The following is a 288,358-nucleotide window of genomic DNA, read 5'->3' as shown; positions in this document are numbered from 1 at the left end:
AATGCACCCATTTCTTCCAGGTTATCTAATTTGCTGGCCTAGAGTTGCTCGTAATATGTTCTTATAATTGCTTGTATTTCTTTGGTGTTGGTTGTGATCTCTCCTCTTTCATTCATGATTTTGTTGATTTGGGTCATTTCTCTTTTCTTTTTGATCGGTCTGGCCAGGGGTTTATCAATCTTGTTAATTCTTTCAAAGAACCATCTCCTAGTTTCGTTGATCTGTTCTACTGTTCTTTGGGTTTCTATTTCATTGATTTCTGCTCTGATCTTTATGATTTCTCTTCTCCTGCTGGGTCTAGGCTTTATTTGCTGTTCTTTCTCCAGCTCCTTTAGGTGTAGGTTTAGGTTGTGTATTTGAGACCTTTCTTGTTTCATGAGAAAGGATTGTATTGCTATATACTTTCCTCTCAGGACTGCCTTTGCTGTATCCCAAAGATTTTGAACAGTTGTGTTTTCATTTTCCTTGGTTTCCATGAATTTTTTTAGTTCTTCTTTAATTTCCTGGTTGACCCATTCATTCTTTAGTAGGATGCTCTTTAGCCTCCATATATTTGAGTTCTTTCCGACTTTCCTCTTGTGATTGAGTTCTAGTTTCAAAGCATTGTGGTCTGTAAATAGGCAGGGAATGATCCCAATCTTTTGGTACCGGTTGAGACCTGATTTGTGACCTAGGATGTGATCTATTCTGAGAATGTTCCATGGGCACTAGAGAAGAATGTGTATTCCGTTGCTTTGGGATGGAATGTTCTGAATATGTCTGTGAAGTCCATTTGGTCCAGTGTGTCATTTAAAGTCTTTATTTCCTTGTTGATCTTTTGCTTAGATGATCTGTCCATTTCAGTTAGGGAGGTGTTAAACTCCGCACTATTATTGTATTGTTGTCAATGTGTTTCTTTGCTTTTGTTATTAATTGCCTTATATAATTGGCTGCTCCCATGTTCGGGGCATATATATTGACAATTGTTAGATCTTCTTGTTGGATAGACCCTTTAGGTAGGATATAGTGTCCTTCCTCATCTCTTATTACAGTCTTTGTTTTAAAATCTAGTTTGTCTGATATCAGGATTGCCACCCCAGCTTTCTTTTGGTGTCCATTAGCATGGTAAATGGTTTTCCACCCCCTCACTTTCAATCTGGGGGTGTCTTTGGGTCTAAAATGAGTCTCTTGCAGACAGCATATGGATGGGTCTTGTTTTTTAATCCAATCTGATAGCCTGTGTCTTTTGATTGGGGCATTTAGCCCATTTACATTCAGGGTAACTATTGAAAGGTATGAATTTAGTGCCATTGTATTACCTGTAAGGTGACTGTTATCTGTCTGTTGTCTGTGTTCGTTTCTGCTCTATGCTGCTTTTAGGCTCTCTCTTTGCTTAGAGGACCCCTTTCAATATTTCTTGTAGGGCTGGTATTGTGTTCGCAAATTCCTTTAGTTTTTTTTGTCCTGGAAGCTTTTTATCTCTCCTTCTATTTTCCATGACAGCCTAGCTGGATATAGTATTCTTGGCTGCATATTTTTCTCATTTAGTGCTCTGAACTTATCATGCCAGTCCTTTCTGGCCTGCCAGGTCTCTGTGGATAGGTCTGTTGCCAATCTAATATTTCTACCGTTCTAGATTACATATCTCTTCTCCAGAGCTGCTTTCAGGATTTTCTCTTTGTCTCTGAGACTCCTAAGTTTTACTCTTAGATGCCGGGGTGTTGACCTATTTTTATTGATTTTGAGAGGGGTTCTCTGTGCCTCCTGGATTTTGATGCCTGTTTCCTTCCTCTCATTAGGCAAGTTCTCTGCTATCATTTGCTACAATATACCTTCTGCCCCCCTCTCTCTCTCTTCTTCTTCTGAGATCCCAATTATTCTAATGTTGTTTCATCTTATCATATTGCTCATTTCTCGAATTCTGCCCTGTGATCCTGTAGTTGTTTCTCTCTCTTTTTCTCAGCCTGTTTATTTTCCATCATTTCATCTTCTATATCACTGATTCTCTCTTCTGCCTCATTTATCCTAGCAGTCAGTCCCGCCATTTTTGATTGAACCTCATTAATAGCCTTTTTGATTTCGACTGGGTTAGATTTTAGTTCTTTTATTTCTCCAGAAAGGTTTCTCTAATAACTTCCACGCTTTTTTCAAGCCCAGCTGGTATCTTTAAAGTCATGATTCTGAACTCTAGGTCTGACATCGTACTAATGTCCATATTGAGTAGGTCCCTGGCTGACGGTACTACCTCTAGTTCTTTTTGCTGAGGTGATTTTTTCGTCTTGTCATTTTGTCCAGAGGAGAATAGATGAATGAAAGAACAAATGCTAAGAGGTTAACAGTGTCCCCAGGGAATATACTCTGTACAAATCAGAAAAGACCTGAATCCAGGGGAAAAGAACTGGAGGAAAAAACAAAACAAAACAAAAGATAAAGATAAAAACAAAAACAGAACAATACAAAAAAAAGAATATGATCAAATATGATCAGGCTAGTGCATAGATCAGTGCCACACACTAGATTTGGGGCATATTTTGGTCTGTTAGAAGCAAGTGCCTCGTAAAATTTTGAAGGAAGAAAGACATATATGTACAAAGTAAGGGTTGATACAATGAAGTGATTGAAGATGACTGTAAAGATGTAAATTATAAAAGATTTTATAAAAAGAATTGATGATAAGAAGTTGTTTGAAAAAAGAAAGAAGAACATTTAAAAAAAAAGAGAAAAAAAAGGGGAGAGAATGTGATCAGGCAGGAGACTAGAACAAAGCCATACACAAGTGATGTAGGGTATATTTTGATCTGTTAGAAGAAACTGTATCTCAGTCTTTTAAAAACATAACCCTGAAGAGCAGATTTTTAGGCACTGACTGCCTGCGTGATTTCCATATCCCATGAAACTGTGTCCAACGGTTCCTAATCATAAATAAGATCAGTGAGTCAATCAATCAAGATCAACCCTTCAGCTCTAAAAGACCCTGAACTGCTGTTGGCCTTTTAAGTCTCTGATCCAGAGACCGCAACCCCCAGCCAGGCTGCAGAAAGACATCACTTAGGCACGTAAGCACCTTCTTCAATGTCCCCAGTATTGGAAGGGTTAATATTGTGATGGATCTCCCTCTTGCAAACTTATCAGTCCCCCAAGAAAGGTTGTTTCATGTTACTGCCACCTCATGGTCACATCTTTTTCCTTGAGCCTGAAACTCATTGAAATCACTCTACATTCTTCCAGTCTTTGTTTTTTGTTTTTTTTTTTTAAAGATTTTATTTATTTATTTGAGGGGGAGAGAATGAGAGACAGAGAGCACAAGAGGGAAGAGGGTCAGAGGGAGAAGCAGACTCCGTGCTGAGCAGGGAGCCCGATGTGGGACTCGATCCCGGGACTCCAGGATCATGACCTGAGCCGAAGGCAGTCGCTTAACCAAATGAGCCACCCAGGCGCCCTACATTCTTCCAGTCTTTGAATGTCTGTTTAAATTTGAAATACTTGATTGTTCTACTACTGCTGAAGAGATGAAGGGGAAGAAGATAAAAATGAGGATTCCTGAGAACAATTGAGCAAGCCACAATGAATCACTTGGCCATTTGTACATTTTTTGAACAGGTTCAGCCATGGTGTAAAATATCATATCCTCTAAAATCTAAATATTGCCCATGATCTAGGATGACCTGCTTTATGCTGAACTAATCAATGACACTCCTTCAAGACCACAAAACTACATATTTACATACTATACAATGGAATGTTATAGATATGTTATTATCTTAATATAAAATATGAGGTACAGATCTCTGTGAATTATATATTTTGGTGTACTAGTTTTCTCTGGCATGGGTGTTGTTATTTAAATAAAACAATTAGAAGAATAATAAGAATAATGGTCTGTTATTAGTAGTCCTACTAGAACTAATTATGCAATCACATGTGTTAGAAAAAATAAAAGTTATCACTAATAAACTTTTCATTCAAAATAGGCTTAGACTTACCAAAGAAAGGAGTCCATAAATGAAGGAATATTTTCTTTGCATAAAATACTTGCATTATGTAGATACATAGGCCTTCAAGAGGTGATACATAACTTGCCACTCTTTGAGATGTGCTTATAGTGACTTCACCGGAGGAAATATACCTTATAGACAAAGAAGAAATGTGGCCAACACACCCCCAGCAAGGTGATCAAAGATAAACATCAACAGTGATAAGCCATCTTGACAGTAAACATTCCTGATGTGAAGTGATAAGGATATTTTGTCTCTGTGATCTCCCGCCCCCAAACGCATAACTCCCATCTAGTCTTTAAGAAAAACGTTAGACATAAACCAAGTGATGATCATTCTACAAAGTACATGAACTGTGCTCCTCGAAACTTTCCAGATGATGAAAAATATGGAAAGTCTGAGAACTGTCATGGCCAAGGGGAGTGACTGAGCGTGATGTGCCAGCTGGGATGAGCCTGGAACAGAAAGGGTTAAAATCTAACCAAATCTGAGTAAAACCATAGACTTTAGTTAATATCTATTTTGAATAGTAGTTGTGAAGATATACCAGCTGATGCGATGTATTTGGCAGACTGCTCATTTGTTTGTTAAATTCACGTGAGTGAAATCATCTGGTGTTTGTCTTTCTCTGACTTCTTTTGCTTAGCATTCTATTCTCTAGGTCTGTCCACGTTCTTGCAAATGGCAAGATTTCATTCCTTTTTCTGGTTGAGTAATATTCCATTTTATTTGTATGCCACATCGTTTTTATCCATTCATCTGTCAATGGACACTTGGATGGATTCTATCATGTGGCTGTTAAAGTGAAAAAAGAGAGAGAGCCAACCAAGAAACAGGCTCTCTTTTTTCTTTCTTTTTTAAAATATAAATTCAACTCACCAACGTATAGGTCATCATTAGTTTCAGATATAGTGTTCAAAAATGATCAGTTGTGTGTAAGACCCAGTGCTCATCACATCATGTGCCCTCCTTAATGCTCATCACCCATTTAACTCATCCCCCCAACCCTTCTGCCCTCCAGCAACCCTGTTTGTTTCCTTTTTAGTTTCTTTTATTGTTATGTTAATCACCATACGTTCCCTCAGTTTGTTTCCAATGATTAAGAGTCTCTGATAGTTTTTCTCCCTCTCTGATGACTTTCCATTCTGTTTTCACTCCCTTCCCCTGTGGTCCTGTGCCCTGTTTCTTATATTCCACATATGAGTGAAACCATATGATAATTGCCTTTCTCTGATTGACCTATTTCTCTTAGCATAATACCCTTCAGTAACATTCATGTCAATGTAAATGGTAAGTATTCATCCTTTCTGAGGGCTGACTAATATTCCACTGTATATGTATACCACATCTTCTTTAACCATTCATCTGTTATATGGACATCTGGGCTCTCTCCATGGTTTTGCTATTGTGGACATTGCTTCTATGAACATTGGGGTGCAGGTGCCTGTTCAGATCACTACATTTGCATCTTTGGGTCAATACCTAGTAGTGTAATTGCTGGGTCATAGGGTAGCTGAAGTTTTAAGTTTTTGAGGAACATACCATTTTCCAGAGTGCCTGCACTGGTTTGCATTCCCACCAGCAGTGTAGGAGGGTTCCCCTTACTCCACATCGTCACCAATATCTGCTGTTTCCTGCCTTGTTAATTGTAGCCATTCTCACTGGTGTGAGGTGGTATCACAATGTGGTTTAAATTTGTAAGTCCCTGATGCGAAGTGATATGGAGAATTTTTTCATGTGTCTGTTGACCATATGGATGTCTTCTTTGGAGAAATGTCTGTTCATATCTTCTGCCCATTTCTTGACTGGATCCTCTGTTTTTTTGGGTGTTGAGTTTGATATGTTCTTTACACATCTTGGATACTAGCCCTTTCTTTTAAAGATTCTATTCATTTATTTGACAGAGACAGTGAGAGAGGGAACACAAACAGGGGGAGTGGGGATGGAGAAGCAGGCTTACCCCTGAGCAGGATCATGACCTAAGCTGAAGGCAGACACTTAAAACTGAGCCACCCAGGCATCCCAATACTGGCCCTTTTTAAAAAAAAATATTATGTTCAGTTAGCCAACATAGAATATATCATTAGTTTTTGGTGTAGTGTTCAATGATTCATTAGTTGCATATAACAACCAAATGCTCATCACAACAAGTATCTTCCTTAATACCCATCACCCGGATAACCCCATTCCTCCAAACCCCTCATTTCTGTAGCCCTCAGTTTGTTTCCTGGAGTCCAGAGTCTCTCATGGATTGTCTCCTTCTCTAATTTCTTCCCCTTCGGTTTTCGCTCCCTTCCCCTGTAGTCCTCCATGCTATTCCTTATGTCCCACATATGAGTGAAACCATGTGATAATTGTCTTTCTCTGCTTGATTTATTTCATTTACCATACTAGCCCTTTATCTGATATGTCATTTGCAAATACCTTTTCCCATTCTGTAGGTTGCCTTTTAGTTTTGTTGACTGTTTGCTTTGTTGTACAGAAGCCTTTGGTCTTGATGAAGTCCCAGTAGTTCATTTTTGCTTTTCTTTCCCTTGCCTTTGGAGATGTGTCTGGGAAGGAGTTGCTGTGGCTGAGGTTGAAGAGGTTGCTGCCTCTGTTCTCCTCTAGGATTTTGATAGATTCCTGTCTCCATTGGAGTTCTTTCATCCAGACTCTTAACTCTAGAGAACAAAGTGATGGTTACCAGAAGGGAGATGGTTGGGAGCATGGGTGAGATAGGTGATGGGGATTAAGGAGTGCACTTGTCCTGATGAGCCCTGGATAATGCATGGAAGTGTTGAATCACTCTACTGTATACCAGAAACAAATAGAACAGTGTATGTTTACTGTAGTGGAATTAAAATAAAAGAAAAATAGTTGGCCAACTGTGTTATGCATATGGAAATTCTCAATACTGTCTTTCCTATTTGATTTTGTTGATAAATCTAAACCTATTATAAAGTGAAAAGTTTATTATTCATCATTGTGTTTTCTTTGTTAACACATAATGTTGCATAATTAGTTCTACCATTACTTACTAGTAATTGACACATATCCTGTTCTATTGTTTCATTTAAATAATATCATTTATGTTACAAAAATTGAGTAATACACAACAATATAGAAATCACAGAGTGATCTATTTTACATAGTTTATGTTAAGATAAATCATATATTATAGCAAAGAAGTAATTGAATTCAACACAAATACATTGAACTCTAGTCTTTTGCCAGGCACTGGAAAGAGCACCAGCATATTTTGGGGAGGTTGGAGTTGGGAGACACAGTCAGTGCTTATGCCTTGCCCTGAAAGATGGTCCAGATGTAAAGCCAGTAGCTAGAAAATGTGAGGAAAGGAAAGGTAAGTAATAGGATGTCATGCTTATTGAGTGCTTTATGTCAGGTGTGCTTCAAAGATCTTTACTAATCATTCTTCTCTCAGGTGACAGTGCCCCACAGTACAAAAATCTCAGTGTCATCCCCATTTTGGAGATGAGCATGTTGAGGCTCAGAGAAAGGCAGACAGCTTGTGAGTGAAGGAGCTGAGATTCCAACCAATGGAAATCCTTCCCTTCTACTCAAGACTCTATGAGCTTTTATAGAGCCACATGCCACTTGATTCTTTCTGGTGAAGGGAGCAAAGGGGTATTTAAATCCTCATAGAACTCAAAATATTCTGTGTGGAGAAGAGAAAACAGAATAAAAGGCCTACCCGGGAAAGAATAGATACAGAGGGCCTGTCTTGGGGGAAGACTCAGCATTGACCTCAGGCCAGTAGCTTCTTACTCCACCTCTGATGAGGTTATTTATCAACCAGAACCTTTATCAGACCCATCAGGTTGTTCCCCAAACTTACTGGACTCTGATGTAGACTGAGAGATTTTTGTATCAAGCAGACGTGAATCCTTTCTCAGGCTCCGGGTTTCCGTGCTTGACCTTCTGAGGACCGAGAATGAGGACCTCTTCATGTGAAAAGGATGCAGGAACCAGCTTGAAAGGGTCACCACTGTCCAAATCAAGACAACCTGCAGATCAAAATGAATCATGGCAGGAATAGTTTCCCAATACTGAATGATAACCCGTGAGTCTAGAGAACTACTTAAGAAAAGTTTTGAAAATCGAGATTGACAGAAGGGAAAGATCTTTACAAAAGATTGCTCAGAATTAAAGATAGGAGTAGACAGCGGAAAGAAGAAATCACCTTTAATAAAAACATCATAACAGTTCAGCCACCAGTTATCAGTAGATGCTCTTTGGGTGAAATGATGTTAGGGCACAAGCTATGGACTGTGGGAACCACGGTGAACTTAACACCACTTACCTACAGTGAAACTAGACTGTTTCCATGTGGCCCATGAGGTAGGTTCAAAGTGAAGGGCATAATATCAGATAGTAACAGATTTTAAAAAGAGAAGAAAAAATAGTAAGGTCTGGACAAATAGAATGCACATCATGAGATGGTAAATGTAAAGTCAAAGAGAAAACGTCCCATTGAATGCAATGGACAAAAAGATTCCACAACTTTCTAAACCAACGAACCGACCAACAAGTGTAAACTTTTGCGGTGCCTGGGTGGCTCAGTCAGTTAAGCGTCTGCCTTCAGCTCAGGTCATGATCCCAGGGACCTGGGATTGAGCCCCACATCCAGCTCCCTGCTCAGCGGGAGTCTGCTTCTCCCTCTCCCTCTGTCCCTCCCCCCACTCATGCTTTTTCTCTCTCTCTCCTCTCTCTTTCAAATAAATAAATAAAATCTTAAAAAAAACTGCAGGAGAAATAAAATCCTCGAGTGGCAAATTTTCACAGCCCTCTCTCAGCAGCCCCCAAATTAGTAAGGATGCAGTGGATTTGGACAGTTAAAACATCTGAATGTATAAGTAGATACATAATCATATAAAGTACATATGATATGGAGATACAAAATAAAGATATAAAATATATGTATAATGTACATTTAGATATTAGATAAAATATAAGTTAAAAATGAAACAATATTCTACATCACATAAAATGAATATATACAGATACAGAACTATGTATATATATTAATACATACATTTATATGCAGAAATCTATAGGTTATTTTACTAAACAGATAAAAGAGAGGCATTATTTTTAAGGACATATCATATGTTTATAAAATTGAACCATGAATTGGAGAGGAAGCAAGTGTCAATATATTTCAGAAGAGTGAAACCCACAAAGGATGTTCTTTGATCACAATTGCAAATGTGCTGGATCATTGAAGAAATGATAACTAGCATTTCCACATATTTTTGGTAATTGAATAGCCTATTGAACAAAACCACAGAAGGAAATCTCAAAGGAAAAATCAGTGTGAACTGAATGAACATGGTACTGAATATTTGGCAGTAAAATAGACCTCCTTCTGTCCTGGGAATTTGCCTTTAGATAGAAAGATTTATGGTGTTCAAATCATCCCATACTAACGGAGAAGCTGTTACACGTTAAACATTCCTAGAAATGCCACTTAACTCGGTCACTTCATTAGGTGTCAGTGTTGGGTTTAAATTATGCACATAAATGGAAATATGCCAAGCTGAATCTCATGCTTGCTCTGTGTGGGGTCTCCATGACAATTTTAATTCATAAAGTTCATAAGCTTCTCTCTCAAGGGACTCCTGGACAACACCCAGGGAGTGTGGCACCACCAGGAACCTGAGAGAGGGTGAGGAAGAATCAGAGGGAGATAGGAGTAGAGAGAAGGGACAAAGAGGAATTGCAAGGAGGAAAGGGGGAGGCGGTCCAGGTGTGTGGAGGGGGAACCATGGGCCAGGGAGGCCCTCGTGTACCAGCAGGGCCTTGCTCAATTTCCAAAACCAGGGCCCAGGTCCAGCAGCCTGGAACTGGCACAGATGCATTGCTGATCTCGACCCAGAGTATTCGAGAATAAGGTCCGTATTCTCCCTCTGGAGCTAGCAATGTGCAGCAGGTTGGGGGGGTTGCTATTCTCGTGTCCACTGTGGATCCTGATGCAGGATGGTAGGTGGACGGTTTCAAATCCCAAGCATTCGGGGCACCATGGTGGCTCAGTCGTTAAGCATCTGCCTTTGGCTCAGGTCATGATCCCAGGGTCCTGGGATCAAATCCCGCATCGGGCTCCCTGTTCAGCAGGAAACCTGCTTCTCCCTCTCCCACTCTCCCTGCCTGTATTCCCTGTCTCACTCTCTCTCTGTGTCAAAAGAAATCTTAAAACAAATGAACAAAACCCAAACAAACGCCAAGCATTCTCTTACATCCAAGCAGAAACGTCATACTTCATCAAGCTTCTAGTTGTGACCAGATGGCAATTAGTATTTGAAGGTAAAATTGGTTCCTTCCAGACTGATGGAAACTATTTCATCCATCTGCCATGTCTAAAGCACTTTTCATTGAAAATATTATAACATGAGACATGCAGTAATTCATAATGCATGTGTAGCTACCTATAGGTTTGCATTTTGACCCTGTCACCTATGTGTCCCCAAATACTTGATTGGCAAAGTCAAAAATACGCTGTCCCAGTTGAGATCATGGTGCTAGTTAATGTCTTGTATAAATGAAATTTCAATATCCTGACCTGACCAGAAATTATTCTTTTCTTAAGAGGAAGAAGAATGAAAGCAAAATTAAAATAGTGTATTGGGCGTCAGTGTTTTATGTACTAGGAACCTTTTTGTGGGTAAACCCAATCATGTGAGTTTGCATTATGTCAATTTGCAGTCTGTATTTTGGAGGGGAGTGGTGCCAGCCCTAGCCGTTTCCTAATGACATTGACAAAATCAGTTTCATTCTTCAGTGACACAGAAAGGAGAAGGAAAAGATGTCTCCGTGCCCGAGGCACTGTCACAAACACCTGTCCCGGTCTAGAGAACAGGCTTGGCGGGACCCAAGCACCCTCAGTGACTGCACCTCAGCCGCCTGGGTCTTAAGCATTGTAGGGATTCCCAGGGCAGCCGGCAGAGGGCGCGCGCGCACCTCCACCCGGGAGGGGCGGTTTCCCTGCCTTTGCAGCAAGCGCCTGCTGTCAGAGGACGCCAGGGCGCTACCTGACCCAGGGTGCCTCAGGGCAGGAGGGGTTTCTGCCGCCCCCTGAGAATCCAGCGCCCCTCCGAGAGCCAGACCTGCGTTTCCAAGAAGTTCTGCAGCCGCCCCGGGGAGAACCTGGGCCCTTTGCAGCATCTTGGTGCCTCCTGAGGAGCAATGGAGAAGGTGCCTTGTTGGCGGAGTGCTGAGGAGGGGGCACTGGGCGGCTTCCCCAGGACGTGCTGGTAGGTGAGCAGCACAGTCGCTTGCATTTTGGGGGCTGTTCCCCTGGTTTGGTCCTTATTTTCTCTGAGGGTATTTGAACAAGAGTTATTTTACTCAGGGATCTGTGGATTGAGGGGTCCTGCGACGCCACGTCAGAGATGGTGTGGTTGGTTTGTTACAGAGGCAGGCTTCTTTCTGGGGAGAAATCCTGACTCAAATTAGGGGAAGGGGAGCAGCATTTAGTTAGGAGGTGAATACACTAACTGCTGACTCTCAGGACCTTCTAGAAGAATGAGCTGGGATCCCACTTTCTGATTTCTGCTGGAACCAGAGCCCCAGGTAAAAACACAAACTGCCGGCACTTTGTATCCTTAAAGGTAGAAACTCTCAGGGAATTATCAGCCAATGTCGGGTTTCTTTGGAAGGATGGAGACTTGAATGTAGGACAGAGAAGCTGTGATTAAACCTTAGGCACATTGGGGAATATAAGATATGCTCACTATTTTCAGGAGAAAAGGGGGCAATTTGGAAGGCTGTTAAGAACCAAAGGTCCAGGGGTACCTGGGTGGCTCAGTCGTTGAGCGTCTGCCCTCGGCTCAGGTCATGATCTTGGGGTCCTGGGATTGAGCCCCACATCGGGCTCCCTGCTCCACGGGTGGCCTGCTTCTCCCTCTCCCACTCCCCTGCTTGTGTTGCCTCTCTTGCTCTCTCTCTGTAAAATAAATAAAATCTTAAAAAAAAATAAAAAGAACCAAAGGTCCGTTGGCGGCATCTGGTAGTTCAAAGTGTTGTAGCTCCTCATGGATGAGTCCTGTTGGAGGAGGTGGGGGGGGTATAGAGATGAGAATAGAGTTCGGCTAGCTGGAATAGTGGAGTATCCATGTGCGAGGTCAAGTCCATGTCTTCCTGTTGGGTCATCAATTTATTTGGAGTGGTAGTGTGTGAGAGCTCCCCCTGCCCAAACTTCCTGCCTGTGTTTTGTGACATTTCCTGTTATGAGTTTTCAAATTTACCATTTTTTAAAATTTTATTATTTTATGTTAGTCACCATATAGTCCGTTAGTTTTTGATGTAGTGCTCCATGATTCATTGTTTTTGTGTAACACCCTTACTCCTTCTCATCAAGATTTGCTTTGATGAGCAAAATAAAGCAGTCAGAGAAAGACAAATACTATATGATTTTATTCATCTGTGGAGTTTATAAAGGAAAAAGTAAAACCAAATGAGCAAAGAGAAGGAAAAAGAGTTAAACCAAGAAACATTCTTAAGTATAGAGAACAACCTGTTGTTACCAGAGGAGAGGTGTTTGGAGGAATGGGTTGAAGAGGTGATAGGGATTAGGTCATGCACTTGTGATGAGCACCAGGTGTTGCCTGGAAGTGTTGAATCGCTAGATTGTACACCTGAAATGAATATAATAGTGTATGTGGACTAATTGTAAATAAAAATTTTAAAAATGTTTCCTTGAAGAATTTCTTTTTCTTTTTAGGATTTTATTTATTTGTATGTATGTGTGTGTGAGAGAGAGAGAGAGAGAGGCAGAGGGAGCAACAGGCCCCTGCTGAGCAAGGAGCCCAATGTGGGACTCAGTCCCAGGACCTTGGGACCATGACCTGAGCCACAGACAGATGCTTAATTGACTGAGCCGCCCAGGTCTCCCTGGAAGGCTTTCTGATCAACAGTCAAGTTCTTTATATTTCGTGGTTTTGTGCTTCAGTGCCAGCAAAGCTTTTTCAGATTGGTATGTCTCATGTTGGAAGGAATGTGCATCGCAGTTGTAAACTAATCAAGTGAGGCTTGAGGAACAGGGAGGATTAGAAGGGAGAAACTCTCATGAACTTCCCATGTGAAGTGTGTATTTGCTCAAGATTGAGACCAGTGAGCCAGCATCACCTCACTGGGACAGCGTTTCTACAAAGGATTGAGAGACAGCAAATACAGAATCAAAAACAAGATGACAATTCCAAACCATGTGTTGGTTTTAATCCAGGACCCTAGGTCTGAAAGGAGCCAACTGAAAATATTTATTGGCATTTGTTTGGACTGAAGGCAAACCCGGAGTCCTGATGCCTCCTGGAAGTGTCCTCCTCCAGTGGCTAGGAACAAAACAGTCAAATACTGCGGGAATGCACTGAATGAAATCATTGAGCACATTTGGGAACATAGAGTACACTGAAGAACATGACGTAAGAGAGAACTTGTTGTAAGAATAGGAATACTGACAGGATTTTTCAAAACAGTATTGTTACTTCAAAGGAATTGTTTAGAACTATATGGGTTATCAGTAATGGTCTGTTGTGTTGTAAATTCAGAAGCCATGCATTTGGATTAGAATCAGGATTCAGTTAGTAGTTTCGGTAAAAGACAGACTTTTGAGGTGCTGCCTCCGTGTCTTCAAAAGGAGTTGCAGTAGCTAACCTGGCATGATATTTATCCTTGTCCTCCTTTAAATAAGAACCATCAGGAAAGCATGAAAATTCTGCCCCGGTTAGAGTAGTTTGCTGAAAATCGTCACAGGGAGTCAGCAGTTGATCTCTCAGTGTGAAGCATCTGTGAGGGGTTTCATATGTGGAGGAGGGAAGAAGAGTGCCAGGGTTGAGGCTATTGGAACCAGAAAGAGTTATGTGAGGAGTGGTAAGCAGGAGGATTTCATAGGAGGTGAGGTGACTGGAAAATGTTGAGTGTGAGGAGAATTCAGAAGGGCTTCTACTACATGGGGCCGAGGGATGGTTAAAGGGGAGGCTGTGATGAATTCTTCACTGGCCTTTGCCCAGAGGGCCGTGGCGGGAATGGCTCTGAGGTAGGGGGTACATCCCCCAGCCACAGCATCTACCTGTTGACTCTAATACTCTATGGGGTGATGGTGGTCCCCGAGTTTGGTGTTGAGCACTCCAAGGGCATTCCCTTCCCTGTCACATAGAGAGAGGAAAAAGGGAAGTTGATAATTAGGAAGTTGGAGGTCAGGGTCTGTTGTTAGACTTTTGTTTAAGGTTTCAAAGTCTAGGTCATCCCCCTTTTTCTGAATAATTGTGTTAGGTTTGTCATTTTTTAGTAAACTGTATAGCAGCTGAGCCTTAAGAGATAAGTTTGGAATCCATTGTTGACAGTAGCCAGACAGTCCAAGAAAGCCTGCTCATTGGTGCTTAAGGTTGTGGGAAATCGAGGATGCCTTGAGTCTACCGTTTCCAGCTGTCGTCCTTGTTCTGAGATCAGGTGTCCTAAATACCTAACCTGAGTTTGAGCAAACTGCAGTTTTTCTTTGGAGACTGGATGTCCCTTTGAAGGCCAAAAGTTTTCACAGGGGGATGCTGTCTTCCTGTGCAGAGGTGTGAGGGGGGAAGCAGAGATGCCAATCACCTACATATTGTAACAAAGGAGAGACCACAGCACACATTTTATCATCCAAGTCAGCCATTAAGGTTTGTAGGAAATAGGAAGCATTCTGTGAAACCGTGGGCCCTTACAGTCCAGGTGTATTGTCATTCTCTAAGGTCAATGCAAATGATCGTGGCAGTCCATATCAACTGGAATACTAAATACAGCACATTGGTCAATTACAGTGAGGACTTTGGTGTCAGTTGGAATGGATGTCAGGGTCGGAGGGTTGGGAATAAGGGGATGGCAAGCGTCTACAGTGTTAATTATTGCTTAGAGGTCTGGACAAAGTCCCATCCTCAGTGGTTCGGTTTTCTGACAGGCATAATAGAGGTGTTACATGGATAGGTGCAGGGGATCATGAGGCCCTGAACCTTGTAACCCTCTATTAGGGGGTTGATGCTTTGAAGTCTTCTTGAATTATAGAATTTACTCTGCTGAACTACACCATTATTATACCATTAGATTATCATTTTGACTGTTTTGTCATAAAGTATAATTTTGTTAAAAAATATTTTTTCTCCATCAAATGCAATTTTGTTTCTCCCTCTTCTAGGTAAAGACTCAAGCATTTGAAGGTAAGATTTCAGTGTTCTGTTTTCCTGGTAGTCTTTTCCTTTTTTTTTTTTTTTAATTAAATTTTATTATGTTGTTAGTCACCGTACAATACAGCATGAGTTTTTCATGTAGGGTTCCATGATTCATTGTTTTCGTATAACACCCAGTGCTCCTTGCAATCCATGCCCTCCTTAATACCCATCACTGGGCCAACCCATCCCCCCACCCCTCTCTCCTCTGAAACCCTCAGTTTGTTTCCCAGAGTCCATAGTCTCTCATAGTTTGTCCCCCCTCTGATTTCCCCCCTTCATTTTTCTTTTCCTTCTCCTAATGTCCTCCATGGTACTCCTTATGTTCTAAGTGAATCCATATGATAATTGACTTTCTCTCCTTGACTTATTTCACTTAGCATCATCTCCTCCAGTCCCATCCATTTTGATGGAAAAATTGGGTATTCATCCTTTCTGATGGCTGAGTAATATTCCATTGTGTTTATGGACCACATCTTCTTTAACCATTCTTCTGTTGAAGGGCATCTCTGCTCTTTCCACAGTTTGGCTCTTGTGGACATTGCTGCTATGAACATTGGGGTGCATATGGCCCATTTTTCACTACATCTGTGTCTCTGGGGTAAATACCCAGTGGTGAAATTGCTGGGTCATAGAGTAGCTCTATTTTTAATATTTTGAGGCACCTCCACTCTGTTTTCCAAACTGGCTGTACCAACTTGATTTCCCACCAACAGTGTAAGAAGGTTCCCCTTGCTTCACAACCTCTCCAACATTTGTTGTTTATGGCCTTGTCACTGTTTGCCAGTCTAACTCGTGTAAGGTGGTATCTCAATGTGGTTTTGATTTGGATTTCCCTGATGGCTAATGACAATGAACATTTTTTCATGTGTCTGTTAGCCATTTGTATGTCTTCTTTGGAGAAGTGTCTGTTCATGGTCCTCTGCCCATTTTTTTTACTTGATTATTTGTTGTTTGGGTTTGAGTTTGAGAAGGTCTTTATAGATCTCAGATATCAGCCCTTTATCTGTAGTGTCATTTGCAAATATCTTCTCCCATTCTGTGGTTTGCCTGATAATCTTTTTTTTATGTAAAGATTTTATTTATTTGATAGCATGAGCAGGGAGAAGGGGCAGAGGGATAGTGAGAAGCAGATTCCCTGCTGAGGAGGGAGCTCCACACGGGTTTCTTTCTTTCTTTTAATATTTTATTTATTTATTTGACAGAGACACAGCGAGAGATAAAGCACAAGCAGGGGGAGTGGGAAAGGGAGAAGCAGGCTTCCTGCTGAGCAGGCAGCCCCATGCAAGGCTCGATCCCAGGACCCTGGGATCATGACCTGAGCCAAAGGCAGACCCTTAACGACTGAGCCACCCAGGCGCCCCGCCTGGTAATCTTTTCTTAATGCAACTGTTTGATGTGGTTTCTAATCCAGCTAGAAGTAAATACATTGACTTATCTGGTCTAGTGAGCCCCTTAACTTTTCAAAGTTGCTTTTCCTGGTTTGAGGCCCAGGTGACAGCACAGGTTGGGTTGCCACCAATTGAGACAGGTGACCAGGTGGAGGAACAGACTACACAATTAGGTAGAAGCAGATGAGTTTACCTCTGGTTAGAAATGTTTAAGAAGCCAGTGACTATGTGAGTGTGAAACTTGGCAGCTGTACGTTGACATGACTTGGCTATTGGGGGAAATGTACAGATTAAGGCATTCTGAGCCTGTCAGGAAGCTCAAGGCTTAGAGAAGAACCAAATATTGCCAGACAAAGTGTGTGTCACAAGAGAAGTTTAAAAAGCGTGTGTTATGAGTCTTGAGGGGAGGGAGACTAAGGCCAGTGGAGAGAGAGGGGAAGTGGACAGGATGCAAGATGGGGATAATGAATTGTGTATGGGCTTCAGGGACTGTGATGATTAAGTGACCTGGCACGTAGTAGGCCCTCAAATGCTGGCATTTCTATGATGTACAGTATTGATGGTATAGAAGAGGTGACCTCTGGGCCGCAGAGCTCTCCCACTGTACAGAAAGAAGTTCAGTTTGCAGTTTGGGGTACAGCAGTCGAATTAAATCCATGTGAGAAGATTCTGGAGTCTTGGGCCCGGTTCTGGGTGCTTTACATGTGCTATCCACTTGTAAGTTGAGCATTTCCTGGATGTTGTTTACCAGTAATGCAGGTGGTGACGTTTGCATTTTGGCCCTTCAACATCTTGTGATTTAGGAAGATGAGGAATTAGCCGGCGCCTCTAGCCACTAGGTGGTAAAGCAGACATTGCACCCAAGTGTGTTTGATTCCAAGAGCATGTCCATCTGAGCGTCCCACTCTGGTTCTCATGGAGGGGACTCTGCTGGGCAGCAGAAAGACATTGGAGGTCTCTGAGTACCAAACAAGTGACATTTAGAATAATTACTCTCTCTCTATTTTTCAAGGCATGGGGGTGAAAGTGGGGGAAAACCTGGAAGAACTTAGGTGGGTTATTTTTAATAGGGATTTTGATTTTTAACCACTGTTTTTAAATTAATTGCACTGATTTATTTATTTGATAATGGAGGACAGAATATAAGGAAATAGGGTACTTGATTTTTGTCCATTTCTCTGCGGGTGATGACAGCAATTTGAACTGTTCATATATTCTAAGATGAGTTTTGCTTAATGATGGGATATTAGGCTAAGAGCTTTTACTGTGTTTCCCCTAAAGATTAACCTCATTGAAATGAGGTTCTAATTTTCATATTTGTTTCCAACATTTAATGCTACTAAAACGTGCTTTCTTCACAGACCACAGTAATGCTCAAATGTTACATGCGCCCATAGTGCGGGATCACACACCTTTTCTGTTGATGCAGTGGCTAATTTGATTTTATTGGTTTGGTACTCATCTTAGAGATCGCCTTTTTATCTTTTTGGTTAATTTAGATCAAGTTTCTGAGAAGATTAAGAATTGCATGAAGGAAAATGTAGAACTTGCAGAAACAATATGCATTTTTGAACAGAAGGTACAATCACCCCCCCATTTTTTTTTCATTTTTATGGTTTCACGTGGAATGATGTCCACTTCCAGGTCACTGATTTTGCCATCTCCTCTTTCATCCTAGTGCCCCTTTCATTCCATTCTATACCAGGCTGAATTTAAAGCAAGCATCACATATGTAAAGTGTTGCTTCCTTTATTTCCATAAGGACTTACCCACGGGAGATCGGTTTTGCTGTCACCATAATTAATTTTTTGAATTCTGAATCCTCTATTATATATTTGTGTAGATCAATGAAGCAAAGAAATGTACTCAAGAAACCATGTAGCCAAAGAAGCTTCCCTCTTATGGAGCCCATAGACTAAAGGTAAAAAAAAAAAAAAAAAAAAAATCCTTTCTTTGTCCTGGATTACTCTCTCAAAACAGAGGTAAAAGGAATGAGTATGTATTCCTGATGTCTGTATGTTCTGTTGAAGAATGACCTGGACACACTTGAGAGCGCTAATGCAATCCTTAGTGACATCACTTAAAGTGTGCAGCTCAGTTGTAATGTGAGAGAGATCAGAATGTCATAGTCTCATGACTGCCATATGTCTATCATTGTTAAACTCTAGATATTGGGTAGGAAATATCTGGAGAAAAACTGAGGTGCACCCTGATGGTATCTTGCTGCAGACAAGATGGGAGTTAATGGCTGGCAGGTGACTGGGGGGTGCCAGCAGTCGCAAATCCTGTGAACTCAGTTTTCCTTCAGTTCTTTTTCTTTTCTCTTCTCTTCCCCTCCCCCTCCCTTCCCTTTCCCTTTCCTTCCTTCCTCCCCACCTCCCAGCTAAAATCCTTTTCCAGGAGACAATATCCTGACAGTGGAGCGATTCAGATCATTGTTTTTGTTGTTCAGCATGGTTTGCATTCTTCTCAAATAGTGTCTTTGAGGTAGGTGGCACGAGTTCCCTCGGGAACTGTACGAAATGTCCAGTAGTTAATAGCACAGTGTTAATGACACCATGTCCCGGAAAGATGTCTCTATGAGAGTGTCATGGCCCCAGGCTTGAACTGAAAATTCAGGGCTCTCAAGAGAACCTAGACAAGTCAGGAAGCCCTGCTTCATCCTTCTGTGTTTAGTAGTGATGAGTTGGTCAGGCCTGGTTTCCTACATTGTAAGGGAATACGCCTATGCCATCCCAATCACCAGGGTCTGGGCAGACACATAGTGCATCTCATATGTGCTTTTTATATTTATTTGATGTATTGATGAGTAGCAATAGGGAGCTGTGAAGAGCAGCTTAGAGCTGCTGATGACTTGCCAGCAGGCTGAAGTTTGAGTGGTTTTAGTCCCTTATTGGGGGGCAGGGGCATCAATTCATCCCTGCAATTGGGTTTGTGGATGTTGCGTTTATGGGGAAGGTATGTGGGGACATTCGAGTCCTGCCTTCAGTTTCCTGGGAAGGAAGAAAGGCAGAATTCCACATGGGCTACCAGGTATAGATGTTTCCTTTCCCTCTTAGGAAGCTGGGACTGAAAGAATGTGAGCAGGGGGCAGGGGAGAAACTGAAATTAGTTGCCGAAAACATAGGGAACCACAAAGGAGTTCAGCTCCTAACCCCAGCGGTGAACGCTGGTGGATGATTCTGAAACTGGGTATGGTGTTTAGTCCAAGCTCACACACAAATAACCACCACTGTTCAGAAGACACTTACACAGAGATTTTATATGTGAAAAAACATTTTCCAGATGTTCAGTTGAAAATATTCAACAGTTAAGTTACCAAAGTTTTCCTGATCCCCAGTGCTGGCCAGACTATGTCGAACTGTGGTTCACAGACATGCTTCTGGAGGTGGTGTAAAAGATTATAAACCAGAAGAAGCAGTTTGGTGTAGGAGAAATCACATCAACAAAAAGGACCGTGCCATTTTAGAGACCCACTTGTTGTAGCCTGGAGAAACACGATAAGGATATGAGGAAAAGGAGAATCAAACTTTATGATGAAAGATACTCATTGCAGGATTAACTAGGGAGCTGTCATGACTGGTAAGGAGACCTTATCAGCTCAGATCCCCACAAGCATTAAATAGTAAATACAAAATGATTTAGCAATAGCTTCAAGCCTACCGTATTTTGATAATTATGTGAAATATGTCTTATATGATTGCAAAATATATATGAGAGTTCAGTTCTCATAACAGGAACCTGGGCAGACTAAAGAGCCCTACTCCACGTTGTGCTCCGCCTGATGAAAGCATTTATCACTTGTAGGAATAGGAAAGAAGAGGTGCAAGAACAGCTGCAGCAGCAAGAGCTCCCCCTTTCAGACACCAGGGAGCCCGCAAGTTCTGCCCAGTGTTTTCTGAATCCTTCAGCACCTAATGCAGAGGATCAAAGGCCCACTGAATCGCTGTGCATGGGTTTTTGACTGATGTGCTGACTCTTTCAGATCACTCTTCAGGAGAAGGTGGCTCGGGACAACTGGGTAAGAATGTTTTTCTCTCCTCCTCTTGTGCGCGCTCTGCCCCAGCTGAACGTGGGTGTGTTTCTCTCCCACATCTCAGGGCTCCTGATCTGGATGGGGTGATGGCGGGGTGGAGCAGAGCAGGGAGGTTGCCCACTTGAAACACAAGTACAGGAGTTTGACATACTTCAGTTAAGGGCGTTGTGAGGTTTCTAAGGGGAAGCCATTTCTTGTCCAGTGGAGGCCTGGGTGTGGTAATTCTTAGTGAAATTGATTCATCTCCATCTTCCAAGACTGGAAGAAACCCAAAGACAGAGGCCGCCAGAGGAATCGAGGAGGCAGAAACCAGTGCCAGGAGAATGTGACAAGGACATCCCTCCGTGGACAGGTAAGGAGCACGATGTGAAATGCAGCAGTTTAATTTCTGCTGCAACATGCCCTCGATCGGCTTCTTGTTCCAGTGGGCAATCACTGTGTCTCCTGGAAATAATCACAAGAGGTTACTAGAGGAAACAGGTTGTCTCGCTGAGGTGACAGAACTCTGTTTCCTCAGAAGCCCCCAGGCAGCAGGGCTCTTTGGGTCTGTCCCTTGTGAGTGGTGGAGCTCACGCCCCGCTGCTGACTGCCTCCCCCCAAGCAACCTCTCTGTTACACTTAACTGGAGAGTGGGTGTGAGAACACATATGGGTCAGGGCCCCTTCCACCTTGACACAATGTTGAAGGCTGTATTTTTCTTTGATTTGAGAAAAATAACATGAATAGAATTAGAGATGAGAGGCTGTATGTCCTGGTAAGCTTTCTTGATTTGTCTTTGCGGATAAATATTCCATAGACAGTCTGCTTTAAGAAAGCAGACATTTCTTTCCTCTTTATGGAGATCCCTTTTCCTTTTCCAAAAAAATTTTGTATTGTCAACTACAGTTCCCCAATAGGGAAATGAATCCTTGTGTAATTTCAGTCCTCTACTTTTATTTTATTAGGTAGTGTCGTGCTAAAACTTTACAAGAAATGCCACGTAGAGACTAATACAATAGTAATGAGGAAAGATGAATTCTTTGAGGTAATTTCTGGTCATGAATACTTACATCTTCCCCTGTCAGATACATAGAGCAGATAATATAGAGTAAAACACCTGAATAACCCACCCACAGCTTGTAGAAAGGACAGGTACTGTTTGTGCTGATGGCTTACTGCCTGAGGCATGGGTAATTTTTAATCTGATAAATTTTCATTTCCTGTGTTGTGTATCAGGAAACCCTTGTTTCATTGTTGATTTCCAACTAGTTGATCTCTGACCTCTCCACAGTTGATATTCAAATATCTAACCAAGGCCTTCTAGAGCCTTCCTTAAGACTGAGGGAACAGGTCTCCCTGTAGTCCAAAGGGGTCACCTGAGGCAAGTGGGAAACCCTCTGTCTCTCGCAAGGGAACTGAGTGTAGGAAGCAGTGTTAAGATGGTGAAAGCCATGGAAGGTTTTTGTCTTTTTCCACCCAGTCTACGCAAATCAGAATAAACCTCCATCCTTTCTCTGGCCGCTAACAAATGCAGGACCTGGTGCAGCTTCCACGGGAAACAATAGCTCGGTCCTTAGTATGGATACAGAGAGGGTCAAGGTAAATGCTGTGACAATTTTCCGTTGTAACTATTTCAGGAAACTTTAATCTCTTTATACAGTGCTCTCTCCTGGCCTCGTCTCTAGTTTGTGTGTTCTGGGATGTATCTACTGTATTACTTAGAGTAATTAATTACTTACAGGGACATCTTGATGGACTAATGACTAATCAGCCAATGATCACACATAACTGTGCTGTCATACATTTGGTATCTTTTAATTTTTAGGGCATAAAGGTGGTATCACTCAGCTAGGACCATAAGGTCTCACGCAGTCAAAAACTTGTAGCTGGGCTTGAGTTGAACGTTACTTACCAACATCATGTAACCATAGGTTTAATAAGTGGTCACAAGATAGAATTTTAGAGTAGCATGCATACGTACATGTAACCATATACAACAAATAAAAAAGTAGCTTAACCAGCCCCCTCCCCCGTAACCTTAAAAGGTACACAAATATTGTTGTCCTGCCAAATCCCAAAAACATAACTAAGTATATGCAACAGATATAAGGTTAAACATCTCAAATTTTTCATGATCAACTATATAATCCCAATCACTCATAACACCAGCATACTATTTTAGTTGAGAATCTATCTATAGACAGACAACCTTTAACTCTAAATCCCCCGTTGCGTAATCTTACCATGATAGGCCTAAACGACCAATACTTAAATTTCACAACATAATACTACAAGCCATAACAGATCTTCACAAGGGACACCTGTTACTGTAGCTTAATACAGAAAGCAAGGCACTGAAAATGCTTATGTGAGTCATTAGGTTCCATAAACACAAAGGTACGGTCCTGGCCTTGCCATGAATTCTTCATAAGATCACACATGCCAGCCTCTGCCTCCCAGTGAAAATGCCCTCCAAATCACAAATGACTAAAAGGAGCAGGGATCAAGAACACTATACAAGTAGCTCGCTACGCCTTGCTCAAGCACACTCCCATGGGATACAGCAGTGATAAATTAGGCCATGAATGAAAGTTCAACTATGCTCTGTTAAAATAGGTTTGGTAAATTTTGTGCCAGCCACTGCAGTCATTTGATTAACCCAAACTAATAGGCCTGTGGTGTAAAACGTGTTAAAGATATTTCCATACAAAAGTTAAGACTTAACTAAGCCGTAAGAAGCTACAATGACCACAAAAAGAAGCTACGGCAGTGACTTCAATCCTTCTGACTACACAATAACTAAAACCCAAACTGGGATTAGATACCCCACTATGCTTAGCCCTACACATAAATAATTCGCTCGACAAAATCATTCGCCAGAGAACTACTAGCAACAGCTGACAACTCAATAGACTTGGCGGTGCTTTATACCCCTTTAGAGGAGCCTGTTCTATAATTGATACACCCCGATAAACTTTACCACCCCTTGCTAATTCAGTCTATATACTGCCTTCTTCAGCAAACCCTTAAAAAGGAAAAAAAGTAAGCACAAATATTACACAGGAAGAAGTTAGGTCAAGGTGTAACCCATGGGGTGGGAAGAAATGGGCTACATTTTCTACTTAAGAACACAACACCCAGGAAAGTTTTTATGAAACTAAAAACCAAAGGAGGATCTAGTAGTAAATTAAGAATAGAGAGCTTAATTGAATTGGGCCAGGAAGCACGCACACACTGCCCATCACCCTCCTCAAGTCATAGAATCTAAATATCACATATTAAAAGCACTAAAACACAAGAGGAGACAAGTCATAACAAGGTTAGCATACTGGAAACTGTGCGTGGGTAAACCCAAGTGTAGCTTAAATACAGCATCTGGCTTATACCCAGAAGAGTTCATAATAAAGACGACCACTTTGAACCAGAGCTAGCCCAAACAACTATAAATTACCACAAGACAAACAGTTCTAAAAATATAGGAGAAATTTGAATTGGAGCTATAGAGAAAGGACCATAAGGGAATGATGAAAGAAAAATTAAAAGTACTAAATAGCAAAGATTAACACTTTTACCTTTTGCATAATCAATTAGCTAGACTAACTTAAAGAGAATTTAAGCTAAGCCCCTACCCTCCACCAAAGCAGAGGAGCTACCTATGAATAATCCACCGGGATGAACTCATCTATGTTGCAAAACAGTGAGAATATAGAGGTGAAAAACCTAACGGGCCTGGTGATAGCTGGTTACCCAGAATAGAATATCAGTTCAACTTTAAACTTTACATAAAAAACCTAAAAACTGTACTGTGAGTTTAAAATATAGTCTAAAAAGGGGCACCTGGGTGGCTCAGTCGTTAAGCGTCTGCCTTTGGCTCAGGTCATGATCCCAGGGTCCTGGGATCCAGCCCCGCATCAGGCTCCCTGCTCAGCGGGAAGCCTGCTTCTCCCTCTCCCACTCCTCCTGCTTGTGTTCCCTCTCTCACTGTGTCTCTCTCAAATAAATAAAATCTTAAAAAAAATAAAATATACTCTTAAAAGGTACAGCTTTTTAGAAAAAGGATACAACCCTGTTTAGAGTGAATAAATACACCCATATTGGCTTAAAAGCAGTCATTAAGAAAGTGTTCAAGCTCAATAAAGTTAATACCAAAACTAACTCCTGATCTAACACTCAGTTAATCTATTATTATGGAGGCAATAATGTTAACAGGAGTGACAAGAATTCTTTCTCCTTGCATAAGCTTATATCAGAGCAGATAACCACTGAGAGTTAACAAAATAAAACGTATCTAACAAATCACTTAATCATACTGTTAATCCAACACAGGCATGCAATTAAGGAAAGATTAAAAGAAGAAAAAGGAACTCGGCAAACACAAACCCTGCCTGTTACCAAAAACATCACCTCCAGCATTTCCAGTATTGGAGCACTGCTGCCCACTGACATTTGTTAAACGGCCAGGGGATCCTGACCCTGCAAAGGGAGAGCGTAATCATTTGATCTCTAAATAAGGCCTTGTATGATCGGCCACAGGAGGGGTTAACTGTCTCTTCCTTCCAATCAGTGAAATTGACCCTCCTGTGAAGAGGCAGGAATTAAAAAAAAAAAAAATAGACCAGAAGACCCTTTGGAGCTTGAATTAACTAGCCCAAAGAAATTCCTCAATCTAACTGACCAGCAATAACAAAGTTCTATATGGGTTTGCAGTTTAGGTTGGGGTGACCTCAGAGAACAAAATAAACTCCAAGTGATAGAGACCTAGACTCGCCAGTCAAAATATTATTATTTGTTGATCCAAAAAATTTTGATCAATGGAACAAGTTACCCTGGGGACAACAGCACAATCCTGTTTGAGAGTTCATATTGATATTGGATCAGGACATCCTAAAGGTGCAGCAGCTGTTAAGGGTTCGTTTATTCAACAGTTAAAGTCCTATGGGATCTGAGTTCAGACTGGAGTCATCCAGGTCAGTTTCTATCTATTAAATAATTTCTCCCAGTTCGAAAGGAGAAAAGAAATAAGGACTAATTATTGAAGCACCTTCGACTAATAGTTGATATTATCTTAATCTAACCAGTTGACTGTATACTCTGGTTTCTCTTCAGATCGTATAGATCTTTTGCCTTTAACCAGTTGACTTAAATCACACCCAAGACGCCTGGGTGGCCCAGTGGTTAAGCATCTGCCTTTGGCTCAGGTCCTGATCCCAGGATCCCAGGGTCCTGGGATCGAGCCCCTCATCGGGCTCCCTGCTCCGCGGGAAGCCTGCTTCTCCCCCTCCCATTCCCCCTGCTTGTGTTCCTTCTCTCGCTTTGTCTCTCTGTCAAATAAATGAATAAAATCTTAAAAAAAAAATAAAAAGTCACGCCCAAGAGAAGGGCTTGTTAGGGTGACAGAGCCTGGTAATTACATAAAACTTAAGCCTTTATTCCCAGAGTTTCAATTGTTCTCCCTAACATAATGTGTGTGTAATCAGCATTCTCTCGCTAATCATTCCTAGCCTTCTCACTGTGACCTTCTGAACCCTAGTAGAACGAAAAGTATGAGGGTATGTACAACTAAAAAGTACGAGGTATATACAATACAAGACCAAATACTGGAGGCCCGCGTGGCCTTCTACAACCCATTGCTGATGCCGTAAAACTTGTCACTCGAGAACCGCTACAACCACTCCTCTATATCCATATTTATTACGTCACCCATTTTAGCCCTAACACTTGCTTTAGCCCTATGAATTCCCCTACCCACACCATACCCACTGAATATAAACTGAGGTGTGCTATTCATATTAGCTGTATCAAGCCCCCGCGGAATACTCCATCCTGTGATCGGGATGAGCCTCAAACTCAAAATATAACTCAACTGGAGCTCTTCGAGCCACAGCTCAAACAATATGTGAAGGAACACTAGCAATTATCCTTTTATCAGCCCTAAAATAAATGGATCTCTCACACTCTCAACACTAATCATTGCCCAAGAACACCTATGATTCATCTTCCCCGCATGACCATTGGCCATAATAGGATTCATCTCAACCTTAGCAGAAACAAACCAAGCCCCATGTGACATAACAGAAGGAGAATCCAAACTAGGATCTGGGTTCAACCCTGAATATGGAGCAGGCCCATTTGCCCTATTCTTCCTAGCTGAATCTGCCAACATCATCATCATAAATATTCTCAGAACAATTTTATTCTTTGGCACATTCCACAGCCCGTATATACCAGAACTGTTATATACCGTTAATTTCACCATCAAAACTCTGCTCCTAACAATCCCCTTCCTATAAATGCGAGCATCCTACCCATGATTCCAATTATGATCAACTAATACACCTACTATGAAAACATTTTCTACCCCTCACACTAGCCTTATGTATGTGACATGTATCCCTACCCATCACTACAGCAAGTATTCCAGCTCAAACGTAAGAAATATGTCTGACAGAAGATTCACTTGGATAGCATAAATAAGAGAGGTTTAAATCCTCTTATTTCTAGAATGATAGAAATCAAACTTGATCTTAAGGAAAAAAAATGTCAAAAATCTGTGCTACCCATTTACACCATATTCTACAGTAAATTCAGCTAAATAAGCTATTGGGCCCATACCTTGAAAAGGTTGGTGCCTAGCCTTCCTAGGATAATAAAACCTAATAAAACTTATTCTTATTACCATTAAAGCAACCGTTATCTCAGGAACTGTCCTTGTAATATTAAGTTCTCAATGACTCATAATCTGAATCGGTTTTGAAATAAAGATAGTAGCTATTATCCCTATTCTTATAAAAGAATTTATAAGCCACTGAAGCATCTACAAAATATTTAACACAGGCCACCGCATCTATGTTCCTAATAGCAATTATTATTAACCTATCGTTTTCCGGACAATGAACATTCTCAAAAATTCCTAACCCTGTTATATTAACCACAATAAGTATTGCCCTAACAGTAAAACTCGGATTGTCCCCATTCCACTTGAGTTCCAGAAGTAACACAAGGAATTTTATCATCTTCAGGCCTAATCTTGCTAACGTGACAAAAACATCACACCACTAGACATTCTATGTGAATCTCACCATACATCAACTCCAACCTATTAATAGCAATAGCCATTACATCCATAATCCTCGGAGGTTGACGAGGACTTCACCAAACTCAATTATGAAAAATCTTAGCCTACTCATCAATTGCCCATAGGATGAATAGCAGCCATTAGAGTGTATAACCCTATGATGATCCTTAACTTGACAGTTGACATCATAAAAACACTCACTACATTCATATTATTTATATAAAATGCATCCATAACAACACTACCATTATCCCACACATGAAGTAAACTACCACGTATTACCTCACTAACCTTCATATTAATACTATCACTGGGAGGCCTCCCCCCACTTTCAGGTTTCATCCCCAAATGAATAATCATTCAAGAAATAAAAAATGATAGAATTATTATCCCAGCACTAAGAGTTATTACAGCATCACTAAACCTGTTTCTACATTCAACTAACCTACACTACAGCACAAACTATATTCCCTTCGATGAGCAATATAAAACGACAATTTGAAAATTGAAAAAAGATAACCTTCTTACCGCCACTGATTGTAATCTCAACCATATTGCTCCCACTAACCCTACTAGTATCAATTCTGGACTAGAGGTTTAGGCTAAGAAGACCAAGGGCCTTCAAAGTGCTAAGTATTATCAAACTCCCGAACTCAAATTTAAGGACTGCAAGAATCTATCTTACATCAGTGGAATGCAAATCAAACACTTTAATTGAGCTAAGCCCTTACTCGATAGGTGGGCTTCCATCCCGTGAAATCTTAGTTAACAGGTAAATACCCTAATCAGCTGGCTTCAATCTACTTCTCCCACCACGTAGGGGAAAAATGACGGAAGAAGCCCAAGTGGAATTGAAGCTGCTGCTTTGATTCACTGTGATATTACACCATAGAGCTTGGCAGGAAGAGGGCTAAATTTCTGTTCTTAGATTTGCAGTCTAATGCTTTTCTAGCCATTTTATCGATGTTCATATATCGTTGATTACTTTCCACAAACCATAACCCTGGCACTCTTTAAGTCTTATCTGGTGTGTGGGCTGGCATGGGAGGTGCCACTCTTAGTCTCCTGATCCGTGCTGAATTAGGTCAGCCCCATGCTCTACTAGGAGACGACCAAGTTTATCATGGAATCTAACTGCCCATGCACACGAAATAATTTTCTTTGTAGTTCTACTGATTGGTGGTTTTGGAAATTGACTAGGCCCTCGAATAACTGGCTCTCCAGATGTAGCATTCATCCAAATAAACAAGATAAGCTTCTGATTACTCCTACCATCTTTTCTGCTATTACTTGCCTCTTCTATGGTGGAAGCAGGTGCCAGAACCGGATGAACTGTCTACCCTCCTCTGGCCGGCCGTCTAGCTCACACAGGAGCACCCATGGATCTAACAATCATCTCACTACATCTAACAGGTGTGTCCTCAATTCTAGGCACTATTAATTTTATTACTACTATTATTAATATAACACTCCCCCCTGCAATCCCAATACCTAACCCCTTTATTCACAGGATTCATCCCAATGACAGCAGTTTTGCTGCTCCTATCACTACCATATTGGCACCTGGAATTGCTATACTATTAACAGATTGAAACCTTAATACTACATGCTTTGTCACAGCCAGAGGAGGGGACCCCGGTGTTTATCAGCATCTATTCTGATTCTTTGGACACCACGAAGTAGGTGTCCTCATTTTACAAGGTTTCAGGATAATCTCACCTACTATTCATGCAAAAAAGAGCCCTTCAGGTATGTGGGAATAGTCTGAGCAATAATATCTATTGGTTTCTTTGGCTTTATCATATTGCCCACCGTATGTTTACTGTAGGGATAGACGGTGAAACACGAGCATACTTTACATCAGCTACTGTAATTATTACTATTCCAACAGGAGTCAATGTATTCAGCTGACTTGCCACCCTTCATGGAGGAAATACCAAGTTATCTCTTGCTATCTTATGAGCCCTTGGCTTTATTTTCCGATTTACTATAGGAGGCCTAACGGGCATTGCATGAGCTAACTCATCCCTAGACATTGTCCTCCACGACACATATTATTGTAGTAGCACATTTTCAATATGTTCTACCAATAGGACTGCTATTTGCTATCATGGGCAGGTTCGTTCACAGATTCCCTTCATTCTCAGACTATACTCTTAATAGCACTTGAGCAAAAATTCACTTCATGATCATGTTTGTTGGCATCAACAGAACATTCTTTCCTCAACATTTCCTTGGCCATTCCGGAAAGCCTTAATGCTATTCTGATTACCCAGATGCATACACAACATTAAATATGGTCTCCCCTGTGGGCTCATTTAGTTCATTAACAGTGGTAATATTAATCATCTTTATAGTTTGAGATGCCTTCACATCCAAACGAGAAATAGCAAGAGTAGAACTTACTACAACAAATATTGAAAGACTACATGGAAGTCCTCCTTTGAAGAGGCCAATCTTAGTGCCGGCAATATGTCCTGAAATGTAAAATGCTGTGAACTGTCTGTCACATACTCACAGTGTTATCTCCATGCAACAGATTTAAGATGGAAAACTATCAACTGCATGAGTCAACCGACTTTAACAAGACTGAGTTCACTGAAATGAAAGCAGCAAAGGAGGATGCTTAGAAAGGCTGGTTTGCTGTGTTGCCCTCAGACTCTTTTGCTCATGGTGTTGATTTAAAGGGTTTCAACAGGACACCTGATTTACTCAAGAACACATGCAAAAAGACTCTTAGAAACTGAGTCAAAAGCTCTAGACAGAGAAAGACACATGCATTTGCTTCTGGTCTCTCAGGCAATCCTTCAGCAAATGCCTTCTGGACCGGCTGTGATGGAGTGGCTCAGGTGGAAGGTGTAGAAGATGGAAAGGGGGTCAGGACACTGTACCCACCCCCAAAAGAACTTTCCAATGAACAGAACCAAGATGCCAATGACACAGAGCAGCCCGCACCCCCGGTGTGGTATGGAATAACACAAATCTGAGTCTCCAGGGAAGACAGGGACAGTTTTACTTTTCCACGTGAATGAGGGACTCTAAGGTCCTGATCTCCTCCTGAGAAAATAAAGGAAACACTGGACAAAAGAGCCAACTCGTATGAGTGAATGCACCCAATTTCTAAGGAGCACATGGAGAAACATGAGAACCACATGAAGAAGAAGGAAGCTTAGGAGAAAGGCAGCCTGGCAGTGGGAGCCAATCTCCCCAGGACACATCAATACATTCTGGAAGACGCAAGTGAACTATAAAGAAGCCGAAAAACTTTATGGGCATGGGCTTAGAAGGAAACAAGTGAAGTTCAGGGTCACCCAGCAAAGGTGAGCCCTAGTGAAACCACGGGCTTTGGCTGAGACCCAAGAGAGTTACACCTAAAATGTCACGTGGAGGGGAAATACCCTGGCCTTCTTAGGGACTGGGCTACAGTGAGGGATGTCAGTTGTACACTGGATGAAGGGATCCGGGACTGCTGGAGCCCCAACCCACTTTCCACAAAGAAACTCCCAGTGTTTCTGCAGCAAGACAATTCCATTTTTCTATCCACATTATTGACCCAAGACCCGTACTGAACCAAAATTGACTGAATTCAGGGCTGATAAGAACATGTGATGACACTGAAACCTAAAGGACAATGCAGACAGACCCAGAGGGGATCCAGGTATCAAAATTTGTAATGATGGTACCTTCCCTCTTCTACTCCAAGGAGTCACACAACAAGCGCGACAAGCAGTTAGAACAGAAAGGGAAATGCAGGTTACACACATCAAGGCAGGAAGGGCAGGCACAATTCTACAGAATGCATTTGGCAAAAATACTTGAGATCTAATTCTAAAAGAAATACAAGTATCTAGACAGGCCGTCACATAACTTCATACAACAGTATTTGTGACAATTCACACAGGAATAGCTTACTCTTATGCAGCCACTTGTCTTTGTTTAGAGAAATCCACCAAAATATCCACTTTCCTCTTCAGCATTTTCAATTCGGCTTCTTGAGTTGTTTTCAAAGAACTCAGGGCATTGTATGGTCGTTCAATAATTCTTCACATTCTGGGAAGGAATGTGTGAGTATTTGCACATGACCTGAGAACTTGGGTTTGATGGGGAAAGGAGAAGGGCAAGACCTTGAAGGCAGGAAGGCATTCTTTCCCTTCCCAATGCAAACTCATTGCCACCATATGGGGATTTCTTCCCCCAAAGTAACATACCCTGCAGTGCTCGTTTTTTGGCCCTCAAGGCTCTCTGCTCTCCATCCTCCAATTCTTCTTGGCCCTTTAGGACAGATATGAGAAAAGACATTCAAGAAATCATGATCACAAAACAATGTGAGGATGCCTAACAGGACAGGATCATGCAGTGCAACAAAGAAAGCCCTTAAGGCATAAGAGAATCAGGAGAAAGTAAGCAAAGTGGAAAATAGTTCAAGTCAAAGAACTCACAAATGGCTTTCTTAGTGGCTTTCCTTCATATATATATCCACATACATACATATATACATATCTTCCCCTCTTCACATTGAAAATGCTCTGTTTGGCCTTAAGAGGAAGGCACTGTACAATTGGGCCAGCCATCGCCCTTCATCGCCCAAGTATCTTGTGGGGATTTTCTACAGATCTTGGAATTAAAGCCTGAAACCAGCAGGAGAAGAGACATAAGATTAGGGCAGAAATCAAGGAAATAAAAACCAAAGGAACAGTAGAACAGATCAACAAAACTAGGAGCTGGTTCTTTGGAAGAATTAATAAGATGGAGAAAACCCTGCCCAGACTTATCAAAAAGAAAAGAGAAAGGACCCAAATAACTAAAATCCTGAATGAAAGAGGAGAGATCAAAACTAACACCAAAAGATACAAACAATTATAAGAACATATTAAGAGAAACTAAATGCCAACAAATTAGGCAATCTGGAAGAAATGGATGCATTCCTAGAGATGTCTAAACTACCAAAACTGAACTAGGAAGACATAAAGAACCTGAAGAGACCCATAACCAGCAAGGAAACTGAAGCAGTCAGTAATCAAAGATCTCCCAACAAACAAGAGCCCAGGGCCAGACGCCTTCCCAGGGGAATGCTACCAAACATTTAAAGCAGAATTAATACCCATTCCTCTAAAGTGGTGTCAAAACACAGAAATGGAAGGAACACTTCCAAACTCTTTCTATGAGGACAGCATTACCTCAATCCTAAAACCAGACAAAGACCCCCACTAAAAAGGAGAATTATAGACCAATACAAGTGATGAACATGGATGCAAAAATTCTCACCAAAATACTAGCCAATAGGATCCAACAGTCCATTAAAAGGATTATTCACCATGACAAAGTGGACCTTATTCCTGGACTGCAAGGATGGTTCAACCTGAGCAAATCAATCAGTGGGATACACAACATTAATAAAAGAAAGGACAAGAAACATAGGATCCTGTCAATAGATGCAGAAAAAGCACAGGACAAGTACAGCATCCTTTCTTGATTAAAACTCTTCACAGTGTAGGGATAGATGGCACATGCCTCAATATCATAAAAGCCATCTATGAAAAGCCCATTCATTCTCAATGGGGAAACACTGACAGCTTTTCCCCTAAGGACAGGAACATGACAGGGATGTCCAATATCACCACAGCTGTTCAACATAGTCCTAGCCTCAGCAGTCAGATAACAAAAAGAAATAAAAGGCATCTGAATGAGCAAAGAAGAAAGCAAACTTTCACTCTGTGCAGATGACACGATACTCTATATGGAAAACCCAAAAGACCACACCCCAAAACTGCTAGACACATACAGGAGTTCAGCAATGTGGCAGGCTATAAAATCAATGCACAGAAATCAATTGCATTTCTATACACAAACAATGCCAAAGAAGAAAGAGTAATTAAGGAGTCGATCCTGTATACAACTGAACTTACAATCAGAAGACACCAAGGAATAAAACTAACCAAAGAAACAAAGGATAGGTCCACTGAAAACTACAGAACACTCATGAAAGAAATTGAGAAAGACACAAAGAAATGGAAAAACGTTCCATGATCATAGACTGGAAGAACAAATATTAGTAAAATATCTATGCTACCTAGAGCAAATTCTACCTTCAATGCAATCCCTATCAAATATGATCTGCTTTTTTCAGGGAGCTGGGAGAAATAATCCTAAAATTTGTACAGAACAAGAAAAGGCCCCAAATAGCCAAAGGAATGTTGAAAAAGAAAACCAAAGCTGGTGGCATCACAATTCCAGACTTCAAGCTCTATTACAAAGCTGTAGTCATCAAGACAGTATGGTATGGCACAAAAACTGACCCACAGTTCAATGGGACAGAATGAGAGCCCAGAAATGGCCAACTAATTTTTGACAAAGCAGGAAAGCATATCCAATGGGTAAAAAACAGTCTCTTCAACAAATGGTGTTGGGAAAATTGGACAGCCACATGCAGAAGAATGAAACTGAACCATTTCCTTATACCACACACAAAAATAGACTCCAAACGGTTGAAAGACCTAAACATGAGACAGGAGTCCATCAAAATCCTAAAGGAAAACACAGGTAGAAACCTCTTCGACCTCGGCTGCAGCAACTTCTTCCTGGAAACATCGCCAAAGGCAAGGGAAGCAAGGGCAAAAATGAACTATTGGGATTTCATCAAGATAAAAAGCTTTTGCACAGCAAAAGAAACCATCCACAAAACCAAAAGACAACCAACAGAATGGGAGAAAGTATTTGCAAATGACATATCAGATAAAGGGCTAGTATCCGAAATCCATAAAGAACTTATCAAACTCAACACCCAAAGAACAAATAATCCAATCAAGAAATGGGCAGAAGACATGAACAGACATTTTTTCCAAAGAAGACATACAAATGGCCAACAGACACATAAGAAAGTGCTCAACATCGCTCGGCATCAGGGAAATCCAACTCAAAACCTCAATGAGATACACCTCACACCAGTCAGAATGGCAAAAATTAACAAGTCAGGAAACGACAGATGTTGGTGGGGATGCGGAGAAAGGGGAACCCTCCTACACTGTTGGTGGGAATGCAAGCTCGTGCAACCCCTCTGGAAAACAGTATGGAGGTTCCTCAAACAGTTGAAAATAGAGCTACCATACGATCCAGCAATTGCACTACTGGGTATTTACCACAAAGATACAAATGTAGGGATCCAAAGCGGTACGTGCACCCCGATGTTTATAGCAGCAATGTCCACAATAGCCAAACTGTGGAAAGAGCCAAGATGTCCATCGACAGATGAATGGATAAAGAAGAGGTGGTATATATACACAATGGAATATTATGCAGCCATCCAAAGGAATGAGATCTTGCCATTTGCAACGACGTGGATGGAACTGGAGGGTGTTATGCTGAGTGACATCAGTCAATCAGAAAAAGACATGTATCATATGACCTCACTGATATGAGGAATTCTTAATCTCGGGAAACAAACTGAGTGTTGCTGGAGTGGTGGGGGGTGGGAGGGATGGGGTGGCTGGGTGATAGGCATTGGGGAGGGTATGTGCTATGGTGAGCACTGTGAATTGTGCAAGACTGTTGAATCACAGATCTGTACTTCTGAAACAATTAATGCAACATATGTTAAGAAAAATGAAAAAGAAGAAGACAGCAGGAGGGGAAGAATGAAGGGGAGTAAGTCAGAGGGGGAGACGAACCATGACAGATGATGGACTCTGAAAAAGAAACTGAGGGTCCTAGAGGGGAGGGGGTCGGGGGATGGGTTAGCCTGGTGATGGGTATTAAAGAGGACACATTCTGCATGGAGCACTGGGTGTTATGCACAAACAATGAATCATGGAACACTACATGTAAAACTAATGATGTAATGTGTGGTGATTAACATAACAATACAAAATTTTTTTAAAAAGATGAAAACAAAGAGGGAGACAAACCGTAAGAGACTCTTAACTATAGGAAACAAACTGAAGGTTGCTGGAGGGGAGGTGGGTGAGGGGGATGGGGTAACTGGGTGATGGGTATTAAGGAGGGCACATGATGGGATGAGCACTGGGTGGTATATGCAACTGAAGAATCACTGAACTCTACCTCTGATCTAATGATGGCCAATCCTTAGTTTAATTGATGGCTATTCCTTTGGCTAATTGAATTAAAATAAAAAAATAATTTAAAATAATTTAAAAAAAGAATATTCAGAGAAAATGCTTCTTCTTTGTTATTGATGGTAAAACAGATGTAGCCCATCAATGAGGAAAAGCTTCAATTATAAGAGATGTCATATTAAGAATAACGTCATAAAGGGGCACCCGGGTGTCTCAGTGGATTTAGCAGCTGCCTTCGGCTCAGGTCATTTCTCAGGGCCCTGGGATCAAGCCCGGCATTGGGCTCCCTGCTTAGCAGGGACTCATCTTCACACTCTGCCTCGCCCCTTCCATTCTTGATCTCCCTTCCTCTCACAAATTATTAAATAGAATTTTAAAAACAAAGAATTGTGTCATAAGAAATGATGATACTTTTGTAGATTTTTCTTATCATGGAGAAAAAAATGATATGTTTAGTTTCTTAAATTAATAAATTATAAAAAGATACTGTCATAAGATTGGTCATATCCATACCCTGAATGTTAACTAAGTAGAATTTAAATAAAACATTGAAAAGAAAAAATAATTGCTCATATCCAGATATATGATAATGAAACAACTGTAGCATGTTTGTAAAAGAATAGAAGACATTATTTCTTCCCCCAAAATGATTATGTCACTTGCATCTTGCTCAGCAAATAGCCTTAATTTAACAGGCAAATCTCTGCATTTATGAGGTCAAATATGCAAACGTTCAAAATTTCATACTTTTTCCACATTCAGTGAACTTATGAGATATTCTCAAGTTTTAGACATAAATATAAAATATCAAATGAAGAAACACAGTATAATGAAATGAAATCATACTGATACAAGGAGATTACACTTTTTATGTAACTTGTCAAGGTGGGATGATATTTTCAAATGGGCGGGAAAAGTTTCTAAAAACCTAAACAACAAATCTTGAAATTATACAAAGCTGCATGCTCATCAAAAGGTCTGTCTTCTTTCTGACAAATGACGGAAAGGATCCTTGAAAGTACACGTGAGGAATGTAAAATTCAGGAAGGTACAGGAATATAATATCTGAAATAGAAATAAGCAACAAAGGAAAATAAAAGAAAAAAGTTCAAGTGCATGAACCAGTGGATGTAAGCATCTATTTTAATATCTTAAAAAAAATACCATCATGCTTTTTCTTCAAACTGATTCACAAATTTTGCTTAGTTAGTATAATCTCCCATATATTTAGAAGTGGTCCTGACACTTTGAACAGAAGAAGTCACAGTGGGATCCTGTGAATGAGCTTTAGTAAACTGCAACCAATTTAAAACTATTGAAGATTGTTACGGGTTCATGAGAAATTAGAAAACATGGCAAATCTCAGTTGAAAAGAGATAAGCTGGGAGGCCTGGGTGATTGAGTCACTTAAGCGTCTGTCTCAGGTCTTGATCTCAGGGTCCCAGAGATCGAGTCCCATCCGGGCTCCCTGCTCAGTGTTGAGTCACCTTCTCCCTCTGCCGTCCCCCACCCCAGCCCCGTGGTCCTGGCATAAAATTTAAAAAAAAAAAAAAAAAAAGGAAGAAGAAGAAGAAGAAAGAAAGAAAAGGAGATGAGATAATGAGTACATTTGAAAGGTATTATGGATGAGTTTCCTTCCAAGGAAGACAGGAAAGGATAATTATAACAAATCATGTTTCAGGTGTAAATTTAACAGTAAAATAATGGAAGTTTTAGGACATCAAGTACCGGTCAAGTTTTCAGTCATTTCCAACTACTGTAACATTGTCGGCAAGAAATACGATTGAAAATTAACAAAAGCATGTTTAGGTGGAGGAAACTCTGTGCTTTTACCTGGGGCTCTGTCTCCAGCAGAACTCAGAAAGTGGGATCTCAGCTCCTCCTTCTAGAAGGTTCTGACAGCAGTTCCTGTATTCGTGTCCCAACTGAATGCAGCTCCCATTTCTCTGAATTGGAGTCAGGATTTCTCCCCAGAAACAAGCCTGCATCTGTAACAAACCAACCACAGCATCTCCGATGTGACGTCGCAGAACCACTCAATCCATGGATCCCTGAGTAAAACAGGTCTTGTTCAAATACCCTCAGGGAAAAGGAGGAATGAACCAGGGGAACAGCCCCCCAAATGCAAGCGACTGTGCTGCTCACCTACCAGCACGTCCTGGGGAAGCCGCCCCGAGCCCCCTCCTCAGCAAACACCCAACAAAGCAGCTTTGCTCAGTCGCACCTCAGGAGGCACCAACTTGCTGCAAAGCCCCCCGGGTCTCCCACAGGGCGGCAGCAGAACCTACTGGAACCGCAGCTCTGACTCTCTATCCTGGGGCAGCCACAGTGGGGCTGGATCCTTGGGCTGCTACAGAAGTCCTTCCTGCTCTGAGATACCTTGGGTCAGCACAGGAAAAGACACCTCCCCCTCCGGGTTGGAGGTGCGCAGGTGCCCTCTGCTGGCCGCCCTGGGAATCCCTACAATGCTCAAAGCCATGGCCCCTCAGCTGGAGGGACAGAGCATGCTCAGGTCCAGCCAAGCCCTCTCTCTCCATGACAGATCCTGAGGCTTGGCCCCAACACCCCAAGCAAAAGGATGTGCCCATCTTCCCAAGTGAAATGGCCTCTACAAAGCTCAGCCCTAGGGAGGTTGGAGCTTTGGTCTCAGGGAAATCTGATCGCCTGCTTTCCCACCTTCTCTGGTCCCAACATTCGCATCACCTACATCGACTTCCTCCACCCTGGTGTATGGTCCACGTCCAACACCTAGACCAGCAACCTCTTTTCATCCTTGAAATTCCTCTTGGTCTCTGCTTCTCTCTACCGCATCTCTTTCTTTGTTCCTCTCACTGTCTAGGACTTGCCCAATCCCATCACCACTCATTCAGTGTCTCTCTCCCTGACAGTCTCTTTCCCTATGTCTCCCCAGGCCCTCAGGCCTTCTGCTCTGTGCAGCCCTGTCCAAGACCACAGGGAACCACCTCTCCTGTCTGCCCCACTCTGCTGACATCATTTGGCCCAGGCCCTGCTCACAGGGTATGAGAATCTCATTTACCAAGCCTGCTCAGGCTGATCTTGACTGCAGCAGTGCATTTACCAGCCACTCCTGGACAGAAAAACCTGGACACCTTAGTGGCCCAGCCATGACCCCAAAGGTACTGGAGGATGGCTGCTTCCACAACCTGGGAAGAAGGAGGGCTTTGCAAGATCCAGGAGCTCTGGTGCAGAATGGATTGGAGTAAACGACCTAAAAAGTGACAGAGGCATACACCCAACTCCTCCTGTGTGGTGAGGGAGGAATGGGTCTCCGGTCATTGGCCTCTGCCCTGCCCATCCCCCAACAAGGACACTGTGGGAGGATTAGGGGCATCATGGGTCTTACCAAGAAAACTGCCACCATCAGCCCCCCCTCAGAGCCCACCTGCGGTTGGGGGGCAGCTGGTAGCGTGAAACCAGTGCACAAAATCTGGATTAATGCAGGGCCTCCTCACCTGGCTCTCAGGGCCAGTAGGGATGCTTCATTCATTCCTCACCGTCACAACAGACCGCTGCCTGGGGACAGACCCCTGTCCTGCCAATCGGCACACACCCCCTAAACTAGCAGGTGCCATGTGCTCAAGAGTATCTATCACCTGAGTTAATACAACCACCAACAGACCTAAATACAAGATGTGTCCGCCTCCCCAGAAGGATTTCTTACGCCCCCTGCAGGAAAGATACGACAACGGGGAATCCTGCTATATCCTCCATCACCACCATTGCTGCCAGTGTGTTCTGGGTACGGGATTCACACTGTGCACTCGAAGGGAAGTGAGTGTAGGGCCTCCTGAAGGCAGACGCTGATGCAGAGACTGAACTGTGAAAGGATTATTTGGGGGATACCAGGAGAGACAGAGCACAGGGGACAGGATGGGCAGGGACAGCATTCAGGACATTAGGCTGATCGGACAATTTTCTAAATATATACACACACGCCTGGTTGTAATTGCTCAGGGAGGTCTTCAAATTTCAAATTTCCTGTCCTGTAAGGCAAATATATTTGGGTTAGTACACTGTGACCTTCTGTTTTCCAAAATGCATTTGCTTCCTATACTCTATCTGAGGCCTTGAATGGGCACCTGAGTGTGAGGCTGCCTCCACGAGTCTATATGTAATAGAAAACAATTGTCTTCACATCCCAGGTATAGATCTCTGAATGTACATGTTCTTGTAATGATCTTTCACTTCATTCTTAGCTAGGACCTAAAATTTTTTAGAAAATAAAAAGGGGTCTTTGCCTTATTTTTGAAATCAGGATTGACAAACTCTGGGCTGAGGTGTTATACTCTCAGTGTAATGGTGTGGACTGAAATGAACATCTTTTCATACGCATCTGCATGGAGCTATTTTCATTTAAACAGTGAGAAGGGGGAGTGGCCAACAGCCCAGATATTTTACATATTCTTTTTCTTTTTTTCCGACAGAGAGACAGAGACAGAGAAAGGGCAACGGTGTGCGCGAACAGGGAGGGTGGTGGGAGAGAGAAACTCCTAGGTAGGCTCCACACTCAACGCTGAGCATGACTTGGTGCTCGATCTCGGAACCTTGAGATCCTGACCTGAGCAGAAATCAAGAGTCTGATGCTTAACCCACTGAGCCATCCAGGGGCCCCTGCAGATTCTTTATGTACTTCAACTCCTATTCTTCTAATCACCTCATAAACCAATATGCTCCCCTTTCACAGATAACAAAGCTGAGGCTCTAAGTAGGCCACACTGAGAGCTGGCATCTGGGCTGAGAAATCAGGAACACGGGTAAATCCGCAGGATGCTGTGACGAAGGTCAGAAAGATGCAAAGTGCAGGCAGAGTGCTGACTCAGAGGCAGAGGCGTAGTGACAGGGATCCAGCTAGGGTGGATCCTGCTCAATCCTGAATTCCCCATGAAGATTGTCTGGCTCAGGCCGAAGGCCAAGGCAGCCACTCTGCTGATCTCAGTCCCGTCTTCACTTTTTCTCACTGGGGCCCACAAACTCAGGCAGACAAGAATCTCCAAAGGAACCAAGTGAAATTTCCCATATCTCCACCACATCCTGTCACCCAGTTCAGAACCTTCAGAAATCCAGTGGAAACAACAATCTTTATAGAGTATGAAGGAACAGCTTTATGGCAACAGTGACGTTCTGGTACAAATAACTGCATTATCCACACTGTGTGACGGACACAGGCAGCAACTCGGTGTGGATCTCACTGTGTCCTCACACTCACTGCTCAGGCTGCTGGCCTGCCAGGAACCGCCCCCGCTCTACCCTAGAGAGGCCCATCCACTCCCCTGAGAACCTCCATCCTTCTCATCCACAACCTCTTGTTTCTAGAGACTCATGGCTCCCTCTCTTGTCCTTCAGATCCATCGCTGGTGCTTCCCTTTTAAGGATCACAACATCTATGTCGTTTAACGAATGTGTCCCTCCCTGCTCTCAGACACGTTAAATTTCTAACGTTCAGAGTAGGCATCATCCCCGATGGACTCTGAAAAACGAACTGAGGGTTCTAGAGGGGAGGGTGGTGGAGGGATGGGTTAGCCTGGTGATGGGTATTAAGGAGGGCACGTTCTGTGTGGAGCACTGGGTATGATGCACAAACAATGAACCATGGAACACTACATCCAAAACTAATGATGTCATGTATGGTGATTAACATAACAATAAAAAATTAAGAAAAAAAAGAGTAGGCGTCATCCATCCCAGAGCACGTAATATCGTCTCTGTAGAGTGTGCGTGTGCATACCCGCTGTGCCCAGCTTTCGGAGAAGAGTGGCTCTCCTTCACAACAAAGGGACCTGCCAACCACCTCAGTTACGAGTAAAAGACAGAGTGCATCAAATGTATCTCCTGAGCAACCTGAAGAATGTTATCATGTTCACTCTCCCATAACATGAGAGGCCTGCATGCAGGAGGGCTATTCCTTATGGAGGATGCCCCAGCGTCTGTATCTGACCCACGTCAGAGAAAAGACAGAAGAACATCCCATTGGAAGTGACTCAGCAACATTCCAACACACCATCTACACCTGCCTAGAGCATCTGCCACTGTTTGTCATTCTCATCACCCTTACCGGACAAGAGGGTTCTCCACAAGTATCCACTGACTGTCGAGGACAAGGGACAGACCCCTACCCTAATGATTAATCAAGGGACAATAGCCTTGCTTCGGGTGTTTATATAACTAAAGAAATGACAGCTCAAACTCAACACGCTGCAAACAAAGTGAGAGGTGTGTATCATCCCTCCCAGACAACAAATGTGGACTCTGGACGTGCACGATGGTAAGAAATATATGTCTCCATTGTGTAATAAAGACACTTCCTTCCCAACAACGGCAGCTCCCTCACAGCTCAGTGCATGGAAATAGCCAAGCACAACACATGTATGTCCTGAGAAACTTCAGGATGTTAAAACGTGCCCAGCCAGGATTCCCCTTGTAATGTCAAGACTTCAGCCAAACTCTGTGTTTCTTCCACCGACACAACCCTAAGGTGATGATCTGGAAACACAGAAGCCTGTAGGCTCTGAATGAAGACTTAGCATTTTGAAAGGTAAATGACACCACACAGATCCCAGGACAAACCCAACAGATACAAGGTCAGGACAGGGTGCTGCCCAGACAGGAACAGAATTCCAGACATGATTACATATAAAAACAGCCACAGTATTTACCTGGTCCTTTTGCGGGACCTTCTTGGGCGGGGTGCCGCTGTTGTCCCCTTGAGCGCCAGAGGTTTCTGAATATGACTGAAGCCCTAGAAGGGATGGAGGTGGATTCAGACTGGCCTGGACCATTCAGGATGTAAGCCAACCCTCTACACCTGCCCCACCCTATTCCACTCTCTCCCACTCCCATGTCTCATCCAGATGCAGAGAGTTTCTCACAGGTCTCCTCTTACCCCTGTGGACAAAGGAGAAGACCAGTCCCTCACTCCTGAGGATGTGACCACTCCACCCAGGGACAGATGTTTTCATAACTCTTCAATAACACTGGACAAATGAGGCCTCCACAAGGAAGAGTGATGGGAAGGTTGCATTCCATCCATCCCAGAGCCCAAAACATTGTGTCTGTGCTATGCACCTGGGCAATGCTTTCAGGTTTGTCTTTTACAAAATGTCACTTTTCGTGTCCATGGCAGACAGCTGCTGCCCAGTTCTGTAGGATGAAACAAGACAGTCCATGAAATGGACGTCCACAGAAAGCTGAGGAATGTTATTATGTCCTCACTCAGGTATATCCTTGCATCGCAAAGCCTTGTGGTACCTCCTCTACATCTTCTCCACTGACAGAAGCAATTAAACTAGGAATATACTTGGCAACTCATGTCATCCAATTCAGATCATCTTACCATGTGGTGGAGGAACGAGCTGTGGGTGAGGCCCCCCAGTCCGCCCATGTGGAGGAGGCTGAGGTAGCCCATAGCCAGTGAAGCCTGGTAAACACCGCCCATGTGGTAGGGCATATGGGGGGGCCTTGGAGCACGAGGAAACCCTCTCACATCTGTACCGACCTGCAGAACAGAGGACAAAATATTTGGCTAAGACAGCCAAAAGTTGCAACACCAAGTGATGAAACCCAAAAAGCAAGCTCTCAGCATCTGGCTCCTTCTCCAATACCACGTTCAAGAAGAGCCGCATCATGCTAGAAAACTTTATCCCTCTCAGTTGGTACCAACTATAATAAGGCAGGGAGCAGAGGAATAGATGTTACAGGAATAACCTACTGTCACCAAACATCACTACCCCTGTCTGCCAACGTTCACTACCAAGAAGTAGTGTTTTAAAAGGTGAAAAGGGATCATTGGATAGGAGTAAAGCAGCATACTCCAGACAAGGAGGCATCGACATCCTGGGCAACACTTCATCATTCCTCTTCAGCCACCGTAGATTTGGGTTTGTTAAGAAGAGACAGAATGTGATGAAACTGAATGCCCTTTCTCCACAAGGAATCCGAGCCACTCGAGCTGAATCATTTGCCTGCCAAGCCCCTGACTGTCCCCACCTGCCTCACTTCCGGACAAAGCGGTCTTCTACTCTCTGCAGTCTCTGTCCAAGGCCACAAAGACCCTGGAGGAATGAGGGGCCTGTGGTCTGACAGGGGGCCTGGAAAAGGGTTTCCTGAGAGGAACATGACACCAATAGCCCTTATTTACGTGCAGCAGCTGTGTTTATCTTAAAACACACTCTTCGGAAATTTCCGCACACTGAGTTCCAGAGCAATTTCGTCCAGTGGGAAATTAAGATGGGAAGGCTAAATAAGAGAATTCACAAAAATGTATATGCCTTCTGATGGACAACTCCAGAGCGTGTGATGAGAGAAGAAACCAGCTCTCACCAAAACGACCTGCTCCTAGAAGCCCAAAGGAAGGGCTTGTGAGGCACTGGTCACGCAGCTAATCACTGACATGCCCCCTTCAGAACGTGTGTGCCAGTCCACCCAACAGTTTTGAAAATTCAAAAACAGTTGTAGAAAGGGTAAGAAGTCGAGGGATTCTGTACAGCATGTTTACCAGTAGAAGTAAAACATGGATGACTTATGAAACTTGCCCTATCTAAGAACATTCCAACCTGCCAAACAGACATTATAAAATGGAGAAGGGTTTCCCCTAGTTTCCAGTTGTGAGGATTACCAGGGACCTTGTCACAGGTTAATCGTCTAACCCCAACATGAACACTACCCCAATCGCACCTTATCGTAACCTACTGACTCAGAGTCAGGCCGGCCAGAGACTTCACCTTGGAGTGAGGTGTCATCCTCCTCGAGTTAACTCCCTCCATGGGCATTGTGGGCGGGCAGGGGCGGATGGAAACAGACACACACACACGCACCCACAATGAGCACCCTGCCATCCTGCACCTCTAAGCACCTGTGGCTTTGGAGGGTGCCACTGAAGGTGATGATCTGTAATGGAGAAGCCTGTCAGCCCCTGAGTGAACTGCTTGCATTTTGAAAGGTGAACGACACCACAGACCAACTGCAGGACCCACCCAACAGACACAAGGCCAGGACTGGGTGCAGTTCAGTAAGGGAAGTTTGCGGAACACCTGGAAAAGGCCAAAAGAGGTACCTTGCCCATCCCTGGACCTCTGTGAGGCTCAGTGCCCCTGTTCCTCATGGGAGCCCCAGCAGCTTCAGCGTCAGACCAAGGCCTAGAACCAATGGAGGTGGATGCAGACCGGCATTGAGTGTGCAGAATTCAAACCAATGCTCTAAACCTGCTGCGATCACATTCCGTTCTCTCCCACTCTCGCGTCCCTTCTCAGACATAGAGCATTTCCCACATGTTTCTGCTGGTGCCTGCATACAAGGGGAAGCCCTGTCCTTCCCCCTCAAAGAAGGGACCACAGCCCTCCATATTGCTTCAGCTGTTTTCATAGCTAAGGAAAAAATAGTCCGGGCTCAACCAGCTAAAAATGAACTGGGCTGGGGTACTGGTTGGCTCAGTCCGTTAAGTGTCTGCCTTTGACGCAGGTCATGATCCTGGGATCCTGGGATTGAGCCCTGCGTCGGGCACCCTGCTCCTCAGAGAGCCTGCTTCACCCTCTCCCTCTGCCTGCTGCTCTGCCTACCTGTGCTCTCTCTCTATTTCTCTGTCAAAGAAATAAACAAAATCTTTAAAAAAAAATGAACTGAGCAGTATGCTTCATCCCTCAACAGCCCAAAATGGGGTCCCTGGAAATAGCCTGGCTGAAAAAGGTTATGTCTGACATTCTGTAAAATATCTTTCTCTCTCTACAAGAGACAACTGCTACCCAGATCAAAATGGAAAAATTACAAACCCCCAGAATGTAATAATCGTGTAGAAACTGATGAATCTTGGAATGTCTTTAGCCAGGGGAACCCCTGCAATACAAAGCCCTAGGGCAGCACTTCCACATCTTCTCCAAAGTCTCCTCATGGAGAAAGATGGATATGCTTTGCAAGTCAAGACCTGCTGTTCAGATCACTTTACCAAATGCAGGAGGTGGAGGTGGTCGGTGAGGTTCATGAGGCCAGCAGGGTGCAGGCTGTGAACGTGGCCCATAGTACAGGAACGGTGATGAGGTAGGATCCCTGGGGCAAGGCCCGCAGGGTGGTCTTAGGAAAAGACAAAGCCCCTGTGCATCCATACAGACATACACACACAAAATAAACTATAGGCTGAGATGAGACACAAAAGTAACACCACCAACAAAAGCTGAAACCCAAAGAAACAGGTCTCAGCACCTGAAACCTTCCCCACCACCACATTCCAGGACAGGAACATCTGTGCCAGAGGTTACCTATCTCCTGCGTCCCACCTATGGCCTGGGGTGAACAGATGCCATGCGGATAAACTACTGTCACCGCATGTTAATATATGTCTGCAACTCTACAGAGGCACGGAATCTGCTCCAAAGGCTTGGCGGAGTTAATACCAAACTAGTAAAAGGGTCTATTAGAGATGGGCTGGCATCAACGTCCAGGACCACACTTCACCCGCCGTGACAACTACAGAATCTCCTTCTGTATACTGAGCACAGACAGAATGAGGGGCAATGGGAAGCCCAGTGTCCAAGATGAAGAACAACCCCTCATGGGTCCAACTGCTGCCCACCAGCCCCCGCCTGACCCCGCTCCGATTCCCTCATGACAAAGGAGACTTCTACTATCCCAAGTGTGTCCATGGCCACAGACACTGCTCAGGAGACAGGAATTTCTGCAGTTCAGCAGCGGACCTGGAAAAGTGCTGAGAGGTGCACGATCCCTATGAATTAGTGAGACCCAGCTCTGTGGATCTGCGTCACCGACATTCCGATGCTCCTTAGCTCAGGCACAGAACAAATGCATCGTCCTTGGTGCCAAGAACCACTGAAGGGCCGATTCTGCATCCCCAGATGCAAACCAATGTGTCTGGATAGCAGGTGTGACCCTCCCAGGATGGATCAGGAGAGACGCTATCAGTTGGCACAGCCACCAAACCGCATCAGAAACCGCTCACAGGAGCACAGCTGAAACATGTGTGAGGTGTGGGCCCTGCAAGGAGTCACTGGGATTCCCTCTTGACAGCTGTGCTCTGGGGGCATTTTCCACCACACACCTGGCACCTGGCAGAGTTCACCTTCATCTCACCCAGGGTGCAACTGGAGGGATTCTGGGTCATGTCTTTACCCACACAGATGGAACGCACATGAGGTCGCAGCTCACCTTCTCCAACAACACTCACAGCTGCCCAAAGCACATGGTACAGAGTGTGAGGCAGGGCATGGCTTTTCCTGCTGCCAGCTGTGAGGATTACCGCAGACATTCTCCCAGGTCAGTCTCCTGACCCGAAAACCAACACCACTACTGCTCCCGCGGGAAAGCAAACTGCAAGAAGTCAGCGGGACTGGCCGACTTCAGTGTGGAGTGAGATGTTGCCCTCCTCCAGGGGTTTACACACACACACACACACACACACACACACACAAATTTGGGGTGAGCATCCTGCCATCATTTGCCTCTAAGCATCTACAACTTCGGGAGGAAGCACGTAAGCTGAGGATCTCTAATGAGGAAGCCTGGAGGCTCCTGGGTAAACAGCTTGCATTCTGAAAGGGGAAGGATGTCTCAGATAGATCACAGAACACACCCAACAGCCACAAGGCCAGGACAGGGTGCTGTCCCTACAGGAGTAACTTCCAGAAACAGGCACAACCTAAAACGCCCGTAGCATTTACCGTAGCCATCTCCAGGTCCTTTTCGGGCTGGTGATGCTGTTCATCCTGGGAACCGGTCTAGATTCTGGATGGGACAAAGGATGGAGGTTTATTGTGGTTTGCATACCCTCCGTGCCTTCTTCCTCCATCTTACACTCTTTCCCACACTCGGGTCCCTGATCTGAAGAGAGGGTTTCTCCACATGACTCAAGCGACTTCTTTGCTAAGAGAGATACCAGTCACCTGACTCTTGCGGGAGACACTCCAGGACCCTGGTTCCAGTGTTTCCATAAGTAATCAATCAACAGTGGACAGACTGGGGTACAACTGACTGGAAATTAATACTGAAATTGGGGTGCTCAATACAAATCCAAAAAAATCACTTTTTCTTCATAGATTAAAAATCTAAGTGAGAATAGCCTTGAGTGGGTGATATCAACAAACCCGCAACACGAAATGGCATGCATTCTTTCCTCAGGCCGCCAGTTAATGGTGCAATCTTTCAGTCTCTAGATGATCTCTAGCATGTGTGACTGGCTATTACGTAAATACTGAAGAGAAGAATTGGAGTAGACTAATCGTACAGTCAGGAGCAAAGAAAAAAACAGGCAGATTGAGAAGTAAAGCTGTGGCATTATACCGATAACATTAGAGGAGTAAAATGCACGAATTTCATTGATGAATATAGTACTGTAGATTACAAATAAAACAAAAATAAAAGAATATCCATAAGGGGTAAATGTCATTTTTCTCAAACAGTCTTATTTTTTTTTTTCAAATGGCTTCACCATTGCGTCAAGGTGGGAAGGGAGCTCAGGCTCACAACACCTCCAGGCTCAGCTCTTCAGTAGGGGGATGGTGGAGGGGGTGGGGGTGGGGGTCTGCAGTTAGGGGAGAGGCGTGAGCTCCACCTGTCACAGGGACAGGTGCCCTGCTGCCGGTAGGCACCTGAGGAAAGCACCCTCCTGTCACGCCTTCAGACAACCTGCTGTCCTTAGGTAGTGCCTGTGATTCTCTCTAGGACACACAACGATCACCCACAAGAACGGGGAGGAGATCAAGTGCTTTCCCAGCAGAAATCAGGCTGCTGCATTTCACAGCATGCTCCCTACCTCTCTGCACACGGTTCCATATCTTGGATCTTCCCGGCATCGGTTCCTGCCTCATGGATCCCTCAGGAGGCGTCTCTCTCCTCATCATGTGCAGTCTTGAATACAGAAAAAGAATGGATGTCTATAAGAATTACAACACCATGTCTTCTACCAGACACTAAACAGCTTAGCCTTGACCCCTCAAGACACCCATAAAAAGGCACGTCAAACTCGCACACCTGTGTTTCAAGTAGGCATTCTCCGTGCTCTGCTGCACTAACTTCCTCTCCCAAAACCGAGCCTTAACCTGGGGGAGAAAAACACATCCACCCTCAGTTGTGCCGGACTGTGCCCCAAACGAAGAGGAGGAAAAAGAAAACACTTACCCAATTATCTAGAGCGCTTCTCTCATGAGCTGCGACCTGAAAAAGTCAATTCACCAAGAGCCCATGATCAGGGATCTAAGGGCCACTTCCATCACCTGGAGGAGGCACGAAGGGGCCAGTATGTTGGGGCGGAACTCAGGTTACCTTGTGTTTGAAGGTGAGCTCTGCCTTCTGCAGCTGATCTTGCATTTCTCCAATTTCTTGTCTGTGAGTTATAATTGCTTTTGTCAGATAAAGCCCAATATTGGCTGTGATTTTAGTTTTTTTTAAAGATTTTATTTATTTATTTGACAGAGAGAGACCCAGTGAGAGAAGGAAGCAAGCAGAGGGAATGGGAGAGGGAGAAGCAGGCTTCCCGCAGAGCAGGAGCCCGATGCGGGGCTTGATCCCAGGACCCTGGGACCATGACCTGAGCCGAAGGCAGACGCTTAACGACAGCCACCCAGGCGCCCCTTGGGTGTGATTTTAAATCACCTGCCCATGTGGCCATCCTCCTCTGATCTGTCCCCTCATACGATTTATCCTGACACAGGAAACACTTTCCCATGATAATAAATGTACAGTAGGATCAAAGCTATCGTTACATCCTCTCCTTACTCATTTTTCCACACCTGCAGGGTTCAGAGTTGACATAATTTCCTTACCCGATATCACACTTTCCCTAATTTATCACATGACAAGGAGCTTTTACCATGGAGCTCTATTGTCCTTTAACTTCTATCCTCGCCATGGTTCCCAGGGTTGTAAAGACTGCGCCATCAGATGGCACTACTGGGTTCATGGGCAGGATTCATCCTACGACAAACTGCTTTCCTCAAGATTAGGACCACTGACACCACCCTTGGGGGTGGAATGGCATGGCGGAAGTTTCCACAGAGTCAGGCCAGTGCTGGGGATCAGGACATGTTTAGTAACATAATTGTTTTGTTCTTTCTAAAACTTGTCTTTTTGTGTCTGTTAATTCTCTCTGGATATGGCCTCTGAATTTTTGTTTATATTACTTGTTAATTGAGTCTAAACCATGTACAAAGATTGAAAATACGAAGTGAACAGGGATTTCAGGAGCCGCTAATATTTAGTGTCTGAACTCACTTATACTTGTCTATCTCTTCGGTAACCAGTTTCAAATTTTTCTCAGCAGCTGCCAGTTGACTCTTCTGTGCCTTCAGTTCACAATGTGTATTTTCCAGCTTCCTAAGATGGGAAAGGTATATACACAGTCCGGTAGCCAAGGTCCTGAATTTCTGCCGTTTTTCCTCCCAACACACCTGATGGCCTAGATTCAAATGACCCCCATAAATGCACAGACTGACAACACAATGAGGGAAACAAACTGAAGGCCCCATTTAGGGTTAAAGAAAAATCAAACTCTGGAAGCTGCCAAGTCTCCAGCAATCAGAGTTGTCTTTATACTTCTCTACTTCAATCCATTCATCATCAAGCCCCCAAATAACATTGCACTTCATGCCATCTCAGAGTTGGTCTTTTGTCTGAGATGGTGAGGGCTCTTTTCAGGTCAAAGCGAAAAGCCATGCTTGACCAACTATACCCATTAGGATGAAGCAGGGGACGATCATTAGTCTTACACCTCCATGGGGAGCCCTGATCCTCAGACCAAGGCTGTGCCTGACACAGACAATCAACCCAAAAGGAAGCCTTCTAGAATATGGCTTCATCAGCATGGCAACTCACTCCCAGACATTTCTAGGATCTAGAAGTAAAATCCCGCCACCTCCCTGGAAGATCCTGGTGGAAGAAAGGTCTATTTTAGTGCCCGCAATATGTCCTAAAGTATAAAATGCTGTGAAATGTCACATAGTCAGTGTGTTATTTCCACACAACAGATTTCAGATGGAAAACTATCAATTGCATGGAGTCAACCGAATTTAACAAGACTGAGTTCACTAATAGTGAAAGCAGCAAAGGAGGATGCTTAGAAAGGCTGGTTTGCTATGTTGCCCTCAGGCTCTTTTGTTCATGGTGTCCATTTAAAAGGTTTCAACAGGACACCTGATTTACTCAAGATCACATGCAAAAAGACACTTAGAAACTAAGTCAAAAGCTCTAGACAAAGACACATGCATTTGTTTCTGGTCTCTCAGGAAATCCTTCAGCAAGTGCTTTCTGGAGTGGCTGTAATGGAGTGGCTCAGTTGTAAAGTGTAGAAGACAGAAAGGTGGTCAGGACACTGTACCCACCCCCAAAAGTACTTACCCATGAACAGAACCAAGATGCCAATGACACAGATCAGCCCCCACCCCCGGTGTGGGAAGGAATAACACAAAGCTGAGTCTCCAGGGAAGACAGGGAACAGTTTTGCTTTTCAAGCTGAATGAGGGACTCTAAGGTCCAGATCTCCTCTTGAGAAAATAAAGGAAACACCGGATAAAAGAGGAAACTTGTGAGGGAATGCACCCAGTTTCTAAAGAGCACATGAAGAAACACGAGAACCAGATGGAGAAGAAGGAAGTCTAGAAGAAAGCCAGCCTGGCAGTGGGAGCCAATCTCCCCAGGACACATCAATACATTCTGGAACAGCCACGTGAACTGCAAAAAGAAACTGAACTATTTTATGGGCATGGGCTTAGAACGAAACAAGTGAAGTTCAGGGTCAGCCACCAAAGGTAAGCCCTAGTGAAACTGCAGGCTTTGGTTGGGACCCAGGAGAGTTACACCTAAAAAAAACAGGTGGATGGGAAATACCCCAGCCTTCTTAGGGGCTGGGCTATAGTGAGTGATCTCAGCTGTACACTGGATGAAGGGATCCAGGACTGCTGGAGCCCCATCCCACTTTCCACAAAGAAACTCCCAGTGTTTCTGCAGCAAGACAATTCCATTTTTCTATCCACATTATTGACCCAAGTCTCATACTGAATCAAAATGTGACTGAATTCAGGGTTAATAAGAACATGTGGTAGGGGGGCGGAGCAAGATGTCAGAGGAGTAGGAGACCTGGATTTCATCTGGTCTCAGGAATTCAGCTGAATAGGGATCAAACCATTCTGAACACCTACGAACTCAACAGGAGATCAAAGAAAAGAATAGCAACAACTCTCTGAACAGATAAGTGACCACTTACTGGAAGGTAGGACGTGCAGAGAAGTGAATCCGAGGCGATATTCGGGAGGATAGACGGGGTGGGGGGGGCCTCCCTTGGCCGCTTCTGGCAAAGTGATAGAGCCGCGGAGCACAAAATCGGAACTTTTAGAAGTCGGCTCCGCGGAGGGACGTCGCTCCAGTGGCTAAGAGGGGGGTGGAACCCTCGCGGGTCAGTGTGGTCTCAGGACCCTCGGGGTCACAGAAATACTGGGGGTGCCTTAGTGCAGCAGAGCTCCCAGGTATTGGAGCGGGGAAGCCGGCTGCGGACACGGAGCCGAGGCATGGGCTCTCAGCTCGGGGTTGCCATAAACTGTGATCCACGGCCCAGTCAGGCCACTGCTCTTCCAGCAGGGACCCAACAAGCGGCAGAGCTGGGGAGACTCCCCTTCCTCCCCCGGGGGAGGAGCAGCATGGGAGCACACCACAGGGATCTGCTGGGTTTGGAGACTCCACACGGGGGCAGGTGCCAGAGATAGAAACACTCGTTCACAGGCCATGTGAGCACGGAGTGTGGCCGGAGACCAGAGAGACGAGAGTGACTGCTTTTCTCTGGGGGCACACTGAGGAGCGGGGCCCCGAGTTCTCAGCTCCTCCGGGCGGAGATTGGGAGGCCACCATTTTCACTCTGGTCCTCCAAAGCTGTCCCGAGAGCTTGCAGGGAACAAAAGCTCCTGAGAGCAAACCCGAGCAGATTGCTTAGCCCGGACTGACAAGGGCGGGGCAATTCCGCCTCCGGCAAAGACATTTGGAAACCACAGCAACAGGCCCCTCCCCCAGAAGATCAGCACGAACAGCCAGCAAGCCAAGACCAAGTTAACCGATCAAGGAGAACGGGAGAACTCCAGCGCTAGGGGAATACTGCACATAGAATTCATGGCTTTTTTACCATGATTCATTAGTTTTTCAAAGTTAATTTTTTAACTGTTTTTTTTTGAATTTTTCTTTTTCCCTTTTTCAACCAACATCTTATCAATCCCTTTTTTAAAAAAACATTTTTTATTTTTCATTTTTAGCGTCATATTTTATCCCTTCATAGTAGTTACCCTTATTTTTGGCATATATATATAAGTTGTTCTCTCTTTAAAATTTTGAGATACAGTTTCTTCTAACAGATCAAAATATACCCTAAATCACTAGTGTATGCTTTGTTCTAGTCCCCTGCCTGATCACATTCTCTCCCTTTTTTTTTCTTTTCTTTTTTTTTTAAATCTTCTTCTTTCTTTTTTCAAACAACTTCTTATCAATTCCTTTTATAAAATCTTTTATAATTTTCATCTTTACAGTCATCTGTAAAGAGAGAGAGGACTAGAAGATGTATTTGAGCAAATCGTAGCTGAGAACTTCCCTAATCTGGGGAATGAAACAAATATTCGCATCCTACAGGCAGAGAGGACCCCTCCCAAGATCAAGGAAAACAGGCCAACACCCCGGCATGTAACAGTAAAACTTGCAAATCTTAGAACCAAGGAAACCATCTTAAGGGCAGTTAGGGGGAAGAGATTCCTTAGGTACAGAGGGAGGAACATCAGAATAACGTCAGACCTATCCACAGAGACCTGGCAAGCCAGAAAGGCCTGGCAAGACATATTCAGGGTACTAAATGAGAAGAACATGCAGCCAAGAATACTTTATCTGGCAAGGCTGTCATTTAGAATGGATGGACAGATGCAGAGCTTCCACGACCAACAGAAACTGAAAGAATATGTGATCACTAAGCCCGATCTGCAAGAAATATTAAGGGGGGTTCTATAAAAGGAGAAAGACCCCAAGAGTGATATACAACAGAAATTGACAGGGACAATCTATAAAAACAACGTCTTCACAGGCAACATGATGACAATTAATTCATATCTTTCAATAATCACTCTCAACGTGAATGGCCTAAATGCTCCCATAAAACGGCACAAGGTTGCAGATTGGATAAAAAGACAGGACCCATCCATATGCTGCCTACAAGAGACTCATTTTGAACCTAAAGATACATCCAGACTGAAAGTGAAGGGATGGAGATCCATCTTCCATGCCAGCGAACCTCAAAAGAAAGCTGGGGTAGCAATTCTTATATCAGACTAAGTAGATTTTAAACTAAAGTCTGTAGTTAGAGACACAGAAGGACACTATATCATTCTTAAAGGGTCTATCCAACAAGAAGATCTAACAATTGTAAATATCTATGCCCCCAACATGGGGGCAACCGTCTACATAAGCCAACTGTTAACCAAAATAAAGAGTCATATTGATAACAATACATTAATTGTAGGAGACCTCAATACTCCACTCTCAGCAATGGACAGATCATCTAAGACTGAAACAGGAAGAAATTGACAACATGAATAAGCCAATAACCAGCAACGAGATTGAAGCAGTGATCAAAAACCTCCCAAAAAACAAAAGTCCAGGGCCCTGGGGAATTCTACCAAACATTCAAAGAAGAAATAATACCTATTCTACTGAAGCTGTTTCAAAAAATAGAAAACAGAAAGAAAACTTCCAAACTCATTCTATGAGGTTAGCATTACCTTCATCCCCAAACCAGGCAAAGACCCCATCCTAAAGGAGAATTTCAGACTGACATCCCTGATGAATATGGATTCATCAAAATCCTAGCTAATAGGATCCAACAATACATTAAAAGGATCATCCACCACGACCAAGTGGGATTTATCCCCGGGATGCAAGCGTGGTTCAACATTCGCAAATCAATCAATGTGATAGAACACATTAATAAGAGGAGGGAGAAGAACCATATGGTCCTCTCAATTGATGCAGAAAAAGCATTTGACAAAATACAACATCCTTTCCTGATTAAAACTCTTCAGAGTTTAGGGATAGAGGGAACATTCCTCAAGTTCATAAAATCCATCTATGAAAAACCCACAGCGAATATCATCCTCAATGGGGAAAAGCTGAGAGCCTTTCCCTTAAGATCAGGAACACGTCAAGGATGCCCACTTTCACCGCTATTGTTCAACATAGTACTAGAAGTCCTAGCAACAGCAATCAGACAACAAAAAGAAATAAAAGGTATTCAAATTGGCAAAGAAGAAATCAAACTCTCTCTTCGCAGACAACATGATACTTTATGTGGAAAACCCAGAAGACTCCAACCCCAAATTACTAGAACTCATACAGCAATTCAGTAATGTGGCAGGATACAAAATCAATGCACAAAAATCAGTTGCTTTCTTATACACTAACAACACAACTGTAGAAAGAGAAATTAGAGAAACGATTCCATTTACAATAGCACCAAAAACCATAAGATACCTCAGAATAAACCTAACCAAAGAGATAAAGGATCTATACTCTAGGAACTACAGAACACTCATTAAAGAAATTGAAGAAGACACAAAAAGATGGAAAAATATTCCATGCTCATGGATCGGAAGAATAAACATCGTTAAAATGTCTATGCTACCCAGAGCCATCTATACCTTCAATGCCATCCCAATCAAAATTCCAATGACGTTTTTCAAAGTGCGGGAACAAACAATCCTAAAATTTGTATGGAATCAGAAAAGACCCCAAATCCCCAAGGAAATGTTGAAAAAGAAAAACAAAGCTGGGGGCATCACGTTGCCTGATTTCAAGCTATATTACAAAGCTGTGATCATCAAGACAACATGGTACTGGCATAAAAACAGACATATAGACCAATGGAACAGAATAGAGAACCCAGATATGGACCCTCAACTCTATGGTCAAATAATCTTTGACAAAGCAGGAAAAAACATGCAATGGAAAAAAGACAGTCTCTTCAATAAATGGTGCTGGGCAAATTGGACAGCCACATGCAGAAGAATGAAACTGGACCATTCTCTAACACCATTCACAAAGATAAACTCAAAGTGGATGAAAGACCTCAGTGTGAGACAGGAATCCATCAAAATCCTGGAGGAGAACATAGGCAGTAACCTCTTTGACATCACCCACAGTAACTTCTTTCAAGATACATCTCCAAAAGCTACTGAAACAAAAGCAAAAATGAATTTTTGGGACTTCATCAAGATAAAAAGTTTCTGCACAGCAAAGGAAACAGTCAACAAAACAAAGAGGCAACCCACAGAATGGGAGAAGATATTTGCTAACGACACTACAGATAAAGGGCTGGTATCCAAGATCTATAAAGAGCTTCTCAAACTCAACACCCAAAAGACAAATAATCAAGTCAAAAAATGGGCAGAAGATAGGAACAGACACTTCTCCAAAGAAAACATAGAAATGGCTAACAGATACATGAAAAAATGTTCATCATCATTAGCCATAAGGGAAATTCAAATCAAAACCACATTGTGATACTACCTTATACTAGTTAGAATGGCAAAAACTGACAAGGCAAGAAACAACAAATGTTGGAGAGGTTGTGGAGAAAGGGGAACCCTCTTACACTGTTGGTGGGAATGCAAGTTGGTAGAGCCACTTTGGAAAACAGTGTGGAGGTGCCTCAGAAAGTTAAAAATAGAGCTACCCTATGACCCAGCAATTGCACTACTGGGTATTTACCCCAAAGACACAGATGTAGTGAAAAGAAGGGCCATATGCACCCCAATGTTCATTGTCCGCAATATCCAAATGTCCGCAATATCCAAACTGTGGACAGAGCCGAGATGCCCTTCAACAGAAGAATGGATAAAGAAGATGTGGTCCATATATACAATGGAATATTACTCAGCCATCAGAAAGGATGAATACCCAACTTTTCCATCAACATGGATGGGACTGGAGGAGATGATGCTAAGTGAAATAAGTCAAGCAGAGAAAGTCAATTATCATTTGGTTTCACTTATTTGTGGAACATAAGAAATAGCATGGAGGACACTAGGAGAAGTAAGGGAAAAATGAGGGGCGGGGAATTGGAGGGAGATATGAACCATGAGAGACTATCGACTCTGAGAAACAAACAGGGTTTTAGAGGGGAAGGGGGAGGGGGGTTTGGTTAGCCCAGTGATGGGTATTAAGAAGGGCACGTACTGCACGGAGCACTGGGTGTTATACGAAAACAATGGATCGTGGATCACCACATCAAAAACTAATGATGTACTGTATGGTGACTAACATAATATAATAAAATTACAAAAAAAAAAGGTCCAGTGACTATAAAATTTTCTATTTACTCGTGATTACAAGTATATCTTTAAGGTTCTTTAGCATACTTACAGCAAGGATGGATCTCCAGAGGTAAATGACAAGTGCACAAATACCCAGGGAGGCGGTAATAATAAACTTCCACCAAATTCCAGCACCATCAGGGCCAAGAATGAAATGGTCAAGCAAAATGTGGAGGAGCTGAAATAACATGAGATAATGAGGAAGTCTCAAAGATGTTACAATGTATCTGTCACAAAGTATCAACTTACAAACCCTCATCCAGCCTCCAGGAGGTAAACACACCTCTCAACTGCCTCCTCATGGAGGAGAAGGAGCACAGAGGGATTACAAAGGAGCAGGGGCAAACTTTTGGGAGTGATGAGTGTGTTTACTTCCTTACTGTGCTGATGGTTTCACTGTGTTTACCTATGTCAAATACCAACAAACTGCATTGTTTAAAAAGATGTGATCATACATACATTATATCACACTGAAGCTGTAGGAAAAATCTAATAGGCAAATCTTAAGAGATTTTATTTTGCCTACAAACACATTGCAAATATTTTTTCTATAGCTAACAGAACTTAAGAATGTATAACCCAACTTAAAATAGACAACATAAGTATATGCAAACTTATAGTAGGTAAGAAGTCAGTGACTTTTTTTGTATATCCATGAAGTACCTGGATAAACTCCTTTGGACATTCTAAAAGTACACCCAAATTTATGGAAAAAATGAGAGAAAGCAGGAAAAAAATGTACTAGAAATATAAATGAGAATGTTCTATGGACAGATGTTTATAGATAAAGACATAAGTAAGAGACACAGGAGGCTTCTATTAGAATAATATGGATTATTCCAAGAAAAATAAATTATTGTTTAGTTTCTGAAAACAGTGATGTTTTCTTTCAATGTTCACTTTGCTTCTGAATCACAGCCCAAAATGTCAGATTTCTAAGGTACGTAAAGATTTACATAATCAGGTGATCTTGAATATTTTGACATCTGTGAGATTGTAGTTACTTGAACACCAATCTCCAAAAAGCTAATGAAAGGAATTCATGTTCCTATTTCTTACTATTGTACCTAAATCAATTAGTAGCAACTATGCAATTTCATTTCTAAAAGAATACAAAATTCCTGGATATGGACACCAAAACAAAGAACACATCTCATTTTACAAAAACTGGAGTTCCAAGTATTTTAGGAGACAAGACGCTCACAATGCAATTCATACTAATTTACACCAAGCTTGAATTTTGTGCAAACGCAACTCTCTAGAAAGTGCCCCTGAAATCTGTAACATTTTCATCTTCAGCCCTCACAGCTGAGGTCACAAACATGTGTGCTGGTGGGAAACATACACGGTCTTTGAACAACCACTGTCTGAAAGAGAACATTAGCTATCTGCACAATGGTTGATCATGGGGATCAAATGCACAAAAGACAGAGGCCATCTTGTCACAAATGGAAAACACCCCCAGTCGTGGCCACTTGGTACATCTGGCAGCTGTCTGGATGCTGACCAGTAGCTGACTCTTAACTAGATGACATCCAATGGGGCCAATAACACTAGGTTCTCACAGACAATGGCCATGAGCAGGTGGAGGAGGGAAATGCAAGACCAGTTAGTTTATGCAAGAGCTCAGAGATGAGGGAGGGTGAGATGCAGCCTAGGGAGAGGGGAATATTTCCAATAAAGATTACCATGAAATTCCCTCCTTTGAAGACTCAAAAGAAACAGAATTGAGTCTATTTTGACTAGAGGTATTCATGTGGGATGATTCTGCCTCAAGACAAGGGTCCTTCCTGACTACTCACACTTTCCAGATTTCTAAGAATCTGGTACAAGCTAAAGAAGTCTAATTTCCAGGGGTGTTCACTGTCTGTCTGTCTCTTTCTCTCTCTCCTTGAGGTAGAGGTTTTACTTTTTAATGATAGAATGAAATATTCACACTAGGAACCAGGTATTTCTTTATATTTGGACAATCCTAAGGACATTTAGGAGCTTTTTACTTTGGGGAAATCAACACTCTGTATATACTTGGCCAAATAAAGGAAAACAACTCATTCACTTCCTGATCACATCACTCCTTCAGATTTTCCTGTGACAAATGTCCCAGCAGGATGTGGTCACTTAGTATTCTCTGGGCTTCTCGGGGCTCCCATGGACCTGGTGGGACACAGAGTCCCTGGGGACAGCCTCCAAGACCAGAAGGAAAGGGCTGACTCAGAAGTTGTTAAAAGTCAACCAACCAGGAAGCACAGCGCATAAAGGACATTTCACTTTTTAATACTCTGGTCCCAACACCAATGCTTAAGATACCACTGTTCCCAGGGCTGCCAAACTTCACAAATATGAACAATGTGCTGATAGGAAAACAAACTACATAGAAGATGGACCCTAAACTTCAGGGCTTCCAGGAGCCAGCTCCTATTAAATTCAAGTTCCTGACATTTTTAAAGTAATTTTAATGAGATATAATGTACATAACATACAAGCCCCCTATTGAAGACAAAGAGCTTAATGGCTTTTCTATCTTCTCAAATCCTTCCTTCTTGACACCATAAACCTAGTATGTTCAGGTTTCCATCCTGCCAGAGCTGCTCTTTTTGGACCAAGCAGCATAGACAGGACCCAGAACTTGATGTGGACGGCTGTGGCCACAACCCCTTTAGGCTGACCGAGAAACCTGCCCTGTGGTGCTCGCTCTTCAGGAAGAACTGCAGTTCTTCTGAAGTTCCCACCAAGAACACCATGAAAAAGCTGTTATTCAACCACCATGTGAAAGAACCCAGGTAGGAAGGAAGACATCACCAGCAGCTTTGAGTCACCGGGTGGCTCAGTCAGTTAAGTGACGCCTTGCTTTGGATCAAGTCATGATCCATGGTCCTAAGGCTGAGCCCCTCTTCAGGCTCTGGATTCACTGTACTGCTGGCTTGGGGTTTTCTCTCTCTCCCTCCCCCTCTGCCCTTCCCCCCACACCTGTGCTCTCTCTCTCTCTCTCTTTCAATGGAAGACACCAGTGAAGTGCCATGTTTACTCACATTTGGGTTTGGGGAACCGGGACACCAGAGCAAGAGCAGCCAGAACAACATCCTCTGCACCTTCATGCCTTGGTCCTTTCAAGGGGCGCTGGGGTGACAGGGAGGAGGTGGAGATGGGGGGTGGAGTGGAGGGAGGGGCGGGTGGGGTAGGGAGGGGTGGGAAGGGGATAGGGTTTTAATGAGGGATGGGAGCAGGGTAGAAATAGAGGGTGGGATTGGGGAAGGTGTTTCTCAGGAGAAAAAGGGGTCAGGGTCAGATTAAGTACTTGAGGGGAGGTTCAGAAAGGGTAGTAGGTCAGCAAGTTGGTAAATCACTAGGTCAGTAGGACACATTAGCAGGTAAAGTGGACTCTCAGGAGCAGTTGGAGTGGAGGAGCATCCATCTTCCTCCAAGCCTTCCCCTGGCTGAACATTTCCTTAGCAACCCATAACCTTTATAATCTCTCCACCAATCAGCTGCCTTTGCCCCTAGTAGATCAACATGGATGCCACAGGTGACCTCGTTTTCAAAAACCCCTTCCTTGCTGATGCCCCACCATGTGCCATCCCAATGACAGGTCTTCTCTGGAACTTTGGTCGTCCTTCTTGTTTCTGCTCCCTCCAGCCCAGGTCCCTGTTCCCTCTTCTGGGTTCTCTCTCCTTCCTTTCCAAACTCCTGTCCTACAGCTGTTGGCTGAACAACATATAAAGCAAAGGAGGACAGAACTGCAACAACAAGCAAATACACAAGCAGACAGAACCCTCTCTCAGCGACTCAAAGCAGACAGAACATCCATAAGATGTAGACCTTGATAGCAAACCATCTGAATCCCACAGCTCTCTCCATATATCATCCACATTCATATACCATTGTGGAGGACACATTAACTTTAGGCACATAGGATACAGTTACAAAATTCACCTGATTTATTTTGGGAAGGGAAATTTCAATATGTTTCCAAGAAATGAAGTCACACAGAGTATGTTTTGGTAATATAATGTGCTAGAAATCACTGATAAAAAGCTAACCAGAAATCCCCATACATTTAGAAATTGAGAAGTACCTCTCTAAATGAAATAGGAGTAAAGAAATCCAAAAGAAAAAGAGCTACATTGTAACTGAATGAAATGAGCTGATAAAATTGTAATCAAATTATGTCTTCTGGGCTGGAATATCCTGGGATATTAGTGTGAGAAGATTGTATGGCCTCAAAACCATCCCTAATTGATGGAGACATTTTAACACCTCAAACAGCTTTAGATCAGTCACTTATCTATGTGACCCTCCTACACACTAGCTTGGGCTTTACATCATGAGTCTCACAGGGAAACAATCCAAGCTGACTCACGAGATCTCCCGGGACCTCCAGGAATGAGAACATTTTAAGAGAAAACATTCACCAACTTCTCTCCTGGGGGATCCAGGACAATACCCAGAGAGTTTGCAGCTCCAGGCATGCTGGGCGGGGAGAGCCAAGCAGGTGGGCAGGGCCAGGGACCCAGGTGACTAGACAAACTCCCTGTGATCATCTCTCTTGGGCCCTGTCCTGAGCTGAACTTCCTAAACTGTTTCTCTCTAGGACTAACACAATGTTTCCCCAACTCATTCAGGCCCAAGGCAGCTGAAAATCAATGCTCTACAAACCACCACTTATTGTGTAAATTTCTTGTAAACAGGAACCATTCTAGCACTGCTAAAATAGGAAAGCAATATCTTTAACATAAATATAAAGAAATCATAAAAAAACACGCAAACAAAAACAAAACAAGGATAACAAAACATTTGTATTAAATTCTGTTTAGATGCTGCTGTCCGCCTCAAGAGCCCCAGAGTTGGGTGGTCCTGGTTATAAAAGGAGAGACCAGCCACAGAAGGGGTGGATCAGACTAGCCCAAAAGTGAACGGGAGAGAGGCCCAGCCTATAAGGGGGACTAGGGAATTCCAGGAAGGATGGCCAGGATCACCCTGATTATAACTGGAACAGGGGGTAGGGAAAGAAGAAGCAGTGAACAGAATTTCGGGGCCTCAAACAGGTGAGATCACTCATGGAGGTGAGGAAGTGTCCCCAAAGCCCGTGTCAGCCTCCCGTCTTTGAAGCCCTTCGTGGCCCCTGGAAACAGGGCCGGGAGCCTAGAGTTTGAGATCCAGCAGTGCTGCTTACCAGCTGTGTGACCCTGGGCTGGTTTCCTTCAGTGAGCTGGGGGCGTCCAAGCCTGTGTCCATAACTGTGCTGAGGACAAGAGGAAGCCACGTGCTGAGGACCTATGGACATTAGCATCATCGTCTCCATGGGGCAAGTGTCTTCCCAGATCCAGTGCCTCACGTCTCACAGCTGTTAAAGGCAACACTGGTAACAAAGAGGTCCCTCCTGTTTCAGGCCTGTGCTAAGCCCTGCCCTTTGCACACATCATCTCTCAGGCTCCAGATGGCAGGAGGACCTCATAAAGTGTGGGGAGAGCTCCAGGTCCCTGGGGAGGCTGAGGGATTCCTGGGCCCTGGGGAAGGGTGAGTGACTGGGGGACCCTACGGAGGGCTGGGGAACGGAGCTCCTGGGCTCCATGGAAGGAATGGGGGATTGGACACCCCTGGAAAGGGGCTGGAGGAGTCTTGCAGGATTCCTGGGTCCCCACAGGGCAGATTCCTCCCACACCTAAGCTGGTGCAGGCTGGGACCTGGAAGCAGCAGCATACAGAGGCAGCAGATCCATGGGATGCTGGATAGAGCGGTGAGGAATGGTCTGGCAGGCAAGTGGAATCACCAGGCTGGGCTGCCTCGGCCCCTTCCCGCTTTCCCAGCCACCTCGCTAACTCTGGCCCTGATCTCACCCTCCAGCAGGGCATGGGCAAGCCAAGCAGAGGTGGACACCTGGAGCCAAGGAAGGGTCCCTCCCCAGACCTCTGTGTTCTGGTTGTTGAACAGACAAAAGGAGTTACCCAGGGCCCCTGGAACCAGGAGGGAGAATCTGGCCCCAGAGTCCTCTCCGATGGGCCTTGGGGAGAATCATGAAGGAACAGCATTTAGCACCAGTTCATTCACAGAATAAAAGCAGAACACAAGTCCCCTTGGATGCTGATGTCAGTTTATTATCCCAGCCACATACTGAGTGCTCACTTGGGGACTTGGAAGCAGGAGAGTAACTGATAGTAATTTAAAAGAACAAAAATGCTGGAATGTGGGCACTCCTGATGCTCTTAAAATCAATGTCCAGCACTCCTCTCCTCGCCCTCCCCATAGTGAGGAAACTGGGATAGCCAGGGATTTGGCGAAGAAGACACAGTGGTTTCTGAGGGTTTTGCTGATTACATCTGACCAAACTCCTTTTTCCGAAGGTCACTTCTTTTAATCTTGCCAGTGATGGTTTGGGGCAGCTCTGAGACAAATTCCACCTGGTCGAGGATAAAGCAAACCCATCCCGACTTAGTCCTGTTGTCATTTCTTACCAACGCCCCAGACTCCTCCTCTGCCCCTGCACAGTCCCCCAGACGGGCTGGCACCATGTGGTGGCCCCAGTAGGCTCCACGAAGGCATGTCAGAGTGTCCCCTGAACCAGGAGGTTTGATACAGCCCTCTGACGTGCTCTGACCAGTGAGGTGTGAGTGGGAGTGGGGCGTGCCACCTCGAACAGAACCCTTGGGACAACTGGGTCTGGCACCCCCTCTGTCCATCTCCTCTAGCACCTGGCTGTTACCTATGGTGGGTGCTCTTTCATCCTGCTCCCAGAAAGACCATGCGGACATGTGGCAGGAGCAAAAAAGATACTTCCCTAGTAGGAGCCACTAAGACGAGGGGCGTCTAGTTACTCACATTTTCTCCTTTATAATTAATAAGTAATCTGTGGGGTAATGATTTGAGACTCTGTGAATATCTTATTCTCCAATCAACTTTCACCCAATGATTTTAAGCATGCATTAATGATTCTTTCCTGAATCACTTATTACAATGGAGGATGCAAAATGGTGCTTTTCAACCTGTCATTCCTTACATATTAATTAGGTGGCATTCCTCTATAAAGAAATTTCCATTTTTTCTGTAAAGGGAAGCCTCCTTTTAATTATTTTTAAATATATATATTATTTATTCAACCTTTCTAGTAATAAAACTCTATGTTATATATAGAAAACTTTGAAAAACTACAAAAAAGGCCAAAGAAAATTCTTTTCACTCATAATCCCACCATTACTACTCACTGTTAACATTTGGATATATATCCTTCTCTTATTTTTCTATGTACATATATCATTATAAAATTGGAATTACATTCTACCTACTGGCTATCAATCTTGCTTTTTTACTTATGATTTTCACATATAGGTAAATCTTTTTATATAACAGAAAAAAATTTTTAAAGATTTTATTTATTTATTTGACAGAGAGATACACAGTGAGAGAGGGCACACAAGCAGGGGGAGTGGGAGGGGGAGAAGCAGGCCTCCCGCTGAGCAGGGAGCCTGATGTGGGGCTAGATCCCAGGACCCTGGGATCATGACCTGAGCCAAAGGCAGACGCTTAACAACTGAGCCATCCAGGCGCCCCTATATAACAAAAAATTTTATTAATTTCACAGGATGCTACCAAAAGGAAATATCATGATTTATTGAACATATCCACTATTATTGGAAATTTTCTTAATTTCCAATGTTTTATATTAAACATACGTTTTCAGTGAGTGTCCTTGTTAACCCGTTAAATGCCATTTTAATTATTTCCTATTAAAAATTATCAAAAGCCAAATTTCTGAGTTAAAGGCTAGGTAATTTTTTTTCTACTCCCTGCTGAGCAGGGAGCTTGAGGCAGGGCTTGATCCCATGACCCTGGGATCATGACCTGAGCTGCAACTGCTTAACTGACTGAGCCACCCAGGTGCCCCCAATGATTCAACACTTTGATACAACACTTGGTGCTCATCACAAGTGTATTCGTTAATCCCCATCACCTATTTCACCCATCCCCTCCCCTCGGGTAATCATTTGTTCTCTATAATTAAGATTCTGTTTCTTGTTTTTTTAAAGTTCTAATATTATAAAATTTCTTTAAGGGATAATGCTTAAAGAATTTAAGCATTTTCAAACTTTGACAACTCAGACACATTGATACCAAATGTATTTTCAAATTTTGACAAGATAACTCAGACACACTGATACAAAAAAAATATCTCTTTCTCCCTCATAATATAGAGATTCCAAATAAGAGATTCCGATATCTCATACACCTATTTGGATTATTGTGCTACTTGAGAATGAGTTGCTTACACAGAGTTTTACCAAAATTCATTAGAACTTTAATAAGCAGATTTTTTTTTTTTAGATACAAGAACCTAGACTAACTGGTCTTGTGGTTTCAATAGCAGTCAAGTCAAGTGCTGTTAGAATCTGGATATTTGGGGCACTGGGTGGCTCAGTCGGTTGGATATCTCCCTTCATCTCAGGTCATGATCCCAGAGTCCTGAGATCAAGCCCCATGCCAGGCACTCTGCTCAGTGGGGAGTCGGGTTCTCCAACTCCCTCTGTGCTCTCTCCCTGCGTTCTTTCTCTTTCTCTCTCTCCTCTCAAATAAGTAAAATCTTTTTTTTAAAGATTTTATTTATTTATGTGACAGAGAGAGAGAAAGTGAGAGCAGGAACACAAGCAGGGGGAGTGGGAGAGGGAGAAGCAGGCTTCCCACAGAGCAGGGAGCCCAATGCAGGGCTGATCCCAGGACCCTGGGATAAGGACCTGAGCCTAAGGCAGACGCCTAACGACTGAGCCACCCAGGCGCCCCTAAAATGTTTTTTAAAAAAGAATGTGGATACTCTACAGAATGATCAAGCAAAATGAGGTTGTCTGTGCTAAGGGGTATTTGTACTAATCACTCTATTGTGTTTCTGGTGTAAGAACATAAATCCAAAGTCACCTTCTGATAGAAAGCCATGGACAGTGTTGAAATTAAAGGCACAATTTAAGAGCAGTGATTGTGTTTGATGGATGATGAGCCTAAGAAATTAGAAGCCAGCGTCCCTTGCACACACTGCAACTGGCCCTATGCTAAATGCTATGCTTGCATTGCATCATTTCAGCCTCAGAAAAAAACCTCTGGGTAAACTACCATCCTATTCCTGTTTCCAGATGGGAGGAAAAAAAAAAAAACCTGATGCTAACAGAAGTCACCAACAAAGATCTATGTGTGTTTTCTCTCTGGGAAGCACCTGGAGAGTGCAGATTTTGTGTTATTTTTCTCTTTCTCCCTTCAGGGCTAGCACAGTCCTCAGCTCATACCATTAAATGATTGTGGAAGTTATGTAAATTTAGGTTTCTGAATTTGTTCTTCTCTCAGGTGAGCTGGGAGGAATATGCTTCAGCAAGAGTCCACATGGCTTACCGCACAGGGGACAGAGGGATCATGGATGAAGATGGTTACCTCTGGTGGACTGGTAGAGCTGATGATGTCCCAGATGTGTTGGGGTCAGAGATGGTAAAGGCTTGTGGTTACTGCTATTGAGGCTGGGGCTGTGGTGGTCTGGGGAGGGCTCTGGACTACCTCAGATACATAAGCATTATAAAAAGTTTAGAAAATGCGAACAAACAAAAATAAAAAAATAAGAGTCATTCACCATCTCATATTTTGGTGTATATTCTTCCAGTCTTCTTTCTTCATATACAGAAACACTTTTTTAGTAGAAGTGAGTTCAAGGAGAAATGTTCTAGCATAACTTGTCTTTTTCATTCAGCAATATAAAAGTTTTTCTGTGCAATAAGGCATACTTATATAATACCACTTAAAATTTTTTAATTAAGTAAAACATACATTCAGTAAGTACACAAATCTTACATGAACAGCCCAATGAATGTTTACATGTTTATGCACCTGTATGAATATAAATGTAATCACATTTAGATTAGGACATAAGATATTCCCAGCACCCTAATAGGCTCCCTCATGTCCTCATGCCTCTGTGAAAACTGAACTCCTTTTATGAACTTAGAAGTAAATTTCTGTACCTAAAAGCAGTTTCAGGAATTGGGAAAAGTCAATTAAATCCCAAGAGCAATAAATTCTGAGTGACAGATGACTGCAAGCAGATTCCATGGGCCATCGCAATTCAGAACTGGCCAACCACAAAAGTCACAGGAATGTTAAATATGACAAGCAATTTGAACATCCCACTCTCTAAGTCACAAACTTGCTTTCCTAGTGTTTTGACACAACTTAAAAAACTCAACTAAATTTTGCTCAGGAAGTCTCTCCTCTGAGCATTCCCTACTGGAGTTAACTCTGAATGAAGCACTTCCTTTCTTTACCTCTAACTGGTCTCAAGTTTTACTTTTAGCCTCTCTTTCCATCAGTAATATTATTCTGACTTCTGAAACCATAGATTAATTTTGCCCGCTCACTATACAAATGGAGTCATGCGGTCTGTACTTTTGTGTCTGACTTCTTTCTCTCAAAATAATGTCTGTGAGATTTATCCATGTCATTGTCTGTATCTGTATCAATAGTTCATTCTTCTTCATTGCTATGTAGAATCCCATTGTATGAATACACCTAAAATTTACTTATCCACTCTACTTTTGGTGAGAGAATGGTATTGATTCCAATCTGAGATAATATGAATAAAGGTGCTTTGAATATTATTCTACATGTTGGTTGCTGAATATATGCAAAGATTTATGATTGATATAGATCTAGGAGGGGAGATGCTGAATCATAAGGTATGCATATTCTAAGTTTGATTAAGATATTACCACAGTTTTCTAATTCCCAATTTATACTCCTACCACAGTGGAAGCTGAATAAAAGTTCCATTTGCATAATTATGCTAAGCAAAATAAGTCTGTCAGAGAAAGACAAATATCAGATGATTTCAATCATATGTAGAATTTAAGAAACAAAACAAATGAGCATAAGGAAAGAGAGAGAGAGAGAGAGAGAGGCAATCCAAGAAAGAGACTTATAATATAGAGAACACACTGATGGTTGCCAGAGGGGAGGTGGGTGGGAGTTGGGTGAAACAGGTGATGGGGATTAAGAAGCACATTTGTTGTGATGAGCACTGGATGTTGTTTGGTTTGTTGAATCACTAAATCCTACACCTGAAACTAATATTATACTGTATGTTAACTGGAATTTAAAGAAAAACATTTTTTTAAAAAGTTCTATTTGCTCCATACCCTCAACACTTGTGATTATGAATCTTTTAAACTTTAGTCATCCTGGTAAGTATGCAGTATTATTTCATAATAGTTTTCAGATAATTTTAAGGGACATGTAGTAGTTCATTCTGTCAAGATGATAAAGTTTTCTACTTTACTAATCCCTTATTGTTGGAGGTTTTTTTTTTTTTAATTTTTTACTTTACAAAACACTTGGATGATCATCCTTTAACATAAAATTTTTGTGTGCCAATATCAGAAATAAAAAAGGAGGTATCGCTACAGAGCTTACACATATTAAAAAGATAGAGGTGCCTGGGTGGCTCAGTTGACTAAGTGTTGGCCTTAGCCAGTTTTGGCTCAGGTCATGATCTCAGGATCGCGGGATTGAGCCCCATGTTGGGCTCTGCACTCAGTGGGGAACCTGCTTGAGATTCTCTCTCTCCCTCTCCCTCTACCCCTCTACCGGTCTCTCACATTCTCTCTCTAAAATACATAAATAAATCTTAAAAAAAAAAACAAGAAAATACTATGAACAGTTTTATTTCAACAAATTCAACAATGTAGAGGAAATGGAAAGATGTCTCAAAAAATATAACTTACCACACAAAACAAAACAAAAATCTGAATGATTCAATATCTATTTTAATAAATGAAATAATTATTAACAACCTTACCAGAAAGAAAGCCCCAGACCCAAGTGGTTTTACTAGTAAATCCTATCAAACATTTATGGAAGAAATAACACAAAACTTACAAAAACCCTTTCAGACAGTAAAGGAGCAAGTAACATTGGATATTATCAGGTTTTAAATCTTTGCCAATGTGAAAAGTGAAAAATCTTTCATGTTAATCTTATTTGTCCTTTGATTGCTAGTAAGATTGAAGTTTTTATGTTTACTGTCCTTTTCCCATTTTAAAATCTGAATGTTTATCTTTTTCTGACTCACTTTTTAAAAGGTTTATTTATTTATTAGAGAGAGAGCAAAAGAGAGAGTGCATGAGATGGGGGAAGGGGAGGAAGTGGGGAAGGCAGAGGAAGAGACAGAATCTCAAGCAGATTCCCTGCTGCATGTGGAGTCTGACACTGACACAGGGCTCAATTCAACAACTATGAGATCATGACCTGAGCCAAAATTAAATCAAGAGCTAGACACCTAGCTGACTGAGACTGAGCATAGGGTGGTGTGCTGATGATGAAATTAAAAGTCCTCAATTTGCAGTCCTTCCACCTACATGCTATGGCCTATAATACCTGCTTGCCATTACAGCACTTTTGAGTTAAGGTATTATCTCAAAGATCAAAACTGTGGGAGGAATGGATCACATATCCAGTCTTTCCTCTATACTAGAAATCACTTACTAGATTTTCAGTAGTGCCCTGAGGCACAAGGAGACAGGCTAGTTTGGTTTTGATGGAAAAACGAGATAGGTCATGAAAAACCAGAATATAAAAACCATAAAACTCCACAGTACAGGGTCCCCTGGGTGGCTGAGTCGTTAAGCGTCTGCCTTTGGCTCAGGTCATTATCCCAGGATCCTGGGATCGAGCCCCATATCAGGTTCCCTGCTCGGCGGGAAGCCTGCTTCTCCCTCTCCCGCTACCCCTGCTTGTGTTCCCTCTCTCACTGTGTCTCTCTCTGTCATATAAATAAATAAAATCTTAAAAAAAAAAAAAACTCCACAGTACAGAAGGAGGCCCTATTCGCCAGATAAGTGGAGATAATGAAGCAAAACAAGCACTTTTGGCAAAATATTTCATTACAGACCAGGGCCTTCAGCATATTGCTTTGGGGCATAGTCTGTTAAGGGAACCAGAAAAGTAATAAGACAAAAAAATGCGTAGTATCATAATTCCTCTCAGAGAGACTGAGAGTGTGTGGCTGGAAGTAATTTGGTATACTATGTAATAATCCCATAAAAGACACATGAGTGAAAGGAGGTGGTTGCTAACCACCCACCTTAGGAAAGTAGATCAGACCAACTGCAGAGCTTTCCTTCTGACTGAGAGAGGCATGCAAGTTTGGGGGCAGAGCTGCTTTGCTTGGAACTCTGGGGATGAGGCTGCACACTGTCACCTATATCTTTCTTTTTCATCATTCCCCCATGCAGCAAACAGCCGTTCTTCCAAACAGATATTGAACAAGCATATAAAGAATATTGGTTAAATACTGGTTATAAAGAATATTAGGCTACCAGAGGGGCTGCACATCTCATTCTCACCCTGCCTGCAGGGAGGTGGAGAGAAGAGAAGTGGAGAGACACCACGGTTTTCATGGTACTCACTTGAATCCTCAAGCTCTCCAGCTTTCTCCCTCCTCCCTTCCTTACAAAACAAAGAGAAAAAGAAGGGTGAAAGTCAGAGGATGTATTTGGTTAAAAAACAAACACCAAAACTTCTTTCCTTTGCCTATAATGTAAAGATGATAGAGCTCCAACATCTCTTATCCAGCATTCCAAAATCTGAGAAGCTCTGAAAAATAAAAGTGCTTTTCATATCTCATTTGGCTGCATAACCTAATCTATCAGGAAGTGAAACTCCCTATAGTATTTATTTATCCTAATCAGTAGGAATATTCATATATTTCAATGCAGAAATATTTATTAGTAGGATTTCAAGATGCAGCTCCATGTCCTGCTAGGAGAGTAGCATAGATCTATATACCGTATCACTTTATAAAAACTGAAAAACAATGAATTCTAAAACACGTTAGCCATATGGGTTTCAGGTAAGAAATAATATTCAAAGATATTTCATAAGCTGCAAATGAGAAAATGTTCACAAAGCTCTCAAAACAGTGCCTGATATCCAAAAAACAGGAATTCCATTTACTTCTGTCCATGTTTTCTTGTGTGAATAAGCAGCCCTTCTTGAGAAATTAGCTCCAGGCTGGTTAATGGGGGTCAGATATTACAAATGAGGAACTGAGTGAAAATATTTGCAACTTAGATAGAGGAAGAAAAGATGGAGGAGTAGGGGACCCTATTCCAACTGATCCCCAGAATTGAGCTGGATATCTACCATACCACTCTGAGCACCCACGAAATCAGCCTGAGATGTAAGAAGATCTGGATCTCTACAAACAATATCCTGGGCAGTTGGTTTCGAGGTACAAAGCGGGGAGCGTGATTCTACGGGCAGATATCAGAGCATAAACAGCAGCGGGAGGGAGCCTGACCGTGGGGATCCTACACCGCTGGTGAGCGACAGCCTCACGCGCTGGGGATGGGGCACAGACTCACAGACCGGTAGCACCTGAAAAAGGACTTTAGGGCAGCCCCCAGGGCAGAAACCCAGAGCAGCAGGGTTGCACGGGCCAACTGGGGGCAGCTGGTGGTTTTAGAAGCACAAAGGGCAGAGACGTGCCCCAACCTGGAGGCAGGACTGGGAGCACTGCAGAAGGGCGCACGACCCAGGACACTGCAGTTTATAGCAGCAGGGACAGAAACGGAGACAGTGTGGCCTGGAGAGCTCACTGAAGAACAGACTGCAATCTCTCTGCTCTGAGGCAGAGGGTTGGAAACGGTCTCTTCTGCTCTGACTCGCTGAAGAGACATGGAAAGCCTCCAGGGAAAGCCACCAGAGAACAAAAGCCCCCAAAAAACTGGTTCCCACTGAGGCCATCCCCCACCACAGGGGGGCAGGGCAACTCTGCCCAAACAGGGTTGACTAAGTAACAGCTCCCAGGCCCCTCTCCCAGAAGACAGGCTGGGAAAACAAGAGGCCAGCAACCCTAAGGTCCCAAGAAAACAGGTGCATCTTGCTTGGGTTCTGGTCAATAATTTGGACCTATACATTCCCTCAAACACCCATCAACAGAATGACTAAGAGGAGGAGCCCCCAAAATAGAAAAGACTCAGAGATTATGACTTAAGCTGCAGATTTACAAATGCATGCAGATATAACCAAGATGTGGGAGATGGAATTCAGGCTACCAATTGTGAAGACAATAGCTAGAATGGAGAAATCAATTAATGGCAACACAGAGTCTCTAAGGGCAGAAATGAAAGCTGAATTGGCAGAACGTAAAAATGCTATCACTGAGATCCAATCCAATCTAGATAATCTAACAGCTAGGGTAACTGAGGCAGAAGAACGAATAAGCGTCCTGGAAGACAATATAATAGATAAAAAGGGAAAAGAGGAGGCCAGGGAAAAACAACTCAGAATCCATGAAAATGGAATCAGAGAAATAAATGACACCATGAAGAGTTCCAATGTCAGATAATTGGAATCCCAGAGGGAGTGGAGAGAGAGAGAGAGAGGACTAGAAGATATATTTGAGCAAATCGTAGCTGAGAACTTCCCTAATCTGGGGAAAGAAACAAATATTCGCATCCTACAGGCAGAGAGGACCCCTCCCAAGATCAAGGAAAACAGGCCAACAGCCCAGGATGTAATAGTAAAACTCGCAAATCTTAGAACCAAGGAAACCATCTTAAGGGCAGTTAGGGGGAAGAGATTCCTTAGGTACAGAGGGAGGAACATCAGAATAACGTCAGACCTATCCACAGAGACCTGGCAAGCCAGAAAGGCCTGGCAAGACATATTCAGGGTACTAAATGAGAAGAACATGCAGCCAAGAATACTTTATCTGGCAAGGCTGTCATTTAGAATGGATGGACAGATGCAGAGCTTCCACGACCAACAGAAACTGAAAGAATATGTGATCACTAAGCCCGACCTGAAAGAAATATTAAGGGGGGTTCTATAAAAGGAGAAAGACCCCAAGAGTGATATACAACAGAAATCGACAGGGACAATCTATAAAAACAACGTCTTCACAGGCAACATGATGACAATTAATTCATATCTTTCAATAATCACTCTCAACGTGAATGGCCTAAATGCTCCCATAAAACGGCACAGGGTTGCAGATTGGATAAAAAGACAGGACCCATCCATATGCTGCCTACAAGAGACTCATTTTGACCCTAAGGATACATCCAGACTGAAAGTGAAGGGATGGAGATCCATCTTCCATGCCAGCGAACCTCAAAAGAAAGCTGGGGTAGCAATTCTTATATCAGACAAATTATATTTTAAAGTCTGTAATTAGAGACACAGAAGGACACTATATCATTCTTAAAGGGTCTATCCAACAAGAAGATCTAACAATTGTAAATATCTATGCCCCCAACATGGGAGCAGCCGTCTACATAAGCCAACTGTTAACCAAAATAAAGAGTCATATTGATAACAATACGTTAATTGTAGGAGACCTCAATACTCCACTCTCAATGGACAGATCATCTAAGCAGAAAATCAACAAGGAAACAAGAGCTTTGAATGATACACTGGACCAGATGGACCTCATAGATTTTTACAGAACATTCCACCCTAAAACAACAGAATACTCATTCTTCTTGAGCACACATGGAACTTTGTCCAGAATAGACCACATACTGGGTCACAAATCAGGTCTCAACCGATACCAAAAGATTGAGATTATTCCCTGCATATTCTCAGACCACAATGCTTTAAAACTGGAACTCAATCACAAGAAAAAATTTGGCAGAATTTTAAACACATGGAAGCTAAAGACCACTCTGCTCGAGAACATTTGGGTCAACCAGGAAATCAAAGAAGAACTTAAACAATTCATGGAAATCAATGAGAACAAAAACACATCGGTCCAAAACCTATGGGATACTGTAAAGGCGGTCCTAAGAGGGAAATACATAGCCATCCAAGCCTCACTCAAAAAAAGAAAAATCCCGAATTCACCAACTAACTCTACACCTTAAAGAACTAGAGAAAAAGCAACAAACGATGCCTAAGCCATGCATTAGAAGAGCAATAATTAAAATTAAAGCAGGGATCAATGAATTAGAAACCAGAAACACAGTAGATCAGATCAACAAAACTAGAAGTTGGCTCTTTGAAAGAATTAATAAGATCGATAAACCACTGGCCAGACTTATCTAGAAGAAAAGAGAAAGGACCCAAATTAATAAAATTATGAATGAAAGGGGAGAGATCACGACTAACACCAAGGAAATAGAAACAATTATTAGAAATTATTATTAACAACTATATGCCAATTAATTGAGCAATCTGGATGAAATGGAGGCCTTCCTGGAAACCTATAAGCTGCCAAGACTGAAACAGGAAGAAATTGAAAACCTGAATAGGCCAGTAATGAGATTGAAGCAGTGATCAAAAATCTCCCCAAAAACAAGAGTCCAGGGCCTGATGGATTCCCTGGGGAATTCTACCAAGCATTCAAAGAAGAAATAATACCTATTCTCTGAAGCTGTTTCAAAAAATAGAAACAGAAGGAAAACTTCCAAACTCTTTCTATCAGGCCAGCATTACCTTCAACCCGAAACCAGGCAAAGACCCCATCCAAAAGGAGAATTTCAGACCGATATCCCTGATGAATATGGATTCTAAAATCCTCAACAAAATCCTAGCTAATAGGATCCAACAATACATTAAAAGGATCATCCACCACTACCAACTGGGATTTATCCCTGGGATGCAAGGGTGGCTCAACATTCGCAAATCAATGTGACAGAACACATTAAAAAGAGGGAGAAGAACAAAGATACAAATGTAGGGATCTGAAGGGGTACGTGCACCCCAATGTTTATAGCAGCAATGTCCACGATAGCCAACCTGTGGAAAGAGCCAAGATGTCCATCGACAGATGAATGGATAAAGAAGATGTGGTATATATACACAATGGAATATTATTCATCCATAAAAAGGAATGAGATCTTGCCATTTGCAATGACGTGGATGGAACTGGAGGGTGTTATGCTGAGTGAAATAAGTCAATCAGAGAAAGACATGTGTCATATGACCTCACTGATATGAGGAATTCTTAATCTCAGGAAACAAACTGAGTGTTGCTGGAGTGGTGGGGGGTGGGAGGGATGGGGCGGCTGGGTGATAGACATTGGGTAGGGTATGTGCTATGGTGAGCACTGTGAATTGTGCAAGACTGTTGAATCACAGATCTGTACTTCTGAAACAAATAATGCAACATATGTTAAGAGAAAAGAAAAAGAAGAAGATAGCGAGGGGAAGAATGAAGGGGAGTAAGTCGGAGGTTGGAGACGAACCATGAGAGACAATGGACTCTGAAAAACAAACTGAGGGTTCTAGAGGGGAGGAGCGTGGGGGGATGGGTTAGCCTGGTGATGGGTATTAAAGAGGGCACGATCTGTGTGGAGCACTGGGTGTTATGCACAAACAATGAATCATGGAACACTACATCAAAAACTAATGATGTAATGTATGGTGATTAACATAACAATAAAAATATTTAAAAAATAAGAGGGAGAAGAACCATATGGTTCTCTCAATTGATGCAGAAAAAGCATTTGACAAAATACAACGTCCTTTCCTGATTAAAACTCTTCAGAGTATAGGGATAGAGGGAACATTCCTCAAGTTCATAAAATTCATCTATGAAAAATCCACAGCAAATATGATCCTCAATGGTGAAAAGCTGAGAGCCTTTCCCTTAAGATCAGGAACACGTCAAGGATGCCCACTCTCGCCACTATTGTTCAACATAGAAGTCCTAGCAACAGCAATCAGACAACAAAAAGAAATAAAAGGTATTCAAATTGGCAAAGAAGAAGTCAAACTCTCTCTTTTCGCAGATGACATGATACTTTATGTGGAAAACCCAAAAGACTCCACCACCAAATTACTAGAACTCATACAGCAATTCAGTAATGTGGCAGGATACAAAATCAATGCACAAAAATCAGTTGCTTTCTTATACACTAACAACGCAACTGTAGAAAGAGAAATTAGAGAAACAATTCCATTTACAATAGCACCAAAAACCATAAGATACCTCGGAATAAACCTAACCAAGGAAGTAAAGGATCTATACTCTAGGAACTATGGAACACTCATGAAAGAAATTGAAGAAGACACAAAAAGATGGAAAAATATTCCATGCTCATGGATCGGAAGAATAAACATTGTTAAAATGTCTATGCTACCCAGAGCCATCTATACCTTCAATGCCATCCCAATGAAAATTCCAATGACATTTTTCAAAGTGCTGAAACAAACAATCTTAAAATTTGTATGGAATCAGAAAAGACCCCAAATCCCCAAGGAAATGTTGAAAAAGAAAAACAAAGCTGGAGGCATCACGTTGCTTGATTTCAAGCTATATTACAAAGCTGTGATCACCAAGACAGAATGGTAGTGGTACAAAAACAGATATATAGACCCATGGAACAGAATAGAGATCCCAGATATGGACCCTATTTGAGGTCCCAATCTTTGACAAAGCAGGAAAAAACATGCAATGGAAAAAAGATGGTCTCTTCAATAAATGGTGCTGGGCAAATTGGACAACCACATGCAGAAGGATGAAACTGGACCATTCTCTAACACCATTCACAAAGATAAACTCAAAGTGGATGAAAGACCTCAGTGTGAAACAGGAATCCATCAAAATCCTGGAGGAGAACATAGGCAGTAACCTCTTTGACATCGCCCACAGCAACTTCTTTCAAGATACATCTCCAAAAGCTAGTGAAACAAAAGCAAAAATGAACTTTTGGGACTTCATCAAGATAAAAAGCTTCTGCACAGCAAAGGAAACAATCAACATAACAAAGAGGCAACCCACAAAATGGGAGAAGATATTTGCAAATGACACTACAGATAAAGGGCTGGTATCCAAGATCTATAAAGAACTTCTCAAACTCAACCCAAAAAACAAATAACCAAGTCAAAAAGTGGGCAGAAGATATGAAAAGACACTTCTCTTAAGAAGACACACAAACGGCTAACAGACACATGAAAAAATGTTCATCATCATTAGCCATCAGGGAAATTCAAATCAAAACCACATTGAGATACCACCTTACACCAATTAGAATGGCAAAAATGGACAGGGAAAGAAACAACAAATGTTGGAGAGGTTGTGGAGAAAGGGGAACCCTCTTACACTGTTGGTGGAAATGCAAGTTGGTACAGCCACTTTGGAAAACAGTGTGGAGGTGCCTCAAAAAGTTAAAAATAGAGCTACCCTATGACCCAGCATTTGCACTACTGGGTATTTACCCCAACACACAGATGTAGTGAAAACAAGGGCCATATGCACCTCAGTGTTCACAGCAGCAATGTCCACAATAGCCAAACTGTGGAAAGAGCCGAGATGCCCTTCAACAGAAGAATGGATAAAGAAGATGTGGTCCATAAACACAATGGAATATGACTCAGCCATCAGAAAGGATGAATACCCAACTTTTCCATCAACATGGATGGGACTGGAGGAGATGATGCTAAGTGAAATAAGTCAAGCAGAGAAAAGTCAATTATCATATGGCTTCATTGATTTGTGGAACGTAAGGAATAGCATGGAGGACACTAGGAGAAGGAAGGGGAAAATGGGGGGGGAGGGAACTGGAAGGAGAGATGAACCATGAGAGACTATGGACTCTGAGAAACAAACAGGGGAAGGGGGAGGGGGGATTGGTTAGCTCATTGATGAGTGTTAAGAAGGGCATGTACTGCATGGAGCATTGGGTGTTATACGACAACAATGGATCATGGATCACCACATCAAAAACTAATGATGTATTTTATGGTGACTAACATAACATAATATAATTAAAAAGGAAAAAAAGAGTTAAAAATCTGTACTCTGAAAACTATAGAACATATATGAAAGAAATTGAAGAGAATACAAAGAAATGGAAAAGCATTCCATGCTCATGGATTAGAAGAACAAATATTGTTAAAATTTCTATACTACCCAAAACAATCTACGCATTTAATGCTATTCCTATCAAAACACCACCAGCATTTTTCACAGAGGTAGAACAAATAATCCTAAAATCATATGGAACCACAAAAGACCCCAAATAGCCAAAGCAATTCTGAAAAAGAAAATCAAAAATGGCGGCATCACAATTCCAGATTTCAAGGTACATTACAAAGCTGTAATCATCAAGACAGTATGATATGGCACAAAAACAGACACATAGATCAGTAGAAGAGAAAAGAGAACCCAGAAATGGACCCACTACTAATGGGGGTCATCCATGGTCAACTATGTTCAACTAATCTTTGACAAAGCAGGAAAGAATATCCAATGGAAAAGAGACAGTCTCTTCAACAAATGGTGCTGGGGAAACTGGACCGCAATATGCAGAAGAATGAAACTGAACCACTTTCTTACACCATACACAAAAATATATTGAAAATGGATGAAAGACCTAAATGTGAGACAGGAAACCATCAAAATCCTAGAGGAGAACACAGCCAGGAACCTCCTTGACCTTGGCCATAGCAACTTCTTATTAGACATGTCGCTAGAGGCAAGGGAAACAAAAGCAAAAAAAGAACTATTGGGACTTCATCAAGATAAAAAGCTTCTGCACAACCACTCTGGAAAACAGTATGGAGGTTCCCCAAACAGTTGAAAATAGAGCTACCATACAATCCAGCAATTGCACTACTGGGTATTTACCCCAAAGATACAAATGTAGGGATCCAAAGGGGTATGTGCACCCTGATGTTTATAGCAGCAATGTCCACAATAGCCAAACTGTGGAGAGAGCCAAGATGTCCATCGACAGATGAATGGATAAAGAAGATGTGGTGTATATATATACAATGGAATATTATGCAGCCATCAAAAGGAATGAGATCTTGCCATTTGCAACGACGTGGATGGAACTGGAGGGTGTTATGCTGAGCAAAATAAGTCAATCAGAGAAAGACATGTATCATATAACCTCACTGATAGGAGGAATTCTTAATCTCAGGAAACAAACTGAGGGTTGCTAGAGGAGGGGAGGGTGGGAGGGATGGGTGGCTGGGTGATAGACATTGGGGAGGGTATGTGCTATGGTGAGTGCTGTGAATTGTGCTAGACTGTTGAATCACAGATCTGTACTTCTGAAACAAATAATACATTATATGTTAAAAAAAAAAAAAAGAAGAAGGGCGCCTGGGTGGCTCAGTTGGTTAAGCGACTGCCTTCGGCTCAGGTCATGATCCTGGGGTCCCGGGATCGAGTCCCGCATCGGGCTCCCTGCTCGGCGGGGAGTCTGCTTCTCCCTCTGACCCTCTTCCCTCTCGTGCTCTCTCTCATTCTCTCTCTCTCAAATAAATAAATAAAATCTTTAAAAAAAAAAAAAGAAGAAGAAGACAGCAGGAGGGGAAGAATGAAGCAGGGGAAATCGGAGGGGGAGATGAACCATGAGGGACGATGGACTCTGAAAAACAAACTGAGGGTTCTAGAGGGGAGGGGATGGTGGGAGGATGGGTTAGCCTGGTGATGGGTATTAAAGAGGGCACTTTCTGCATGGAGCACTGGGTGTTATGCACAAACAATGAATCATGAAACACTACATCAAAAACTAATGATATAATGTATGGTGATTAACATAACAATAAAAAATTTTTTAAAAAATCTTCTGCACAGTGAAGGAAACAATCAAAGAACTAAAAGGCAACCACCTATGGAATGGGAGAACATATTTGCAAATGACATATCTGATAAAGGGTTAGTATTGAAACTCTATAAAGAACTTACCAAATTCAACACCCAAAAAAACAAATAATCCAGTTAAGAAATGGGCAGAAGAATAGATATTTTTTGAATGATACTTTTCCAAAGAAGTGGAAATAGATGAATAGATACTTTTGAATAGATGAATAGATACTTTTCCAAAGAAGACATCCAGATGGCTAACAGACGCATGAAAAGATGCTGCACATCACTCATCATCAGGGAAATACAAATCAAAATCACAATGAGATACCACCTCACACCTGTCAGAACAGGTAAAATTAACAACACAAGAAACAACAGGTATTGGTAAGGATGTGGAGAAAGGGGAACCTCTTGCACTGTTGGTGCAAACTGGTATGGTCACTCTGGAGACTAGCTTGGAGGTTCCTCAAAAAGTTAAAAATAGAACATCCCTATGATCCAGCAATTGCACTACTAGGTATTTACCCAAAGGATACAAAAATACAGATTTGAAGGTGTACATGCACCCAGAAGTTTATAGCAGCATTATCAACAATAGCCAAACTATGGAAAGAGCCCAAACGTCCATCGACTGATGAATGGATAAAGAAGATGTGGTATATATAATATTACTCAGCCATCAAAAAGAATGAAATCTTGCCATTTGCAATGATGTGGATGGAGCTAGAGTGTATTATGCTAGTTGAAATAAGTCAGTCAGAGAAAGACAAATACCATAGATCTCGCTCATATATGGAATTTAAGAAAGAAAACAGGTGAACACATGGGAAGAGGAAAAAGAAAAAAAGGAGAGAGGGAAACGAGTCATGAGACTTTCAACAATAGAGAACAAACAGGGTTGATGGAAGGAGGTGCTGGAGGGTGGGTGAGATGAGCTAGATGGGTGATGGATATTAAGGAGGGCACTTGCGATGAGCACTGGTATTGTATGTAAGGGATGAAACACTGAATTCTACTCCAGAAACCAACAGTGCACTCTATATTAACTAAAATTTAAATTTTAAAAAAATGAGGGGAAAAAAAAGAATGTATTGATAGGAAGATCCAGGTACAGCTGGGCCTTTTCCATGTAGTCATCCCTTTCTGAGATGGCTGTTAGCTCTCCTTTCCACCTACTCATAGTCTTGCCACCTCCAAAGCCCAATTCAAATTTCATCTCCTCCAGGAAACTTTCTGCACCCACCCCGCACACGAGCTCTGCCTGTGTTGAGCTCTATTGTTTCCTATAGAAATAGAGGAATGGAATGTGCAGGGGAGGAGGAAGCCACCTCCTAATGAGCACTAGTATTGGTTAAGCCTGTTCTATTGGCCAGATGCTGTCTTCCCTCTTATGATTACATCAGAACCACCCAGATAAAAACTAGGATAATCTCCCCACCTCTCCCCACCTTCTGGAGGTTAGGACATGGATATCTTTGGATAACCTTTATTCAGTCTACTACACTTGGGACTTCATTCATTAAAGGATCAAGGAGCCCTGTTGATGTCCGAGCCCATGAGAGATACTCTCTTCTGGATATCATATGGGGTACCAATGAACTCTGAAGGTGAAAAATGTCAATGTCTGATCACTGTCATCAACAAGCAACATTTAGGCACAGACTTCACTAAACCCAGTTCCTGTTTGCCAGCAACTGACATTCACAAAGGTACAAGCAGGCAAAATTTATGTTCAAACCAGTCAGCAACATTGTCTCAAAATTATTTCTAAATGAGATCATGTCAGGACAGACACCTTGTAGTGGCTAGCGCATAGTCAATGCTCAATAAAAGCCAGGACTTTGAAGGATTTCTCATAATTTAATCAATGAGTTGAGACTTCAGATATGATTCCCTTGGCTGTCTTTTGCCAGGATGCCAGGCTATATCCAGCTATGCCACAAGTGTCAAGCATGTCAATATTCCAGGCTACTTGAAAATCATGACAGACTCTGATAATAGGCCATTGAGCAGTATGGATCTTGATATTATCAGCTCCATGGACAAGAATAATCCGCTAATCTGCTGGGGCTTAGCACTGAACCGTAAGAGGAAGTTGCTACTGCATTTCCTCTCTCCCCTCCCAGCTGTGTCTTATAAATTGTTGCTTTAACCACAAGTTGCCCAGAGAAACGTCAACTCACAGGATTATGATCCTCCCAACTGTGCACTAGAGACTTGGGACTATAATGGCATAGATGTCACCAAAAGAAAAGAAGGAAGGAACCAATTTTTTGGCAGATACAGAACTGAGTCTTTGTGAAGAAGCTGAAGGCCTTTCTGCATCAATAATAACATTTTCTGGTAAGGAAAAAATGCATGTGGTAACATGGAAGTGCTTCTAGTAAATGAGAAGTTGTGAGAGTGTGTTTAAATGTAGAGAACAGAGCACTAAGAGTTCCATCGTCTTGCCATAATTGGATAACTGCTGATTCAACCCTGGATAAATGTCCCTTTGACAGGAAAATGGACTGTTCAACTTTATGAAGGTTGATAGAAATACAGCAAAAATCTGTGATAGCATTTCCTTGCATTGGCTTTGGAGACAACAAACGCAGCCTGGAATTTGTGTTGCATGCTCCATGAATGGCTTTTGTTAATTATTTACCTCTCACCGCCTCAGTCACTTTATAGGTAAAACAAAATGCCTGGGGGCGCCTGGGTGGCTCAGTCTGTTAAGCACCTGGACTCTTGATTTCGGCTCAGGTCACGATCTCGGGGTTATGATCTCAGGATTGTGAGATCAAGCCCCACATCGGGCTTGTCAGCCTAGCCTGGGGCCCGCTTAGGATTCTCTCTCTCCTCTCTCTGCCCCCCCATCCCACTCCACTCATGCTCTTTTGCTCTCTCTCTCTTTAAAAAAATTTAAAAATAAAAATAAAACAAAATGCCTGCCTCTGAAGGGTGTTGAGATAATTAAACAAGACATTGCATAAAAAACACAGTGCTGAGTGCACACCAATTGCTCAAACATCTTTCCACTGGTAAAGTTTCCCTTAACGCACTGGAAATCACTAAGAGTTTAGAAATCACCTACTTAAATTCTCTCACTTTTACAGGTATGTTCGGGAAATATTTTGTTAAACATGTGTATATACAAATTTCTACTTAGACAACGTCTTGACCTAAAAGAGTCAGTGATTCTCAAATTTGACCCTGGAATCATATGAACTTCCCACAGGATCCAAAGTCAGGAAATGGCTGTGTTCAATGCAAAATGGCAGATTTTCAGAGTTTCATGGTCTCCCTAAAGGCCTATCTGTACAAATTTATCCAGAAAATCAATAGTAGACCAAAGAGATAGAAGAAATGTTACTGGCAAAAAAATTTTACAGTTTAATTGAAAAATCCTACTCTGTGATATCTTGATTAGTATTTTATTAGTAATGATTGTGTTTACATATGTAAGACCTATTTCACTGATTCTGCACATAATGCAGATAATGCTAAAGCGTATATTCAGATCAGATCTATTTTATGATATTTCATTTTAGATTTATTGGCATGTTAATTTGATGATATGGCAAATTTATCTATGGAGGTATGGGAAATCAGAACAACTCATGAAAAAATCATTTTTTCAGTTTGGAGGAGAAGATGGAGGAGATTTGCATTAAAAACTATCTGCTCTATTATCTGTGCTATTCTCCTTAGGAAGCAAGAATGTTTCAGGTGTCCCATGTTTTGATAATCTTTCCAATTGATCATTAAGCTGGGACAAAGAAAGGTCAAAATGATGGAAGTGAAGACTAGAATGCTTCAGACTGATGGGGGCTGAGTTCAACCCCAAGAGCCAGGAGCACAGTGACAGGACATTAAAAGAGGCAAAAATAAGCCACCAAGATATTGGTGGCTCCAATCCAATAGCTTTTCTAGTTTCTTTGATATCAAACAGTGAAAGCCTTCTGCCATAAACAGTTGTGAAGTTTGATTTTTAATGTGCAACGTTTACGCAGTCCTAGCTACCCACCAGGCACTGTGGTAAGGTGCTCACTTAAACCCCACAATTAACCAATGAAGAAGGTACTACCTTTACTCTCACTGCACAGATGAAATGGAACTTGGAGATATTAAGCAACTTGGCAAAGGGCATCCAGAGAGGCAAGTGTGGATGCAAGTATGTGTGCTGCATATGTGCATACACACATGTGCACACGTGTGTGGGTGGGTGGGTGGGTGGGTGTATATGTGTGTGTTTAGGAGAGAAGTTGGGTCTCACTTTCAGCAAAATGCTAAATCATAAGCATGGCCCCCACTACTTTCCCTCTCCCCACCCTTCTCTCCTCTTGCTACCTCCACCACACTTGCCCAGGTGGTCCCTCTTCTTTCTTCCTTGACATAATGGAGAATTTAATACCAATGGTATGGCCAGAAATAGCTCTTCCTGGGCTACGGTAAATTGCATTTGAACCAAATGGGCCTCTTGCTTCTCCAGACGTCACTCTGAGCAGTAAAGAAGGATTGACAACAACAATGAGGGGATGGTACACCCTGCACCCTTTGTTCTGCTGTTTGTGTTATCACCATGCGGCAGACTCAGGCACCCTTTGCACCTGCGGAGTTTTCCATCCCATACAAGGCAACTAAGTAGGACTGGAAGGCAAAAAGATAAGGGTATTCATCTTCAGCAAGAAACCCTTACTGAAGAAGGCAACAACACAAAGGAGGCTGAATAGCAGAGAGGTTGAGTACGCAAGCTCTGAGGTCAGGCCATAAAGGTGGAAACCTGGCCTCTGCCACTATAAGATGGATGACCTCGGTCAAGTTACTTAAGTCTACAGAGGTCTCAGTTTTCCCATCTGTAAAATAGAGATAATAATGGCACCAACCTCACAAGCTCGTCATGAATGCTAAATGATATCAGGAATGCAGAATGCCTAGTGTACAGCAAGCACTGAAAAACACTGGCTTCTGTTATTGAAGACAGCTCTGTAAGTCAATGTTAAGTAATAAGAATGAAATACACAGGCTCTACCCACACCATCTAGGTAGGTTAGGGAGACAAGGCACATATATTGAAAACAATAATATAAGGTAGAAAACTGTCACGTGAAGAATACTGGTGCATATTATGGAAAGTCAGAGGAAGAAATAACAGTACTATTTTTAAAAAATGTTAAATTACAGATGGCAGTAGGAAGGTGACTTTACCAATGTCACAAAGCTAGTTTTGAAAGAGTCCAGAGTAAAGTCCAGGTCTCCTGATTCATGAAGTAAAACTATTTCATGAACCTATGCCACCAGGGTACTAATGAAAATAATCTTAACAAAAGCATTAGTTAACACTTTGAAGGTACTGTCTACATCCTGGGCATTTTACACACATTATCTTATTAAATCCTCATAATAACCCTAGGAGACAGGCATTATATTCCTCCCCCATTTACAGATGAGAAAATTGAGGTGCATGAAGGGTAAGTGATTTCCTAATCACTTAAAGTTGCTAAGCCAGGACTTAAATCAAGGTTCCTAACCAATTATAATGAAGAAGTGAGGGGGAAAGGAAGGCAGGGAAGCCAGAAGGAAGGGGGATGACAGACTAAATCCTACAGCTAGAAATGGACATTCAAGAAAAGTGAGTGGGCTGCTTTTACTGGAAGAGGAAATTCAAGGAGAGGAGTTAGAAAATACAGTAGAATCAAGTATGAAGCAGACAGAAGCAGGGCTTGAATGTCCATTGTGGCAGCAAATATTCTGTTTGTCTATTGTTTGGTTGGGGGAGAGGGTAGGGACAGAAGATGGGAGCTTGACAATTCTATAGTCGTTAGTTTTGTTTTGTTTTTAAGAATAATCTGATCATAGAATGAAGAGGGAGAGGCCAGTCGCAGGGAGACTGGTGAGGGCTGACTGCCACAGCTCTGAAGAAGAATGGGTCTTTTCCAGGTGTTCCCCAACTTCCTGGGGGGGTGGGCCCACAGCCACAATCCACTTCCCAATCTCATCACAGAGCATCCAAAGAAACTAACGCTCTCCACTCATCTCTCCTCACAGGCTGCAGAACTTCCACATCCATATCAGTTGACAAAGCCCTTTGGGAATCATGATGATTTTTTTCCGATACCAAACATTCAGATTCATTTGGCTTGCCAAGCTAACTGGCCGGTACCTTCACAAAGATCATCAGTTTTGGGCGCCTCTGACTCTTGCTGACTTTGACGCCATAAATCGCTGTGAGAAGTCACTGCCTAAGAACTTTAACTTTGCTGGGGATGTGCTGGACCAGTGGTCCCAAAAGGAGAAGGTATGACATGACAGGCTTCTATTAGATGCTTGGTATCCGCGTATATCTCAGGCTTCCATTTCCTTGTTCCGTGGTCCATTTACCACTCTTAGTTCAGTTCTTCCATCCTTCTTGGTTTCCTTTGTTTGTTTTCCTCTTGCCCTCTGCTCTCCCCAGGCAAGATCTTTAATCCACAACTCCACATGCTGTCTTTCTCTGGATCCTCCTCAGTCCCCCTTATGGTGATTACTTGCAGAGTCCTGCCTCTTTTTCTTCATTTTCTCCAAGTCCCACACAGCAGCTCTTTGCTCTCCATTCATCGGTTTGGGCTGGTCACAGGCTTATCCAAAAAGCAGTAATTTGAGCTTTGGTCTGTTTTTTTAATTTATTCATTTAAAAAATTTTTTTTATTATGTTCAGTTAGCCACTGTATAGTACATCATTAGTTTTTGATGTAATGTTCAATGATTCATTAGTTGCATATAACACCCAGTTCTCATCACAACATGTGCTCTCCTTAATACCCATCACCCTGTTACCCCATCCCTGCACCCTCCTCCCCTCCGAAACCCTCAGTTTGTTTCCCGGGGTCCACAGTCTCTCATGGTTTGTCTCCCTCTCTGATTTCTCCCCCTTCAGATTTCCCTCCCTTCCCCTATGGTCCTCCATGCTATTGTTTATGTTCCACATATGAGTGAAATGATATGATAATTGTCTTTCTCTGCTTGACTTACTTCACTAAGCATAATCCCCTCCAGTTCCATCCATGTCGATGCAAATGGTGGGGATTCATCCTTTCTGATGGCTGAATAATATTCCATTGTATATATGTACCACATCTTGTTTAACCATTCATCTGTTGAAAGGCATCTCTGCTCCTTCCACAGTTTGGCTATTGTGAACATTGCTACTATTTTAAAATAATAGTCATCACTGGAGTGATTAGGAGAGAATCCAACATTGAAAAGAATAAAGCAAAAAGCCTTGAGTGTTTGCAGTGTAGCCTCAGGTCAAATCCCTGCTTACTGAGCTAGATACTTACCTATCAGTGCTTACCAAAATTCACTGCAAGGACCTGTGCCTGAGAAGATATACAGGGTTTCAAATAATGTTGAATCAATCTTTCCTATTAAACTGAGAGGATAGTCTTCCTTTAAATCCATTTACATCTTTAACAGCTCTCTTATACTTGCTAAACTCTCTTTTGAACAAAAGAGCAGGTAGAAGTTGAAAATCTCTGGGCGTATTTTGTTTTTAATATATTTATTTTATAGTAACCTATTTTTAACAAACGGTACTAGTTCTCCAATTATGGTGACGAGTAAATACATTTTCCTTCTTAAGTAAATATGTACAAGAAAAGTGAGTGAATGTAAAGAAAAATACAAAGAACAATAACACAGGTGTGGAGAGGAGATGAGGGGATGGGTTAGCCCGGCGATGGGTGATAGGGAGGGCATGTATTGAATGGAGCACTGGGTGTTATACGCTAACAATGAATCATGGAACACTACATCAAAACCTAATGATGTATGGTGCCCAACATAACATAATAAAATAAAATAAAATAAATAAAATAATAAATAAAATAAAATAAATAAAATAAAATAAAATAAAATAAAAAATAAAATAAAATAAAATAAATAAAATAAAATAAAATAAAATATAAAATAAAATAAAATAAAATAATAAAATAAAATAAAATAAAATAAAATAAAAATAAAGAAAGAATGAAAAGATAAGCCACAGACCTGGAAACCATATTTGTAGAACAGATATCAGATAAGGGACTTATATCCAGACTGACTATATCCTTAAGTCTCAAAATTCATTAATAAGAAAATAACCCAATACATGAGTAACAGAGTTCATTAGGGCACGTGTAAAGATGCTCAACATCAGCGGTCATTAGGGAAATGCAAATTAAAGTCACAATTATACTACTGCATACTTATTAAAATGCTAAAAAGGGTGACCATGTCAAGTGTTAGCAACTGTAACTATTTCACTGTTGGTGCAAATGTAAAATGGTACAGCCACTTTAGAAAACAGTTTGGCAGTTAAAATAAAAAAGTTAAACCCACCCACACACACATACACAAAAGGAACAATAGCACACACAGGTGTAGACAGATCTGGCAAAAACAGTGATACTCCAATGACTAAAGATTGAGAAATACTGACCTATATTATTTCATCAAATCCCTATCACCAACCTGGGGGGTTGCAGATAAGGAAATTAACCTCAGAGAAGTTAAGCTCCTTATCCAAGGTCACCAGTCCCAAGGGTACAGGAAACAGCCCCTGATCTTAGGGGGCTTATACCCATAGGACAGGGCCTATGATACAGTGTAATGGAGTCATCTGGCATTTGAGCACATTGCTGCAGAAACACAGAGAAGTCAGAGAGGAGAAAAAGAGGAGCCTGAGGAAACCTTCACAGAGGAAGTAAAATGGAAATTGAGTTTTGAAATAGTTTCCAACCAGGAAAGGTAAAAGGAGCATTCCAGATATTCCAGATAGGGGAAGAAAGGAGGAGTAAATTTTTTTCCCAGGTAACACATAAAGCAAAGAGGTTTTGCAGCATAGACAGTGTACTCTGTAAAACCATATGAGAAGTTTCCTCCAGAAATCAATCCCTTGATGAACCTCCCCCAAAGGCCCCACCATCTTGTTCTTTGTTACCTATGAAACCCATACCCATACCCAGCCTTTTGGGTTAAAAAAAAAAAAAAAAAGATGTTAAGTTCCTAATCAACCTTAGTACAAAAATTGGGGTTATTTGGATGGAACAGAATCTAACTTAATCAGGAAAAAACATTTATTGGACATGGGAGTGCTCACAAAACTGGGTTGCAAACTGGAAAGTCAGTCTCAGCAAGACCAGGACAGCTTCCCGGGGATATGTAAGCACCAAAGGCCCATACACAGGTATTTTTTCAACCATATTCTATCTTTTGGTTCTTCTCAGAAAACTCAAAATCCGGGAAAGAAGGTCTGACTCACCCAACATGGGTCACATGCCACCCACTGCTGGGTGGACAATTACCCTGATGGGTTGTCTCACCTAGGCTGTATTCAGTAGGAGAGGAGTAGTTCTACCAAAGACAAACCGGGGTGCTATTACCAGAGTCCACCAGCATGGGTGCTGAGGGCAAGTAATGGCAGATGTGTCCCATCTATTTGGTAGACCAGTCATGTAAGCTTTCTTTCTTTCCCATGTGCCCATGGCCAGACAGGAGAGAGACCAGCCAACCCAGCCCTGTGGTGGGTGAATGGCAGAGGGGATGAAGTGAAATGGAGCTTTGAAGAACTGGGCTCCTTGTCCCGAAAGGCTGCCAATGTGCTCACCAAGCCCTGCGGCCTAAAGAGAGGAGACCGAGTGGCCGTGATCCTGCCCCGTATCCCAGAGTGGTGGCTTGTAAATGTGGCTTGTATGCGAACAGGTCAGTGCCAATATTTAACATTTCTTTTTTAAAAAAGGATTTATTTATTCATTTATTCATTTTATTCACATACAAGTGTGCATGTGTAGGCAGGGGGAGGAGAGGGAGAGAGAATCTCAAGCAGACCCCACACTGAGTGCAGAGCCAGACTTGGGGCTCCACCTCACCACCCTGAGCTCATGACCTGAGCAGAAACCAAAGGTCAGATGCTCAACCGACTGTGCCACCGGGTGCCCCGATACTTAACATTTCTAAATCATGCAGAAACAGAGAGAATGAAATTTGAGGTTTTTCTGAATTGTTATGCTTACAAAGAACAGAAAAATAAGAGTTGAGATAAATAACAACCATCTCTCAATATGATAAGAAAAGGCAGAATAGCGGAATAATAATAACTATTATTATCAAGAGGTGGATATTACAAAAAAAAAGAGGTTTGCAAGAGAGGAAACTAAGGTTCAGAGATGTTAAGAACTTGTCCGAAGTCACACAGCTAGAAAGCTATGCAGTTGGGATATATTTATTTATTTTTAAAGATTTTTTAATTTATTTTTTGAGAGAGAGGGGAGAGGGGGCAGAGGCAGAGGGAGAGAGAGATCTCAGCATGGAGCCCCATGGGGGGCTTGATCCCACAACTGTGAGATCAGGATCTGAGCTGAAATCAAGAGTCAGATGCTTGACCAACTGAGCCACCCAAGTGCCCCGCAATTGGGATTTAAACACAAAGCTCTATCAAAGCAAATGTGGATAATAATGCCTCTTGGCAGAGCTGGTTATGAATATATATAGATGATCTTGAATATATTTGGATTCTCCCTGATATGAAAATACTAAGGGAAGAAAAAGCATTTTAGAATGTAAGGACTTAGGGGTCCCTGGGTGGCTCAGTCATTAAGCGTCTGCCTTCAGCTCAGGTCATGATCCCAGGGTCCTGGGATCGAGCCCCGCATTGGGCTCCCGGCTCCCTGCTCCCTGGGAAGCCTGCTTCTCCCACTACCCCTGCTTGTCCTCCCTCTCTTACTGTCTCTCTCTCTGTCAAATAAATAAATAAAATCTTTAAAAAAATTTTAAAAATTAAAAAAAAAAAAGAATGTAAGGACTTTTAAGAATATGACTGTGGATCCCAGTTGGAAAACCTCTGCCTCTTTCTAGGCAAAAAGATTAATGTATTCAATGACACATTTTCTACCAAAGTAGTAATTTATAATGTACCCCAAATAAAAATTCCACAGTATTGTTTTCCCCTCTAGGACAGAGGTTGACAAAAACCATGGCCTATGGGTTGGCCACTTATTTTCATAAATAAAGTTTTAAAGTTTTAGTGGGATACAGTCATGCTTGCTCATTTACATATTGTCTATGGCTCTTTTTACTCCACAACAGCAGAATTATTAATTGAGACAGAGATGGAATGGCCCACAAAGCCTAAGATATTTACTATCTGGCCCTTTACTGAAAGTTTGCCAATTCCTACTCCAGAGCATGATATAAATGTTTATAAATTGATTAAAAATAAATAAGAATACCAAAGGAAAAACTACTGTAGAGAACACAAAGATGTTTGTTACAATATCATTAATAAGAGAAAAAAATTGGAAACAACTATATAGAAATGATTAAATAAATCACGACTTAGCTAACAAAGTTTAGTAGAGGTATATTCACTGCTGGTTGAAATTATGATAACTCAACCTGATGGGATATCATTTAAAAGACCAATTATAAGGATTTCATAATGGTGTTGAAAAATGTTCTTACTGCCAATATTAAATTTTTAAAAAAGCAATAGATAAAATTCTTTTTGCATTCAGTATAAAAAGAAACTTGGAAATGTGAAAACAATTGTGGGTTGAAAGGAGATTAAAAGTGGTTTGTCATTAAAAATGTACTCACTATTACTTAACATAATCTAAGCAATTTGGGAAATGCCAAGATTAAAAATGAACCCACAAGCTAAATGGTCAAAACATTCAGTTAATTAAATGTTAAGCAAGCAGCTGAGGATTGTTTTCTAATTCAGAGTTATTAAATCTTCTGAGTGAATACTGAGATGTTTTGTTTTGTACCATGTGGCAAAATATTTTGCTTTTGCTGTAAAGTGTATACAGTCTGAAATCCACCAGACGAGAACTTTTCCTTAACCCCCACTCTATCCACTGAACACATTCATGTCACAAATCTACCAAGAGTACTAATAATTTTTGAGCCATTAAGAACAAGTGTTTGTGGGATGTCTGGGTGGTTCAGTTAGATAAGCATCTGCCTTCGGCTCAGGTCATGATCCCAGGGGCCTGGGATCGAGTCCCGCATCCGCTGCTCAAGCCTGCTTCTCCCTCTTGCCTACCGCTCCTCCTACTTGTGCTCTCTCTCTCTGACAAATAAATAAAGTAATAAATCTTAAAAAAAAAAAAAGAGCAAGTGTTTGCAAAATAAATAATATTTTTATATAGAGTGTACTATTTGAGATCCAGTTAGGTATTTTCTTAATTAACTTCTTTAATGTCATATATATATATATTCATTTTACCAAGAGGTGATGACATGTGAAAGGTTTTAAGATATATTCAATGAGTATAGTCTCCTTTCTAGGAATTCAAATCCACATCTCCCCATTTCACTGACTAGGAAACTCACCAAGAAATGAGCATGGGTCTTGGGAGTCTAGGAAATGTATCTTTGAATCCTGGTTCTGCCCCTTACTGACTTTGTGACCCTTGGGCTTGTTGTCATCTATATACTGGGGTTGATTTTGAGTGAGATAGCAGACACATAATAAGTGCTCAATAAATGGTTGTGGCTATTTGTAATGCCTTACATACAGTTCTCTTTCCTTCACTGATTCACTTTAGAAAGAGCAAACCACCTTCCCTCTGTCTTTCATCTAATTCTCCCATATATGCTCTTTTCATAAGGAACTGGTATTGTAAAATCAGGCCCATCTCAGGCCAGTGTTTAGAATGGAGTGAAAAGTGGGATAAACTAAGCATCACCAAAGGAGTGTAGGCAAACTTTGATGATTCCAGACCACTGGGAAGACCCAGGTTTGAGGGCTGATTCTGCCACTCATTGGCTATGACTCAATTTCAAATTCCAACAGCATGGACCTACATGGCTGCTTAGGACAGTGGCCTCCAGGCTCTTCTGATCACATAATCTATCAATAAAGGTATTTGGGATACACATCCTCCCATCTGGATATAATTATTTTTATTGTTCTTCTGCACAATATAGCATGCGTATTATAAAATATACATGAGATTAAAACATAAAGAATACTATTATCTCAAAACTTTTTAAAATTTTTTTAAGATTTTATTTATTCATTTGAGACACAGAGATACAGAGAGAGAGAAAGAGAAAGCATGAGCAGGGAGAGAAGCAGAGAGAGAGGGAGAAGCAGGCTCCTCGCTGAGCCAGGAGCCTGATGTGGGCTCGATCCCAGGACCCTGGGATCATGGCCTGAACCGAAGAGATGCTTAACCATCTGAGCCACCCAGGTGCCCCTCAAAATCTTTTTAAATTCTAATTTTTCTTCTCCTCTTCAGTGGATTACCTTGCAGAACTCACTTTGGAGACCATTGGTTCAGAAGATTGAGTAAGATAATGTTCCTGAAAATTTCTAATGAGCTGTAAAATGTTATTTAAGTACTACATAATGATGATTCAAATGTTCCACAAAAATGTTACATAATAATAGCCCACCATTATAATGCCTACTATATGCCAGACACTTACTATTATTTTCCCCATTTTACAGATAAGGAAAGGAAGGCACAGAGAGATCAAGTAACATGCTCAAGGTCACAAAGCTAGTAAGTCACAAGGACAGAATTAGACCCAAGGACTATCAGACTCTGAAGCCACTGCTCTAAGGATCTCCCAGTGACCAGGGTCCTGTGGGATGTCCGTGGGGACCAAGACAGGAGTAGCTAAAGGCCATGTTCCCCACCCAAGCACAAAGCCTGTTTCCATAGTCCATAATCTTACCTAAGGGACAAGAGTTCTGTTTCAGCTCAGGGTTCTCTCTCTTTCCCAGGGCTGGTCTTCATGCCAGGAACAACCCAGCTGAGAGCAAAAGACATTCTCTATCGGCTGCAAGCATCCAAGGCCAAGTGTATTGTGGCCAGTGAGGAGGTGGTCCCAGCCGTGGAGTCCATTGTGTCAGAATGTCCCGACTTGAAGACCAAACTCCTGGTGTCTCCATGCAGCCAGAATGGGTGGCTCAGCTTCCAGGAATTATTTCAGTGAGTATTTTCTCCCGCCTGATCTACAGTACCAGCGATAACATCAATTGCAACTATATCTCGGAGTCTTCTTGCCTCCAAGCACTTAGCAATACTGTCAGTTGATCCAGACTCCTTCCCATAAAAGAATCACCTAATAGAAGATCTGAGTTGGAGGATGAAGGAAGGAGTCAAGGTTTATCTGCTTTTTAACATGGGTGACTGAATGGGTGGGTAGTATCAGCTGGAGAAAGATTTTAAAGTTGGACATATTAAGATTGAGGGATCTGTGAACATCCAAATGTCTAGCAGGTAGTAGATACATGAGTCTCAGACTCAAGGACTTAAGATACAAATCTGGAAGTCATCAACATATAATCAGTTCTGAAAAATCCAGAAATATAAAACTCAGGTGTCCAAAGAAAGAGAATCAGTCAATGACATCACTAATTGAAAATCTCTTTATCATCCACAGATTGTAATGTGTCCTCTTTTGGTAAAAGAAAAAAGAAATTTAAAATCTTACATTAAAGCTTTCCACACTGGATTGAGAAGCATTAAATAGTGGTTTTTTTCCCCCACAGTATTAGATATTGTGAAGAAATCCCTCTTTGTCCAGCCCCCACACACCAACTTCACCATATATACATATATACAAACACACACACACACACACACACACACACACACACACACACACACACACACACATATCCCCTGAACATAATTTGATGCTCTTTACTGACTGCTGAATTATAGCATATCTTTAAAAATAATTATTGAGGGGTACCTGGCTGGCTTAGTTGATAAAGCATGTGATTCTCCCAGTCACCCATGTTAGAAAGCAGATCAGCCTTGCCTCCTTCCTTCATCCTCCAAGTCCAATCAATCTCCAAGTCCTACTAGTTCTTTACTTTGCCTCCTTCCCTCCATCCCATTCACCAGGGCACAGATTCAGACCCACATCTTCCCCCACCTGGATTAGTCCCCAGGGTGGTCACTCTAATTTGGTTCTTCTCAAATTTGGCATATGCTGAAAAAAATCAATATAACTGAATGATATTTTCTTTTTATTTTGGGGGGGAGAAGGCAAGTTACCAAGAAAATCATATTAGTATTTCATGAAACAATGTTTGACAATATAGTTGTATGTTTATATAATTAATCCTCATTGCTTTACCATTTTAATGACAATCTTATTCACTCATCATCAAAATGAATTAAAATGGCATCCTCGACCTTATTTCCTTAAACTCAGGAAATGATATACAAGTCTCCAAAATTCTCAGGTATTTTATCAGTTATCCAATACTGAGCTATAAGACATCCCAGAACTTATTGGCATAAAACAACAATCATTTTATTTGCTCAGGATTCTGTGGGTTAGAAGTTCATGTAGGTCTCAATAGAGGCACTTGTCCTTCACACCAGCCTGACAGAAGCTGGAGGACCCAAGGGGGGGTTCACCCCCAAGTCTGAGTGAGAAAAGGCTGAGAAAATTGTCTTTCTCTGACTTATTTCGCTTAGCATAATAGCCTCTAGTTCCATCCCCTTTGCTGCAAATGGCAAGATACCATTTTTGACGGCTGAGTAGTATTCCATTGTGTATATATATATATACACACCACATCTTTATCCATTCATCTGTTGATGGACATCTGGGCTCCTTCCACAGTTTGGCTATTGTGGACATTGCTGTTATTGGGGTGCAGGTGCCCCTTCAGATCATTACCTTTGTATCTTTGGGGTAAATACCCAGTAGTGCAATGGCTGGGTCATAGGGTAGCTCTATTTTCAACTTTTTGAGGAACCTCCATACTGTTTTCCAGAGTGGCTGCACCAGCTTGCATTCCCACCAACAGTGTAAAAGCGTTCCCCTTTTTCCACATCCCCGCCAACATCTGTCATTTCCTGACTTGTTAAGTTTAGCCATTCTGACAGGTGAGGTGGTATCTCATTGTGGTTTTGATTTGTATTAAGGAAACATTTTCCAGAAAGCCTTTAAATCTCATTGACTGTAACTGTATGTGTGCCCATTCCTAAATCAGTCTCTGGCATGAGAATTACCACAGTTGGCTTAGGATTATCAAGATTCACCCCCTGGAACTATATAAGGAACAGTCTCCCCTGAAGCATATAACTGCCTGATACCAGAACAAAATCAGAGTTTTATTAGTGCAAGGAAGAAGAACTAGATGCTATATGGTAAGCACCTAACTGTGACTGCCAGTGATGCAGATGTTGAATAAAAAGTATGAAAAAGTTTGATTCAAATGCCAAAAGATCTTCCTTTAAATCATAAAAACTCCTGAAATGTTAATAAACAGTTCACAAAGACTCATGACTGATTTTTAAAAAATTACAGATTAAAAAAAAGCACTTAGAAAAAAATGTTTAAGTAAATAAAATACACATCCTTTTGTCATTGATATTGAAAGTCATCTTGGCTATCAATGTGGCCTGTGCAGAGGTGGTGCTTAAAAAGAGAGAGAAATGAGTTGTTAAAGCTTAGCACTGATCTGCAAAATCCCTTTAAGATTTATTGAGAAATTCCTCTCAAGGAGGCTTTGGATTAGGTTTTGTTCTATTAACTCTTTTCTGGTATCCAGAGGGCACAAGTAACCAAGAAAAAAAATACATATATATGTATATATATTATAATCTCAGAGTTAAACAGGTGTGCCATCTTCAGCCACCATGTTGGGTTGGACCCATATTTTACAGATCTGCCTCTGCAGAGCACAGCTGTGTGGAGACAGGAAGTCAAGAACCAATGGCCATTTATTTCACCAGTGGGACCACAGGCTCTCCCAAGATGGCCCAGCACTCTCAGAGCAGCCTCGGAATTGGCTACACCCTCTGTGGAAGGTAGGGAAGAAAACCATTTTTGCTAAACTCTCCCCTGAGCTGCCAACATGTATATCCAACTGCCTAGCTGACACCTCCACCTGGATGACTATTAGATTTCTCCAGTGTAACATCTACAAAACAGAATCCTTGATGCCCCTGCCCAGCCTTAGCTCAGTAAATGGCATCATCTCACCAACTGATCAAGCAAGAATTTATGGGTTAAATAGGTGATGGGGATTAAGGAATGCACTTGTGTGGTGAGTGCAGGGTGATATACAGGAACCAACTTTGACCCCATCTCCACAACAGCATGCCTGGTTCCTTCTCATTGCCAAGTAAATTCACCCACCCAGAAAGGCCTTCCCAGGTACCCTAAAACTATCACTTCACCCTGTTTTATTTTCCTCAGAGCACGTATCATTATTTGAAATTATGATTCTGGTTTATATTCTTACTCATTTTATTGTGTGCTTATCTGCTGTCTGTCTTGCTAAAGTAAGAGCAGATATCTGGTCTACTTCACTCACTGTGCTAGGGAGAACAGTGCCTAGCATATATTTGCACAATAAATATTTGTTGCATCCATGAACAAACTCAGAATATCATGTCAAACCCAGCCTTCCTCTCTACTTTCAGATTACCTAGGATTCTGAGAAAGTCCTCTAACAAAAGTGGGAGATAGAATCAATCATCTTGCCTTTGGGCTTCTTTTGACCCTTCTCTGTAGCCACTGAGATTCTGGCCAGTTCTTGAAGATTCCAGTTTGTTTGCTTTTCTGTTTTGTTTTGTTTTGGGGCTTTTTGGTCAGTCTTGTTGCTTCTTCACATCATTTAGGTATTGGCTAGACCTGAAGTCCTCAGATATCATATGGAGTATGTCTGACACTGGCTGGATCAAGGCTGCCATTGGCAGTGTGTTTTCATCCTGGCTTCAGGGAGCCTGTGTCTTTGTACATCGGATGGCCCAGTTTGACACTGATACCTTCCTAGATGTAAGTCATGGTTTCTTGCTACATCTTTCCCTTGTCTCTCTCCCCCACCCCCAAACCCCTGCCAAAACCACAAAAGAATGATTCTTCAGAATATAGTTTCCTGGACTTGTGGAAATCATTCCTTTTTAAGAAATTAAGTCTCTGGGGATTTGGCTTTTGAATGTATTTAACAGAGAAGGAACACCCACAGCACTCTCATGCTTCAAACTACTCAGGATTTGCTCACATCCCACCTGAGAGGTTCTAAATAACAGATCACAAGTCTCAAGTCTAAACGTATCCTTGGTTTCTGATTCAGTAAAACAAAACAATAGGCAATAAATCCAAAACCCTATATAGAGAAGATTGAAGGTGGGGTCACCTTTCTCCCAGAGCAGCTCCTTCCATTCTCCCCTCACCCTGTGCTTTTCACTTTGTTAATTCTCAGAACCCAGTATTTGTCTTAAAACCAAGCAAGTTCCTCCTTTTCAGCCAGGCACAGCTAGATTGCAGTATCAGATTGCTCTGATTTCTTTAGCCTTTAGAAAGATGTGATTCAGGCCAATGATTTTTCAACCATGAAAAACCAATTATGTTTAATGAAATACGTATTATTAAACACCACACCTGTGTGTGAATAAAAGCTATATTCACCCTGTTATTTTGCTAACTGGTCTGACGAGATGGCTTGAAGGTGTTAACAGAAATGGTGGGTAACATAAGAACTGGGATCTCTACATCAGGTTTACAAAGTGACCTGAGTAGACAAACTAACTTTGCAGTTCTAAAACCTGTATTTTTAAAAATAAGAATACTTTTATAAAATATTAAATATTATATAATATTTAAGTAAAAGAATATACTTAATAGTCTTATTTAATATTATATTAAATAAGATATATTAATGATGTGATAATATATGGTATTTATATTAAATAAGTCTATTAAAATAAGAATACTCTTATTTTACAAAGATAGTATGTGTATTTTAAGTGCTCTAAAAACTTTACACTATTCTTAGTTACATGCATTTATGCTTATTAAGACTAGTTCGAATCAAGGGAGCAAGTAGAGACAGTAGAAATGCTCACTTACAGATCAAAAGTTTTTCTTGATCTTTGACAATCCAGATAGCCTAGAAATACATCTTGAAAATATTCTCTCAAATGCTTAAACTTAATACAAACTGTCAATTCATTATGTGACATAGTGGAATCTCTCTAGAAATAGGACATCTAAAACATGAGTATTTCTCTAGATTTTTCAAGGAGCTGGAGGTAAAATGAGCCTGGCAAATCTTAAACAGTTAAGGAAAGGACTGAAAAATGCCTTACTAATGCATTTAATCAATCCACTCAAAAGGAGTCTTTTTTTTTTTTTTAATTTGAGAGAGAGAGAGAGAGAAACGCAAGCAAGAGGAGGAGCAGACGGAAGGGGAGAGGAAGGAGGAAAGAATCCCAAGCAGACTCTGCTAAGTGTGGAGCTAGCTATGCAGGGCTGTCTCGCGACCCTGAGATCATGACCTGAGTAGAAACCAAGAGTCGGAGGCTTAACCGACTGAGCTACCCAGGTGCCCCAGGACTGATGTCTTTTATAGAAAAAGTGTTAGAAGCTTTTGGTAGGTTAGTTTACATCCAGGGTGAGTACTGTGTAGAAATATATAGGCAGGAGGTTTCAAAATTCCACAATGAAAGGTAATTTGCTGCCTTGAGGTAGAATAAACCAGTTCACACTTTGGGGCTGGTCTCAAATTCAACAATTTACTTTCTGTTGAAGTTGATTGTGTATGACTATTACTCTAACATAGACCTGTTCTTTCCAGTAATTGGAAATTCCCAACAGACATACAGTCACTAGTGACAAATAATAAATACTTGCTTTCTTATTCCTAGTAGTGATCATATGATGGAAAACTGTCAATGAAAGAGGATAAGGGGTTGCAGACATCAGCTCTAGTTGTGGCCTCTAATTAACCACTTCTGACAACTGTCTTTCTCCATCATCCAGACGCTCACCACTTATCCCATCACGACCCTGTGCAGCGCTCCCAGTGTACCGGATGCTTGTGCAGAAAGATCTGAAAAGGTACTTGGGTGGAAATCCCCATTTGAAGCACAAACAAAAGCTGCAGTCTAGCATCACAGATCTCCTCATTTCAGTGCAGGTTTCCTCAGTCTTGCCACTATTGACATTTTGGACTGAATAATTCTGTGTTGTCAGGGGCTGTCCTGTGCACTGTAGGATGTTGAGCAGCATTCTACCCAGGCTCCACCCCCCAGATGCCAGCAGAACCTCCCTGTGACCATCAAAAATGTCTCCAGACATTGCCTAAATCGCCTTCCAGTTGTTCCTAAGGATAGCCTCTAGGGGCAACTCCACATTTTCTCAGGACAACCAGAACCCTATAATCCAAGAACCCCCCTCCACCCCAAAATACAACTGCATTTATGCTGCCTTGAAGAAAAGCTAATGAAGTCTTATGACTTCAAGATTACCATCAATTTATTCAAATCACCTGAACCCCTAGTGGACTTGCAATGTATATTTACTTAACCAATATGAATTGAATACATGAGAGAGAGAAAGGAAGAGAGGAACAGTGTAAGTAGTGACAATTTAAGTAGTGCAGGCCCACTCATCCTCTGTCTCTCCCAAATGTGGATGCCCAGGAGGGAGAGTGCTATGAAACAAAATAAAGCAGATCTGAACCTTCTCTTATCTTAGTCAGGGTCAACTCCCTTGTGGCCCTCAATATGTGAGCATCCTTTTTTTTTTAAGATTTATTTATTTGAGAGAGAGAGAGAAGGAGGGAGCACATGGTGGGAAGGGGCAGGGGGAGAGAGAAACTCAAGCAGACTCTGCACAGAGCATGGAGCCTGACATGGGGCTCAATCTCATGACCCCAAAATCCTGAGATCACAACCCCAAGGTCACAACCTGAGCCAAAACCAAGAGTCAGAAGCTCAACTGACTGCGCCACCCAGGCACTGCTCAAAATGTGAGCATCTTGCTCACATCTCAAGAGTAGTTCAAGGGCTTTCAAGGGTTATTTTGAATAGGCACAATTCATGTCCTGCCCATTGGAGACCTCAGTGCATCAGAGCCGGGCTGTTACAGACTTTCTTACTTGAGAAAGTGGGCAGCAGAGTAGTAAGGCCAGTGGTGAAAAGCTTGATCTCCAAAGTCAAACAAGTGGGGCTCTGCTGTATACTACTAGTGAGACCTCAGACACTCGAGATGACCTTGCTAAGTAAGCCTCCCTTAATTCCAGCCACAAGAGGGGATTAAGAGTTGCCTCGTGGGTTTGTGGTGAGAATTCAATGTAAGTGGCCTACATGGTCAGACACCGGACAAATGCTGGGGGCAGAGTAGTCAACTCAGCCCTTCTTGAGGCCTTGGGCAACTTTAAGTTCTCCCAGCCTCAATTTCCTCATCTGTAAAATAGGGTGTGAAGATTATGAGAATGCTCCTAAAGCCCTTACAGCACAGTAAATGCTCAATTAATGTTAGTTGTTTTATCACTTGGTTCATAGTAAGAGCTGAAGATCATTATCAGCATTTTCTCCTAGTTCTCCCCTCCTTTAATAGCCTGCTAAAATGCAAGCTCTGTCAGGAAATTTTTAATCACTAACATGCCCCACACAACCTACAACCATGTCTGATAAGATAGTAGGTGCTCAAAAATATTTGCTGAAAGACCCTTCCTAAGACTTGCCTTTCCTAGGGTGCCTGGGTGGTTCAAATGGTTGGGCATCTGCCTTTGGCTCGGGTCATGATCCCAGGGTCCTGGGATCGAGTCCCACATCGGGCTCCCTGCTCCTTGGGAGCCTGTTTCTCCCTCTGCCTCTCTCTCTCATGAATAAATAAATAAAATCTTAAAAAAAAAAAGATTTGCCTTTCCTAGCTCGTTTGCTCGTTGCTAGAACATCCTAACCATTTTATTTTATTTTATTTATTTATTTGAAAGAATGAGAGAGAGAGAGAGCATGAGAGGGGGGAGGGTCAGAGGGAGAAGCAGACTCCCTGCTGAGCAAGGAGCCCGATGTGGGACTCCATCCCAGGACTCCAGGATCACGACCCGAGCCGAAGGCAGTCACTTAACCAACTGAGCCACCCAGGCGCCCCATCCTAATCATTTTTTAATGAAAGCCATTCAGATTTTTTCTCCCCTAAGACCCCATGAGACTCTTGTGTCTGCAGATATAAATTCAAGAAGCTACGGCATTGCTTGACAGGAGGGGAGCCACTCAACCCGGAGGTGCTAGAACAGTGGAAGGCACAAACTGGGCTGGAACTGTATGAAGGCTACGGACAGACAGAAGTGGTATGTTTAATGGGCAAAGTTTAAGTTTAGCATATTGGGGGCCTCTCAACCCCAGGCTGAGGTCCTGAAGAGCCTCTTTGGTGCTCTAAATTTTTAGTTTCCCAAAATACCTAACCTTGCCCAGTAACTACCAAGACCTCTGAATTGCCCAATTTGGCTTGGCTAGTGGGGAATTAGGATTGTTCCTTGCAGTCTTCCTGTCTTCTCCCCATGCAGGAGAAGTCTCAAAGGTGTTAGGGGTTGGAGAGGGTCAGAATCGAGTGGCTCATCTTCTCAGCAGCACTGAGGACCCCAGAGAGCCCCAGTGGGGAATTTATCCCAAGGTGCACTAAATGGGACCCTTAGTCTAAAGGAATGGTTTTCAAGGTGTGGTCCCCAAACCAGGAGCAGCAGCAGCATGTGGGGATTTTGTAGCAGTACAAATTCTCAGACACCCCACCCCACCCCAGCCAGGCCTCCTGAATCAGCAACTCTGGGATGGCGCCTGGCAATCTGTGCTTGGACAATGAATGTCCCAGGTAATTCTGACACACACGTTTGAGAAGCGCTGGTCTAAAATAGTGTGTGCATGTGCGTGTGCGTGTGTGTGTCCAGAAGACAAGCACACATACTGGGAAAATCAGTCCAGTCAAAACTGAGTCTTATGTTTTATTGTCATGATATAAATAGCTACAGAAAATAAATTTTTACATTCTTATATAAAACATGTTCTCTCAATAGGGAATAATTTGTGCCAATCAGAAAGGACAAGAAATTAAACCAGGCTCGATGGGGAAAGCAGTACTACCCTATAACGTCCAGGTGGGTAATACCTGACTGTTTCAGTAAAGAAGAATGTTTTAGTTTTCTGCTAGTCACTGTACAACTATTCATAACCTGTTTTCATTTTGTAAAAAGAAAATTTTAGGAACCTAAATTCTTTCTTTCATTCTAGATTATAGATGAAAATGGCAACATCCTACCACCTGGCAAAGAAGGGGAAATTGCCCTCAGACTAAAGTCTACATGGCCGTTCTGTTTCTTCTCTGAATATGTGGTACAAGAACATACAATGTGCTAGTCACACGTTAATAGAAAGGTGGTATAAGGAGTCATACAGACTTGGGTCCAAATTTCATATCCACCATGTGTTGCTGTATAACCTTGGGCAAGTCACAAAATCCAAGTCTATTTCATCAACTGTAAAATGGGGAGAATATCACCTATCTCCTAAGAGTTTTGTAAAGATTAAATTCTATGTGTAATAAACCAATAGCCGTGCTTGTCTTCAGAAAAGACAACTAGTCAGGCTGCAGAGGGCAGGGAGGGGGCGATACGGGGCAGAAGAGGTGCAAGAGGGGTTTCCTTTTCATTATATTCTTGAACTTTTTGTATTCTACAGTAGGAACCACTTTTTTTTTTAATTTCTTTTAGAAATTTCTTTTAATTTCTTTTAGCAAAGTACTAGTCACATCATGGGTGTCATATTCCTTTTTCCATTCTGACCAAATTAATCCCCAAAGTCATCTTTGATTCCTAGGATAATCCACAGAAAACTGCTGCCACAGTAAGAGGCGACTTTTATGTCACTGGAGACAGAGGAGTGATGGACAGTGATGGGTATTTCTGGTTTGTCGGCAGAGCTGATGATGTCATCATATCCTCTGGGTTTGTACATGTGCCACTCTTAGAGAGTTAACAGATTGACAGGGGAGATCTCCTACTTGGGTGATGTAGTGATCAAGGGCTTCGTTTCTTCTTCTAGGTACCGAATTGGGCCGTTTGAAGTGGAGAATGCACTCATCGAACACCCAGCAGTTGTTGAATCAGCTGTTGTCAGTAGTCCGGATCCAATCAGAGGAGAGGTAGAGTGAATGTCATTAAAGTAGCAATTTCACATTTTCTAGTTCTATCCATTTGACCCCTCTGGAGAATCAATCAAAAGTAGTCATGTAATTCTCATGATGAAGCACACATGTGCCAAAAATATATACTAGGCACTCAACTTTTTTTTTCCTCTTCATTTTCTTCATTATGTTCAGGTAGCCGTCATATAGCACATCATTAGTTTTTGTTGCAGTGTTCAATGATTCACCAGTTGCGTATAACACCCAGGGCTCATCACAACATGTGCCCTCCTCAATACCCATCACCCGGTTACTCAACTTTACAAATGAGTTGTGTCCCAAAGGGGATGTATTAGGATGCATTTAGTGCTAAGTGACAGAAACTCAACTCAAACTGACTTAAGTTTTTAAAAAAGGTATTTATTGGCTCATATGTAAGTGAGGACGTCTTCAAGTACAGCTACATCCAAGGGTTCATGTGAAGTAAGCAAAACTTTGTCTCTCTTCATTTCCTGGCTGTTGTCCTTTAGGTTGGCTCCATTCAGACAGGTTCTCCCTACTTGGTAGCAACTGATTGCAAATGCACACAGCTTCACAACCAGTAAAGGAGATGGCTCCTTTTCCAACAGTTTCAAGCAACTCCCAGAATAACATTTGCCTATCTTAGATCACATATCTAATCAATGTGGTCCAGGGAATGGTATACGCTCACTGGCCAGACCTGGATCATCCGTTGGTCATTGGAAGTAGAAGTTAGTGTCAACACCACCAGAGAGAGAAGTTAGAGTAATGCTCTGTAGGAAAATCAGGGTACTATTACTAAAAGAGGGGAACAAGGGACGCCTGGGTGGCTCAGTCAGTTGGGCTGGTGCCTTCGGCCCGGGTCGTGATCCCAAGGTCCTGGGATCGAGTCCCACATCAGGCTCCTTGCTCAGCAGGGAGCCTGCTTCTCCCTCTCTCTCCCTCTGCTTGTGCTCTTGTCAAATAAATAAAATCTTTAGAATAAATAAGTAAAAGGGGGGAACAGATGCTGCATAAGAAAAAGCAGATTTTACTGTACTTATGACTGTCATGGAACTCAGAATACATTTCCTCATAGAAACAATGCAAATAGGAGGCTGTGGCCAGGTTCCCAAACAAGTCCCACAGCCTACTTAGGACCTAATGAAAGGGAACTTGGGGAATGACAGTAATAGCCTTAGTTTTAGGAGGAAGCCATGTAGTATGAAAGGGAGACATTTCCTTTCCTCATGGAAGTTTCTTAGACTCAGTAAGTAGCAATATTTCAAAAAGTTTGTGTATCAGCATCCTCCCACATCTCTTTTACGCTTTTCAAAGATTTTATTTACTTATTTGACAGAGAGGAGAGCACAAGCAGGGGGAGGGGCAGAAGGAGAGGGAGAAGCAGGCTCCCCACTGAGCAGGAAGCCTGATGTATGGCTTGATCCCGGGACCCTGGGATCATGACCCAAGCCAAAGGCAGACAGTTAACTGACTGAGCCACCCAGGTACCCTCTCTGATGCCTTTTACATACCAGTAACCCTCTACAGTGATTCTATGGATTCCATACTCAAACCTCCTGTACAACCTCCACACCCAATGGGTTCTATTCTCCAAAGTACTTTTCTCCTGCCACCATATTCTCATTCTCTCAATATAGTTGGTTTCATCTGAACATTAGAAGTAAATACCAACTGGAACCAATGTATGAATAATTAATAATTTAAACTATAATCAACCTCAATAATTATCTAATTGGTGGGTTATGAATAGTATTCCAAAGAGAAGCAAGAAATATTAGGCAACTGGGCACCTGGGTGGCTCAGTTGGTTAAGCAACTGCTTTCGGCTCAGGTCATGATCCTGGAGTCCTGGGATTGAGTCCCACGTCGGGCTCCCTGCTTGGTGGGGAGTCTGCTTCTCCCTCTGACCCTCTTCCCTCTCGTGCTATCTCTCATTCTCTCTCTCTCAAATAAATAAATAAAATCTTTAAAAAAAAAAAGAAATATTAGGCAACTTTTTTTGCCTAGATAGATCCTTCCCAAGAGTTCATCTCCCAGCATACAAAATCCTTTCACCAAGCCTCCCCAAATCCCTTTCAAACCATATTCTCTGGAACCTCCATTTGTCTCCCTATTACATGCTTCTAACAGTGTAGGTCTGGAGTAAGCGATCATCTGCAAATCAAGGACTGCCTATATAATATATAGGACTAGTCAGACTGAAATGTTAAATACATGTCTGACATGTAAATAAAACTCAACTTTTAGCTTTATTGAAACACTGCACTCCTCACACTCACAAACCATTTATCTGGAATTAGATCTCAAAACCCCACTTGTATCCAAGCTGTCAGAGGTGATCTCTGGATTTGCATTCATCATTCAAGCTGCTGTTAACAAATAATTATAAGTACCTGTGTTCAGCATTGGTTCCAAACTCCTGATGTGTCTGAAAAACAAACATCGATATAAATTGACTTTTCTCCTACAGGTAGTGAAAGCTTTTGTTGTCTTATCTGCATCCTTTAAATCATCCAACCCAGAGAAATTAATTCTTGAACTTCAGGATCATGTGAAAAAATCAACTGCACCTTACAAATATCCAAGAGAGGCAAGTATTTTTTGCTCAAGAGTGTGTTACCAAACAAGGGTCTAAGCTATTAAGTACAGAGATTTTATTAGCTTTTGACTTTATGGTAGCTCATTATTTAAGTAGAAGACACCTATTTCAACTTGTTTAGCCCTAATAATCTTGCTTTAAAAAATTTCTTTAGGACACTTAAATTTTGATAAACTGGTTTTGATCAACTCTGAAATACTGAATAATTACTAAGGATCCTTATAAGACTAATCAGTCCCATTCCATGAGGAAAAAAAATGGTGGAAAAAATTTAAGACAGCACCTGATTCAGCTATCAGTACTCCTGAGCCATAATACTCTTCAAAGCACAAGCCTTTAAGTATCAAGTGACCAAACTTAAGCTCAGAAAAAAAAAGATGTTATCCAAAGAAACTGTGGAAACTTTCCTGAAACCTTCAATAAAATCTTTAAAAAAATAATAATAGTAATTCTATATAAAAACAGAGATGGCACTGCAATTTCCTTCCTTCTCATCCTGGAATACTGTTGGTTGATATTGATCCTTAAGATGAGAATTCTATTTCATTTGGTATTTCAACCAAAAGGTAGTTGACTTCAACTTAAGAACTAGCTACATTTTCTCCATTAAATTTACTACATCGGTCACCAGTTGATTTTCAGAAATGTTGTTTAGAAATTTTAAAATAGTCACATCTTGAGAGAGGGAAACAAAGAGAGGATTTTACCATGAGCATAAGGGGAAAATTTTTTGTACTCAAAATTAACTCTCAAAAGTCTCCCTCAGAAAGGATTTGCAGGACCCAACTCTTAAAAGCCCAAAACCCAAGAATTAACTTGTTTCTCTGTGCATTTAGGTGTGGTGTCTATTTCCTTGGGGAGTAGAGGCCCAAGTCTAGTTTGAACTGGAAAGGGAAGCAATGGAGTAAAGGGATCATTATATTCTTCTGACAAAGCATATAACCTTTGCACTAAAAACTCATATGTAGCTCCAATGTCAACTGGACTATCAACACAAGAATTTCAATGAGCTTAGCCTAAGACATCCCCCAGACTCAAACTCACCAGTTACATGAAAGCTCTCCCTATTGTACTGACAACTGGGATTGTCAAAATAGAATCAAGTGTCTCATAGTATGTTTCTCTGTTAATTAGGTGGAATTTGTTCCGGAACTCCCGAAGACAATCACTGGGAAAATCAAACGCAACGTTCTGAGAGACCATGAATGGGGTCAAACATAGCCTGATAAGAAACTATGGCATTCAGTAGTTACAGGCTTGCTTTCATTGAGTCCTTGCTTCCTGATAATTTAGTGATTACTCTCTTACAATGCTGAAGATTTTTCCTGGTTGAAAAACTCAACTTTTTTGTTCTGTACGTAGCAAAAAATTTAATAAATAAATATCCAAAAATATTTGGGAAGAAAATGGTTATGATAACCAAACTGACAAAGGCAATGATTTTAATGACTTGCAGGGTTTAAAATAGCAAATGATTACTTAGAAAAGCACAGTGGACAATGAATTTATCTTGCACCTGATTAAGTCAAAATAAAGATTAGAACTATTCTAAGAAAAATGTTCAAGACAGAATTTCTTCTGCTTAACATCTTATATTACTAGTTCTCTAAAGTGAATTAAAGGGGTGTCTGGGTGGCTCAGTTGGCTAAGCATCTGACTCCTGACCTCTGCTCGGGTCTTGCCCCCAGGGTCATGGGTTCGAGCCCCACGTTGGGCTCTATGATAGGTGTGGAGCCTACTTAAAAAAAATAAAGTGAGTTAAAGTATTAATTTTAAAATAAGGAATATAAATAATTCGAAAGCCAGTAAGTGCATTTAATTAAGTACTGTATTACTATATCTTTTTTTAAAAGATTTATTTAGAGTCCGGGGACGGGGGGGCAGAGGGAGAGAGAGAATCCCAAGCTCCCTGCTGAGCAAAGAGCCCAACATGGGGCTTGATCTCACAATCCTGATATCAAGACTTAAGCTGAAACCAAGAGTTGGAGGCTTAACCAACTGAGGCACCCAGGCACCCCTAACCTCCTCTTGAAGCCAGTTCACTGTAAAATATCTTATGTTTGGATTACTTACAAGTAATTAATCAAGAGCAATTATTCCAAAAGTTTTGTATCTGTACTTTTTTAGGACAATGTACATGACTTTTGGTACATAATTTGACATGTAAGCATCTTTTATGAGATATCTATTATAAAGCAAGAGATTTACTAAGAGGCAGGAAGAAAGAAAAAGCAAAGAACACCAATATTTAGGGAACAAATTTATTTTGATTTTTCTGAAAATATCAGGAACTATAAAAACAAGCTAAATATCTGGCTATACCAAAAGCAAAATACAAGTAAAAACAACATTTAGAAATCATGTGTGACCTTAAACAGGTTTCAAGATACTAAGCTTAACATTCTTTCCTCCACAGAGCAAAACAAGTTTACTAAACCACAATACTGGAGTTTTTTTTTAACTGACATAACTTAAAAAAAAAAGAAAAAGAAAAAAAAGAAACCACTCAATTCCCACCCTGGAATCTCATCATTTACAAAACAACATGCTCAAATGTCAGTGACAATAAAGTTGGGAAACCTGAAAACCTATCAATGAAAGAATTCAGATTCCAACAGAACACAGTGCTTTATAGATGGGGAAGAATAGCTTTTGTCGCACTCAGGTCTTACCAAATACAAATAAATAAAAGAAGATTAAAAACAAACTACTAAATCAAAATCTTTCTGTAGAGTAGCAGCTTTCACAAAGTAAAAGGAATCCAGCTCTGCAGAGTTAGATGTTCTAAAAGCATATGGCCAATTTTATCCCCAAAGTCCCAGAGTCTTGCACTATCAAAATAAAAGTATCTTTGTCTTGGAGCAAGTCCAATGAAGGCACCAAAATCCTATCCTCCGTGTTCATGCAAATGAAACTTAAAATGCTTTTATCATCCTTTCAAGATGACCTCAACCTATTAAGAGTTAACACTCTTAAGTATCTAAAGATCTCGAAGGAAGTTCCAGCCTCATCTGCATTTCCAAGGTCCAGTCTATATAGCTTTTGCCCCTCCCAAATCCTTCTAGTCTGGACCCCTATTTTAGGAGGATAAAAATACATTCCCATACTCCTAGCCATTAAATAAACACAGACATTGGTGCAGGAAGACTCAACAGCTATAATACTACTGAACTTCTTAAAACTTTATAAACCCTTCTCCAAAAGTGAATTTCATAGCCTCTTAATATTTATTCTCAGTCTGGATTTAGTATGCAGCCCTCTTTGGTGTCCGTCTCTTCCAGGCTTTTCAGTGGTTTTACCCTGGAGGAAACCTTGAAAAAACTTCCAATTACAGGAACCCGCACGGCATGGGATTATGAGCACTAAAAGAATTTGTGTCTCTTGTTGCACTGGCATACTGAAGAAACTCAGAACACTCATTCTTCATCACTAACCTTATCAGAAATGTCTAGTTCTATGCCTAGAATGGTCCTCTTCTATCTCACACCATGCCTTCAAAAATTGCAGCACTGGACAATCAGATTTGTAACAAATGTTAATAAAACAGATTTGTAACAAATGTGTTAATAAAATGTAAAAACTGGCATAACAACTAAGTAACAGAATCACAAAAAAATAGAAAAACTTCACAAAAACAATTCACTTCTAAACCTTTAAGACCCATGATTTTGCAATGTTTACAACAAAGTGGGAAGGGACAGCTGAGTTGCAACACATAAAAATTCCTTCCTTAGAATGAAAATTTCCCTATGACTTTCTCTTTTACAGAGTTTGTTTGCTCCCGTAAGTCAGATGGCAACACAGAAGGGGCAGCTGGCAAAGGTAATCAGGAGGGAGAGGCCAACACTATCTTCCTTCCACCCTCCCCTCCACGAAAGTGTTCATCATTATCCATACTACTCCTACCTCAACCAAATGCATGTAGGCCTAACTGCACCCTGGCATAGGGGGCTGAAAAGATCTCCAACAGAACTGTTAACAGGGCTGCTCAATAACGGTTCACTATTATGAGTTCAGCATTATGCAGCACACAAAGGTCAAAAACAATATATTTATTCAGTCACAATTTTATATGGAATCATAGCAATATCTTACCAACGCCATCTGAGAAACCCACCTGCAACACCAAATAAATTTTTTTTCCTTATGAGAGATCATTTTCATTTGACTCAGATCTTTCTGTGACTTGACTTTCAAGTTCAGGTTTAGCTCCTCCCTCATTCACCACTTGTGTCTCAGATCGTGGTTTTGTCTGCCCCAGTTCCTTACTTTCTGGTACCAGCTGCTGGTTATTTGTTCCTTCTGCTGGGTGATGTTGATTTGATTTGTCACCAGATTCCAATTTAGCTTCTTTCCCATTTCCTCCTTGCACTGGCTGCTTTGGGTTAAGTTGTGATGGGTCCTTACCACTCTTTACCACCTCCTGGAGATTATACTTTCTGAACAACATATAATCTTTGACAACACTCAGGCAACAGACAGCTTTAATTATTTCTACTACCACCGTGTACTGTGGATTGGTAAGATCCACTTTATTTTCCGAATTAAGGCTGCCTACTATTCCTGTAACAAAAAGAAGAGGGAAACATTTAGAGGGAGAAGGATACCATGACGCTTGACAGATACAATCTTTCATCTTTCTGTTTGGGACTTGTTATACCAATATATATACTAATCTACTCTTCTACATGGACCTCAATCAAATTCTTAGAACTCTGGGCCCCTGGGTGGCTCAGGTCATGATCTCAGGGTCCTGGAATCGAGCCCCGTGTAGGGCTCTCTGCTCAGTGGGGAGTCTGTCTCCCTCTCCCCCCACCCCCAGCTCCTGCTCTCTCATGTTCTCTAATAAATAAATCTTAAAAAAAAAAAATTCTGTAAACTCTTTCAATAAATAAATACAAATGAAATCCTGAGACATTTAATCAAAGTACTTTTTTTTCAAAGAAAATTCAATCTTGATTTGGAAGATTTCATATCTACCTACCAGAAAATCTCATATCCAACATATTGAAATGTTAGGTTTGATATTATTTTAAGGACTTTTTTTTTTTAAATAATCTCTGCCCCCAACATGAGGCTTGAACTCACACCTGGGATCAAGAGTCACATGCTCTACTGGCTAAGCCGGCCAGGTACCCCTATTTTAAGGACATTTTATTTTTTTATTTTTTTTTTAAGTTTTACTTATTTCTTTGACACAGAGAGAGAGCACACAAGTAGGGGGAGCGGCAGGCAGAGGGAGAGGGAGAAGCAGGCTCCCCACTGAGCAGGGAGCCCTATGCAGGGCTCGATCCCAGGACCCTGAGATCACGACCTGAGCTGTAGGCAGACACCTAACGACTGAGCCACCCAGGCGCCCCTAGGACATTTTAATATACTTCTTTTATACCCAAAAATATAAGCCTTAGGTTGTAAAAAAAAAAAAATTCATAAAATCAAGAACAAATATTTAGTATTGTATACTAATGTAAAATCACTAAGAAAAACATACCTGCCAATTCTTTGATAACTTCTTCTCTATTCATGTGACTGTTATTTCGAGATTTATATACAATCTGAAATGTCCCTTTGTTTGGAGCTTTAAACCAGGGTTCCAAAAATGTTTCTGCATATTTTTTCATATCTTCTAAGAAAGCCTTGCACGTGCCTGAAATGGGTAACATACGTAGAATAACCCGAGTCTTCTTCTTCTTGGTTTTGTACATATCCTGGAGAATATGATGTACCAATTTCTCAGGTTCTAAAGGAAAAAAGAAAAAAGCACAAAGCAAACAAGTTAAGAATAAAAACTCTCGGAAATTTCAGAACCTCTTCAAACTCTCTATAAAATGAATTTTCGATGGGCGGAGCAAGATGGCGGAGGAGTAGGAGACCTGGATTTCGTCTGGTCTCAGGAATTCTTTTGAATAGGGAACAAACCATTCTGAACACCTATGAACTCAACAGGAGATCGAAGAGGAGAGTAGCAACAACTCTCTGAACAGAGAAGCGACCACTTACTGGAAGGTAAGACGTGCGGAGAAGTGAATCCGAGGGGATATTCGGGAGGATAGACGGCGGGGGAGGGGGCCTCCTTCGGCCGCTTCTGGCAAGTGATAGAGCCGCGGAGCACAAAATCAGAACTTTTAAAAGTCGGCTCCGCGGAGGGATGTCGCTCCAGTGGCTAAGCGGGGAGTGGAACCCTCACGGGACAGGGTGGTCTCAGGACCCTCGGGGTCACAAAGACCGGGGGTGCCTGAGTGCGGCAGAGCTCCCAGGTATCGGAGCAGGGAAGCCGGCTGCAGAGACAGAGCCAAGGCGTGGGCTCTCAGCTCGGGGCTGCCATAAACTGTGATCCGTGGCCCAGTCAGGCCACTGCTCCTCCAGCAGAGACCCAACAAGCGGCAGATCCAGGGAGACTCCCCTTCCTCCCCCGGGAAGAGTGGCGAGGGAGTGCACCGCAGGGATCTACTGGGTTTGGAGACTCCACACGGGGTCGGGTGCCAGAGATAGAAAAGCTCGGTCACAGGCCGGGTGAGCACGGAGTGCGGTCGGAGACCGGGGACACGGGAGTGACTGGCTGCTTTTCTCAGGGGGCGCACTGAGGAGCGGAGCCCCGAGTTCTTGCCTCCTCTGGGGCAGAGATTGGGAGGCCGCCATTTGCACTGTCGTACTCCAAAGCCTGACAGAAAGCTTGCAGGGAACAAAAGCTCCTGAGAGCAAACCCGAGCAGCTTGCTTAGCCCGGACCGACAAGGGCGGGGCAATTCCGCCTCCGGCAAAGACATTTGGGAACCACGGCAACAGGCCCCTCCCCCAGAAGATCAGCACGTACAGCCAGCAAGCCAAGACCAAGTTTACCCATCAAGGAGAACAGGAGAACTCCAGCGCTATGGAAATACTGCACATAAAATTCACGGCTGTTTTTTACCATGATTCATTAGTTATTCAAAGTAAATTTTTTTAACTGTTTTTTAAATTTCTCTTTTTCCCTTTTTCAACCAACATCTTATCAATCCCTTTTTTTAAAAAAACATTTTTATTTTTCATTTTTAGAGTCATATTTTTTCCCTTCATAGTAGTTACCCTTATTTTTGACATATATATATATATATAAGTTGTTCTCTCTCTAAAATTTTGAGATACACTTTCTTCTAACAGAACAAAATATACCCTAAATCACTAGTATATGGCTTTGCTCTAGTCTCCTGCCTGATCACATTCTCTCCCCCCCTTTTTTTTAATCTTCTTTCTTTTTTCAACAACTTATCGTATCAATTCCTTTTATAAAATCTTTTATAATTTTCATCTTTACAGTCATCTTCCATCCCTTCATTCTATCAACCCTTATTTTGTATATATATGTCTTTCTTCCTTTAAAATTTTAGGAGGCACTGTTTCTAACAGACCAAAATATGCCCAAAATCTAGTGTGTGGCACTGATCTATGCACTAGCCTGATCATATTTGATCATATTCTGTTTTTTTTGTATTCTTCTGTTTTTGTTTTTAATCTTTTTCTTTTTTTCTCTTTCTTTTCTCTTTCTTCTTTCTTTCCCTTTCTTTTCCCCTGGTTTCAGGTATTTTCTGATTTGTATAGAGTATATTTGCTGGGGATGTTGTTAACCTGTTAGCATTTTGTTCTCTCATTCATCTGTTCTCCTCTGGACAAAATGACAAGATGAAAAAAATCACCTCAGCAAAAAGAACAAGAGATAGTACCGTCAGCCAGGGACCTACTCAATAGGGACATTAGTACGATGTCGGACCTAGAGTTCAGAATCATGACTTTATAAAGATACTAGCTGGGCTTGAGAAAAGGGTGGAAGTTATTAGACAAACCCTTTCTGGAGAAATAAAAGAACTAAAATCTAACCAAGTCGAAATCAAAAAGGCTATTCATGAGGTGCAATAAAAAATGGGGGCACTAACTGCTAGGATAAATGACGCAGAAGAGAGAATCAGCGATACAGAACCAAATGATGGAAAATAAAGAGGCTGAGAAAAAGAGAGAGAAACAACTACTGGATAACGAGGGCAGAATTCAAGATATAAGCGATACGATAAGATGAAAAAACATTAGAATAATTGGGATCCCAGAAGAATAAGAAAGAGAGAGAGGTGCAGAAGGTATATTGGAGCAAATAACAGAGAACTTCCCTAATGTGAGGAAGGAAACAGGCATCAAAATCCAGGAGGCACAGAGAACCCCTCTCAAAATCAATAAAAATAGGTCAACACCCTGGCATCTAATACTAAAACTTAGGAGTCTCAGAGACAAAGAGAAAATCCTGAAAGCAGCTCTGGAGAAGAGAAATATAACCTACAATGGTAGAAATATTAGATTGGCAACAGACCATCCACAGAGACCTGGCAGGCCAGAAAGGACTGGCATGATATCTTCAGAGCACTAAACGAGAAAAATATGCAGCCAAGAATACTATATCCAGCTAGGCTGTCATTGAAAATAGAAGGAGAGATAAAAAGCTTCCAGGACAAACAAACACTAAAGGAAATTGCAAACACGAAACCAGCCCTCCAAGAAATATTGAAAGGGGTCCTCTAAGCAAAGAGAGAGACTAAAAGCAGCACAGATCAGAAAGGAACACAGACAATATACAGTAACAGTCACCTTACAGGCAAAACAATGGCACTAAATTCATACCTTTCAATAGTTACCCTGAATGTAAATGGGCTAAATGCCCCAAGCAAAAGACACAGGCTATCAGATTGGATTAAAAAACAAGACCCATCGATATGCTGTCTGCAAGAGACTCATTTTAGACCCAAAGACACCCCCAGATTGAAAGTGAGGGGGTGGAAAACCATTGACCATGCTAATGGACACCAAAAGAAAGCTGGGGTGGCAAGCCTTATACCAGACAAATTAGATTTTAACACAAGGACTGTAATAAGAGATGAGGAAGGGGGCGCCTGGGTGGCTCAGTTGGTTAAGCGACTGCCTTTGGCTCAGGTCATGATCCTGGAGTCCCGGGATCGAGTCCCACATCGGGCTCCCTGCTCAGCAGGGGTTCTGTTTCTCCCTCTGACTCTCTTCCCTCTCGTGCTCTGTCTCTCATTCACTCTCTCTCTCTCAAATAAATAAATAAAATAAAATCTTTAAAAAAAAGAGATGAGGAAGGACACTACATCCTATTTAAAGGGTCTATCCAACAAGAAGATCTAACAATTGTAAATATCTATGCCTCTAACATGGGAGCAGCCAATTATATAAGGCAATTAATAACAAAAGCGAAGAAACACATTGACAGCAATACAATAATACTGGGGGACTTTAACACCCCCCTCACTGAAATGGACAGATCATCTAAGCAAAAGATCAACAAGGAAATAAAGACTTTAAATGACACACTGGACCAAATGGACTTCACAGACATATTCAGAACATTCCATCCCAAAGCAACGGAATACACATTCTTCTCTACTGCCCATTGAACATTCTCCAGAATTGATCACATCCTAGGTCACAAATCAGGTCTCAACCAGTAACAAAAGATTGGGGTTATTCCCTGCATATTTTCTGACCACAATGCTTTGAAACTAGAACTCAATCACAAGAGGAAAGTCGGAAAGAACTCAAATACATGGAGGCTAAAGAGCATCCTACTAAGGAATGAATGGGTCAACCAGGAAATTAAGGAAGAATTAAAAAAATTCATGGAAACCAATGAAAATGAAAACACAACTGTTCAAAATCTTTGCAATACAGCAAAGGCAGTCCTGAGAGGAAAGTATATAGCAATACAAGCCTTTCTCAAGAAACAAGAAAGGTCTCAAATACACAACCTAACCCTACACCTAAAGGAGCTGGAGAAAGAACAGCAAATAAAGCCTAAACCCAGCAGGAGAAGAGAAATAATAAAGATCAGAGCAGAAATCAATGAACTAGAAACCAAAAGAAAAGTAGAACAGATCAACGAAACTAGGAGCTGGTTCTTTGAAAGAATTAACAAGATTGATTGATAAATCCCTGGCCAGACTGATCAAAAAGAAACGAGAAATGGCCCAAATCAACAAAATCATGAATGAAAGAGGAGAGAGCACAACCAACACCAAAGAAATACAAACAATTATAAGAACATATTATGAGCAACTCTATGCCAGCAAATTAGATAACCTGGAAGAAATGGGTGCATTCCTAGAGATGTATCAACTACCAAAATTGAACCAGGAAGAAATAGAAAACCTGAACAGACCAATAACCACTAAGGAAATTGAAGCAGTCATCAAAAATCTCCCAAGAAACAAAAGCCCAGGGCCAGATGGCTTCCCAGGGGAATTCTATCAAACATTTAAAGAAGAATTAATACCTATTCTCCTGAAACTGTTCCAAAAATTAGAAATGGAAGGAAAACTTCCAAACTCATTGTATGAGGCCACCATTACCTTGATCCCAAAACCAGACAAAGACCCCATCAAAAAGGAGTACTACATAGCAATATCCTTGATGAACATGGATGCAAAAATTCTCACCAAAATACTAGCCAATAGGATCCAACAGTACATTAAAAGGATTATTCACCAGGACCAAGTGGGATTTATCCCTGGGCTGCAAGTTTGGTTCAACATCCACAAATCAATCAATGTGATACAATACATTAACAAAAGAAAGAACAAGAATCAATGATCCTCTCAATAGATGCAGAAAAAGCATTTGACAAAGTACAGCATCCTTTCTTGATCAAAACTCTTCAGAGTATACGGATAGAGGGTACATACCTCAATATCATAAAAGCCATCTATGAAAAACCGACAGCAGATATCATTCTCAATGGGGAAAAGCTGAGAGCTTTTCCCCTAAGTTCAGGAAAGCGGCAGGGATGTCCACTCTCACCACTGCTATTCAACATAGTATTAGAAGTCCTAGCCACAGCAATCAGACAACAAAAAGAAATCAAAGGCATCCAAATCGGCAAAGAGGAAGTCAAACTCTCTCTTTGCATATGATATGATACTGTATGTGGAAAACCCAAAAGACTCCACCCCAAAACTGCTAGAACTCATACAGGAATTCAGTCAAGTAGCAGGATATAAAATCAATGCACAGAAATCAGTGGCATTCCTATACACCAACAAGACAGAAGAGAGACAAATCAAGGAGTCGATCCTATTTACAATTGCACCCAAAACCATAAGATACCTAGGAATGAATCTAACCAAAGAGGCAAAGCATCTGTACTCAGAAAACTATAAAATACTCATGAAAGAAACTGAAGAAGACACAAAGAAATGGAAAAACGTTCCATGCTCATGGATTGGAAGAACAAACATTGTGAAGATGTCAATGCTACCTAGAGCAATCTACACATTCAATGCAATCCCCATCAAAATACCATCCACTTTTTTCAAAGAAGTGGAACAAATAATCCTAAAATTTGTATGGAACCAGAGAGACCCCAAATAGCAAGGAGGAATATTGAAAAAGAAAAGCAAAGCTGGCGGCATCACAATTCCGGACTTCCAGCTCTATTACAAAGCTGTCATCATCAAGACAGTATGGTACTGGCACAAAAACAGACACACAGATCAATGGAACAGAATCGAGAGCCCAGAAATGGACCCTCAACTCTATGGTCAACTCATCTTTGACAAAGCAGGAAAGAATGTCCAATGGAAAAAAGACAGTCTCTTCCACAAATGGTGTTGGGAAAATTGGACAGCCACATGCAGAAGAATGAAACTGGACCATCTGCTTACACCACACACAAAAATAGACTCCAAATGGTTGAAGGACCTAAACGTGAGACAGGAGTCCATCAGAATCCTAAAAGAGAACACAGGCAGCAACCTCTTCGACCTCAGCCATAGCAACTTCTTCCTAGAAACATCGCCAAAGGCAAGGGAAGCAAGGGCAAAAATGAACTATTGGGATTTCACCAAGATAAAAAGCTTTTGCACAGCAAAAGAAACAGTCCACAAAACCAAAAGACAACCAACAGAATGGGAGAAAATATTTGCAAATGACATATCAGATAAAGGGCTAGTATCTGAAATCTATAAAGAACTTATCAAACTCAACACCCAAAGAACAAATAATCCAATCAAGAAATGGGCAGAAGAGATGAACAGACATTTTTCCAAAGAAGACATCCAAATGGCCAACAGACACATGAAAAAGGGCTCAACATCGCTCGGCATCAGGGAAATCCAAATCAAAACCTCCGTGATATACCACCTCACACCAGTCAGAATGGCTAAAATTAACAAGCCAGGAAACGACAGATGTTGGCGGGAATGTGGAGAAAGGGGAACCCTCCTACACACTGGTGGGAATGCAAGCTGGTGCAGCCACACTGGAAAACAGTATGGAGGTTCCTCAAACAGTTCAAAATAGAGCTACCATAGGATCCAGCAGTTGCACTACTGGGTATTTACCACAAAGATACAAATGTAGGGATCCGAAAGGGTAAGTGCACCCCAATGTTTATAGCAGCAATGTCCACAATAGCCAAACTGTGGAAAGAGCCAAGATGTCCATCAACAGATGAATGGATAAGGAAGATGTTGGTATATGTACAGAATGGAATATTATGCAACCATCAAAATTAATGAGATCTTGTCATTTGCAACGACGTGGATGGAACTGGAGGGTGTTATGCTGAGTGAAATAAGTCAATCAGAGAAAGACATGTATCATATGACCTCAATGATATGAGGAATTCTTAATCTCAGGAAACAAACTGAGTGTTGCTGAGTGGTGGGGGGTGGGAGGGATGGGGTGGCTGGGTGATAAGACATTGGGGAGGGTATGTGCTACGTACGGTGAGCGCTGTGAATTGTGCAAGACTGTTGAATCAGAGATCTGTATTTCTGAAACAAATAATGCAAGATATGTTACGAAAAAAGAAAAAGAAGATAGCAGGAGGGGAAGAATGAAGGGGAGTAAGTCGGAGGGGGAGAGGAACCATGAGAGACAATGGATTCTGAAAAACAAACTGAGGGTTCTAGAGGGGAGGGGGGTGGGGGGATGGGTTAGCCTGGTGATGGGTACTAAGGAGGGCACGATCTGTGTGGAGCACTGGGTGTTATGCACAAACAATGAAGTACGGAACACTACATCAAAAACTAATGATGTAATGTATGGTGATTAACATAACAATAAAAAATTTTAAAAAATGAATTTTCATTGGCAATGACCTATGTCAACAGTATAGTAGAAGAAATTATCATAATGAACGTTAATAAACCTAATCAAACATTTTCCAACTTTCTTCACTGCCTATAATGATTATTACTATATCTAATAAGTTAACTCTTCAGCATTGTTACTGCTTTCGCTAAAAACAATTGTTCATGAAGACATTGCAGTTAACATTTTTGTGATGTCTCATTTGTCCAGTAACACTTTACTGTTTTCCCATAACAACTGCAACTACAGACATAACATTATTAAATAGTACACTTTTTTACAAAACAATCAAACCTGCAAGTCACTTTAAAAAGATTTAATTCATCCATTAGTTAAGTCTGTACAATATTCTAGATCTCAGAACTCAGAGAAGCCCCCAAACCATGAATTACACAAGATCATGATATGGTCCTTAGACCATCCTCACTACCTACAAGTCTGTTTGGGGCTACTCAGTGTTTTCACTACTTTTAAATTAGTTAACTGCATTAAAAAAAATCTAGGAACTTCTCCAGATTTCCAACTTCTTTTGAAAAACCAGAAGATCTGGCCCTACAGGACTACATTTCAGATGGCTGGAGCCATTCCAAACTGGCTGGTGCTGAAGAGCAGCTTCTCCTCTTAAACAGAATACATACTCTTGTTTCACCTAAAGTTACATACAAAGTGGCAAAGCCAGGTTTCCACTCCTAAGCCAATGTGATTTTCCCCACCCCATTCTACCTTTCCATATGCCTAGCGCTAGAACAGTGAGGAAAAGATCAAATGATTAACTGAGCCATAACCATGAAGCCATTTTGTAGGCAGTGTTCTGAGGCAAGCAGATGTCCAGATATTACAGGCTCAATAATCTTAAGGTTTATTAGTCAGACACACCTATTCCAAGCGTCCTGATGAATACTACATTGTTGGCTCCACTCTCCACTGACTGGAATCTTCTTAGCTTCATCTCTGTTGATGCTTTAATGTCACCAACTTCTTTCTTCAAGGCAGCCTCCATGTCATCATCTTCTCCCTCACTTCCTGAGGGCTGCTGCTCTTTGTCCGTAAACTGCATGAAACAAATGAGCAGAAACACAAAAACAGCTCATGTGAAAAGCTACAACCACCTATGTGAAATCTCCAGTGGCAGATGGATCAATACTGATAATAAAGATTTTTATTAAAAAAGTGACACATCGCTCCCTTCAAAATGTGGAGGAAAAAGGGAGTTCCCTCAGACTGGGGCACATATAATTTGAAAATGCTTTCAAAAACATCTTAACATTCTGGGACACAGGGTAATGTGCTCACCAGATGAATTAATTCAAGACAGACCTTAATCCCATCACTAGATATCGTTGTGCCTAATAAGACAGTCTCCTTTTGGTGAGATTACGATGAACAAGCAGAAGGCAAAAGACAAAGCCCAACCTGACACCCTGCAAACCCCAGCTCCCTCCCAGGTGGGAGATGTGTAATATTCTTCAGGCACTCCTGGCTGCCCTAAAGCTAAGGGAAGGAAAAACAAATGGTTAACTAGTAGAGATCACAGTCCTGCAAGACAGGAATTTCCCTCAGCTTACAAATGTTTTAGGTGATTTACCAAGAAAAAAAAAAAAAGCATTCTTATCAATAACCTAAACTTCCAGAAGGAAACTCCCATCTTACTATTGAACGCTTTACTAATGGGGAAAAAAAAAATCCTAACTTGATAATGGCAAGGTCTCTATTATCTTGTAGGTCGTCCTCTTTAGCATACAAAAGTTCTTTTGAAAACCTCCCTTTTCTTTTACCTCCCCCAACTTCCAAGTATATAATCAGTCACCCCTCACAGGCCCGGTGGAGCAGCTCTTTCTGCCCACAGGCCCTGTCCCTGTGCTTTAATAAAACATCATTTTGCAACAAAGATGTCTCAAGAATTCTTTCTTGGCTGTCAGCTCTGGACCTCACCTACATTCAAAAACTACATCAATTAGACCCAACAGTTATGGCATAAAAAAACCCTTGCTTCTATTCTACTAAGGAACAGGGAACAGAAACAGTCAAGAATTTGTTCAAGGTACCAGTGTAAACAGGACACTCACTTGTTGCCCATTTCTGGGCCCCACCATTATTAGTTTGCCAGACAGGCACTACTAATAATTAAAACACATTTACGGAGCCTTTATTATATGCCAGGATGTATTTTATATACATAAGCAACTTTTCAGCCAACATTAGGTACACTATCATTTTTCTTTTTTATTTAGCTTAGCAAAATTAAATAATATACCCATTACCAAGCCCTAGAACTAGTAAATAATGGAACTTGAATCCAAATCCCCCCTGTATTGTCCTCCCCCTTTTAATTCATTGAGGTATTTGTGTATGTATTAGTCCAGATCCTAAGCCAAGAATATAATGATTTCCAAACTGTGATGGGAAAACTAGGTTTTAGGTGGTGTGAGTACGAAAGTTTTTACTTTTTAAATTGCATTTACACGCGCATTTGGAAAAATAACTAGCACTAGTACTAAACCCACTATTTCAGAGACACTGCTTAGGGCAAACATCATTACAACCATGGTGTAAAAGTCGCGGTAAGCTATGACAAAACCATGAGGACAAATTAAGTTTCCCTTATTGGACCGTTTACTTAACATTCAGTATCCTCGTGAACACTACTTCACAAGCCTATTGTTTAGCAGTAAACGTTTGAAAGCTTTAGCTTTGAGAGCACAACACGTGGACCGCAGAAGCAATCTATAAATAGGAGCCACCATAATTACTAATGGGGTGGGGGACCCAAACCTGTAAGTTTTTTAAGCCTATGACCCGGCAGGCGTCGGCAACCCAGATAAGGCGAAGAGGCGGCAACACAGGCGAGGCCACGCCCCTTCGCCAGCTCGGCCACAAACGCGCGCACGCGTATGAGAAAGCCGGCCTTGCAGCATTCCCTCATTACTCAAAGGCCGCTTGGACTCTCCGCGGCCCGTACCTTTTCCGGCCCATACATGTCGTCGCCGTATTCGTTGAGCAGGCTGTAGGCCTCCTCCACGCACTTGCGTTCGTTCATGTTGCAGGTAATGAGAATGCCCTGTAGGCCGGGTTCCAACTGCCGGGGCCCGCCACCGTCGCAGCGCCGAGCCCGCTTGGCTTGCACATACGGAGCTTTGCCTTTGCGCTTTCCGCCGCTAGACTGAGGAGGCTGCTGGGCGGGGGTCGCCATGGCGCATGAGAACCGAGGCTAGCGAGAAACGTGTTTCTCTTACTATTCCCGACTTCCTCGCCTCTGCTGGCGCGAGCTGGCTTGCGTCATGTGCGCGCGACGACCTCCCCTAGTCCCGCCTCCAAGTTTCATTCGGTGCTGCGTGGGGTCCTAGAGCCGGTGGGTTGGCAGGCTGTGGAGAGGTGGTGCGAGGCCCGCCTGTCGCGAAGGTTGAACAGCACTTCTTGCTGCTCACCAGCCCATGCTCCGACTTCCTGGGAAAGCGGCCTTCGGGTGGAGCGGGTCTGTAAATTTACATGCTGGCATCCAACTGGATGTAGATCGTACTTATAAAGAACCGTTTCATTGGGACGCCTGGGTGGCTCAGTTGGTTAAGCAACTGCTTTCGGCTCAGGTCATCATCCTGGAGTCCTGGGATCCAGTCCCGCGTCGGGCTCCCTGCTGAGCAGGGAGTCTGCTTCTCCCTCGGACCCTCCCCCCTCTCATGCTCTATCTCATTCTCTCTCTCAAATAAATAAATAAAATCTTAAAAAATAAATACTTTAAAAAAACCGTTTCATTTACCATTCATATTCATTGATTGATTCCGTTAATATTTATTAAGTACCTATGTGCTAGTTATGAACCTAAGTATTAAGGTTGGCAAAGCAAGACACACTTCATATACATCTTGCCCTTCTATGCCACTGTTTCTTAGAAGTCAGTGGGGGCCTTCCAAACCATCCTACTTATTTTTTGCTCCTGGTGAAATGTGCATAATCAATAGACTTCAGTACTCCTGTTGAAGGATCCCCTTCAAAGAAAGGACACAAAGTATAAGGAACTCATAAGTCAAGAGACTTGATTATCAGAATGAGAAATATAAAATACAGGGAAACCTGGAAAAACTTCTTAGCATTAAATTGTCACTATGGGAACATTTTAACTTGTTGGTGAGTTATTGTTCCAAGTGCACTTGGTTTGGACAGGAAATCACATCCTTACTTCTGAACAAAATCATGAAGAGCCAAAAGGGTTTGTCCTTTGTTGCCCTAGGAGGAATTAGCTAATCCAGTGACCCAAAAATGTGGAGAGGATGGTAGTAGAAAGTCAGAAATAAAGAACTTCTTAGTTATTATAAGGCCTGTATCTCTCAGATTGACATTCTTGTGACCCCCCCATGACAAATTTATGCTGATATGAAATAATAGTCTAGAAATTCATATACATAAAAAAGAATTTTTGCTAATAGTAAGGGAAAGTATTCATCTTCTTTTCTCCAATGAAATATATCTTGCTATTTTCTTTTCTTCATATCTGTCCCCCAAAACGTTTAAGAATGCATTCATTAGTCTGGATAGGTAAGCAATCCCTATCCCTAAGCAAAAACTATGATGTTCATAGTTAACATCATAATATTCCCCATACCCTAAAGTTGGGAATCCAACTCCTTATACTTCATGCAATTAAAAGTCAGTTTGAACTTTATAAATTCCTTGTGTTGGTGTTCCACCTTTGACAGTGTATTGCTTTGTGAGCAAATGCAGGAGTACTGTGCATTTTACTGACCTAGATATTTCAATCTCACATTCAGAGATTTGTTATATATGAAACAACAAAATACTAAGAAGAGGAAAAGTAATTAGCCTGATACTGAACTTGATGGTTAACTGGGTTTTTTTCTTCACTATATGTATATGTAAATATGTGTGTGTTATAGTTGTATATATACATACATGTATATATGTGTGTATATATTCTTTCTATAACCTTATCTTCCCTTAGGTTCTTTTCCTTAAATTACTAATATTAATACTAGTGTTCCTGATTAGTGCTAGATGTTAACTACCCTGTTCTACACTGCAGAGTAGAACAAATGGAAAACATTCATTTCCCTTTCAGGGCGCCCCATCTGGCCAAATATTGAAGCGATTTCATAAGAAATGGAATCCGTGAGGAAGTGTTTTCCAGTATGTCTTTATTTAATACTATTATTCTAGGGGATGAAGGCAGAGAAATAACGAGAAGACTGGGGTAGAACATATACAATGACCACCTATGACTACTTCCTCTGTAGTCTTTGTCTACATTATGGCTGACATTTTTTGTTTTTGTTTGCTCAGTCAATGAACCCCGTTCCTTGGGGAGGAGGTGGAATCCATCATTGGATGAGTCTGAGTGGAAAGCAGGGCCCACCTTGTGTTATGGAAGCTTGAAGTGTCAAGTATCCCTTCTTCCCACCCTGTAAGGTGAGCACCTCACCTCAGCTTCATTATGCTGGCATTGCTGGTGGTATTTAGAGGCATATTGCTGAGTGAAACTCGTTTTTATTTTTCTTTTCATCTTCAGTGCCTAGCATAGTGCCTAGTCCATAGTAAGTACTCAAAAAATGCTATCGAACATTTGAACTCAACCCCAAAAAATGTTAATAAAGGAAAAAGGTTAAGACTCACGCTATTAAGAAGGGAAGTATACCAAATCCAGATCCCATTAAGCCCCACCAGAGGAGCTAGAAAAGAAGCTAGGAATTAAGAGAGAGATTTCCCTGGCAATGCTGGAAACACATTTGTGTACAGTTTCTATTTGTGTGAACTTTCACCTCCTTAGGTTACCAGTCATGGTCAGTGGTCTGGTGTCTATCACTGGGCACCAAGGGCTCTGTGATGTGGCTTGTAATGGTTTAAGGAAGGAATGGAGGAATGGTTTAAGACATTCTAAATTCTCTTTCCCTTTCTCTTCCTAACCTTAAAAGTTACTGCCATGTAATTTCTACTTGTATATTGAGGACAGAATCCATCCTGGTCCCAAACACAGATAGCAGACACTGATAGATTTTGTTCGTGTTCTGACTGCACTATCCATCCAGCATCTCCTACCTTATTTTCTTGTTACCCAGCATTTTCAGGAGTTAGATGTCTTGACACTGTAACCCTGGTCACCTGCTGACTTGATTTCTCTACACCTGCCACCTTCAGAGTTGGTATTATGTGTATGATCAAGAGATCAGATTCTAAAGCCAAACAAGGTTCAAATCCCAGTTCTGCCATGTTCTGGCTGAGGGACTCCAAGCAAGTTATAAGTCAAATTTCCTCATTAGCTTAAAAAAAAAAAAAAAGATTTATTTATTTATGAGAGAGAGAGAAGGGGTAGAGGGAGAGAATCTCCAGCAGACTCCATGCTGACTGCAGAGCCCAACACGGGGCTCAATCTCACAAGCCTGAGATCATGACCTGAACCAAAACCAAGAGTCAGATGCTCAACTCATAGAGCCACCCAGCCTCCCAAATTTTTTAAATGGAGGTAATAATAAAATATCCATTTTCTGGGTTACTGGGAGAACTCATTAAGATCAGCCATGACAAGTGCCTAGTTCACAGTCACAGTTCAGTCAGTGTGGACTTAAAAACAGCTGGTTTGGGGCTCAGTTGTGACTCACTGAAGTCTAGTATTTTTGGTATTAGTATCCATTCTCTAACCCAGTCCCCTGAATGCATTACTTGTCCCCTAATCTCTTATCTCAGTGTGTCACTTATTGAAAGCGAAATTTAATCCTTCTAGGAAGGAGTCCAGAAGGGAAAAAAATTTTAAAAATAATATAATGTGAAGTAAAATAAGATAAAATACATAACACCTGCATGCCCTTACCTCTGCCAACTGGCTCCTGCCTCCCATTTGATTGAATGACACGCTATGCCTTTCCCTGGCTCTGTGCCCTCAGCACTTGTGCCACACATGCACTTTCATCACTCCCACAAGTTGCACAGGAAACATGCCCAATAGCCCGAGCCCCAGACTGGAGCCTGACTTTGAAACCATGTGAACTTGGGTCTATCCCTGGGGAAGCCACATTTGGTCTGGCTCTTTGTTCCTACCTGCATCTTGGCTCAGCCCTGCTGGGTGTCCTGACTTTCTGATCCCAGCCTCCCTCACTGTGCTTCATCCCACCACTGCTGGAGTCCAGTTTTTTGTTTTGTTTTATTTTGTTTTGTTTAAAGATTTTATTTATTTATTTATTTATTTGACAGAGAGAGACACAGCAAGAGAGGGAACACAAGCAGGGGGAGTGGGAAAGGGAGAAGCAGGCTTCCCGCTGAGCAGGGAGCCCAATGCAGGGCTCGATCCCAGGACCCTGGGATCATGACCTGAGCCAAAGGCAGATGCTTAAGGACTGAGCCACCCAGGCGCCCCTGGAGTCTAGTTTTGACAGGTATGCTTCTCTAAGGCAAACCTGGCATTTTATGGACATAGGTTCTTGAGGGCAAAAGTGAATAAATCTCTTTCCCTCCAATTTTCTTTTCCAGTTTTATACTCTACACATGCATTGAGTCTTTCTCCTTAAAACTTTTCCTGAGGATTCATGTGTACTTCCTTCCTACTTCTCGGAGATTTGGCTAAATAATCTATGTTTAAATTTATTTGTTTTACTATTTAGTTCCACTTTTTTGACCACTTCTAGATTCTCCTCCTGCTCCTCTTTCCACTTTAGTCAGTGCTCCTAAGAATGAATCCCTAATGGTGGGATCTCAGACAGTTCAACACGTAAGAAATACATCCATTTGGAACTGAAATCATCTATGAACTGCACACTCCACCAAGGCATAACACTAGCACTGGTAAAGTACTAATGCAAGAAATATAAAATTCAGAGTAAGTACAGTACACATTTAAGAGTCCAGGGTGACTGAGGTTTAGAGGATCATTCAGCACAGAAGAGACCTAAATAAGAATCTAAATGAGTAGTCAGGTTGAATCATTTATATTAAAATTAAAAGTTGGAGGGAAGTCAATGAGAATACAGCATTCAATGTACAGATGAACAGAGAGACAAACTGATTTTAAGAATATACATTGAGAGGGGCGCCTGGGTGGCTCAGTTGGTTAAAACTGCTGCCTTCAGCTCAGGTCATGATCCCAGGGTCCTGGGATCGAGCCCCACATCGGGCTCCCTGCTCATGCAAGAAGTCTGCTTCTCCCTCTGCCTGCCGCTCCCCCTGCTTGTGCTCTCTCCCTCTCTCTCTCTTGCCCTCTCTCTCTCTGTGTCAAATAAATAAATAAAATCTTAAAAAAAGAAAAAAAGAATATACATTGAGAGTCAGACAGTTGTTTTGGGTTTTTTTTTATTTTTTATTTGAGAGAGCGAGAGAGAACGGAGGAGAGGGAGAAGCAGACTCCCCACTGAGCAGGGAGCCCGATTTGGGGCTCTGATCCCAGGATCCTGGGATCATGACCTGACCCGAAGGCAGATGCTTACTGACTGAGACACCCAGGTGCCCCAAGAGAGTCAGACAGTCTTGTGTTTAAATACTGACTCTACTGCTTTCTAGCTCTGTAACCTTGGGCAAATTAACTGCTCTAACCTCATATTCCTCATCTGTAAAATGGGAATAGCTATAATATATATATGTTAGAGGTCATTGTGAGTATCGAATAAAATAATTCATACGGATCACACATAGAAATATTCAATAAATGTTAGCTACTGCTGTTTTGTTGTCACTGTTGCTAATTGCGAGGTTTGGTGAGGTTAATTTATAATCAAACAAGAGTTGAGGTGAAGACCCAGGCTTTTTGTGTTGGTCAGTTTGCTTTGAAGTGTCTCCAGCCACCCCTTACTGATTTCCAGTACCCAAGAGAAGCCTTATTTTATCTAAATGTGTTAATATGGAAAAATCACTGGAAAATGAAGGGGAAAAAAGTAAGGTATGTGTATTATAAACGAATTCATGTTTTAAAAGGGAATATATATGTGTGTATATATATATATATTTATATGTGTATATACACACACACATACATATGTGAGAGGCATTAAGTCACTGCCCTTTCTATTCTAACGAGAACTGTCAAAAAAGACTAAGTTAGGTAACTCTCTCTGGTTTGTGAAAAGGTGGCTCAACTGGTCCTGCTACCTTGACACCACTCTGCCTTGGGGCCTACATCAGAAGCCTGGGGACGGGAGAGCAGAGAGTACTTTGACACCCTTTGCTGAGAGGGACACTAAGGGACTCCCTCATAAGGGTTAGAGGTGCCTGGAAGAAGACACTGGCATCACATTCCTGGGACAATGACCCCTTCTGCCTGACCAAGTGTGGAAATGAGACACATGGCAGGGCACAGAGAGTGAGACGGGGTGGAGAGACAACAGAGGAGAGGCCTGCAGCCCAACACAGGGTGTTCTAAAGATGTGTGAGTATCTTATATGTCAAGTAGACTCCTAGAAGGTACCTGGGCTTGCACAGGTAGACCCCACCGAGGATTAAAGTCACAGCCAGCATGGTGAACCCTCCTGCCCTAATCTTTAATCCTAACCCCCAACAACAGAGTATCTAGAGCTTAGAAGTGGGAAGGGGAAAGATGTCTGGGAGACAGACAAGCCACTTGTCTCTATTCGAGGGGAGAGAGTGGGAGGAGTGCAGAAGAGTGGCCAGTCCTCCTGTCCACTGCTGGTCCCCAGAAGCACAGAGCAAGCCTATGTTGGGAAGAAGGGAACAGGTGCAATGTGCATTGAGCTTGTGATTAAAATTTTTAAGTGGACAAACTTATAACTAAAAGTGATTGTGAATTGTGGGATCATCCCAAGAAGTCACTAAGAGATAGAAAAGGGATATTGGATACAGCAGGAGGAAAACAGAAATTGGGAGAAAAAATAAAGTTTTGATTTAAGACTTATTTGAAAGACTAGTTACATATATATTCCACCCACTTCCCTACACACAACCCTTGTTTTGCAACACATTTGGCAACTACTTTATTCTCTATCTTATATCATGCTATATCTTTTATTTTTATCCATGTGAATGTGTTATTTTTGTATTAAAATAAACTGTTGCGGGGCGCCTGGGTGGCTCAGTCATTAAGTGCCTGCCTTCGGCTCAGGTCATGATCCCAGGGTCCTGGGATCGAGCCCCACATCAGGCTCCCTGCTCAGCAGGAAGCCTGCTTCTCCGTCTCCCACTCCCCCTGCTTGTGTTCCTTCTCTCACTGTTTCTCTCTCTGTCAAATAAATAAAATCTTTTAAAAAAATTAAAAAAATAAACTGTTGCTTTCTTGATGTGGATGCTCACTGAAGTATTTCTCTTCCTCCTGGGTCCGCAGCTAGGCTAATTTCTCACCTCCCTGCAAGTGAAGATGGAGCCACTGAAATGTGAGCAGAAGTGATGCATGCTTCTAGGCCTAAATTCATATGAGATCCTCCACAACTGTCTCTCTCAGCTCTTTGCTCTGGCTCTTAACTGTGCTGTTTGTCAGCTGGCTGATTTCCGAGGATCCAGCACAGGGCACTTAGGAGGCAAGCTAGCCATGAAAGCCCATCAACCCAGAACTTTTGCATTAGACTTCAGCCTCTGAGCTTTGGGTTAGTTTGTTTCTACAACATAACCTAGCCACCCTTTGAACAATACACTGGGAATCTAGAGTTTGTTCAGGATGTCCTTACTCTTCTTGTTAGAGTCTCATTGTCCATAGAGATGATGAACACTGTCCTTCAGATAAATTAATAAGACAGCTCACAACAAAGTGAAGAGAATATGGGTTTTGAAGTAAGAAGACCTGATTAGAAAGCCCAGTTCTGTTATTTTCTTTTAGACTCAGAGGGAAATCCTGGACCAGTGGCCAGGCTTCTGTTTTCTTGCCAGGACCCCATGAAATGCCTCTTGCTCCCTCCTTACAAAATGTATATGAAATAGAATTAAAATTCTTCTGTCTGTAAGTAGTTGACAAAATAGTTGAGACAGTTCTATAATACTCTGCCCTTTTTCCTGTAGAAGAGTTTTTGAAAATGTTTTTATTTTTGAAGAGGATTACACTTCAGTCGAGTACTAGAGAAGAAAACCTGATTCCATTCCAGAGAAAATAGGGATCTCCATGAAATAATGGATATAGAAAATGATTGCCCAAAGCCGCATTAGGTGAAAAGCTGATGGAACCTTGTAATGGATGGATCAGGCTGATACCTTAACATCACAAAAGGTGAGCCACTAGACATTATGTTCCCCAGATGTCATGCAATAGTAATTACACAATACTATTTATGCAATCTTTTTGCTAAAAACTGATCTGGCCTCTAGATATATCAGTTTACAGAAAGTACAGGGACAGAAAGGTTAAATTAAGCCACAGGTTTGAATTAGTAAAATGAGTTAAATGATACGATTTTTAGATTTGTTTCCAAGTAATGCAAGGAGAGGGAGGGGTGGGTGGGGGTATAAATGAAACAAAATTGGCCATGTGTTGACAATCGTTGGAGCAGAGTGATGGATACATAGGGATTCGTTATACTATTCTAGCTATTAATATATATGGTTGAAATTTTTCCACAATGATGGAGAAAGAGACAGAGAATAAAGAAGTAAAGACTGTAAGTTGGATAACTATTTTCAGAAATTTTGCCATAAAAAGAAGAGGAATGAAGAGTTGGAAGAGGACAAGATACTGTAATAAAGGAGATATTACTATGTGTTTGTGGCTGACTGTCTCTTACTACAATTCCTAGTTCAAACAAAAGGAAGAAATGGATAGTACAGGAGAGAGGTAACTGAGGGAGTGATGTTCTTGAGTAGGGGAGAGCACATGATGTCAAGGACTCAGTGGAGAGAGTGGCCCAAGGTAGGAACTTGACAATATTCATTGTCACAGGAAGGAACGCAGAGGGTTATGGGCAGAGTTGTAGGAGTATAGGTTGATGAGGTGCTATGGGGTTGAGGACATTCTCTTCTGGCTACTTATCAATCTCAGGGAAATAAGGGGGAGAGGAGAGGTGAAGGTTACAGAAACAGAAGGTGTGAAATGGTTATCTCCAGCTATAGATATGTAATGGGGTTATCAAGCAGTGAGGAGGGCCTGCTTGGATTTTTAAGACTATTAGCAAGTACCATCAACATCCTAAGTGCAGAACGATGTTTCTGCAGAACTATTTCTCCAGAACCATGTTAAGCTGCTCATGGGCAGTCTCAGTATAGGGAGATAGCAATCTGGAGTTTTGCAGAGCTGGGTTTTGCCAAATGAGTATGGGGAGGGAGAGCAGTGCAAAGAAGCTGAGTACTACCTAGAATCCAAGATGGGCAAGAGTAAGTGAGGGCATGAAGAAGACAGTGTTCAAAGTCAATGGACTAAAGATTTTAGTGGGGTCGAGGAATTACCATGATAAAAATAGTAAAGGCAAACAAACTGGCAAGACAGGAGGAATTAACTAATTCCTAAAAAGTGGGGGAGGATGTTGAAACATTTTGGAAGTAGTACTATTGGTGGTAATAAGAAGGTATAGGGTACGGCTTAAGTCATGATCCCAAGTCTCGATCCTGGGATCGAGCCCTGTGGTGGGCTCCTTGTTCAGTGGAGAGTCTGCTTCTCCCTCTCCCTCTGCCTGCTGCTCCCCCTGCTTGTGCTCTCTCTCTCTCTCTCTCTCTGCCAAATAAATAAAATCTTTAAAAAAAGAAGAAGGTATAGGGTACAGTCACAAGAATGGGAGGTGGAAGCTCTGTAGGATCGAGGTCATTAGGAGACAGGATCTCAAGGGAATGAAAGACCAGGGTATTAAATGGATTGTTCACACGAGGGCTGAAGTTACCGAGACAGAGCAGGGACTGGACTCAGGTCCTCTCAATCCTCACCACAAAATCCAGCAATCCTTGCTAGAACTCTACTCTTGCAGGAATGTGAAAGCAGGATGCTTACCAAAGAGGGACTTGACTACAAAGACTGGCAAAGATCAAATCAAACCAGTCTGCAAGGTGGACCTCAGCGCTGACCTTTCACTGACCTTCCCCCTCATTATAGTACTAAAAAATGAGCAGGGTGGAGATTCAACATGCTAATGAGACACACGATGCACGAAGAAGCATGTTCTGTCCCCTGTGCCAGGTGTGCCCAACTTCCTGTATCTCTCCCCACCCCTACATGCTTATGTAGTTGGGAATGTAGGTGAGGTCTGGAGCCAACAGCCAAGAAAGAGTTCTTGAGATGTCTTTTGTGCAAAAGGTGGTTTTATTTATTTATTTTTTAAGATTTTATTTATTTGTTTGATAGAGCACGCACTAGAGAGAGCAAGCATAAGTGGAGGGCAAAAGGAGAGGGAGAAGGGGAAGCAGGCTCCCCACTGAGCAGGGATCCCACGTGGAGCTTGATCCCAGGACCCTGGGATCATGACCTGAGCCGAAGGCAGACGCTTAACCTACTGAGCCACCCAGGCGCCCCAAAAGGTGGTTTTATTAAAGCACGAGGACAGGACCTGTGGGCAGAAAGAGCTGCACTGGGGTTGTGAGGAGCAATTGATTCTATATACTTTGGGGTTGGGGGAAGCAAAGGTAAGGGAAGCTTGAGAAGGGTTTTCATCTGCTAAAGAAGACTCACAGAAGACCGGAGGCCTTGCTATTGTCAACCCAAGGTTGTTTTTCCTTCTAGCAAGGCATTAACATTAAGACAATTGGAGCTTCCTGGAGGAACATTGTGCTCTGCCCGCCTCAAGTATTTGTCAATGGACTCCGGGTCCTAAGGACATTTAATTTTATCTACTTTTCCTTCTGGAAGTTAGGTTATTGATAAGAATGCTTTTTTCTTGTAAATTACTGAGACATTTATAAACTGAGGGAGACTCTTGTCTTGCAGGACTGTAATCTCTTATTAGTTAACCATTTGTTTTTCCTTCCCTTAGCTTTAGGGCATCCAGGAGTGCCTGGGGAATGTCACATAGATACCACCTGGGAGTGGGGGTTGTGGGGTGTTAGCTTGTGCTTTGTCCTCAGCTTACCTTCTGCTCCCTCATCTCTTGGAAGTCACTCCTTTCCTGCCTTAGCTTCTTTAAAAACTTTCCCGGCCTTTGTTCTGAGAGCCAGCATGGAAGACCCTCTCCTTTGTGGTGTCTCCCTTGTGCTCAAGCATAAGCCCCAATAAGAGCCTTGCCTGGAAATTCCCATTTGGCCCCAGTCAATTTGTACTGCTTGGAGTGCCCAAGGAGTGCCCAAGGATCAGTAACATTACCAAAAAGAATGATGGAGAATGACCAATAATTGAGAATGACCATAAACTAGCACTAAAGACAAAGAATCTGCAGAATAATAGAACACATTTTGTTCCAGGTAAGACCTGATATAGGACTAACAACATCAAAACATCTCTGGCTGAAGTTAATTTATGAATAAAGAAAAAATTACATAAGCACCCAGGCAGAGTAAGTGAGGCTCTATAATACTACGTTTGAATTCAGTTCTGACATGAACTGGCATTAGCATCAGATCCCATAGGTTTAAAGGCACAGTCCCGGCAAGACTTCCCTTACTTCAGATATTAACTGCAAGTACAGGGGTCCCCAGGCCACCCAAACCTCTGGCCACTGGCTACAAAATCAGGGGATCCCACAACTCCCTCATGTTCCTTAAGCCACTAGAACTCAAAGAAGAGCTGTATTTAGGATTACAATTTTATCAGGACCAGCCAAATGAAGAGAAACAAACAGCAAAGTCTGGGAGGGTCCCAAATGTAGAGCTTCCATGCCCCCTCCCTGTGGAATCAGGGCATATCACCCTCCCAGCACATCTGATGGGTTCACCAAACAGGAAGCTTCACTGAGTTTTTATCAGAGAATCATTAGCCAAGTGACTGCAGTCAATCTCCAGTCCCCCTTCTCTCCCCAGACATGGGGCTAAGCTTCAAAGCTCCAACCCTGTAATCACATGGTTGACCTTTCTGGTGGCCAGACCCTTTCTCCTGAGTCACCTTGCTAGCATAAACTCGGGTGTCATTTAAGGGGTTTCATGAATAACAAAGGCACTCTTTTTCACAGGAATTCTAAGGATTTAGAGTCTCCAGTGACAGGAACCAAGGACAAAGGCCAGTCAAGTTTTTTATTATGCAACAGACACATCCAGGAGAAAAGAACTTGGTTGACCTTGGGCTTACCCAAAGTAATATTTAATGCCAAATAACAGTGGAACAAGGTCCACAATCTTCTCAGGGAAAGAAAATTTAACATAAGAAACTCAAACCCAGCCAAGTTATTCTCTATAGAGAATAAGTCAGTAGACAGGCATTATCAACTAAGCAAGGGAACACAGTTATTATAAGCCCTTGTGAAGAAAAAAAAATCTACTAGATGTTAAATTCAGCTAATAAAGAAAAACAGTAAAGAATACAAGGAAAGAGAAGCTATGTGAAGAGGACTATTGGTGAGCATTGAATCCCACTTAGACATTATATCAGGGTTTCTTAGCCATAGCCCTTAGGTTTGGGGCTGGATAATTAATTCTTTGTTGTAGAGGCTGTCTTGTGCATTGTAAGATATTTAACAGCACTCCTAGTCTCCACCCACTAAAATGCCAATAGCATTCCCCCCCAGGTGTGACAACCCAAAATGTCTCCAGACATTGCCCTACATCCCCCTAGGGCACAACTGCCCCCAGTTGGGAATCAGTGACATAAACTAATGCTTGATAATTGAGGAAGTTATGGTTACAGAAGAGAATGCACCGGTCTCCAAACCTGACAATAATATAACAAAAATCAAGGGGCTAGGGGAAGGGAGATAAGAGAAACAGAACGTATCAATTGATTAATTTCTTAAAGTAGATATATATTGATACAGTTTAATTAGAAAAATGTAGTTTTAAAAATTACTCCAATCACTTAACTTTGGTGGGATCTTTTAGGAACTAATGACATGTCTAGTTAAGAAACACCTACCTGGGGGGTGCCTGGGTGGCTCAGTCGGTTAAGCATCTGACTCTTGATCTCAGCTCAGGTCTTGATCTCAGGGTCATGATTGCAAGCCCCACACTGGGCTCCACACTGGCCATGGAGCCTACTTAAAATAAAAATAAAAAATAAATACCTACCTGGTATTTGACTATTCTTCAGTTTCACTTCAATTGTTTTTCTGTGGGTTAAAGTTCAGTATCATTTTACTTAAAATATTATGCATATCCCAGATCCATTTTTTATCAGTTTATCTACCTACCTTCCATCTGTAAATATGCCTAGTGTAATATGTAAAATGATGTAAGCCCAGAGTTACTAACAGTTGTTTTCTTCGTGGTGAGATTTGAAATGGTTTTTTACCATCCTCTTTGTATTTTTCTGTTGCTAGAATTTTAAAATTAACATGAATTACTTACATATAAAAACACTTATTCTTCATTGTTTTCCTGGTCTTTTTTTTAAGTATATCATTTTCATAGATATGGCTTCTTCACTCACTCATTTAACAAATATTTACTGAATACCTGTTATGTGTTGGGCCCTGTTCTACCTATTTGAAATTTAGTAACGAGCAAACAGTTAAAGTACTTGCATTCTAGTTGGCCTGGAATGGGCTGACAGAGACCTTCGGTATAATATTAGTTAGGCATAGTGACTATATAGCCTTATTCCTGATTGAATGAAATGCCTTTAACATTTCACCATGAAATATTTCTAATGTTTCAATATCAAATTAAGTTGTTGACATCCATTATTTATCACATTACAGAAATTTCCTTCTATTTGTATTTACTTTTGGGGGCAATGAGTCCCCCACTTAACTGACTGAGCCATCCAGGTGCCCCTCCTACCTTTTCTTAGGATAAACTCAAACTGGTCATAATGGATGTTTGGTTTTTGTACATTGCTGATTTCAGTTTGTTAATAACTTACTTTTGATTTTGTATTTATGTTCACAGTTTTTCACTTTGCCTGTGATTTTCTTTTTAGCAGTGTTCTTGTTTAAAAATGCTATCAATGCTGTTCTAACATCACAAAGTTGGTTAAGTATCTGCCTTTGGCTTAGGTCATCATCTCAGGGTCCTGGGATCAAGCCCTGCATTGTGGGCTCACTGCTCAGCAGGGAATCTGCTAAAGATTCTCTCTCCCTCTGCCCCTCCCCCACTTGTGTGCATGTGTGCTCTCTCTTGCTCGTGTGCTCTCTCTCTCAAATAAATAAATAAAATATTTTTAAAAAATGAGATGGGATGACTTCTACTCTGGGAAGATGGAGTAGACAGACCTATCTCTTCTCCTGCTAAGTACAACTAAAAGCCCTGGACATTACATATAAAACAAACATAAGAAGACTCTGGAAGGTATAGAGAAGAAGGCAGACTGGTTATAGACTTTGGGACCTAAGGAATGACACAGAGGTCAGTTCCCTGGGTTTTCTTTCTGGTCTCATATATCCTAGACTTGGAGTTGAAAAAGCCAAAAACCTGGAAACACCAATGGTACCAACAATAAAAGCCCCAGAAAAAGCCTGCTGTCTTTCACCAAAGGACCAAGAAAGAAGCAGCCCAGCAAGACAAAAAAACTTTTAAACATCAACTGCTCTCTCTAGCCAAATACCACAGAAAAAAATCATGGCTCCACTCATCTTTATCTATCCCAACAAAGGTAGAGTGGGAAGCCTAGACTTCTACTCTCATGAGCCTGTAATAAGGTGTCGCAATACCCTCCACTGGGATAGTATCAGAGAATGCCAAGTAGGGAGAAAGCTAGTGTCAGTAGAAACCCCATGAGGAGCTGGAACTCCCATCCCAACCAGCACTAAAAAGGAATTCCTCCCAATCCCAGTTTCATTGGAGACTTAGTGGAGAATCTGGACTTCTATATTCATCTGGCATTAATGAGGTGGTGCCCTCTCACTTCCCCTGCCAGAACAGTGTGGAAAAAAAGGAAGCTAAAATGGAAGGTTTAAATGAGATTGAGAATCTGATTACATAATATAAAAATATCAAGGTTTCAAATGAAAATCACTCACCATACCAAGAACCAGGGAGATCTCAAACTGAATAAAAAAAAGATAATCAATAGATGCCAACACCAAGATGACAAAGATGTTAGAAGTATCTCACAAACGTTTTAAAGCAGCAATGATAAAAATGCTTCAACAAGCAATTACAAATTCATATACTCAAAACATCAAAGCTTCAGCAAAGGAATAGACAATACCAAAAAGAACCAAATGGAAATTTTAAAACTAAAACATACAATTAGAAAATATGATAAGAGAAATAAAAAGCTGATTGGATGGACTCAACAGCAGAATGGGAGGAAGAGAAGAAAATAATCAGTGAAGTGGAAGATAGAACAGTAGAAATTACCCAATATTAACAATAGAGAGAAACCAGACTGAACGGAAAACAAAACAGAACAAAACAAAAAATAACAACAAAAAAAAATGCTACCCCCCCAAAAAAAGAAAAAAAGGAATAAAAAGAACAGAACCTCAGAGACCTGTGGGGCTATCACAGAAGATCTAATATTATGTCATCAGAATCCCAAAAGGGGAGAGGGAGAGATGAAGAGAGGACAGGTCTGAAAAAGAAATAATGACTGAAAATCTCAAATTTGACAAGAGATATAAACTACAAAAGTCATCAATACATATAAATATATATATATATATATATATATACACACACCAGAACCAATAGGGGTTTATTTCAGGGAAGGAAGTCTGGTTCAGTGATTAAAAATCAATCTTGGGGTGCCTGGGTGGCTCAGTCGGTTAAGTGTTTGCCTTCGGCTCAGGTCATGATCCCAGGGGCCTGGGATCAAGCCCCGCATCAGGCTCCCCACTCAGTGGGAGACCTGCTTCTCCCTCTCTCTCTGCCTGTCACTCTGCCTACTTGTGCTCTCTGTCAAATGAATAAATAAAATCTTAAAAAAAAAATCAATCAGTGTAGGGGCACGTGGGTGGCTCAGTTGGTTAAGAATCTGCCTTCAACACAGGTCATGATTCCAGAATCCTAGGATTGAGCCCCACGTTTTGTCAGGCTCCCTGCTCAGTGAGGAGTCGGCTTCTCCCTCTCCCTCTGCCCCTTTCAACAGCTCAAGCACTCTCTCTCTCTCAAATAAATACAATCTTCAAAAAAAATCAAACAGTGTAATCCACCTTATTGATAGGCTATAAATAAAAATCACATGATAAAATTAATTAATGCAGGAGGGGCGGAGCAAGATTGCAGAGGAGTAGGAGACCTGGATTTCGTCTGGTCTCAGGAATTCTGCTGAATAGGGATCAAAACATTCTGAACACCTATGAACTCAACAGGAGATCGAAGGGGAGAGTAGCAACAACTCTCTGAACAGAAAAGCGACCACTTTCTGGAAGGTAGGACATGCAGAGAACTGAATCCGAGGAGATATTCAGGAGGATAGACGGCGGGGGAGGGAGCCTCCGTCAGCCAATTCTGGCAAGTGATAGAGCCGTGGGCACAAAATCGGAACTTTTAAGAAGTCAGCTCCAGTGAGGGACGTTGCTCCAGTGGCTAAGCGGGGGGGGGGGGGGGGGGGTGGAACCCTTGCGGGACAGAGTGGTCTCAGGACCCTCGGGGTCACAGAAAGACCAGGGGTGCCCGAGTGCGGCAGAGCTCCTGGGTATCAGAGGAGCCGGCTGCAGAGACAGAGACGAGGCGTGGGCTCTCGGCTCAGGGTTGCCATAAACTGTGATCGGTGACAGTGGGGCCACTGCTCCTCCAGCAGGGACCCAACAAGCGGCAGATCCGGGGAGACTCCCCTTCCTCCCCCGAGAGGAGTGGCACGGGAGCGCACCGCAGGGATCTGCTGGGTTTGGAGACTCCACACGGGGTTGGATGCCAGAGATAGAAATGCTTGGTCACAGGCTAGATGAGCACGGAGTGCGGCCAGAGACCGGGGAGCCGGGAGTGACTGACTGCTTTTCTCTGGTGGTGCACTGAGGAGCGGAGCCCTGAGTTCTCGGCTCCTCCCAGGCGGAGATTGGGGGCCGTCATATAACTCTTGTCCTCCAAAGCTGTACGGAAAGCTTGCAGGGAACAAAAGCTCCCACGAGCAAACCTGAGCAGATTACTTAGCCAGACCGGCAAGGGCAGGGCAATTCCGCCTCTGGCAAAGACATTTCGAAACCACAGCAACAGGCCCCTCCCCCAGAAGATCAGCACGAACAGCCAGCCAAGACCAAGTTTACCGATCAATGAGAACGGGAGAATTCCAGCACTAGGGGAATACTGCACATAGAATTGATGGCTTTTTTACGATGATTCTTTAGTCTTTCAAAGTTAATTTTTTTTAACAGTTTTATTTTTTGAATTTTTCTTTTTCCCTTTTTCAACCAACATATTATCCCTTTTTTAAAAAAAACATTTTTATTTTTCATTTTTAGAGTCATATTCTATCCTTTCATAGTAGTTACCCTTATTTTTGGCATATATATATAAGTTGTTCTCTCTTTAAAATTTTGAGATACAGTTTCTTCTAACAGACCAAAATATACCCTAGGGTGCCTGGGTGGCTCAGATGGTTGAGCGTCTGCCTTCGGCTCAGGTCATGGTCCCAGGGTCCTGGGATCGAGTCCCGCATCGGGCTCCCTGCTCCTTGGGAGCCTGCTTCTCCCTCCGCCTCTCTCTCTCTCTCTCTCTCTGTCTTTCATGAATAAATAAATAAAATCTTTAAAAAATATATATATACACCCTAAATCTCCAGTGTATGGCTTTGTTCTAGTCTAATGCCTGATCACATTCTCTCCCCCATTTTTTCTTTCTTTCTTTATTTTTTTAAACCTCTTCTTTCATTTTTCAAACACCTTCTTATCAATTCCTTTTTAAAATTTTTTATAATTTTCATCTTTCCAGTTACGTTCCATCCCTTCATCATATCAACCCATATTTTGTACATATATAAGTCTTCCTTTTTTTAAAATTTCAGGAGGCACTTTCTTCTAACAGACCAAAATACACCCAAAATCTACTGTGTGGCACTGATTTTTGCAACAGCCTGATCATATTTGATCATATTCTGTTTTTTTGTTTTGTTCTGTTTTTGTTTTTATCTTTATCTTTTTCTTTTTTTTCTCTCTTTCTTTTTTCTTTCTTTCCCTTTCTTTTCCCCTGGTTCCTCCAGAAAGAGAAACCCTTTCTGGAGAAATAAAAGGCTTAAAATCTAACCAAGTCGAAATCAAAAAGGCTATTAATGAGGTGCAGTCAAAAATGGGGGCACTAACTGCTAGGATAAATGAGCCAGAAGAGAGAATTAGCAATATAGAGGACCAAATGCTGGAAAATACAGAAGCTGAGAAAAAGAGATAAACAACTACTAGATCACGAGGGCAGAATTCGAGATAAAAGCGATAGCATAAGACAAAACAACATTAGAATAATTGGGATCCCAAAAGAAGAAGAAGAAAGAGAGAGAGGGGCAGAAGGTATATTGGAGCAAATTATAGCAGAGAACTTCCCTAATGTGGGGAAGGAAACAGGCATCAAAATCCAGGAGGCACAGAGAACCCATCTCAAAATCAATAAAAATAGGTCAACATCCCGACATCTAATACTAAAACTTATGAGTCTCAGAGACAAAGAGAAAATCTTGAAAGCAGCTCGGGAGAAGAGATATGTAACCTATAATGGTACAAACCTTAGATTGGCAACAGACCTATCCACAGAGACCTGGCAGGCCAGAAAGGACTGGCATGATATTTTCAGAGCACTAAACGAGAAAAATATGCAGCCAAGAATACTATATCCAGCTAGGCTGTCATTGAAAATAGAAGGAGAGATAAAAAGCTTCCAGGACAAACAAAAACTAAAGGAATTTGCAAACACGAAACCAGCCCTCCAAGAAATATTGAAAGGGGTCCTCTAAGCAAAGAGAGAGACTAAAAGCAGCACAGATCAGAAAGGAACACAGAAAATATACAGTAACAGTCACCTTATAGGCAATACAATGGCACTAAATTCCTATCTTTCAATAGTTACCCTGAATGTAAATGGGCTAAATGCCCCGATCAAAAGACACAGGCTATCAGATTGGATTAAAAAACAAGACCCATCAATACGTTCTCTGCAAGAGACTCATTTTAGACCCAAAGACACCCCCAGATTGAAAGTGAGGGGGTGGAAAACCATTTACCATGTTAATGGACACCAAAAGAAAGCTGGGGTGGCAATCCTTATATCACACAAATTAGATTTTAAAACAAAGACTGTAATAAGAGATGAGGAAGGACACTATATCCTACTTAAAGGGTCTATCCAACAAGAAGATCTAACAATTGTAAATATCTATGCCCCTAACATGGGAGCAGCCAATTATATAAGGCAATTAATAACAAAAGCAAAGAAACACATCGACAACAATACAATAATAATGGGGGACTTTAACACCCCCCTCACTGAAATGGACAGATCATCTAAGCAAAAGATCAACAAGGAAATAAAGACTTTAAATGACACACTGGACCAAATGGACTGCACAGACATATTCAGAACATTCCATCCCAAAGCAACGGAATACACATTCTTCTCTACTGCCCATTGAACATTCTCCAGAAGAGATCACATCCTAGGTCACAAATCAGGTCTCAACCAGTAACAAAAGATTGGGATTATTCCCTGAATATTTTCAGATGACAATGCTTTGAAACTAGAACTCAATCACAAGAGGAAACCCGGAAAGAACTCAAATACATGGAGGCTAAAGAGCATCCTACTAAGGAATGAATGGGTCAACCAGGAAATTAAAGAAGAATTAAAAAAATTCATGGAAACCAATGAAAATGAAAACACAACTGTTCAAAATCTTTGGGATACAGCAAAGGCAGTCCTAAGAGGAAAGTATATAGCAATACAAGCCTTTCTCAAGAAACAAGAAAGGTCTCAAATACACAACCTAACCCTACACCCAAAGGAGCTAGAGAAAAAACAGCAAATAAAGCCTAAACCCAGCAGGGGAAGAGAAATGATAAAGATCAGAGCAGAAATCAAAGAAATAGAACCCAAAAGAACAGTAGAAGAGATCAACGAAATTAGGAGCTGGTACTTTGAAAGAATTAACAAGATTGATAAACCCCTGGCCAGACCGATCAAAAAGAAAAGAGAAATGACCCAAATCAACAAAGTCATGAATGAAAGAGGAGAGATCACAACCAACACCAAAGAAATACAAACAATTATAAGAACATATTATGAGCAACTCTATGCCAGCAAATTAGATAACCTGGAAGAAATGGATGCATTCCTAGACATGTATCAACTACCAAAATTGAACCAGGAAGAAATAGAAAACCTGAACAGACCTATAACCACTAAGGAAATTGAAGCAGTCATCAAAAATCTCCCAAGAAACAAAAGCCGAGGGTCAGATGGCTTCCCAGACGAATTCAACCAAACATTTAAAGAAGAATTAATACCTATTCTCCTGAAACTGTTCCAAAAATTAGAAATGGAAAGAAAACTTCCAAACTCATTTTATGAAGCCACCATTACCTTGATCCCAAAACCAGACAAAGACCCCATCAAAAAAGAAGAATTACAGACCAATATCCTTGATGAACATGGATGCAAAAATTCTCACCAAAATACTAGCCAATAGGATCCAACAGTACATTAAAAAGATTATTCACCAGGACCAAGTGGGATTTATCCCTGGGCTGCAAGTTTGGTTCAACAACCACAAATCAATCAATGTGATACAATACATTAACAAAAGAAAGAACAAGAATCATAGGATCCTCTCAATAGATGCAGAAAAAGCATTTGACAAAGTACAGCATCCTTTCTTGATCAAAACTCTTCAGAGTATACGGATAGAGGGTACATACCTCAATATCATAAAAGCCATCTATGAAAAACCGACAGCAGATATCATTCTCAATGGGGAAAAACTGAGAGCTTTCCCCCTAAGGTCAGGAACACGGCAGGGATGCCCACTCTCACCACTGCTATTCAACATAGTATTAGAAGTCCTAGCCACAGCAATCAGACAACAAAAAGAAATCAAAGGCATCCAAATCGGCAAAGAGGAAGTCAAACTCTCGCTCTTTGCAGATGATATGATACTGTATGTGGAAAACCCAAAAGACTCCACCCCAAAACTGCTAGAACTCATACAGGAATTCATTAAAGTGGCAGGATATAAAATCAATGCACAGAAATCAGTGGCATTCCTATACACCAACAACAAGACAGAAGAGAGACAAATCAAGGAGTCGATCCTATTTACAATTGCACCCAAAACCATAAGATACCTAGGAATGAATCTAACCAAAGAGGCAAAGTATCTGTACTCAGAAAACTATAAAATACTCATGAAAGAAACTGAAGAAGACACAAAGAAATGGAAAAACGTTCCATGCTCATGGATTGGAAGAACCAACATTGTGAAGATGTCAATGCTACCTAGAGCAATCTACACATTCAATGCAATCCCCATCAAATACCATCCACTTTTTTCAAAGAAGTGGAACAAATAATCCTAAAATTTGTATAGAATCAGAAAAGACCCCGAATAGCCAGAGGAATGTTGGACAAGAAAAGCAAAGCTGGCGGCATCACAATTCCGGACTTCCAGCTCTATTACAAAGCTGTCATCATCAAGACAGTATGGTACTGGCACAAAAACAGACACACAGATCAATGGAACAGAATAGAGAGCCCAGAAATGGACCCTCAACTCTATAGTCAACTCATCTTTGACAAAGCAGAAAAGAATGTCCAATGGAAAAAAGACAGTCTCTTCAACAAACGGTGTTGGGAAAATTGGACAGCCACATGCAGAAGGATGAAACTGGACCATTTGCTTATACCACACACAAAAATAGACTCCAAATGGTTGAAGGACCTAAACGTGAGACAGGACTCCATCAGAATCCTAAAGGAGAACACAGGCAGCAACCTCTTCGACCTCAGCCATAGCAACTTCTTCCTAGAAACATCGCCAAAGGCAAGGGAAGCAAGGGCAAAAATGAACTATTGGGATTTCACCAAGATAAAAAGCTTTTGCACAGCAAAAGAAACAGTCCACAAAACCAAATGACAACCAACAGAATGGGAGAAAATATCTGCAAATGACATATCATATAAAGGGCTAGTATCCAAAATCTATAAAGAACTTACCAAACTCAACACCCAAAGAACAAATAATCCAATCAAGAAATGGGCAGAAGGCATGAACAGACATTTTTCCAAAGGAGACATCCATATGGCCAACAGACACATGAAAAAGGGCTCAACATCGCTCGGCATCAGGGAAATCCAAATCAAAACCTCCATGAGATACCACCTCACACCAGTCAGAATGGCTAAAATTAACAAGTCAGGAACGACAGATGTTGGCAGGGATGCGGAGAAAGGGGAACCCTCCTACACTCTTGGTGGGAATGCAAGCTGCTGCAACACTCTGGAAAACTGTACGGAGGTTCCTCAAAAAGTTGGAAATAGAGTACCATATGATCCAGCAATTGCACTACTGGTTATTTACCCCAAAGATACAAATGTACGGATCCGAAGGGGTACGTGCACCCCGATGTTTATAGCAGCAATGTCCACAATAGCCAAACTGTGGAAAGAGCCAAGATGTCCATCGACAGATGAATGGATAAAGAAGAAGTGGTATATATACACAATGGAATATTGCGCAGCCATCAAAATTAATGAGATCTTGCCATTTGCAACGACAGTGGATGGAACTGGAGGGTGTTATCCTGAGTGAAATAAGTCAATCAGAGAAAGACGTATCATATGACCTCATTGATATGAGGAATTCTTAATCTCAGGAAACAAACAGGGTTGCTGGAGTGGTGGGGCGTGGGAGGGATGGGGTGGCTGGGTGGTAGACATTGGGGAGGGTATGTGCTATGGTGAGCGCTGTGAATTGTGCAAGACTGTTGAATCACAGATCTGTACCTCTGAAACAAATAATGCAATATATGTTAAGAAAAAAAAAGAACATTGCAGGAGGGGAAAATGAAGGGGAGTAAATCGGAGGGCAAGACGAACCATGAGGGACGATGGACTCTGAAAAACAAAGAGGGTTCTAGAGGGGAGGGGGTTGGGGGGATCGGTTAGCCTGGTCATGGCTATTAAAGAGGGCACGTTCTGCGTGGAGCACTGGGTGTTATGTACAAACAATGAATCATGGAATGCTACATCAAAAACTAATGAAGTAATGTATGGTGATTAACATAACAACAAAAAATTTAAAAATAAAAAAAAGAAAAACAGGAATAGAGGAGAACTTCCTCTAGTTTATAAACAGCATGTACAAAAAACCTACACTCATATTACCCTCAAGCATGAAAGTATGAATGTTTTCCCCCTAATATCAGGGAAAATGCAAGCCTATCTGCTCTTACCATTCTTATTCAACACAATGCTGTAATTCTAGCTGATGCAATAAGGCAAGAAAAGGAAATAAAAGGCACATAGATCTGCAAGAAAGAAGTAGAGGGAGGAGTGAAGATGGCAGAGGAATAGGGGACTCTAATTTTGTGTGGCCCCTGAAATTCAGCTAGATCATCATCAAACCATTCTGAACACCTGTGAAATCAAATGGAGTTCTGAGAAAATATTGTTACAATTCTACAAATAGAAAAGCAACCACTTTTTGGAAGGTAGGAGGTGTGGCGACATGAATCAGAGGCAATATATTGGAAGATAAACTGTGGAAGAAGGGAGCCTCCACAAGCCAGATACTGGAAAGTGTTATAAGCAGTGGAGCACAAAATCAGAAATTTTAGAAGTTTGCCTGAAAGGTGTTCAGGGTGTGAAGTGGGGGTATCCCAGGTGGGACAGCATGGTCTCAGAATCCCCAGGGTCACAAAAAGAATGGGGGTGCCTGAGTGTGGCAGATTTCCCCAAGCACTGGAGCAGGAAAGCTGGCTGCAAATAGTGAGTCCAGGTGCTGGCTTTCTGCTCAGTGTTGCCATAAACCTCAAACCACTGCACCTCTCAGCTGGGGCCCAGCAAGAGGCAAAACCCTGGGGAGACCCCCAGCCCCTGGGAGGAGTGGCGCAGGTATGTGCCATAGGAGTCTGTAAAGTTTGGAGACTCTAAATGGGGTTGTGTCCCTGAGCTAAAATTGCTCAGTCACAGGCTGAGTGAACCCAGAGTTCAGACAGAAATCAGGGAGACAAGAGTGACTGACTGCTTTTCTGTGAGGGCCCACTAAAGAGTGGGGGGGCACAAACTTTCAGCTCTGGGACTTGAGATTGGGACACCACCATTTTCATCCCCCACATTGGCTCTGGAGCCACTTGCACTGAGCCCGGGCCCCCTGGCAACGTTGGTGCAATTCTGCACGGGCAAAGACACCAGAGAATCAGTGCAACAGGCCCCTCCCCCAGAATACCAACAGGAACTTCCAGCTAATAACCAAGTTTATTGATCAAAGAGAACTACAAAACTCCAGGTCTTGGGGAAAGCAGTATTAGTATTCATGCTTTTTTCTTATTATTCTTTAGATTCTCAGTTTTATATTTTTTTCCTTTTCAGCTATTTTCTTACCTTATCAATTCTTTTTTAAGTCTTTTTTAATTCTCATTTTTACATTTACATGATATATATATTTTTCATATGTGGTTTCCTACATTGTATTCAATTTTATTTTTGTACATACATAAGTTTTTCTTTATTTCCTATTTTGGGACCAAATTTCTTCTAACAGACCAAAATACACCCAGAATCTAGTTTACTGTTCTGTTCTGTTTAACTTATGTTTGATTTTTTTTTTTTTTTTTGGTTTCTGTTCTCTTCTGATTTGCTTAGTGTATATTTTTCTGGTGGTGTTGCTATTTTTGTATTTTCTCTCTCTTCTGTTCTTTTCTGGAAATCATAACAAGACAGAAGAACTCACCCCAAAAGAGAAAACAAGAGGCAGTACTCACTGCCATGGATTTAATCAATATGGATGTAAGTAAGATGTCAGAACTAGAATTCAAACAACGATTAAAAAGATACTAGCTGGGCTTGAATAAAAGCATCAAAGACACTAGAGAATCCCTTACTGGAGAAATAAAACAACTAAAATCTAATCAGGTCAAAATCAAAAAGGTTATTACTGAGATGCAATCAAAAACAGAGGCTCTCGGTGGCTCAGTCAGTTAAGCGTCTGCCTTCTACTCAGGTTGTGATCAAGTCCTGCATCAGGCTCCCTGCTACGTGGGGAGTCTGCTTCTCCCTCTGTCTCTGCCTCTCTCTCTCTCTGTCTTTCATGAATAAATAAATAAAATCTTTTAAAAACAAAACAAAACAAAAAACAAGAGGCTCTGCTAGGATAAACAAGGCAGAAGAGAGAGTGATATAGAAGACAAATGATGGAGAATAAGGAAGCTGAGAAAAAGATAAACAACTACTAGATCACGAAGGGAGGATTTGAGAGATCAGTGATACCATAAAGCAAAACGATATTTAACATCCCACTCATAGCAATGGACAGATCATCTAAGCAGAAGGTCAACAAGGAAACAAGGGCCTTGAATGACACACTAGACCAGATGTACTTCACAGATATATTCAGAACATTCCACCCTAAAGCAACAGAATACACATTCTTCTAGAGTGTACATGGAATATTCTCCAGAATAGATCACATACTGTGTCATAAATCAGGTCTCAACCAGTACCAAAAGACTGAGATTATACCATGCATATTATCAGACCACAATTCTTTAAAACTTGAACTCAATCACAAGAGAATATTTGGGAAGAACACAAATACATGGAGGTTAAAGAGCATCCTAATAAAGAGTGAATGGGGCAACCAGAAAATTAAAAAAGAAGTTTAAAAATTTATGGAAACAAATGAAAATGGAAACATGACAGTTTAAGACCTCTGGGATGCAGCAAAGGTGGGCCTAAGAGGGAAGTATTTAACAATACAAGCCTTTCTCAAGAAACAAGAAAAGTCTCAAAACACAACGTAACCTTACACCTAAGTAGCTGCAGAAAGAACAGCAAATAAAGCTTAAATCCAGCAGGAGAAAAGAAATAATAAATATTAGAGCAGAAATCAATGAAATAGAAACCAAAAGAACAGTAGAACAGATGAACAAAACTGGTTCTTTGAAAGAATTAATAAGATCAATAAACCCTTAGCCAGATTTATCAGAAAGAAAAGAGAAATGACCTAAATAAATAAAATAATAAATGAAAGAGGAGAGATCATAACTAACACCGAGGAAATACAAACAATTATAAAAACATATTATAAGCAGCTATATGCCAACAAATTAGGCAATCTTGAAGAAATGGATGCATTTCTAGAAACATGTAAACTACCAAAACTGAAACAGGAAGAAATAGAATACATGAACAGACCCATAACCAGCAAGGAAATTGAAGCAGTAATCAAAAATCTCCCAACAAACAACAGCCCAGGGCCAGATGGCCTCCAGGGGAATTCTACCAAACATTTAAGGAAGAATTAATACCTATTCTTCTGAAGCTGTTTCAAAAAAATAGAAATGGAGGAAAAACTTCCAAACTCATTCTATGAGGCTAGCATTACCCTGATCCCAAAAGTAGATAAAGATCCCATCAAAAAGGAGAATTACAGATCAATATCCCTGATGAACATGGATGCCAAAATTCTCACCAAGATACTAGCCAATAGGATCCAACAGTCCATTAAAAGGATTATTCACCATGACCAAGTGGGATTTATTCCTGGACTGCAAGGGTGGTTCAACATTTGCAAATCAATTAAGGTAATACACCACATTAATAAAAGAAAGGACAAGAACCATATAATCCTCTCAATAGATGCAGTAAAAGCATTTGACAAAATATAGAATCCTTTTCTGATTAAAACTCTAGGGTTAGAAGGAACATACTGCAAGCCATATAAAAAAAGCCCACAGCAAATATCATTCTCAGTGGGGAAAAACTGAGGGCTTTTCCCCTAAGGTCAGGAACACAGCAGGGATGTCCACTCTCACACTGTTGTTCAATATAGTACTAGAAGTCCTAACCTCAGCAATCACACAAGGAAAAGAAATGAAAGGCATCCAGATCAGCAAAGAAGAAATCAAACTTTCACTCTTCGCAGATGACATGATATTCCATGTGGAAAACCCAAAAGAGTCTACCCCAAAATTGCTAGAACTCATACAGGAATTCAGCAAAGTCACAGGATATAAAATCAATGCACAGAAATCAGTTGCATTTCTATACACTAACAATGAGACAGAAGAAAGAGAAATTAATGAATCGATCCCATTTACAAATGCATCAAAAACCTAGGAAAAAACCTAACTAAGGAGGTAAAGGATCTGTACTCTAAAAACTACAGACCACTTATGAAAGAGATTGAGGAAGACACAAAGAAATGGAAAAACTTTCCATGCTCATGGATTAGATGAACAAATATTGCTAAAATGTCTATGCTACCTAGAGCAATCTACACATTTAATGAAATCCCTATCAAAATACCATCAACATTTTTCACAGAGCTGGAACAAATAATCCTAAAATTTGTATGGAATCAGAAAAGATCCCGAATAGCCAGAGGAATATTGAAAAAGAAAACTAAAGCTGGTGGCATCACAATTCTCGACTTCAAGCTGTATTGCAAAGCTGTAATCATCAAGACAGTATGGTACTGTCACAAAAACAGATGACACATAGATCAGTGGAACAGAATAGAGAACCCAGAAATGGACGCTCAACACTATGGTCAACTAATCTTCGACAAAGCAGGAAAGAATATCCAATGGAAAAAAGACAGTCTCTTCAACAAATGATGGGAAAATTGGACAGCCACATGCAGAAGAATGAGACTGGACCATTTTCTTACACCACACACAAAAATAAACTCAAAATGGATGAAAGACCTCAATGTGAGACAGGAACCCATCAAAATCCTAGAGGAGAACAGAGGCAGCAACCTCTTTGACCTCAGCTGCAGCAACTTTTTGCTAGGCACATCTTCAAAGGCAAGGGAAAGAAAAGCAAAAATGAACTATTGGGACTTCATCAAGATAAAATCTTTTGCACAGCAAAGGGAACAGTTGACAAAACCAAAAGACAACCAAAAGAATGGGAGAAGATATTTTATCAGATAAAGGGCTAGTATCCAAAATCTATGAAGAACTTATCAAACTCAACACCCATAAGAACCAGAAAATCCAGTCAAGAAATGGGTAGAAGACATGAACAGACATTTCTCCAAAGAAGACATACAAATGGCCAATAGACACATGAAAAAATGCTCAACATCATTCAGCATCAGGGAAGTACAAATCAAAACCATAGCACCTCACACCTGTCAGAATGGCTGAAATTAACAAGTCAGGAAATGACAGATGTTGGTGAGGATATAGAGAAAGGGAAACCCTCTAACACTGCTGGTGGGAATGCAAACTGGTACAGCAACTCTGGAAAACAGTATGGAGGTTCCTCAAAAAGTAAAAAATAGAGCTACCCTATGACCCAGCAATTGCACTGCTGGGTATTTACCCAAAGGATACAAACATAGTGATCCCAAGGGGCACCTACAACCCAATGTTTATAGCAACCATGTCCACAATAGCCAAACTATGGAAAGAGTCCAGATGTCCATCGACAGATGAATGGATAAAGATGTGGTACATATATACAATGGAGTATTACTCAGCCATCACAAAAAAAAAAAGAAGAAATTTTACCATTTGTAATGACGTGGATGGAACTAGACGGTATTATGTTAAGCAAAATAAGTCAGTCAGAGAAAGACATTTATCATATGATTTCACTCATATGTGGAATTTAAGAAACAAAACAGGATCATAGGGGAAGGGAGGGAAAAATAGGACAAAATCAGAGAAGGAGACAAACCATAAGAGACTTTTAACTATAGAAAACAAACTGAGCGTTGCTGGAAGGGAAGTAGGTGGGGGAATAGGGTAACTGGGTGATGGGCATTAAGGAGGGCATGTGACGTAATGAGTACCGGGTGTTATACGCAACTGATGAATCACTGAGCTCTACCTCTGAAACTAATAATATGCTATATGTTAATAAATGAATTTATTTTATTTTTTTAAAGATTTTATTTATTTGACAGAGAGAGACACAGTGAGAGAGGGAATACAAGCAGGGGGAGTAGGAGAGGGAGAAGCAGTCTTCCCGCTGAGCAGGGAGCCCGATGCAGGGCTCGATCCCAGGACCCTGGGATCATGACCTGAGCTGAAGGCAGACGTTTAACGACTGAGCCACCCAGGTGACCCAATAAATGAATTTAAATTCAAAAATTAAATTGGTAAAAAAATGAAAGAAGTAAAACTGTCCCTATTTGCAGATTATGTGATTATCTACATAGAAAATCCCAAGTAACCAACAACAACCAAAAACTCACAGAACCAAAAAGAGACCAATAAATTCCTCATTTTGTTTAAGTGAATCTAAATTGGGTTTCTGTCACATGTAACTGGAAGAGTCATCTTTATTAATTTACCCATCAAATATTTATTGAATGCCTAAAATTTGCCAGTAACTGTTCTAGACAATAATGATGCATCAGCAAACAAAACAAAGTTCTTACTCTTAAGGGTGGTGGTAAGAGATGTAAAAAGTTAAAACAGATTAAAGAGAAAAATTGAGGGGTGCTATTTTAGAAAATGCAGTAAGGGAAGACCTCTTTGATAGGATACCTCATAAAATGGGGATTTAGCCAAGTGGGTATCTAAAGAGGAGTGTTCCAGGCAGTGGAAAAAATCCAACACTGGAACACGCATAGTATGTTCAAGAAAAAGCAAGGGTCCTGATGTGGTTGCAGAAGAGTAAGGGAAAGAGGAGCAGGTGGTGAGCCAGAGAGGACCCTGTGCCAGATCATGCAGTTCCTTGTAGTCCATGTAAGAACTTGAAATTTTACCTGGAGTGAACTAGGAAGCACTGAAGAATTTGAGCAAAGGAGCGACCTGAGAGTGTTTATGTTTAGTCCTGACCAGTTCAACAGATAAACACAGCAACTGGCTCTCTGAGATCTAGAGCAACCCAAACCTGCCACTTCTTTCTTTTCTATTTCAAAACCCTTCTATGTCCTCTTCCATCCTTTGTTCTTTCTTCCTTCTGAGAGAAAACTTCCTCTACCCCTTCACAGGACCAACCTCCAGCAAATCCATGGGCACTTTCCTTCCTGTGAATAAATTACTTTCCCAACCTCCTCCCCCACCCCCACTCCCCACCTGCAGCAAAAGCTTGCAGTGTGTTTAAATCATTAACTATATATTGGAGGGTGGCAGGAGATTGTGTAAACTTTCAGCGTAAACTTAGCCCAGAACTCCTGCTCCTCCCTCTGGAATGTCTCCACCAATCCAAGAAAGGCCCTCTGGGTGTGCCTTCTTCCAATTGTCAGACTACTACTTCTCCCTCTTCTTTTGTCTACGGCCAGGACTAACGCAGAAGTGAGAGTTCAAGTTTGAGGGCAGCTCTTCTAGGAAACTGGTCTGCCATCACCTCCGGCTGTGTCGAAATCTGTCACTTTAGTGAGTACTACCTTATCTGTCTCCTATGTAAGATTTGCTGGTCTGGCATGCGCAGTTTTGAGCAAAAATAACAAACAAGCGACCAAAACCAACAGATCAAAAATGCTCTCATGGAAGTCTTGGGCAACCAAAGTGTTTCTATCAGAATTTCTCAGCTGTTGTGTAATTCTATCTAGTAAGTGGCCAGGAGTATGTACACACAAAAAGCTGTAAACATAGCAACTAAGTTTTTCATTTTAAGTCTTTTGGTACCATGTAATTTTTTAAAAAACTATGTGCATGTGTTAACTTGGTAAAATGTCTTGGGAAAAAATTTAATTGGGTCCAAGGAGCAACTGAGTTTTGCTCAGTAGCAGACTGGAATCCATCTTCTGCATCATCTGAAAAGTATGCATACTATGTCTAGGGAAATTTCGGGGAACATATACATGAAAATCCGAGGAAATAATCCTGGGGTAGCCTCTCTCCATGAAATGGTCAAGAGAAGCTCCAAAAATTCTGTATAGAAGTTTAGTGTAGGGTCTTGTTAGGGCTGGGGAGAATAGTAGGGGCTTCACCTTGCTTTGAGGCTATATATGCTAAGCCAATGCTATTACTTGGATTACTTGGTGGGAGAGACACTTACGGAGATGTAAGGAGGCTAAAACCTCCTCTGTACTGCTGTTATATGGATGTAGAGGTTGCATTTCAGATGAGACCTTAAATACTTTCAAGCCCAGCTGACCAGCGTGGTTCTTTCTTTCTTAGAAGAGTTTTCTGTGGCTCAGTACAAACATCTGGACTCATATCTCAGCTCTTTCACCTACAAAGAATATTGGAAACCTGGGAAATAGATGTTGGGAAGTGCTAAGATAATTGAAAAAATTTTTGTTGAGGAGAAGGCAATCTTATTATCTCTGATCAGGAGGATGCTGATATTTTCTTTTTGGTAGAACAGAATGGTTAGGCTCATTTTAAGCTCCAAATGACTGTGTATAGTTGAAGGATTCTAAATGTGGTGGAGGAAGTTTCAAAATTTCATCTTAACTGCACAATAACGGAAACAATTCAAATGACATCAATAGGGGACTGGCTTAAGAAATTATGGTGCACTTGTTCACTGGAATGCCATGCAGCTCTTTAAAAAGAAAACGTAAAACAAAAACAAAACAAAATGAGAAAGATCCTCATGTGTTGACATGGACGGACCTTCAAGAATTTGTTGTAAAAAAAGTTTTTTTAAATGGGAAGAATAGTGTGTATTCTAGGCTACCTGTTGTGTCAAAGTGGTGGAGAAATAAGAATCTATAGTCATTTGCTTAAATACATAGAAAGAAATCCTGAAAAGAGATATAGAAGTCATCATAGTTCCTGGAGGGAGTAGGTTGGGATGAAACTGGGCAGCTGTGAGATGGGGGTAGGAGGGGGCAGATTTTTTTTTTTTAGAGAGGGTGGAGAGGCAGATAGAGAGGGAGAGAGAGAATCTTAAGCAGTCTCCATGCCCCGCGTGGAGCCTGACGCAGGGCCGGACCTCACAACCCTGAGATCATGACTTGAGCCAAAATCAAGAGTCAGGCTCTTAACAGACTGAGCCACCCCAGGCGGGGCAGGGGGGGCAGTTTTTCACTGTAATTTTTATGGTTTTGGGACCATTTGAAGACATTCTCTAAAAAATTAAAAATAGAAAAGTTACAACACTAAAAACATAGTTTTAAGTACTATTTAACTTCTTCCTTCAGTTGAAGGAAACCTGATGCTAATTCTATAGGGGAGATAACTCCCAAATGTGTGGGCTGTAACTTGCCAGCAAATGACAGAGAAGGGTGGTTCCCTCTCTACTCCAACCCCACTGCCAAACAAGACAACAGTGAGGGGCAGTACTTTACTAATCCTGAACCCTTAGAAAAGTCTTGTCTGGGGAACCCTTCACCTCAATTTTCCTGTATTTTAATGTTTCATATCATCCAGTTCTGAGCTATTATCAATATAGATCAGCACTGTCCACAAGAATGTTCTGCAATGATAGAAATGTTCTGTGTCTGCAGTTACCTATATGCAGTGGCTACTAGTCACATGTGGCTGTTAAGCCCTTGAAATGCAGCTAGTATGACTAAGAACTTATTTTTAAGTAGTATTTGAATTAATTTAAATTTAAATAGCCATATTTGAAGAGTGCAGGTAGTCATATCAATCTGCTTAAGCAACAGAGGCACTTCTCAGGTCTACTATAACTCTGAGCTATTGAAATAAACCATATACAAAGTTCTTCCTTCTGAAAACATCATTTATTCATTCAACAAATAAGCACATACTGTGGGCCAAACACTATGTTATTTCCCAGGGATAGTACCATGAACATAACAGACAAAACACCCACCATCACAAAGCCTACATTCTAGCACAAGAGATCAGCAAACTACAGCCCATGAGTTAAATCCAGCCCTCTATCTGTTTTATACAGGCTGCAAACCAAGAATGGTTTTTATTTTACATTTTCGAATATTTGAAAAAAGTCGAAAGAGGAATACTAATTCATGACATATGAAAATTACATGAGGGGCGCCTCGGTGACATAGTCATTTGAGCATCCAACTCTTGGTTTTGGTTCAGATCATGATCTCAGGGTCATGAGATGAAGCCCTGTGTCATGCTTCACCCTCAGTGTGGAGTATGCTTGAGATTCTCTCTCTTCTTCTTTCTCTGGCCCTCCCCCCTGTGCACTCTCTCTCTCAAATAAATAAATCTTTAAAAAAAAAAGGAAAATTACATGAAATTCAAGTTTCAGTATCCATAAATAGGTTTTGTTTGGAACACAGCCATGCCCATTTAATCATGTATTGTCTGTCAATGGCTGCTATCTCAACCAGAGTTGAGGTAAGCAGTTGCCACAGAGACCATATGGTCCACAAAGCCATATTTATTATCTGGACCTTTACAGAAAAAGTTTGCCGACCTCTATTCCAGTGGGTGGGTAGTAATATGCAAGACACCATGATAAGCACTTTGCCTGCATTATCTCATCTAATCTTTGGGACAACTCTCTGATAGAGGTTCTATTAGTCACTACGTTGGTAAAATGGGAAACTAGGGTCTGAGAATGTGCATTTCTAACCAGCTTCCAGGTGATGCTGACCTGCTGTCTCACAGATCCCCACCTCTGGATCAGTGATTCTCAACCTTGATTACACATTAGCATCCTCTGAGGAAATTTTAAAAAATATGATGCCCTGGCCCCACCCCCAGAGATTCTGATTTAATTGGTCTAAGCCCCAGGCATTGGTATTTTTTTTTTTAAGATTTTATTTATTTATTTGAGAGAGAGAGATAGAGAGCATGAGAGGGAAGAGGGTCAGAGGGAGAAGCAGCCTCCCTGCTGAGCAGGGAGCCCGATGCGGGACTCGATCCCGGGACTCCAGGATCATGACCTGAGCTGAAGGCAGTCGCTTAACCAACTGAGCCACCCAGGCTCCCAGGCATTGGTATTTTTTTAAAAAGCTTTCCTAGTGATCCAAATATACAGCCAGGGTTGGGAATCACTGCTCTACTGAATCCTATTGAACTTTAGTAAAGAGAACATTGAAATGGGAATCCAAAGACATGAGTTCTAGTTCTTATCCTGACATGACCTATTGAAGCGAGTTGCTTCCCCTCTCTGGGGCTCCATTTTTTTTGCAGGTGAAAAATGAGGAGCTCAAACCAGATGATCTCAAAGAGCCCAAGCTCAGTGACTTGTCAGGTCTTCACATAAAAAGGTGGGACGGTCAGAAGAAGTACCCAGATCTCCCAGTGCATTGGGTACAGCAAGATGATGCCCAAACACCAGGCCAGTTTAGGATAAAACTTATGGGTGACATCCATTATTTGGCAATGCATCAATATAGAAACTCTTCTACATAGCCACGCTGCCTTACGTACCACACAGTTAGAGTTGCAGTTAAAAATGATTTAATGATAGGGCATCTGGGTGGCTCAGTTGGTTAAGCGTCCCACTCTTGATTGCAGCTTAGGTCATGATCTCAGGGTTGTGAGATCCAGCCCCGCATTAGGTTCCATGTGTGGAGCTTGCTTAAGATTCTCTCTCTCCCTTTTCTTCTGTCCCTCCCCACTCCCTCTATAAAAAAATGATTTAATGATTGTGAGAGTAGTATTTCATTGTAGGAAATTTGGAAATTACAGAAAGTATGAAGAAGAGAACCCTATAATCTCTAGAACCATGTTTTTAACAACCTTGTTTATGAGATCTCAGCCAAGTAAATGACATCATGATCAAATGATTTCCCACAGAAGCAGGGATGGCTAGGTGGCCTGGAGGGTCCTCCCCCACAAAAATCCCAAAGGTTAAAGCCCTATTACGACATCTCTGGTAAATGCAGCTCCAAGTCTGGACTAGAAGGTTGTGTGGGCTCCTATTGGGAGCATGGGAACTACAGCCTATAAATGAAATGATTTTTGACAGTTCTTTCATGCCTAATTGGTACTAGGTTACTCTATTACTTCACTTATGGATTACCCACTGTGGAAAGTTCTCCTTAACATGTCTGTACAACTTTTGAAATGCAGATGAAAGATATTAGATATCTTTGCTTTCACTGAGAGTAACTGGGTGACCCAGACCATTACTTCTTTAGAAATGCATATGGGAAACAATAGCATATGGTACATAGTCAGGAAAATGGGCTAGGACCAGACAGTTCTAGGTTCAAATCCAACCGATGCCTTTGTTGTGTACTGAATGTTTAGTGTCTCCCTCCAAATTCATATGTTGAAACCCTAACCCCCAAAGTGTGATGGTATTTAGAGGTGGGGTCTTTGGGAGGTAATTAGGTTTAGATGAGGTCATAAAGGTGAGACCCCAATGATGGGATTAGTATCCTAACAGAAGAGGAAGAGAAACCAGGGCTCTCACTCTCTCTATCACGTGAGGACATAAAGAGAACGTGGTCATCTGCAAGTCAGGAACAGAGCCCATACCGGGGAACTGAATTGGCTAGCACTTGATCTTGGACTTCCCAGCCTCTGGAACTGTGAGAAATAAAGGTCTGTTGTTTAAGCCATCCTGTTTATAGTATTTTGCTATGGTTGCCAGAGTTCACTAAGACAGCCTCTTATTAGTCATTTTTTCTTTCTGTAAACAGATGATAATATCCACTTCACAGAGTTACTCTGAAGATTTAGTGATAATTTGTATGTAAGTAAAGCACTGAGTACAGTGTTCAAAACATATTGAGTGCTCAGAGAATGGCACTTGTATGATGATTATAAATAATAATAATAAAACTTAGCTACTTTGGGGTATGGCTACCTTTAGGACAGAGACAAATGCATGTCCTTTTGCTTATCTTTTAGATGGATTGGTTTCTGTGGAAATCCTGAGGGTTAACACATCCAGCAAGACTGATGCTAACTCTTTTCACCATGGAGACATTACTTCGTGCCAAGTGTTTTCAGCACCTAGCAATCCCTGGTTCTGTGAGAGTACTGTATAAAGATTATAGAACAGTGCTCCCTCAGAATTTTTCCAACTATGAATCCATGAAACAGGAATTCAAACTGGAGATTCCAGAGTATTTCAACTTTGCTAAAGATGTCCTGGACCAATGGACCAATATGGAAAAGGTATGGAGCAAGGGCCAGTCCAACTACAGTTTCTCAGATGGAAGTGATTTTGCCCCCAGGGCAAATGTCTGCAAACAATTTTGGCCAGGGATGCTGCTATGTATCCTCTAATATACAGGACAGTCCCCCATAGCAAAGAATTATCTGGCTCAACATGTTAATGGTTCCATAGTTGAGAAAGCCTGGGTTATAAAAATGTATGATTATAGATTAACTTCTTAAAAAAAAACACAAAAAGTAGTAGTATGAAGGTCAGAAATGGTCAGAAATGGTAGGGAATGAGGCATAGATATAGCATTGAGAGAACATAAAGGGATGTAAGAATTCTAACTTTTTGGAAAGAAAAACAATCAGGCTAAATGAGAAATGACATGGCTCCCAACAGCTAGAAATTAAAGACCCCAGAGTTATTTCCAAATATCCCAAGTGTGTCCTAACTAACCAAATATCCCATGTGTGTGACCTGTGAATTTTCTTCTGAAAACATATTCCACTGGGTCAGTTAAAATAGAATTAAGCTGTGTAATGACCTTTAAATCATCTGGTTTGTCTTTCTTCAGGCTGGGAAGAGACCGTCCAATCCAGCCTTCTGGTGGATAAATGGAAATGGAGAAGAAGTGAGATGGAGTTTTGAGGAACTGGGATCTTTGTCTAGGAAATTTGCCAATATACTTACAGAAGCCTGTTCCCTGCAAAGAGGAGATCGAGTAATTGTGATTCTGCCCAAGATCCCAGAATGGTGGCTTGCAAATGTGGCCTGTTTGCGAACAGGTTGGTAGTGTTTGCAATCTGATTACATTTAAAGTAGGCTGAATGGGAGATCTTCCAAAACATCTAAGTAATCATGAGACATTTATTTGGGCAAATTATTTGAGGAACTGTACACAATATAGTATTATTCTCAGGACCTTAGAAATGTATTGGAAACACACCATATCTTTTGACCTAAACTATGAGTTGGGTTTTTCATAATGAAATAGGTTTATTAACCAAATGCCAATCAACAATTGAATACCCTCATACCTACCACTCTTCTCTTCCTATAGACCCATGGTCATCTGAAACTCAATTCAGCCACAAACTCAAAGTTCTTGTTTCATGCCTTTATTTCTCTCATGGTTTTTATTGCCATTCATCTGGTGCCCAAAGCAAGCAGCTGCTACTCCTCCTTCCAAATCAGTCCCTACATCTTGTAAATTTGACTTCCTACATGTCCCCAGAGTCCCTCTTCTTCTCTAATCCCATTGCCATTGCCTTACTTCACGTTTACCACCTCCTGAATGGATTTGCCCAAAAGTCTCCCTAATTCTGATCCTCTGTGTGCCCACACCTTACCCCAATCCAATTCATCCTCCATAGCTAGTGTTCTTTCTAGAACATTTTATCCTGTCAATATGTTGCTTGACATTATTTAATAACTCTCCACTGCCTACCAGGTAAAATTTGAACTCTTTAGATGTGTCATGGAAGGTCTGAGTTATCCTCCCTTCATTGTTTTCATACTCTCTGCTCCAGCTATATCAAGTGATTTCCTATAAGGTTCATAACCTTTCTCATTTCCTGGATTTTGTGCACATTATTTCCTGTGCTTGGAAAGCCTTTCCCTCACATCTAACCACCTGGACAACTTCTATTAGATTTTCAGGTCTCAACTCTAATGTCACTTCTCAGGCAACCCACCCTGATGTCCCAATTCAGGTGCATTCTTTTTTGACCTCCCCTAGAACACATGTATGTATTTATATTTTAACCTGTACTATATTGCCTGAGTATATTATTTGTTATAAATTTGTCATTTCCCTAGGACTATGTATGTCCCTAAAAGCCAATGACTATGAGATAGCCATGTCTGTACCTCCAATTATTGGCATATAGTAAATGCTCAGTAAAATATTTGTTGAATTAATTAATATCCCCACTGTTGTAATAAATCATTATATTGAGTAAACATTCTTAATTCATAATTACTTGCATTTGAGAGTTACATGTTCTCATATCATATGTACCTATAAATTGTACACTGGAGTAGCAGAGCCCACTTTTACAGAGTTTTTTTAGACTAATAGAATAGAATTTTAGAATAGTAGCTTTCATGAATTCTGCTTAAGCTCACTGTCTTAGTAAAGGGGCAACATGTTGGACTGCCAGGACCAGAAATCCATTCATATTAGTTCAATAAGGAAGGAGAATTGTTGAATGTCTACTGGACATTCTACAGGAATCTACAGGGGAAAAAAAGTGCAGTGGCTTCTTTCTCTATTTCTTTTGCTCTGAAGCCATAGGGCCTCTTGTCTCTGTCTCCCTTAAGCATCTGTTCCTTTGACTTCTGTTTTCTGCTAACACATGATTTCTTTGCTCTCCTTCATTTTGGCTGACATGTGGCTTGGTTTGCTACACAGATGCCTTAGGTCCTAACTGTATGTCCCAGGCCACTCAGTCTCTTAAGTCAAATACTTGAGGCAGAATCTAACTGGCATGGCTTGGGTTGGGCCAGTCAGATGTGGTCAGAGGCAGGTTCATCTGATACAAACATGGTTATTGGGGCTGCTGAAAGGAAGGCAGATTCTCTTAGAAGGGAGAATGAGCAGGGGAGAGTAAATGGTAAGTCTAATATACTAACAATGCTGAAAATAAGCATTATTTACCACCTAGAGGGTGGGTGGATGGGCTAGGCTTTCAAATCTCGTTGCCAAATTAAATTATGGAAGTTATTTCTTTTGTCCACCAAACAAACTTCTGGAAAAACTTTGTCTTCTCATGTAGCTCTGTTAATAGGGAGAGAAGGGGCTACTAGCACCAGAGTCTTTTGACCCTTCATGCAAATGTATATATTGGTAATATCATTTTGTTCACCCTATATCATCAACACAGTAATGAGAGGCCTCCCCCAAGATTTACACTTGATATTAGCCAACAGGCTGAGAAGCGATGTCCTCCCCCAAGATTTAAAGTAACATTTTGCTCCCTGCCAAGAAACTATGTAATGCTTCCCTAAATGATTAATTTGGACAGGAAGTAGTTTTAATAGGTAAGACTGATCACTATTAATAGGTTCTTTTAAAGATAGGATATGAATAATAGCAGAAATTCATTATCGAAGGGTGATGTGTTTAAATAAAGTGCTTCTACTAGGTATGAAATGCTAGCAGTGGGCTTGTTCTTATAGAGTGCCTTTAAATTATAGAAAACTGTTAGGCCATGGTAGGCTAATTACTTATCCCCAGATGGAACATCTCTAAGGAATAACCTTAGAGTTAAAGACTCATAAACATTGCTGCACTGCTTGATTAGAAAAGAAAGATATTGTGAAGAACTTTGTGTTTGGGTCCTGGTTGTCTGTTTCCTGAAGAACTCCACTGGAGGGGGTTGTCCTTCCCCAAATGGAAAGACAAGCCAGTGTCAAGAGTCCAGGAATGACCAGGTATGTATTCTTCAATCTTCCTTTCCTGCTGTGATGCTGGGAAGAGTAAACACCATTGTGAAGTACATACCTTCCAGCCTTTAGGGTCTTTAGGGTCTGGACTTAAGAGTAGTAGAGACCGAGATATAGATATGGATGCATGTAACTATAGATACAGATATATATTCTTAAAAGTCCATTAATCCTTTGAGAAAATAATAGCTAAAATTTATTCAGCAGTCTTTACACATTTTAACTCATTTACTCCTCATTAATCTTATAGAATCCCCATTATACAGATGCAGAACCTGAGACTCATGGAGGTGAAGTGGCTTGTCCAAGGCCACTTATAAGACTGTTTGGCTCCAGGACAGACTCTTACCCATTATACTACAGTGTAATTTACAGCAGGGAGAAGTAGAAGCCCAGAAAAGATGAATGCCTTAATCCTTCCCTTTGGAAAGAAATCATAAAACATTTATGTGGGTTTTAAAAGGTGCTGGACTGAAGTGGTTAAGTGTACAGCTCTGGGGTCAGGCTACAGAGTTCAGTTACCGTACTGCCACTTTCTACTCCAGTGATATTTGGCAAATCATTCATAGATTTTGAACATAGATTCACATTTTATGTTTTGGGTTTTTTCGGTAGGGATTAAATAAGTTAAGACATGTAAAACACTTAGAATGGCATCTGGCATTTAGCCAATAAATATTGGATAATATTACTCTTCAATCAAAACTCTCTTTATAAAATGAAAAAAAAAAACAAACCTGTCTTCAAGCTGAATGTTATGAATGGTCTTCAGATAGAAGAAAATTATTTAGCATTTAACATGCTTTCATGTTAGGTCAATAGGGTCACAGATATTGAGATGCCTTGAAAGGCAAAAGCAGAATAATGAAAGGAAGACAAATAGATACCTAGACTGGTAAACTGGATGGTAAACTCATTCTGAGACATAGAAAGTAAAATCCTTCCTTCTATACATTGTTTCTTTTCTGCTCCTTTAGGGACAGTTTTAATTCCAGGAACCACTCAGCTAACCCAGAAAGACATTCTCTACAGACTACAGTCTTCGAAAGCAAAGTGCATTATTACCAATGAAGTTTTAGCCCCAGCAGTAGATGCCGTTGCATCTAAATGTGAAAATCTGCACTCCAAGCTAATTGTGTCTCAGAAACCCAAAGACGGGTGGAGAAACCTCAAGGAGATGATGAAGTGAGTAGCCATAACTGCTGTAGAGCAGCTTCTCAAAAAGAAAGGCAACACTGAAAAGATATTCAACCCACAGGTGCTCAGAAAAATGAAAATTAAAACAAGGCAAAGGGAGCAACTGGTGATTATTGCTGTGCTAATCATCTGCAAAGCTCTGAGGCAGGAAGGAGCTTGGAGTGGTTTTTGAATGTTTGGATCTTGACTGAAACAGGCCCTGAGATAGAGATTAGTTGTGTAAGAAGTTTATTAAGGATTTGTCTTGGGGTCATACCCTATGAAAGAAGGGGAAGGATGTGGGATTGGGCAAAAGAAGAAATTCGTCTGCCATGCCCTCCCAGAAAAACCTTCAGCTAATCCACTGGGACGTCTGGGGCTTAGAGAGTCCTTCAAAGTTGTTCCCAGATCAAGCAAAAGGTCCTGGCCTTTATATACCCTCACTGATCAGTAACTGAGTGTAGGCTTTCCCTAGAAGGAGGGGTGACCTTGAGCGAGGCAGCTCTCTTGCAGCCAAAGCAATCTCTAAATAGGGCTCCCAGCACCTGTGGGGAGTAAGTCCTTTGTTCCTGCAGCAGGATCTAGGAGGTGCATTCACAACACCAACCACAGAGCTGTTATATCCCAGAGAAACTGATCATAATCAATTCTTATGTGAGGACTATATCATTTCCTTGCAGATAGCAACACTTCAGGTTATAAATAAGAACACTTAATGTTTTTTTTTAAAGATTTTATTTATTTGAGAGAGACAGATAGAGAGCATGAGAGGGGGGAGGGTCAGAGGGAGAAGCAGACTCCCCGTTGAGCAGGGACTCCGATGTGGGACTCGATCCCGGGACTCCAGGATCATGACCTGAGCCGAAGGCAGTCGCTTAACCAACTGAGCCACCCAGGCACCCCAAGAACACTTAATGTTAATGGATGCTATTAGAAAACTAAGTTACGCTGATGTTCAGTCCCAGCTATGTAATGCTTCCAGGGGTCACTTAGCACTCTTGCCAGGTATTGGTTCTATCTTAGCTCTAGGTTGGCAGCCAGTCCCCTCTCTAGAATGAGCTTCCCACCTTTACGCAAGGATTTGGAAGCACGTTTGCAACTATTGACTCATTCCTACCTCTTCTAAAATAGCTAACATTTGGGATGCCTGGGTGGCTCAGTCGCTTAAGTGTCTGCCTTTGGCTTAGGTCATGATCTCAGGGTCCTGGGATCGAGCCCCGCATCGGGCTCCTTGCTCAGTGAGGAGCCTGCTTCTCCCACTCCCTCTGCCTGCCACTCTGCCTACTTGTGCTCTCTCTCTGTCAAATAAATAAATAAAATCTTTAACAAAATAAAAAAAATAGCTAACATTTATTGAGTTCTTACCGAAAGCCAAGTACTTTTCTAATTAAAAATGTTATAAATGCAATAATGGGTAACATTTATATGGCACTGGTTATGTGCCAAAAACTATTCTAAGCATTTCATATATATTAACTCATTTTCATGTCACAATAACCTAAGAAGCGGGTACTATAGTAATACAAATGAATAAGGTCAAATGCTAGGATCTGACAGAGCTGGGTTTCGTACCCAGGGAGTCTGGCAACTGAGCCCACACTGCTAACTGCTGTGTTTACTGCCTCTAGTGGTGAGAGATTGGTATGATAACCCCACCTTAGGTTTCTATCTACAATAGAAGTGATAGGTACGCAACTATAGGTACTATTTTTAAGGAAGAAAATTATGGAATCGTAGACTAAACAGTCTAGCTTTATTAGGCTTTTAAAACAGCTTTTCTATGATTCTTGTGGCCTAGATGTTTCTAATCCTAATGTTTCATTCTCACCCCAATACTCCCAGATAAAATCTCTACGCTTCTTAGGCACTGTGTGTGCAAAGTTCACCTCCTCTCAGGTGCCCTAATGTATGACCTATTAGTAGCCCAGTTATCCTTTGGAACTACAGCTGATTCTTGAACAATGTGGGAATTACCAATCTGACTTATACCATTACCCATGACTTCTATTCACATACTTTTTTTTTTTTTGAGATAGTGAGGAGAGAGCATGAGCAGGGGGACAGAGGTAGAGGGAGAAGCAGGCTCCAGACTGAGCAAGGAGACCGATGTGGGGCTTGATCCTAGGACCCTGAGATCATCACCTGAGCCAAAGGCAGTCGCTTAATCAACTGAGCCACCCAGGCGAGGCATCCCTCATACTCACTTTCTTACAAACAACAACAACAACAACAACAACAACAACAAAAACCACTTGAAAACATCCACAGTGAAGAGAAAGGGTCAGTTCTCACATAGCCTCGATTATAAGATCATAGACTCCTCATTCTGCTAGTGGTATGATAAACCACTTGAGTTTTTTAAAATGCCTCTTCTTTATTGTTAAAGAGCTATAAAGCCAACTATTATAAACGGGCTTTGATGACAAAATTTAGTTTAATTCCAGAAAGCACCTAAGAAGTTGGAGAAAGAGATGACTTTTACCTTGGAATTCAACCTAAGTCACTGGGGCCTGATCCATGAGGTGAAGAGGTCCACATACATGGTTTCTTGAATTCTTTTCTGTAGTAACAGTTTATGATGCCATGTGCAATGTGCAGAATCATTGTAGTTCTTCCTTTGTAGACACGCCAGTGACAACCACACCTGTGTGAAGACAAAACATGATGAGATGATGGCTATTTACTTTACCAGTGGAACAAGCGGATCTCCTAAAATGACTGGACACACTCATAGCAGTTTTGGTTTAGGATTATCTGTAAATGGAAGGTACCTTCACAAAACTCCAGATAGACGTGTCAAAACTACAAAGGTGATGATTCATTTATTGGTCTTTTAAATTTGTTTTCCTAATATATATCAGGACTATTCTTTGTTTTCCCAGGTTCTGGCTGGATTTGACTCCTTCAGATGTGATGTGGAATACCTCTGACACAGGCTGGGCAAAGTCGGCATGGAGTAGTGTCTTTTCTCCATGGATCCAGGGAGCATGTGTATTTGCACATTATTTGCCACGTTTTGAGCCAACTTCCATCTTGCAAGTAAGGCAGAGCACAAGAGGTCTCCATTTAGGAATGCTTTAGCAGCATCCCTGACAGGGCTGATGAATAAAGTAACTTGCAGAAATCAGAGTAGACAACATGATTTAAGATATTTCACATCTGGAAAGTCAATTATCCTGAAAAGATATACAGAGGAAGGGTGTGAATGCATTTATGTTAGAATAAACAACATTTAAGTTGTGCTGTGCTTACCATAAACATTTAGGAACTTATTAAAGTTGTAGTAAGACTAAGAGTTTACTTCTAAATTGCAGACACTTTCCAAGTTTCCCATCACAGTCTTCTGTTCAGCACCAACTGCATACCGAATGCTTATACGGAATGATATGACCAGGTAAGAAACGTTGGTAAAGAGGCACTTAGTGGGGGCAGGGGAGAGGAAGAGGAAGGCATAAAATAAAGGATCTTTCTGTCTAAAAACATAGGTCCACATTAGTAGGTATGGAATTTAACAATCTCTTGTCCCCCTTCTCCTTGCTTTCATTCTTTAAGTCATAATTGTTACGTCCAGGGCAGGCTCCCCCAAGCAAGGAGAGGAAAGGGAGGGTTCAGCCATGGGTATACCACTGAGTCCAGTGGTTATGGATAAAAAGATGTTTAATCTTTTGGATGATGAATGTTACCTGAGCTGAGAAACTAGAGAAATGACCCCTATTTGGAACCCTATCCCAGCAAATAGGAAAAAGGATATATGTCTTTTGCTGTATTACTGATTCCATTTGAGAGGGTGCATTGGTAAATATTTTTAAATTGTTAAAATTGTTAAAACTTTTTGAATAGGAAATATTTCATACGACATAAAATTCAATAGGTATATAAGAATATAGAGTGAGAGTTCGTCTTCCTCTAAGCCTTGTCCTCAGTCTCCGTTCTCCTTCTCCATGAAATCTGTGCAAACGCAAGCCAATATGCCAGTATTCTCACCCTTTTATAAACATAAATGGAAACATAATATGTTCACGGTTCTGCACCTTCCTTTTTTTGCCTAACAGTACATCCTGGAACTGTGTGCTATACAGTTCTATCCAATATGGTAACTGCTTGCCACATGTAATTACTTAAATTTAGTTTTAACTAAAAATTCAGTTCCAAAGTTGCACTAGCCATGTTTCAAGCCCTCAGTAGCCACATAGGGCTAGATGATTCTGCAGTGGATAGTGAAGGTAATAGAACACTTTGATTGTGGCAAAGATTTCTACTGGAAAGCACTGTCTAGGAGCTTCCTTATTCTTTTTTTTATAGCTCTATAGTATTGCATAATATTCCACAATTTAACCACACCATTGGTAAATTTTTAATCATTGATTTAAAATGTTATCAGGCAGACATGCAGCGCCTTCCCTGAGGATGACATGGCTTTTTTTTTTTTTTTTTTTTGGCAACAAATCACACACTCCCAAAAAATAAAAGTGGGAAAAAATGGATGTCTTGGGAGTCATTTTATGATGTTAGAATGGTTTGTTTATTTTGTATTGGAAAGGGGAGGAAGGAGGAAACTAAAACACTTTATATTGAATTTCATTAGAAATAATTCTAATTTCCATTTCTCTCCATTTTTTTCTCCTAAATTTAACTTGTTTTCTGAGAAGCTGTAAGTTCAAAAGCTTAAAGCACTGTGTGAGTGCTGGCGAACCAATCAATCCTGAAGTGACTGAACAATGGAGAAAAAGGACGGGTCTGGATATCTATGAAGGATACGGACAGACTGAAACGGTATAGGACCTCATCAAAAAGACAGGGCTGGACTTGACTAGGCTGGATAATTAAAACTGATAAATAAATATAAATAACTGATAAATAGATTTTAAAATAAGTGTTTATTATATCCTTATGACTGAGGGATAGGGAGGGAGATGAGTGGTTAGAATAGTTAAAAAAAAATAAAGTTGGGAGGGAAGCTAGTTGCAAAAACGCTCTGTAACAGATAACAGTTGTTGAGACATTCATTGAGAAAAGCCACAATAGACCTGATCAGAGTGAGAGCATTAAAATATATTTTAAGTGAAAGAATGCTAGATCCACAGAAAGATTTCCCCTTATGTAAGAGGGAACGCTCTTAGTCAGGGCTGCCTCAAAAATGGAAAATGCTGAGTTCCTTGTTACTTGAAATATTAAGAGTTCACTAGATAACTCCTTGGCAAGTATACTCTAAAAAGCGTTATTTAAAGAGCTTGTAGAAATAAGAATAAGAAGAAATTCTAGAGGAAATGAACAAACTACTAACAAAATTGGTTATTATGTAAGGAAAAGGGGGCATACAATGGAGCAGATAAGGGAAAAGCCGAAAGAAATTTTTCATAGCATGTCTTTTTATAATGCTTCTATTTATAAACCATGAGAATGTAGTACCTGGTCAAAAATTAAAATAGCAAAAATAAAATTGACAGATGTTTTAAATAGAAACAGCATAACAAGTATCATGCTAATATGAGTACAAATGTTTTCATAAATATGGATATTTTAGTAATTACCAACTTATTGTTATAACTTTACTGTATGTATTTGTTTATGTCTATCTCTGCATTTCACAAGAACAGAAAATTTGTTTTATTTTGAGCCTCAGTCATCACAATAATGATGATCATCAATAAATATTTAATGAATGCATGGTAGATAAATAAAAGAATTTTAAGTTACTTATAATGTTACTTGGTTCTTTCTCCTTCTGAACTAGGTGCTAATCTGTGGAAATTTTAAGGGAATGAAAATTAAGCCTGGCTCAATGGGAAAGCCGTCTCCTGCTTTTGATGTTAAGGTTTGCACATCCCCTTCCAGGAGAATATTTAACGACCCAATCTGTTTACCACTTAACCCACTCTACCCTCCCCTACCGTCCTAGTTTCGGTGATGATATCATGCTAACTTCTATGATATCTTAATTTCCATGTAATGGAAATGGATTAGAGACATTAATGGTCTCTCTCTCCTTTTTTTTTTTTTGCAAAGCAGTTTTTTGTGCCAGTTCTAGGCATTTTATAAATATTAAGCTATTTCATTCCCAGAAAGAACCTATGAGAGACATGACATACCAATATAAGAACCATTTTACAACGGCTGAAGGAAAGTAGGAGATACAGGCTTCCAGTTATAGAATGAGTAAATTACAAAGATAAAAGATACAGCATAGGGAATATAGTCAATGGTATTGTAATAGTATTGTATGGTGACAGAGGGTAGCTACACTTGTGGTGAGCATAACATAATATATAAACTTGTCGAATCACTATGTTGTACACCTGAAACTAATATAATATTGTATGTCGACTGTACTTCAATAAAAAATAAAAAAGAACCATTTTATAGATGAGGCACAGAGAGGGAAGGTCATACAGCTAGGAGCTACTAGTGCTGGGATTCAGTCCCAAGCAATCTGGTTCCAATATCTGTATTCTTAATCACAATACCACACTGCCTTTTCTGATAAGGGAGGTCAAGACCTTCTAAGGGGTTCAAGTAGGCCAAAGGAAGCTACAGTTTACAGTAGCTGAAGTATTTTTCTCCTTCCCCAGCCCTGCTTGGCCATTTCCTGGCTCTCTAGAACCATGGCCATTATTACCACCTGATCCCTAGGGAGCCTCCTATTGTCCCATATGCACACTTTGTACAGGGTTAGAATTGTTCTCTGATCAGTCCACCCAAAGCTAGCTATAGCCAAAGGAACTTACACTGATACGTAAGAGAAAACCATAGCATAGCAACAAAAACACAAAATGGATGAATTTACAGAATGGAGCACTCAAAACCAAACCTAAATGAGGGGTAATTATAGACGAAATCAATCTTCCCAAGCTTTTCTGATCATAAGGATTACATGGACACTTGTTAAAAAATACTAATTTTCAGGCTCCTTCTAGGTGGGACCCTGAAATCTGTGTTTTAAACAGGCATCCCAGTTTTTATGATCAGGTAAGTTTGAGAAAGTTTGAGTAAGTTTGAAATGGATTTCTGATGTCAGTTTATAGAATAAGCCAGATCTGGGTTCTTTCCCTCACTTTAACTTCACTGAGAACCTTGTCTAAAGATAGGCTTGCCTGGTGGTTCAGGTCTGGCTCTGAGTTTCATGAGTTAAGGGTCTTTGGCTGAGTGTCTCTGGGAAGTTATTAAAGTCTCAGTTTCCTGATTTGTAAAATAGGGACTAGGATGACCAACTTGTCCCAGTTTGCCTGGGACTTACTTGGTTTTAGCATGTAGTCATACATCCCAGGGACACTCTCCTGCCTCTGTCCTGGGCAAACCAAGATGGTTGGTTGCCCTAATAATAACAGAACTGCTATCATAGGTTTCTCGTGAGGATTAAATGAGATGATATCTTTAAAAAGCATAACAAAGTGCTTCACACATAATAAAGGTCTGAAAGATAGGGGCCATTATTATCATTCATCTCTCCCTTGCATTCCCTTCCTTTGAAAAGTTTTTCTAAGAAGAATGGTAGGGGAGCCCTGGTTACATTCTGTAAACAGGCTTAACAATAGTTCATTAGTTTATAGCCTGCCTTAGGTTGGAGAAAGAAATATTGGTAATTAAGCATTATCATGTCTGCATTACAGATAATCAAGTTGGCATTTCAAAAAAGCTGTGTTCCTTTCTTCCCTCTTAACCACAGTTCCCAATATGCATTGCTGTGAAGGTCTCACAGGTGCCGCTGTACTCACAGCAATCCAACAGCAATGTATCATCACTACCCCACTAATTCAAGCCCAGTGGTTTTTCTGGAGCAACTATATTTGAATGCAGAAAGGGTGTGGCAAGAGAACTGCTCTGTCATGCATTCCCAGTCAGCATTATTACCTTCATTTTTTCCCCCAATTTTTAATTATGATAAAACACATAAAATGGGCCATCTTTTTTTTATTTTTAAAGATTTTATTTATTTATTTGACAGAGAGAGACACGGCGAGAGAGGGAACATAAGCAGGGGGAGTGGGAGAGGGAGAAGCAGGCTTCCTGCTGAGCAGGGAGCCCGATGCGGGGCTCGATCCCAGGACCCTGGGATCATGACCTGAGCCGAAGGCAGACGCTTTACGACTGAGCCACCCAGGCGCCCCAAAATGGACCATCTTGACCTTTTTTAAGTGCATAGTTCAGTGGTATTAAACACGTTGATAATATTGTGCAACTATTACCACAATCCATCTCCATAACTCTTTTCATCTTGTAAAACTATATCTGTATCTATTAAACAGTAACTTCCCATTCCCCAATGCCCCCAGCCCTGGCAACCACCATTCTACTTTCTACCTCTGTGACTATTATTTATAGTACCTCATATTAAGTGGAATCAGTGTTTGTCTTTTTGTGACTGGCTAATTACGCTTAGCATAATGTCAAGTTTCGTCCATGTAGCATGTGTCAGAATTTTCTTCCCTTTTTAAGGCCGAATAATATCCCATTGTATGGATATAACACATTTTGCTTTTCCATTCATTTGTCGTCAATGGGTGCTTGGGTTCTTTCCACATTTTAGCTATTGGAATAGTGCTGTGATCAACATGGGTATACAAATACCACTTTAAGACCATGCTTTTAATTCTTTTGGGTATATACCCAGAAGTAGAAGTGCTGGATCACATGGTAATTCTGTTTTTAATTTCTTGAGGAATTGCCATACTGTTTTCCACAGCGACTGTACCATTTTACATTCTCACAACGGTGCACAAGGGTTCCAGTTTTTCCACATCCTTGCCAACACTTGTTTTCTGTGTTTTTGATAGCAGCTATCCTAGTGGGTGTGAAGTGATATCTCTTGGTAGTTTTGATGTGCATTTCCCTAAGGTAGCTACCTTCATTTTTAACTTTTCCCCAAGGGCTCTTATTACTGCTCTTATTACCTAGCTAAGAGCATCTGCAATGACAGTGTGGCATCTGGGGATGTGCTCCAACCAGCTGGATACCGGATTCTTGCAACTTCAAAGCCCAAAGCCCATAATTTTCATGTTTAAAGATTTTTAAGGCCACTTGGACAATAAGGAATGTGATTCTCTCCAGAAATAAGACATTTTGCCTCTTCCCATCTATTAAGGAGTAGTCTATTATAAGTATCTGGAACTCTTAAAACATCTCCTTTCCATCAGTAATTCCTTGATCCTGGAGCCAAATGTTCTTTAGATGACTGTGTGGGAATTTATATTTTTTTATTTACAAGAACTTAAAAGATTTTACAATTAGAATTCTTCTGCCTTTCAAGTTTCTCTTTGGGGACACAGCACATTTCCATCAGGAAAGTGCCAAATAAGTATTATACCCTTATTTTCCACACAAGCCACATCTCAGGTTTGAAGGCTCTTGGTGGATATATATAAAAGAAAGTAGAGAGTTCATATTTAAAGATAGCTAAAAGTTATTTAAGGCAAAATCTGGTACATGAGTTAAGTAACCAGCCTGAAAAATGTTAATCTGGGTTTTTAAAAATTGAATTGAACTCCCTGGAGAGATTCTACAGAGAAGTGTAGTGATGAAAAGGGCAGGATCTGGAGTGTGATTGCTGAGATTTGAATTCCAGCTCTGTCATATACTGTGTTGCTTAAACTCTGCACCTCAGTTTCCTCAGGTAAAATGAGCGTAGTAATAGTGCTAACCAGATAGGACTGTTGTAAGGACTAAAGAAAACAATACATGTGAAGTACTTAGAGCTGTAGCATTTATTACTTGGAATGTAGTCAGGGCCTACGAAATGCTAGCCACTGTTAGGTACTTCACTGTTAGGTACTTTGGGGGAACCAGGAGGACTGGGAAAAAGGTAAGAAAGCAAGGCTTCTGGCATACTTACCAGTGTCTCAACCAGAGAACGTTCTCCTTTCCCTGCTTACATATATGGGGCTCCTGAAGTAAGGTTTTATTTGTTCCACAGTTAATCAAAGTTTGACAACCAGTAATGAAATACTTACTTGAGAGTAAAAGATAACCAAGACATATCGCAAATGATAAAAGGTTGTAAAACAGTATACTATAAAGTGATCCTATCTTTTCCTATGTCTATATTGTCTTAAAAAAATCACCAAAAATGCGATTATTGCTAGATAGAATTAAAGATGATTTTTATTCTTCACATTTTTCTAACTTGCACTTTATCATATATTTTGCACTAAGAATTTAAATAAACAGTTCTCTTGGGAATTTAAAGTATACTTAATTTTTTTTTGAAGTCTGCATTCTTAAATGGCAAAATACAAAACAAAACATGCAAAGTAAAATTTTAACGTGTATCTTTACATAAAAATTTCCTTAAATAAATTGTTCTATTTTATCCTAGATTTTAGATGTAAATGGCAATGTTCTACCTCCTGGACAAGAAGGAGATATTGGCATTCAAGTTCTACCTAAACGACCATTTGGCCTTTTTGCTCATTATATAGTAAGAGATTTATTAAATAACATCTTATTTCCTATTTATTTCTCAAAAGTGCTTGGTAACTATCCCCATTTGCCACAAAACACACCTAGAATAGGTGCTTGGACTTTTCTTGAGAGAGATTCATTGTCCTGAAGTAATCCCTCAGATAGGAAACTGAAGAAACACCCAAATGCTTGTTCTCCCGAGGCTAGATCACTGCTCCAGGCTCATGAAGTAAGAGAAGGGAGCCCTAGAAAGATAGCCCTTTTTGTATACACTGGTCCTCTACATGATAAAACAGCACCTAATCATTTTCCTGAAATTTGATTAGTGGTCTCCCTTCTTGAGTGAGAGGGATAGAAAATGGTGCAGAGAGATTAAGAAATATCTTTCACTAGAGGCCTTCCAAACTCCCTACTGTTTGCAAACCAAGTATACAAATAAAAGTGAAATTTACATTGATATAATCAAAGGTCCAGGTTCTACTTGTCAGTGAAATTTTTTTATTTTTATTTTACTTTTTTTAAGATTTTATTTACTTGACAGAGATAGAAAGAGCACAAGCAGGGGGAGCGGCAGGCAGAGGCAGAGGGAGAAGCAGGCCCCCTGCTGAGCAAGGAGCTCCATGTGGGGCTTGATTCCAGGACCCTGGGATCATGACCTGAGCCGAAGAAAGACACTTAACAACTGAGCCACCCAGGCATCCCTACTTGTCAGTGAATTTTACATAATGTAACAATACTTCCTTTTTCTTCCTGCCAAAGTTACAGAACCAGTTCTCTGTTTTTGTGTAAAATGAAACAAAATAAAAAAACAAAGTTTATTCTTTATTAGGTGCTGGTGCTTTCTTTTAACTCTGAGTATTCACCTCTCTCTTTTCCTTCCAGTGCTAGGCATTAATCACCGAAAAGACTTAATTATCCCACACCTTAGATCTCTGAACTCCTGCAGTATTTAGTGATCCATCAAAGAAAATTCTCAGGCGGGGGGCGGAGGGGTGCCTGGTGGCTCAGTTGGTTAAGCATCCAAGTCTTGGTTTCCCCTGGAGTTGTGATCTCAGGGTCGTGGGATTGAGCCCTGCATCAGGCTCTGCATTACACGTGGGGTCTGCTTGAGATTCTTTCCCTCTCCCTCTGCCTCTCCCCCACTCCGACTCTTTCTCTCTCTCCCTCTCAAATTTTAAACATCTTTAAAAAAGAAAAGAAGGGGCACTTGGGTGGCTCTGTCAGTTAAGCGTCTGCCTTTGGCTCAGGTCATGATTCCAGGGTCTGGTTCTCCCTGTCTGCCTCTCTCCCTGTTCGTGCTCTTCCCCTCTCTCGCAAAATGAATAAATAAAATCTTTAAAAAGGAAAAGAAAATTCTCAGGATGGCAGCATGCCTAGTCTTTATAACTGTAGTTTACCTTTCTTTGACTGGGCTAGCTCAATGCTGGAATTTCATCCTTATTTCATGTGCTGGCTTCTCTTCATTCCAAGGCTTCTCAAAGAAACCACTTTTTTTCCCCCTTGAACATTTAAAAAATCCAACCAAACAGAAGAATCACATTCACGGTAATACTAACAAAATGCTATTTGTTTCACAGGATAATCCTACAAAAACAGCTTCAACACTACGAGGCAATTTCTATATCACTGGGGACAGGGGCTATATGGATGAAGATGGCTATTTCTGGTTTGTTGCAAGATCAGATGATATCATATTATCCTCTGGGTAATTTTTCATCTGTATAATGTCTACATTAATTGATCATTGGTGTTCTGGAATGGACCTGCTGTTCACCTTTCTGAATTCCTGTCATATGTTTTATTTCCCAGTTACAGAATTGGACCATTTGAGGTAGAAAGTGCCCTGACTGAGCATCCTGCAGTTGTAGAGGCAGCTGTTGTCAGCAGCCCAGACCCCATCAGGGGAGAGGTAAAAAAAAAAAAAAGGATTCATCTCCACTTTATAATTTGTTGGCAGTCTAACATATACTTTCCAACAGTTCGTTGAAACAGAATTACCTAAATGATTCATTCACTAACTGCAAGTCAGATAGTCATTAGTAAACATGCTAGTCAGAAAGAACTGCTAAGAATAAGACCGAAAATATAGATAAGCAATTTGAATCCTTTCCATAGAGGGATGGTGTGAATGCCAACAACCCAGGGTCACAGCAAGGTAGGATGGCAGGTATCAGATAGATAGGATTCAGTTATTACCCAGGTCTGGAAACCAACATGGTCTCTAGTGCAGCTGAGAAGGATAGGCCAGCATCAGATATCAGGGGTGGAAGGAAGGTCAGAGATAGCAACTGAGGCAACCGGAAGTAGGCTGGGTACGTAGGCAAGTGAAAGTGGAAGATTCAGGAAATAAGCTGTGAATAAGACAGTCCTAAAAACTCATTCCCAACCCCTCCCCCGCTTTTTTTTAAAGTAAGCTCTATGCCCAACAAGGGGCTTGAACTCATGACCCCGAGACCAAGAGTCACATGCACCCTTGAAAGCTCATTCTTACTGGGGCTGATCAGAGGGTAGTTTGGGTTTAAAGGTTCCATGCTACTCTTCAGGTCCCCTTTGCCAAGCTGGGCCTCCAATATTCCAGATAGATGAGAGCAGGGAATTGGTTCTGTGATTACTGAAGTTTATCCTTTCACTCTGAACTCCACCAGTAGGATCACAATGTTCCTTGGAATTTGAAGGCCATAGGGCATTATTGGACTTATGCAATGATGGAAATGTTCTATATCTGTACCATTTGATACAATACACACGGCTATTAAGCACCTGAGAATGTGGTTGGTGTGACTGAGAAAATGTTTATTTCATTTTAAATTTAATTAGATACATGTGGCTAGTGGCTACCAAATGGTACAACTATAGACATAAAAATGCAAAATTTTGCAGAGAATTTTCGAGAAACTTTGAAGCTGACTTAAGGATTTTAGTTAAAAAAAAATCCTGTTTTTCTAATACTACTACCACTAATACCTAATATTTCTAAGGACTTCTTCTGATGTTCCAGGTATTATAAGCCCTCTACAGGGCCTGTATATGTTAACCTATTTAATCTTCACAACCTCTCTTTTTGGAGAAGGAAACAGGCACAGAGAGGTATCCTAACATTCCCAAGATTACACAATAAAGTGTGATTTGAACCCAGGCCGTCTGACTTTAGAGTTCATAATCTTAATCATGTTAGGGTGCTCCATATTAATTTATGATCTTCTGCAATGGTTTATAAAGATTTTTATAGGGGCACCTGGGTGGCTCAGACAGTTGAGCATCTAATTCTTGATTTCAAGTCAGGTCATGAGATCAAGCTCTGAGTCAGGCTCTGCACTCAGCATGGAGGTCTGCTTGAGATTCTCTCCCTCTGCCCTTCCTCCAACTCCTGCGTGCATGTGTGTGCTCTCTCTCTCTAAAATAAATAAATAAATCTTAAAAAAAAACTTTTATAGAGTAGACCTTATCCAAGGTGCAGAAGTCATCAATATGCAAACCAGTAATTATAAACATTAGTTCTTAAAATAAGCTGCCCCTGAATGATTCACTCATGGCAAGGTTAAATTTTTTTAATTCATAAAAATGTTGATAAAGCAGAAGAGCCAGTATAAACACAAAAATTTTATGAAATATCAAAAAATGGATATGATAAAATGGATAGATAGTCCAAAAACTCTGGGCAGGGCAGGATTTTCCAAAACATTTCAAGGAAGAGTAAACATTGAAAATAGGATTTGTGAGCGTAAAGTGATAAAGTCTTCCCTGTCTTCTGACAACTAGAGAGCAAGGACCACCACCACTTTCTAATCTTGTTCCTCAGGGGCAGGTAAATTGGTCAGAGTAATAGCAAAATGGCTGTTGGAATCTTCACAGCCTTATATCGACCTAAGTATCTCTGGAATGAAGAGTGCACAGCCTCAGTGAACTGTTCCCTTCAATAAGGACATAGTAAACTCGGTGTGAATACTCTTTATAAGGGTCACACTGAGGGTGGGGACCTAGAAACTAGGCTAGATCAGGCTAAGATGTTACCCAAGAGGCTGTGCTTAGTGCATTGTCGAGTTTCTAAAAGGAAGGTTTTTTTTTTCTAAAAGGAATTTTTCTTGAAGGAGATAAAAGATGAGGCAAGAAGTCAAGAGCAAAGACAGCTCAGAAACAGAAGCAGGTCAGAAAGCAGAGTTCAAGATGTAGTTAGATGAGAAAGTTCTAGTTCATTAAGATCATTAACAAAGCAGGGCTCCCAGAAACTCTCTTGTATTAGAAGTTACGGGACTCAACTGGCTGACTTAGAGCACAGACTTGGGATCAAACCCTATGAAGCCTTCTGGCCCACCCCAGCAGGCATTAGATTCCCAGTTAGAAAAAGTAAGCAAGACACACTAAAACATAAAAACATACAACTCATCTTCCTGGTGTTTCAAATATTTTTTTCAGGTGGTAAAGGCTTTTATTGTTCTGACCCCTGAATACAAGTCACATGATCAAGAACAACTAAAAAAGGAGATTCAAGAGCATGTAAAAAACACTACAGCACCTTACAAATATCCCAGAAAGGTAGGTATTCTAATTATGATGACGATTTGCTTAGTGTTCTGACAAATTTCAGCTGTTTATTTTTTTATTTTAATGAACATTCTCCTCAAACATGCTACACCAAATATTCCAAATTGAACTAAAGACATGGATAAGAATCAGAATCTTTGAGATTAAAATGAAACTCTTGACATTATTTGCAGGGTCATTTGGTTTACTGGACTAGTAGTAAATACTAAATATCAAGCAACATCTCCTCAACAATACCCTTCTCCCTTTTTGGTTGTTACCAAAACCCACCCAGATGGGTATCCTAATTCTTTCACCTACAGATAATAAAACTGCTATATAACTGACTATGTATAAAGATGAAAACTTCTGGGCTAATTTTTTCCCTTAATACCAACAGGTAGAATTTGTTCAAGAGCTGCCAAAGACTATCAGTGGGAAGATAAAAAGAAATGAACTGAGGAAGAAAGAATGGGAAACAATTTAAATCCATTCTATTATTTATCACAGTATCTATAAAACAAAGACTCTGTCCAAACCACAAGAGTATAGGGAGGTGATTAAAAATGTGATAATATACTTACAAATTGTTGATTTAAAATATCTTGTGGTTGGAGCACCTGTCTGGCTCAGTCAGTAGAGCATGCAACTCTTGATCTCAGGGTTCTAAGTTTGAGCCCCACATAGGGTGCAGAGATTACTTAAAAAAATAAAATCTTTTAAAAAAGCAAAATAAAATATTTTGTGGGTATAACATCAGAGGCTGAATTCTGAAATAAAATATTTAGTAAATTCCTCTGCATTAGTGTCAATGTTATTATGATTTTGGTAATATAAAAAGAATGCCATCAAGTGCTAAGAAATTTTTAAACATAGTATCTGAACCAAATTTCTGACCTGTTGGTTTTCAAATTCTAGTTGAATAATTCTTCTGATATGTTGATATACAAATCAGAACAAATCTTCAAGTTTTGAAATAAAACTAAACAACTTATTATAAAAGTTTTTAGAAAAATAAAAATCTCAGTTAGAAGATATCATAATTCTCAAAGTCTAAATATCTACCTGAAAACAGGCTAGGGATTTTTATTAGTCACATTTTTATTCAAGTAATTTAAAAATAGTTTAAACTCATTTCAAGGTCTAACTAAAAGAAGAACATCATGCTACAGTTGCTCGTATCTAATCAAATGCAGTATACAAAATATTTAATTTGTGGCTCTTCAAAAAAGTATGATAAATTTGGCAAGTGTTAAGATACAACATAAAAATAAAACAGTGTACAACTATCATCAGAATACTCATGATGTTTGGAAATTCAAGGAACAATCAGGATTCATACATGAATAGAAGACAAATGTTAGATAACCGATAAATGAAATTAGAAGACTGTGAAATTGACTTTTTCTCTATTTTCAGTGTGTGTGTGTTTAATAGCCCCAATACAGTCTACAGGACTCAGATATGCTAAGTCCCCATAACTTGTAGCCTTTTTTCTCTTTATCACACAAAAAGTCGTATTAAAGTAAAAACATAGTTTAGATGTAGAGAAAGTTTATCAATTCCTCATTGAAGGTCTGAGTCTCAATGAATTTTTAATAGAAAAATTTACATTTCTGTCACAAATATGGCTTATTTCTGGGGAACTAAAAGTGAGTCCCGCTGGGGAATGAGACAGAATTCTGCTGTTGGCTCTCTCCTTTTGAAGTGTTTGTTCCCATTTGAAATAACCACAACATTTTCTGTTTTCTCGGTATTTCTCAATTGGGCAACAATAGAAGACTTTTCCATGGTTTGGTCCATTATTAGAAACAACAAGTCTCTTAGATCTTCGGCCACACTTGCATAAAGGAGGTGTCATTTTCCCACTCTTCCAAGGCTCTTGTAGGTTAACTGTAGAAGCTAAGACAGAGGGGAGGACCTTCTGGGAACAACTTCCCACTGGGAAGCCATCAGATGATGTAGGCTTTTCTTCATGAACAGTGAGGGTTTGTTTTTTTGCTGGTGGGACAGACAGAGGACTGGACAGATTCCTTTTAGTACCACCTAAAATGAGGGGGTATTTCCCCAAAACTGAAGGATGAGACATAGTGGCATTAACACTGTTGAAGCTACTTGATTTGCATTCAGGTAATTTAAAGTCAGAAACATCTGCATCTGGATCTTTGGCTTCTTTCACATGATAAATAGTAGTATGTGGACCCTTATATACAACAGACTTAGAGGTCCCAGATTTTTGAGGAGTTTCTTCTGTGCCTTCTTTCAAAACCATTAATCTTTCTATAGAATTAAATGAAGTATCTAAGTTTGAGTCACTAATGGACGGTATACAATCTATACTTTGCTCAGGCTGAGATGCTGGCAGTAAAGCTACATCCTCCCAATCAGCCAACATAGGTAAACAATCAAGAGCAGAACTCATTTCCGTATCAGAAACATGATTAACAGATGAAATGGTAGTTGATACAAGTACCAATTCTGAACCAACTGCTGAAGACTTAGATTTGGTATTAAATGCAAGGTGTTCGTTTCTTATGTGCTTCTGCATAGGTGTATTCAAGCTGGCAGACAGCAACTGCTCCAGAGAAGTAGAGGACTTTGTATTAAAAAGAGATAAATAGCTTTTGCCATTATGAAGACCTGCTTTTATATTGCTCTTTAGTTGGAGCTGATCCTGTTGTACCTTTATAGGAGAATTCACACCACCTGGCCTCATGTGAACTTTTTCATGAGAATTTACTGTATTTTTAGGCTCCCTATCATATATACTCAGACCCTGAATGCTACTGTTGCAGGCGGATCTTTCTTCAACTTGATTCGTATTCAAATTTCTGGCAAAAACGCTGGAATTCTTCTTAGTGGGGACCTATGATTCCACAGACAAATCCAATAGCTTTAGAAACTATGCATTTGTAATCTCTTTAGTACACATTAATGTCATCATTCACTGATTTATCAATGATTTTCACACATGATATTTGTATTTCAATGAACGTATTACTTCTGGAGTTTGAGATGACAGAATAAAGAGGCAAGACACCACTAACCTTGTTCAAGGACCTTGTAATTTTCATTAAGCAACCATCCCTGATCATTTTCCAAGCAAGTAGGGCAGTATTCCGAGAATCATCCAACCCTGAGGAAATAGATATTAAACACTGAATTTAGTAGTACCATTGTAAAGAAATATAGCAAAAATTAGAAATCACAATTAATATTGGAACATACTACTAGTTTTATGATCATCTACTCATTTTAATCATGATAAATTGGACTAGCAAATGCTGGGACAACCTTACCAACAAAAGACAAGATCTCCCACATTTACAGAGGAGATAAAAATTTGTACAGTTCACAAAAATGTAAGCAACATTCTTTAGGGACCATACTTTGTGAGTAATCTAATGGTCTTGTTCAGTTTTTTCACTAATTCACTGTGTTGTCTGGGCATTTGTTTAATCTCCATTTGATTTAGCTAATTTTCATTCTTTTTAGCAACTAGAAAGCCACTAGATGGCAGTCTTTATCTTACACTACTTTATGGTAGTATAATTTGAAAGTCCGAACTCTTTGAATTGTATAGATTAGGTACTTTTTTTAGCCTAAAAGGATATTCCTTATTAATGACATCACCAAAAACATGAGATTCATATGAAAGACTTTCTAGAAATAAGATGACTTACATAATAAAATTATTTTCAATTTATACTAACCAGAATGTTCTCGTCCTAAGAATTCTATTCCCACTTCCTGCAGGGCACCACTTAGTCCTTTTGGTTTTCTTCTATAGAAAATCTAACCAAATAAAAGAAACATCCAAAAAAAGTTACTATTAGAAAGGCTATGTATTAACCACTTACTTTTCATAATTTTTATTTCTATTAGATTTGGAATGTCCTTATTTTGTTGTCATTTGTACATACTTTAAGAAATGTATTTACGTGAAAGTTTAAAAAAACATTTTATTTATAGTAAACCATACCCATGTATGGGATGAAGTTTAATCATTTTTCAATAGAAGGAAAGTGACCATGCCCCCATCTTTGACCCTTACCTTGTAAGTTACTCTGAGATCAATCCAAAAATTTAAGAATGCGGGTTTTAACAGCTGTTTTCTTTTACACTCATACTCCAGGCAAACCCCCAAGTCCCAGTCTGCATTAAGTATGTTAAAATAGAACAAATTCAATGATGCCAGCAGTTTTTACTCATGCTATCATTTATAAATAAAAGGCTGAAATATTATATAAAAAAAGATTTAGAAAGACATAATATATAGTATATAAATTTATAAATATAAATATGCATTTTGATATATATTGTACATATTTTATATATAATAGTATATAGTATACATCATTACATACTATATACCAAAGTATAATACGTACTATATAGAGAATATGAACTATACTGTATATGCTTTAATATACTATATAAAACAAAATAGGATTTAATTGCTATTAATATTTAACAATTATTCACTTTGCATAATTTACTATTAAGAAATTAGGTTAGTAACTAAGTTTCAAAATGATTTCTTAAATACCCAATTAAACACACTGAGTAGTTCAGAAAGAAGAGTAAGGTGTCAAGTTACAAGGCCTACAAGGAGAAGGTTATCTGCTTTCAACATTCTAGAAAATACTAAGGTAACTGAGAAACCAGGCATCTTATAGAAACCTAAAACCAAAAATGACTATTGATGGCACAGAATTGCTATCAATGACTTTTAATGGCCCCTTTTTTTCCTAGTATGAAAGTATAAAGCAAAGGATGTGAGTTGAATGAAGACTCTTTTTATTCAAGGTTATAGAAAGTAGCATAAAAGTTTTCACTAAATCATCTTTGCCTGGAGCCAGAAGAACAGGGAGGTACAATCTAGTTAAGTCTTAAAAAATTTTAAAGTATCCCAGAATAGTAAAATTTGAAAAATATGAATAAAATTTACTTTCCTTGGTTAACATCTTTTTGGCACTGAGATTTCTTTTTGAGGCCTAAGAGGTTAACAAGTACAATTCTTACTATAGATAAAGAATTACATAGTGGTTACCCTACTCATTTATGATTGATAGAAATAACTTATTTTTTACCTGACCAGGTAACAAATGCACATAATTTTACTTCGGAATTAGGCAGATCTGAAATCCCAGCAGCAAAAATAATTTTCTTCTGTTGCTGAATCTTCTGAATCCATTTACAGAACTGAGATAAGCAAATCCTCAGAGGGACTCCTTCATCAACTTGAGCCTGAGTAAAGTCACAAAATCTAAATTCAACAATCAAATTCTGTAATTATTGAACATATCATTAGCACATAATTAAGCGCTTTAGGGGGATGTAAAAAAGAAGAGGTTCTGGGCACCTGGGTGGCTCAGTTGGTTAAGTGTCTGCCTTCGGCACAGGTCATAATCTCAGGATCACGGAATCAAGTCTCACATCAGGCTCCCTGCTCCGCAGGAAGTCTGCTTTTTCCTCTACCCCTCTCCCTACTCATTCTCTCTCGCGTGCAAATAAATAAAATCTTAAGGAAAAAAAAAAAAAGAGGTTCTGACTGCCAGAGTTTATTTCGTGAAAAAGATGCTAAAACACACGGAAGAGAGATAATATAATGATTAGAACTCCGCGAGATAAGAAAAATTAGGTTGCTCTACCTAAAATCACACAGAAATATAGTAATTAAATCCTGACTGACAGAAATTTGATGTCAATTAATTTCCGTAAGTTTGATATTCATTTTTACAACACTATTCTAATTTTTAAAAATTCCAACAGAGTTCTGGAGGGAACATTATTTCTAACAGTACATAAATCTAATTCCGAATGGTATATACTTTTTATTTTCGTTTAAAAACTGATTTCTGAATTTTAATATTTGCATCATACTTTCTTGGTTCCTTTGGGGGGGGCAGGGTGAGAAGAGAGGTAGGGAAAAGAGAAGAGCATACCTGTTTTATGCCTGTCAGTTCCATGCAAAATTCAGAAAGAATTGGATGTTCTTGAGGCTGAACGTAAGCATGGAACTCAGATTCAATCTCTCCAGTTGATGTGTTCAGCAATACTGCTGGAAATTCAACTACATGAGAGAATCATCAATTGACAGTTGAATACATAATTGTTAAATTAATGCTATAATCACTCTAAATTAAACATATTTTACCACCATATATCATTATTAGACAATCATTATTTCAGTAAAAGCATATTAAAATGACCAAAGCAGTGTGATATAAGTTATAATAAATTGTGCCAAAGTAAAAGTCGGAATATTAAAGTTATGAGTGTATCTATTTAAAACTCTTGAATATATTTCCACAATTAAATATGAAGACCATATGTAAGTTAAAATGTACTCCTTTTTGCAAAGGTATTTTTTCAGTTCCTATGCAACTGAGATTTTGTATGGAATTCTAAAATAATTATTTTATATGATGATACTTTTAGATGTTAGATTTTTGTTCTTTTTTTGTCAAGTCAGGTTTTATAATAAACTATCAACTCACAGGGCATCTTGTTTTCTTTAACTGTTGACTAGTTTATATCTATTAAAGTGACTCCTCTAGGGCTAGCTTTGACCACTGGCAGTCCAGACTTACTTATTTCTTGGCTCTGGTGGCGTTTCCTATCATTCCAACATGTTGACTCAAAATCAATGACAATTAAGTAGTCAAACAACTGCTCTGCAAAACAAAGGGTGTCCTTATGCTTTATCCGTGTTAAAAGTGCAAGGGATACAAAATGTAAAGAAATGAAGCACGCTACTTACTGGATTTGCTTCTTCCTAGATTTCCATTTGCTGGTACAACTGACTTTCTTCTAATTAATCCAAGCTGCCTAAAAATGTAAAACAACCCAGTATGTTCAACAAACTCACACTCCTGTTTGAATATGCTAACAAACGAATGGTATAACCCTCATCATTAGTGTGAGTGACAGGAAATTGAACTAGACTTTGAGAGCAAAAGACCCAGGTTCTTATACTGACTGCCACCCTCTCTTTTAAGTCATTTCACCTGCATGAGCCTCAAAGGTCATATTTGCAAACTTAGACTAATTCTTTCTGCTTCCCTTATTTTACAGTAAATACTGAGGAACTTGAGTGATTGCAGAGGTAAAGATGCATTGAAAAGCTTATTTTTGCCTTTGCATTTTTCAAGCCCTTCTATGTGCACAGCGCAGTTCTGAGGAGATAGGGCAGATCCAGTCTTCCAGGAGCTCAAAATACAGCTGGGTAAAGAAACTAGACATCCACGGTAAACTAGTGGAAGGTAATATATGACAAAGGATCTTCAAAGGCAATACTTGAGTTCACAGAAAGGTATGAGCTTACTGAGGTGTTAAGTAAGACAACTTCGAGGAACAGGTCGAGTTTAACTAAGCAGACACATCCTGTTGTCGTTTAAGACATGTGATGGGAAGTGCAAGGAGTTGGGAATAATTGCAAATATTTATTTGATTTCTTACTACACAGCAGGCACTGAACTCTGGTGATCTCACTTAATCCTCAACACCTGTACGAGGTAGTCACTTTTGCTATCTCTATTTTATGGATGAGAAAACGGATTCAGTAATTTGCCAAGGAACACAGATTTGGTATGTGAACCCATGTTCGTCCAACTCTGAAGCCCATGCTGTTTACTAATACATTACAATACATTACAACAGTGCTTCTAGAAATCAGAAATGTGCACAGCATGACCGGGAATCAGGGAGAAGGCCACAATAAATCAAATTACGAATTAAACGGATCACTAGGAAGTGGTGGGGTGAACAGCTTGACGGGTGAGGCGGGAGCTGCCTGAGACCTCGGAACGGCCTACCAGGCGCTGTCACGTCCATTCGTTTCCCGAGGCCTAGAATGGGCTGACAGTGGCTCAAGGCCACACAGTCCGAACCCCGGTTATTCCAACCTCGCGCAGAGGGCGGCCTGAGGCTCGAGACCGAGATCCAAGCAGAGACCTTTCAGTCCGGGCCAGACAGTGCGGGTCGGAGACGCCGGGGCTGCAGAGAATGAAGGCTGACCGCGGATGCCCACTGCCCAGACCTGCTGCAGACGCCAGCACCCTACCAGGAGCCACCCCCAGGCCAGAAACCCCTCGCGTACCGCGCAAGCTTCTTGGTCGCCATTCCCGGCACTCCTTACTCCTCCCAGCCTAACTGCCGGAAGTTATTAACCCCCCCACTTCCGGTCCGTTCAAACGCCTGGCGCGTCTGAGGAGACGGTTGCGGCCGCGGCTCCGGCTGCGACTGAGGTGGCGGCGGTAGCGGCGCCTGCGGCTTGGGCTGTCTACCGGCTTGTCTTCGGTGTTTTCGGGGCTTGGGGGCGCGGGGAGTGTTTTTTGGTGGGGAAGGCGCTTGGCAGCAACTTTTTCTCTCTTTTTCAACGGGCGGAGGCCCCTTTGTGCCGTTGAGGAACCGTTTCGAATTCGGCCTCCGGCGCGGACGGTAAAACCGTTGGTCTCGGTGCGGTTTTCTCCGCTGCGGAACAGGGAGGATAGTGGGCGCCCTCGCTTTTCCGGGAGGGTTGGGAGGGCTCCGTACACTGAATTGAGGATAGGATCTGAGGGAGCCTGTAGGCCGTCGAGGCCTCACCTGCTCCCCGGTCAGGAGGCGGAGAATCCTCAGCTCTCGCCGGTCTTTCTTCACAGCCTCATGGATCCCGAGAGGGAGAGGACCGGGAGGCACCTCAAGAAGGGCAGGAAGAGGAGGCGGGCCCGGAACACGCTGGTCGGGGCGGCTGAGGCGCGGAGAGCCCGTTGGGATCTGGAGGAGAGGCAGCCTGAGGCCAAGGTGAGTAACGGGGAGCCCGAATGGGCGGCCCGAGGAGGTTAAGAGCTGCCAAGCCCTCGCCCCAGCCGCCTTCTGGGCCCTGCCGGCCCTGGACGCTGCGGGTCAGCCTCATCCGCCCATTGGCCTTTCGGAATCCCGCTTTCCAGTCTGTAAAATGGGAACGCTGATGATGGTTTTTTAAAACTGGTGTGGTGCCTTGGACCCAAAAAGAATGTTCACTCAACAGATAGTTTATTGAGTCTTCCGTGTGCCAGGAATTGTTCTAGGTTCCGGGAATATCCCAGTGCACGAACCCAAAATTCCTTGCCCTCATGCAGTTTACATGGCTCGCCAGTAGGGGAATAATAAGGCTGAGGAGCATCCCTGCTGTGTATCGAGAACTAAATATACGTGGTCCATCCCTTCAGTCATCAGATTTCTGTTGTCTCTCATGTGCTGGGCACTGCCCTAGGCACTGGGGGAACATCAGTGAATAAACAGAGGTGACTACTTCGTTCTAGTGGAAAGAGACCTAAGACAAACAATAGGTAGAAATGATAACCAGGTTTCCCCCACTATTCCTCAGTTGTTCCAGTAATATCCTTTTTAGTAATAAGATCCAGTCTAGAACCGTGTGTTACATTTAGTTGTCGTGTCTCCTTCAATCCATGCAATTCTTTAGTATTTTCCTTGACATCTGTGGCCTTACTACTCTTGAAGAATCCTGAACCAGTTATTTTGTAGAATGTCTCTCATGTTAGATTTGTGTGTTTCCTCATCGATTAGTTTTGGGTTATACATGTTTGGCAGGAATATCACAGAAGTGAACTCTTTTCTCTTGTATTTTATTAGGGTGTACATGATTTTGATTTGTCCTATTCTTGTTTTTCTCTAATTTTGTGGAGAGATGCTTCCTTATTAAACTTGTAATTCATTTTTTTATGAGTATGAACTCATTGCCTATTTCATTCAATGGGTTATAATCCATTACTATATTTTGATGCTCAAAATATCCCATATTTGAGCATTAAGCTAGCTTCTGTGTTCTTTGGACCTCATAATTCTTTGAGCATTTCCTTACTTTTTTGGCACAAAAAGATGTTCCAGGCTCATCTGTGCTTGTCCTGCCCCAGCCCTGGAATCAGTAATTTTTTTCTTGATGCTTGGTTCTAAATGACATTTAGAAACGCAAGGTTCTGGGTACTAGATGTGCTTAGTGCTATCAGGATGTCAATACTCCCAAAAGAGAGCTAGGAAATATGTATTTATATATCTGTATACCCATATACACACATATACATGTTTACCTTTAAATATTTTTCTATCTATACATACGAAAATCTCTACTTGCAGTCTATTTCCACAAGGTTCATTCTTGCTTTCTCTCTTCATGTTTATAATTTCCTTCTTCATTCAGTGAGAAGCCTGATTTGTCATTATTTTCAGTATATTTGACCAGTTCCCCATGCTGCCACCACCCCACACTCACACACCCTCCTCACCTTGCTTGGGCTCTGTCACCCTGCACCATGTACCAGGCCACCCTCCTGTGTGAATGTCCCTGTCACTACTGTGACAGGCTACTATCCTTATCCTTCATACATGGACACCCTCACCCTGTTCAGGCTCTGAATCTTGTGACAGGCCACTCTTGTCCCTCAATATTGATGCCCTCCTTACCTTAAATACTTTCTGACATCTAACACCAGCCCTCACTGCTCTCCAATTCCCACTGCATGGATGCCTTCATATCACTCAGGCTTTGACACCCCACAGTGAGCCATCCTTCTGCATGTATGCCCTCCCTAAGGGTATGTTCCTACCCTTAGTCTTAGCTCTCTCCCCTATAGCATGCCCTCCCCGCCCCCCCACTTAGCCTTTGACCTCCACTTGGCAACCGTGTTTAGTCACTGCCACATAGACCCTACCTACCTCACTCAGTCTCACCTTATCAGTCTTATATTTTTGATTGGTAAATATAAATTGGTATATTCTTTCAGGAGTTAAGTGTCAGAATTAAATAGTTGACCCTTGAACAATATGGGGGATTGGGGTGCCAAACCACCATCTACCCTCCCTGTCCTGTGCAGTCCAGAATCCTTGTATAACTTTTGACTCCCCCAAAACTTACCTACTTAAAGCCAGAAACCTTACCAATAACATTGGTAGCCAGTTGACCAGAAACCTTACTGATAACATAAACAGTTGGTTAACACATACTTTGTAAATTACATGTATTATATACTGTATTCTTACAATAAAATAAGCCAGAGAAAATGTTACTAAGAAAAGCATAAAGAAGAGTATTTGTTCCTGTTCTCCGTAGTCCTAATTTTTTTAAAGATTTTTACCTATTTGAGAGAGAGAGAATGAGCGATGGGAGGGGCAGAGTGAGAGAGAGAAGCAAACTCTCTGCTGAGCAGGAAGCCTGACATGGGGCTTGACCTCAAGACCCAGAGATCATGACCTGAACTGAAGGCAGGACGCTTAACTGACTAAGCCACCCAGGTGCCCCTAGTTCTAATTTTTTAAGATTTCTTTATTTATTTTAGGGAGAGAGCATGCAGGGGAGGGATAGAGGAAGAGGGAGAGGAGCAGACTCCTTGCTCAGTGGGGATTCCAACGCGGGGACTCAATCCCAGGACCCTGAGATTATAACCTGAGTCAAAATCAGGAGTCGGACGCTTAACCTACTGAGCCACCCTGGCGTCCCGGTAGTCTTAATTTTTAATGCCCTGATTTATCTTTGCAGAAAGCCCGCTTATCTACCATTTTATTTGCTGAAAACTGTGAAGTAACCCACGATCAGTTATGTGAATTGCTGAAGTATGCAGTTCTGGGCAAATCCAGTGTTCCTAAACCCAGGTATGAGTTTAAGTACTTAAATGGTGGGTACAAACCTGAGGTTTCAAGCTAGGGTCTAGAGGGCCATGTATTCCTTAATTAATATTATTTGTTTGCTGTGCAGAATGTCCTAAATTTTTTCTTTTTCTTTTTTTCTTTTAATGGTTGGGGAGGGGCAGAGGGGGAGGGAGAGAGAGAGAATCCCAAACAGGCTCCAAGCCCAGTGTGGAGCCCAGTGCAGGGCTCAATCTCATGACCCCGAGATCAGGACCTGAGCCAAAATCAAGAGTCAGATGCCTAACCAACTGAGCCACCCAGGCGCCCCCTACATTTTTTTTTTTTTTTTTTTTAAGATTTTGTTTATTTATTTGACAGAGAGAGACACAGCGAGAGAGGGAACACAGGCAGGGGGAGTGTGAGAGGGAGAAGCAGGTTTCCCGCTGAGCGGGGAGCCTGATGCGGGGCTCGATCCCAGGACCCTGGGATCATGACCTGAGCCGAAGGCAGAAGCTTAATGACTAAGCCACCCAGGCGCCCCTACATTTTTTCTTATAGGAGTTGCCAACATTTAATTTGGGAATTCCTTTATTAAAATCCAGATACTTTATTTCTTCAAAAAATTCTAAGATGTGGCAGTTTTATCCCTGTATTCCCAAATGGCAACAATTTGTCAAAGCTGAACAGTAGCCTTCCGCTTACAGATGGGGCATGTACACTTTAGTGTACCACCTACTGGTAAATAAGGCCTGCTTCCCTTATTTACATTATCTGTCTGGCTGCTTTTTGGTTTGCAACCCTCTTGGGAGCTTCCTGGGTGTAAACTGAAACCTGCCCCACTTACTTGGAGGGCAGGGAGAGACTGAAGAGGCAGGCTGTTCAGGTTGGTAAGTGGCAATTTTAATAATAAGTGAAGGGAACTTACATACAGGGCTTGTCTTGGGCAGGAGGATGACAAATGGATCCTTACACATGCCTGCCAAATCTTAAAAAAGTTTATATAGAGGGCTTAACTGGGTTCAGTCATATGAACCATGCAGGTGTTTTCAACACCACATCACTGTCTCAAGGCTATGTCCTTGGAGCAGCCTCTGGGATCAGGAAAGACAAGCAGAATCCACATTCAAAGGACAAAGGAGAAGGGGGTGAGGAGCCTTCAGGTGCCAGGGTCCAGCTGACAGGTTAGCTGGCAGTCATGTCTTTTCACTGACCTTTCCCAATACCGCTTAAAGGTATTTTGGTTTGTAACCCCTAGTGGAGACCCAATTGAAAATAACATGATCATGTGTTAAGAATCCCAGTTAATCTTTTCTGTTCCTTTTACATTAAGGGACAAAAAGAATTATACTATTCTGATATCTTCAATGCCATTGTTAAATGTCTAGTGAAAATTGCTTTTGTATATGTACCAATAAAAAATTTTTCAAAACTTTTTAATTTCTCAGACATATCTATCTAAGGGAGATTGGCTAGATAACTCAAAAGCCATCTTCTGTATTAACAAATATTGCCAGTAGTCTGTCAATTTATCTAAAACTGGCTTTCTTAAAGCCAGTCATGTGATTATTAGCTTAGGAAGGACTCAGCAGCTTGGGATCTTGAGGATATGCCTTTGTAAAATGAGTTTATTTCCAATTTAAAACAAATTGTAATAGGATTTTGGATTTGAATGCATTGTTTTTCCCTTGGTATCCTACTTGATTTGAATGCAATAAACTATTATCTCAAGAGATCTTTATTTGAATTCTGTATAGTAATAGCTGTTCTTTGCCAGGCAGTCATTGAGTCATGGTAAACTCCATTAACTGTTCCTCACTGCTTTTTTTCCACCCTTCCCTTTTGTATATCTATAACTGACTTGATGGTATCACTTTTAGCTGTGTTGGTTTGATTTTTCAACAGCTGGTGCCAGCTTTTTCACCAAAACCATCTGAACAACGTGGTGGTTTTTGTACTGCAGGGAATGAGCCAGCTACACTTTTACAGGTTCTATTTGGAATTTGGATTTCTCCGAAAGGCATTCAGACACGTAAGTTAAGAAAACTCTAGCAGGGCCTGAGTTGAGTCCTCTCATCCAAAGACTAGTTCATGTCTCAAACTATGCTCTTTGGCAACCTGATTGAACGAGGAGAAGAGGTTGTAGAAAGCAAGAAAGATTAAGATTCAGAGATCTCTTGTTGAGATTAGGTTTGCCTCTGATTTTCTTTGATAATTTAGGCAAAATATTTATTACCAGATTACAATCTATACGTAGTCCCCAGGCTGATATATCCTGTTTTATTCGGGTTATGGTGTTTTCAGAAATTGAACACTTTACATAAGTCTGTGTTTTTTGGCCTCTTGACAACATCACAAGATTGGACATCCTTAGAACAGTATCTGGAGCTGAATAGCGGCTGTCATCTTTAGAAGAGGCATGTGCTATTTTCCTTCCCATAGCCACCACCAGTCTTTATTGGACTGTTTCATCCATTTACTGCTAAGGGATTTGAGTTGGTGAGTCCTAATCTCCTTGGGTCTCCGTTTTCTTTTTTGCTTTCATTTATCAAAGGCTACATATATGCTAGGACCTACATCAGTCATTCTGCGTGCATCATCTTTAATTTTCACAGTAATTCTGTGAGAGATATAAATATCTTCTGTATGTGAGGAAACTGTAAGTAACTTGTCCAAGTTATAGCTAGTAAGTGTTGGAGCTGGAATTTCAGCACAGGTGAGCCTAAGGCTGGAGCTTTCAACCTTTCAGCTTTGCTGTGTCATCTGTCCTAACTACTTGGCAAGCTGTCCACTAAAGTATAATAGATACAGAAGTGCTTTGGAAAAAGAGACTTTCCTTTTCTGAGTTATACATTTCTATAATGTTTGTCTTTGTTTCCAATGTGTAATCAGAACCAAAGAAAATATCTGAGCTGGGATAAAGGTGGCGTCATTTACGTAGTCACTTTTTTTATTATTATTATTATTACCTAGTCACTTTTATACATTAAGGAAACAGTCCTCATTTTGCAATACAAACAATTAAGGTCCAGACCTTTCATAGCACTGAGCTGACAATAAAAGTGCAAGTCTTTGACAATATTTTAACTGCTTTCAAGCATTTTTATAAAAACTTGGTATGTATTTTCAGAAATTCCGCTTGCCACCACCATCATCTAATTTCCTAGCTGATATCACTGGACTGCAAAAGAAACAAATAATGGGGGATCTATCCAAGATGGTGGAAGGTATGGCTGTGACTCTGGTTTGATGATTTGCTCATTCTAAAAGACATTATGGATATGCTTATAAGTGGATTTATCAGTCAAGTTTATTCTTGCAAACAACTAAGGTCAATTCTAACTACCTTAAACAGAAAAGCAGGTTTTTTTTTTTTTTTTTTTTGAAGAAAAAATGGATAAGTACCTCGGGAAAATAGAGAGCAGGAACCATAGCCTGTATTCATGCCCCAGAAACCATCTGGTTAGGTGAGATAGCATAGGCTATCCCTGCATATCACTTAACACTGGACTCTTATAAATTACTGGGAATAATTTTTAAACTGTCAGTGGGTCTTTGTACCCATGAGTGTACAGATGTGGAGGAAGATCTTGCCTTTGACTAATGTAAAGGACACCCTTAATACTACTCACAGTGGGGAATAGGCAGGAGGTTAAGATGCTGGCCATCTAAAAGAGAAATACCCATGATGGCAATGTTTTTCAAACGATGGGTTGTGTCCATGAGTAAGTTGTAGTTAACCTTCTGTTTTTGTAGGGGGAAGCAGGTAAGTGATGGAATAGAAAAGAACTTGCTAGATAGAGTTCATTGGACATAGTAAGCTAAGTATTGTTCAGTGATGCTTTTTTGTGTGTGTTCAGAAATAATAGTTACACTGAGGAGACATGAAAAAGTGGTGAGGAGTAGCCAGTGATTCCTTCCTATCTCCTCTAGGACTGTGCTTCCTACTATCCTGTCTTAAAGACCCCTGACTTCCTTCCTTTCCACTGTTCCCCTCTCCTTCTAATAGATGTCTGTATCTGACCTGCCTCTGTGTTTTATTTGACCTCCACTGTATTTTAAACATTTTTGAGTAAATAACAGAGTAGTCATTAACTAGATTCAAAGCTCATATAAAGACATAGCATTGCAAAAGAAATCATCAGAAAAAAATTTGATGTGGCTAAAAAATATAGATTGTTGGGGATAATTGGGGGAGGATGGTAGTGGTGAGAGACGAGGCTGAGAGAGGTAGGTTAAAGCTCTGTCCTACAGGCTGTAGATATCATGCTAAGGACTTTGGATTTTATTCTGTAGACTTTGAGGAGTCAGAGGATTATGGCTAGTTCTCTATCCTCTTAAGGATTTCACTTTGTTTCCCATCCTAAATATCAGAGTCCCAAAGCGTAGTCTGTAACACTGATCTCCCCTCAATTCAGTCTTTCCTTCAAAATATTTATATATCTCCCCAAGTTGACCTATCGCTCTTCTTTGGTTAACGCCTGTATCTTTATCTCTAGGTCTGATGTCCCAGATTCCAGGCTTGAATTTTCAACTGCCTGCTGAATGTTGCCACTTGGATATTCCCCTGTCCCCTCAATCATAACATAGCTAAAAGCATTTTTCTCATCCTTAAATAACATAACAGGCTCCCATCTTCAAATCGCCTTTTCTGTTGGTATCAATTTTCTCTTAAGACAATAGTTTTGAATTTTAGAATTACTTTTCTTTTGGCTCCCCATACCCAGTCTGCATAGCTCATTCCCTTTGCTCCTATGAATATCTATTTATATTGTCACTTTACCAGAGAGATCTTCCCTGATTATAAAATTTAGGACAGTAACTCTTTTCCTGCCCCAGTACACCCTCTCCTCTTTTCCCTCCTTTACTTTTCTCCGTGGTCCTTGTTCCTTACCTGACATATTATATATTTATTTATTGTCTATCTTCCCAACTAGAATTTCAGTTCCATGGAGAATTTTGTTGACTTTGTTCATTGAGGAATCTCTAGTGGCTAGAACAATGCCAGGCATATAATAAGTACTTAGTAAATACTTGTTGACTGAATTGAGTTATTTTATCACTGTGTTCTATTGGTTTTTCTTGTATACTGTTTCTTTCATATATCCCTTTTCCTCCATCCTTTCCACCATCTTGATTCAGACTCTATAATCTTTTTTTTTCTTAGTTGGTTTTTTTTTGTCCAGAATTTCTGCAAAACTTTTTCTCATTTCTCTCTCTCCATTTTCCACATTATCTTTGAGGTTGATCTTTCTTAAATACTGTTATGCCATTTCCCATCTTAGGAACTTTCTCTTGCTCTCCGTTATTTATTGAATAATGGACTAAAGTCCAAACTCTTGAGTCTGGCATTTGCAGTGGTCTACAGTTCATTTTTATACTCCTCAACCTTGTTTCCTATACTGCTTTCCTACACAGACTTTTTTTTTTTTTAATTCTCAGTTGGTCTAGTCATTACCATAACCAAGTTTGCTTTGTACATTTCTGTCTTACCTGGAATCCCCTCTTTTCTATTTACGGTATTTTGACTTCTTTAGTTGCAAAGACCAGATACTCATTCAGGCCATCTTAAGTGAGAGGGATATTATTAAAAGGATGCACGTAGACTAGAAATCTATCAGGAGTCTAAGTGCCCTTTCATGGGCAGTTCTCTATATTTCCTAGTTTGATTTTGGAAGCAAGCAATCTGATCAGCTTAGCTAATTACCATTGTCCCTTGTGAGCCTGTCTTGGCTAGGAATATCAACTTACTGGTCTACTTATCTTTGAGGTTGTAGATGGGTCTCTTTTCCTCAAAGATTTTATTTATTTATTTTAGAGAGAAAGAAAGAGAGCATGAGTAGGGGAGGAGCAGAGGTTGAGGGACAAGCAGACTCCATGCTGAGCACAGAGCCCAGCACAGGGCTCGATCCCAGGACCCTGAGATCATGACCTGAGGCAAAATAAGAGACGCTCAACTGACAGCCACCCAGGCACCCATAGATAGGTCTCTCTTAAGCCAGGTTCCCACTCTCAATCCAATCGGTGACCATTCCTGCTTACAGAATAGGATGATGCTTGAGCAAGTGGCTAGGGGTGGAATAGATTTAGCTAGAATGGGCTGTTAGGAGTGGCAGGCACTGTGATGGGCAGGTCTAAGACACCAACTATCTAAATTCTGCTTTTTCTTCAAGACTCAGCTAATCTTTTCCTCTCTTGAACCATATCTCACCACCCCAGCCAGTGTATTTTTCTTCCTTTCCCTTTTATAGCTTTTATTATTACAACCCATTTGAGACTTATACTCTCTTTATGTTCCTATAACTTTATTGCAGTACAGGCTCCTTAAAGTTGGGGCTGGGTCTTATACGTCTTTTGACCTTCACTGTGCTTACCTGACACAGGTTTAGAAATACGTCCTTTGAGGTTTCTTAAACACACATTCTTTTTTTTTTTTAAGATTTTATTTTAAGAGAGAGCACAAGCTGGATGGCGGGCAGGGGAGTGTGGAGGAGCAGAGGGAGAGGGATAAGTAGGCTCCGTGCTGAGTGCAGAACCTAAAATGGGGCTTGATCCCACTACTCTGAGATAAAGACCTGAGCTGAAATCAAGTCGGACACTTAACCGACTGAGCCACCCAGGTGTCCCTACTTTTTTTTTTTTTTAAGGTTTTATTTATTTATTCATGAGAGAGAGAGAGAGAGAGAGAGAGAGAGGCAGAGGGAGAAGCAGGCTCCCAAGGAGCAGGGAGCCCGATGCGGGACTCGGTCCCAGGACACTGGGATCGTGACCTAAGCCAAAAGCAGATGCTTAACCATCTGAGCCACCCAGGCGCCCCCAGGTGTCCCTTCTTGAACACACATTCTGATGTAAGTTTAATTGTTCTTTTTGTTTCAGGGTCTTTACCTTCTGCCGGTTCAAAAGTCAGCATCAACTTGCTGAATGACCCTATTATTCAAAAGTATGGCTCTAAGAAAGTGGGCTTAACCAGATGCCTTCTCACAAAGGAGGAAATGAAAACATTTCACTTTCCATTACAAGGTAGGTTTATATTTAATCTGATGTTGGTAACAATGTAAGAATATTTAACAGTTTATTTGAAACTATTACTGTTGAAAGTTCATTGTTTTGTCTGCTTTCCAAATGACTTAGTCCATTTTATATTAATAAGGAAACAATGTAAGTGTAGATGTGTATCATGATTGGTAAAGTGATGATTTCGGATAGTACATAAACGTGACCTTAAATATCATTGAAATATTCTGTGAGAAAAGTTATTCCTTTTACAGTTTTCCTTCATTCCTTCCTACTATATTAAAAGGAAGTCAATATGTCTTTAACACTTCTCTAGTACTTCCCGTCTTCCTCTTACCCCACCATACCCCATCTTCATTTTCTTCAAAGAATAGAACAAGTCTGGGCTCAGAGTCTTGGTCAGTTATATAGCAAGAATTTAACAAAAATGCTTTAATTTCATTTTATTTTCTTTATTACCTTTTAATTATAGCAGTAATGTTAAATTTCTTTAAAAAAAAAACCCAATCTATTGAGATATATAATTAATATACCATATAATTCACCCATTTAACATAATACAATTCAGTAGTTCTTAGTGTATTTACCGAGTTTTACAACCGTCACCATAATCAATTTTAGGCTACTTTCACACCACAAAAGAAACCCTATACTATTATTTTTCACACACACCCTTACCCCCTAGGCAATCACTAGTTTCTGTCTGTGGATTTACCTATTATAGATATTTCATATAAATGGAATCAAACAATATCTGGTCTTTTGTAACTGGCTTTTTTCACTTAACATAAAGTTTTCAAGGTTCATCCATGTTGTAGCATGTATCAGTACTTCATTCTTTTTTTAATTTCTTTTCCTTTTATTTTAAATTTAATTTTAGTAAGATTAAATATAATTTAATTTTAGGGGGAATCTGGCTGGCTCAGTCAGATGAGCATGAGACTCGTGATCTCAGGGTTCTGAGTTTGAGCCCCACGTTGGGTATAGATATACAAATTTAGTTTGAAAATAATATGTGTGGCACCATCCATATATGAAAACTCATTTATTTTAGTTAATCCTACTTATTATTTTTTAAAGATTTAACAAGCAATTTTTTTTTAATGAAGTATAGTATTTGACACACAGTATTACATTAGTTTCAGGTGTGCAGCATAGTGATTTGACAGCTCTGTAATTATGCTGTGCTTATTAAGTGTAGCTGCCGTCTGTCACCTTCATTTATTTTCATTCAAATGATATTCTGTATATAGATATACAACATTTTCTTCATTAGTTGATGGACATTTGGGTTTCCACATTTTGGCTATTATGAATAATACTGCTATGAACATTCAGGTACAAATTTTTGTGTGGACATATGTTTTCATTTTGGGGAAGTATATCCCTAGGAGTAGAATTGCTGGGTCATATGATAATTGTTAAACCTTTTGAAGAACTATCAGACTTTTTCTGGAGCAGCTATACCATTTTACATTCCCTCCAGTGATGTATAAGGGTTTCAGTTTCTGCACATTCTTACCAACAACTTGTTATTCTGTCTTTTTGATTATATCCATTATAGTGGTGTGAAGCAGTATTTCATGATTTTGATTTCTGTTTCTCTGATGGCTGATGATGTTGAGCATCTTTTCATATGCTATCTGTAAGATGGAGTTAATAGCTCATATATCATGGATTGCCATGGGGATTAAATGAGTTAAGGTATACAAAAGTGCTTAGCATATTGGGTGGCACATAGTGCTTTTGAAAAGTTATTTTTTGTTATTGCTACTAATCATATAGATAAGGGCAGCAGTATAAAGTCTCCCAGATTTGGGTTTGCCTCTCTTTTCTGGTCTAGATCATATTTTGGTTCTTTTAATTGTAATTAGTTGGCAATTTTGAGGTACTATGACATAGAAACTGGTCAAAGTTCCTCAAACTCTACTTTGTTTCTTGTCATACAAGATCTAGGTATTTTTACTGTTTAAGCCTCTGTCTGAAGGTAAGAATTTTCAATGGTTCAAACAGTTTGAGACCCCTGAGCTGAATATGCCTAGTTATTGACTAAGTAAGGGTACACAACGGAGGGGGTACCTTAAGCCTATAGGTGGGTTCCTGTAGGGAATTTTCAGGCTATGACTCCAGAAAAATGCAGGCATGTTTCTGAACAGAGATCTCAGGGGAGTCTCAAGGGTAGAGTTGGGTGCAGACGTGCACGTGGTGAATGTTGCTTTCTGCCTACAGTGAAATCCGTTTAGATCTCTATTGTGATGGAATTTCATTCCTACATTTTCTTTATTTAGGAAAGAAAGATGCTACATGCAGTTTTTGCATACTTTATTATCCTCCTTTAGTGCCTACATGAAAAGGTCCAGTGACTTGGGATTTAGCCAAAATTTAGGTATTTTTTGTTTTGGTTTGGGTTTTTTTTTTGAGAGAAAGCGTGCATGCATGCACACAAGGGAAAGGGACAGGGAGAGGAGAGAGAGAATCTTAATCAGGCTCCATATCCAGTGTGGAGCCCAATGTAGGGCTCAATCTCACAAACCTGAGATTGTGACCTGAGCCAAAATCGAGTTGCATGCTTAACTGACTGAGCCACCCAGAAGCCCCAGCTACAATTTAGTTATAATCTCTTATATGGAGGAAAAATTGTTACTTGGTAACTGCCAAGAAGTCCAGGCTCTAGTATCCCCTATAAGAGCAGCCTGTAGTATTCTCCCAGATGATAAAAATGAGCAGATGGAGAAAAACTTGAGGACCGACATTGTCTCTCATATAATTTTTATATTTCAAGTGTCTAACAGACAAGGTGTCCAGCAAATATGGTATTTCAGTTTTCCCTCGGTGAATGAATCTAAGAGTGATGTTTATCATCTCTAGTTTTAAAAGCAGATATTTTACTTCTTTTCCTCCCAGGTTTTCCTGACTGTGAAAACTTTGTACCTACCAAATGTAATGGTTCTATAACAGACAACAGTCCTCTCTTTGGACTTGACTGTGAAATGGTAAGTACGGCTTTTAATGTTTCACCTGGAGGGTTACAAACTAGAGTCTAGAAGATGATTTCTTGAGTCTAATGCACCAGTTAACCGGTGCATTTAGTTCCAGTATTTTGGTTTAAATAACTGAAAGTAGACCCTTTTACTCACATTTTAGAAAACTTTGATATATGCTCCAGGATGAAGAATAAATATCACATAAGTTTTTTAACTAGTTGTTATGTTTAACCAAATCTCTGTCATTTACTCTAAGTTTACTCCTTCTGTCTTTTGAACAGGGTTTTATTGTTCCCCTAAAGACTTTGACTCAATTGCCATTGGTTTGGCTTAGTTTTACACATTTAAGATCAGAAGTAGGATTTCCCTCAAGCTCCCTTTGTGTTTTACTTTGTCTAATTAGTAAGTCTCCTTTCAAAGACAGGGCATCCCCTATCAGTACTCAGGTACCAGTCTCTCATTTCTTAACAGAGTGGCTAAGAGCTAAAGTTTTTGAATCTCATATCAGAGTGTGTATCCTGGCCTTTCCTATTAATGGTGTTGTCATTTTGGACAAATTCTGTAACCTCTCATTCTCAGCTTCTCTCTCTGTGAAGTGGGGATAATAACAGGTACCTCATCATTTTTAGTATTGCCTTAGATGATAATAGAGCATATTAATAAAAAATTACTTTCTAGTGGTACTCGGCTAATACTGGGATGTCATACACAATAAATGGTAAAATGATGATTGATGTTATTTCCATCCATCTTCCTTGAGCACATCCTTTTCAGAGCAATTAGATGAAATGTTCAGCAGGCTGCCTAGCTTTAATTTTATCCATACTGAGCTGTCTAGTTAGCAAAGGTTGTGCCATTGTCACTGGGACCCCAGTAGATTACAGTTGATGCCAGTTGAGATAGTGTTAATAATGAGAGGAAGCAAGAGTCTCCACAGTTCAGCAGTCTGACTATGGCCTGTTTTTTCAGTGCCTCACATCCAAGGGGAGAGAGCTAACACGTATCTCACTGGTTGCTGAAGGAGGCTGCTGTGTTATGGATGAACTCGTTAAACCTGACAACAAGATTCTGGACTACCTTACCAGGTATTTTTCACCTTGCCTTCTGCCATCCCTAGTACTGGCAGACTAGAGTGGAATGTGACAACAGGAATACTTTGTAGTTTCTGTTTGTTTAGGTATTTATCTACTTTTATGTTATCAAAGACAAGGCTGGGGTAGCACAACTGTAAATTTTAAAACTGAAATTGCACAATGTCACTGTATAAAGCTCTTTAGCCCTCTTGCTCTCTAGTCTTCCTGTGACCTTAAGTAAGCAGATCTTCCTTGTCTAAAGTCTCCAGGTTGTAATCATTATGTAGCAACTGCCAAACAGCTGGCGTTTTGCTCTCTGATAAGACTTCATTTGAAAAATCTGCAAATCACCATTTGGCGGTCAAATGATTTAGAGCTTAAGCTGCCTTGACCTCAAAAATCAAAACAAAACAAAGTTTTTCCATAACAGAAATTTGAAGCTCAAAAATTTTAGTCTTTTTATTGTAATTTCACAATGTACATATTATAGTGATTAGGCAAAGAAAATCTAGTAAAACATGATTCTTGAAGTTGCATCTATAGATTCTGCTTACCTTAGGCACAGAAGAGGCCATGATAGTGATAAAGATTGTCTTATTAGCAGACATAATTAGTATTCTTGGGGAACAGTCATTTGTGGCAAAGATGTATGTACAAGCTTGTTTGTCACAATATTTCAAAAATACGGGAATATAAACATCTGAAAGTAGTAGGGGATTGGTTAAAATATGTGAAATCCATATAATGGAATACTCTAACCATTTGAAAGGATGTGTTGAAATAGATTTATTGATAATGATATATGGCAAATGATAAAACCATGTTATAAAGTAACATGCATTATGATTGCATTTTTATAAAAATAAAATATATACAGGAGCACCTGGTGGCTCACTCATTAAGCATCTGCCTTCGGCTCAGGTCATGATCCCAGGGTCCTGGGATTGAGCCCCGCGTCAGGCTCCCTGCTCGGTGGGAAGCCTGCTTCTCCCTCCCCCCACTTCGCCTCCTTGTGTTCCCTCTTTAGCTGTGTCTCTCTCTGTCAAACAAATAAAATCTTTAAAATAAATAAATAAAAATAATAAAATCTATACATGGGGGTGCCTGAGTGGCTCATTTGGTTAAGCATCCAACTCTTGATTTTGGCTTAGGTCATGATCTCTGGGTCCTGGGATTGAGCCTTGCATCAGGGGCTTTGCAGTCAGCGGGGAGTCTGCTTGAGGTTTCTCTCTCTTCTCTTTCTCTCTGCTTCTCTCTCTCAAATAAATAAATCTTTTAAATATATATATATACATGAACATATGTATCAAAAAATATGAAAGGATATTTACTAAAATGTAAAAAGTGATCATCTCTAGGTCATGGGATTTTGGGTTAAATTTCCTCTTAACTGTATTTTCAACCTTTTTAAACCGAGCATATATTAATTTTTAAAAATATTCTTTTGAAATGACTTTTCAGGGAGGAAAACCTATTAATATCCTGACCTGTCCATTTCTCTCTTTTTATTGAAAGCTTTTCAGGAATCACAAAGAAGATTCTTAACCCAGTGACAACCAAACTCAAAGATGTACAGAGACATTTAAAAGCACTGCTTCCTCCTGATGCTGTGTTAGTGGGCCATTCCTTAGACTTGGATCTCAGAGCACTGAAAGTGAGTATCTGACTTAGTTTTTCCAGTATATATTGCCTTTTCCATTTATTTCAAATCTGAAGTCTTGGGTTCTTTTATTCCCTCAGCCCACTTGTTTTTTCCTTTAGCATAGGATGCTACTCATTCTATTCTCTTTCCTCCTCAGATGATACATCCATATGTTATTGATACATCATTGCTTTATGTCAGAGAGCAGGGCAGAAGATTTAAGCTAAAGTTCTTAGCCAAAGCTGTTTTGGGGTAGGTTGTTTGCATATTATAATATCGTCCTGACAAGTTGCATATAAGTTAGCATATGATTTCTTATTTAATTCATACTGCAAAATTCAGGGTCTCTGTTCTCCCTATTAGTCTGTAAACATTATTCTTTTCCCTTCTTATGAGTCCTGGGATCCTAATTCCAGAGAAGTATGACTCAGAGATGAAGAAGTTATGGTAATACTAAAAGGGCTTTACATTCACATCTGAGGGTTGATGGATAGAACTGGACAGAACTGTCAGAAAAGTTAACCAGAATTTGAAAACATAATGTTCTTATACTGAATGTATCCTCTTATGTACAAACACATGTGTACAAAGATGTTCATTATAGTATGGTTTAAAACAGCCAAAAACTGCAAATATTCTATAGGAGTGGTTAAATAAATTACGTTTATCTGTATTATTGAATACTTTGTTACTGTTAAAAGAATGTGATGGAACTGTATGTGCCAAAAAAGAACTCTCTTAAAGTACTACTGAGAATAAAATGGAGATGCAGAACAAGATTTATATATGCCTAGATATCAGTATGATGTAGATTAGATCTGGATAAATTTACAGACACAAACATATATACTTTTTTAAGGTTTTTGAAAAAGACCAAGAAAAAATTTAAGTACCTATAGACACTTGCATGCAAATATAAAATTTCTGGAAGGTGACTTTAAATAGTGGTTACATCTAAAAGAATGAGGCAAGGGGTTGGCTGGGGAGTGGCCAGAGACTTTATTGGATAGCCTTTTGTCCAGATGATATGCTTGCTGTAGACAAAGCCATTCCTGATCATTATACATCATCAGTGCCTCTTACTCCAGGTATTCTCCTGGCACTTAGAAATAAAGGAATCTTGATTGTTGTGATAAAATCTGATTATCAGATTGCTGAAATTTTACATGTAACCAGAATATTAGAGGTGGTTCAAAGAACCTATCATTGAAAATGCTGTCGAGTATGTCAGCTTTATCTTGACTTTCCAGGAAAGATATACAGTGTCCAGATAGGCTTGGTCATGATGCCACAGAAGATGCTAGAACCACCCTTGAATTGGCTCGGTATTTCCTTAAGTATGGCCCAAGGAAGGTTAGTATCTTTGACCTATCTGTTTGCATTTCTTAAAATTATGAGACTAGAACAGGTAGTCACAGACCATTTCCTGTTGTTACCTTTCTGTACAAAAGTAGGAGTGTAATTCAAGCTGAGCATTTGGAATTAAGACCTGTATGACTAGCATAATGTAGTAGTTAAGTATGTAGCCTCTGAAGTTGGGCTTATCTGTTTTTAAATAAAGATGGTACAGGGGCACGTGGCTTATTCAGTCAGTGGAGCTTGTGACTTGATCTCGGGGTTGTGAGTTTGAGCCGCATGTTGGGTGTAGAGATTATTTTAAAATCTTAAAGGAAAAAAAGTACTATGTTTAGCTACGTAATCTGGGTCAGTTTCTCTAAAGAACTTCAGTTTTACATCTGTAAAATGGAAACACATTTCTCTGGGATATTGGTGAGGGTAAATGAGATATTTTATATAAAGCTGTTAGTACAGTGCCTTGAATATATTAAGCACTATAATGTGTGGCTCATTGTATACTGATAATTGTAATAATTATGAAAAATCTACATAGAATTTTGCTGTTTTGGGGTGAGGGGAGCATGCCATTGTTTCAGCAGCAGTTCGGTGGGTATAGATTAGAATAGCACATAAGGGAGACATTGATGGAGACTGTTTCTCACAGACCTTGTTACAATGCATTCTAACTTATTAGATGTCCCATTGCATGATATGTTCTATCATGACTCCACTATGAAATAAATTGTAGTCTATGTAGAATCATAAGCATCCAGAATAGTGTTTTGTGTCACAGTGGTAGAAAGACATTCTAAAATGTCTTATGGGATATATAAATAACGATAATAGTTTGGATCTCACTCTACATTGCAACTCCCAAGTCGTCTCCCACTTTATGGAAGAAGAATAAACTGATTTTGTATTAAACCAATAAAAGATCTTTTTTTGATGTTGCTATAAAAGCCATTTTTTTATAATTTCCAAAAGTTGTATGTTCACAAAGAAGTAAATTTTAAGTGAGTATGGGATCAGTGATGAGCCCAAGTTGCCATCCCTTTATACTTAGCTTCACTTGGCCTTTTCCCATATTCATGTAACAACATCAGCAGCTGGTAACAGATTGCCATTCTTGGCTAAGCGGTCAGAAACCATCTGGTAGCTATTGAAGCCAACCTGGGACTATGGCAATGGCAAAGCCACTGTCTACAGAAGTAGAGAACACCACTTGAGTGGGCTTTTCTTGGATTTTTTTTGCTTTTTGGTGTTTTATTTTACTTTAAAACTCAAATGCTTTGCAGGGAATTAGATGATTTTTACCATTTTATTTTCTTCAAGATTGCAGAACTAAATCTGGAGGCACTAGCTAGTCGCCAAGAATTGTTAGCAGCAGGCCAAGAACTGAGAAATACAGCAGAAATAGTTTATCAGCCAAACACAAGGTAATTTTCAGTTCTAAACAAGAACAAAAACAAATAGTGTCTGGTTTCTTATTTACACAACCTGTGAATTTTTTTTTCCTTTTTTGAGTCTATTGACAAATGTTTACCAATAGTATGAGTAACATTCTACCATCACAAAAACCAGGGAGGGAAAAATACCCTTACCTTCCACCCTAAATAGTACCTGTTTGTTTTTCTTATCTTCTAAATGTAGTGACTAGTCTTAACTCTTTTACCAAAAAGGAAGACATTGAAATAATAGTGAACTAAGCAGCATTAGGGGAGATGATAGACTAGTGAGTATTTTGATTAGAAGAGTCACCTATAGCCTTGATGTATTGCCCAGATTAGGGAAGAAAAAAAACAGGCCTGGAAGGAGTTCATCAGCACACCATAATAAATGTGTCAGATCCTTAGAATATAAACTTGTTAGAGAGCTTTGAGTATTTTTCATGCTTATCCTTTCTTCTAAATATAGAGCGATACTGTCCATTATGACTTTTGCAGTGATGGAATTGTTTTAGATCTGTGCTGTCCAGTAAGGTCCACACAGTACAGTATGTGTGACTAATACGTATTGAGGAACTGAACTGTAATTTTATTTGATATTAATTTTAATTTAAATAGCCACATGTGCTAGTGGCTACCTTATTTAGACAATGCAAGTACAGAGAAGTAAGTCTTAGGTTAGGGAAAACTGTTGTTCTTCCTTTGATCTCTTCTACTTCTTTACAGTGTTTTAGAATGCTTGGACTTAATGGGTCAGAAGCTCCTTTTCTTGACGCAGGAAGCAGAAACTAGTGAACTTTGTTCTGCCAGAAACTGTCAAACTATTAAGTGCCTTTCAAATAAAGAGGTGAGTGACCTGCTATCTCTTTGAAGGTTGTGCTCAAAGCAGACAGGAATGTAGCCCTTTGCAATTCATGCTAAGCGTCAAGCTTTTTTTCATCAACAACCTTGGCTGTCATTATCAAGTCTGGTTTTTGTCTCACATCTTATATGGAGCACTTTTAGTCCCAGTTACCCCACAGGAGCAGAACTGTCAGCTGCCAGGGTCTGCTTGCAGACCCTACCTTTGGTATTTCACACAACTTTGAACTTCTGTGCTTTTTCTGGCTTACAGAGATGTTTATCTTAGTTTTTAGACTGACTTTATTTTTTTGGTTTTCTCTTCTTAAATTTTATCTATTGCTGTATGTGTAAAGTTGAAGGGATGTATTGCAGCATGAACTTAGGTCATCTTATTCAGAAGATCTCTCTATATATTTTAATTTTATCTGGAAAGAATTTCAAACTTACAGAAAACTTGTATGAATGGTGGTATATACCTTCTATCTATATTCATCTTCTGTTAATGTTCTGCCCTATTTGCTTTATTTGTGTGTGTGCTGGCATGCTTATGCTCCCTTGCTATTTCTTTCTATCTTCCTCTTTCTATATGACATTTTATTTTTGAAACCATTTGGTTGCTTCATAGATCATGGTCCTTTTCCTCTAGATACTTCAGTGTATATTTCCTGAGAATAGAAATATTCTCTTACATAACCGTAATAAATGTCAGTAAAGTTAATATTGATTCAGTAGCTTTCTCTGATTTCATCTGTATTCCAGTTTTCTTAGTTGACCCAGTAATGTCTGTTAGCATTTCTTTTTGCTTCAGAACAGTATCTATACTAGGGTCATATACTGCATTTAGTTGTCCTATCTTTTTAGTTTCCTTTAATCTGGATACATCCCTCGACCTTTCTTTCTTTGTCTTTCATGGTAATTTTTAAGTAATACATGTCGCATGTCACCCCACCCAGAATGTTCCTCCTTATGGGTTTGTTTCCCCATGATTAGACACAGGTTATGCATTCTTTACCAAAATACTGGTAAATCATGTTTCCTTTTCAGTGTATCACATTCAGAGGCACATGTGTCCATCTGTCCTTTATTTTGTGTTTATTTTGATGACCTTAAGAAGATATTGTCTGCTTTCTCCACTGTAGATTTACTACTTTTGTCCCTTCTAATAAGTAATATGAGGAGATAATTTAAGAAAAGCACAGACCCTGCTTTTCATCAAAACTTCCCCTCTTATATTTAGCAAAAACTGTTGATTCCTACCTGATGGTTGCACAGTGATGATTTCCAACTCTAGCACTTCCTTCCTATTTGCTAGTTGTTATTTCAGCAGTCTATAAGCAAGAGTCCTGATTTTTTGTGAGGCGAGAGATCTGTCAACATGGAATACCTCGTCTGAGGATGCATCCGAGTATGGAGATTCTTCTTAAGGGATGGAGCTGAGGGGACCGCATTCAACGGAATATGTCAGCGACTTCTATTATCTCCACGGTTTTTTTTTTTTTTTTTTTTTTTTTACTATTTTCATTTTCTTGAAGGAGGCGCTAGAAGCCGCTGGGGAAAGAGCCGGGAGAAAGGGAGAGTTAAAGATACAGAATAGAGTGTAAATAAATAGTAAAGAATTCCTAAGAAGGCAGAAGAAGTGACATCCTCTGGATTACTGTTTCTTGAACAGGAGAAAGGATACCTCTTCCACTAACCAGAGCTATGTGAACACAGGTTCAGGAGGCCCAGTGAATTACAAGCAGTATAAATATAATAAGAAATCACATTTAAAAAAATTAATAAATTGCATTTAGACACGTTGCAGGGAAATTGTATTTATTACCTCCCAAACAAATAGATATATTGGTAGCAAGCCAGAGAAAAGAAAATCACCTTCAAAGAGCAACAAATAGATTAACGTCCAATTTCTCAACAGCAGCAATAGGAATCAGAAGACAGTGAAAGCATTCTTCCAAGTCCCAACGAAGATGACTTTCAACTTATAAAAGTCTACCCAGCAAAACTGTTTCAAAATGAAAGTGGAATAAGTATGTTCTCAGATGAAGAACATTTTATGACCAAAAAACCCTATTAAAAAGTTTTAAAAGGATGCATTTCAGGAAGAAGGAAAGTCTGAGATGCAAGCAGGAAAAATTTCTATAGAGAAATTGGTGTGCATGTGTACAAATTTAAATATTGAATGTAAAAATAGCAAAATGAATCAGCTAAAAATAAGGGCCACAAATTGCTGTTTCCTTCTCTAAGTTTTTTAATTCTGACTATAAAAGTTCTATGGATAAAATATACAAAAAAAATAAAAACAGGTATGCTGCTAAAATATATTTTTATACAAATATATATAAATATGTATTTTTATATAAATAAATAGTTACATAAAAATAAAGGACAGATACACAAGAGTCCTTCCTTTATTCATTCATTCATTACGTGTGGACTCATAGATTCCTGTTTATTTCACTGGCTTACAATTTATGATTGTATTAAATTGTTTTGGTTTTCAAACTTCACAGATTTGGCTAGTGGTAGCCCCTTCAAGTTGGCTCCTTTGTCCTTGTGACATGGACCCATAATTTTTTTGAGCATTTTCTTTTCTAACACAAGATACTCAGTTTTATCTTGATATTAGAAACCAAGATCTGGGCACTGGGTATGCATATTTGTATCGGGGTGTCTTTGCTTCTAGACCCTTAAAGGAGACAGAGTTAGGAAATATATGCATGTCAGTACACACATGTACACATATATAAATATATGTGTACACACATACACATTTTAGAAATCATGTGTCTATACAAATACCTCTGATTTCAGCCTTTTAATACAGGATTCTTCCTTTCTTTTCCTCATTCTCTTTTTGTAACTTCCTTTTCCAGTGTGGGAACATTGGCTCCCAACAACATCAACAATTACTCATTTCCTCAAACCTAAACTATATCCAAAATGGTTTTAGAATTGATGCATCCAAATCATTGTAGAATGAGTTAAGAATTTGGTTTTTGCAATTCACTCTCCTCTCTATCCCCCACACCATCTGCAACTGAATATTGGGTATATGAACATTTCATTTATAACTTACTTTGATTATTTTTTTTCTCCCCTTCAGATTAGCTGTGTTTTGTATGGAAAAATATGGTCGGGTTCATTTGTTTCATTTTGCTTTCAGTTTTAGATTTTTTTGCCCTCTTCCATCTTTGTTGATTTATTTTTGGGATCTGTAGAACAAAAACATACTTCCAAAGGCAAAACTACCAAAACTCTGTAAACTCTCTGTACTCAGAGAAATGCAGTTCCCTTGTACATCTCTCTTACCCAATCCTTCCCACTACCTGATTTATCCTTTGTTCTTTTTGGTAAAGAAAAGCATATATATATATGCTTTCTTATTTCTCTTTCTTTATTACACAGAAGTTAACATACTATATAAGCTCTTTTGTGATGGCTCTTTTTCCCTTAACAATATATCTTGGAAATAATTATCAAACCAGTTTATTAAGGATTTTCTTTATTCTTTATTATAGCTGCATGGTACTGCAGTGTGCTTATGTACCATAGTTGTATTCCTCCTTTTCCAGTTCTCCTGTCCCTAATTATTTTCTTTTTTCTAAATGCTTTGGCTAACGCATCTAGAATAGTTAGCTGAAGTCATTCTTTTTTACTACAGATATTCTAGAGCTATAAATTTCCCTCTAAGTTCTACTTTAGCTGCATCTTAGAAATACTGATAAGTTCCAATAAATATTGAAAAGTGTTTTCATATTCATTCAGTTCAGAATTCTTCTTAATTTTCCTTTTGATTTCTTCTTTAGCTCATGGTTTTTTAGAAGTGTGCTATTTATTTTCCAAATAGGGATTTTCCTGAGCTCTATTCCTGATTTCCTAAATTCTCTATCGTCCAAGAATGTACTTATGTCTGGGCGCCTGGGTGGCTCAGTCGTTAAGCATCTGCCTTTGGCTCAGGTCGTGATCCCAGGGGCCTAGGATCAAGCCCCGCATTGGGCTCCCTGCTCCGCGGGAAGCCCGCTTCTCCCTCTCCCACTCTCCCTGCTTGTGTTCCCTCTCTTGCTGTGTCTCTGTCAAATAAATAAATGAAATCTTTGAAAATAAAAAAAAAAGAATGTACTTATGTCCTTTGAATTACTTGAATACTTTTAAATTTATTGAGAGATGGAATCTCCAACTATAATTGTGGATTTGTTCTTGAAGTTTTCATTAATTTTTGCTTTATGTATAATGAAGCTTTCCTATTAGATATATAAACATTATGCATTATGTTTTCCTGATGAACTGGCCCCTTTATCATTACAAATAGGCCTTTTTTATCCCTGGAAACATTTTCTATTCTTTTTTTTTTTAAAGACTTTATTTATTTGAGAGAATGAGAGCAGAAGAGAGAGAAGCAGCCAGGGGGAGAGGCAGAGGGAGAGTGAGAAGCAGACTACCCACTGAGCAGGGAGCCCAATGCGGGGCTTGATCCCAGGACCCCAGGGTCATGACCCGAGTTGAAGGCAGACGCTTAACCGACTGAGCCACCCAGGCTCCCCTCTATTCTGATTTCTACTTTGGTGTTAATATAGCCCCTCCTGCTTCCTTTTGTTTATTGTTGACCTGGTATATATTTTTTTTATTTTACATTTAGTCTATTTGTATCTTTAAAGTGGGTTTCTTGAATAAATTAATAAAAATAAAGTGGGTTTCTTGTAGTAACCAGTTAGGCTTTGTTTTTTCAATCCAACAATCATTACCTTTTAAGTGGAGTAGTTAGGCTATTTGCATTTAATATGATTATTTGATGTTGTTAGGTTTAAGTCTCTTCTTATCTTGCTATGATTTCTATTTGTCCCATCTCTTTTTTTTGCCTACTTTTTTTTTCTTTTGAGTTAATGATCTTATTTTATCTCCTTTGGCAGTGTATTAACTGTGATTCCTTGTGTTATTTTAGTGGGTGCGTTAGGATTTATAGTATATCTTTAACTTATCATAGTTTACCTTAATTACCATACTTAATACCTTAATAATGATATACCACTTCACATGTAAGAACCTTACAACTCTATATTTGCGTTTTCCCCTCCTAGCTTTGGTACCGTTGTTGCCATCATTCATTTTACTTCTACATGTTATTTTGCTTTAGTTTTTTTTTTTTAAAGATTTATTTAGTTTAAGAGGGGAGGGGGAGGGGCAGAGGAAGAGGGAGAGAGTCTTAAGCAGGCTCCACACTGAGTGCAGAGCCTGATGTAGGGTTCCATTTCAAGACCCTGAGATCATGACCTGAGCCGAAACTAAGAGACACTCAGCCAACTGCACCACCCAGGTGCAACTAAATAGTTATTTTTTTAAAGATACTTTAATTTTTTGAGAAACTACTATAGTGTTCACCATGGTAGTTGCAGCATTTTTTATACTCCTACAAAAAGTGCGTAAGAATTCCAGCTTTTCCAAATCTCTGCCAACACTTTTACTTTTCTGTCTCTTTTTTTTTTTGATAGTAGCCATCCTAATGGGTGTGAGGTGATATCTCAATGGTCATCTGGTAATTAGTGATGTTGCATCTCCTTTTTTTTCCTTGTGTTTGCTAGCGATTTGTATATAATCTTCTAAGAAATGTTTATTCAAGTCTCATTTTCAAACTGGGTTTTTTGTTAAAGTTTTAGGAGTTCTTTATATATTTATATTCTGTATATTCTGGATTTTAATTTCCTGTCAGATATATGATTTGCAGACATTTTCTCATTCCATAGGTTGCCTTTTCACTCTGCGGATTGTGTATTTTGATGAACTGAAAACTTGTCTGTTTTGCTTTTGTTCTCCATGCTTTTGATGTCATACCTAAGAAATCATTGCTAGATCCAATATTATGAAGCTTTTCAAAACTCTGTTTTCTTCTAGGAGTTTTCTAGTTCTGGATCTTACTTTTAGGTGTTTAATCTATTTTGGGTTAATTTTTATATATATGTAAGGTAAGTTTCCAACTTCCCTCTTTTCCATGTGGATATCCAGTTTTTCCAGTACCACTTTGTTGAAGAAACTATGCTTTTTCATTGAATGGTCTTGATACTTTTGTCAAAAATCATTTGACCATATACACAAGGATTTATTTCTGAAATCTGTTCTGTTCCATGGTCTGTATGTCTGTCTTTATGCCACTCCCATACTGTTTTGATTAGTGTAACTTTTTAATATGTTTTGAAATCAGGAAACTTGTGTCCTGTAACTTTGTTCTTCTTTTCAAAATTATTTGAGATTCTATAAGAATTTTAGGATGATTTTTTTCTATTTCTGAAAAAAACTGACAGAAAAAAAGACATTAGAATTTTAAAAGGGATTACGTTGAATCTGTAGGTTGCTTTGGGTACTATTGACATCTTAATGGTATTGTGTTCCTATCTGTAAACATGGGAATGTTTCTATTTATTATCTCTGATTTTTTAGCGGTGTTTTGTAGTTTTTAGCATTATGAGTGTTTCATCTCCTTGGTTAGGTTTATGTCTAAGAATTTTATTCTTTTGTGATGCTTTTGTAAATGAGATTTTTTCCCCCCTTACTGTCCTGTTCTGATTGTTCATTTTGGTATATAGAAACAATTGATTTTTGTGTCTTGACTTTATATCCTTCAACTTTGAAGAAGTCATGTATTCTAATGGTGTTTCTGTGCAATCTTTAGGGTTTTCTACATCTCATAGGTGAACAAAGATAATTTTACTTCTTTCCAGTTTGGATGCTTTTTATTTCTTTTTCTTGCCTAGTTGCTCCGGCTAGGACTCCCAATACTGTGTTGAATAGAGGTGGCAAGAGCAGGCATCATTGTTTCTTGTCTTAGAGAAAAGCCTTTCAGCTCTTCACCTTTGAATATATTAGCTGTGGGCTTTTCATATATGGCCTTTATTCTGTTAGGTAGCTTCCTTCTGTTATTAGTTTGTTGAGTGTTTTTATCATGAAAGAGTGCTGAATCATGTCAAATACTTTTTCTGCATCAATTGAGATGCTCTTGTGGTTTTTGTCCTTCTTTCCATTAAGGTGGGATGATTTTCATATGTTGGACCATTCTTGCATTCCAGGGATAATTCCATTGGTCATGATGTATAATCCTTTTAATGTGCTTTTGAATTCAGTTTGCTGATACTTTTTTAAAGTGATTACTAAATTGGAAGGGCTTACTGTTTCTGTTTGTTTTTTGTATATCTTGTAGCTTTTGTCCCTCTTTTCCTCTCTACTATCCTCCTTAGTGTTTCATTGATTTTTTTTTTGTAGTGACATAATTTTCTATTTCTTACTTCCTTTTGTGTATTATATTCTATAAATATTTTCCTTTTAGTTATTGCAATTACATAAAACATCTTAACATCTATACATTCTGTTTTAAGCTGATAACAATTTAATTTCAACTGCATACAGAAACTGAACTTTTGTAAGCTCCACCCCCCCCACTTTGTTACCGATGTCATAAATTGCACCTTTATATAAAGGTGCAGCATAGGAAATATAGCCAATGATACTGTAGTAGCATTGTATGGTGACATATGGGAGCTACACTTGTAGTGAGCACAGCACAACATATAGAGATGCTGAATCACTGTTGTTCACCTGAAACTAATGTAACAGTGTGTGTCCACTATACTCAAAAAATAAAAAAATAAGAGAGAAAAGGTTACCAGTAAATTAGATTTTGAAAGTAAGTAGATATTCATTGAATAATTAATCACACCTATATAGATTGTATATTCATTAACATAGGAATATAGTTATTCATGTTTTTGTCATTTAAGTTTTGAATAAGAATTAAAAATAAACTTATACACCAAAATTACCTTCATAGAGGTTACTGTATTGGTTCCCATGTTCACCTTTCCTGGAAACTGTTTTAATGTGGCTTCATGTTGCTGTCTAATGTTCTTTCATCTTGAAGGACTCCCTTTAGCATTTCTTGCAGATCAGGTCTAGTTGTAATGAATTTTGTCAGCTTTTTTTTTTTTTTTTTAATATGGGAAATCTTTATTTCTCCTTCATTTTTGAAGCAGAGTTCTGCTGGCTCCAGTATTCTTGATTTTTTTTTTTTACCCTTTTAACACTTTGACTCTATCATGCCACTCATATGGTCTGCAGGTTTCTGCTGAGAAATTCACTGATAATTTTAAGGACGTTCCCTTGTATGTAATGAGTTACTTTTCTCTTGATATTCTCAAGAATCTCTCCTTGATTTTGACTTTTGACAGTTTGATTGTAATGTGTCTTTGTGTGGGCTTCCTTAGATTTATTGGATTTTCCTGGTTGGAGTTCTTTGAGCTTCTTGAATTTCCATGTTCATTTCTTTGCTCAGATTTGGGAAGTTTTTAGCCATTATTACTTCAGATAAGCTCTGTGTCCCTTTCTCTCTTCTTCCAGGATCCCATTATATGTGTATTGGTCTTGACGTCCCATCTTAGGATCTATTTATGTTTCCTCATTCTTTTTTCTTTTTACTCTGATTGATGATTTCAAATGATCTGTTTTTATGTTTGCTAATTCTTTCTTCTGCCTGATCAAATCTGATGTTGAACCCCTTTGGTGAATTTTTCAATTCACTTGTGTTTTCCAGCTCCAGAATTTGGTTCATTTCTTATAGTTGCTTTTTGTTGATATTCTCATTTTGTTCATGCATCATTTTCCTGAGCCCATTAATTGTCTTTGCTCTCTTTTAGTTCATTCTGTGTTTCTTTAGGTTTGATTTCTGGAATGTTATTTTGTTCCTTTGGGCCATTTTTCCCTATTTCTTTGCATGCCTTGTGATCTTTTTTATTGAGACCTAATCATTTGAAAAAAACAACTACCTGTCCCATCGTTATAACCTGGCATCACAGAAGACTTTCACTGATTAGCCCAGCTAGAGGTTCCAGGACCTCTCCAACCAGTTTGAGGATGTATGTTCTCTGAGCCTGTGTGTGTACTTTTAGATTCCCTAAGGAGCTTGTCTGTTTCTTCTCAGTGCTCATAATCTCTTGCTCCCTTTGACATCTGCCTGTGGAACTGCAGCTCTAATGTGCTATGTTGATGGCATTTGTTTTCAGTGGCTTCCAAACAAGGCTGCCTATCCCATTAGTGCTCTAGTCAAGTGAGACAGAAACTAGTCTCTCAGGCAACCCCAGACTAGCCATACTATTGGATGCAGAGTCCCCTCTTTTGTTTCCATCCAGAGGGAGGATCTCAAGTGTAGGAAGGTTGGGGGGAGGAACATAGGTGGGCACACAAAACTCTGCATATTTTCCTTTCCCTTTTGCTGGAATTCCTTGGGTTTTTTTGTTGGTCTTGGTGCTGTTGCTTCTCATTTGGTCTTTAGAGTTCTTGCAAACTGGTATTCTGGTCTCTTTGTTGTTAACTTGGTGTCTGTGGAAGAATGAGGGCCTGAAGCTTCCTAGTCTGTGACCTTGTTGACATCACTCCTTTTCAGGAGTTTCCAAACGATGCTGCCAGTGCCATCAAGTGCTTTGAGTCAAGTTTGAGACAGAAACTAGTCCCTGAGGCAGCTTCAAGATAAGCCAAACTGTTAAATACAAGGTCCACTATGTTTCTGTCCAAGGGACAATCCCCAGTGTGGGAGGTTTCTTCTGGGTTGCATTGTGTGAGGTTGGATTGGTGGGGGTGTTATTTCCTTCTTTCCCTTCCCCTCAGTATCTCTATATACCTTATTCTTTTCCAGAGCATTTCTCTGAGGCTGCCAACCCTCTTCCCTGTAATCAAGTGCTGTGAAATATTAAAGTTGTGACCTGTGTTTGTTATTTTGGCATTTGGTTGTACTTTTTCTTTCTGGGGGTAATTTTATTTGTACTTCATCTAAGTCTTCCATGCATCTTGATTTCTTTCCAGAGTCTTTTAAGCCTCCTCTTCCTGCTGTCTTTAGTAACACACTTTAACAGTACAAGATGGTGGGAGTTCTGTTAGAATCTAACTTACTTCTTAGAGGTAATTTGAAGGTTCTAGTAGTCTCTTTTTCTTAGTAATGCTAAAGGCATGGGTCCTGCGTGATTTTACCAGCTTTTTACTGTATTCTAGGATCACCATTTTCTTTCAGACCTTAAAGTCAGTCCGATATTGCTTTTTAATATGGGTAAAAAGGCAGCTTTGTTTATATTATTATGGCTCACCTCCAGGAGCCACTAGGTTCCTGCCTCATTCAGGCTTTGCTGTTCTCTGCAGGTTCTTGAGCAGGCCAGAGTAGAAATCCCCCTGTTTCCCTTCAGCATCGTCCAGTTCTCTTTTGAACCCTTTTCACCCAGCCTCACCGAGGAGATGAACAAGAGGGTAAGTAAATGAGTTGTGCTAGAGGATTTATTTAATGAGTTATAATCTCCCTGTATTAAGGAAAGTAATGTATACTTTAATAAGTTTGTTCTGTATTTCTTCAGATTTTTTCTGTGTTTATTAATATTTTAGAAAATTCATTTTTATAAAAATGGGAATCAAACTATGTATACTATTTGGCAACTTTTTCATTTAGCAATGTATTGTGTACATCTTTTCATGTCAGTCATGATCTTATTTCCCTTACTTTTAATGGCTGTATAGTATTCCCCTGTATTCTATACCTACTATTTTCATCATTGGTGCTTTATAAATTTTTGCTATTCCAAATAATGCAGTTGTCAAATCCCTGTATACAAATTTTTGTACATTCAGCAAGTGTTTGTGTTGAGAAATTTCTTAAACCAGAATTATCCCATGTTTTGACTCATGTTTTCTTTAGATTTGACTTCTCTTACCACATTCACTTCCTCACTGTATTCTATTTTTCTTGTAGATGAGAATCAAGTGGACAGAGATGTCGACTATTTATGCTGGGCCATTTAGCAAAACTTGCAACCTCAGGGCTCTGAAAAGGCTGTTTAAGAGCTTTGGCTCAATCCGGTCAATGACTCTTGTTCTTGAAACCCATCAGGTAATGAGATGATAGAACTTGGATTTTCACCTCTAGATTAGTGTTGGAAATTCAGATGCCTCCTGGGGCCATTCATGTAACAAATATTAGTGATGTGAGCTTGATTGTCACCAACTAGAGTATGAGTCACGCTGTGTGATGAAACAGTTCTTTACTCACAAGGATGTGTACCCAGTATTGCCAGATTCTCCGACTGTTTTGAGAATCAGATCTGCTATCTTTAAAAGTGATCTAAGTACAGAATCCTGAATGTTTAAAATGTGCTTTCTCTGAATCTTTTATTAATGTCTTTCTTATACCTAAAAATAGAAATAGATTCCCCGGGAAGATGGACCTAAGGGATGGGAAGTATATGTCCGGGGACTATAACCTCTTGCTATAAGTCTTGGGGTTTTTTTTCTCTTTTTTTGGTAAAATATATATAAAATTTGCTTTTTTAACTTTTTAAATATACAGTTCTGTGTTACTAAGTATAGTAGTACCCCCTTAGGCATGGTTTCAGTTACTCATAGTCCAGAAGCAGCTGATATTCTTTCTGACGTATCATCCGAAAGTCATCAGTAGCCTAACCCTACCTCACAATGCCTGTGTATGTCACTCACCTTACAGCATCTTATCAAATAGGCATTTTATCGTCTCACATCATCACAAGAAGGGTAAGTACAGTGGAATATTTTGAGATAGAGGCCACATTCACATAACTTTATTACAGTATATTATTTGTTATTGTTTTAATCTCTTTAATCAGTAAGAGATTAAAGGTATAAATTAAACCTTATCAAGTACAAAAATCTATAGGAAAAGACATAGTATTTATAGGGTTCAGTACTCTCCTTGGTTTCAGGCATCTGCTGGGGGTCTTGGAATGTATCCAGAAATTTTTCATCATCCCAAACTGAAACTCTGTACCCCTTAAACAATAACTCTTCAGTCCCTGTCCCCTAGGTGTGGTAAGCACTATTGTGCTTTCTGTTTTTATGAATTTGCCTACTCTGTTATACATCCTGTAAGTGAAATCATGTAGTACTTGTCCTTTTGTGTCTGGCTTATTTCACTTAGCGGAATGTCTTCAAGGTTCATCCATGCTGTGGCATGTGTCAGAATCTCATTCCTTTTCAAGGACAGATACAATAGCCCATTGTGTGGGGATGTACTACATTTTGTTTATCCATTCATCTGTTGATGAACATTTGGATTGTTTCCACTTTTTGGCTATTCTGAATAATACTGCTGTGAATATAGGTGTACAAATATCCATTGGAGTCTCTGTTTTTAAGTCTTGCGGGTGTATACCCAAAGTGCAATTGCTGGGTTAAATGATAATTCTGTGTATAATTTCAGGAACTGCCATACTGTTTTCCACAGTGGCTATACCATTTTACACTCCTGTTTCTCTATATTCCAGCTGACACTTGTTTTTTTTTCTCTCATTCTTCCTCTTCCTTTCTTTCTTTGTCTTTCTTTCTTAAAGTACTAGCCATCCTAATGGATGTGAAGTAGTAGCTCATGGTTTTGATTTGCATCTCCGTAATGATTAGTGATATTGAGTATCTTTTCATATGCTTATTGGTCACTTTGGCCACTTCTTTGGAGAAATACCTATTCAAGTCCTTTGCCTATTTTTAATTGGATTATTTGATTTTTTTGTTGAGTTTTAGGAGTTTATATATTTTAAAGATACGAAATCTTCGTTAAGATATATGACTTGCAAATATCTTCTCCCATTCATAGGACTGCTTTTTTGATATGTTGATAGTGTCCTTTGATGCACTTTTTAATTCTGATAAAGTCCAATTTGTCTTTTCTTTTGTTACCTCTGCTTTTGGTGTCACATGCAGGAAATCGTTGCCAAATCCAGTATCATGAAGCTTTTCTCTTGGAGCACTTTTGTCTCCATGATGATGCTGTATGTCACATCATCAAGCAGAAAAGCAGTCAGTTTGAAGATGCAGCCTATCCAATAGAAGCACTTAACCTCCCCAAGCTTATAGGAAAGCTGCCTGTGTGAAATTAAGCTCTCAAGACAAATGAGAATCTAAATGACTTGCAGGGATGACTTCAGTGGTTCATAACAAATAATATTGAAAAGCAAGTTGGTTAGTAAACATTTATTAGTGTTTTGCCCATACCCCCCAGGGCGAGAAGACTTCAGTTTTAATTGACAAATAAAGGTTATTTATTGGCTGAGAAATCAGTTCTTGAACCTTGGTGATTCTACTTAAAGTTGATCTGCAATTGCTGTCTAGCCCAGCACAGCAAAGAGAACATTCATTTTGCTGGCTTTGGCCACTAGTTTAGGGCCCTTTCCCAGTTCCTCCTCTAGCAGTTTGAGCCTAGAAAGCAGAGATAAGAAAATCTTTTTTTTTTTTTCCTGCAGCCACATCTCTGTATACAGTATGAAGTCCTGGAAGCTGCCCAGCTGGCCATAGAATCCTTGGATGGCATTCTGGTAGAAGGTGCCTGCATTAAGGTACAGTGGCCAGAGAAAGCAAAAAGGAGCACCCTTCATTCAGCCCTGACCTAGCACAGCCTGTATTTATAGTGCTCTAGTATATAAAAGCTTAGAGAAAAGCCTCAAGAGGCCCGAGCACAAGACTTTGTGTCATGGAAAGTCTTCAGCCAAGCCCAGCATTCTTCTAGCAGTGACCTAAAACATGAACACTTTTTTTGTCAGAATCAGCCTGGGCTACATTGGGGTCTTCCTTGTATTCTTCATCACCACTTAGACCCTAGATGGTTTATTCTGGGTGTTTTTCTGTAGCTGCCCTTTCCTTTAGCTTTCAGGGGGATCAAATAGTGTTTTGAAGTTTCTTATGCAAATAATCAGTTTCATTGGCATAGAAGTCAGGGAACTCATTTCCATTGCAGGGTGTTTGGGCAGGGAGGAAAGGGAGGAGAGAGTATGTTTGCACAAAAACATTTGTATTTATGTATTTATTAAGTCTCTAGTCCTCTGAGGCATTTATCACTAGCCTCCTTACACAGATAAGGAAACTACAGAATTAAGTTACTTGCTAGTATAGAATAGGCCTAAAGGTTGAAGTAGAGGCCTTTTTTTTTTTTTAAGATTTATTATTTTGAAAGAGAGAGAACAGGGAGGAGGGGCAGAGGGAGAGGGAGAGGGAAAGAGTCCCAGGTAGACTCTGCGTTGAGCGTGGAGGAGCCCAGTGCAAGGCTTTGATCTCACAACCCTGAAATCATGACCTGAGCCAAAACCAAGAGTTGGAGGCTTAACCAACTGCGCCACTAAGGCACCCCTAAGTGGTGACTTTCTACCACTAATGCCATCTTCCTTGGTTAGGTGCAGAGGCCTGTGACGGAGCTCACCCTTGATTGTAACACTCTTGTGAATGAGCTAGAACAAGATTCTGAGAACCGAGGTACTATATACCTGTCTGGAGTGAGCGAAACCTTTAAGGAACACCTACTGCAGCAGTCCAACCTCTTCCTTGGCCTGGAAGCTGTCATCTTGCCTAAAGATCTTAAAAGTGGGAAGCAAAAAAGATACTGTTTCCTGAGTAAGTCTGCTGTATGGAATGTAACCTTGGGTAAGGAGATTAGGAATGGTGATTAACATGAGGTCAGAGAAGGGAAATGTTCACCAGATAAGCCCACCTGGGATGCTGGACCACGTTACCAGCTGATTCTGTTCTCCCTTGGCCCTGGCTGGCCTCCAGGCTGGACAGTGACCAGGTTTTGTGGCCCTTAATAACAGAAGGAGCTATTCTTGCTTTCAGAATTCAAAACTTTTGGCAGTGCCCAAAGGGCCCTCAACATTCTCAAAGGCAAGGACTGGAAGCTGAAAGGCCGGCATGCCCTAACCCCCAGGCATCTCCATGCTTGGCTCAGGGGCTTACCTCCTGAATCAAGAAGGCCCCCAGGGGTTCGTGTCATACCTCCCCCCTCCGAGCAGCAGGCCTTACAGGTGAGTGAGTGAGTGAGTGAGTGAGTGAGTGTATCCTAGTGTCAGAGATAGCTGCCTTGGTTTGCTAGCTCGAAGCATTGATTTGCCTTCTGGTGTTTATGGAAGTTAGGAGAGTCCAGCTCAAGTGACACTTAAGCCTTTGAATCTTTTTTTTTTTTTATAAATTTTTTTTTTTTAAGATTTTATTTATTTATTTGACAGAGAGAGACACAGCAAGAGAGAGAGCACAAGCAGGGGGAGTGGGAGAGGGAGAAGCAGGCTTCCCGCTGGGCAGGGAGCCTGATGCAGGGCTCGATCCCAGGACCCTGGGATCATGACCTGAGCCGAAGGCAGACGCTTAACGACTGAGCCACTCAGGCGCCCTTTTTTTTCCCCCCTGCCCTGGCACTAGTTTTGTTTCACTCTCCAGCTTCTTTCAGCCCTGGACACATTTTTCTTTCTCCAAGATCTCATACTTTTGCCTGCTCCATACCTGCTACAGTTAGGGTTTTAATCCTCCAGGTGGCTCTCCAAGGGAACTTGAGGGGCTAACACAGGAGGTTAAAGAGCCGGGCAAGTCTTTAGTAATCTAGCATCCCAAAGTGTAGTACATACACAAGATAATTTTTAGTGGTCATAGACAGACTTTTTCCCCCAATTTTATGCTAAGATCTTGTTCTAACGCTTATTATACAACAATCACATTGAGCCTATGCCTTCATAGATATATTTCATTGAGGTGAAGGAAGAAACTGACTCGCTTTGAAGAAAACAATTAGAGGGATACACAAGTAGAAGGGTGAAGGTTGAAGGTGAATGGCTGAAGTTTGGGAAACCGTGTCCTGGTCTAATCTCCCACACTTAACAGATGAGAAATAGAGGCCAGAGCTGGTTGAGTGATTTGCCCAGGTCACAAAGATACTTAATGGCAGGGGCCATTAGTGATGTGGTTCCTCTGCCTCAGGGCCCTGGAAGACCCAATCCATATGGAGAAAAGAACACGGTTGTACTCCTAAACTACCTGTGGCCTGGAGATGCTGGGGTTGACAGGGAACCCTGAAGTATGGGCTTTAGCTTCAGATAGAGGATTTTCACAGAACCTTTCCTGGGAATCCCATGGTCCTAGAGCCTGAAGAAGAAAGTTGCAGCCCCTCCAAAGGTGAGCAGAGGATACTCTGGCTGAGTGTCAACATGTGGCTTTGATTGTAGGCTCTGAAGGTGGACCACCCAAAGATAGCAGCCTGGCGCTGGGGCCGGAAGATAGGAAAGCTCTACCACAGCCTGGGCCCAGGCACCCTCTGCCTCATCTTGCTGCCAGGAACCAAAAGGTAAGGACTGAAGGGTTGTCCCTTCAGGATTCTGGCCTCTGGGACTTTAGCTATTCTGAGAAAGGCCTTTCGTTGACATTCAGGCATATAAATGAGAACTTATAGAAATCCTCTCTTAATCCTTAGTTTTCTCTAATTACTCTTATTAGCCACTCAGGGAGATCGCTCATCCCAGTTTAAAGCCAGAGGTCTTAGGTCCTGCAGCCTCTGTGGAATAAGAGGCAGCTGCCTAACCCCACTTGAGTAAAAATAGTCAAAGAAGGTCTAGGGGAAGGCCCAGACCAGATATCATCTTTCCCACATTTCAGGAGCATGTTCCTGCCTTCTCCCATTTCCCTCTTTGCTGATTCTAAGCCTGAAGGATAATGGAACAGAACTCTGGGTCCAGTCCCAGCTCTATCACATACCTCCTCTGACAAGTGGCCAAGCCACTTTCCCACTGTGGGTTTCAATTTCCTTTTGGTAAAATGAGAGATTTGGAGTAAATCAGTGATTTTCAAACCCTTTCAACTATAAAACCTTTTCTTTAAAAGAAAAATTGCTGTTAAATCCTAAAGCATAAAGACAGGCAGTTCTGGAATGAGTGGGTGGTGGATGAGTATATCTTGGGGGAGAGGGACGAGAGGGCAGTAGCTGTTTTCAGCACAGTTTGAAAATCACTAGATTGTATTTATTTCTAAAAAGTCCCTTAAAATTTTGACATTCTAGGATTCTTTTCCAGGCCCAAGGTCCCAGATGACAGAACATGAATGCCTCAGGCCTTGAAACCTGATCAGAAATTAATTTCCTGTCATAAAATCCTTGTGACATGCATCTCAGGGCCAGTAAGGAGATGGGCTACCTGCTGGGCAGCTTGAGAGAATTGCTGTCTATGAGGAACAGGAACTATTAAGTGTTTACATTTGAAACAAACAAAAAAACCCCATCTTAGACTGATATACTTTAAACAGGCTTTTGTGGGTAGGTTAACAGCATGAGGTGACCATAAGTTGCCAAAAAAGCTTTTTGGTTCAGAACAGACGTGCCCTGACATAGCTTCTCAGAGCCAGTATGTGGAGGGGGTGATAGAATAAGGGGCAGGGTCTTCATGTTCCAGGTAGAATCTTAGATTGCAGTTCTTCATTTTGTAGGCAAGCTAAGAGTGGGCCCGAGCTTCCTCCTCCCAGAAGTGGCCAGGTTATTCCACAGTGGATGAGGGCCTGAGGAAGGGAGCATTGGGGTCAGGGAACAGAAAGGCTTAGGTTCTGACTAAGGCAAAGGTCATGAGACACATATGACAAATCATGAAAAAACTCTGGAAATAGCAAATCCTGCAGTAAGAAAATCTAATGTTCCTTTTATTTTTATTTTAAAGATTGACTTATTTGAAGGAGGGGAGGGGAAGAGGGAGAGAATCTTAAGTGGACTCACTGCTGGGCACAGCTGCTCCCCACCCGCTGCGAGGCTCAATCTCAGGACTCTTGAGATCATGATGAAATCAAGAGCTAGCTGCTTAACCAACTGAGCCACCCAGGCACCCTGCTCCTTTCTTCTAAAAGTTACATTTTGATGTTTGTAGCCTTGTTGAGCAAACCCGGGAGGAGCACACATTTACCCAAACTATAGGCTTGCTGTGTGATTAACTTCTCTGGGCCTCATCTTTGCAGCTTTCTCCATGATCCCAATGCCTTGGGAAAGGGTAAAAGTAGTTCAGCAAGGAGTAGCAAAGAGAATAGGTTTCCTCATGCTTGGAGCCTGACTCAGCTCTTAATTCTTGTATTTTCAGTAGATGCTAAGATTAATAATGAAAATATTGCTGTATTTGCCATAATTCATCAAACCCTTAATAAGCGTTTTCAGTTGAGGTTGTTGAGTCCTCATTTAACAAGTGGAGAAAAAGGCTCAGATTAAGGAGTTTGCCTAAGGTCACACAGCTAGTAAGTGCAGTTAGGATTTGAACCCTGATGGTCTGATTCCAGAGCCACTCTCCAGCACTCATAGTTCCAGTCCCAGTCCCCCCTGCCCAAAAGGCTAGTGCTTATTAGCGTTAAGTTCAGACATCAGGTGGTGACAGTCTTCTCACTTCTATCTGCTTTGCCTTGGAGAGGTCCTCAGCTGTCTAACCCAAACCCTTGAATATTCACTACAAGGTGGCAGGGAACTAACATGTACTGAATGATGCCTACATTCCAGCCACTGTACCGAGTGTTTTACAACATACATTATTTAAAAGGACTCTTGATGGCAGATTACCATTATTACCTGGTTCTGTCACTCAACTTGTTGAGCAACTATGAGCTTGATTCTTTTAGAAAAGTGGACATAACAATTGTACCTGCATCAGTACATATTTTAGGTACATAAGCTGTTTTGAAGGATTAAATGAGAATGCATATATAAGGTACTTAAAATAATGCTTGGTACATGGTGAATGATCTGTATGATGTATGAGGAAAGTATGAGGAAATGATCTGTAAATTTTAGCTATCATTGTCCATAGTCCTCACAAAAGCCCTGTGAGAATAGTAATTTAAGTATTTAATATTTTTATAGTTGAAGAAATTGAGGCTCCGTTTGAGGTCATTCACCCTGGGTTGAGATCTGCCTCACATCTGTTCAATAGCAGAGCTGACTTGATTCCAGGCCTCTGGGACTCGTCAGTGTTCCTTCCATGGAACCATTTTCAGTAGGCAGCTTTCCATCAACTGCTTTACCTGTCTATGCCCTGCCCCATATACATACCCCCAAAAACTTAACACTTCTTACCTAGGAGTTGGTAACCATTCTTTTAACCCTGTGGATTAGAAACCCATCTTCACTCATTTGTTGCAGCACTCACGGATCATTCTCTGGCCTAGGACTGATGGGAATAAAAGATGAAGAGGAAAGCACCACCCCAAACATGTGTTCGTGAGTCTGCCCATCATTTTCCATGTGCTGTTCCTTATCCCTCGTGGGCAGTGGCAGAGAATGTGGTCAGGCTGCAGCCTTTCTATCTAGCAGACAGCTTTTGTGGAAATGGTGTACCACTTAAGAAGTTCGGTCCATTTATATGGCATGTATGCATGTTCAATAAATGCCTAAAATTTAAGCATCCTCATCTTAAAACAGGGTGAGAAGGAAACCAGTTTGTACTTTCTTTCTTTATGTCAGTGGACTTATACACAGGAAATTTGTAGTAGGTGCTCGTTCCATGTAACACTCCTATTAAATGGTATATGTAGGTAAGGAAACCAGGAGGGAGGGACTTTGCTATGGAGAAAATCCAGCCATTATGCAGGTTGTCAAAGCTGTTATCTATGAAGCAAATTTATGTAAGGCAAACTTTTCTTATTGACAGCTGTTATAAAAATGAAGGAAAAAGACAGGCTGAACTGAAAATCTGGCAGGTCCACACACAGGAGAGTGGAAGACTGCTTTTTACCAACACTGGAAGCACCCTTCCAATTCCATTTTTAGGAATGCTTCCTTCCCCCACCCTTCAGTGAGATTGCAGTGTCACCCTTCACCAGTAGGTGCCTCCATCATATCGGATCTCCCCCTTAAAACTGAAAGCTTCAAATTCAGTGAAAGCTACTCCTCTGCTTTTTTATCAACTCAAAATATTAACATTCTGTGTTGGAAAGGACATGGGTACAGGTACATACAACTCTGAAACAGAAATATTTATCTGCCCTCTGGAAAAGATGAACTAATCCAGCATACAATATGTATCATACCAAAACCCTTGTAAGTTGCTTCGTACATTGGGATCCAGCAATTCCACTTCTATAGTATACTATAATAATAGTATAGATGCACACAAACATGTATGGAGGAGATACCACAGGGGGAGCCCAATGGAATTCTTGGTAGCCATTTTTAAAAATTATGTGCGTGTAAATAAAATTTCTAGTAAAAAGAGTTCTGCGAGAAGTAGCAGTTGACCTCTGGATACAGACGGAACTCTGAATCCTAGCTTCCCTACATATTATGTGAACTTGAGTACACACCTCACGGGATTGTTGTGAAGATGTGATTATGCATTCCCAGTATATGTTGTAGGAAATGTAGAGGCTTACAGAATAGTATGTATAGTTTGAGTCCTTTTTTTGTAGATAAAGATACACAAAGACATGCATAGGCTTAGAACAAAACCTGGAAGGCTATATGTCAAATGTGGCGAGATCAGAAGATTAGGTGTTACCAAATTGCTTTTGGCTGTTTTGGTTTTAAATCACCGTATGTTGCTTTTATAACTAGAATACCTAAAATTGATTCCCAAGGTTGGGCATTTGAGGCAGTGTTTTTAACCGTTTAACTTCTATAAGAGCCAGCCCTATGTAAAAGTTGGGAACCAGGAGCCAGAACTGAAGAGCTTGATTTAGGATCAAGACACTGCAACTTGAAGCTCCCTTGTAAAGCGGAAAGTTCCCCAGGCATACATACAGTGAAGGCCCTGAGATTATCTTGAAACTGACAATGTTACTGAATTCTTTCCCCACCCCCAGCTGTGCTCCAAAGCTGTAAGAGCTTAGCTGCTGTTTATTTCTTGAGACTCCAGTCCTGAGACAAAATAATTGTGTCTGCCTTTGAATATGGACAGATCTGGCCTTTGAATATGGACAGTTCAGCTCTGCTTCTGGGCAAGCCACTTAATCTCATCTGAGTATATTTTCATAGCTTATAAAATGAGAATTATCTTTTTAAGGATTATTGTGAAAATTCAATAATCCAGCTTGTGGAAAAATGACAGAATAGTGGGATATATATATATATATATATATGGACTTTCCCTCTCTGAGCCTGTTAACTCACTTTTAAAATGGGGACATTAGTACCACTTCATGAGGTTATGAGGATTAAATTAGGGAAAGCCCCACATTAAGTGTTCAATAAATGACATTTACTGAGGAGCATCTTCCAAGTGCAGGATCACAGAACAAATTAGGTTCCATGTGCCAAGAATACCACCTTTGCTCCTAGGAATAGCCAAGGCCATTTCCTTCTGGATGGGAGGTTTCCCAGTGGGCCCGCAACTCCAGAACTCTACAGAGATGGGCCCAACCATAAGGTCTCTGAGGCCTCAGTCTGCACACACTGTTCTTTCAGCTGATGCTCCCACCTTTTGGAAGCCAAAGCTGCCAACTTGGCCTCTTGCAAAACACACATTCCATTCATAAGTGCGTTTGTGCATTTCTCCTCCCACACCCTTCTAGGCAGCCAAGGCAGCTGCTGGAGAAGCAGCTTCTCATTTGGGGGAGAAAGGCAACTCCCAAGGGTTTTTACACAACTCTTGATTTAGGCTTTGGACGTATTACTCCCAATTTTCTGACCTCCTCGCCCACAGTGGAATGGTTTAGTACACTCAGCCATGTTTGTTTTCATTTCTTTTGCCCCTTTTGTAAATAACCTCTTCCCTATTATAAAGAAAACCAATTAATGGAAACTTGAAAAATCCAGAAAAGGTAAAATCGCTTCTAATGCACACCACTCAGAGTCAACAACTGCCACTATTTCAGTCTTCTATCATACTTTTTACATCATTCAAAAGCAGATTTTTTAATAGCTGCAGAATATTCCAACATGTTGATGTGTGTCATAATTTCTAAAACAGTCCCCTGTTGTTGACACTGACGTTGTCTCCAACCAATTATATCCTTGCACATACATCTTTGATAAATGGTATTTGTTAAGGAAAAATTCCTAGAAGTGAAATTGGGTTAAGGCATATGAACACCTAAGGTGGTTTTAATTCCACAGAAGTTTTTACTGTGTTAGCTAGCATGGACTTGTTTCAAATCTTTGCTAATTTGGTAAGTTAACAAAAAACTTTCCATTACATAGATACAATTTCTATTTATTTGAATATCCTGTAGATTGGCATTTATTTTTTTCAGAAGCTTTTTGGCCAGTTTTTTTTAAGGTCTCCTTATGGATTAAGTACAGTGTCCATCCGTTGATTATTGCAAAAATGTTGCTAGTTTTTTATTTTAAGGTAGTTTTAGAAGTCTTATGATTTCTTCTATTCGCTCTTGTACTTAGAAAGTCTTGATTGATCCCGAGATCAATTTAATAGCCATTGACAAGTAATATATGGGTTGTTGTGTTTTTTTTTTTTTGGTGGTGGTTGGGGGGGCTTGTTTTTTAAGTAGGCTCCATGCCCAGTGTGGAGCCCAGCACAGGGCTTGAACTCAGAACTATGCAATCGAGACCTGATATGAGATCAAGTCTCACACTTAACCGACTGAGCCACCCAGGCACCCCATATGTTTTTTTAAAATAATTTTAATTTTTACACTTAAACCTTTATTCCTCCTGGAATTCATTTTGGTATATGGCAACTTTTCCCCAAATATTTAGAATTTTACCCGTTTACTTATCTTTACTTACCCAATCAAGGAGAATGTGTCCTTTACTATGTAAGTCCATATATACAAAGCCTGAGGGTTTTCTTCTGTCTTGTTTTATACTAGGTACCATACCATTTTGTAGCTCTTTATTTTAATATACTAGCAATTTCAGCAGCACCACCCCAGATAAACACAGGGCCATGGAGAGTCTCCATCAGCATGGATTATAAAACACTATAGTCAGATGCTTTGCTGTTGACTGAATTGTTGCCGTATTCCACTAGGACTTTTTCAGCACCCCTAAGGCAAGAGAATCAAGGTTGGAACATTACAGAGGAAGGACATTAAGCCCAGAGAAGAGCGTTATGGCTTTCATTAAGACAGGGCCTCCTGAGAAGTCACAACAAAGGAAAGGAAATGGAGAGTTTAGGCTGGCTCCCTTACCTCTCCTTCCCCAAGACTAACCCTTTGGACCTAGGCCACAACCCAGAGCTAAAATGGGATTTCCAGAGCCAGCCCAGTCATGTGCTTTTGGCAACTGGGTTTGAGAAGAGAGAGGATGCCAGTGCTGAGGTGACTCTTCTGTACTTCTCTGAACCCTCAGCACTACCTTCTGTAAACCTTTTCTGCTAGAAAACATCCATTCTACATGCCAGTTAAGCTCATCTCTGGTGTGAAGATATTGCTTGCCCCTCATCTAATCAAACTGGATTTTAGCCATATATAATCTGTACAACACCACATCAACACTTTGAATAGCTCCAGGCTCTATACAAGCACCCAAATCAGTATCTTTCACTTTCTAATTCTCCAAACCTCTATTTGTTAAGGCCCTGGCTGGGCTCAAGTCAGAAAGGCCCAAGCACAGAAGACACAAGCCCCAAGAGCCAACTGGGTTATAAGTACCTGTTTTGGAGATAAACTTTTTAAGTGAGAAAAAAATGTAACCTCCTCCCACCCCCCACCCTATTTCCTTCCAGCCTCCATCTGATGCTAACCTTGGTAATAAGGGAAGAAGAGAAAAGAAAAAAAATTCCAGTTCATTGAGGAAAACTTTCAACCTTCTCCCTAGCTAAAGGATGTAGCCATGACTCCCAAGTCCTTTCCAACTGAAAGGAAAAATAAAAGCACATCTAGTCCTACCACTATACTTACTTATTTTTAGGAGATACCAACATGAGGCTGGAAATCTTTGGGAAGGTCATTAGGGCCTCCATCAAAGAAGTGAGTAAGATGGCTGGCCAATAGCTTTCCTGAATATAAACAATAACAAGACAGAAAATACAATGAAAGGAAGCTAAGGGTCATATAACTGGTCTACCATAATCAGACTTCTAGGATGTAAGAGCCAAATAGAACCATCAGGGATCATGTTAGTCTAAGCCCCCCACCTCCAGCCCCATTTTGGCACAGAGGGAAGTTAAGCCCCTAGGAGGACTGTGTGACCATGCCAACCCCCATCTCTTCCTCTCTGGATTCCTTGCATTACTCACCTGACATCCTTTTGGAAACCTTAAACTTACGTGATTTAGGTGCTTTTTAAAGACTTTTAAATCCTAACCCTCTGGTGGAATTAAGTGTCTCTGACATTACAGATGAGTAAGGAAACTCGGAATTTCACTAACTTGCCAAAGGTCACACAGCAGTGGCACTTGACAGTTTCAGCTTGTCTCCTCTGCCTTAATCACTGCCAACCTGATAGATGTAGGAGCCATCCATTAGCAGAGTGCTCAAAATCACTTTGTTTCTCATGGGAATCCACATCAGTTGCTACAATAAGACTATATAGGTAGTGGCCCTCTGAGGACTCATTTGCTTTTTGCCTACAAGTATTAGGACCCCAAAGGCCATTAAGTTGGTGAGTGGGAAGTCAACATCCATGTTCGAAGTCTGAGGATCCTGTACCATCTGGATTATTTTCCAAAGCATAGGAACTGCTATCCATTATCACGTTGGAAGAGGCTCCCGACGGATAAATCTCACCCCAGAATAAAGTCACTGGTTTGGTTTTTTAGTGTTTTTTTTTTTTCTCTCAGAATTGTCAATAGTCAAGTAAACAAATTTATTAAATCCAACAGCAGGTAACCTTCCAAATAAAAAAAACATCAAAAGAAAAATGTAGACAAAGACAAAAGTGTGTGTAACAAGTTAATAAAAATATTCAAGGGGCCATTTGGAGAGTGCAACAGTGCAGAGAATACAAACAAAAGTATTGACCTTTGTCAAGTTTGTACAACCTCAAGAAACAGACACACTGGTCACAAACCAAGAGGAATCCACAAAGGTGGAGGGTCACATGAGTAGTGGACTCATCACCTCAGTGGGTTAAGGCAGGGTATCTGTAGGACCAATTCATCCAAGCCCCCATTTGCCTATTGTTTCAAGTTCCCCCTTTGAAACCTAGAATCATATTCATTAGTGCAACAGGTAAGAGCAATTAATTACAGACTCGGGGCTGGGGACCAGAATCAGAGGGAAGACACTTCTCCCAGAATAAATTGGGGGGTGGGGGGAGAGACACAGCATCTACTGAATGGCTTCCTTTGGCAATATCCAAGAATATGTTGTAGTAAGTAGTAAAAAGGGAAGGTGGGTGGTAAAAGAAGGTATCCGTGAAAGCAGGCTTAGTTTCCAAGAGGAATAGGGAGGATGTGAGGCCCCAGCACCTGAATCAGAAGCAGAACCTGATGGTTACTCAAAGCTATTTGAATCATCTTGGCTTCTGCAACCAGTGCTCAAGCATAACTTTTTCAGTAAGGAAAAACACCTGCAGATCCTCACTAAAACACGGCCCCCAGTCCAGGTTAAACTGGATATATGCTGTAATTATAGCTAACTATAGAAATAAACTCTGAAAGGGGGTGGGTGGGAACCCCCTCTAGAATTCAGAAAACAGATTACGGAGTAGGAGGAGGATCAATGAAATATGTCCTCAAATGAGTCCCAATTAACACACTTTAATAACATTTAATAGTCCTTTTGGCTGTTTAAACAAGTTCCTGCTAGAGTTCCCCGCAAAGGAAGACCTTTGTCAGTTACCAAGATGTTCAAGTCATCACTAAGCAAACATTAAGAGACAAGAAGAACGCAAAGCAGGCAGCTAAAACAAAACCTAGCAGCAGCTTCTCTCCAGCCCTTGTAATTGTATAATTGGGTCTACTCCTGGGCTTCACTACACTCAAGACTTGTCTTTAAATGTGGCAAACCAGTCCTAAATACAGATGTTTTGGTTTTTAAACTTTTAGACCCAAGTCCTTATCCCAGTCATTTCCCACCGTTGTTTGATGCAGTTTGGCATAATACAGCACTTGAGGCCATCACATGAACTATGGAGTTCCACACCCTGCAGGCTCCAGCACTGAGGCCTGAATTTTGGCACCAGCCTCTGGGAGATCAGAACTGTATCAAAGATTGACTAAAACTCTGTGGCTTAATCCCTTCTTCCTTTCCAAGAAGGCTAGTTTGTGCCTTCCTTAGGTAAGTTTAATACTGAAAACACTGCCTTGTACATTTCCAATTGGATTTCTTGGGGCCTCTGGGCTTGGGTGAAATTTGGATCTTCACCCAGCTCTAATTTTTCTTATCAGAAGAGTAGATAAGGGAGACTTGGACCCAACTTACACATGTGGGCACAACTGGCACAGATGAGGGACAACTGTTGAGGCATCCAGCTGAAGCATAGCAAAGTGTCATTGCAGGAGGTGGGGTTAATGATACATTCAAATATGGCAGGGATGGGGGAATAGCATTTCAATGAAGCAACACTTCATCTCATACAGCTTTCTAATCCCTGAAGAAATACCACGAACTCAAAGCCATTTGCCAAAAACCAAGAATTTCCCAATACATATTCAATGTCTTGTAGTCACCCTCAGATATTTGCCTATTTTCAAAATGGCATCCACATCCTGCCCCTCTTCACACCACCCTGGTATTACATTGTTAAAGTGAGGAGCGCACTGGCTTACCTGAGGGGCATGCATTTGGCCTCTTCCACACAATTATACTGCTCATTTAACAGCAAACCTATTTATAGGTTAAAAGGAACAGGGACCTTTCATTTCCCAATAGTGTGACTACAAACCCTACGCACACCCCACCTTCGATCCCTTTGCAAAAAAAACCTGCTTTTCCTGTGGTCAAGTCAAACGCTGGCCCAGAGCCACCACGGAAGCTTGGAATTCCTTGCATCAGGAAAGCCAACCTGGATAGAACCTGTAAGTCCTTCCCTAACTGCTCCCCTTTTCTGGGTTTCTCAATTGCATTTCTGTAACAAATAGGTCATGAAAAATATAACCAAAAATAATTTAGTGGCTCTTTTTGTGGGGAGGCGGAATAGCTAACAAAATCCACCCATTCTAGCACACCTAATGCATGGAATGCCATTGTAGGCTGGGGAAGGAATCCAGTTCCTCCAGAGTCCTCAGGATCCTCAGTGCCTCCCTCTTTTGTGCACTTCTCTCCATATACCCTTGTAATTAAGACAGAAGAGAGCCTTACCTGGCTAGGAGCAGCCTGCCTTTTCCCTTTTTAAACCTCTACCCAGCCTAGAATGAGGAAAAGCTAGGGGTTGCAGGACTGGCTAGATGAGAAGGCAGTCTCTCTTAAGACTGGGCACCCTGACTACAGTTGAGCCCACAGAACCTGCTGGGGCCCCTAGAAACTCTCTTTATATAAGGAGCTTGTGTCTTAGGCTAGAACAAAGCCAGACATCTGGCCTGAGACCCTCTTCAGCTTTCCAGCAGTACTGCTAACTTGCTGTGGCTGATTTTAAAGTTTCCCTTCTGCCCCTCTAGAAGGGGCAACTGCCAGGTTTAGGATCTTAAAAAAACAAAAAACAAAAAACTCCACAAGTATGTTTCCTATGTCAATGTCAATCTTGGAAAAACATGGACTGCAGGAACTCCTCAAGTAATCATCTTTGGAAAGACGGGAGCCTGGAGCCATAAGCCTCCTCCTAATAAAGGAACTCAAAATAAGCAATTCCTGCCCAGGCTGAGAAACACATACCTGGGAGGCAGATGGAAGTAGGGAAGAAAACTCCAAATGTTTTAATAGACAAACTCTCATTACCTCAAGAGTATAAATATTTTATAAGTTTTTATTTAAAAGATTCCCTTTTCAATCTGTTCCAAAGTGTTGGGAGCTGAACTGTACAAGTTCCTGCCACCCACCCTTCCAGTACAGTGTTTTGAGGACATGTTTTTTTAGATGGAAAAATAACAAGAGGACCCTCTACTGAAACCAGGTAGGACCAGAGTCAGCTCCTGTGTGGCAGTTTGGCCAAAGCTGGCCTTATGGAGCAAGCACGCAGAGGAGTCTGGGGAACTGGGCCTCCCTCTTGTGAGGAAAGGGCTGAGAAAATTCATCCTCTCTTTAGTGAAGATGGTCCAAATTCAGATGCAAAAGCCTCCATTTATGACGTTCCCTGGCACTCTTCTTATGCTTTATATATTGAAGGCAGCTCCCTCTTTTATGGCCAGTTTTAGCAGGCAAAGAAACAAAGGAATATAGATACATATATGTGTATATATATATTTTATATAGGTAAAATATATACATATCTTATATATGTATATATACATATTTGGGGATAGGGGAAGGAGAGGAGGGTCATGTAAACCTAAACAGTCATCACATTACCCCAAATGAGCCTGACATTAACAAAGAAGATAATAAATAACTCCTGGGGGTTAAGTGACAACATGGGTGCAGCAAGAAGGGAAAGGGCACACATTTAACTATTAAATACACTTCTATATTTGTTTGGCAGAGTTCAGGCCAGTCCCAGGCTTCTGCCCTTGCCAGACAAGTAAGCTGATGATACTCAAAAAAAAACTTTAAAGAAAAAAAAAAATTCAAGCAGAGCTCCATACCACAGTTTTCCTTCAAGTCAGTTGGCCGGCAGGCACAGTTTTCCGACCACCAGGAACAGAAACTTTGGCTCCAAGGCAAATGAAAAAAAAAAAAGTATTTTCACTTACAACATGAAAATACAGAAAATTCATCAAAAACAGAAAACTATCAAAGTCTACTTCCAGCAAAACTGAGGTAGCACTGCTTTCTCTGCATTCAATGCTTAAGTGGTTCTCAGTACTATGTGTTCTAAAAAAACAAAAAAACTGCTCACTTGACTGACAGGTGCAGCATGTTGATGGATGAACTCAACATGAAATGCAATAGGTCAAAGAAGGAATGAGCAAGAAGTGAAGAAAATAAGGGTTTCGGATAAATTAGCTTAAAAGGGGGTTGTCACCAGACAACAAATGCTCTTGGCTGGCCTTGGCTCTCCAAGAGCTTTAAATCATCTGGGAATTAATGCATTATGGTTAACAGTTAACACTGCTATTCAATTCTGTATAAATCTTTTAAAATAATTATTACAACCTAAATTCATCCTTGTAAACAGCACTACACACAGTACAGACCTGCCCTGGAAAACAGAATATGCAAAACTGAGATCTGGCACTGTATCATCTTGTAATGTTAATTCAACCTAACCGTCCCATTCCCCCCTCCCTGCTCTATGCCCTCCCCCACAAAAAAATCTAATTTGTGCAAGAAATGGCAGGCTTATTCTATCTGAAGTCTTAAAAAAAAAAAAAAAAACACAACATGTATCCAGGTTCAAATATTTTGGGGGACCCCCCCAAAAAGAAATAACCAAAATAACCAAAAAGTGAAGAAAGTGCCTAAAACATGATACAGCATTTTAGAGCCCTTTCAGATACAAGGCAGAGAAAGGTGTAAAGTAGAAAATATCTGGATCTTCAGTAATTTCCAGAAAGGTCCAATTCCTCGGTTGGCTGCAGGGCAGCAGGCAGACCCTTGCTGCTACTGCTGCTCCTGGGCTAGAGCCACTAAGTCTGCTCCCCGGGACACAAGCCCTCGGGCCCTGAGCTGCGTGCACCTCTCCCTTCCCCTTCTCTTTTCCTTCGCTCCATTTCCCACTCCACAAAGGTGTCGAAGAGACTTGGCCAGGCCTCATCTTCACTGTAGTTGCTGAGGTCAGGCCCAATCACCTGAGTGAAGTTAAGGAACATGTTCCAAGTGTCCCGGGAGATGCCCTTGATCCCCGAGGGGTTCTCAGTTAGGAAGTTTAGCCACTGGTCCAATACTGGAGGGTTGTTCTGGGTAAAGACTAGTTTCCACAGGGCAATGGCTATTTCCCGATGCAGTGACCGCTGCCCTTCTTCAGAGTCCAGACCAAACTGAAATGTAAACCGGTAGAGATCCTTGAATTTATCCTCTTGTTTGGCTTCCGTTAAGAGGCTAGGGAACCGTGCACAGATCCCATCAATGCTGTCTGCACTTATTGCTTTGCAGCCATCAAAAAACTCCTTCCTGCAACAGGAAGGAGGGGGCACAATTAATATTTGTAAACAATACCATCTGCTGAGAGGCAATATAGCAAAGTTAAGAGCATGGCTTTGAGGCTGGACGGCCTGCATCTGAATTTCAACTCCTCCACTAATGAGTCCTATTTCTTCATCTGTCAAATGGTGAGAACACCACCTTACTTCATAGGGTTTTGGTGAGGACTAAACACGTTATATGTGTCAACTGCTTCTAACAGTGTCTGGCACATGGAGGCAGCTGATGGTGGTTGGTTCATTCACTTATTCATCCTTCCAAAGCGAAACTCCAGTCTCTCCTGCTCGATGCCCTATTTCCCATTCTGCCACAGTGATTAAGCCGCAGACTCCCCTCCCAGACGGGGAGTCTTCCTGCTTTCCTGCTTTCCTTTTGATTCTCTATGGGTTGTTTGTTTTTGGAATACTTTTGGTGACTGCCAAGGGAGATCTTTGGAGCCAAAGATTCTGGATAAACCTGGCTAACTCTGCCACCACAGATCAAAGTTCTGTTATTAAAAAACAAAAACTGCATATGTATTTTTAACATCTACATAACACTTTCAGGTTACAACATGGTCTCTCACTGATGATCATCTCAGAGACTGCTTTTCAGCTGAAGATACAAGGCATCTGAAGTCTGTCGGGCAACCTACTGAGGGGGGTCGGGGGGGAGGTGTCTCAAAGCCAATTCTTATTTATAAGCCGGTGCTCTGCAAACCACACTTTGGGGTGACCTTGCCACCCCCTCCCCACAAACAACCTCTGCAGGCCACAGGGCCATGGTGATGTGCACGCGCGCTGACGGAGGCGCTCCCCGGACCAGCGCGCACAGTGCCTGGCACACGACAGGTGTAGATAAATATCAAGTGGCTGAGGGAGTGAGGGAATCGACAAGTAATGGAGCGGAAGCAAAGAGAAAGGTCCGAAACGGCAGTGGGGCTGGGCAGCAGCGTCCAGCCCCGGGGCGTCATGTGGGTTATTCCTTAACTTCAGGCCAAGATGGTCGTTACTGGTCAAAAAAAGAAAGACTTACCCAAAACCCTAAGAAGCCAACCCAGTTCTCCCCCAGCTGGGCCCCACTGCCCAGGAGTGCACGCATCCTCCTCCGCTCACCTGGTGACATGACATATTTGTGACTAACCTGGTGAATTTGCACATGGTGGCAGCCTGGAACTTCCAAGCCAAGAGCAGCACTCGAAATTCCGTGGGGTCAACACACAAGTCATTGCAAAAGCGCTCCATGCCTTCCTCCAAAATTGCATCCTCCCGCTCATCCTTGTAGCGCCTGAACAGTTCTTCCAGCCTCTGCAGGGAAGACTCCTCGGGGTCGGACTTGGGCTCCCTCCCAGCATCTCCAGAGGACGTTGGCAGCTGCCAGGCCTCGGCGGTGGCCTCTGCCTTCTTGGTCCCATTGACGAGGATATCCCCCCCTGGCTTGCCACAGGCTGGTGGCTGTTCCTCTCGGTGGCCTGCACTCCGCCTGCTGTGTGGCTTGCCACTGGGGTCACGGTCTCCGTTCTTGCTGCCCAGGGTCGATGAGGGATTCTTGCACTTGGTGACGCACTGGCCCATGGTGCTGGTGGCCTGGCCTCTAGAGTGGCCCCCTCTGGATCAGATGCCCTCGCTGCCACTGGCCCATGTGCCTCAACATGCCATCAGCCAGAGGAGCCAGCCAACCTAGAAGAAAATTACAGAGCAGTTATCACTGGACAGGGAGACGGGCATTCGCAAGCCACCGTTCCCTTCCTCCGTGGGGCACTGCGGCCTGGGCCACCACTCTATTTCCGTGAGCCAACCATGAACCAGGGGAGATACCCAGAGTCCATCACCACCTACCCCCCTTAAGCTCTACACCTTCACGCTGGAAAGGCAGGGCTAGCACACATACGGAGAACCAATAAGAAAATTCCTAAAATTCTTAAGGTAACACAGGTTACAAAGAGGTTGATTCATGTGCAGAACGCATCAAGGAAGACTACAGTTTTGCCAGAAATACTCCAGAGGAAATCTGTCTTGCCAACTTGCCATCATATAAGAAAGTTATTTGGTCCTAGGTTAAGCCAGAAGGTGCAAATAAAAAGTTCATTTTCTAGTCTCTCATGTCAAAATCCTCAGATTTTCTTTTTAAGTGGGACGAGTAGGGAGAAAGGGAGGCCACATTTAAGACGACTATACAGTTTCATAATGGCCTCAAGATGAGGTAAAGGATTTGTGGAGTCAAGACTACAAGCAATGTCCTAGCCAAATAGCAAAGTAAAATTTGTCTCTGATCTCTTCAAATTCCTTTCTGGAACTCCCCCACACAGTAGGTGAAATGCCCTTTCTCCACCCTTCCTCTGCCCACCCCCAGGAGCAAACACCGACCACGGTTCCCGGGCCTCCGGTTTCTTTTTCTCTCCCTACCAGGTCCTCTGCGAGGCTGCAGGAAGAGTACAAGCCAAGCCCACACTAAACAGGAAGGTCCTACAAGGCCTGCAAGCTCAGTCCTCCAAGGGGGTGTCCTCCACCTTAAAAGAAGGGCTGATTTATCCACACATCTCTAAATGGTAGGATAACTGCTAGATAAAAAAGAAAAGTCTGCACAGATAGATTACAAAGTCATCATGGTGGTTTATTTATTACTTACGCTATTTAAAAGTGTTTTTTAAAGAATTGCTAGAAATTTCCTGGCTAGGGGTGAGGTGATTTCTCTGCAACCTCTGTCTTCTCAGGACTTTATTCTTAACTTCAACTAATCCATGAGAAGCTCCAGCTACAACTTAGTACCTGTAAAATTCTACCTGCTGCCATTAACTGCAGCCACCAACATTACAATGTTAAGAGAACCTGAGACCAGGAGCCAGAAGTATAGCAGGTAAAGGGGACCAAAATCAAGGTCAGTTCCATGCCTCTCCAGCTCTAGAAGAAGCTTTCATGGCCCTTTGTGATCCAAATCCAAAGCTCTTAGGAGACGGGCAGAAGGGTGCTTTTTATAAAGGTTGGACCTTTACACTTTACCTAAAGAACTTTCATTTCCTCCAAATGGTGCCTGGATAAATTTGGGGTTATCTTCAAAAGGAATCCTATGGGTAAATTCTGAGTGTACAAGTTTAAAATGACGACCAGAATCATTCTTATAACTTATCGGAGACTCATCGTATCAGGGTGTGTCCTATTCTCCACCCTCAAAGAGAATAAGTGACAGAGAGACATGCCCATACATGCCCTCAAAAGACTTGCAGTTCCACTTAGGCTTCAAAAACCAAAACAAAACAACAGCAACAAAAAACCCCCCACTGAAACCCTGTAAGGGTTTTCTGCTGTGGAAAAAGACAGACCCAAGTATGTTTTCTTAAGTCTTTTTATGCTTTAATAGTATAGCGAATAAACCATAAGCACAACCTATTAAAATTTTAAAAGGCAAGGGGTTAATTCTTGGAAGACCAGCATACAAGGAAAGCAACTGTTCGAGCTGAATTATCTCAAAAACAAGCAGGACTATACCATGTGGAAGGTCTGGTTTCCAGATTTGTGTTTCTAAAGACTACAGTGCTAAAAGAAACAAAAGGCCCAAACTTACACAAACCCCACATGCTCACAGACTGGCAACTCTAATTTCCAGGCACGCTGACTCACCAGGGTTTGCTGCTCAGCTCCTGCTGCTAAGTGAGGCCCAGGTACCTGGCAGGATAAGAGGATTTCCTGGCCTCTGTCTGACCCACCTACCCCAGGCCACTTACCCCCACCCCCACAGGACAGATGCTCCATTGTACCAGCTTCCTCCAAATCCTGGCGCCAAGGCCTTCAGGTAGGGACAGAACAGATGGGCCTCCCAAAGAGGCCCTAATCCCATTTACCCAAACGGCCCTCCACATAAGAGCATCTTTTGATGACCCGACACAGTAGAACCTGAAGGCTTTTAACATGCCCAGCAGATGAGAAAAAGGAAGAGAAAAATCAATTTGAACAGATGACCAATCAGCTAGTACCAGAAGGTCAGATCTCTTTCTTCCATTCTGGTCCCTTTCTGTGAAATGCCCCCACTCCGGATGAGGGTTGAGGCAAGTGATGATCTCAAGCCAGAAGAAAATATTTTCAGATCTGATGGTGACTTCCCTTTTATGTCTGCCTCTTTCCCCAGGAAAACTGTTCTGCCCCCAGAGCTTTCCCCAGGCTCCGTCTTGCACAAGCCCAGTGTCCCAGGCTGAGAGCACTTCAAGTGTTTTAAAGTTGGAAGTCTCCTTGGACTCGCTAGCTGATGGCTAACAGCTAATAACAGCAGTTATCAATTACTGAACACTTGATATCATGCCTGGCACTACGCTAATAAGCACTTTATGGACATTACAACTCATGTAATCCTCACCACAACCCCATTTGAAGTCAGGGAAACTGAGGCACAAAGCAAATCATCCAACATCACACAATGTCTGGCTTGAGAAACACACCTTTAGCACTAGGCTAGACTGCCGAGTCCACCTCCAGCAGAGTGCCGAGGAAAAGCACACCAACGGATGGGTCCTGAGCTCCAGAGTCACCACAGCGATCCGAGAACAGCAAGTTTTACCATCAGCCGCTGGAAGGAGCACAACACACTGTCCGTGCCCAGTGCTCAGGAAGGGTTGTCCTACCCACTGCCCTCTCCCAGTGAGCCCTGCCACCGTGATCCAGGCAGTCATGATGCCCTTGGACTCAGCCTTGCCAGAGATGCCCTAGAGCAGTGATGTTTCAGTCCATCGGCATGGTTAAAAGCTCCGACCTGGAAATCAAAGCTCAACTCTGCCAGTGATTATTGTTGACCCTGATCGAAGCCTGTATCTCCTCAACCTGCAAAATGGTATCTGCCTCACAGAGCTGTTGTAAGGATTCCATCAGGAAATGCAGATAAAGGGTACCTGCCACACAGTGGCTCCCCCCTTCCCGGAAATGACCGAGGACAGCTATCATTATTATTAGCAGCCAAGCAGTAGCTGGTTAGCCTGATGAAAGCCCGAGCTTGTCCCATCTGAAAACGGGCTCGGGCTCAGCTTTCCCAAGCCCGGCCAGGACACCTACCCCTGCCTCGAGTCCTGTGCTTGGGTTTTGTTGAAGAACAGTCTCTTGAACCACAGCACTGACCCTGCTCAAATACACCACTGCCCAGAGCACCTGCAGGCTAGGGTTCTCCATAGGATCAGACTTCCTTATGATTGATGCTGAGTATAATCAAGCTGGGTATTTGCTGTGCTCTAGGGACACCTTGAACCCAGTGGGGCAAGCTTCCAGCTAGTTCCAGACTCCTTTCCCCTTGGTCCTAGCTCTGTAGGTTTAAAAAAGACAGGATTTCTAGCTTGATACTCATTTATACTTTAATGGAGCTGCCTTTCCAGCGGGTCATCCCAGCCGCCTCTCTGAAGTAGAAAGCCTCAGCACAATCTGGGCACCCCAAAAGCCAAATTTCATCAGCATCAGAGCGCCATTATTAACAAATACCACCCTGTATTTGGTAGTACGTTATAATCACTATACATAAATGTAGCTCTGTGGAATAGTTACTATGCCCATTTCACAGGAAAAGAAATGGAGGCATAGCAAGGTCAAGGAGCTATCTAGGAAGGGAGAAAACAGGGGCAGAGTAATTAGGAGGATGAGTTCTTGGAGCAGACAAACCTGGATGTGAATCATGCTGATGGCACCAACATGTGACTATCAGCATTCACTTTAAAATGGGGCAGCTGTACTTCAAGACGGAGTAAAGGAGATAATCCACGTGAGATGCTCTGCCCACAGAAAGTATTCAGGAAGTGTTAACATTTATCATAGCTGCTGCTGTTATTGCCAAGTCGGTGACAGAATCAAGCCTCCCTGCTCCTAGAACAGTGCTCTTTTCAGTGGCCAGTGCTGCTCTTGGGGGGGGGGGGCGGGGGGCAGCTCAGGTATGCAGGACTCCGCAGGTACCCAAAGCAGCTCCCAACCTCCCTGTCCTCAACAGGGACTCTGCTCTCCTGCTTCTGCTAAGGGGCATAAAGAGCTGAATGGAGCCAGGGGCAGGGAGAAAGGCAAGGCAGGAAGAAGAAAACACGCACATATACACACCCCTGGAAACCTACCTCTCAGCACAATTGTATAGTTTTGAGGTTTACCTGAAAGATTGATGCCAGTAACTCTGCTCAGTTTATGCTGGATCAGGCTCAGCCTCCAGCTTTTCTCCTTCAATTTCGCTCCAGATGCTTCTGTCACCCTCCCTCTCTGCAGAGCGGCCCCAGCCCCCCGCTGCCTGCGCCGTGCCAGCCCTGCTGTTCGTGGGGGCGGGCCTGGCCGCCTGCCTGGAGCTGGCACTGCCGGGCCAGGGGCAATCCCAGGGGCTGTGGTCCCGCTGCTGCTCTGGCTCCAGAGAGGGATCAGGAGCTGAGCTACCTCATAGGCAGTTCCATGAAGTGAGGTGCGGGCAAGTCCCTGGGTCTCCTGGGCTTACTATCTACTGCTGAGACAGAAGGACCTGTTATGGGAGAGAAGGACCATGAAGGGCTACACCACACAAGGACACAGAGTGACTGGAGACAGGAAAAGGAGAGAGGAGTGTGAACTAGCGTTATGGAAAGAAAGGTGGAGGGGCTGACGAGGGGAAGTGGTATGTACGGAACATGGGGCTGCCTGCTTCCTCTGCATCATCGCCTTCGCCCTCACAACCACCTAGCCTGTCACAGACTTTTTACAGATGAGGAAACCCAAGTTTCTGAACTACTAAGCAGGGTGACTAGGAGATAAAACCAGCCTGTCAGACTCCAAAGTTCACCCCGTGGGAAAGTTTCAGAGAACTGGCTTTTGTTTGATCTTTAAATGACTGGAAACACCAAATGGAAAGGAAAGAGTCGAAGGGCCAATCTCGTTGGTCCATGTGGAAAGGTGATTTAAAACATTTAGTAACAGCCGTATCTCTTAGATTACACATATGTACGGAAGGGATTCACGTTAACTGTCATATTTAACCCACTACAACCGTATGAGGAAGATACTATAAAAGCTTTTTACAGAGAGGAGAACTGAAGAGAGATTAAGGAATTTGGCCTGAAGTCCCACAGCCCGTCTACAAAGGAAAAGGGATTCAAATCCAGGCTGTCTGGTTCTAAACCCGCCATTCCTCCTCACTGGTCTCACTACTATTCTCTGCTATGATGTGTCCCAAAGATACACCCTTCTCCCAAGGAGATGATGATGGCCCAAGATGAAAAGATACATCAGCAACACCTAAACATACCAGAGATACAGAATAAACTCCCAGGTTTGGTTCTGGTCTGGTACCTTTAAGCGGTGTGGGCCCTTGAACAAGTCACTTAACCCCTCCGAGTCTGTGGGATCTCAACATTAAAGCGAGGGGTCTAGACTAGTGCTTCCAAGTTTAATGTTCTGGGACTACCCTCACTTTTTGGCATCCAACGAGGCTGAAGTTCTAAATTTGCAAGCCTTCTAAGGACTGGCACTTTGCCTGCTCAGTGAACGGTTCTCATACTTCTTGCCTAAGCCTATCAGACCCAAGAGAAAATGAGACCAGAAGTCCAAAAGGAGGAGAGAGCAAGCAGGGGCTACTCCAGTCTGAACAAGGGGTGAAAGATTACACTGCTTTTGCAGGCCTGCCTCTCTCTCTTTAATCATCTTAGTTTGATCTGTGCAGGGTCAGCAAGAGGCCCTGGCATATGGAAAACAGACCAGAGCTTGCTGGCTTGCTGCTGCCGCTGGTTGGGTCAGGAAGCCTGCTCAGGAATGTGCACTGGCCGCTGATGGGGAGCCTGTCACCCAAGGAACCACCTCATGAAATGAGGAGCTGAAAAACAGGAGGCAAATGCTGGCACCAAAAATCAGTGTCAGCAAGCACCTGTGATCTACTTGGAGACTTCCTGGAGAGAGGGGACTCATCTGATTTTACCCAGCCCATTCTGTTCCCATCTAGTGTCTATTTGGAAGGAAGAAACCACTGGCAAATGCTGGTGTTTCTGCAGAGGGGCAATAAGAAACCGCTTTCCAGCTTTCATCTAAACAGTCTGTAGAGCTAGCTGGGTGCATGTTTTTATTTCTTACTATATATGCCAGACAACCAAAGGCCAGAGAACATGAGTACATGAATTCCTCAGATGGCTCTTCTCCAGCCGCCAGGGGCTAATGCGCTGTCCTGGCAGAAGCCATCCCCCTTGGGAGTCTCAAAGCCAGACCACAAGAGCCCCTTGATCCCACCTGGCAGCTAGAGATGCTGAATGACCTGAGAAAAAGATAGGGAATGGGTGGTGGCTGTTTGTAAACTACTTCCTAGAAAATAAACTTCACAAAAATAACAAGGAGCTAAGACGGAGGGAGTACTTGAAATGTAGAGTCGCCTGCTGTCACTTGGAACTTGGGACTTACAAGATCACCTTTGGAGATTAGGTCTCTTACCCAGAGCTACTTGGGAGGGAAAGCCATTCCCTCTGCCAAAGCAAACGAGACCCGTCTGCTGCTATTTTCATGCTTTTAAAAGACTTTTTGTCCTAAAATGTACTATAGCAGCAAGCTAAGGCAGCAGTTAGGGTTGGGTAGGAACACATGACTTGCTATATCAACAAATCTCCAAAGCGCAAAAGAAAAGAAAAGAAGGATTGGGACGGGGGGACTTTTTTTTTTAAGAAAAAAAGTTTTATTTTTATTAGTTTTATTTCTGTAAAATAATCTTAGGTCACATGACTAAGACCAGCCAGCTTTCCAGAGTAATTTTCTGTTTAAAGTGTTCTTACTCTTCCTTACCTGGCATACCTCAAATATACTAGAGCAAGAATATATATCCAGTTGGAGGCCTGAGGCCAAGTGTGGGCTGGCTAGAACCACTACTACTTGCCAAATCCAACCAAGCCAACACACGCATGTACTATAAAGTTTCCAGATACCAAATAATGAAGCATTTTTGGTCTCTGAGCTCCAGGAATGAGCTACATGTTTAATCCCACATGCCTCAAAATAACCAAAAAAGGGCCATATCATTTTACTGACCCACACGTGGAATCTTTTTTTGCTGTCACTACTGGTCAGGACAGGTCAGGCTACCCACTTATGTGCAAATTGGACATCATTAAGGGGCACCGGATTTTTAAGTTGGCTACTCTTTTTGTTTCTGCTCCAGCTTTTTCAGTTTCCTTCCTGGTTTAAGAGCCGAGGGCTGTCCTGGACCTGTGCTCCGTGGTACCAGAATAAAAATGGCATGCCTGCTGCATTCTTCATCTCTGCTTTTATGCTTACTGCTTGTTTTCTTTCTTAAGAGAGCCTCCTTAGGCCCCGCTGAAGGTAAACCATGAATGAGGCACTGATTGCTGGCTTCCAGTTGGCATATGGGTACCAGCCCCCCTAGAGGCTTACCTGACTGCAGATGATTAGTCCTCAAACACCCAATTACCACATCAACTGTTCACTTTTCAATCTCCTTCTGAGCAATTCAGTAGTCACAAAGTGACTGAAAAAGAGTTAACTGGAGATAAGCTTTGGTTTTTGCCCCTAAGTAAAAGAAAGGCAAGAAAGGAAACTGCAATGAGTTGAAAGATGAGGAAGGAACCCAATATAAAGATGATAAATGACTGCATCCAAATGCCTTAAAGGGGCACCAGAATTACCACAAATGTATAGATGTGGTTTCTAGAGCCACACTTCCTCTAAGAAGGCCTCAGGTTCATCATGTGGTAACTAATCAATCTCTTAAATGTTTGCTAATTCTTTAAAAAAAAAAATCCAAATCCATTAAGGCCACATTTATCAGGTTTTTCCTAGAGGCCCAGGATGGAAGCTAACTGCTAATGCACAGTAGACGGGAAGAGGAACAGGGAGAAAAGAAAGAGCTGTATAATAAAAGAGTATGTTTTCAACCACATCAGTAAACTGGTCAGAGAAGTGAGGCCACCAAGGCTTTCTCTCCTGCTGCCAAATTCAAAAGTATTACATAGTTACTCTGTAGAGTTTAGAAAATACAAAGAAGCTTAAAAAAACCCTAGTATCCCACCACTTACAATTAATATTTGACTATATCCTCTTAGTCTTTTATATGAGCACATAAGGACGGCACACGGAAAACACATGCATGTCTACATTATGTGCTTAGAACTTTCGAACAAAAGTGGGATAATACTGTACGCTGTATTTCACAATCTTTTCCATTGAACATTTTTTCATATAAATCTTCTCCTCTCACAGAATGCTTTTATAGAGCAGCAATTCTGGGGCGCCTGGGTGGCTCAGTCCATTAAGCGTCTGCCTTCAGCTCAGGTCATGATATCAGGGTCCTGGGATCGAGTCCCATATTGGGCTCCCTGCTCAGCGGGGAGCCTGCCTCTCCCTCTGCCTCTGCCACTCCCCCCTGCTTGTTCTCTCTCCAATAAAAAAAAAAAAAAAGCAGCAATTCAGTGGTAGTACTGGTACAACCACAAACACACTAGTTATGTCATGTAACCCATACACCATTTATAGCCTGCTACTATTCAATCTGTCAAAAATTTCGTGCTGTACTACAGAGGGTGCGCAAAAAAGGTTGGGATTCTCTGTTGAAACATATTTAATATTTAGGGGCGCCTGGGTGGCTCAGTCGGTTAAGCATCTGCCTTCAGCTCAGGTCATGATCCCGGGGTCCTGGGATAGAGGCCCGCATCAGGCTCCCTGCTCAGCGGGGGCCTGCTTCTCCCTCTCACTCTTCCCACCACTCCCCCTGCTTGTGCATGCTCTCTCTCAAATAAATAAATAAAATCTTAAAAAAAAAGAAACATATTTAATATTCATATGTCTTCCACTGAATGGAGGTACCATACTAAATCAGGTCAGTTTAGTCTTTTATTGTTGGACATTTAGCTTGTTTCCAATAGCTCACTATTATAAACATTACTCTGATAACAAATAACATGCACTTAAAACTCAGCATACTTATAATTCTTTCCTGAGAATAAAACCCTATAAGTGGAACCAACAGATCAAAGGATGTATAAAAAAATTATATATATGTGTGTGTGTATATATATCTATATATATTTATATAATCCAGTCTGAATCCAAAGAACTAACATCAACTTGTATAGTGTACTGGGAGTGTGCATTTCTCCCAACATTATCTTGTGATACTTGCCAACTAATTCAACTTCTTGCAAAAAATCCTTACCAAAAGCACATTAAGACATTGTGTTTAAGAGAAAATATCCAACCACCAAAGGAGAATGGAAACAGGTTAAGAAAGATCACTTGCTTCACTGTGAATCACATCAAAAAGGCTGACAGATCCAATGAGTCTGGCTTCAAGGATTCCAAGATGGTGTTGTTACATAATGGGGAGAAAAAGATTAATCACAGGGCACCTTTTAATTTTATCTAACTTTTCCCACTTATTCTTTCAAAAGAAATTCGACCTGTGCCCACTCCCATCAGAAAGCAGCAGAAGTTGCAGCAGCCGCTGCCACCACCAACTAAGGCCTCACGAATGACAGTCCCGGAACCAGAGATTCAGCACCAGGGCAGAAGGATCTGGCCCATGGAAGAGGCAGAACCTGAAGAATCACATTCCTACAGGGTGTGGGAGGCTCATTCAAAACGGAACTGTGGGATCCCTGGAAATGGTTAATAGGCTGGATTTAGCCTGTAGAGTTATTATTTGGGCTTTCTAGCTTCAGACTGTATCAAATGGTATGACTGCGTGCAACAGAGACTCGTCTGCATCCCCAGCACCCAGGCTCTTCCTCAGGTGACTAGCCAGTTTTCACTAGAGAAGATCCTTCTCCTGAACTCTTGGCCACATAGTTGGGTGGGGCTCACAAGGGACTATGTGACTCAGGCCCACCTGGGCCTCACATACCCCTGGATTCAATGACTGGGTTAGGGATATACAGGTGACCTCAGCAGACAGAATAAATCTTAGCACTGAAAGTAAAGGAAGCTGGAGCTGCTGCAGTCATCCTGCCACAGAGAACCACCAGAGAAAATAGTAATGCCTACCAAACAGTCACTGTGAGGATTAAATGGTCCCCTTCTTATCATATGGGTCTCACTTCAAATGTATGTAGGACCCACGAATGAAATCACTGCCAAGAGACAAAGAGAAAATGAATTCTGAAGGCATTATCTGCACCCAGAATCCAACTGTACTACCTAAAGTCAGATCAAAGCCTGAGCCCCACAATTATGCGAGCCAATGAATTCCTCTTTTGCATATGCTGGATGTCAAGTTTTCAGTCACAACAGAAAGAGTCCCTACTAACAAATACATTGCTATGTCACTCAGATCTCTTCTGCTCACAGAGCGAAGAAAGAAGATCTGATGCCTAGGTTCTTCTGATTCATCATCCAGGACCAAGTTACTAGGCCACAATTTCACCCCTTAGCTGAACACCAGGACCAATAATCCCAAACTCAAGCAAACTGTAACATTCTATTGCAACTGGGTGGACCACCAGGATGCCATTTACAAGCTGATATGACTAATGGGCAAAAGAACCTTTCCAATTGCAATTTTTACAACCTTCGGCCTCCTTCAAGCAGATAGGCCACAGAGCACTTACAGCTGCTTTCTTCCGTTGTGCACGCATGTTCTGTCATCTTCACGTTCCCAAGGAGGAACCTCCTCCCAGCACTCAGACACCACGTGAATAGCTGTAAAGCAAGAGCTCCTGGAAGTCTTCCTCTGTGCAGTAACAACATGATCAGTCTTCCAGCTGAAACAGGTATTTGATCTAAACCACATCCTATGAAACTGAAAGGCCAGATCTGACAGAATTTGGCTATCCTCTTGGTTTCAATTACTATTGCTGAAACAATTTCTCTCTGGTTTCAAGCACCAAAGAGCCTATTTAGAAAGTATTCAGGTTTTAAAAACTGTAACAGGAAATGCTTGTGTTTGTGTGCCTTTATTGGAAATACATTCCCTGCAGGTTGAAACTTGAGGCCTCAAGTTTTGGGCTTTATTTTTTTATTTCAAACAGTTACTTATTTCACAAACGGGCACTCATATGGCATGAGGCCAAAGGGTTCATTAATACGTGTAAAGATAAGCAGGTAATTAAATCAAAATAGAGCTCTATACCCAATGGCTGGCAACCCAGTCCTAGAGGCTTGGCAGGGACAGACATCTGATGATTCCAGCCCCGTTCCTGCCCACTTCCCGCCCATACTGACCTGCCAAAACTGCTGCCACCAAATGGCACTGCAATGCTATCAAAACTCTGCCCTCACAGCTAGGCCCTAATTTCATGAAACAAGATTATGAGAAAATCCTAAAATTAAGCAGCAGCACCATAAGCGCTTTTGGGCATCAATATCTTTGAAAATCTAAGGATAGCTCTGGACCCAGACTCAACTGTGCATACGTGCATACACTCATACACTCAAATTCTGCATCCAATGATTGGGGTCTGTGAAATTACATGTTAACTCTTCTGACATGCATCAGGGTTTTACCTACACTGCACCACGTCCATTCCCCTCACTCATAACCCAGCTGCAGACACTGCAGCCCCTGCAGCTGCCCCAGTACAGTCTCACCCCTTCGGAGAAGGGCAGGACGTGCTCTGAATGCAGATGACTGTGTGTGTACAGCTCGGCTCTATCTGCTCCCCAGCGTATACTTAATCACCTGTGCCTCAGTTTTCTCACCTGAGAACTGGGAAAATCAAAGTGTCATAGTGAAGAATAAATGGCCCCTTCACATCAGATGGGTCTCTGTTAGAATGCTGAGAGGTGCTCCCTGGCCGACCGACCTAAAGTACCATCTCACTCGGGCCCAGCACACTATTTCATTTCTTCCCAGCACATTTCACTCTCTGAAATTCCTGTTAACTTCTTATTGTCTGCTCCTACTACTAGAAGCAAAGTGCCACAGGAGCTGGGATTTTATCTTATTCACCCCTTTGTCCTGTGTACCTAAGCTATGTCACATAAGCAAGTGCTGGATAAATATCTGTTGAGTGAATAATAATCACTGTTATTTATTGACCATTTCTGTACAAGGCACTAGTCTGTGTACCTGAAATGTATTGACTCATGATTGAATAAATGATAAGTCCAACCTACTTAGTGCTGTCCCTAGCACAAGTTAGTACTCAGTAACTGGTAGCCATTTATACCAATTCTAATTATATGATGACGTTACCAAATACTCAACAGTAAAGGCAGTCGAGCCCTAAGAATGCAGAACTTCACCTCTCCAGAGCTGCTCCCTAAGGTCCAACTTCTCCAGGACTCCTCTCCTCCCAGCACTCCTCTACCTTCAGAGGGAAGATAAAGTAGGAACTGTCTCCTTGTTCCACTTACTCTCCACCTCATCAGTTCTCAACTAATGTGACACAAACACAGCTTCTCGGCCAGCATATACCACCCCATCTCTCCGCATGCCACAAGCTAACTTTCACCTCAAACCTGGCAAGAGCCAAAGTGAAAGCTGAAATGGGAACATGTTCATCCTGTCATGCCTCTTTTTGACATGCACCCCAGTCCCTTGGAAAAAATTCACAGTAATGATGGATAGCACTCCAGCCTCTCCTCGGAGTAAGGGACCAAGTCCAGAGGGTTCATTCAAGCAGCACTCTGCGAAGCTCTGAGGGCTTGCCAATCACGTGAACGCCAATGAAAAGCCTTCTGGTGCTGAGCTGAACTGCCTCTTCTTTACCTCAGTCAACTAAGGCATCACACATTTAAGGTGTTTGGAGATGCAGGGGCATAACCCAGCAGTTTTCTCTGAATACTGCATATTGAACACAAAGGACTCATGGCCAGTTTTATATTTCTATTCCACTGTTACATTTTCTAAAATTTGGTCGATGACGGAGTGGCTTTTAAGTGAGGGCTGAAGCATGGACCTCATCAAAGACAAGAGACGTGGACCATCAAGGCCCTCCATCTCTGGAACCACAGGGGACAATGGACTATGTTTTATAGGACAGCAAGAAAAGGCCAAGAACTAAAGTCCTAATCAGGGCCTTCAAAGTCAGATGCACTTGCCAAGAAAGCAAAGGGCAGATTGCACCTCCGCCGGCTGGCAGGCAGACCCACACACACATTCTGCTTAACCATTTGAAACAGCTAGCTTTTGCTCTCCCCGCCCCCGGGCCCAGTTATGATATTTGGGTAGCAACACCGGCGACTTTTCTAGGAGAGTGTTTTATAAAAATAGAGCTTCCAATTTTAGGTCTAGAACTGAAAAGAAAAACAGCCAGAATTAGAAATTTGTTTTAACACAATACGTTGAAAATTACAAGTTTAAGTGCTGGTCGCTGAAGAGGGGGATCACACCACCACATGACTTCTCAGTGAGTCATAAAAAATAGTACAGGCTTGTTTAACAGTGGACATCCACCAGCACTAAGAGTTAAGGAGCCCACTTGTGTCAGATGTCGGAAAGCCAATCTGATACTCCCGTGTTAGTTTCAGCTGTGGCAGGACTGACACAAATGAACTGCAGCAGCAATTTACAAGACAGAAACGTTAATAAACGCTTTTTGAGGCTATTCAAAGAGGAAATGTTTGAAACCCTGAACATGAGTCATTTTTCAAAAGTTAAATCAGTTTAACAAGAAAAAAAAAAGCCCTCCAAACTATTAATAAATCATGAACTACACATTTCTTGATTTCTAATACCCATTGTTGATTAACGTACCTTTGTGTCAAAGCAAAAACCAAGTGCAGGCATTTAACAGCAAGTTGCTACCCTTTCAGTTATGAGAACCACTCTGGTGGAACTAGATGAGAGCAACGAGAATTCATCTTCAGGCCTAGATGGATACTGTCTTGATAATAAGACAATAAAGATCTCCCCAAAGGGCTTCTGGGTGCCATAAATTATATAACAAATCCACTTCTGCCAGGCAGCCAGGATTAACTCCTATTCACCCGGGGCACTACTTACTCAGTATCACCAACTGGCTTATCCAAATGAAACAGTCATTATCCATCACTGCCCTTCGAAAGGCACAGCACATCTCTCAGTGCTCATCAGTCGGCTGACACCAGCTGCTCATTGCACAAGAAGTCAACCTAACAATCTTAAGGACATCTTTGATACTTGTTTTTTCCAGGCCAAACATTTTTTAAAAACCAGAAAGTTGGGGTGCCTGGGTGGCTCAATTGGTTAAGCATCTGCCTTCAGCTCAGGTCGTGATCCCAGGGTACTGGGATCGAGCCCTGCGTTGGGCTCCCCGCTCAGTGGGGAGTCTACTTCTCCTTCTCTTTCTGCCCCCTCCCACCGCTGCTCATGCTCTCTCTCTCTCAAATAAATTTAAAAAAAAAAATCTTAAAAAGAAATAAATAAGTAAAAATAAAAACCAGAAAGTATTTCATTGGTTTCTCCCCTGGCAAGTTCTTCTGACTGAATTTTTTTAAGAATTGTCTATTATGACACCTTATTATAATAAACAATTTGTTACTTCTAATATGCATTCAAGGCTTGAAGGCATTATATATCCTTTCCTCCTCTAGAATATAAATATTCATGGCTTCCAAACAGGTGGTCAAAAATAACAAGTCCAGGGGCGCCTGGGTGGCTCAGTCAATAAGCGTCTGCCTTCGGTTCAGGTCATGATCCCAGCGTCCTGGGACCAAGCCTTGCATCGGGCTCCCTGCTCAGTGGGAAGCCTGTTTCTCCCTCTCCCACTCTCCCTGCTTGTGTTCCCTCTCTCGCTATGTCTCTTTCTGTCAAAAAAATAAATAAAAATCTTTAAAAATAAATAAATAACAAGTCCACAGAAGAGAAAGGATGCTAGTATTTCACTGACTTCATCTTATGTTATGAGTTCCAAGAAGGCAGGGAATGCATATGGTAACGTGAAAAGGGCTAACTGGCACCTGACAAACATTTTCTATAGATGCAAATGTAGGAGTGCCTAACCAAGCTCAGTTGGTTAAGTGTCCAACTCTTGATTTCAGCTCAGGTCAGATCTCAGGGTCCTGAGATTGTCCCATGTTGGGCTCGTGCTCAGCAGGGAGTCTGCTGGAGATTCTCTCCCTCTCCCTCTGCCCCTCCCCCTGCATGCGCTCTCTAGCTCTATCAAACAAATAAATCATTTTAAAAAAGAATCTAATATAAAATAAGCACCTACTATGTACCAAGTGCACTGCACAAATCTACCTACATGCATGGTATGAGCCACTTTTACACAATAATGTCCACAAATGCTTACGTAAGTTTTACAATGTACTATCCATCAATTTCGGAAAATTTTTAAAGATTTTATTTATTTATTTGAGACAGAGAGCAAGCAAGCAAGCACAAGTAGGGTGGGGGGGTAGTGTGGCAGGGCAGGGGGAGAGGGAGAAGCAGACTCCCCACTGAGCAGGGAGTAAGGCGTGCTCGATCCCAGGACCCTGAGACCATGACCTGAACGGAAGGCAGATACCTAACCATCTGAGCCACCCAGGTGCCCCCCCCATTTTTTTTAAATAAGAGTAGATTTTTGTTTGGTATGCATAAGGCTTTACCTAGTCCAGTGTCTTCCAAGCTTTAAGCGCAGCAGCCTTCAGTGAGAAGTAATACTTCACTTCCGGACCAAATACACACATGTAAATGTATGTATAACTCAAAAGTTTCATGAAGCAGTATTTACTCTCATTTCTAGGATTCACTCTAATTTATGCTATTTCTTTTCTTTAGTTTGGTTTTTAATCGTTGGTTATAACCCACTAATTAGATATGACCCATAGTGAGAAAATCTCAATCTCAAGATCAAACTTAAAGGTTCCCTCCAACAGCCTTATTGTGCCAGACACAACACCAGGTATTGTAGAGTCATCATGGCAGTTAGTCCCCACATCTACCCTATGAGGTTGGTACTACTGTTATACTGATGAAGAAATAATCTCAGAAAAAAACCACCTCACTCAAATCCCTACACTGTGGCACAGAGCAGCTCACCCAACAGTCCATCTGCTCCCCCAATTTCCCAGCCTCTTTTCAGTGAGGTGGGGGAAATGTGTCTATTTCTGGCCAATGAGCTGTGATTCTTATCATTTCTAAGCCTAAGCAGAGCTGGCACATGACATCCGAGCCATCTTTCCCCCTGCCACAGTGACCAAGACATACAATAGTGGGATCTTCATGGGCGTGGGTCTCTGAGTGACTGTATGGAACAGGGCCCCCTTCAGGCTACTGACCCATGCGGGACATACAAGCAATCAAGTTTTATCACATTAAGCCAGACTTTGTAAATTCTTACTCCTAAGTATCTACCCATCCTCAGTAATTCCACAGTTCAAGCCCCTGACATCTTTACTGCAGCATGCTCACAAATAGATTTCCTACTACTGGGATTGCTCCCTCCAACCACTTTCATGCTATCGCTGGCAAGATCTTTCTCTCTCTCTCTCACACACACACCATGTGAAATGCCACGTCCCTACTCAAAATTATTTAATAGTTCCCCTTCACCTACAAAAGATAATCCAAACTCAGCAAGGCATACAAAGAAAGTTCGGAGTTCGGTCTCAACCACTGTCATTCTCCCCATCCCCTTCATTCCACATCCCTCAGGCATATTGAAACACCTGCCATTCCCCCCAAACGCCATGGCTTCTCATGCTTCTGTAGTTCTACACATACTGTTACCTCTACTTGGAATGCCACCTCACTCTCTAGTCTGTCTTTCAAGCCCAGCTGAGATTTTACCTCCCACAGGACTCCTGACTCCTTCCAGCTGACCTAAAGCCTCTCTGCCCCACCCCCTACATCTCCATTTATAGCATTGGTATTGTTCGGCGCTGATTTTACCATAGTTTCTAATCGTTCTGATGTCTGTTTTCCTACCACATCATAAGCTCCTTAAGAACAAGCTCCACAAAAGGCACTCAAACGTATTGGCATGAATAGCTGGCAACCCATAAACACATTTTTCCTGGGTGCCTGGGTGGCTCAGTTGGTTGAGCGACTGCCTTCGGCTCAGGTCATGATCCTGGAGTCCCGGGATCGAGTCCCGCATCGGGCTCCCTGCTCAGCAGGGAGTCTGCTTCTCCCTCTGACCCTCTTTCCTCTCATGCTCTCTATCTCTCATTCTCTCTCAAATAAATAAATAAAATCTTAAAAAAAAACAAACACATTTTTCCTGAAAACACTGTGTATCCAATCCTAGGGGCAGTCCTTAAGAAAAATTCAGACTACACACACTTCACTTTGAATACAATGGTGAAAGCATCAAATCTGGAGGCCAAATTTTCCTAGGTTACAAGATTAGTTTTGAGTTTCAGAAGTTCCCTATGAATGATCCACATTCCGTCTAGGAAAGCTGGTCCCCAGCTCAAATACGTCTAATTTGAAAACTACACAGGCTGGTTTTTCTTAGAAAATATCTTGTATATGTTTGGAAATTGAGAGTGCTATTAAAAGCGTGTTTTTTAAAAGTTTTGTTCTGTTAAGCTGCTATTGTAATCAAAAGCTCTTTTGCTTAAGCAGGCTGAGTCACAAGCAAGAAATGCTAGAGACCTGCAGAACTTGGTGTTGAGTGAGTCAACTTAAGCATTGTATGCAAATAGTAAAGCTACAAATCAGAAAGAGGAGGAACGTAGGCCAAACTACTCAGAGGGAAGGAAAAACTGTATCCTTCCAAATGGGGAAAAGGCAACTGGAAAGATTTTTTACCTGTTGCATAACATTTTATTATCTCTTTCTGCTAAGCCAGGCAATGGTTTTGCGCTGGAAACTTAGAAAAGAAAATGCCCTGACAAACTAAGCAATTCTGGTTCTTTGACTAGGGAGGTTTAAAGTTAAGAGTTAAAGTCTTTGATTACACATTTTTATTTTTTTACTTGCAGTTACCATGAAAGTTCAAGTTTCCTACAAGAATTAAAATGTTAGTCTACCATGAGAAGACCAAAGTGGTCTTACTCCAGTAAGTGCTGGAAACATGGAAGAATGGCTTGAAAAGGTTTTGAACTCTACCACTATGTTTGTACATCTTCCATTCTGACTCTAAATTACATTTTATCTTTTTAAATGTGTGGTCTTGAATGCTTACACTTCTGTGGAGATTATCCTTCTATGGAGATAATTATTGTATGACTGGGAAAGAATAGTCTTTCATGTGGCTCTCAACTTTAAAGGCCCAGCAACTCAGCTGCCTGCAAGAAATCTTAACCAAGACTCATTGATCCAATGGCAATTTTCCAAGAAGAGAAGGAAATAAACAACCCCACTCTAGCTTTGTAAACCCTAGTCTAGAGACCAAGGGCAAATGCCACAAGCCTCCTCCAGCCCCTTTCAGAATTGCCCCAGACTCATCAGCAGTTATCTATAAATAATGACTAAACTCTGCACCAAGGGAAATGGACTCTGGAAGATATTTACTCTGAGGAAGGCGGTGTTGTGAATCTGCACAAAGGATGAATGTCATACATGTCATGAAACAGATTTTAGTGGGAAAAAGAGATTTTTTAATACTGCAAAATACAGGCCTGAGTAAAGGCTTTTGCCCTTTCCCAACGTGGCAAATACCACAAGTCACCACTTCTCTCAGGAGACAAGACAGTATGAATGACAAAACCAAAATTTACAAAGTATGAGGGCTTGTGGCTTGGAACATTAGATTTCACCTCAGTTGGGAAACATCTGAGAGTTTCTCATTATGAAATCAAGTAGAAACTCTGTATTAAACAAATGAAGGAGAAAAATAATCTTGGGCTATATCACTGTCACCATTTTGCTCGATTTTGACCTCATCTTGACTAGATAAACGGCACAGAAAGATAACAGACGTGGAACCATATTTATAACAATTTTTAAAAATTATAATTTGAAACGTTAAACAATTTATTATACGGAGCTATACCAGATGCATGGGCCTTTATGCTGAAGTAATTATAGAACAAAATCATTTGCAGAATACAGGCCAACAACCAAAGTAGATAATGAAAGATGACAGTGTGAAGATACACAGAAAATGTCAAGGGAACACAGGTAATTAAGGTTTAAAAAAAAAAAACAACAAAAAACTCAAGTAACCATAGACTACATCTGAAAGGAACTTTCTTGGCTCCTCTTAAGCAATCGAGATTTCAGTTTTATTCTGGGGCTTTACTTAAAAAGAAAGCACCTCCTACAATAGTTTTGTTTCATTTCTACCACTGCTCATTTAACTTCTCCAGACCCCCACTATATTGAGTTATGAGCAATATGACAGAAAGTAAATGAAAATTTTATTTTATTATCTTTTTAAAGATTTTATTTGTCAGAGAGAGAGAGCATGCGCACAAGCAGGGGGAGCTGCAGGCTGAAGGAGAAGCAGGCTCCCCACTGAGCAAGGAGCCCAATGAGGGACTTGATGGATCCCAGGACCCTGGGATCATGACCTGAGCTTAAGGCAGACACTTAACCAACTGGGCCATCCAGGCATCCTATGAAATGAAATTTTTAAATAGTTTGCCTCAGTGTTTAACTTCATTTTAGGGCACGTGCCACACTGTATGTTTAAAGAAGTTACCAGCAAAAAGTAACATACCAGACATTAAGATAGGGCAGAGCCCCAGCCTTCCAGAACCTAGAATACCTGCACTGGTGTGCATTCAAGAGAGATGGTTGGCCAAAAAAGAAAGAGAGAGAGAATGGATTGGCATTTTCTCTCTCCCCAGCAGAACAGGTCGCTGCTTCCATGGGGAGTCCCAACCCCAAAGAATGAAAGGGACAAAAGATCAATCCAGGTTGCAGGAAAACTGCTAAGGGTGAAAGAGGAAGCAATACTACTCAGTTTTTACTCTTTAAAAAAAGCCATCACCACTAACATCTACAGTATTTTAAATTCTACACAACTTATGGGTATTTTCACCATGAATGCAGAAATAGAAAGTTGTCAATTTGCTTGAATGAGGCAAGTCTTTAAATCCACCCAAATTTGGACCTGCTCTACCGTGTCCATCACCACAGGACCTCATGCAAGTGTGGCACTGCAGAATTACTGAACCTTAGAAATTACAAATTTCAGCCTTTTCTAGACAATCTTTATGATCTTCCATATCCATTTGCCATTCCAACTATTGTTCCAATATTTTTCTTAAAAGCTTCAAAAAAAATCATATCCACTTTAATGTCATCCTAAGCAACACTATCCATAAAGACAAAGGTCTGACATGCTAGCTATGTTTTCATTAACACATTAAAATACAGAACTAGTAAACAAAAGGGACTCATCCATGTACCACTGAAAATCATATGTACCATCAATAGTACAAAAAACACTCTCAAATACTCATTTCAGCAGCAGATACACTAAAAATGTAACCAACGCCACACTTTGAGAAATAGTGATTTGGTCTCAAATCGTGTATCACAGTTAAGGAAACAGACTCAAAGAGGGGCTGTAATTTGCCCAAAGACACACAGTAACTGGTGGCAGAGGCCAGACTAGGATCTAGACTTATTAGTCCAGTGGTGGTCCCACCAGAGTAGAATCTCCAGATGGGTGAGTGACAGGAAGAAACAGAGACTGGCCTCGGGGGAGTTCACCAACCAGTGAACCTTAAGCAGCTGGTAAGCCCTTTACCTGTATACCTGGGCTTTTCACTGTCTCTGCGAAGCACACACACAACATGGTACTTGCCGACTGACTCCCAAAGGTTTTCTGGACTGGCTTAAACAAATTTGCAGTTTCCTTCCCAAAGTCCCGTGTAGTTTTGCCCAACTCAACAAACCTTAAGGTATACTGAGAAAGATAGAAAGTCTCCCGGATCAGTTTCCCATTTTTGGGTTAAGCAGTACCTTTGCTATGGGGCCCTGGTCCCCATCGCTCGTGCATGCTCTATAGAGTTTCAGGAAGATTTTCCATCTCTCGATTTTAGGCCAGCTCTGGAAACAGGCTGGAAGTTTCCATCACAGAGTCACTCCTATAATTCCCAGATACCCAGAGCAGGTTTTATTTTTAAGTGACAGATAACCTGTGCCTACTGTGTGCCCAGCAATGTTTTATACACTGTCTCATACATCCCCCTATAAAAGTAAAATGATAGAGTTCCTGGCTCCTTGGGAGTTGCCAACCCAGGTGAGCTTAGCTATCTACGTATGCATGTAGATAATAATAGCTGATGGTCTTAGACGTTTATATATGTGCCAGGCACTGAGCCATATCCTTCAAATGGACTGTCTTATTGAATCTTCACAACTACTTACTGTGATTGTCCTTCCTTTATACATGAAGAAGATAAAAAAGAGACTTAGAGATGTTAAGCAGTTCAATCCCAGATCAAATTGTAAGTAGGTGGTAAAGTTCAGACTCAAACCTAGACTGACTGGGCTGATGCTCTTTAATGCACTATCTTTTTAAAGTCACACTGAAAGGAAACATGAATTCCGTATATTTGGTATCTTATTAAGTGTGCTCATTTCTTACACTAGGGAAGTCTAGAGCTAGAGCACCTGTGAAGTTCAAGAAACTATAACACATTCTGGGAATGCCATTTCATACTGACTAAGGGACGAATTTGTTCTCTTGTAACCTGAAGCTACTCAATTTGCACTTTAACAAAAAACTCCATCAAATCAACAGTAAATGCATGTTACTTATCACCTAAATCAACTTTAGGTGGCCTTATTTCATTACTTATGGGATGCACAGCTGGAGTACTAATGTATTAATTAAGAAATACATTTGAAAAAAATATATATATATTTGGTCTTTGTCCCCAGTTTGTGCCAGCTCCTAAAACTCCTGGTATGCCCTTACTGACAGAAGTGTCCTTTGTTATTCATAAGGATCCCCTGCTGGACCACAGTGGAGTTTATGCTAATGAGATGACTCAGTGGAGGCCCTTAGATAGCTTCAAGACAGAGGCTGGCCACACCAGTAAGACCAGGCACTTGATAGAAGGTTGGAACATTTAGCCCCATCTCCAGACCACAGGGGAGAGGAGGGTGGCTGGAGTTTAATCACCAGGCCAATGATTGGATCAATTATGCCTACATAAAGGAGCCTCAACTGAAACTAAAACCAGGCTAGAGGAGCTCCAGGGTTGGTGAACAAAATGATGTGCTGGGAGCCTGGAATGCCCAGAGGGGACATGGAAACTGTGCCAATTCATATCTTGTCCCATGCATCTCTTCCAATTGGCTATTCCTGAGTTGTATCCTTTATAATGAAACTATAATCCTAAATACACTTTCCCCAGTTCTGTGAGTCCTATGTTCTGGAAATTACTGAACTTGGGGGAGGGGGGTTGTGAGGAACCCCGAATTTGTAGTCTGCCAGGCAGACGTGCAGGTGCCTTGGGGCTACCTGATATTTGTGGCTGGTACCTAAAGTGGGCATGGGCAATCCTATGAGAGTGAGTCATTAACTTGTGGGGTATGCACTAACTCCACAGAGTTTGTGTCAACGGAATTGTTGGACACTCAGGTGGTGTCAGAGAATTGTTGTTGGAACAACATAATTAATAACCTCAGAAAGGGCGCCTGGGTGGCTCAGTCGGTTGGGCGTCTGCCTTCGGCTCAGGTCATGATCCCAGGGTCTTGGGATTGAGTCCCGCATTGGGCTCCCTGCTCCGCGGGAAGCCTGCTTCTCCCTCTCCCACTCCCCCTGCTTGTGTTCCCTCTCTCGCTGTGTCTCTCTCTGTCAAATAAATAAATCTTAAAAAAAAAAAAAACTCAGAAAAAGAGGTCCACGTTAAAACCAATTAAACTGGTGGCTCAGAAGCCACTTCCCTGCTTGATCTAATCATTAAATCTACAGCTGTCACTAAATCAGAGCACTGCTTGCCATTTTCAGTGCGAGTAGGAAATCTGGCTCTATGGACAGATCCAGAGTACCTGGTAGAATAAAATTTCTTTTAGAGAAAAGACTGATGAACTAATTTGACCTGCTAAAGAAAACATGGAATGTTGTAGAAATGTGAAGTCAAAAATGATTACTCTTTAATAATTTTAGTTGTGATTTATTCCACATTTATTATAGTCTCCATGAGAGAATCAGGGATTACTTCAATAGTTTACATGTAACTGTTCCCTTTGGATAGTAGACATTGTTAAATGACAATCACCACTACCTAGTATTTGCTTCATTATGTACTTTTACCCAAACTCTAATGCGCCCAGGGACATTACATTCCCTCTTGTTTACCAACTTCTGATTTGTCAAATGTAAAATCAAAAGAGACAAGAGATCTCAAAACTTAGGCCAGCACTCCACAAGCAATCTTTAAGACCAATCTGGTCAAACCAGATACTGCATCCCTGCATTCACCCCTCCCCATCAGAAATACACTTTCCAGTAATGGCAGAGAACACCTGTGGTCAGAGCCCTGGTCATGGCCACTGGATTACCCAACTCCACAGGCCTCCAACCCCCTCCTTGTGAACGGTGTTCCCTGAAGTTGGGCAATCTTGTGGGCCTGCTCCTTCCCTACCCACTCTTCCCCCAGTGAGTGCCATTGTTAACATTTTCTACCCTTTCCCAGCTGGACCACTGATGGGCATTTGTCTTCACCTTATACACCCAGCCCATAATACCACCCCCCACCACCCCCACCCCACCCTCCCACACATCCTCCTCCCTGAACTGAACCTACCTATCTAAATACCTTTAGAAGTCTTCAGAATTTTCTCTTACATAAAATGTTAGGAAACCCCCAAGCAAACTTCTCCTTACCACAGATAGGCATCAGCTGTAAACCAACTGTTTTGAGTAAATGACTGAACCAGTGACTAGTTATTTCAAAGAAAAACTAATTTACTAGGAGTAAAAGAACCATGGAAACATTCTTAAAAAATGGACACAGAGCATTCATTCTATCACTTCTTGCTCTTGAATTCCACTCATAGAAGAAAAAAAAGGTCACTGAAATGGAGAAAAATGTCTCCTCTGAGGACCTGGGACTTCCAGCAGGAAGGTGGAAGGTGATCTTAACACCTAGAACCCACCCTACTAGAGCGCCAGCACCCTCACTGCAGTGGTATTGCTAACCTTCTCCTTCTGTTTAAAGACCAGCTCAGTTGGTTAAGCATCCAACTCTTGGTTTCAGCTCAGGTCATGATCTCATGGGTCCTGAAAATGAGCCCAAGTGTGCTCAGTGGGGAGTTTCTTGAAGATTCTCTCCCTCTGCCTGTCCCCACTTGTGCGCGTGAGCGCACGCATGCACACACACACATGCACGTGTTTTCTCTCTCAAGTAAATAAATAAATCTTAAAAAAAAATGTTTTGTTTTTTTTTTAATAAAAAGCAGCCACTAGCCCGGTCACCTGTGTGGCTCAGTTAAGCATCCAACTCTTTATTGCAGCTCAGGTCATGATCTCAGGGTCATGAGATCAAGCCCCATGTCTGGCTCTGCACTCAGCAGGGAGTCCACTAGAGGTTCTCTCTCCCTCTTCCTCCTCCCTCTCTAAAAAAAAATAAAGAGCAGCCACTAGGTAATCATCATGCAGATATAAAGCAATAGTTTAAATGAAAACAAATTTGCTTCACCAGAGCTATTCTAAAACTGTTCTGCCAATGGATATACCCAGGTTTTCCAGTTCAGATTCCAGGGCAGGTCATTGGGAAAAGAAAGTAATCTGTTCAGCATTTTGCACAGGTATTCTCTACAGCATGCCTGCTAAGTTATCTTAAAAAATTAGAGTGATAAAGCCTCAACTCCTATTTGAAAGTACTATCATCACTTTCAGAAGCATTCTGAGGATATAAGGCCAGCTACTTACTAGTGCCATTACTCATTTATAACCTCATTTCGTATATGCTTCAAAAGTGGTTATAAGGAGTCTTCTCTGAAAAAACAGCTGTTTGTGACAAAATGTTTGAGAAAAGAACCAAAGATATACAAAAGACCAAACAACAAGGATTCCAATTAAGCCCAAACAAAGTGCCTACAAGGACACGTATGAGGCAGTGTAAATGAGAAAACAAAATTAATACAGAGAAGACCCGGTTCTAGTCCTGTAGTTGTCAGTACTTTGCTCCGTAACTTTAAGCAACTTTATCATAACCTTTCTAGATTTCCATTTCCTTACTAAATCACTGCTTTTCAACCTGTTTTCTGCCTCAGAATATTTTGTTTGATTGAGATCTTCTGAGGAAGCCCAATATAACAGAATAGTAAAGTTAACTTTCAGAGTGAAGCACCGTGGGGTGAAATGGGAGAAAGACAGCAAAACCCACTCATTCCACCAAAATGTACTCCAGCAATGACCTGCAAGAAGGTTCCATATAGTCCAGTTTGAAGAAACTCCACACCAGACATTCTAAGGTTTTCTGAGGGTCTTTTTCCTGCTTCTTCCTAAACTGGAGGAAGAGGAATGCATCCAATACAGTAAATGCTAGGACTTGAGTCTTGTTCAGAATCAGAATTACAGATCATATAACAACGCACCTTAAGCAGACACTGCAGAGTCCAAACCCTTCATCAACCAACAGGAGCTAAAAGCTATAACCAAACTCTGTAGTCCTGATAGGATGGAAGCAATCTATTAATAAAATAAGGTGGCAAGTCTTTCCTGCACACTGTCTCCTGGAATGACAGGCAGAGACTGGGGCAGTGGCTACAAAAGATGCTAAACACTCTCCAAAAAAAGATGAGAAGTCCTGAAGGGTTGCTATCCAAGATCCTCTGTCAGTCATATCTGGTCTGGATTTATAGGCCTCAATGACAGAATTATTTCCAGTCCCTAGATCCTCAGGCTGAGCCCTCCAGCAGGGCAGAACAGGAACATAGATGATGTTTCCTAAAGCTCCGTAATCTAAGCTTCCATGCTGCAATTCAGCCCCAAACCCAACAACACAGCACAGCTCACAGGACAGTCCCAAGCAAAGCCACACCCTCACCATTAACATGATGCCTACCTTTCCAGCACTCAGGTTGGTATCAGGGCACTGGCCACAGGCAGCTTATTTTACCACAACAAGGGCTAATCACCACCTCAAGAAGTGACTTACTGAGTTTCCCTATTCTGATGGATGGTATTTAAATAAAGTTTCATTCACACACATCTAAAAGAAGATTCTTTGGGACTCTCCCCCTCCCATTTTCTTCCTTCTGGAATATCACTTCAAAGAATTAGACTTTGAGCCATTTCCAACCTCTCTCATCATTTTGCTAAATTAATATGTCTAGTTCTAGTTTGTAATCACTCATTAATTAAATGGCCAGGTGCTATGGTAATCTCCTTATGTCCCCAAAAGAAACAGGACCCTCCATCACCTAGAAAAAGACACAAGAACCAGTGAAACTAGACTTGAAAGACACTAACTCAAACACCCTGGTCCGCTGTGCAAACAGCTTCAGCACACCGTGCAACATTTAGGGAGAGTTGGTCCTGGTTCACTGGTATCTACATCTGTAAACAGACACCAAGAGGTAACTGTAAATTACCAAGGGCTGGGGAAATAGGAGTTACCAAATAATTACCATTGTTTCAATCTGAGTTACCACATCTTCACCTCAAAACAACTGGCAGCCAGTGTACAATTAACTCTCCTTACTGCAGTACAGACATCAAAACAGTAGCCGTATCAGGTTCATGTTAAGTCACCTAATGCAATACAGAACACAACTCCAAGAATAAGTGGCATCAACTGGCCTCCTACGTTGCCCACCTTTCAGAGTGTGTCCAAAAGCTCCCAAAGTTTAAGAAAGAAATCAACTGGTACCCTATATTAAAAGGCCAGCTCAGCTCCAAGACTCAACTTCACTTAGATTTGTGGAGTCTTTCCCCAAACACAATCAGCGACCAACGTAGGAGTCAATGGCTTCTCCCTGTGTTCAAGTCCCCTCCCACCCATCCACCCCCTTTCAGAAATTAGAAAAACGCCACCAGTCTCCAAACTGGCTGATGAAATTTCAGCCTACAGGATATTTTCATACTTGCGTTATAATAAACCGCTGAGTAGTGGACACCTTAATAACCCATTGGCTAGAGCATTTGAAGTCCCGCGTTAGCGTACAAAGTCCAAAATTCTTTAATCTAGATCAAAGCCCAGTATATATGTATTTCATTATCAGCTCTCCATTCCCTTGTGTTACTCTGCAGTATGGAGAGTGGAGTCTATTGTTTGCAAGGTCCTAGCTGTTCACTTTAGTCACTAGCTTGCTAACTAAGACTTTCCATTTGTATTCAAGTCGGAATTCAGTAATTCAGTACCAGGCTCTATTCCACTCCCTTCATTACCCTCAGGACTGCCCAACTGGCTCTATTCAAGTTAGTTCTCACAATCCATCTACCGATGCTACTAAAATACCAGAACTTAAAACAGGTGACGGGTCCTCAATTTCTGATTTATTTTTCCCCAAACACTAAAAGGTTTTATTTAGCATTTCTAATACCAACTTTACTACAAATAGCCCAAGCAATATTTAAGTCTCTCAACCGCATGGCTCAAAGGGCCAATTCACTCAAAGAACACACTAGTCACTGTTGTGGGGTTCAAAAGAAGAAAACAGTGTATTCTTTCTGTTTCGGTGCACTGTGACATGGCAGAAGAGGGCCAAATCAAGGAGGAGTCCTGATTGGGCTTCTCAAGTGGACAATCTGGTCAAGGTGAGGCTGAAAAGCAGCTGACTATTGGAGATGAATGGCCCCAACAGAAGGCAAAAGTAGGTTACATCCCCTGGTTACATGCCAGCCCAAAGATGCCGACATAGTGGGATTGAGCCCACAATGGTCATTTATCTAATGTAATCCACGGAGTGAACTTTTAGCACCAACCTACACCTCAGCTGAGTGTTATTAGTCACCAGGCAGACCAGACAAGAGTGGAAATATTGCAACATAAAACCTGCCTCCCTACAAAAAACAACTTCAAACTTAGATCCTGATGGACGTCTTTGTAGACCAACAGGGCTATGTTATTATCATTTGCCCAGTCTTCAGCCCTAAATTCATACATGGCTGGAAGCAAAGGAGGATTCATATATTAGAACATATGCAGAGTACTTGTTATGCAATTTTAAATAGCAGCATATGACACGATACTGTAAGGAAAAAAAAAAGTGTGTTCTCAGTTGAACATTCCATTGAATTCTGAACACAGTTTGACATTTATCTGCCAGAAAAGACCCAGGTGACCACAGCCACCTTGCCTCCTCTCCCCACTCAGCGGGGTGACTTTTTCTTTTATTGCAATAGTCCAATAGTACCTGCAAAATAGTAAGTGATAATACTCTAGGAAAAGAAACAGAATTGATCAAAAAGGAGCATCGCTTTCTATTTCCTTCTTCTTACTCTTATTTTGCCTACCTATTCTGAGCCCAGCCTCCACCAATCTTGACTTAGACTTTTTCATTTCCTCTTTGCTCACTAGGCTCTGGCTGTTACTGCCCCCCCTTTTCCCTTCTCCCTCACCTCCCTACACCCTCTCCACCCCATCCCTTTCTTCCTAGGCCCTAGAACTAGCCAGTCACTCTTGCCAGTTTCTGCACTAGCCAGTCCCTGAACCTGGACGGCTCCTCCCCTATATCTGCATGGCTGGCTTCTTTTTATTTAAAGCTCAACTTAAGTGTCACCTCCTCAGAAAGGTCTTCCTTGACTGCATCCCAATGAGACACTTTCTGTCACATCACTCTTTCTTCAGCACTTATCAAAATCTGATTTCTATGCTTATTTCTTCTGTCCCCACACACTCCAGTGTGAGCTCCATGAGAGCTCAGACCTTATGCTTGCATTCACCTTTGTCCACTCAGAGCCCAAAATAACAGCTAGGATTTACTAGCTGGTCAATACTGCTTGTTGAATGAATGAATTTTGGACTTTTAATTCTTTGGTTCCAAATCAATTAAAGTGAGAACAGTGGTCATTCTTTTCTTTTGTTATAGTTCTGTGAAACATCTAAACATGCTGTTACTTGTACAAAGCATTAAATATTATTTTATCAGGCCTGAAAGCCCTGATGAGTAGGATGGGATCCATTACAATTCTTCTAGCAATACGCATATAAATTCAGTTATAGAGGGCCAGGATTTACGGATGCACTCTAATCAAAGGATCCCTAAAATTTAGGTACTATCTCTTAAAGTCCTTCAGAAAACACAGTTCCACATTCAACAGAGGACTTCCAAGAAAATATCAACACCAAAATAGGAATCATTACATTTCATTCTGAAATTCCTACGACAAGCTAAAAGAGCACTACTTAGTGATTTTTTTTAAACAGAACATCAATAAAGAGATCTTCTAATCATTCTCTGCTTTCTTCAAATAATTTTTCCATTATTGGTTTGTATTCTTTTTTTAAAACAGATCACATTTTCTCATTTAAGTCCATCTATACACAAAGAATCAGCTAAATAAATAAGACGGAAATCAGCACAAGCCAAATGTGTCACTGAAGACTTGTGTGCCCGACACACAAACGGAGAAAAAGATAAAAGAGCTATTGTCCAATTGCAGAAACAAAAAAGTAATATGGGGTTTTCTGTTCTCTGAAGTGCATCATGAAGTGTGGGTGGAGAGAAACACAGAAATCCAGAATTAGCTTAACATCAAATCATTTTGGAAAGAGTTGACAACATGTAAATTCCTCACACATAAAGTATTTAGAACAAGAGACTTTGATTCCTGGGCTATGATGCCATTTAGGAATCCTTGCAAGGACTTTGGAATTCCAGTATTCATAGGAGAAAATGCTCATCTTAATTTGGAGCTACCAGGCATTGAGAGGTACTCCCAATGTGACACAGCCTGTAACTGAAGTATTACAAAGCTTGCAGTTAAGATCTGGGATAGAGGCTGAACACCAAATTCAAAAGAGGTAACCAAGGTACCAAGTGCCATAAAGGGAAAAAAAAAAAACACCAAAACCCACCAAGATTACCACCTAGCCACAGAGAACTGAGGTGGAAACGAGGGGTGTATATGGGGTAAGGTAAGGGGTGAAGGGGAATGGAAAAAAACAATACATCTGTCACCCCGTCCCACTTCCTATACAGGATACAGGCAAAGCTTCCAGCCCCATTACCTCAGGCACAGATGGTTATCGTTTATAGCAAAGGTGCACAGAAAGGCCTTCAGGTCTGAGCCCCTTAATTCCACGGCTGTTAATGATTAAAAAGAAGGATGGGGGTGGGGAGGAAAATGAGGGCGGAGGGAGCTGGAGATTCACCCACCACCTCCCACTTGGACTCCCACCTCACAGCGCTTACCCGGGCCATAGGACCAGAGTCTGCACCCTCTCCAGGGCAGCTCCAGCCCCAGATCCCCAGGCCTGGGTTGAGGGGTGCCGGCGGTGGGGAGGCAGGGACAGTAGGTTAAGTTTTCTTGAGCCCTGCGGCTGACACGCCACAGGCTCCCCTCACAGCCTCTTCCAAAGGGACCAGTCCAGACAAGGAGCTGATTTCCACTCCTCCCCTTCCACCCCCTTTTCTCGAAGGTACCCAACCCCCGCCCCTTCATCTCTCAATGTTCCCCGCTTCTCCTTAAACCCCCCCAAACTCACAGCTGCTCCAGAGGTTCCTCCAGTCAAACCCTTTCTGGAAACGACGGCGGCCCGGCAGGTCCAAACCACCTACCATCCCCGCTCGCGTTTCCAGGCTCTCTACCCGCGCCGCCGCCTCCTCTTCTTCCACCACTGCCGCCGCCTCCTCTTCATCTGCGGCCCACCGGCGGCGGCCGCCCCCAAGCCCCGCCCCCTCCATCGCCTCCTGCATCATCACTTCCGGTAACCCCGCAGGCCGCCCGCTCCAGGAGGGAGAATAGAAAAGGGGCGGGGAGGAACGGGTGGAAGATTGCGTCACGACGTACGCAAAGGCGTACGAAGCCGTCGCCAAGTAAGGGCAAAGGCCTAGCGACGCGGAGGGAGGGCTAGGAGGAGCTGGACTGGACCATTTTTTTGGCTCGGGGGGGAAAGGATAGCGAAAGGGGTATAAGGGAAACTAGGGAAAGGATAAAGTGGGCTATATTGTTGCGTATACGGCGGAAGGTGGGCTAGAGTATAAAGTTTAAGGGAGACTCGAGACTGCCCCTGACCTGGAACTAATGCTTCCACAGAGGTCCTCCCGGTGGTTTAGTCCGGCCTGGCCTACCAGACTTGCCCGACCAGCGTCAGCCGCGGCTCAGCTAAGCTCCCGGCACCGCCTCCTCCTAGCCCGAGGTAGGCTGCGGCGCTTCTGTGGGTGGGGGAAGGCAGGACTGACGCAGAGTGAGTGTAGGGGATGGAGACGCTGACTTCTGGCGCGGGAGACTGGGGGAAGGGGTTGGCTCCCCAGGGGCAGGGATGGGGTGGGGGCGGGGGTGCGACGTTGCTAGGAGACGTGCTTGTGTGACCCCAGCCTCGCGAGGGCGGCTCGGTGTCATCGCCACTGGCCTCAGGAACCTGCCAAGGGAAGCGGACCGAGGGCCAGGAAGCGGAGGCCTCTTGTGGGGACGCTGAGATGCCGGTTGGGCCCATCTGAGACTTTTCTGAGTCCTTTAGATCCCTGAATATAAATGGGAGATTAGTAGGGGCAATTCCGGGAGCGAGAGGCGTCAGGCTGGGGAAGGTTGACCCAAACGAGGCCCCGTAGAGGCTACGGAGACTTTCTAGGATAGCGCAAACCTCCTTCTTACTGCCTCGGTCCACAAACGAGAACAAGACGGAGGCCTTGCTCCATGACTTTTTATTCGAGTGCAGAAGAAAGTTAAAATGTAAATCAGTAAGGAGGATATCAGCAAGTGCCACATGCCCCCTAAGACAATAATACCGGGTGAAGTGGTAGAAGATTGGGGGAGGGTCAGTCTAATTCGGGTAAGGCTTTTCAGACAAGACCAGGTTTCATAGAGATGCGAGAAAAGAGAGAAGCTAGGGAATGGACATTCTAGATGGAGAAAAGAGCCAACGGGAAGGGTTCTGAGGAAGGAAACGGCGAGAAAGCCAGGTGGCTGGAACTGAAAGAAGGGCCAGAGTGGTCTGTGATGAAGAAATGGCAGGGCCTGGTCAAGCACAGCGTTTTAGCCCAAGGTAAGGGTTTGGCTGTTACGTTACCTGAGGATTTTGAGAAGGAGAGTGACCTGATTTACATTTTTTAAAAATCCCTTGGCTGCTAGATAGAGAAGGGTAGAAGTTGTCAGACCTGTTAGGAGCCTGCTGCAGTAGGCCAGGGGAGAGATGGGTAGTGGCCGTGGAAATGCAGATAATTAAATTCATAATGCATTTTGGAAGTAGAGCTTGCAAGACTTGCTGCCGGATTGGATGTGATGTGTATGGGAAGAGGAGGAACCAAGGATGACTCCTAAGGGAAAACAACTTGGGAGGAAATATCCTAAATTCTCTTTTAAACATACTAGATTTGCTAGGTCTATTAATCATCCAGGTGAGGATGTTGAGAAGTTAGATATACAAGTCAGGGGAAAAGTCCTAGGGAAAATAAGTAGAGGGGTTTTTAGAGACTACACAAAGAAGAAGAGAAGCCAGCAGAGGAGACCCTTGACACAGATAAGGTCTCAGAGATAAAAGAAGGCTTCCTTAATATCCCATAATAATGAGACTCACTCATAATCAGTGAGATTTATCCAAACCCACTAGCCAGCTTCTGTTCATCGTCTAAGCCCTGGCTCAAATCTCTTCCTTCCCTTCCTCCCACAGCTGTGGGTGCTTTTGGACTTGTGCGCAGGTGATTTGTGTCCATTACAGCAAGCCTGACTTTGCTTGTTAATTGTTTGTATGTCTGACTCTCCACGGGCTATTTCTTCTTTGTGTCCTGCTGGCTCCTAGTACAGAGCTTTGCCTGTAGGGTCCACTATATGGTTATAGCTAGGTAGGAACACTGTTCATAAGATATCAGTCATGGATTTCAACAGTTCTGACAAAGGGGCTTTTGTCCCGCTGCTGCCGCTGCTGCCGCCACTGCCAATCACAAACTAGATATGGTTAATCTCATAAAATCTAGAAAGGATATCAGAAGTTTCAGAAGGCCTGGGTTCCAGTCTTGGATCTGCTACTGACGAGCAGGGGCATTGGATAAAGTCTTTTTCTTTGAGCTGGAGGGGCTGGCCTAAATTAGAGACTACAAACTGGCAAGACGGATATTGCATGCAAACATCCCGTTCATCCCACAAAGTGATTTAAGTTTAAATTCTTTTTAAAATTTACTTACCAACATATAAAAATTGGACATCAAAATCCAGATTTTCAGCTTCGTTTGAAAAATGAGACAATCTGGCAACACTAGCCCGAGGTTCCTATACTACAACAGTCAGAGCCAATAAGCTTCTCGCCACCCACCCCCCTCCTCTTCAACTATCTGCCTGACCTGTGGGCATTTGATTTGCAGTACTTGGTGTAGCTGTAGCACTGTGCTGTTCCTGAGGAGCCATTAGCTACATGTAGCTATTTATTTGGGTTTTTTACTTGTAGCTATTTAAATAAAAATTTAAGTGCCAGTTCCTCAGCTGCAGTAACCATATTTCAAGTGCGCAGTAGCCACATGTGGCCAGTGGCTAGCCACCCTGTTGGACAGCACAGTTATAAAATATTTCTGTCATTGAAATACATTATGTTGGTCAGCACTGGACTGGAGGAGCTTGAAGGTACTCTGGGTGCTAGTCGTTCCACCCATGTAAAGAGGGGCAGTCAATGCTCCTACTCTCAAGGAATTTTGTCTAATAAGGAGCTCTTTTGCCTCTGCAGATGAGAAGAGTTGCTCATTTGGTAGTTACTTGATAGTTGGAGGGTATTTAGAAACTGTCTTGAGGGCAGGGACCCCTACTCAAGCAAGGTGAGGTTATTCATCAGATGGTTGGATCAAGGGTCAGATACTAGGAAGCTCCAGCTGTATCTAATGCTCTAACCAAAGCTCTTTTGTCAGTTCCCTAATCCATTTCCCTAGGAAATTATCACAAAGGAGGGATTTAAATGTTAATTTAAACCTAAGTGTTTCTTGTTCTCGGACTTCCCCAGTTCCTATGAAGGGTTGAAATCCTGGATAGTTATGAATGAATGACTGGGGTTGATTTTTAGCATTGACCTAGTTTTCATCTATTTCCAGCTCACATAACACCCCACATGTCTAACACCTCCTCCTACTTCTGGTAACTGGTTCTCACCACCTCTGACTGACCCTTACTTTGTCTCTTAAAATATGCTGGTAAGGAAACAGATACTTCCATTTCTTTTGAATTGAGGGGCCAAAACTTGGTTTCCATTTAGAATTTCTGTCTCTGAGAGGAAAAAGAGCTGTATCTCTCTTGGTTACAAAAGCCTGATTGGAGTTCCCCTTACAAGTATAATCTTGCATGTGCTTCTGTGCTGGTATATTTAGAATGAGCATACTTGCCTCCTATGATCTTGTTTGGGATAATTTCGAAGTCTTTCAGACATCAGTATTTTTGGTTTTTCCCTGTGTTCTGGAGATTTCCCATATTACAGGACCTAACCTAATTTCCATTCCTTTAAGTAAAATGAAAATACAATCTACCTTCTCCCTGCCTCCTATCTCTGACACACCATATTGTCTCTTTCTGTGTAAAAAGATGCTGTTTCAGAGAATAGCTGTGGTATGATTAAGTACACCACACAAGCATATCCTGAGATTTGCAAAACAATGTGTGGCTTTACACTTCCCTTTTTGGATTCTAGTAACCAAAAACTGAGTCCAGGACAGGAAACAAGTCCATTGGGTGTATGTGTGTGTCTGTCTGTGACCGTCTGTCTATTATTGAAGAGAGAGGAGAGAGGGCAGAGATGTGTGGAGCACAGCTTATCTTGAAGGTTATTCGATTTGGGTAAGGATGATACTGTATAGGATCTGGGTGTACACCAGAAAGTAGGAAATATAACAGATGTAGGAGAAAAACACGCCAAAGGATAAGCAAGGAGTAAGAGATAAAGGAAGAAAAATAGGAAGGGAAGTCTGGGCATGCTTTCGATGTTGGCACCTGCATTATATTTCCAGTAAGAAGTATGTGCTGTGGTCTGAAGATAAGCAGTGCCTCTGACAGGGTTATTTACTCATACTGAAGAACAATAGCCCTTTACTGTACAGGGATTATTAATGATCAGAGGGAAACAGCTTTAGGAAAATCCATTACTATCACAAAGCAATAAATTGGCCAACAGGCCGCACGCTTCTTTTCCCTCTGCAGACAAAGCTTAGCATAGATAAAAGAGGCCTCATCGTTTCTTCTTTATTTCCTCCTATTCAGGTAACATTTGCCTTCGTTAGCTCCCAATGCTAAGTGATTTACATGGGTTATCTCATGAATAATCCTTACCACCACTCTTTGAAGAGGGTTCTATTGTTACCCCATTTCACTTTTTAAGAAACTGAGGCTCAGGAAGACGACCAGTGTAGTCAGAATTCAAACCCAGGTTTGACCATTCCAGAACCCATTTGCTCATTAGTTGCACTGTATCTTCTGTTCCTTACATATGTGGAAAAACTTTGAATGCCTAAAACCAAGACAGTCATTCTCTGCTTCCCGGGGCAAGAAAAACTGTTTGCTTTGGCATTATGAGAGCATTTCAGTTCCCTAGAGGTTTTCCAAATGACAGAAGCTTTAAATTACAATTTTGTAGGTTTGACCCCTGATCATTTGGGTGCAATGGATCTATTCCCCAGAAGGATTTTTTTTCCAAGAAAAAAATGTATCAGAACCACATTTTTCTATATATTTGGTTCTAAGCTTCGTGGAAAAAGTAAATCATTTCAGTCCAGTGCATCAACCATTACTGGCTTTTAAAGAACTTGTGAGTAAGGGTTACATTTTAACTGTGTGTCTTATACTGCCTTAGATGGAACTGATAAGGCCTCCTCCCCAAATAACGGAGTCTTAAGTTCCTTATCCTCACACCCACAGCACCACTCTTGAAAACATCTTTGTGAGGGTTACTTAGTATTTTTAAATACTGGTCCAAATACTACCATGTATGAGAATGGGCATTACTGGTGACTATTCTGTGTGTGTAAATTTCTTCTTCTTACAAGTTTAGGCTCCAACTTTGTACCAGGCCTAAGGGTGTGATGAATGAGGCATAGTCCTAACCTTCTAATTTATCGCTCCCCAAAACACACACAGTGGAGGAAGAAAGGTAAGCCAAACAGAAACTTAGAATAGACTAGGATGAACAGTATGACACAAGTGTGCTGGAGGTCCCTGGGGTACACATCGCAGGGGTATAAATGAACCCATTTCAGCATGAAGAAGGCACCCTGCAAAAAGTACAGGAAGTTCAAGGATGAGAATCAGCAGTTAGGCAAAGGAAAAATATTTCAGTTCTGTGAATTTGGACCTTCATTTGACAAAAAGAAGGGGTGTCAGATGTAAGGAGATGGGTGAGCAGGAGGGACAAGGCCAGCATGGGTGCCCAGTGAACACGTAAGACAGTGATTTCATTTGGGTGCGTTTCACAGTCTCCACTACCCTAACCCACCCACCCAATCATAAAGTAGTTGGGGGAGAAATTTGACTCTATTACATCATTATGAGATAAAAAAAATTCCACCCAGGGGCAGATATTGAAAGAATGGAAAGAGTCTTTCCTTCAACCTGGGGCTTGAAAGTCGGTTAATTCCCATTGCCTTTTCTGTCCCTTGTTTATACTGCAACACTTTTTCTTAAGTAGAAGGCAAAGCCTCATGAGAGTCCAACACTGGGAATTTTGACATTCCTGAGACCAGAGTCATACTTCTATAAATTTCATCTGGAGAAGGAATTTTCATTTCTGCTCTTAAACTCCTCAGTGTTCATGCTGTGATGGTCTTTCCAAAGGTGGGGAAAAGGGTGAAGTGGATAAATCCCCTAATACTAGCATATCTTCCCACAGGCCTCCTGTAAAATTAAATCTAGACATGCCACGTGCCTACATGAGCTGTGTAGAGTGGGTTCTTGGAGGCTACCCAGACCTTTCACTATTTCCACTCACCGTAGAGTAGAAGGGTGAGTGGGTGGTGTGTTTTGTTTTATTTTGTTTTAGATTGATTACTTCCCCATTACTCCAAAATAAAAATGGGAAAGCTCTTGGTCAGGGAAATAATCATCCAACTTTATTGGTTCTTAATCCCAACTCTCCTGTCAATTAGATGGCATTAGGCAAGACTTTTTTTCACCATCTGCAAGATACAATTTGAAACCCAGCACATTTTTAAACGATGTAAATTAGACCGTGATACTCCAACTTGCTTAAAATCTGCCAATGTCTTCCTTTTGTTTTTACACTACAAACCAAACTCCTTTCCAGGACCTACCCTCCCAACCTGTGCTGGATTCTCACCTGCGGCCTCACCTCCCCGACAGGTTCTGGCTGCATTGACAATATTTACCAACTCATAGCCTTTGTTGGTTCCCACCCTCTTCCTGAAGCACCTTTCCCTTAACTCTTCCCTTTAACAGGCCCCTTCATGTCATTCAGAACTCAAATGTCACCACCCAAAATAAAATAGCCCTGCCCCTGTTCATTTTTTCATATTACTGTTTCATTCCTAAGGAGCACATACCACCACCAGAAATTGTTTTTGTCTTGTATCTCGTCTGCTCTGCCACTAAAATGGAAGCTCAGAAGGGCAGGAACCATAGCTGCTTGATTATCAAGATTGTGTATCCCTAGAATCTCCTGTGCCTGGTCCCAGTGGGTACTGATGGATGGATGCTTGGGTGGGACCAGTAAGGCCTGTGGAGTGGTAGCACTGTAATGAGCCCTGGTGCCTCTTCTATGGTGTCAGCTCCCTGTGGAGTGGCAGAAGAGAGCTGCCATAGGGAACCGAAGAGCAGCACAGTCCCACCAAGTGCACAGCCTTCTTTAAAAGGTGCTGAGGTGCAACATAATTAAGGAAGTGCAGTTGCAGGGGAGGAAGAAGGGCAGATGGTATACAGAAAATCTTAAAAGGTTATTCATATCAAGGTGCAAAAGGTCTTTCGCTTTTTGTGGGAAGGGAACAGAATTGTTCAGCTCCTATTGTCACAACTGGCTAAGCTCTTTAAAGCAATTAACATTCAATCAAATTCACTGAGATTGAGCATCCTATTTATTTATTTTTTATTTATTTTTTAAAGATTTTATTTATTTGAGAACGAGAGAATGAGAGACAGAGAGCACGAGAGGGAAGAGGGTCAGAGGGAGAAGCAGACTCCCCGCTCAGCGGGGAGCCCGATGCTGGACTCAATCCCGGAACTCCAGGATCATGACCTGAGCCGAAGGCAGTGGCTTAACCAACTGAGCCACCCAGGTGCCCTGAGCATCCTATTTAGTGATTAAAAGTTTCGGCTGGATTCCAGATGTTCTGGGTTTGAATCCTGGCCTCACCTGTTTCTTTCTTTCTTTTCTTTGCCTTCTTTTCCTTTTTTCTTTCTTTTCTTCCTTCCCTTCCTTTCCCTTCCTTTCCTTTCCTTTCCCTTTCCTTTCTTTCCTTTTTCTTCCTTTCTTTTCTTTCTTTACTTTCCATCCATCCATCCTTCCTACCTACCTACCCACCTACCTACACCCAATGTAAGGCTTCAACTCACAACCCTGAGATCAAGAGTCTCTGCTGACTAAGCCAGCCAGGCGCCCCCTAGCCCCACCTCTTAATAGCTGATGTGACCCCTGGACAAGTTACTTACCTCTCTGCATCAGGTTCTTCCTTTATAAAGGGGATAATGGTAGTTACCTATCTTAAAGAATTGTCATGATTTGGGGAGTTAACATATGTAAAACACCTAGCAAAGCCTCTGGCACAGAGTAAGTACAAAGCAAAATGTAGTATTATTATCATTATTCTAATGAGCAAAATAGTCCAAGCCCTCCAGGAATTCAGAGACTGTGAAGAAAAAGACACAATGAAATTGCAAAATAGCAATGGCTGGCTGTGATAGTTGCAGAGAAAAAGGTGCCCCTAGAAAAGCTTGAGAGCAAATAGGTATCTACTAAGTGCAGTGGGGTGGCTAGCAGAAATCAGGCATTTACGTGGATGGCTCAGCCAGAATAAACACCAAGGCAGAACAGCAGGGTGCCTTAGAGCAGTGGCTTTGAAACTTCTGTTTTTCAGACTCTGTATCTCAAATTACAGTATTATTTACCCATATTTTAAACCAGCTTTAGAAACTTTTGTAATACATTTATTTAAAGGAAGCTCTATATTGCTATATCAAAATCACTTTAGATTATGGGTTTGATGGACTATTAAAATACATTAAAAGAGTCACAATAGGAAAATATTTGTACATCCAAAAAAATCGCCTTCCCAGCCAATCTTTGGGACACCTGCTGTAGGGCAAACATCTTGCAACTGTGACCAGAGGCCAAAACACGCCAGCCAGCAACATTTGTCAGCCTTTGCTTAGTGGCACAGGCTGCAGTTGGTAGATGCTTGGTAGTGAATTTTATCTTCGTACTGTGTTTATATGGGGTGTGATTTTAAGAAAAAGACCAGTTTCCAATCACATTTCCTCCCAGGGACACTTCATATCTCTTATTTTTCCTCATTCTGGGGTTTTGTGGTTAAGGAAGTAAAATGAAACAGTTTGACGAAATGTCAATCTCAGAATAAGTTACAAAACTTTAAGAATTCTTTAAGACTTAACTTCGTGGGGTGCTTGGGTGACTCAGTTGGTTAAGTGTCTGACTTGGGCACAGGTCATGATCTCAGGGTCCTGGGATTGAGCCCAGCATCAGGCTCCTCATTCAGCAGAGATTCTGCTTGTCTCTCTCCCCCTGTCCCTCTTCCTGCTTGTTCTCGCTCTCTTTCTCAAATAAATAAATGAAATCTTAAAAAAAAAAAAAAAAGGAATCGACCTTGTGGCCAGTTGAGACTGTGGGTCAGTTATGGTCCTCTTTGGGTGCCTGAGTGGCTCAGTGGAGCATGTGACTCTTGATGTAGGTGTTGTGAATTCGAGCCCCCTGTTGGGTGTAGAGATTACTTAAAAATAAGATCTTAAAAAAAAATTGTGGTCCTCTAGACAGTTTGATATTTCTCGTGTTGCCTGTGGGAAAATCTCAGCAGACCTCATTGCATCAGATCAACCCTTGAGACTAGTGAAGAAAAGGGGCTGCCTCAGCCTTAGCACCAGTAGTGAGACATCATAGTTTCAAAAGAATAAATGTTGGTTTCAAGCTATTATATCTTTTGGAAGGAAAACTCTTAGGGAAAAGGCACTTTCTCCAAACAGGTTGCTTCCTGGGAACAAAGACAAAAATAGAAACCAAAGGGAAAAGAGCATGAAGAAAAAATTTTTATATGGTCAGTTTTGTTCCTAGAATCCCAAGCTTTCTGTATCTTGAGATGTTTTCATTTATTCAGCAAACGTTTGTTGAATACCATTTACACACCTGGCTAGGTCCTGAGAATTGAGCAGTATATAGGATGGACATGGTTACTATCCCCATAAACATGAGGATCAACTGGGGCAAGACAGACACTAACAAACCATTATTACTTGAGTAATTAGAGCTACAAAGAAGAAATTCAAGGATCCACAGGAAGTTTCAACAGAGACCTGATTCAATGCATGTGGTGAGGGGAGGGGGGAGGATTTTCTGAGATACCCATGTTTGCGGAACTGAAGGATGAGTAGGGGTTGGTCAGGTAAAAAGGGAGGTGGTCAGGAGAGAGCCTTCTAGAAAGGGAGAACAGCATGGGTATATACCTCTAAAGTAAGAAAAACATGATTCCCTCGAACTGAAAGAAATCCAATAAGAAAGCAAAAGAGGCATTTTTCTTGTCTTTTCTCTGAAGACTTGGAAGGAAGTGTTATTAATCTAGACTTGCTAATAATACACAATGGGGAATACAGCTTTAGACCCTTCTCTCTGGAAGTCTTTGGGACTTGGGTTTTTTGGGTCACCTGATGTTGGAGAGGGAGACTTCACTTATCTCCCTTTCAGGATTAGTTTTCAAAACACTTAAAACATTAAAGTGTTTTGAAAATAGTCCTATTAAGTACCAATTGTTAGTACTACTCATTACCTTGAGTACTCTAATTGCAGGGCTTGTGTATCTGATTATGGTATATGATCAGTTACAGTTTGAAGCTGTGGCTTTTTCGAGTAGTACAAGGAAACCAATGAAAGTCAGACTTTGGAGACGCTTGCTGCTGTTTTAATTTGCCAGACCTCCTTCACTTTCCTCAAGTGTCATGCAGTCAGGGAAGTTTCATCTGTTGATGACAGGGAAGTGAAGCAAACATTATTCGAAGTTACAGACTCCCTGCCCCTCACAGGAACTGACTCACGTATTTTCATTTGAAACCATGGAGTTTTAGGGAGAACTAGACACTCAGAAACCTGTTTCCTTACCAGGAAAAGTCATCGTCTCATCATCTCATGGGTTTTTATTACTCTTAGCCACAAAGCATGATGTTTCCTCTCGGTTTTTACACATTTCTTCTAAACATTTTTTTCTTTGTGAGGCATCATGGACGTCAGAATTGGTGTTGATTATAATTTTCGTTTTTAACTTTTGAATTGGGTGAAGTAGTGCTTTCAGGCTTTTTAGCAAATGGTTAAGCCTTGGTTCATTCTCATTGCAAGTAAGGTCACCAGGGTTAGGAAGGGCAATCATTAAAAAGAAATTCTCTGTAAGGTAAATTCCTTGTAGGTACTTAGAATGTCTAGATAAATATACCTCTTTCCAGCTCCCATTTGCATTATTTAGCTGCCCAAGTTCTCATAAGCTCAGGACCATCCTAAAGTATACAGTCTCCACATGGTATCCCCTCCCCCTTGGGTTGGTAATGGATCCTGTCCTAAAGGGCAGTGAGCAGCCTACTTCCCATTCCTGATGAGCCTGTTTGAGGAAAGCCCAGTACTCATAGTGAGGTGTCCCAGTGCCTGACCCTGCTACTCAGTTACTAAATCTGTCCTTGTCTTCCCAGCCTACCCATTTGTTAAAGGCAGTACAGTATTCATTCTCTAAAATTTGACTTATCAGAATCTTCTAGTAGTGGGAATTTGTTTTTCTGTCTTCTTTTAGATGTTGAAGTAAATAGTAAAGACACAGGCTGAAGTTTTTGCATAAGTTAAAAAAGGGGGGGAGAAAAAAAAAAGAAATACATAATGTCCAACATTAGGACATTAGCAGGAGAAGAGACAAGTATATTGGGATGTCTTCATACAGTGGACTGAATTGCAGTATTGAGAACATATGAGCTAGAGCTACATGTAACAATGTAGATGAACATCGGCAAAAAGAACAAGTTGCAGAAGGACATAATAACTTTTATATAGAGAGTTGACCCTTGAACCACATGGGTTTGAACTATGCAGGTCTACCTGTAAACAGATTTCTTTTTAAGTACAGAACAACACTGTAAATGTATTTTCTCTTCCTCGTGATTTTCTTAATAACATTTTCCTTTCTTTAGCTTACTTCATCGTTAAGAATAAAGCATATAATACATATACATATACATATACATATATATGTGTTCCTTGACTGCTTATGTTATCAGTGAGGCTTCATGTCAACAGTAGGCTATTAGTAAAGCTTTTGGGGACTCAAAAGTTAATCACAGATTTTTGCCTGCGTGGAGGTCAGTGCTCCTAAGCCCCGTGTTCAAGGGTCAACTGTATAAGATTTGTAAACTTGCTAAGCAATACTATATAATGTTAAGTGTAAAGCTCTATGTGAGAAGACAAATAACAAATTCAGGATAGTGTTCATTCTAGGAGAGAGGAAGGGAAATTTGACTAGAAGGTATATACAAATATATATGTAATGTATTCCTTAAGATCCATTGTGAATATATGGCTGTTAATTATATTGTTCTCCATATCTGAAATATTTCATAATAAAAATCTGAAAAACTTAATTTTTTTTCATAAATTTAATCTTTAAAAACGCAGTTAGCTTTGGGGAATCTACTTAGGTCAGGACTCACTTAGCCAAGTTCTCTGAAATTAAAACTAATGTTTCAGAGTAAAAACCCAAAGAGGCTATAAGCTCTTCAGTCATCAGAAAGATTTTCAGTTGTACTTACTGTATGGTTCTTACGTGAACAAGGAAGCAGACCAACAGTTTGAGAGAGATTTTCAACAAGGTTATGATGAACTAAAAGAGAGGTTACAACCTGGCAGCCTCTGGGTAGAATCGAAGCTGCAGACCAATTTTTTTTGACCTTCATGGTACTCAGACTTTCAAAAAGAATGAATTAATGTTTTTTTTGAGATTTCACATTTTAAAAAATCTGGATTGCTACCTATTGTTAAAGTATCAGGAAATTTGGCATTCCTAGGCCCTCATTTCTTTTTTTTTTTTAAGATTTTATTTATTATTTTAGAAAGAAAATGGGGGGAGAGGGAGAGAGAAAATCCCACGCGGACTCCGCACAAGCGCGGAGCCCGACACAGGGCTCGATCCCACGACCCTGAGATCGTGACCCAAGCCGGAATCAAGAGTCCGACGCCCAGCTAACTGAGCCACCCAGGCACCGTGCTAGGCCCTCATTTCTACAAGGCAGCAACTGCCTGGAGCTGAGTAGCAACAGTTCCTTTTGGGGGGGGGGTGTGGTACATCCTCTCCATTTTGCCACTATCCCCACCCAACCAGGTTCCCTCATTTTATCTGCCAGGCCCTAGAGGTGCTTGAGTTTATAACCCCTGCATGAAACTCAAGTTACTTAACTAGAAAATTTATTCAAAATATGCCTTTTCCAGGCACTCTGGTGAGGGTTGTAGTTTTACAAAAATACACACTAAAAGCATCGTTCCTAAGATAGTCTGGTAAAGAATTTACTGCTTTAGAGTATAGCACATTTGAATTTTGGTTTACCAGGTTTGTAAAAATGGCCGTCATGGCAAACATTAACTCTCAACCATGGGATGATATACAAGGACAGCTGAGAGATCGCTGGTATTCCTAGAGCACCATTCTGGCAATGCTACCAAACAGATCTGTTGAGAAAGAGCAATTATTTCTAGACTAATTAAAGAGCTTGATTAAAAAAATGTAAATCTGCCTAGCTACCTACTGTCAAACTGAATTTTCATGCAAATTTTCCCTCTTCTATTTTGGTGGGTCTGAGGATGACAACAGCAACACGACAAGAAGTTCTTGGCCTGTACCGCAGAATTTTCAGGCTTGCGAGGAAATGGCAGGCGGCATCAGGGCAGATGGAAGACACCATTAAAGAAAAACAGTACATATTAAATGAAGCCAGAACACTGTTCCAGAAAAACAAAAATGTAAGTAGGCCCCAACTGGAGATTGTAAGGAGGAAGGCAGTTTCTTGTGATGTTTGTTCTTTTTCATCCGAAAATTGAGAGGACTGAGCATCACGGGTCACAGTGGCCAAGTGTGGGGCTGGAAGGGCCCAGAGGCATAGCTGAGCTCGCTTGCTTAACCACTGGGAAGCAGAGCCCAGCCTGGGTTTCTCTCTTCATTTGGTTCAGGTCTCAATCCAACCCATAAGCGGCTCAGCGTCCTCAGAAGACCCCATGAGCCAGGTGACACAAGTCAGGCCAGTGAGGGTTTTCAGGGGAGGAGCTGTTCCTCACACACTGGGCCTGTTACCAGTCCCTCCCACAGGAGGTGTGCAGTTAAACTTTTGTTTTCAATTCATAACCTATTCAAGACCTCCAAGTATAAAGCCATTCAGAGGGAGGAGAATAGGATTAAGACACAGGGTTCCCTTCATAACTTCACTTTGAACTTGAGCCTCTTTGGCTAGCAGAGTGAGTTTGCCCTTTGGGACCACAGAATTGGGTAAGATAGTGCCTCCATTAGCTAGTTTAATGGACTGCCCACCCAGACACCAGGGAGCCAAAGACCATCTGTAAGAGGCTTGATTTGACCCATCCCAACAGACTATAAAGCATTAGCTGTTAGCTCCTTACGAAGACTGCCTGGCACTAAGCATGGAAAGAGACTTTCAGCTTCTGACTTTTCTTGCCTCCTTCTCATTGATCTCACAGAGTCAATGCCGTCACTGTTCCCTCATGAAACCTTCTGACAGTCTACTCTCTTTTCCCGCTCTGACCCTTGTTTCAGTGTCCTTTTTGGCCCTGTCTTCTCCACACACCCTCCGGCCAACTGTAAGGATCCTCTGCAGGTCAGGCCTCTGTGCTGAGGCCCAGGGACCATGCAGTCACTTTCTGGTTCCAGCTCCTATATCTGAATACCCAGCCTCAGCCTCTCACCAGCCACCTGAAGGAGCTCATGACAGGCATGATGATCCAAAGCAGAACTCCTCCTTCCACAAGGACACCTCCCCTTTCCAGTTTGCCTATTTCTGCTCTAGCTCCTGTTACCACTCTGCAAGCTGTTTGCTCTCATTCTTTCGGTAAGCAAGTATTTGAGTGCCCATCATGTGCCAAACACTGGACTAGACACAGGGGATATAAATGAGCAAAACCAAGACAGGATCCCTCACAGATGTTTCAGAGTTAGATGGCAAGAAGTGTAAAATGGCAATTAGGGTAAGCACTACAAAAGAAACCCTCCCAACCTACGTTCCCCTTCTCAGAAGCCCTGAGGTCTCCCCGCTTCATAAAACCAACCTGCTTATGAAGCTTATCTCTGCCTTTCTGACCCTCCACCAGCTTCTCCAAACTTTTTGTGCCACACACCAGAGTGTATTAAAAATGTCTATTTTGGGGCGCCTGGGTGGCTCAGTCGGTTAAGGTGCTGCCTTCAGCTCAGGTCATGATCCCAGGGTCCTGAGATCGAGCCCCACATCGGGCTCCCTGCTCGGCCGGAAGCCTACTTCTCCCTCTCCCACTCCTCCTGCTTGTATTCCCTCTCTCGCTCTCTCTCTCAAATAAATAAATAAATAAATCTTAAAAAAAAAAGTCAACGGATTTGTTCCCATTAACCCCTTCTTTCATTTAAAAAAATGTCTATTTTGTATATTTTTATTAGCTTATTGGTACATTTAATGAATTTATTAATGTATTATAAATCCATATGAGTACATAAATGGAGCTGTGGGCTCAGAAACTTTTTATTGAAAGTAGTAATCAAAACGTTGGAAGACCACTAGCCTATGCCTACCCCTGAGTAGTTGGTCATACTCTTTCTTGTTTGTTTCATTTGTTGGTGTGGTCTCCGCAACCAGGTTGTCAGTTCCTTGAGCACACAATGTCTTATACTTTCTTGTATATCCCACGGGCCCTGCCTTGTGGTTGTCACTAAATTCATGAGCATTTACAAATACTTTGGCTTGACTTACCTTCTCCAGGAAGTCTTCCTCCACGTCTTTGCCTTCATTCAATCCCACGGCAGAAACCTATTCTGAATTCCTGTGTAGCCATCTGCAGCAGTCATTGCCCTGTTGGTTATATGCCTCCATGCCTTTGCTGGAACTTTATGCATCATAGTTGTTCTGCCCAGGTAATAAACTTGATAGTTGAAGGCGGGGACCATGGCCTCACAGTGTCTAGCCAGGTGCTGGAGATACCATAGTAGGATGTGCCCAGTAATCCTTTTTAAGCTCACTAATGTGAGGACTACTCAAGACCCTTTGAGTTTTCAGTTATGGCAGTAACCAATCCTTCCTTTGCCTCTGCTTGAACTAGCCCAGTGTGGTGTGAGCCAGAGGGAAGTGTATGTGCCAGGATGCTACGTGAGTGAGATGATTTTTTTGTGCCTGGGGAGGAGATATATGGTTTTTTAATTTTAAGATATGTACTTGTTTTGCCATGTATTAGAAAGAAAATATGATATCAGATAATTTTACAAATACTATGCTTAGGATACAGTACATTTAAAGAGAAAGTTTAATATTAATATAAATGGTGTGTGGATATAGCAGAATCATGAAGGCAGCCTCTGAACGACTGAATTTGGAGAACTCTAACCCAGACTTGTTCAGAAGGACAGCTGGAGTCCGAGGAGCCCTCATCCCCCTTAACCATACATACTTTATCAGGGGCTTCTTTCTCCCCAGTCCCTTATGCAGATATAAGTAGTTTCTTAGAACTTCACTTGCTGTAAGAGTTTAATAATAATCCAGAGGTATCTCCTGAATTGCTCTGAATTCTAATGGGCAAATGGGAACATGGAAATCTGTTCCCAATGTGGACATCAGAGCAGCAGATTCTGAGAAGCACAGAGGTCAGAAAGCTGAGCCTCTGCCCCAAGGGACCCAGCTGTAGTTCTGTGCATTGCAGTTCCTAGAACTCTTCTCTGCTGTAAAAGGTACCATAGGATAGGCACGCCCTTGGAATTTCCAAGCCTCACTGGCCCAGATGTCACTGTGGGTGTCATTTGGGACTGTGCAGTCCCAAGCTTTGCTTTGAGGCTCACTTGCAAACTCTTGGCAGAGCCACGTGTCAACTCCTTTTCCATCTTTGGAATGAAAGGGTTTCTGCCCTTCTACTTGGCATTCTGTTTTTCGGAATGACCTTGTGATTCCTTTACTTCAAACTGGACTACCACGATTTGACTATTTGGGAATTTAAAAAGCCATTTCTTCCCCTTACCAACGAGCAAGGCAGTTTACAGTTCAAAAGAAGAGGTGGATCATTCTCTGATATCTTACTTGGTGGGGGGGCGGGTTGGTTCTAGACAGCACTTGCTGCAATAATTGGGTTAAAGTTTGATCAACATGGGGAGGATGTGAAGAATCCTCAGTTCAGTGTTGGTGGGACTATAAATTGGTATAACCTCTTAGAGGGTACTTTGACTCTAGAGGGAATATCTGTAAGAATTAAAAATGCATGAACAAATACCCTTTGACCCAGCATTCTCTAGGAATTTATCTTTTAGATATATTTGCATGTAAGCCAAAAACAATTTTAGAGGGATCCATAACAGAATTGTTTATAATGGCAAAAGACTGGAAATAACCTAAATGTCCATCAGGAAAAAATTGATTAAATTATAACACAGCCTTATGTTGGAATTTTGTGCAGCTATTAAAAAGAATGGGCAGCTGTGTACATCTAGAAGGAGCTTCAAGTTGTTATGGGAAAAGAAAGGTTCAAAACAGAGTGAGCTATCATTTGTGTAAGGAAGAAAGAACTAAATATATACAGGTATGCTTTTATCTACATAGAATATCCCTGGAAGGACAAATAAAGAAACTGCCAATAAATGTTGCCCTTGAGTAGGGGAACTATGACAGGGGTAAAAGGGAGACTTTGTTTTTATATTATATCCTTTTGTATTAGTTGAATAATGTTTTACTATGTGCTGGTATTACCTATTGCATAACTTTTTAAATGTTTAATCCACAGTAATTTTATATTAAATTGCTTTTGATTTTTCACATTCTCAACATTTCATTTACTGGCTGGTGAACTGAGAAAGTTGAAGATGTATACCTCTACATAAGGAGCATTAGAAAGATACTAAGAGCCTCACCCATTTTCCTCTTTTAATAGCTCACAGACGCAGACCTGATTAAACAGTGTATAGATGAATGCACAGCCAGGATTGAAATTGGACTGCATTACCAGATTCCTTATCCAAGGCCAGTAAGTGTGACTCCAGCTAACTTGTGGTGGGTACTTATCCTCATCAACCCAGTTATTTCCAAGAATGTGTACCAAGAGGGCTAGTGTTTGCCCAGAAGTCTAGAGCTTCTGTGGGAGGCATGTTGGAAGTAAGCTATCCTTGCATGCCGCCAACCCATCACAACAAACTAAAATGTCAGTGAATGCCTGATTTCTCCTACTCGTACAACTTTCCCACATATAGAAGGGAAAGCCAGATTATATTTATATAGCTTTCTCTTTTGACTTTCATCTTTTTTTTTTAAAGATTTTATTTATTTATTTGAGAGAGAGAGAAAGCACATGAGGGGGGGAGGGTCAGAGGGAGAAGCAGACTCCCTGCCAAGCAGGGAGCCTGATGCGGGACTCGATCCCAGGACTCCAGGATCATGACCTGAGCCGAAGGCAGTCACTTAACCAACTGAGCCACCCAGGCGCTCTTGACTTTCATCTTTTTTATGGAAATATTTTTCTTTTCTTTTAATGAAAGACAGGTTTGTTGTTAATAGCATTAAAGGTGGGAAGTGAAAATGGTCCAAAATTCTCACCCTGTGGAAGTTACCACTGTAACTGTTAGGTTGGGCCATATGAAATTGCCAGTGTTCTACTCTTGACCTACAGAAACAATAATTTTATACTGTACTGGCTCAACCTAATAGTTGGGCAGTATATCCTTTGTCTTTTTTCTATATTCGTGTACATACATACATTTTCTTTTTTTTTTTCCTAAGATTTTATTTATTTGACAGAGAGAGACACAGCGAGAGAAGGAACACAAGCGGGGGGAGTGGGAGAGGGAGAAGCAGGCTTCCCACAGAGCAGGGAGCCCGATGCGAGGCTTGATTCCAGGACCCTGGGACCATGACCTGAGCCGAAGGCAGATGCTTAATGACTGAGCCGACCAGGTGCCCCCATACATACATTTTCTTAATGTACATGGAATCCTGGGCATACTCTTTGCTGCTTGCTTATTTTACTTCATCTGTTCTGGTAGTCTCTGCCTCCCATCTTTTTAAATGGTTGTTGCTGTATCCTCTTGACAAGAACGTGCCATAATTTACCCAGCAGCCATTTAGTAGGCATTTAGACTGGTCCCAGTTTCCCACTATGCACAGAGTAGCTTTGTATACACAAATTTTTTTTCTCGCCGCCTTTGGATTCTTATCTCACCATGTGATCTGTGGTCATTTTCCCCTCCGTGCAGGCAATATGACAAAGAACAACATCAGCTCTGGAATCAGACCTGGGTTCAAATCCTGATTCTACCACTTAATGTATATATAAGCTTGAACAAGTTTTTAACTTCTGAGCCTCCATTTCTAATCTATAGATATTATCTAATTCCTTATGAGATTATTGCAAGGATTAATGTATATAAGGATTTTAAGGATTAATGAATCAGTGTAGATTTAGTGCTTAGCAGAGAGTATAGTACCTAGTAAATCTTCAGTGGATATAAGCTGCTGTAATGATTATAATTCTTAATACTATCATGATTCTTATTCTCATTATTCAGATTCATCTGCCTCCAATGGGCCTTACCCCACTACAAGGCCGGGGACTTCGAAGCCAGGAAAAACTGAGGAAACTTTCCAAACCAGTATATCTCAAGTCTCATGATGAGATTTCTTAATCCAGAAGAAAATTTCTCAGAATGATGAGCCAACTAGGTCTTGAATGTAAACCAGATGACAAATCCCTTCTGTTTGATTAGGGGCAAAAATTAAAGTATCTTAAAAACCTCCAAAATATTGGTAATCACCCCATGACCTGTACTCACACATCCTTACAGTTCATCAGGGTCTTGTTGCCTACATGGATGACACTAACCCTAGAGGTTACACCCCCACTGAAGCATCATTTGGAAACAAGACTAAGGCCTGTAGAAGGAAGACAAGGCTGACAAAGCTTTTTCATGGAAATGCCATTCGCCAGACATGCCGGCTGATAGGAAGAAATTAGCCAATTGCTGGAAGTTCTCATAGCTACTATAAAACTATACACCACCTTCAGAATATTTTTAGGCTTTTTCCCCCAGAGTTTTTGCTTAAAAAACAAAGGCTTGCTTGAAAGTGGTGTTTCTTTGTGTATGTTTTATCTTTTGATCTTCCCAATTTCCAGATACATTCCCCTTAAAAAGTGCATCATTGGGGGTGCCTGGGTGGCTCAGTCGGTTAAGCATCCGACTCTTGATTTCAGCTCAGGTCCTGATCCCGAATTCTTAGGATTGAGCCCTGCATTGGGCTCCACACTCAGCAGGGAATCTGCTTGAGGAGTCTCTCTCTCTCCCTCTCCCCCTCCCCCTGCTTGTGCTTTCTCTCTCTAAAATAAATAAATCTTTTTTAAAAAAGGTGAATCATTGGATTGATTATGTTTTTTCATGGAAATTTTACATGAGACCCATTCCTGCCCCCAACATACACATACACAAAAGTATTTGTGTTAGATAGTTATATAGTTAGGCTATAGTTACCTTATAGCCTCTGATCACTTACGATGCACTTAGGATCTGAAAGGCTCACTTAAAACCATTCTGCATTCATTATAAGTATTTTATCTTAACATAATTAGAAGGTACAAGGGCCAAGGTGGCTTTCAAATTATGTCTAAACAAATGGCACAAAGAGAAATCAAAATACAAAGGATTTATACCCCTGCATGTGTGGAGTCCCAT

The 288,358-nt window shown here is 41.2% G+C and overlaps 7 protein-coding genes across 20 annotated transcripts; 4 read left to right on the top strand and 3 right to left on the bottom strand.

The window, feature by feature from the left end:
• The first annotated feature begins 85,703 nt into the window (after window positions 1-85,703).
• LOC114202184 (acyl-coenzyme A synthetase ACSM4, mitochondrial-like) lies at window positions 85,704-103,549 on the top strand. Its single transcript, XM_088017069.1, is given in 11 exon segments — window positions 85,704-85,904; window positions 89,119-89,329; window positions 93,366-93,573; window positions 96,277-96,420; window positions 97,237-97,393; window positions 99,380-99,420; window positions 99,422-99,457; window positions 101,573-101,696; window positions 102,417-102,501; window positions 103,244-103,343; window positions 103,441-103,549. Coding segments are annotated over 11 exon segments (1,416 nt in total).
• Window positions 102,378-122,541, bottom strand: THUMPD1 (THUMP domain 1 NAT10 acetyltransferase adaptor). 3 transcript variants are annotated; one of them, XR_015769541.1, is made up of 6 exons: window positions 122,231-122,541; window positions 120,148-120,322; window positions 111,636-111,884; window positions 110,262-110,707; window positions 105,939-105,973; window positions 102,384-104,316 (listed from the first exon to the last, which is right to left on the bottom strand). XR_015769541.1 is itself a non-coding variant. In XM_088029054.1 (5 exons), exons 1-4 carry the CDS (start codon window positions 122,459-122,461, stop codon window positions 110,289-110,291), a joined length of 1,074 nt encoding a protein of 357 aa, XP_087885180.1. In that variant the 5' UTR covers window positions 122,462-122,541; the 3' UTR covers window positions 102,378-105,973; window positions 110,262-110,288. The 3 variants fall into 3 exon arrangements, 2 of the variants coding, with proteins under 2 accessions (XP_087885180.1, XP_027951062.1); XM_088029054.1 differs by having other exon boundaries at window positions 102,378-105,973; XM_028095261.2 differs by lacking the exons at window positions 102,384-104,316; window positions 105,939-105,973 and having other exon boundaries at window positions 108,426-110,707.
• Window positions 122,542-158,009: 35,468 nt separating this feature from the next.
• On the top strand, window positions 158,010-178,241 carry ACSM3 (acyl-CoA synthetase medium chain family member 3). 2 transcript variants are annotated; one of them, XM_028095250.2, is made up of 13 exons: window positions 158,010-158,210; window positions 158,771-158,981; window positions 162,621-162,828; window positions 165,443-165,586; window positions 165,702-165,858; window positions 166,134-166,213; window positions 167,469-167,592; window positions 168,554-168,634; window positions 173,129-173,230; window positions 174,792-174,919; window positions 175,024-175,123; window positions 177,628-177,747; window positions 178,136-178,241. In XM_028095250.2, exons 1-13 carry the CDS (start codon window positions 158,010-158,012, stop codon window positions 178,220-178,222), a joined length of 1,743 nt encoding a protein of 580 aa, XP_027951051.1. In that variant the 3' UTR covers window positions 178,223-178,241. The 2 variants fall into 2 exon arrangements, with proteins under 2 accessions (XP_027951051.1, XP_087885179.1); XM_088029053.1 differs by having other exon boundaries at window positions 167,466-167,592.
• Window positions 178,242-178,887: 646 nt separating this feature from the next.
• Window positions 178,888-185,891, bottom strand: ERI2 (ERI1 exoribonuclease family member 2). Of its 2 annotated transcripts, XM_028095246.1 has the most exons (9): window positions 185,840-185,891; window positions 184,502-184,569; window positions 184,332-184,415; window positions 183,684-183,811; window positions 182,829-182,985; window positions 181,790-181,890; window positions 181,449-181,530; window positions 180,783-180,871; window positions 178,888-180,601 (listed from the first exon to the last, which is right to left on the bottom strand). In XM_028095246.1, the coding sequence occupies exons 1-9, from the start codon at window positions 185,860-185,862 to the stop codon at window positions 179,294-179,296; spliced, it is 2,040 nt and encodes a 679-aa protein (XP_027951047.1). In that variant the 5' UTR covers window positions 185,863-185,891; the 3' UTR covers window positions 178,888-179,293. The 2 variants fall into 2 exon arrangements, with proteins under 2 accessions (XP_027951047.1, XP_027951048.1); XM_028095247.1 differs by lacking the exon at window positions 184,332-184,415.
• A 49-nt stretch (window positions 185,892-185,940) lies between these two features.
• REXO5 (RNA exonuclease 5) lies at window positions 185,941-224,889 on the top strand. 3 transcript variants are annotated; one of them, XM_028095242.2, is made up of 20 exons: window positions 185,941-185,987; window positions 186,384-186,525; window positions 189,257-189,369; window positions 191,248-191,374; window positions 192,473-192,569; window positions 196,219-196,362; window positions 199,261-199,349; window positions 200,310-200,425; window positions 201,929-202,067; window positions 202,213-202,307; window positions 203,306-203,408; window positions 204,726-204,829; window positions 205,565-205,685; window positions 215,849-215,953; window positions 216,450-216,587; window positions 218,965-219,057; window positions 219,889-220,105; window positions 220,325-220,512; window positions 221,701-221,819; window positions 224,631-224,889. In XM_028095242.2, exons 2-20 carry the CDS (start codon window positions 186,388-186,390, stop codon window positions 224,710-224,712), a joined length of 2,328 nt encoding a protein of 775 aa, XP_027951043.1. In that variant the 5' UTR covers window positions 185,941-185,987; window positions 186,384-186,387; the 3' UTR covers window positions 224,713-224,889. The 3 variants fall into 3 exon arrangements, with proteins under 3 accessions (XP_027951043.1, XP_027951045.1, XP_027951046.1); XM_028095244.2 differs by lacking the exons at window positions 202,213-202,307; window positions 203,306-203,408; XM_028095245.2 differs by lacking the exons at window positions 202,213-202,307; window positions 203,306-203,408; window positions 204,726-204,829; window positions 205,565-205,685.
• An 8,324-nt stretch (window positions 224,890-233,213) lies between these two features.
• On the bottom strand, window positions 233,214-267,961 carry DCUN1D3 (defective in cullin neddylation 1 domain containing 3). 2 transcript variants are annotated; one of them, XM_028095257.2, is made up of 3 exons: window positions 267,802-267,961; window positions 236,627-237,162; window positions 233,214-235,474 (listed from the first exon to the last, which is right to left on the bottom strand). In XM_028095257.2, exons 2-3 carry the CDS (start codon window positions 237,055-237,057, stop codon window positions 234,991-234,993), a joined length of 915 nt encoding a protein of 304 aa, XP_027951058.1. In that variant the 5' UTR covers window positions 237,058-237,162; window positions 267,802-267,961; the 3' UTR covers window positions 233,214-234,990. The 2 variants fall into 2 exon arrangements, with proteins under 2 accessions (XP_027951058.1, XP_027951059.1); XM_028095258.2 differs by having other exon boundaries at window positions 267,875-267,961.
• Window positions 267,962-268,245: 284 nt separating this feature from the next.
• On the top strand, window positions 268,246-288,040 carry LYRM1 (LYR motif containing 1). 7 transcript variants are annotated; one of them, XM_028095234.2, is made up of 4 exons: window positions 268,246-268,455; window positions 281,285-281,433; window positions 285,574-285,666; window positions 287,201-288,040. In XM_028095234.2, the coding sequence occupies exons 1-4, from the start codon at window positions 268,341-268,343 to the stop codon at window positions 287,315-287,317; spliced, it is 474 nt and encodes a 157-aa protein (XP_027951035.1). In that variant the 5' UTR covers window positions 268,246-268,340; the 3' UTR covers window positions 287,318-288,040. The 7 variants fall into 7 exon arrangements, with proteins under 7 accessions (XP_027951035.1, XP_027951041.1, XP_027951042.1 ...); XM_028095240.2 differs by having other exon boundaries at window positions 268,377-268,455; window positions 281,274-281,433; XM_028095241.2 differs by having other exon boundaries at window positions 268,435-268,503; window positions 281,274-281,433.
• The last annotated feature ends 318 nt before the right edge of the window (window positions 288,041-288,358 follow it).

The sequence above is a fragment of the Eumetopias jubatus genome, unplaced genomic scaffold (assembly GCF_037043125.1).
Source record: "Eumetopias jubatus isolate StellerSeaLion01/CBP00866 unplaced genomic scaffold, mEumJub1_p1.0 scaffold_12, whole genome shotgun sequence".
Classification (NCBI taxonomy): Eukaryota; Metazoa; Chordata; class Mammalia; order Carnivora; family Otariidae; genus Eumetopias; species Eumetopias jubatus.
This window is presented reverse-complemented; position numbering and strand designations above follow the sequence as displayed.

Bases quoted from the DNA above. Each gene is read 5' to 3' on its own strand.
- THUMPD1 (XM_088029054.1), bottom strand. From the start codon at position 122,461: ATGGCGACCCCCGCCCAGCAGCCTCCTCAGTCTAGCGGCGGAAAGCGC. The intron at 120,323-122,230 runs GTACGGGCCGCG...TGTTTCATGCAG, and splicing joins ACATGTATGGGCCGGAAAAG to TTTACGGACAAAGAGCAGCA. The intron at 110,708-111,635 runs GTATGTTTTTCT...TTTTTGTTACAG, and splicing joins AGTTATCAAAGAATTGGCAG to GAATAGTAGGCAGCCTTAAT.
- ACSM3 (XM_088029053.1), top strand. From the start codon at position 158,010: ATGGAGACATTACTTCGTGCCAAGTGTTTTCAGCACCTAGCAATCCCT. The intron at 167,593-168,553 runs GTATAGGACCTC...CTTCTGAACTAG, and splicing joins GATACGGACAGACTGAAACG to GTGCTAATCTGTGGAAATTT. The intron at 173,231-174,791 runs GTAAGAGATTTA...TTTGTTTCACAG, and splicing joins GCCTTTTTGCTCATTATATA to GATAATCCTACAAAAACAGC.
- ERI2 (XM_028095246.1), bottom strand. From the start codon at position 185,862: ATGGCGACCAAGAAGCTTGCGCG. The intron at 184,570-185,839 runs GTACGCGAGGGG...TTACATTTTTAG, and splicing joins GCGACCAAGAAGCTTGCGCG to GCAGCTTGGATTAATTAGAA. The intron at 181,891-182,828 runs GTAAAAAATAAG...TACTTAATGCAG, and splicing joins TGCATTTGTTACCTGGTCAG to ACTGGGACTTGGGGGTTTGC.
- REXO5 (XM_028095242.2), top strand. From the start codon at position 186,388: ATGGATCCCGAGAGGGAGAGGACCGGGAGGCACCTCAAGAAGGGCAGG. The intron at 191,375-192,472 runs GTAAGTTAAGAA...ATGTATTTTCAG, and splicing joins TCCGAAAGGCATTCAGACAC to AAATTCCGCTTGCCACCACC. The intron at 196,363-199,260 runs GTAGGTTTATAT...TTTTCCTCCCAG, and splicing joins ATTTCACTTTCCATTACAAG to GTTTTCCTGACTGTGAAAAC.
- DCUN1D3 (XM_028095257.2), bottom strand. From the start codon at position 237,057: ATGGGCCAGTGCGTCACCAAGTGCAAGAATCCCTCATCGACCCTGGGC. The intron at 235,475-236,626 runs GTTAGTCACAAA...TTCCTGTTGCAG, and splicing joins ACCATGTGCAAATTCACCAG to GAAGGAGTTTTTTGATGGCT.
- LYRM1 (XM_028095232.2), top strand. From the start codon at position 269,163: ATGGAGAAAAGAGCCAACGGGAAGGGTTCTGAGGAAGGAAACGGCGAG. The intron at 281,434-285,573 runs GTAAGTAGGCCC...CTCTTTTAATAG, and splicing joins TGTTCCAGAAAAACAAAAAT to CTCACAGACGCAGACCTGAT. The intron at 285,667-287,200 runs GTAAGTGTGACT...CTCATTATTCAG, and splicing joins AGATTCCTTATCCAAGGCCA to ATTCATCTGCCTCCAATGGG.